The 282,478-nt window shown below is 51.7% G+C and overlaps 4 protein-coding genes and 1 pseudogene across 6 annotated transcripts; 3 read left to right on the top strand and 2 right to left on the bottom strand.

The window, feature by feature from the left end:
* Positions 1 to 16,196: 16,196 nt before the first annotated feature.
* On the top strand, positions 16,197 to 22,964 carry SNORC (secondary ossification center associated regulator of chondrocyte maturation; the record flags this gene model as incomplete). Its single annotated transcript, XM_080689018.1, has 3 exons — positions 16,197 to 16,272; positions 22,593 to 22,775; positions 22,855 to 22,964. 3 exons carry the CDS (start codon positions 16,197 to 16,199, stop codon positions 22,962 to 22,964), a joined length of 369 nt encoding a protein of 122 aa, XP_080545144.1.
* A 3,004-nt stretch (positions 22,965 to 25,968) lies between these two features.
* Positions 25,969 to 61,785, bottom strand: NGEF (neuronal guanine nucleotide exchange factor; the record flags this gene model as incomplete). 2 transcript variants are annotated; one of them, XM_080719919.1, is made up of 14 exons in its annotated part: positions 25,969 to 26,159; positions 26,803 to 26,907; positions 27,476 to 27,555; positions 28,369 to 28,524; positions 28,865 to 29,028; positions 29,848 to 29,937; positions 31,820 to 31,894; positions 32,419 to 32,548; positions 33,534 to 33,686; positions 35,370 to 35,648; positions 45,726 to 45,796; positions 54,428 to 54,546; positions 60,974 to 61,116; positions 61,679 to 61,785. In XM_080719919.1, the coding sequence occupies 14 exons, from the start codon at positions 61,783 to 61,785 to the stop codon at positions 25,969 to 25,971; spliced, it is 1,863 nt and encodes a 620-aa protein (XP_080576045.1). The 2 variants fall into 2 exon arrangements, with proteins under 2 accessions (XP_080576045.1, XP_080576046.1); XM_080719920.1 differs by lacking the exon at positions 45,726 to 45,796 and having other exon boundaries at positions 35,370 to 35,530; positions 54,251 to 54,546.
* Positions 61,786 to 130,622: 68,837 nt separating this feature from the next.
* Positions 130,623 to 133,520, top strand: NEU2 (neuraminidase 2; the record flags this gene model as incomplete). The annotated part of the gene is made up of 2 exons (XM_080690282.1): positions 130,623 to 130,823; positions 132,582 to 133,520. 2 exons carry the CDS (start codon positions 130,623 to 130,625, stop codon positions 133,518 to 133,520), a joined length of 1,140 nt encoding a protein of 379 aa, XP_080546408.1.
* A 26,346-nt stretch (positions 133,521 to 159,866) lies between these two features.
* INPP5D (inositol polyphosphate-5-phosphatase D) lies at positions 159,867 to 280,663 on the top strand (the record flags this gene model as incomplete). Its single annotated transcript, XM_080689298.1, has 30 exons — positions 159,867 to 160,000; positions 179,800 to 179,863; positions 208,552 to 208,702; positions 211,805 to 211,997; positions 214,605 to 214,745; positions 222,674 to 222,761; positions 230,014 to 230,094; positions 230,202 to 230,273; positions 232,084 to 232,207; positions 240,051 to 240,157; positions 242,372 to 242,474; positions 245,935 to 246,131; positions 246,551 to 246,668; positions 249,457 to 249,553; positions 250,290 to 250,428; positions 253,127 to 253,235; positions 253,391 to 253,479; positions 257,485 to 257,570; positions 261,463 to 261,548; positions 264,123 to 264,236; positions 265,473 to 265,555; positions 267,977 to 268,064; positions 268,928 to 269,077; positions 271,859 to 271,955; positions 272,357 to 272,608; positions 276,443 to 277,043; positions 277,832 to 277,856; positions 278,723 to 278,934; positions 280,430 to 280,556; positions 280,599 to 280,663. 30 exons carry the CDS (start codon positions 159,867 to 159,869, stop codon positions 280,661 to 280,663), a joined length of 3,993 nt encoding a protein of 1,330 aa, XP_080545424.1.
* Positions 185,815 to 186,385, bottom strand: LOC308258440 (oligosaccharyltransferase complex subunit OSTC-like; annotated as a pseudogene). The gene has a single exon. The product of its transcript is annotated as an oligosaccharyltransferase complex subunit OSTC-like (transcript).
* Positions 280,664 to 282,478: the final 1,815 nt, after the last annotated feature.

The following is a 282,478-nucleotide window of genomic DNA, read 5'->3' as shown; positions in this document are numbered from 1 at the left end:
TCTGGAACCTGCTTTGCCGCTGCTGACTTGGGGATCACATCACAAAGCCCCGAGCGGGTGCAGTGTAGGTCGCATTGGTCTGATGTTGCACACCCTGGCCTGTTCTTTACAAGCATCCTTTCAGAGAAAGGATTCGTGCTTTTCTTCATTAGATAGTGACTTCCAAGCAAGCCGACTTCTTCCCTGGCATACTCCACCCCGGTCGGACAAAGGAAACCCTACGGCCCAGGAGAGGGACCTATTCTTAATTTTTCTTTCTTATAAAAACTGATTTTTCTCCCATAAATATTTTTACTTCAGAGGACTAGGACCAGTTTGTTTTGGGCCCTTGTGCTGAAAATTTGTCTCGTTTAAGAGGCAGCTAGGATCTTTACCATATGTATGAATTTGTATAATTTCATTTGGGATAGGGATAAACTTGCTTCCGATAAAAGCCCGGAATTTCATCTGGTTCCTCAGAGCATTGCGTGTGTGTGTTGCTGTGGCCCTGAAAAGGTTTTGTTTAAAGATTCTGGGATGGCAAGTTGCTTGCCTTTTCTGGAAAGAACCTGCAAAACCTGACCATCTTTGACACCTTCATCCATGGAAACCACTACGTAGCAGGATGCGGGGATGGAGGGATGGGCGGGGGCGGGAGCCAGGGCCGCCTCCCACCCCATCACGTCAAGTAGAAATGTACTCGAGCTCTGCGTACAGACACTCATCCTGCCTCCACCGCATCCCCAGAGAATCCACCCGGGACAGCCGGTCACGGCCGCACGTGGGAGAGGTGCCGTGGCTCCCAGCAGCTCCTGGGGAAGCGCCTTTTCTTCCTGTCCTCGGTGCCTAGGGAGGCCGGAGTTGCTCTGAGAGCAGTTTGTCTTGGAGGATTATTTGGTTTCTATTTTTATTACTTTGGGTCACCATTCTCTCTATCCCTTCTTGCCTCCCTCCCTCCCTCCTAAACATGTACAGTAACTATACAGAGACTGCTACAGACTTGTATATAGTTTTTGGATCAAATAGCACGAGGAGATGGAACCGTTAAAACCAGGGCTCCTACTCTCCTTTGCTTTGTAAATTCAAAAGTGGGGGGTGGGAGAAGGGATAGTTAAAATGTTTACAAAACTCTAAGCTCCCTCGGAACTTTTGCCAGTGTGGAGGAAAATAAAAAAGAACTTAAATAAAACGTGGTTGTGTTCTCTCTGAGCTCACCCTGTTCTCGCCGTCATCAAGGCTGCGTTTGGTACTAAACTGCTGCTCCTGAGCCCTGGGACGGCGCTGGCTGCCTGCGTTTGAGGAGGGTGAGTCGAGGTAATTGCTAGAGTTTGGCCAGCGGTGTTCTTCCTTTGATACCCTCTCTGCTGACCTCTGGATCTGCTGCCTTGGCACCACAGATGCCCTCTCCAATGTACCCCCCATAGCCTGTCCACATCTTCTAAACTAGAATTTAAAAACATTCTGATTAGAGTGGTCAGGTTGGTAGAACAAAGCCATTTTAGGTGTATGTGGAACGTTTCAAGGCAACTCTTCTTTGTATTATCTTAGTTCTTCCTGTTTGGGGTTCTTTAGCAGGGAGGGGGGGAGTATGGGCCGCCAGGGGGTGCTAAGGATCAAATCCAGGCTCTATCACGGAACGGTACATACCTAGTCCCTTCCTGAGTTTTAGAGTTATTTCTGGTACCTGCAGGGAATATTGGTTCCAGGAAGTGTTTTCTGTGGGAAACAGAATCTGCAGGTGCTGCGCATCCTAATGTATGGTATTTGCATATAGTGTGTATAGTGTGTACGCATCCTCCTGTATACTTCCAATCTTTTTTTTTTTTTTTTTTCAGTACTGGCAATGGAACCCAGGGACATTGTACCTCTGAGCTACACCCCCAGCCCCATTTTTTAGTCTCTTATTTTTGAAGCAGGGTCTCACTGAGTTACGCAGGGCTTCGCCTAATACCTGAGGCTGTCCAGGAACCACAATCCTCCGGTCAGCCTCCCAAATGCTGGGATTACAAGCGTGCACCACCACGCCTGGCTCCAGTCAACACCTAATACAATATAAATGCTCTAAGTTTTTACACCATGTGAGTCCACATGTTCAGCAGTTTCCTCCCAGAAACTTTCATCCAGGGTTGTTTGAATCTGAGGATGCAGAACTTGCTGATACTGAGGGCCAGCTGTAATTATTTCGTATACTGCTTGCTTCTAGGGTTTTGTTTTTATTGAGATTTTAAAATAGTCCCTCCCCACGTTGAGTATGGAGGCTTTCCTCAAGATAGTTGTTCCCGTCTCTGTTGCTGCATAACAAACTGCCTCCACAGCGGCTCGCCATGGCTGCTTCGTTGTTGGCGGTGTCGTGGACAGGAGTTTGGGAAGGGCTCACTGTGTGGTCCTGTGTGGGGTCCCCTGAGGTGGTGGTCAGGTGTCGCTGGGGCTGCTTTAGTGAGGGCTACCAAGGTCTCAGTGCCTGGCGGTCCACACTGGCTGCCTCCTGGAGCCTGGCGGAGTTGGTGGGCATGGAGGCTCTCAGTCCAGAGCCAGGACTTTGTAGGTGGTGCTGGCCAGTCCAGGAGAGCAGGCAGAAGTGCACAGGTCTCCTGTGTTGTGTGTGGCACTGGGGGGGGGGGTTCCGAGGACGAGGTTGGGGATGGGCCTGTCTCCCACGCCCTGGATGTCAAGGTATCCCTACGGTAGAGCACGCGGGGATGGGAGTGTGGTGCGGAACTCCATCACGCGCAGCCGGTGTGCACCTTGTCTGTAGGAACAGCTGCAGCGCACACTTGGGAGTCGGCCCTAGTACAGTGGAAGCCCAGCCCTCGGGTGTCTGTGCTCCTGCTTGGGCGCAGTCCATTTCTGGGGAGAATGCTGCAGTGCTTGCTGTCACGTTGAGGCTTCTGGGAACCTGCAGCAGCCAGATGCACGGTGCTTATCTAACAGGTGTTAGATTGAGAATCATGGCTGGGTACGGTTTTGCTGTGTTCATTCTGGTCTGGGGGTCCGAAGCCTCCAAGAGGAGAGTTCAGCCAGAAAATCACCAGTGGGAATGTTCTACAGCCAGTGTAGCGACCGCAGCTTTGAGGAGGAAGGCAGGTGGGTTGGTCCTCAGCAGCTGCCGCACTCACCTCGCAGCACGGCGGGGCTGGAGTTCAGTGGCTTCGGCCCATGGTGAAGCAGAGGAGACTAACCGTGGTCCACGTCCCCTGAGTGTCTACTGCTGGCAGATGGCTTTCGCTTTGAATTCTTCTGTTAGAATGAGAAGCGGTCCTGGAAGTGGTCAGTGGGTCATGTTGAGTCTGGTCGTGCATCTCAGGAGACTCCAAGCACCCATGACTCAAGTTGGTTCCTCAGGCAAGTGGGGTCGCCTCGCCCAAGGCCCGTGTGTGGCTCAGGGCCTGAGCACTTCCCTGTCACCGTCCCATCCTGGCTTCCATTCTTCAGGTCGCTCATGGCCCAGAGTGCCTGCTAGGACGCCAACCCGACCCAGCAGGCTGGGCACAGCTCTCCGCTCAGCCCAGCATGCAGACATGTGAGGAGCTACAAGAAAGACTCATACCAGTGATTCTCACAAATACTGGGTTGTAGGTGTACGCCACCACACCCAGCCACTTTTTAATAAAAAATTCAGCTGGGTGTGGTGGTGCATACTTGTAATCCCAGGACTTGGGAGGCTGACAGAAAGATCTCAAGTTTGGGGCCCATTTCAACTACTGAGTGAAGACCTCCACAACTTAGACCCTGTTTCAAAATAAAGAATAAAAGATAGGGCTGGAGATGTAGCTTGAAGGTAGAGTGCCCCGGCATTGCAGACACGCACACGCATGCACCCTCGCGCGTGCACATAGACTAACAAGATTTTCCTCATATTACCTAGCTTGAACAATTACTTTTATCCATTTATTTTCCCCACCTTTTTTTCCTTTATAAAAACAAATCCCAGATACCAACATAAATATTGTAATGGGCACCCTAACAGAGTACCCTTTTAAAAAAGAGCTAACCATATGCTTTAGCACGTTAGTGACATTATCAGTAATATCTGCGGTTTCATCAGATCGTGTGTGTGTGTGTGTGTGTGTGTGGTGGGGACGGAACCCAGGGACATTCCACCTCTGAGCAACAACCCAGCCTAATTTTTTATTATTTATTTTATTTATTTTTTTATTTTTGTGTGTGGTACTGCGGTTCCTGGAAGCCCTTCTACCTCTGGGCTACACTCCCAGACCAATTTTTACATTTTTATTTGGAAACAGGGTCTCCTAAGCCAGCACATACGGCTGGCTTCGAACCTGCGTGATCCTCCTGTCTCTGCCTCCCAAGCGTGGGGATTACAAGCGTGCGCCATCACGCCCGGCTTATTCTTTATTTTTGAAACAGGGTCTCACTTGAGTTGCAGAGGCCTCACTAAGCTGCTGAGGCTGGCCGTGAACGGCGATCTTCCGGTCAGTCTCAGCCTCCCAAGTACTGGGATTCCAAGCATGTGCCACCCACACCTGCACACACTCAGTGTTTTTTACTGAGCTATTTTGAGAGCAAGTTTGATACCTTCTGTCTCTTATCTCTGAATACTTAAAGGTGTGTTTCTTCAAAACATGGACATTCTCTTACACATTATGTAGTTATCGAAATTAGGAGATGGATGCTGTTGCTATCCAGGCTTTGTTCATATTGCGCCAACTGTCTTTTATGAGGGAACAAAATGTTGTAGGATGTCACCTCCATTGCTTTTTGCAGTGAGCTCTCAGGTTTCTTGGGTATTCTTTCATCTAGTCAGTTTTACTTTTATGCCTTGACATTTTTTAAGGGGGCAGGACAGCTATTGTTTAGGATGCCCTCAGTTTGGATGTGCCTGGTGTTCCTTGTTGATGCAGTTGGGGGGATACTGCAGAAGGGCGTCATGTCTGTGGATCCTGTCAGGGGGCGGGCGATGTAGTCCGTCCATTACTGATACTAGTAATAATCGCTTGGTCAAAGGTGGTGTCTGAAGCTGGGCATGGTGGCGCACACCTGTAATCCTAGTTCTTGGAGGGCTGAGACAGGAGGATCACAGGTTTGAGGCCAACCTCACCAACTTAGTGGGGCCCTCTTTCAAAATACAAAATAACCATATGCTTTAGCACATTAGTAGGGCTAAGGATGTAGCTCAGAGGTAGATTTCCTGGATTCAATCCCTAGACCCACCAAAAAGAAGAAAGAAAAAAAGATGGTGTCTGCCAGGTTTCTTGACTCAAATAAATGATTTTTTTATGTTTGGAAACACAGAGGCTCTGTAAATATCCAGCTCCTCTTCAAAATGTGCCCATGAAGCCAGGCGTGGTGGTGTATGCCTATAATCCCAGTACTTGGGAGGCAGAGACAGGAGGATTATAGATTTGAGGATAGCCTCCACAAGTAATAAGACTCTCACTCATCAACCTAGTGAGACCCTATTTCAAAAGAAAAATTAAAAATAGGGCTGGAGGTGTAGCTCTGGTCAAATGCCCCTGCCTCAGTCTGAAGTCACACACACACACACACACACACACACACACACACACACACACACACACACACACTATACCCACAAACTTTATCATCCATTTACATTTTTTGCTTGAATGATTCTTGAAGATTTTGCCAACATTATCCTTTTACACCTGTTAGTCAACAGCCTACTATAAGGAAGAACTTTTTTTTGAGGGGGTGGTACTGGGGTTCCTGGAAGCCCTTCTACCTGCAGGCTACACTCCCAGACCTATTTTATACTTTTATTTTTGGAAACAGGGTCTCTCTCTCTCTTTTTTTTTTTTTTTTTTTTTTTTTGGTGGTACTGGGGGTGGAACCCAGGGGTCTTCTACTTCTGGGCTATACTCCCAGGCCCATTTTATATTTTATTTGGAAATAGGGTCTCACTAAGTTGCTGAGAGCCTCACTAAGCAGCTGAGGCTAGCTTCGAACCTGCGCGATCCTCCTGTCTCAGCCTCCCAAGCGCGGGGATTACAAGCGTGCACCACCACGCCCGGCAGGAGGAAGAACTTTTGATCCGCACACACAGACACTCCATATGGATTGTAAAGTGATACCGTTTGGGGTGCAATTTATCCACTTAGAGCTGGCTTTTGTGACCTTTTGCCATACTCCAGGAGAACTTCCTTACTTTGACATAAGCTAGTCTAGGCTCATAGTCTACTTTCCCTTTCGCAGATCTGGAATTAGCTCTGTCTCTAAAGAGCATCCCTGGCTCCATTTCATAGGGAATGGTGTCTAGAAACCAAAATCTAGGTGTGGGGTGTGCTTACTGCTACCGGGCGCTGTTGGCCCTCTAATGTCTCCATAGACAGGGAGTTTGTATGTGTTTAAGTTCAGATACGTCCATGTGTTGCGGTCAGTGCCACGGGTCCATTCTCAACCATCTCCTTTCTATTTGTAATTCCCCTCGCCACGGTGAGAAGCCTGGTGCCATTATGCTCAGTGTACACTTGGCCCTTGAACCACGAGGTTGAACTGCCTGCCTGGACCCCTCTCATCTCTGGAGTGCTTCCTTAGGAGGTTTGCTATAATATGAAAAAACTTGGAAACTGTGTAACTTAGAAATATAGAAGAATAATAAGAAAAATCTTATCAGGAATACATAAAATATGTGTAGATACTTTTTTCCTGGTACTGGGGATTGAACCCAGTGGCATTCTACCTCTGAGTTCCAGCCCCCACAGCCTCACTAAATTGCTGAGGCTGGCCCTGAACCTATGATCCTCCTATCTCAGCCTTCCATTTTTAAATTGCTTACTGCCATAAATAATACACATCTATTATAAACTTTTCAAACTTATATACTTACAGACCATATGTGGCACCACTTTCAGTCAAGAAAGATGAAAGCTGGGCATGGTGGCGCACACTTGTAATCCCAGCATTTGGGAGGCTGAGACAGGAGGATCGTAGTTTACGGCCAGCCCTTTGCAACTCAGTGAGACCCTGTTTCAAGATAAAGAATAAAAAATAGGGTTGGGGGTGTGGCTCGGAGGTAGAATGCCCCTGGGTTCCATCCCCAGTACAGAAAAAAAAAGTTATTATTTTTTTTAATATGTGTGTGCATCTTACTGAGATTTAAACTCAGGGTTGTTCTTCCTCTGAGCTATACCCCTAGCCATATTTTATTTTTTTTAAACTTTGGACAGGGTCTTTCTTAATGGCTGAAGAAGGCCTTGCTAAATTGCTATTCCTCCTGTCCCAGCCTCAAACCTACAATCCTCCCAAGTTCTGGGATTACAAGTGTGTTCCACCACATCCAGTGGAGGAAAATGTAAACAAACGTAAAGATGCATCATTAAGTCATAACTGCATCAGATTAAGTGTGATAGCTGGGCGTGGTGGCACACATCTGTAATCCCAGCACTTGGGATGCTGGCTGAATTAGGATCGCAGGTTCAAGACTAGCCTCAGCAACTTAGCAAGACACTAAAAAGGCAGAGGGCTGGGGTGGGTGGCGGTCAAACGCCCCCGGTGCAGTCCCTAGCACACAGTCAGAGGTGTTAACCGTGGTACACACTGTACTTGGAGCTATGCTAATGTAGGACCTCCCACTGCTGAGAACTCACTTTGCATTTGCTTACAATACTGTGTGGCTGGGTGTGGTGTGGTGGCATACCCTTGTAATCCGGGTACTTGGGAAGCTGAGACAGGAGGGTCACAAGTTTGTGGCCAGCCTCAGCTACTTAGTGCAGCTCTCCACAACTTAGTGAGAACCTATTTCAGAATAAAAAATAAAAAATAGGGCTGGGGGATGTAGCTCAGTGGTAGAATGCCCCTGGGTTCCATCCCTAGCACTGCAAAAATATAAGTAAATTAAATATACATATATAGCACTGTGCACTGCTGATAATCCCCACATGAGCAGTTCTCTCTGTAAATTAAGTGAGCTCAGAATTCTTGCAAATATTTCCCTGAAACACAAATAGCCTATAGTGTGTGTGTGTGTGTGTGTGTGTGTGTGTGTGTGTGTGTTACTAAGGGTGGAACCCAGGGTCTTTTCTACCTCTGGGGTGTACTCCCAGACCTATTATATACTTTATTTGGAAACAGGGTCTCACTAAGTTGCTGAGAGCCTCACTGAGTAGCTGAGGCTGGCTTTGAACCTTTGCCATCCTCCTGTCTCAGCCTCCTAAGCATTGGGATTACAAGCATGCGCCACCACGCTTGGCTCATGACCTATAAAATTTGTGTTAATCAACTCTTTATGGCCGGCCATGGTGGTGCACACTTGTAATCCCAGCATTTGGGAGGCTGAGACAGGAGGATCACGGTTAGAGGACAGTCTCAGCCACTACTTAGGCCCTTTGCAACTCTGTGAGACCCTGTTTCAAAATAAAGAATAAAAAATAGGGCTGGGGCGTAACTCAGATGTAAAATGCCCCTAGGTTCCAACCCCAGTACTGTCAAAATTTTAAATAAAAATTAAACACTTCCAGTGTTACAAAAATACATACCTACAAGGCTATTCATTGTAACAATCTATGTAACTTAGGCAGAGTACTTGTTCTCCATTTAGTATAGTTATAATCATCATTTCAAGACAATTCACTGACTTGATTTTTTTGTTGTTGTTCTTAGGGAATGAACACTTGCATATGCTAATAGAAGTTCTACGTCTTAAATTCTACCTCTAGTTCCTTGAATGTGTGTGTGTGTGTGTGTGTGTGTGTGTGTGTGTGTGCACGCGCGCATTACTTGAGATTGAACACAGAGGCATTTTTCCTCCAAGCTACACCCCCATCCCAGTTTTTCTTATTTGGAAACAAGTTCTCTCTGGGTTGCTGAGAGCCTACTAAGTTGCTGAGGCTTTGAACCTGAAACCCTCCTGTCTCAGCCTCCCAAGTACTGAGATTACAGGCATGCGCTTAGCTCCTTAAAATTCTTAATTTCTGTTTAGAATTTTTGTGTAAGTGAAGTTTGATGGACTAATGGATCGTGCGGCAGGGGCTTGGAGCATGACTCCTGCATGGTCCTGCCACCCTGGGCTGCCTCTCCACCGGGCCTCTCTTCCCCAGACAGCTCCCTCCCTCCCTACCCCCTGGGATGGACTCAGGGAAAGTCCCACCTACCCCTTGGCTCCCATGAGCTCCCTGGGGGTGCACACCATGGCATCAGGGTACCCCGAGATCAGTGCCTGATGATACCTGGGAGACAGGTGCACCGCTCTCCCAGCCTCTGGCTGCCAACATTTTTGGGGATTTGTTTTTTGGGGTTCTTTTTTTGCTTTATTTTTTTACATATTTTATTTCATTTATATGTGGAACATATTGAAAATGGTGTACATTTAGATTGTGCTTTGTGCCCTCTCCCCCCATTCTCCTCCCCCCTCCCAATAAAGAAGTGTCCAGGTTAACCATGTTATATTTATACTATTACACATATTCGTATGTAGCTCCTCCATTGAACAACCTCAGCTTTCTTCCTCTCCTATCCTTCCATTCTAGCTTTGCTGAGATTTCCCCTCCATCTTCTGGAGTCCCTCTGGTATTCCCACTCCTCCCTAGCTTGGGCATATTAGAGAAAACATATGTCCCTTCCCTTTCTGTGCTTGACTAACCTCACTTAACATAATGCTCTCCAGTTCCCTCCATCTTCTTGCAAATGCTATTATTTTATTCTTCTTTATAGCTAAATAGAATTCCATTGTGTGTATTTCCCATAATTTTGGAATCCACTCATCTGTTGATGGAGACCTAGGTTGGTTCCATATTTTGGCTATTACAAACTGTGCTGCTATGAACATGGGTATGCATATGTTAATGTAGTTCTTGGGGAGGATTTGGAAGACTTACTGTTTATACTTGTGGCCATCTTACAAGGACCCTCCTTAAAAAATAAGTTGCCTCCCTGTCTGTCAGGAATCTGGGCAGGCATAGTGGCACATGCCCGTAATCCCAGTACTTGGGAGGCTGAGACAGGAAGATCACAAGTTTGAGGCCATGGCATGATAACTTAGCAAGACCCTATTTCAAAATAAAAAACGAGGGTTAGGATATAGCTCTGTGGTAGAATGCCCCTGGATTCAATTCCCAGGAACACACACAAATACACAAAGTCTGGGCTTGGGAACTGGGCAAAGGCTTCATGCTCTATTGTAGTAAATACAGACTTCTGCTTTCTGCTCACCTGCTCATTTTTATTTATCAAATAACATGTTAAGCTGGGCGTGGTGGCGCACGCTTGTAATCCCAGCATTTGGGAGACAGGAGGATTATGCAGGTTCAAAGCCAGCCTCGGTTACCTAGTGAGGCTCTCAGCAACTTAGTGAGACCCTATTTCAAAATAAGGAATAAAAAAATAGGGCTGGGGGTGTAGCTCAAGGTAGAATGCCCTTGGGTTCCATCCCCAGTACTGCAAAAATAAAATAAATAAATAAATAAATAAATAAATAAATAAATAAATAAATAAAGTGTTAGTAGGCTGCTGGTCTGTTTTATTCCTGGGGGTCAGACGTTCTGCACCCACTCATACTATGTGGCATGTCTGTGATCCCAGTCCTTGGAGGGCTGAGACAGGAGGATCGCAGGTTTGAGGGCAGCCTTCTCAAATAGACTCTCATCATCAACCTAGTGAGACCCTGTTTCAAAATAAAAATAAAATAGGGCTTGGGGTGTTGCTCGGAGGTAGAGTGCCCCTGAGTTCAATCCTCAATACCAAAAACAAACAAAAACAAAAAAAATCCTACAGTGAGATGCTAGTACACAAAGACTGGCCGGGCACAATGGCACACACCCATAACCCCAGGACTTGCGAGGCTGAGATAGGAGGATCACAAGTTCAAGGCCAGACTCAGAAACGTAGACCCTGTTTCAAAATAAAAAAATAAAACAGGGCTGGGCATAGCTCAGAAGCAGCATGCCCCTTAGTTCAATCCTCAGTGCCATGAAAGAAAGAAAGAGAGAGAGAGAGAGAGGGAAGAAGAAGAAGAAGAAGAAGGAGGAGGAGGAGGAGGAAGAGGAGGAGGAGGAGGAGGAGGAGGAGGAGGAGGAGGAGGAGGAGTGAAGGAAGGGAAGGGAAGAAAGAAGCCAGGCGTGGCGACGCATGCTTATAATCCCAGCATTCAGGAGGCTGAGACAGGAGGATCGCAGTTTGCAGCCAGCCTCAGCTACTTAGTGAAGCCCTCTGCAACTTAGTGAGACCCAGTTTCAAAATAAAGAATAAAAAATAGGACTGGACTCCCACGCTGCTGACGAGAGCGTGAGCTGGGCGAATGCTTTGGACTCTGCCCGCCAGTGTCTACAGAAGCTCAGCATTTACCTGGCCTCGGACCCAGACGGTCTAGCTTTATTTTATTATTTATTTATTTATTTATTTTCAGTACTGGGGATGGAACTCATGGGCATTCTACTCTGAGCTACGCCCCCAGCCCTGTTTTTTTTATTCTTCATTTTGAAACAAGGTCTCACTGAATTGCCTAGGGTCTCACTAAGTAGCTGAGGCTGTCCATGAACCCCGATCCTCCCTTCTCAGCCTCCCGAATGCTGGGATTACAAGTGTGTGCCACCATGCCCGGCAAGTTCCTTCTTTAGGTACGCAAACAAGAGATGTTAGAGCCTGCGTTCAGAAAGACATGTACGAAAATATTCACAGAAGCTGCTTAGTAAAAGCCTAACCTGGAGACAACCCAAATAGAGGGGTAAATAAGTGGGCCCATGGGTAAGGGAATGGATGCGTCGTGACATCACCTGTAAGGAGAGAGACTTTAACGGAGACCAAGGAGAAAGGCGGTGCTGAAAGCGGTCTCCGCATTGGCGGTGAAGACTTGTATTCAGGAGAATCAGAAATCGGAGCCTACCAACCTTATTATTATTATTTTTTTTTTTTGGAGAAATTACACCAAAGGTTGAATGCTACCGTCACGCATGCTTAGGAAGATTGGACAACATTCAGATGGAAAAAGATCTTGGGAAAGATTTGAAATGGTGGAGGCAGTGGCAATGGCAGTGGCCAGTACTCAGGGGAGGCAGAGATCTGATGCATTACACCTGGAACCTTTGAAGTAATGACTCCAGAGGCAGAATGCTACCACCACGCACCCTCGAGAACGTGGGACAAATAGTTGGGCGAAGAGGGTGCTCGGATTAGAGCCTGCCGAGAGGTGAGGCCGGCGACAGACACAGCAAAGCTGGGATTGGAGCCTGCCGTGAGGAAAGGCCGGTGCTGGAGCCTCTGAGACCAGGATTGGAGCCTGCTGAGGTGTTAGGCCAGTGCCGGGGCCAACGGCCGGCATCGGAGCCTTCCATGAGGCAAGGCTGTTATTGAGGCCTCCGAGGCCGGGATCAGAGCCTGCCGAGGGGTTAGGCCGGTGCTGGAGCCAGCGAGGCCGGGATCGAAGCCTGCCGCAAGGCAAGGCCGGTGCTGGAGCCTCCGAAGCCGGGATCGGAGCCTGCTGAAGGGTTCAGCCGGTGCCGGGGCCACTGGCCTGTATCGGAGCCTTCCGTGAGGCAAGGCTGTTATTGAGGCCTCTGAGGCCGGATCAGAGCCTGCTGAGGGGTTAGGCCAGTGCCGGGGCCAACGGCCGGCATCAGAGCCTTCCGTGAGGCAAGGCCGTTATTGAGGCCTCTGAGGCCGGGATCAGAGCCTGCCGAGGGGTTAGGCCGGTGCTGGGGCCAGCGAGGCCGGGATCGAAGCCTGTCACGAGGCAAGGCCAGTGCTGGAACCTCCGAGGCCGGGATCGGAGCCTGCCGAAGGGTTAGGCCAGTGCTGGGGCCAATGGCCGGCATCGGAGCCTTCCATGAGGCAAGGCCGTTATTGAGGCCTCTGAGGCCGGGATCAGAGCCTGCCGAGGGGTTAGGCCGGTGCTGGGGCCAGCGAGGCCGAGATCGAAGCCTGCCGCAAGGCAAGGCCGGTGCTGGAGCCTCCGAGGCCGGGATCAGAGCCTGCCAAGGGGTTAGACCGGTGCTGGGGCCAACGGCCGGCATCAGAGCCTTCCGTGAGGCAAGGCCATTATTGAGGCCTCCGAGGCTGGGATCGGAGCCTGCCGAGGGGTTAGGCCGGTGCTGGGGCCAGCGAGGCCGAGATCGAAGCCTGCTGCGAGGCAAGGCCGGTGCTGGGGCCTCCAAGGCCGGGATCAGAGCTTGCTGAGGGGTTCAGCTGGTGCCGGGGCCACTAGCTGACATCAGAGCCTTCCGTGAGGCAAGGCCACTATTGAGGCCCCTGAGGCTGGGATTGGAGCCTGCCGAGGGGTTAGGCCGGTGCCGGGGCCAATGAGACTGGGATTGGAGCCTGCCGTGAGGCAAGGCCGGTGCTGGGGCCTCTGAGGCCGGGATCAGAGCCTGCCGAGGGGTCAGGCCAGTGCCAGGGCCAGCGTGGCTGGGACCGGAGCCTGCCAAGGGGTTAAGCCAGTGCTGGGGCCTCCGAGGCCGGGATCGGAGCCTGCCGAGGGGTTAGGCCGGTGCTGGGGCCAACGGCCGGCATCAGAGCCTTCCGAGAGGCAACGCCATTATTGAGGCCTCCGAGGCCGGGATCGGAGCCTGCCGAGGGGTTAGGCCGGTGCTGGGGCCAGCGAGGCTGGGATCGGAGCCTGCCATGAGGCAAGGCCGGTGCTGGAGCCTCCGAGGCCGGAATCAGAGCCTGCTGAGGGGTTCGTCTGGTGCCGGGGCCACTAGCCGGCATCGGAGCCTTCCGTGAGGCAAGGCCACTATTGAGGCCTCTGAGGCCGGGATCGGAGCCTGCCGTGAGGCAAAGTCGGTGCTGGGGCCTCCGAGGCCGGGATCAGAGCCTGCCGAGGGGTTAGCCCGGTGCTGGGGCTAGCGAGGCCGGGATCAGAGCCTGCCAAGGGGTCAGGCCGGTGCCAGGGCCAGCATGGCCGGGATCGGAGCCTGCCAAGGGGTTAGGCCGGTGCTGGGGCTAGCGAGGCCGGGATCGGAGCCTTCCATGAGGCAAGGCCGTTATTGAGGCCTCTGAGGCCGGGATCAGAGCCTGCTGAGGGGTTAGGCCGGTGCTGGGGCCAGCGAGGCCGGGATCGGAGCATGCCGCGAGGAAGGCCGATGCTGGGGCCTCCGAGGTTGGGATCAGAGCCTGCTGAGGGGTTAGGCCAGTTCCGGGGCCACTGGCTGGCATCGGAGCCTTCCGTGAAGCAAGGCTGCTACTGAGGCCTCCGAGGCCTGGATCGGAGCCTGCCGAGGGGTTAGGCCGATTCCCGGGGCCATCGGTTAACATCGGAACCTGCCATGAGGAAGGCCAATGCTGGGGCCTCCGAGGCCGGGATCGGAGCCAGCTGAGGGGTTAGGCCAGTGTCGGGGCCAGCAAGGCCAGAACCGGGGCCTCCCATGAGGCAAGGCCGCTGCTTGAGCCAGCGAGGTCTGATCCGTCCACCGGGTAGCCAGGCCACAACTGGGGCCATCAAGAGTGGGATCGGTATTTTCAACGCAGCATGCACAGAGAAATATCGCAGAAAATTAAAACCAGACGCTTCCCCTAATCAGCAATAACTATGAGGAAAGGGGCAACAGGAAGAGGTCGAGCTGTAGAAAGGGCCCTATAGTGAAGCAACTAAGGTGACCAATCAGAGGGTATGGAATAAGGGAGGATGAAGCCTCTTTAAAAAGCAGGAGGTACATAAACATATGTATCAAAGTTAATCACCAAACAAGCATGGGATCGAGGGAGGGGGAGGGAATGGGATGGGGACTGGATGAGGGCTAATTGGATGATGTGTGCTTGTATATCCTCTCAAGTCTTATATTCCAATGTGATGTATGATTACAATGCACCAATAAAAATAAATTAAAAAAAAAAACAAGCCAGAGATGCAAGTCCACGCCACGCCACGCGCTCCTATTCATCCACGTTCAAGAGCAGGCCAGCCCCTGCGCGGCCAGAGGCAGGCAGAGCTCTGGTGAGTGACTGGGGGCGTGGAGCCTGCTGTGTGCTGGAGAACTCCTCTTGTTTGGGTGGTGGTTACATACAAAAGTCCATCAGTCTGTAGACGGGATTTGTGTGCCTCCAGGTTTTTTAACTGCACAGATCTTGTGTCCTTTACAGGCTATGCTTCCAAGGATTAACAAAAAAGAGAATAATAATAATAATATACCTGCTTAGAAGAAATAAAAAATGATCAGAGCAGGTGGGAGGCCTGTGGAGCTGAGGGGAACGGAGAGCCCCCAGTCGCATCTGGGAGACAGGACAAATGGAACAAGAGCCCCAGGTAGGGGAGGCTGGTGCCAGAGGAGCCTCTGCGAAGCCAGTGGCCGGGACTGGGACTGGGAAATGATGAGGGGTCTCGGCAGGCCTTTCTGAGGGCTTGAACTCTGGTATTAGATGCCCTGTGGAGCCGGCTGGAGGCGGAGGCATGGGGCCAGAGCTGCCGGCCTGGGCTGGAGTGATAACCTCAGAACTCGGGTGGGATTCCCTGTCTCAAGACCAGTGGAAAGCCGGGCATGGTGGCGCATGCTTGCAATCCCAGCATTTGTGAGGCTGAGACAGGAGGATCGCAGTTCGAGGACAGCCTCAGCTACTTAGTGAGGTCCTTTGCAACTCAGACCCAGTTTTGAAATAAAGAATAAAAAAATAGGGCTGGGGGTGTAGCTTGGAGGTAAAATGCCCCTGTACTGCAAAAAAAGAAAAAAAAAAAAAAAAGAAAAAGACCAATGGAGAGTGCAGGAGCAGAGAGAAGACACGGGGCTCCTGGGGCCAGCCAAGGGCAGCCAGAGGCCTGGGGTGGAAACTGCTTTAAAATAAGTGCTTCACCAGCTCTGCGGAGCGCCTGCTCCTGGCCAGGCAAGGAGAACCCGGATGAGAGCCCGGCTGGCCCAGCTGACCGCTCGGACCGTCCCCCAGGCCTGGCCACAGACACGCGCATGTTCCAGCGCCTGCCCCTCAGCCCCGCACGGTGGTGGGTCGGAGGCGCTTCCAAGTTCCCTGAGGACTCTCCTGCACCTTAGTTCCAGTGGCCCCATAGTACATGTGGGAGGTGTGTATCCTCACACGTGTGTGTGTGTGTGTGTGTGTGTGTGTGTGTGTGTGAGAGACTTTCTCCTTCCCTCTCAGAGGGTGGGGCTGCTTCTGAGTTCAGGAAAGCAGGTCTGTTCTGTGAGCTTTTGCTGTGCGTGTGCGTGTGTGCGTGTGGGGGCGGGCACGGTGTCCCAGGAGGACAGAGTTTGCATTGATGAAAGCCCGTCCCAGCCCTTTGATGCCTCTTTGCTGTGGCCCAAAGCGCAGCGGCTCAGTCCTCGGCACCGGTCAGCTCAGCGCTCCCTCGCTCTCACCCCAGGATGGCGTCCTCTCTGGCCCTGCGCGTGGCGCTGCTGCTGCTGGCCTCTGGGGTCCTGGCCCCCGCAGTGCTCACAGGTAAGGGGCGCGGTCCCTCGCCCTCTAAGGGCCAAGGACCACCCTGAGGCCAGAGTCTTCGGTGTCCCCTGAGGCAAGAACCCCTCATAGGAGAGGGGGTGGCCGTTGGGGGCGAGTCTGCGGACAGCTCAGGGAATCGTTAGTAACAGGGATGGTGTTCTCCAAAGCTGGAGAACAACCCAAGGAACAGGGCCAGGGATACGTAACAGCCTGGGGACATAGGGTTCCTCTAGGACAGGGACATCTGGAGACTTCAGATCTGGGGGTCAGGGGGAACACCAGGCGCAGGGCAAGAGGCCGAGCCCGCAAAGGCCCCGCGCTGGGCAGGAGACCACACAGCCTTGCGGATTGCTTCCAAAGCCCGCAAACCTGTGCCCACTGGTTGTCTGCGATGTTCTTAGAGCATGAGGACGGGGGACTGACTGTCCCTACCTTTGGGAAATTTTCAGAGACAGGGACCTGAGATTTCTCTGTGGAATAGTCAAGATGCAGGACAGCCTCTGGACTGAGACCCAAATGGCCACATCTGGGGTTCCACGAGAAGGGCCCTGCCCTGGGTGTGGGTCTCAGGCGGGCTTTGCTCTTGGAAGACAGCAGTTCCCCTCCAGTGGCCAGCAGCTGAGCCAAAGGGCAGCCTGCCTGTGTCCTAGCCGGGCAGCCTGGGCTTTCTACCCTTGTGAAAGCGTGGCCTGGGCCGGCTGCTGGGACCCCCACCCCGGCCACACCTGGGGAAGGCTGCAGCCTCTGCTGGACACCTAGGGAGCCATCTGTGCCTGGGCTGGCCTTTGGGCCGTGCCCGCCTGGCACCCACTGTGCCTCTCCTCCTGCGAGGTGACCCTGACCACCCAGCCTCCCTGGCCGGGGACCATGAGGCCTCACCAGCTCAGACTTGGGGAGCTCTCAGGCAGCCAGCCAGCACTCATTCCACATCGGGGAACGGGTACCAGCACCCCCAGCCCCTCCATGAGCCCAGGCTGGGCTGGGGAAGGACCTCCGCCTCCTGTGAGCTGAGAACCAAAGCTCTTGGTGGAGAGGGGGTGCCCGCTAGGTGAGCTCCTGTGGTACCTCTGAAATTGGAGGAGTGACCTAAGGGTAGGGGGTGTCTCCCATCGCGGGGACCTTGGGGCTGAACTCTCCACCCCGTGAAGCCCCTCCAGGCTCCTGTGGCTCTTCCAGCCTCCGGCTGTGGACACAGCCCGGGGTGGGCTCCGTCCACCAACATGGGCCAACACGGGAGGCTTTGGCAACAGCGCGGCCTCACCTGGCCTCACCCCGGCTTCCTCCCGTGTGTCTTCCCAAGAGTGGGCAGGCCCTACAGGCCAAGGGCCAGAGTGCGCCAACCCGCCCTGGCCATTGTGGGAAGGAGGGTGTTTGGGAGGCTCCTGGAATGGATCTGGGCTAGAAGCTCTGAACAGGTGTGTACAAAGTCCATGGGCCCCCGGCTTCTCTCTGGGGCTGGGGTCCCGCAGCAGGCAGAAGGGGAAGGGGTGGTCTGGGGCTGAGGCTGAGGCCTGGCTTGCCACCCCCTGCCTCGGCCAGTGGCCACAGCCGCTGAGGTGGGGGAGCAAGCCAGGGTGAGCAGGCAGGAGGCCAGGACAGGGATGAAGAGGCCCTTCATGTCACACAAAGGCCGTCTGTGAGCACGGCGCCTGGCCTCGGGGCCCTGTGGTCAGACTGAGCGTTAAACAAACTTATTTACCGACAGGCAGGGTGGCTGGGGTGGTGGGGCTGGGGTGCCTGAGGTGCCCAGGCCCCCACCTTCCCTGCTCGCTCTGGCTGGAACGTGAAGTCCCTTGACACCACACGCTTGGTCCATGGCATCTGGATCTGCCATTGCCAAGGTGGATAGAACCTTCTGGGGCCCTCTGCGGCCTCCCCCTTCCCCTCCTTGCTCACCATGGCTCGGCCCACTGGACACTCGCGGGTCCCCTGCCATGCCTGATTTCCCCGTCTACACCCTATGACGGGGCTTCCTGTTGCTGGCGGTGGCCGACACTGGCAGTGGCTTCTGTTCCCAGCACCTCAGGGTGGATTTGGGGAGGTGGGCCACTGCCTTTAAGCTTGGTTCCTTCTTACTGCCGCAAGTTCAGAAAAGGCAGAGCCAGCCGGGCTTGGTGGTGCACACCTGCAACCCTGGTCTTTGGGAGGCTGAGACAGGAGGCTTCAGCAACTGAGAAAGACGCTGTTTCAAAATTTTAAAAAATAAGAAGGAGCAGCCAGGCGTGGTGGTGCACGCTTGTAATCCCAGCATTCAGGAGGCTGAGACAGGAGGATCGCAGTTCTCAGACAGCCTCAGCTACTTAGTGAGGCCCTCTGCAACTTAGTGAGACCCCTTTTCAAAATAAGCAATAAAAAATAGGGCTGGGGGTGTAGCTCAGAGGTAGAATGCCCCTGGGTTCCATCCCCAGACCCGAAAAAAAAAAAAAAAAAAGGGGGGCTGGGAGAGTAGTTCAGAGGAAAAATGCTTATGAGTTCAATTCCCTGTACAAAAAGAAAGAGATAAAGAAAGGAAGGAAGAAAGAAGGAAAGAAAGGAAGAAAGCCAGGCGTGGTGGCGCACACTAGTAATCCCAGCATTCAGGAGGTGGAGACTGGAGGATTGTTGTTTGTGGACAGCCTCAACTACTTAGTGAGGCCCTTTGCAACTCAGTGAGGCCCTGTTTCAAAAACTAAAAACACTAAAAAATAGAGCCGAGGGTGTAGCTTGGAGGTCCAATGGGTTCCATCCCCAGTACTGGAAAAATAAATAAATAAATAAATAAATAAATAAATAAATAAATAAATAAATAAAATAAATAAATAAAGGTGAGGAGATGGCAGTGGCGGCAGAGCAAGAGAGACCGCTGCCCATCCTCTCCTGGTGGGCTGGGGCAAGGTCGGCCCAGGCCGGGGCCTGGAGACAACACCCAGCCCAGGCCGGCAGTCCTGTTACCACCCTGGGGCGGTCTCTCTGGCCGGATGCCCAGCATCTGAGGTGTGCTTCGGCCGGCAGCGGTGAGACACGGAGGTGCCTGCCTGTCGGCCTGTCTTGGGTGTGTGGGGGACTGAGCAGGGGACCGGCGGCTTGGCACTGCTCAGGCAGATGGACAGTCTGCAAGCCCCAGACCTCAGGGCCTGCCCAGAAGTGGGCGAGCTCAGGCCTTTCCTCCGCCCAGCCTCCCAGAGCAAGAGGCCAGCATGCCGGGGGCCTCTCTTGGAGACTTCAAGGCTGCAGGCCCCTGGCCTCCCCGGCTGCTACATGGGGGCCTGGCTGGGTCACTGGCTCTGCTCAGCGGGCGGTGGGAGGTGGGCCAGGCAGACAGCAGCCCTGCAGCTCCGAGGCCTGCCAGGGGGGCGTCCCCACGAGTGGACCCCACGGGCTTCTGGGGTCCCTGTCCAGGGTAAGCACGGGGGAATGTGCCTGCAAGCCGAGCCTCAGAACTGACCTGGCCTGGGCTTGGGGGAGGCTGCAGGGACAGGGTCTGTGAAGCCAGGGCCCGAGGAACATCTTAGGTTCACAGAAAAGGGACAAAAAATAGTCTGACGAATGCCATGGACCCTTCAGCGAGACTTATCAACATCTTGCCACGGGGCACCTGCTTTCTGGAGCATTGCTGATGATGCCTCTTCATGTCCAGCTTTTCCTAAGAACAAGGACATTACACAACCAGAGCTCACCATCAAAACCCGATGAACAGGGAAACCGGGCGCAGTGGGCACGCCTGTAACCCAGCATCCGGGAGGCTGAGACAGGAGGATCGCAGTTTGTGGACAGCCTCAGCTACTTAGTGAGGCCCTCTGCAACTCAGTGAGACTTTGTTTAAAAAAAAAATAGGGCTGGGGGTGTAGCCCGGAGGTTGAATGCCCCTGGGTTCCATCTGCAAAAAAACCCAAAAAACAAAACAAAAAAAACCAAAAACCAGATGACCACCGATAGAGTTACTAAGCTACAGCACTCTCCGATGGATCCCAGACGCGTGCGCGTGTGTGTGAGTGTGAGTGACTGCGCATGTGCGTGTGTGAGTGTGAGTGACCGCGCATGTGCGTGTGTGTGAGTGACCGCGCGCGTGTGTGTGAGTATGAGTGACCGCGCGCACATGTGTGTGACTGCGCACGTGTGTGTGAGTGTGAGTGACTGTGCGTGCGCGTGCGTGTGAGTGTGAGTGACTGCGCGTGTGTGTGAGTGTGAGTGACTGCACACGCGTGTGTGTGAGTGACTGCGCGTGTGAATGTAACTATGCGTGCGCACGTGTGAGTGTGAGTGACTGTGTGCGTGTGTGTGTGTGTGTGAGTGACTGCGTGCGTATGAGTGTGAGTGACTGCACGCGCGTGTGAGAGTGAGTGACTGGGGATTGGACCCAGGGCATTCTATCACCAGTCACACCCCAGCCCTTTTTGTCTTTTCATTTTGAAACAGAAACTCTAATTTGCTGCGCGTCTTCCTGTCGCCAAGTCTGTCCTCAAACCTGTGATCCCCCTGTGTCAGCCCGCCACAGGCTGGGTGCGGTGTGCGCCACCACTCCTGGCTCATATGTCTTCTACCAGGCTTTTTATAACAGGCCCTGGCCTGCCCCATCCAGAAGCCCTGTTTCTCTGTCTCCACGCCTCTAACGTGGAGCCAGCCCTCAGCCTCCCTTTACCTTTCCTGACCTCAACTTTTTCAGCAATTTAATTAACTATTTTTGTATTGGGGATGGAATCCAAGACATTCTGCCTCCAAGCTACACCCCCGCCCCAGTTTTTATTTTTTAATTTATTTATTTTGGTAGTACTGTGGTTCCTGGAAACCCTTCTACCTCCGGGCTACACTCCCAGACCTATTTTATATTTTTATTTGGAAACAGGTCTCTTAAGCCAGCACAGCTGGCTTCGAACCTGCGCGATCCTCTTTTCTCCGCCTCCCAAGCGCGGGGATTACAAACGTGTGCCACCACGCCCGGCTATTTTTTTATTTTTGAAACAGGAACTCTCTAAGTTGCTGAGGCTGACCTCAAACCTTCGATCCTGTTGTCTCAGCCTCCCAAGTCCTGGGATTACAGGCAGGCACATTCAAAGCCGGGCCCAGTTATTTTAAAGCCTCCCTGTGTCTGGTTTTGCTGATGGTGCCTCCTGGTTTGTCTGAGGTGGGCGCCTCTGGCAGGGAAACTCCAGGGGTCCCTGAGGCCTTCCTGCCCCTCTGGCTCCTACTGAGGCTCGTGAGCCCGGGCTCTCCTGCTCCGCCCGAGGGCCTTTGGCACCTTGTGCAGGGCCGCAGGCTGCCCCTGCGGGGACTCTTCCGCTCCACCTGAGCCCTGGCTCTCTTGCCTCTGGAAGAGATAAAGATGTCTGCCTGCCGCAGTAGCTGGAGTCAACGAGATGGCGTTTGCGATGGAACAGGACATCGTATGAACCCACTCTAGGGCCTGCTTGGGGCTGCGCGACCCTGGGTCACAGCGCACACTGGTTGTGATAGGTTAGGGCTGGGGGTTGGTGGGGGCTGGTGGGTGGTGCTGTGGGCTCCTTGGGGCAGGTGGGTGGGGTGCACCTGGCAGGCCTGGCTGGGACCTGGGGTAGGTGGTCACTCAGGCATCTTCTGTGCTTTCCGGGAGACTGAGGCTGCCTCCTTCCTGTTCTCTGGGCTCCTTGGGTCCGCTAATCCTACTGTCTCCCAGGCCTACGAGCAGAGAGGGGCTCTTGCAGAAAAGGCCACCCGTGGGCTGCTACCGGCAGAGCCTTGGCAGGTGCTAGCCTCCGCTGCACTGCCCGCCTTCCTCTTCAGGAGGCAGCAAAGCGCTGGCTTCCGGCCTCAGTAGAGGCGCCTGGATGGACCCTGTCCTGAGGCTACAGGGCTGTCCTGTCAGGCCCAGGAGGGGAGAGGGAACAGGGCCACCGAGCCAGGCCTGGGTGGGCCTCTCCTCTGCTCTCCCTGCAGTGGTGGAGTCCTCGGGGGTCTCAGGTTGCACAGGGACCCTGGGTCCCAGGCTTTTGTCCTGAGAAGGTGGACCTGGGTCTGACTGCAGGTGTGTGTGTGGGGGGGGAGTCCCCACAAGTGCCCAGACAGCCCTCGGTCCAGTTGGGAGGGGGCAAGCACTAGCCAAGGTGTTGAAGTTTGGGGCTGGACTGCCTCGCTGCCCTAGCCCAGGGCTTGGGATTTTTCCCGAGGGCTGCTGGTCCCTTTACCTGCATGGGGCAGGGACTCTGGGGGACAGACACGTGGCCTCCTGGTGGTGGGGTGGACTTCCTTCGTGTCTTGTGGAACCCTGGAGCCGACACATAGCGCCTTTGTTGACTGACCTGGGAAGGGGGCATGAAGTCCCGTCTGCCCTGCTGCCTGGACCCCACGGCCTCTCTTTGGTCTTGCAGCCGAGGGGCCGCAGGAGCCTGATCCCACGCTGTGGAACGAGCCCGCCGAGCTGCCTTCGGGAGAAGGCCCGCTGGAGAGCACCAGCCCAGGCCAGGAGGCCGTGGCCACCGCTCCGCCGGCTCCCACCTGGGCGCAGGGCCCTGAGGACAGCACTGCCCGGGAGCACCTGGACCAGGGCGGCGGTAGGCCCCAGCTGGATGGGCGGGTGGGGTGGGCGGGCCTGGCTGCAGGCTGACACTCTCTGTCCTCCGCCCTCCGCAGGCTCGCTGGGGCCCGGCGCCATCGCAGCCATCGTGATCGCCGCCCTCCTGGCCACCTGCGTGGTGCTGGCGCTGGTGGTCGTCGCGCTGAGAAAGTTTTCTGCCTCCTGAAGCCAATAAAGGAGCCGCGCCCGCTGGCGGCGCCGCTCGGCTGCGTTCCCGTGCGCCCTGTGTCTGCGTGTGCGTCTGCATGCGTGTGAGCACGAGGATGTGTGTCCGCATGCGTGTGAGCGCGTGGACGCGTGCACGGTGTGAGCACAATGACGTGCACCCCATGTGAGTGAGGGCGCGGCCGGGGAGGGCTCGTGGACATGTGCTCCAGGGCTCACGTGTGCTGTGCGCACAGGTCCGAGCCCAGTGTGTGTGCGTGCGCGTGTGCATGCGCGGGCCGCCAGCACCTGGGTGTGTGTGTCCCTGCTCCCCTGGGCCCGCCCCTGCCCCTGCTGCATCCTGGGTTTGTCCCCTCTGCTGCGGAGGCTGGGGAGCCTGTGGGGCTGCAGCCCTGCTCCCATCCAGCTGGGGATGTCAGAAGCTTGGCAGCAGCCTCCCATCCAGAGGCCCAGGTATTTTAGGGGCCATGGCATCTTCTGACTCTGATTTAGGCTGAGCCCCCAGACCCTCAGGGCCCTGGGGGCCCCTCCTCCCCAGAGAAGCCCAGAAGGGGTCAAGTACAGGGTGGGCGCTATTGGCTGGTGTCTGGCTCCCCCACCTAGCCCAGCCTGGCTTGGCAGTGCTGCATCCATTAGGCCTTAGGCATCCCTCGAGCTTTCCAAGCCCCGCAGCCCTCACCGGAGCCTTGGAGCGCAGGGTCAAGGGAAGAGAAGCCTTCAGTTGGTACCCAGGCCCCTGGCCCGGCCCCCAGGCACACTATCCTTTGTCATAGCCCCTGTCTCCCACTCTGATCACTTGAAGAGATTTCATAGTGTCTGGCTGGCTCCCGGGGTGCAGGGCAGAGGTGCAACTCCAGCCCCAACCCCTGGAGGAGGCTGGCAAGGCCCTGGTGATGGTTAGAGCCACTAGAAAGTTCCTAGGCAGCAGATATGGTGGTACATGCTTGTAATGCCAGCATTCGGGAGGCTGAGACAGGAGGATTGCAGTTTGAGGACAGCCTCAGCTACTTAGGCTCTCCGCAACTTAGACCCTGTTTCAAAATAAAGAATAAAAAATAGGGCAGGGGGTATAGCTCGGAAGTTGAATGCCCCTGGGTTCCATCTCCAGACCTGCAAAAAAAAAGAAAAAAAAAAGAAGAGAAAAAAGAAAGAAAGAAAGAAAGAAAGAAAGAAAGAAAGAAAGAAAGAAAGAAAGATCCTAGGCAGGGATGTGGAGGGAACTGAACCCCCCACCCCCGTCCCTCATAACTGTTTTGGCCTTTCTGGCTTCCCTGAGCGTGGAGAGCATCTTCTGCCAAGACCCATTCCTCCTGGATGCTCCGGCGAGCTCGGCACAGCACCTCTCAACACCTCAGGGGCACACAGCTTCCTGCTCCAGAAGTTGCCCCAAAGCACATCACGGGTTAAACTTCTGTTTATACAGGAGTGTTATAAAGCTTACTGTTTTTATGAAGCTATTTAAATTAGTATTTCATATAACCTTGAGCAGCCAGAGCCCTCGCTGGAGCGGATGATCCAAACCATATGCTGTTTGGGAAGCCTGGGCCACAGGCCCTAGCTCACGCCTCCCACGGGGCTCAGAAATGGCCTGTCCCCGCCCATGCCTGGGGACTCCAGCGCAAGTGCTCCCCCTCAGGTGTGTCTCAGAGGCCCCACGAACATGCACCCTTCACAGGGCCCGGCCCTCCCTCTCAACTCGCCCACACCACACAACCCTAACCCTTCAAGGGTGCTCAAAGGTCTGAGGTCCAAGAAGAGACCTGCGGGGTCTGTGGGGAGAGGCTGCAAAGTGTTCCCTGCTCGGAGGCGAAGGCCCATGGTGAGCGGGGGAACTTGTCCTGGCAGAGTGCAGTCCCCGCTGCACGGGGCCCTCGCTCCGGGACAGAGGCCGGGGCGGGGTGGACGGCTGTGCTGCCCAGGGCGCCAGGGCGGAGCTGCAGTCCTGGGTAACTGCCTGCCACTGAAGCGCCGTCCAAGGCCTGTGTGTGGCCAGGCAGGGCGTCCCGCCCCAGGCTGGCGTCAGACCTCTGTGCGGCCACCTCGGCACCCCTGGGGTCTTGCAAACCTGTTCTGGCTGCAGCTGAAGCAAGTCCCCAAACCCTCACCCCGCTCCTTCTCGTTCTCCTTCCGCAGGCGGCGGTCCAGCTCACTTCCATCTTGACCTGGCCCTAGCCCAGCTCACTTCCATCTTGACCTGGCCCTAGCCGCCCCCTCTCCCAACGCCTCCTCAGCCCTCGAGGACACGCCTCCCTGCTGACTCTGTCCCGAGCTCCAGACCAAGCGCCTCCTGCGTGCATCAGGGCGCTGAAAAACAGACCTTCACCTCTTTTATTTTATACATGATGCTTCTTTTAATGCAGCCAAAAAATGATATTTGCTTTTCTCAGAACCATAACCATACAGGATGCAGTGACCAATTCATTCCATAAAACACCTGGGCTCCTCACGGGGCAGAAGACACAAGTTGCATCGGCCCGCGGCGGAGCGGAGGCGGCACGGCTCAGCCAGCTCTGGCAGGCCTGCGTGGAGAGGGCCGGACAGCCAGAGGCCGGCAGAGGCACGGGGGAGGGTGGGCGAGGCGGAGACCAGGGGCCGCTCGCCACGCGGTGTGGACGAGGGCCCGCCGTGCCTGGTGATTCTAGCGGCTTCCAAGGGGGGGAGGGGACGTGCAGTGCAGGGTCACGACAGCTGTCACCTTCCCCTGGCTCCGCCAGGGACGCGGGCTCCGGGCTCCTCCAGTGCCTGGGAGGCCGCCGAGTAATATTGCGTCAACACTCTCCCTCCTTCACTAACTCGCCAGGAGAAACAGCCCGTCCAGTCTATAAGCGAGCAGGGGCCACGACACTGGCGTGCTCCCATGAGCAGGACCAAGGCGTGCACCAGAGACCCTCCTGCTGCTGCCCGCCCGGGAGGCGCCGGCCTGGCCTGTCTTTCTCCAGAGCCCGGTGTCTGTCTGTCAGGCCCCATCAGGCCTGCTCTCCCCGCCCTGGTGCCCAGGCCGGGGGTCATTGTCGATTCCGGCTGCCCAGCTTCCTGCGGTCCTTGTTCTGGCTGCGCTGGGGGTCGTCCATCTTGTGGACACGGAAACATTCCTTGAGGTTCTGGGAGCGGATCTTGGGGTTCAGGATCTCCTCAGTCGTGGAGCTGGGGAACCAGCCTCTCTCCTGGTCATGCAGGCGTTCGCCAAAGATCCACCCTGAGAAGGCGAGGAGGCAGGGTCTGGCAGCCCACAGGGGCTGGGCTGGCCTGGGAGGCTCCCGCCCGGCTGTGGCCCAGTCTTTGTGGGAGTGAAGCTGAGGGGCGATCAGGAGTCCAGTGGCCTCTCCCCGAGGGCAGCTGCGGGGCAGGAGCTGCCTCGTGGTCCCACCCTGCCCGGAGCCCATCCTGGGACCCTCAGCAGTCCACACCAGCCCAGGAGACCCCAAGGGCCGCCCCAAAAGCGAGAGGCATCCGAGAGGAGGTGGGTGGTGGCTGACCACTTGGTTACGCAGCCTGGACAGGGAGGTCACCCTCTTCTTGGTCAGTTCCTCCCAGTATGGCCAGCTAGGGGCGGCTGGCGACACCTCAGGTCACACAGTGCCCTCGCCCCTTGGCCTCCAGAGGTCTTTGCAGGGTGTGTGTGTTGGGGGCTGAACCACACGCAGTTCCCACCAGGCTAGGCCTGGGGCGTGACCTCTGCAGGTCGCCTCTGGGAGGGGGTCAGGCTGTGTGCATTTGGTCAGCCTAGGGTGGGCCCCAGGGCTCCAGGGGAGCAAAGCAGAGGCCTGGGGTAGCCAGGAAAGCGCCCCCACCAGGTTGGCTCAGCTCAGAGCAGGGGCCCAGCCTCCCCGGGGCCTCACCGTCTTCCGTCTTCTCCAGGATGATCAGGATGTCTGCCAGTTCCAGCGTCAGCTCGTCAGGCTGCTGGGCCACATATGGGTGCACACACTGGACCTGGGGGCAGTCTGAGGGGAGGGCAGAGGGCGCGTGCCATCATGGCCCCTCCTTCTGGCAGCACACAGGGCCCTATAAACTAGGGAGGCAGCTCCCAGGGACTAGGGATTCGTGTGCGGAGAGGAGGGTCTGCGTCCAAAGAGCACGGCTGAGCCAGGCAGAAGCTGGGGGGCCGGGAATCACAGGAGGCGGGTCCACTGCGAGGGGGCTCTCAGAGCACTTGAGAGGGAGCCCCCGTGCCTGCGTGTGGCCCTGGGAGGGGCGTCGGGGTTCAGGGCAGGTGTCTCCTTGGGCTCTTACATGTTTCCAGACAACCCGTAACCCCTACAGGACCCTGGAGTTGGGCCCAGGCTCCTCCTGGCTCCTCCCCAGTGCTGGTCACCGCTTCACCCCACCCCCACTCGCAAAGCCTGGGCAGCCGCATTCTTGGTGGGTGCTGGGCCTGGTGAGTGTGAGCCTGGGCCTGGGCTAGCAAAAGCGGCCCCCAGGGGCCCAGAGGTCTCCTGGTGCTTCCCCCACCGGGGTGCAAGGAGCTCCTGAAGCCCAGGCCCAGAGAGCGGCACCCCCTCCCGGACCTACCCAGGAGCCGGGACGTGAAGGAGACAAACTTGGTCCTCCTGTTGGGGGCCAGCGAGGTCATCCAGCGCTTCATCTCGCTCCTAGCACGGCGGGGGGGCAGCACAGCAACCATTTTGCAAGAGCAACCCACCCCAGGATTCCTGGGCGCGGGCACTCCCTCCGGGCTCACCCTGTGAAGTACCTTTCTGGTTTTTTTCCTTTGGGGTTGGGAGTGGGTACTGGGGACTAAACTCGGAGGCATTTTACCTGGGAGCTACATTCCAGGCCTTTTTTATTTTTTATCTTGAGACAGGGCCTCAGTGAGTAGCTGAGGCTGCCCACGAACCTGTGATGCTTCTCCTGTCTTAGCCTCCTGAGTACTGGGATTATAAGCGTGCACCCCCATGCCCGCTCATGGGGCCTTTAAAAGGCCTGGCAGTGAGGCTCCGCCGCGAGGCCCCACACACTAACTCCAGCCGGGGATGTCGAGGCCACTCCACTGAAGTCTGTCAGCAGGGCAGCGCGGAGAGTGGCCAGCGCCCCTGCCTCAGCCCTAGGTCCCTACACCCTGCAGCAGGGACCCCGGGGAGCAGCCGGGGAGGGGGGCAGCTGCCGAGCAGAGTGGGCCCTGGGCTGGACCGGGGCTGCGTGCTCCGCTGCTCACCGCGTCTCCCGTTTCTCTGAGTCCTTTGAAAGCTCTGGAGCTGTAGGCAACTGCCCTGGCTGCTCAGAGGGGGGGGGGGCTAAATGGAGGACACACAGCAGGGTACAGCCACGTGCACGTGTGTGTACGTGTGTGCAGGATCGTGCAGCTCCCTACCCCCACAGCGGGCCTGGCAGGGATGGGTCTCTCACGGGGGGTGCTGGGCCTGGCGGGCCGTGACTGGGCCTGCGGCTTAGCGCCGGGCACTCACTGGGAGGAGGCCTTCAGCATGTAGGTGGCCTCCCGGTCATCCGAGTTCTCCAGCAGCCGCAGGATGAACACGTTGGCCAGCGTCTGGCCCTGGTCCTCCAGCTCCTCCACGCGCACCAGACCCCGCGAGGCCGAGTCAAACACCTGGTACTTGTCTCTGGGACCCAGGGTGACAGGGCAGGGGTATCAGAACTGGCCAGGCTGCGCGGCCGCTCTCCACCCCGTCTGGAGGTGTCCCTGCACCCGGCCCTCGGGAGGGCCCCTGGCCAGCAGGGAGTGCCCAGCAGCCCCTCTACTGAGCACCGCCCAGTGTCAGACGCCGAGCTCCTCAGCCCTAAGTTAAAATCCTGCTCTACAGGAGGGGAAACGGAGGCACGGTGAGATCAAGTAAAGGTCCCACGCTGGACCATCTGACCCCAAACCCAAGCTCTGCCCGGTCTCCCGCCTGTCCCAGCCACTGCTGAGCCCAAGCTCCGGCCCCGGCCCGGCGGGCTCACCCGGGAATCTGACGGCAGATCACCAGCAGGTCGTTGAAGAGGAAGAGGTAAATCTCCCGGAAGAGCTTCTTGGTGCGCAGCGTGCGGGAGGTCTTGGGGCCTGACATCTGCTGCAGCTCGCCCTGCTTCAGCAGCCAGCGGGAGTGCGAGATGATGGGCACCGACTGCGGGAGGGGGGTGTCAGGCCCGCCCGCACGCGAGCAGGGCTGTGTGGGGTCTGGCGGGCGGCCGGGGTTATGGGGAGAGTGGAGAAGCACCAGTGGATGTGAGCTTGTGTGAGTGTGTGCGTCTCCGTATGCATGTGGGCTGTGCTGTACACACGTTCACACCTGAGCTTCTGAGCGTGTGCCCGTGTCCAGGTGTGTCCGTCTGTGTTTTCGTGTGTGTCTGTGTGTGATCGACACCCCACTATTTGGAGCCTGTTTGGTGGAGTCAGCAGAGGAGCTAAGATCACAGAGTTAAGAGGAAATGGCACCCAGCAGCCAGGAGGCCTGGTCTACAGCTCATGGCCACTGGCCCTGACTCGGGTGCAGGGCAGGAGCCTGGCACCGGCCACCAGCCCAGCAGCCGGAGCTACAAGGTGCCCAGAAGTCACCGCAGAGTCTCCAGCAGGGCTCAGCCCAATATAGCCTGACCTCTGGGGCCCCTCGGAGGGCAGTGTGCCAAGGTGCCCAAGCAGCAGAAACCCACGCCCTAGGGACACTGAAATTTATGTGGAGTTTGGTGGAGAAGGTTGGTAGCTTGCAGACCCTCCCAACTTGAGAATCCCTGGAGCGGCCGCTCACTGTCAACCTACAGCCCAAGGTCACAAGGCTAAGAGAGAGGGTAAGGCCATGAGGCTAAGAGAGGGGGCGCACACCCAGGCAGGCAGCCCCGGGCCTGCAGGTCTGGCTCTGACGGCTTTAGCGGGGGAGGCCAGGGGAGGCGGCTCAAGGGCTCTGCTGCAGGTGGGCGCGCGGGCAGGCCGGCTCCGGCCGGCTCACCTTAATCTTAAACTCCATCTTCTTCTGGATGCTGATCATCTGCTCCGTGCGGCTCATCTTCCTGACACCCTCGTTGCACGCCTTCACCACCTACGACAAGGAGGCCATCGGACCAGTCCGTCCAGCCAGCCAGCCACCGCTGCGACCCAGCCCTGCCCAAGGTGGGGAACCTGAGTTCCAGTGGACGCGCAGGACTCTCGCCCCACTGGGCATCGACTCCAGAAAGCGTCTGGATGAGGCAGCCTTTGTCACCGGCCGGGCTGGGACAGACAGATTGACAAGGCCCTCGGGCTGGCCACTGGGGGCATGCAGACCTTCTCACCCTCCCGGGAGGCAACCCCTGAACACAGAGGCCCAGGCTGCTGTGTTTCCCAGGACTTTGGGGCCTCCTTCTGAAGAACCAGGTCTCCCCGCTGGCTCAGGGGGTCTGGACAGAGCCCAGGACACGCAGGCACTGTCGGTGTCTGAGCACGAAGCTCGCGGAAGCGCCTACGAGGATGGCCCCTGCAGTGTTGCCAAGAGTGAGAAGACTGTCACCAGCCCGAAGGCCCATCAAATAGGGGTGGTTAAATAAATACAGTGCGTCTATGCAACTGCCTCCGAGCCACGCAGGGAACTACACACACGCACTAGACCAGAGAGCCAACGTGTGTGTGCATGCGGTGTGTGTGTGCGCGGTGTGTGTGGTGTGTGTGCGGTATGTGTGTGTAGTGTGTGTGTGCACACAGTGTGTGTGCGGTGTGTGCGGTGTGTGCAGTATGTGTGCGGTATGTGTGTGTGGTGTGTGTGCGTGGTGTGTGCGTGGTGTGTGTGCGTGGTGTGTGCGTGGTGTGTGTGGTGTGTGTGCAGTGTGTGTGCGCGGTATGTGTGTGGTGTGTGTGTGCGGTGTGTGTGTGCGGTATGTGTGTGTGGTGTGTGTGCACACAGTGTGTGTGGTGTGCGGTGTGTGTGTGCAGTGTGTGTGTGCAGTGTGTGTGCACACGGTGTGTGCGGTGTGTGTGTGCGGTGTGTGTGTGTGTGTCTCGCAGGTGCCTGGCTGGAAGGGCCGGGTGGCGGCAGCGGGCGCTGAGCAGTGGGCGCCTTTGTCAGCGTCTTGCTGCTTATGAGCATTTTCTGAATTATCTTACATTTAGCATCAATTACTTTTATAGATTGGAAAGAAAAACCCATATTATGAAGAAGTAAGCTGTGAGAAACCGCTTACTGTTTTTCTTTCATCGAAAGGGAAAGGTAGATGCAGGCAGAAGAGAACCCCGGAACGCCGCCTGGCCCTGCCTCCCACACCGCCTGGGGGCGCCGCCCAGCTCCCGGGCTGCTGGCCTCCCTGGCCAGCCCCTTCGAGCTCCAGCCGTTTCCCCGCACGGTGAGCAGGGCGTGCCGTCCTCACCAGCGCCAAGGCGGCGTCCTGCCGGAAGGTTCCGGTGGTCCGCTGGCCTGGGCCAAGGACAGAGGAGCAGCCCAGACAGGACAACAGCAAGCAGCCATCTCAAGCGCGGCGGGTCGCCCAGCGTGGCTGGCTGTGTGCGCGGGAGCCCAGCGCCGCGTGAGGACGGAGGAGGCGCGGCCCTGCCCGCACGGCCCGCCTGCCAGGGGCTGACTCGCAGCCAGGCCCAGGGCATCTTCACACACAGGCGGGCGACTCTCCGGGGCGGCGAGGGAGGCCTGGCGGGGTGGGTCTGGGACCACGAGCTCTCAAGGCTCAGGAAGAGTCGGCCAGCCTCCACCTGGGAACGTTTCCTGAGTGCGCCGCGGCCCATGCCCTGCACCCGGGGCTTAGCAGGACGGCGCGGGGCGGCTGGGCAGAAGAGGCCCTGCCCCGGCCACGGCAGAGGCGCCTTCTAGCCTCAATTGCAAAAGCAAATCTTAAAACGAGCTGCACGATGTAAAGACACGGGACGGAGGAGGGGCTGGACAGGAGGGGTGTCTAGGTGGGGAACCAGACCCCGGGACACACGGAGGGAGGCGCACTCACCATCTCCAGCTCCTTGTGAGCGTCCAAGGCGGTGCACTCTCTCTCAGACCGCTCTTCTGCCCTCTTCAGAATGTTCTAGAGCAGGGAGGGGCTGCATTCATTCTCAGCGTTTCCCACCCTTCTTTCCCTCCCCCTCGCCCTCCTCTTCTCCTTGGCAGCAGTAGCCTGCTGTGCCAGCCCAGCAGCCTGTGTGGCACACAGCGCGTACACACACACACACACACACACACACACACACACACACACACAGCCTCCAGTAGATAGAGGCAGGGGACCGTCAGCCAGGCCATAGAGGTCCTGACCCAGGGCCTCGCGGGTGCAGAGTGACAGCCATAGAGCCAGACTCCTGGGGCTAACCAGGAGGGCCCCCGGCCCGCCGGAGTCACAGGCAGAGACCTCGCAGTGGCTGAGGAGCACTAGTAGACAGCGTCCAGCGGCGAGTCCCCAAGGGCTGCTCTGGGGCGCCTGGGGCCTCCCTCCACTTCCCTGAGGCAGGGCCTGAGCCCCACGGCTGCAGGAAGGTGCTCAGAACATCGCAGGGGTTTCATCAGTATTTGTGGAACACTGCGGCAGGGGCCGGGGGGGGGGGCAGCCAGTACCTGCACCAGCAGCTTGAGGCGTGTGATCCTCTGGAAGGGCAGGATAAGGAAGGAGGAGAAGGGCAGCCCCTTGCACTTGGGGTCCAGCTCCAGCTGCGCAATCAGCTCCCGAAAGGCGGCCTTCTCCTGGCTGGGGACAGACACGCAGGAGTGGTCTCTGGGTGCAGCTCCTTTTTTTTTGCAGTACTGAGGATGGAACCCAGGGGCATTCTACCTCCGAGCTACACCCCCAGCCCTATTGTGTATTCTTTATTTTGAAACAGGGGCTCACTGAATTGCAAAGGGCCTAAGTAGCTGAGGCTGTCCGCGAACCTCGATCCTCCTGTCTCAGCCTCTCGAATGCTGGGCTTACAAGTGTGCCCACCACGCCCGGCTGTGTGGTGTTCTCTCTCTCTCTCTCTCTCTCTCTCTCTCTCTCTCTCCTTTATGGAAAATAAAGTGTGCGTGTATGAATCAAATAACAACAGTGGCTTGCGCAGCCCAGCCATGAAGACTTAAGCAAGATATGTTCTGTGTGGGAGGGCAAGAGCCCCTCGCGTGGCCAGGGATATGAATCAGATACACAATTAGATGATTTCACCCAGCAGGAAGCTGTGCAAGGTAAACCCACGGAGGGAAGGGAGCAGGCAGGCTGGGGACGCGGCCACGTGAGCACGGCTATTTCTGACAGGTGGGCCGGGCGGCGCTGACAAGCTGGGAAGACCGCCGTGGACTGGGCACACGTCGGGCTGGACGCGGCTTGACGTGGCGCACTGAAGGGCCACCGGGGCCCCTGGCTGCCCTGGACGGTACCTATCCGCTAATGCTTGTCTTCTCAATGTTTGACCCTGAAAATGGCGTCCTGACTACCACCAGTTCCAACTCCCAAACACTTAGGCAAAACCCTCAAGTGCCCGGATACTCAGTGACATGCCCACACCCAGCCCCGTGGCTTGGCAGAAAAGCCAGCAAGATGCAGTGTCCAGACGCTCTGCCGACGTCGGCACACACACAGAGACATCTCATCGGCCCTCGAGGCCGGTCCCGCGGCACCTTGACTTCCAGGCCGTGTTCCCAGCGGCCGCGGGGACCGGGGAGGCGAGTGGGGGCCGAGGCGCCCACCGTGGGGCACTCACAGCAGCTGCTTGTACGTCCTCTCCTGGTAGGTCTGGTTGCTGACGTAGGTGATGTACACGGAGAAGTCGTTGGCCGCGTAATGGTACACGATGTCGCACACGTCAGAGATGACGATGTTCTCCTCCATCCGGTGCTCCAGCTCCAGCAGGAACCTGTGACAGGCAGCGGAGGGCTCAGGGCCAGAAAACATCCCCCTGGCTGGGCCGGGCCCGCAGGCCGGCGGGCAGTCTGCACACCTGGCCATATGTGGGTACATCGGGGATTTATGGTCTCATTTTATATGGATCACAGCATTAGGAGGGAGAGAGTGGGAGGCCCCCTCTTCCTCCCTCAGTCCAGACTGTTGTTTGTGGATGGAGTTAGTGACAATGCTGCCTTGCCTCAGGACGGTCCCCTGGGTGGCAGGAGGCCCCCCGGGGCAGGGTGAACCTAGATCAGCCCCATGCCATCCCGTTGAAGCCAGTGGCAGGCACCCGGGGCTTATTACATATGCGTCTCTGCACACATCTGGGATTTTTCCATAGTAAAATATGAATCTATTCAAAATTAAGTGCAGCGGCTGAGGCCGAGGGTCTCGGAGGCACTGGCCCTGGTCAGCCACTGTGTCCAGAACCCACCAGATGGTGCTGTGCACAGAGGAGGAGGGACCACACAGAGGGCAGGTGCCAGTGCGGGGCGGGCACCGCCATGGCACAGAGTGGTCCCCTGGTTGAAGCTGGGGCTGGTCCTGCTGGTCCCTGTATCGCTTTTAGCAGCACAACTCCACGGGCTGCAGGGGCGTGCTGAGCGGGCTTTCATCCTAACCACAGACTGGATCTGTTTCTACTCTGTGGCTGTCTGTTCTGTTCTTCCTCCTCTGCGCTCACCCTGCTTCCTGCAGGCCCAACCATCAGCTGAGTTCCACCACTGTCTCCCAATGGCTGCACAATGCATCCGAGAGAAGGAAGTAGGAATCCAGACCACGTGCTGGCAGAGGGCCTCGGTCGCACGCCTGGAGCGGGGGCCTTGCGGGGCGGCGGACAACCTGCCCAGGGAGGCCCCACCTGCCCAGGGCCCGCCTGAGGGGCGGACTGCAGGGGGCGCTGCGGGCTCTATGCCCTAGGGCCCGGCTCGGCCAGGATGCAACCAGGTGGGCGGTCCCTTCGGCCCACAGCTCAGCGGGCTCTCTGGTGGGAAGGGACCTCAGGGGCGCCCCGGCCACAGGCCAGCGCATGGGGCTCACTACATACTCGACTCTGGGTCGGCACATCTGGGAGGGGGTGGAGATCTTTGGATTTACATGTACACACATACATATAGGTATATATTCATATATATGTATATACGTATATGTGTACATAAATATACACATGGGGGGGCACTAGGGATGGAACCCAGAGGCATTCTACCTCTAAGCTCCACCCCCAGCCTGATTTTCTTTTTTTTAATTTTTTATTGGTGCCTTATATTCATACATCATATTGGGGTAAAGAACTTGTGTGGACAGACATGTACACATCACTGATTTAACCCCTACCCAATTCCCACCCCATCCCTCCGTCCCTTGCTTGGCTAAGTGGTTGACTTCGATATGTTTAAGTACATTTGTGTGTTTTAGAGACCCCCCCCCCCAATTTTATTTCTTATTTTGAAGCAGAGTCTCACTAGGTGGCTGAGGGCCTCGCTAAGTTGCCAAGGCTGGTTTTGAACCTGCGATCCTCCTGTGTCAGCCTCCCAAGTACTGGGATCACAAGCATCCACCACCATGCTTGTTGACTCTGTTTTATCATGGAAAATTCCACACATTTGACAGTGGAGAGGCCCGGTGTGAGAAGCCGACGGGGCCGCCCGCTCACCGCTCACTGACGGCCATGACGTCCAGGACGTTGGAGAAGAGGATGTGCGCCTCGGACGGGTGCAGGATCTTCTTCAGCCGCTCGTTTTCCATGAAGTGGGACACCAGCAGGCTCAGGCTCTTGTAGTAGGAGGCCTCGGAGGTGATCAGCTCAAACATGGCCTGCACCAGGGAGGGGACACAAGGCGGGAGACCTGCGGCCGCTGCCTCGAGCACTCCTGGAGCAGGTGCGGCCACCTGACCCTCAGAGACAGCTGACCAGTGCACGAGGCGCAGTGCTCTGGAATCACACGGAGAAGCTGGGGTCCGAGGAAGAACAAGGATCAGCACTCGGGGCCAGCTGCACACACCAGTGCAAGGGGATCTGGCCCAGGAGTGCTGGTGCAGAGTGGGGAGCCTGCAGGCGGGGGCCCCTTTCTTTTTCTTTTGTGGTACTGCAGATCGAACCCGGGATATTCTAGCTCTGAGCTAAACCTCCAGTCCATCCGTCTGTCCATCTGTCTTTCTCTCTTTCTCTCCTTCCTTCCTTCCTTACTCACTCTTTCTCCTTCTTTCTTCTTTCTTTCTTTCTTTCTTTCTTTCTTTCTTTCTTTCTTTCTTTCTTTCTTTCTTTCTTTCTTTCTTTCTTTCTTTCTTTCTTTCTTTCTGCAGTACTGGGGATGGAGCCCAGGGACATTCTACCTCTGAGCTACACACCCTTACACCCTCAGCCCTAATTCTTATTCTTTCTTTTTTTTTTTTTTTTTTTTTGAGGGTCTGGGGATGAAACCCAGGGGCATTTGACCTCCAAGCTACACCCCTGCCCTATTTTTTATTCTTTATTTTGAAACAGGGTCTCACTAAGTTGCAGGGGGCCTCGCTAAGTAGCTGAGGCTGTCCGCGAACCGCGATCCTCCCGAATGCTGGGATTTCAAGTGTGCACCATCACGCCTGGCCCTATACTTTTATTTTGAAACAGGTTCTCATTAAGTTGCCGAGGCTGGCCTTCAACCTGTGATCCTTCTGTCTCAGCCTCCCAAGGACTGTGATTACAGGTGTGCACCTGGCTGAGATCCCCATTTCTGCATGCTAAGAAAACCCTCCGGAAGGAAACAGGCCATGATGTGGACTCGGGCATCGTCAGGGTGGAGTCTGGGAGTGACTTTTACTCTTTTCATTTTACCTTTCAAGTTGTCTGAAATATGAAGATTGAGCCTATCAAGGGAAGGGGCCAGGATGTAGCTCAGTGGCAAAGCGCCTGCTTTGCAGGTGTTGGTGCTCTGGGTTCGATCCCCATTAAAAAAAAAAAAGACAAAAAAAAAAAGAACCCCTTTTTTTTAAAAAAAAAAAGCTAAAAAGGCAGGCATGGTAGCACACTCTTGTGATCCCAGTACTTGGGAGGCTAAGACAGGAGGATAATAGGTTCGAGGACAGCCTCAGCAAGCAGTGAGACTCCAACCCAGTGAGGTCCTATTTCAAAATAAAAATAAAAATAGGGCTGGGAGTGTAGCTAGGAGGTTAGAATGCCTCTGGGGGTTAATCCCCAGTACAAAAAAAAAAGCCTATATTTTTTTCAAGATTTGAATTTATAATGTAATAAAACATCAACAAGGCAATTTTCATTTTAAAAAAGAAGACATCCATAATCCAACAAGCTTTTCTGAGGTGCCTTGACTCTATACCACGGTTATTTCCAGCTTACAAAAGCTACGAGCAGCAAAACTGCAGCCATGGCGCCTGCGGTCCTTCTGCCAGCGGCGGCAGCCCTGGCCTCCTTCCTCCCTGCTTCCGCCCCCTGGGACCCGCTGGGATGTCCCAGCCTTCCTGTCCCGGGTGTGCAGGGCCCTGGAGGGAAGGGTAATGGGGAGAACTGCAGCCCCCAGGAAAGCTAGGCCCATGTCCCAGCTCTCAGAACCCGCACGAGTGACCTTGTTTGGAAAAAGGGTCTTTGTGCATGCAATGGAATTGAGGATCTTGTGTGTGTGTGTGTGTGTGTGTGTGTGTGTGTGTGTGTGTGGTACTGGGGGTGGAACCCAGGGGCTTTTCTACCTCCAGGCTCTATATACTCCCAGACCTATTTTATACTTTATTTGGAAACAGGGTCTCACTGAGTTGCCGAGAGCCTCACTCAGTAGCTGAGGCTGGCTTCGAACCTGTGCGATCCTCCTGTCTCAGCCTCCCAAGCGCGGGGATTACAAGCGTGCGCCACCACACCTGAGCTACACCCATGCCACCCAGTGTGTGGGAATTTGCTAAGGCAGCCACAGGGAGGGCGGGGCAGGGGATCGTGGGGCTCCGCCCCCCCAGCCCTGCCAGCTGCAGCTCCCAGGTCGGGAAGGGAGGGGGGGAGGGAGGGGCTTCGTATGCTGTCTCATGTAATCTTCAAGGTCCCCCCAGGAGGTGCAGACGCCCCTTTTCATTTGAAGGAAGCGGGTGCAGAGGTGAGGTACCGTCTCCACGCATGCACCCCAGGGCTCTCCCTGGCCAGGCCTGATCCGCACACCGGGCTGCACAAAGCCGTGGTTACCGTGTTGCAATCACAGGACCCGCCACCCCCAGCCACGCAGCAGCCTGCAGGACCGTTAAGGGGAGGGGCAGATTTGCAAGTTGAGAATGTCCTGCTTCAGCGGCAGGCGGGTGCGGGGACAGAGCTCCAGTCGGCCCTGGCCACCAGGTGGCCCCTGACCAGGGTCAGGAGGGCTGAGAGGCCGACAGGAGCCCGGGGCCCCTCACGCCTGTCCTCATGACCCCACTGCCTGGTTACTAAAACAACAGCCACGCGAAGCACATGGCCCGGGCTCCCAGCGGCGGGACTGTAGTCCAGCACTGACCTCGGGTGGGCCCAACTGGCACAGATGACACCATGCTGTGTGAGAAGATTCTGGAAGCTTCTCTGCTATGGATGCTGCCAGAGTCTCCCTCTCCTCCTGCTCAATTTAATTTTCTCAAGAAAGTGTCAAGCCCTCGCCATTCCCGAGCTCCAAGCACATACAACTAGCAAAACGGATGCAGATGGGCATCAAGATATGGGGGTGGGCCCGGCGTCGTTGCGCATGCTTGTAATCCCAGTATTTGGGAGGCTGAGATGGGAGGATCGCGGTTTGAGGACAGCCTCACCTACTTAGTAAGGCCCTTTGCAACTCAGTGAGACCCTGTTTCAAAACTAAAGAGACTAAAAAATAGGGCTGGGGGTGTAGCTCGGAGGTAGAATGCTCCTGGGCTCCATCCCAAGTACTGAAGAAAAACGGGGGGGGGGGAGGTGGGACACCGGCCCTGCCCAAACCACAGTGTGTCTATCGTACTTGCCACCCTGCAGGATACCTGTCAGAGACACTCCTGTTACACACACATGCGCCACACTGGCCCGGTTCCGCCCAGTCCCCGGCCAGCGGCATCTTGGCCCTGGTGTCGTGGGGGACGGGGTGGCGGGCAGCTGGGCCTGCCCTTCGCAGCCGCACGCAGCAGGCTTTGGCCTGTCCACGGGGACCGGCGCTGGGGGGCTGCTTGCCCCGCTCACCCCTCATCCATTTAGAGTTGGTTAGTCATCTGCGAGCTGGCCTCGAACGTCACATTCTTTGCCACACAGACGCAGTCGTATGCCCCCCCCTCCTCAGGCATGGCCGTCAGGAGCCAACCAGACCTGGCCCGGCTGCCCCTCCTCACTCATCCCTCCACCGGAGCCACAGACACTTGCGACACCCGCTGCTGCATGTGTTGGGCTGAGTGCCCAGCCCAGTGAGGACAGGGCACTGTCCCTGCCTTCGTGGCTCACATCCTGGGGGGGTGAGACCAGGCCCTGAGAGGCCAAGGAGCAGCGGAAAGGTGGGAGTGGGGGGTGGGGTGAGCGTGGCGCGCTACTGGGGTGAGTACGGGTCACGGGTCCCTCCTATTCAAGCCCGCAGCTCCCGCAGCCGAGTCCAGCCGGGCGGCATGGTGCGTCCCGGGGGTGGCTGCTCTGTGAGCCCTCGCTGCCGGGAATCGTCTCCCTCAGGGAATGCTCAGTTAGACTGACCCAAATTCATGAATCACAGCTGGGGCCCCGAGTGGCGTGCTCAGCTGTTGACGACCATCTGATATCTGCCAATTATCCCGTGACGCGCCTGTGTTTTTCCACCACGGCTATGACTGAGCCTGTCCTCGCCCTGGATTCCCGGTGAAGAGTAAAATCCAGTCACTCCTGGACGTTTCGTGTGTGTGTGTGTGTGTGTGTGTGTGTGTGTGTGTGTATGAGTCCAGGTGGCCTGGCCCTCGTTAGGCTGAGACACGGCTGGCGTCCACTGTGGGCAGCTGGGCAGCGGGGAGGCCTTGGCGGGGGGCAGCTGACCAGCTTTGCTGCCACAGTGACAACCGCTCAATCCTACCAGCCTCAGTTTCCAAACTTGTGAGGCAGACACGCGAAGCAGCGGGAATTGGCCTGACTGGTGTCTGGGCTCTGCCAGAGCGACAAGGGGCCCGTCCTAGGAGGCGACATTGGGACTGAGCTCAAAGGGTGACGAAAGCCCGTTCTCAGGAGTCTGGCACCCACAGAGGGACAGCAGCAGTGGAGGGCCTCGTAGAGCCAGGTCTCCCCCAGTGGGAGAGAGGCCCGCCAGCTCTGCGCCCTGCTGGACACCACTGGCGCCCTCAGAACCAAGCTGCCACCAGGGAGGGGGAGCAGGACTGAGGCTGGGTTGGTGGGACCCCAAATGCAGCACAGCACAGTGCTGGCGGGGGCAAGGGTGCCCGGTGGCCTTAGACTGGCCAGGCGCCCGAGCAACGTCCACCGGGACCACCCTGATTACATAACGTGTTTAAGAAACAGAGGCAGCCAGGCGCGGTGGTGCACGCCGGCAGACCCAGTACTTGGGAGGCTGAGAGGGGTGGTCAGCGGGTTCGAGGCCAGCCGCAGCAATTTAACAAGATCTTGTTCAAAAAATAAATAAAGGCTGGGGATGTAGCTCAAAGTTTGTAAAATGTCCCTGGATTCAATCCCTAGTATAAAAACAATAACAAAATAGGAGGAAAGGAGGGGGGAAGGAGGGAGAGAAGGAAAAAGAAACAGAAAACTTCTGATCTGTCAGCAGAGGGAGATGGAGGAAAGGAAGCAGGAGTGTCAGAAAATGCCCCGGAACCAGAACCCGCCGGCAGGAGGGTGCACACCAGCGCCTCACTGGAGGGCGTGACCCGCGCCTCCGGTCCGCAGCGCGGCCTGTGTGTCACTTGCCCATCTCCACCCTCCCGTGGCTGCTGCTCCCCTCTGGGCAGTCGCCTCCATCTCAGCCACTTCCCTGCCTGGTCCTGGGGCTCTCCCGGGCCTAGGATGGGAGATTTGGCTTCCCTGACCTTGGCCGTAACAGGTGACTTCTGTCTTGGCTGTCTGTGAGTCCTGACTCACCCTAAACCTCTGTAGGGCTTGGAAGAAGAGCTGGACCATAGACTGAGCCACCCAGTGTTTGGCTGACTCTTCCCCTCTGCACAGCCAGAGAACAAAAGCAGCCTACCCCCAGGGTCCCAGGACCCCCCATCCCTCAGGGCCAGTTCTTCTCAGACAGTGGCCCATCTGAGGGGCCTGGGCTGAGTTCCATCTGCTCCCCTCACGGGCCTCAGGCAGCCGGTATCTCCCCACAGGTTACAGACCCAAGGTGCCCAGATCCACAGCTGAGGTCCCAAAGACCAACCCTGCTGGGCCTCCAGCCTCCCAAACTAAGAAAACAAACAGCTACTGTTCAGCCCGCAGCAGCGCTAAGGTACCGCCTGATCTCCCACCCGCCCCAGGAACCCCGTTCTTCATCCTCGTCCTGGAGGAAGCAGAGTCAGAGATGTCCTAAGCGTCAGCCAGGCCAAAAGGAGGAGGCTGGCATTTTTCAGTGTGGTCCTCCAGGGTCCCACAGGTGTCAGGAACGGTGCAGATTCCCAGGCCCCCAACAACCTGTCTTTTAAGCAGATGTCCACATCGGGGCCGAACACAGTGCGCAGGGCTGGGCTGGGGTCCCGAGCCTCAGCAAGGGCGTCTGTCCCTTACACTTGCTGCCCTGAGCCTAGGGCGTGAGGCACATGCCCAGCCCGACCTGTCTCTGCATTTGCTGCTACTAAACCAACGGCCGGGCCCACGTAGATGACCAAGAGCAGGGATTCGGTTCCCACAGCTCCGGGAAGCCTCAAGCGCGGGCTGGCACCTGTGAGCGCGGCCTGTGTGCGGAGAGGGAAGGGGGCACCGGCTCCTCTCAGGGACCCACTCCCACCACGATGAGCCCACTCCCCTGGAACGGCCTCAGTCCTCTCTGCGGGCCCTGCCTGCACGGCCTCGTCGCCTCTTCAGTGTCCCAGCTCTCCGCGTGGCTGCGCTGGGGACCGGTTTCCAGCACAGGCACTTGGGGCAGATGTTGGTGCTTTGGCCCGGATGAAGGCGAGGACACAGAGCCCTCAGAGCCAGGATGCCGAGGGTCTGGGTCTCTCCTCGAGCCGTAGAGGCGGCGGGACGCTGCCCACTGACGCGGCCACTGACCCACTGTCCAGGCTCTGTGTCCCAGGGTGCTGGTGGTGGTTATGGCAGTGACCTCAGCCTGGGGGACTGGCCTTAGCTCAAGGTGCTGACCCTCTGCACACACAGACCCAGGGCTGGGGCCGCCATGCCAGCAGGGGAAGGGCAGGGGCAGAAGAAGGTGCCCGGTGGCACCACTGCCTCCGGCCCCCAGAGACCTTTTCCTGCCAGCAGCTGCTGCCGGGGTGGACTCTGCCCTGCCAAACTCCCTTCTTGCTTTGTCATGAAGGCGGCAGAGCTGTCCCTTCTTAAAGCTGGCGCAGGCCCAAGGTACACAGAGTGCCTTGAGAACGCCCTCTGATTAGGCAGAAACCCCTCAAAGCTAGTACCATGGGAAGCTGGCGCCCGGAGCCCGAGCCTCCACTCCTGGGGCAGAGGCTGTAGTGACTTCAGGAGACCGCCAGCAGGGCGGCGCCAGAGAGCGCAGCAGGAACCGCAAAGGCGCCCTGGCCAGGGTCCCGGACGCGTGCCAAGGCTCGCCTGCCCCACGTGAAGGGGTTAACTACCTCCGGAGCTGCCGTGGGATGGGGTCATGCTTTAAACGCAGCCCTAGGGTGCAGGAGCTGGGGGCCCGCAGTCCCCCACTACACAGCAATCCAAACCCAAGCCTCAGGAGGCTCTCCTGCCAGAGGGCCCAATCGTTAGGTTTTTGAAAGATGACTTGGTCAACAAAATAATCTGCAAACATTCACACACTAAAATGGGCACAATAAAAATTACATATAGCCTCACTCATAGCAAGAAAAGTGCAGACTGCAACCAATTGCAACCAATAACAAGCTATCATTTTTCACCTAGCAGATGAGTGAAGATAAAATTGCTGGGTAATGCACCCCAATGGTGCTGGGCTAGAGGTCACGACACTTAAAAGCAGTTTAACCTGTAACCCAGCACTTCACTTAACTGCTCTATCCCTGCAGCATTCCGCTGTGAGCATGCTCAGTCTTTTAGGATCTAAAATAATGCAGCAGAGCCGGGCGTGGTGGCGCACGCTTGGAATCCCAGCGCTTGGGAGGCAGAGACAGGAGGAGCGCACAGGTTCGAAGCCAGCCTCAGCTACTTAGTGAGGCTCTCAGCAACTTAGTGAGACCCTGTTTCCAAAAGTATAAAAAGGGTCTGGGAGTATAGCCCCGAGGTTGAAAAGCCCCTGGGTTTCACCCCCAGTACCATTAAATAAATCAATAATGCTGCAGCGAATGTCCTTGACACATGACATTTCTAATTCTAAATGTCTTTTGAAGAGCACTGGGTGAATTTCCATACACCTAATGCTTACTTTATGGAACATGTAAATAAGGGAGCCCCAGAAAGCTGCAAAAATCGGGCTGATATGGAGACACGGCAAATGCTTTGCTAAGTGGAGGGAAAAGCAAGGCTCAGAACAGTGTACACAGAAGCTTAACACCTGCGCATCAAGTGTGAATGTGCACATATGTACACACACAACAAGACGCGCGTCTGAGGAGGGGGCTGGCACGCCGGGCCTGGGGCGGGAGGGACTTCCTTTCAACTGCAGATACTTTAGCTCCTTTTGAACTTTATATCAGATGCATAAATTATTTATCCGAAAGATTAATTTAAAAATGAAAGTGCTCCTTGGCTGCTCTGTTGAAGGGTTATTGGTCCTTGCTTTCTAAGCAGCCCATGAGACACCTGGTGCTTTAGTGATGGCCATGCCCCACCATCAGAGCAGGGCCAGAACTTCTCTGCCCCTTCCTAGCTTAGGACTCATTTGCTCAATTATTAGGGTTTATCCTAAGGAGAGAAATATGTGACCAATGAGCAAATTACATAAAACCACAAGTGAAGTTGTGTGTGCCCTTTTTATTTTGAAACGGTCGCACTAGGCTGTTGAGGGTCTTACTAAGTTGCTGAGGCTGTCCTCCAATCCAATCTGTGATTAGCCTGTCTCAGCCTCCCAAGTACAGAAACTACAGGTGTCTACACCACTGTATCTGGCCAGTTTAAGTTTTTTTATTCTTTTTTTTTTTTTTTTTTTTTTTTTGGTTTGTTTTTTGCAGGTCTGGAGATAGAACCCAGGGGCATTTGACCTCCGAGCTACACCCCCCGCCCTATTTTTTATTCTTTATTCTGAAAAAGGGTCTCACTAAGTTGCAGAGGGCCTAAGTAGCTGAGGCTGTCCGCAAACCGCAACCCTCCAGAATCAGCCTCTCAAATGCTGGGATTACAAGTGTGTGCCACTATGCCCGGCTTAAGTTTTTTTTTTTTTTTTTTAAATAAAAGTTCATCATATTAAGGGGCATGGTAGCAGACACTTGCAATCCCACCACTTGGGAGGCTGAGACAGGAGGATCGTGGTTCGTGGACAGCCTCAGCTACTACTTAGTGAGGCCTTTTGCAACTCAGTGAGACCTTGTTTCAAAATAAAGAATAAAAAATAGGGCTGGGGGTATAGCCTGGAAGTAGAATGCCCCTGGGTTCCATCCTCAGTACCGCAAAAGAAAAAAGAAAAAAGAAAAAAAAATCTTGAGTAATTTCCCTCTAAAAGTTTACTTTTTTTTGCGTGTGTGGGAGAGGAATACCTTTAAGTTCCAGGTTGTGAAGACACTTTGAGAAACAAAATGCAAGTGATTTCAGCGGCTGAGCAGACTGTGCAGGTGACACTGGGTCCCCTCCCTTCTCATCCCCCAGCAGGACCAGGCCCGGTCCTGTTTCGGCATGCCGGGGCCTTGCAGCCACCACCCAGCACCAGCTGGCAGGCCGCCCCAGCTGGTACCTGTGTGTCCCTGTCCCCCTGGAGATACTCAAAACGTCCCTCCCCGCTCACCCTTCCGGTTCTGCATGCCTGCCGCCAAGGCCAGGGCACCAGGCCGGGTCATCTTGGACCTGCACAGAGAGGGTCGTGGAGAAGATGGAGTCAGCCCACCGTGCCTCCCTTGCCCTTCATACGTCAGAGGCACGGGGAGGCCCTGTGAAGAGCTGCCCCTGGGGGTGGCAGCCCACCCTCGATGTCCTTTCGGGACAATCTGTGTTGCGTCCCTTCCCACTGCTTCCTGGAAAAGCCCCCGCCTCGGAACATCTACCCCTTCCACACTTCCTCCTCCCTGAGCTTTTCATCTGAAGATACTTCAGTTACTTTCCAAACTGTCGTGTTCTTGGTGACCAAAAAGCCTCAGAGGAGAGCGGGAACTAAGCTTCAGACTAGTTAGAAAACAGAAGCTGAACACAGACAGTCCTGCACGGCAGCCTTCCCGTCGCAGCCAGCTGGCTTCACCTCTCAAAGGAGGGAGGCATACTATTTTCTTCCTAATTCCTAATTCTTCCACGGTGAAGACTCCGGCCTAACAAAAGACCATCCTCGTGGGCATCACGTGGACGTGAACAGGCTCCACCCGGACCTGCCGCCTCGGGCTGAAGAGCTGAGGACCTGGCCGCGCCCCGGCCGCGAGCTGCCCGGCTGCCTCTGGCTTCATCACGTGCAGCCACAGAAGGCGCCATACACAAGTCACTGATGGGGAACATGAGCCTGGATGCTTTCAAGTGCTGTGTCCACAATCAAAACTGAAAGCTCGCCGGGCGTGGTGGCGCACGCTTGTAATCCCCGCGTTTGGGAGGCAGAGGCAGGAGGATCGTACAGGTTCGAAGCCAGCCGCGCATGCGCTGGTTTAGGAGACCCTGTTTCCAAATAAAAATGTAAAAATAGGTCTGGGAGTGTAGCCCCGAGGTAGAAGGGCTTCCAGGAACCCCAGTACCAAAAAAAAAAAAACAAAAAAAAAAACAAAACTGAAAGCTCGCATTAAGGTCTTTAAAATAAACATAAGGGGTCAATTCTAAAAGCTCCGAGCAAGACACACAAGAGGCTGTAGATCTGAGCTATCTACCACTGAATGTGACCACACAGCTTCAGTTAGAGTGGTCTCATTTACACTCATTCCCTCCTCCTCCTCCTCCTCCTCCTCCTCCTCCTCCTCCCCCCCCCGCCCCCCGGAGATTGAAGCCAGGGGCATTTAACCTCCAAGCTACTCCCCCAGACCTTTTAAAAAAATGTTTGATTTTGAAATAGGGTTTGCTGGGTTGCCGAGGCTGGCCTTGAACCTGCAACCATCTCAGCCGCCCATCATTTATTCTTTACGTGTCATCTGTGTGGCGTCCCAGCTGATAACTTTTTGCCTAACCTCAGGTTACGCAGATTTTCTCCTAAAGGTTTTGCATTAAAATTTAGACCTACAATCCACTTGAGTTAATTTTCATAGATATGTCGTCTCTATTTATACATACATGTATATGCCTTCTCTCTCTCTCTACATACGTGGTCTTTCTCTGTATGTAATCTCCCTATATGTCAACTGTGATTGTGGATTTTAAGATATTTGTATGTATATGTGCTGTCATTTTCAGATTTGGTTATCACTATTGTACAGCTTCAAGTAACCTGTGTCTCTCCCTCTTTTCCATGCTCTCGACCAGGGGTCAGCAAACTGCGGCCCACGAGCTGGCCACCTGCGGTGGAAGAAGGGTTTTCCTGGAACACAGCCGCATTCATCCCTTTCCCCGCTGTCCATGGCTGCGTCACACTGTAACAGCGAGTGGAATGGTCTGACAGAGACACCGCCGCCTGCAAATTCTGGCCCTTTAAAAAAGTTTGCCGACCTCTGTTCTAGCACCACGTGGCTAGCTACATGGACGCTAGTGTAGAATGAGCTGAACTGAACATTCAGATCCGTGGTTGAATGAGCGACGTTCCCAGGCGGCTGGTGACCACGGAGGCACAGCCGCAGGACCTGCCCATCACTGTGGGACGTGCGCTGCTGAGACGGGTCATCCTGCACCTGAACATCGCTTACCTGCCAGGTTTTTGATACATTTTCCTGCTTTTAACATCTTTCTTTAAATTTTTTAATTAATTAAGTTTCAAACCAACTAATTTAATTAACTAAAATTAAATTAACTAAGAGCTGGGGCGAGGTCTCACTATGTTGGTCTGGAAGTCCTGGGCCCGAGCGATCCTCCTGCCTCAGCCCCGTGAGCAGCTGGAGACAGGAAAACTCCACCGTGCCTGGCTAAAATGTTTGTTTGGGGTCAGTTTTTGGTAGCTTGTGATTTCCTAGAAAGTCTCTCAGGGCTTCTGCAGCCTCCTCTTGGGTTTCTGTCGCCGCTTCTCTCCTCAGGAGGGTGCTGGGGTGGGGGGTCTTCTCTGAGCATTCCGCAGGATTTGAAATTTAGCCCCGCGCCTCCCATCACACTGAAGTAGTCTGTTATTGTAAAATTTATTCTCCCAGCTCCACAGAAACATGCCTGATTTGATGTTGCGATAGTAGCGATTTTTTAATTTGTCTAGCTGCATTGCAGCAAGAGATTATGGTCTGTGCAACTTCAGTAGCTACGTAAGGAGCCCTCCTTCGTGGCTTGAGATCCGCCATTTTTCGGTGGTGTGCTCGGCCACCTCCGGCCAGTGGCCCGGGGCGGACAGCACAGCTGCAGACAGGGTGCAGCGTGGATTCGTCCCATCGACCTAGCTGTCCTTGCACGGGTCCGTGTGTCCCGTGCGCGGGCACTGTGAGGTCTGACTGTGAGGCCTGGCTAGAGAATCCTGAGATCAAGGGAATCCAGGAAGAGCAGTAAAGTAAGAAACCGCCTCTGATCAGCCCCCGCCCCCAGCCCCACAAGTTGAGCTGTTCTGGCCCGGTGTCGAGCCCACCGATGGGAGAAATACACGACTGCTTTGCTCTCCCTGTCCTAACGCCCCATCAAAAGCCCCAAGTCCGCCGGGCGTGGGGGCGCACGCTTGCAATTCCAGTATTTGGGAGGCTGGGACGGGAGGATCTCAGGCTCGCGACCAGCCTCAGCTACTTAGTGAGGCCCTCTGCAGCTTAGTAGATCTTGTTTCAAAATAAAGAATAAAAAATAGGGCTGAGGTGTAGCTTGGAGGCAGAATGCCCCTGGGTTCTATCCTCAGTATGGAAAAAAAAATAAAGCCCCAACTCTGTGAGGAAGTGGGCTCCGGCGCTCCCCCAGTCAGTTGCCTCTTTTCAGGTTTTATTCCAGAATAAAATCTGCTCCTGCTGCAGAGCTGTGATCTCTGCGCCCGTGTCTCCAGACTCTCCCGCAGCAGAGCGTGGCGGGCTGGGAGCCCCGGCCCTCGTTTCTGGTAGATCCTGCCTGACTCTAGGCGCCAGTCCCCACCCAGGACCTCTTGAGCTCGGCCTCCCTGATCCTGAAACAACGTCAGAAGACCAGGCTTAAATAAAAGATGGGTAGATTTTCTAAAAAAAGAATTAGCAAAACAAGCTTTTGATGAAGACAGAGGACAGCAACAGAGTGAGCAGGTGAGTTGGCCGGGTCAGGACTGGGCCCAGGCTCGCCGTCGCCGCTCCTCTGGTCCCCACAGCTGCGCGGAGGTGGCTTTGGGGTGTCCGCGTCCCGGGGTGAGCTCGGGAGTGGGTGGGTGGCCCTCCCGCAGTCCTGCCTGGCTGTCATTCACAAGAGGTGGACTCCTCGCTTCCCAGACACCCGAGGTGCGGCCACCTGACCTTGCTTCCCGCCTCCACAGCTACGAGCTAAAGAAACCTCTTCTCTTCACAAGTCGCCCGGCCTCAGGTACAATGATAGCAACAGAAAACGGGCTACATCACCTCTACTTATACAGAAGGTGACCGAGGCACAGAGGCACTGCACGGCTTGCCCAAGGTCACACAGCCAAGAAGTAGTGGAACTGAGAATCAGCACCTAGATGGCTCTTGGGTAACGTCTATCATTTCCCCTATACCTACTGTAGGAGAAAACGTTTGAAAATATATAAAAAAGATTAATATCTAGATTGTGAAACAACTGCAAATAAGTCAGAAAATCAACACAACCCAATAGAAGCAGGGTGTGGTAGTGCACGCTTGTAATCCCAGCATTGGGGAGGCTGAGACAGGAGGACCGTGGTCTGAGGACAGCCTCAGCTACTTAGTGAGGCCCTTTGCAACTCAGTGAGACCCTGTTTGAAAATAAAGAATAAAAAATAGGGCTGGGAGCCGGGCATTGTGGTGCACGCCTGTAATCCCCGCGCTTGGGAGGCAGAGACAGGAGAGTCACGCAGGTTTGAAGCCAGCCGCGCGCGCTGGCTTAGGAGACCCTGTTTCCAAATAAAAATGTAAAAATAGGTCTGGGAGTGTAGCCTGGAGGTAGAAGGGCTTCCAGGAACCCCAGTACCACCAAAAAAAAAAAAAAAAAATAGGGCTGGGGTGTAGCTCAGAGGTAGAATGCCCCTGGGTTCCATCCCCAGTACTGGTGGGAAAAAACTCACTAGAGAGCCTAGAGAGCCAGACCCAGACCAGAGCAGCCGAGTGATGATAAAGAAATGGAAGGAGCAAGTGAACACAGAGCTGCTGAGCTGCGAGCGCGAGGACGGCAGGCCAGAGCAGGGCAGGGTGCTTGGCCGACATGGACACAGGGGGAGAAGACAAAGCGGATGACGGAGGAGCGAGGGAGAGACGGCGACGGCTGAGAGAGGGTGAAATCTCCCCCTGACAAGACGCTTGGGCCAGCAGCGGCTGCAACTTGGGCAGGCAGGGGAGGAATTTGGGATCTTTGCACACACACATAATGAGGTACTTTGGGAACAGGATCCAGGTCTAAGCATGGAGTTCGTTTGCATTCCATTAACTCTTTGTATTCACGGGCTACGGGTAATTTTATTTAAAGTACTTTTTATTTTGGGTATCTAGAGTCCATATTCCATATTAGAATAGATTTTTTCTGAAAAATAAATATATAAATATATGATAGTTTCACCTAAAAAAAAAAAGAAAAAAAATATTCTCTGGTAAGAAAGAAAGCAAAAAGAAATATTGAAATGTCATCTTTAAGTTATCAAAAGCTTGGTATCAGACAAATGAAACTGTTATGTGAGATTATCATTTTTAATTTTGGATAAATTGCTATAATACTAGATGTCAACCACTAAGCCAAGCATGGGAGGGAGGGATGGGGAGAGAATGGGGTGGGGTTCGGGTGGGGGCTGACTGGGCGATGTGTGCATGTCTGTCTACAAAAGTTTTTTTGTATCCCACTATGATCTATGAATACAGAGCAACAATAAAAAATTAAAAAAAAACAAAAACAAATAAAGTACTTTTTACTAACTTTACTCATGAAACAAAGTTTTATGGTGTATATTTTGGAGCTTTTCTGGTTTCAAATGTTTGGGTTAGGGTCGTGTGGTCTGTACTGACTTATTTTTGGGGAGGAGACAAGAGTCTGAGGGTTAAACTCAGAGGCATTCTACCTATAAGTTACATTCTCAGCTCTATTTTTTTAAATTTTGAAACAGGGTCTTGCTAAGTAGCAAAGGCTGGCTTTCCGACCTGCTAGCCTCCTGTCTTAGCCTGCCAAGTGTGAGATTATAATTAGATCTTTTCTATCGAAGGAATAGCTTTATTTACACTCCATTTTCTAGAACTGCCGTTGTGTAACCTTATATATTTTGTAGAGACGGCATTTCCTGGAGAGTGTGAGTGCCGGCCCCTCCCTCAGCATCCCGCCACCGATGGTGTAAACACGGGAAGACCATGCTAGCACTAGAAGCCGCACAGCACAGCAGCCCCACGCTGAAAATAAAACACCCAGCGTTCACCGGGTGGTTCTTGCCTGCCTGACTTTCCCGATGGCAGGATCCCTTTTTGCAAAAGATAAAATTCGACTTGCTGAGCCACTTTCGAATATGCGTTTATTTTATGCCGCATTGGAAATGTCTTCCTTCCTTCCTTCCTTCCTTCCTTCCTTCCTTCCTTCCTTTCTTTCTGCGGGTCTGGGGATGGAACCTAGGGGCATTCACCTCTGAGCTACACGCCCTGCCCTATTTTTGATTCTTTATTTTGAAATCGGGTCTCACTGAGTTGCAGAGGGCCTCACTAAGTAGCTGAAGCTGTCTGTGAACCGTGATCCTCCGGGCTCAGTCTCCCAAATGCTGGGATTACAAGCGTGCTTTTCTTTTTCTTTCTTTTTTTTTCTTTTCTTTTCTTTTTTTTTTTTTTTTTTTGTAGTGCTGGGGATTGAACTCAGGAGCATTCTACATCTGAGCTACACCCCAGCCCTACTTTCTTTTCCTTTTATTTTGAAACAGGGTTTTACGAAGTTGCGGAGGGCCTCACTCAGTTGCTGAGGCTGGTGATGAACCTGAGATCCTCCTGTTTCAGCCTCCCAAGTACTGGGATTACAAGGGTGAGCCACCATGCCTGGCACATGAAATGCAGTTCTAACTCAAGTACTGGGGTTACAGGCCCAGCCAGCACGCTTGCTGTGTACTGCCTTTTGAATGGCAGTTTTGCAGGCTCCACCACCATTGAACTGTACTGTATTTTTTTTTCTTTTTTGGTGGTACTGGGGTTCCTGGAAACCCTTCTATCTCTGGACTACACTCCCAGACCTAATATGTACATACACACACACACACGTGTGTGTGTGTGTGTGTGTGTGTGTGTGTGTGTGTGTGTTTTGATTTGGAAACAGGGTCTCTTAAGCCAGCAAGGCTGGCTTCGAACCTGCGTGACCCTCCTGTCTCCACCTCCTTAGCACGGGGATGACAAGTGTGCGCCGCCACGCCCAGCGAACGGCACTGCATTTTTGGCCAGCAACTCCGCTGCCAGGCCCCTGAACTCCGTCTGCGGCCTCACACGAGCAGGAGGCCGTCTGCACACGGAGCTCACCCACCTGCTCCGGATCTGGGCAGACGGCCAGCGTGGCTCCTCCCCGCCTACAGTCTCTCAAGCTCTGCCTTCAACTTATTCCAGCTAGTTGTACCTGTGACACAATTCTATTACTTAATACTAAAAACCAATTAATAATCAGTGCAAAGGGGACTGATCTTATAAAAAACGAAGCTGCAAGCTCTGTAGGGTGCAGGAAATGCAAGTTGCTATAAACCAGACCGAACTGCTGCTAAGCAGGGCGGAGCTGAAAACAAGAGCTACACGCCGGGGCAGCATCGTGGAGGGACCGTGCACTTGAGCATCCTCACGGGTCCCAAGGAGATGCCGCCTTGAGGCTGCACTTCATCACAAAAGGCAAACCCGGAGACTCTGGTCCTCCCGTGAGAACCTATGGTCAGAGGAAGGGCCTGGCTGTGCTGGCCTCTTATGCGTTTTCTAAAATAACGAGAATGTATCAGGAAGTTGCTGAGGCAATTAAAAAACACTTTAAAACAAAGTGACACCTTCATCACTGTAAAGGACGCCTTTACCAGTACAAAAGACTTTTTACTCACTATGTTAATTTCCCCCTGTAATTCTACCCTCTGATAATGCAGTGGTTTAGCCGTGTAATCCCTGGTAGAATCTCTGTCCTCAATGGAAGAGTTTTAGCAATTTACATTTATTGTTGTAGCGGTCAGCCGTGTTCACGAGTTAACTCGGCCACCTTATTTGGAGCTATTTGCTGTCTGTTCTTCTCTGCTGTTGTCTTCTCTTTCCTACGAAGTATATCACATATTACAAGGCCCTTCTTTTTTTGCTTTTAGCTTTAGGTTGTAAAAAGCTTTTAATATATTTTTTTTTTTTTTTTTGGTGGTGGTGGTGGTACTAAGGGTGGAACCCAGGGGCTTTTCTACCTCTGGGCTATACTCCCAGACCTATTTTATACTTTATTTGGAAACAGGGTCTCACTAAGTTGCTGAGAGCCTCACTAAGTAGCTGAGGCTGGCTTCGAACCCGTGCGCTCCTCCCGTCTCAGCCTCCTAAGCGCAGAGATTGCAAAAGTGTGCCGGGCGTGGTGGGCATGCTTGTAATCCCCGCGCTTGGGAGGCAAAGACAGAAGGATCGCGTGGGTTCGAAGCCAGCCGCGTGCGCTGGCTTAGGAGACCCTGTTTCCAAATAAAAATGTAAAAATAGGTCTGGGAGTGTAGCCCGGAGGTAGAAGGGCTTCCAGGAACCCCAGTACCACCAAAAAAATAAAAAAAAGAGAGATTGCAAGTGTGCACCACCACGCCCGGCTTTAATATGTTTTTAAAGTTCTGCATTCTAGGATTTACCTCTAAGTTTCACATCAGAAGTTCCACAAAATGAACAAACTCTTGATGTAGCCATTTACAAATCACCACGCCCGAGTCCGGAGAGGTGTCAGAGTTCAAACGTGTCTTCCCTTCCTTAGCACCAACTCTATCCACACACCCGTTGTCCGAGTCAGATGCTCCAGCTCAACAGCTCTTCTCAGCCGGTCCTCGGCAGTTATGCAATCCACTGTGTTTGCTTTTTAGTTTTTTCTATTTTTTAAGAGATGGGTCTCACTCTGCTGCCTGAAACTCCCAGACTCAAGCAATCCTCCTGCCGCAGCCTCCAAAATATCTGGGCAGTTTTGCTTCTTAGGTAAATACCAAGAGCAAATGTCTCTGTGGGATCTGCACAGGAGGAGTGAGGACGGGCAGTTCCCTGGTGCCTCTCCCACCCCGGACGCAGGCCAGGCGGCGGGCAGCCAGGGGCAGGGCCAGGGCCCCGGGGCTGGTTCAACCAAGTGCTTGACATGCCCACTCTCTTCCTTTGTTTCTTCTGAACCCACTTTAAAATTTTCACGCCTAAAGGGCTGGCTAGACGTGTGGCTCAGTGGTAGAGCGCCGGCCTAGCATGAGTTCCAGCCCCATAAAAGCCACAAAACAAACACACACATACAGTCACAATTTCTCTGCGCTGTCTCTTTACTATTGACCACGCTCTCGGCTCTCGAAACCACAATCTTAGCCGGGCGTGGTGGCGCACGCTTTGTAATCCCAGCGCTTGGGAGGCGGAGACGGGAGGATCGTTCAGGCTCGAAGCCAGCCTCAGCTAATTAGTAAGGGTCTCAGTAACTTAGTGAGACCCTGTTTCCAAATAAAAATATAAAATAGGTCTGGGAGTATAGCCTAGAGGTAGAAAGCCCCTGGGTTCCACCCCCAGTACCACAATAAAATAAAATAAATAGCCCACGACTGCCTCTGCCTGCTGGAGTCCACCTGCACCATCAAACGATGGGGCCAGACACACAGGCCCAGATCTCTGCACCGTCTCAGGAGGGGGTGCGGTGGGGGGGATTTTGTTCAGAGTCCCTGCGCATACAAAGTTCATACGGTCTCACAATGAAGTTGTGGGATGAGACCATTCGTGGAAAGACAGGGCAGACTGCCGTCACCCACAGGCACCTGGAGCAACCTCAGAGCCACAGCACACAGGGCAGACTGCCGTCACCCACAGGCACCTGGAGCAACCTCAGAGCCACAGCACACTCAGCACAGGCCTGCTGCCGTGTGTGATGGAATCACTCCATCTTGCCTCCCAGGACAGCGGTGCTTTGACCCCCATGTCCAGGATGAGCTGTCCTAGAAGGTAACCCTTTCCCGGTGTTCTACATAGATGAACCCTGCCAGTGAGGACGAACCCCTCTGCCATTCTGGAGAAAGCCCCTGGCCTTACCTCCTGCAGCCTGACCTCCTCCGGCTGCAGGATCTCCAGAATGCCGCTGCTCCGGATCTCTGGAAGGTCCTGCCAGAGGTTGAACCTGGAGTGGGGGTTGCTGAGCAGGCAGATCTGGGGCAGGGCTTTCCTCTCTGGCGGGCTGGCCAGCTCCTCCTCCTCCTCCTCCTCCTCCTCGGGAGCGTCCTCCGGGGCCGGGGACCCTTCCTCATTGTCCTGTATTTCTGCATCCTGTTGCCTCCTGGTTTCGATTTCTTGGAGGGTCGATTTATCTCGGTATTCCTGATACAGGAGCCCTGGAATAAAAACAGTTGTGATAGGAAAGGCAAAGTCTTTAGGTGAGGGGCATGCTGGGTCAGGACCTCATGTTCTCAGCAAGGGCGGGCCCGCTGCTGACAAAGCCAGGCTCCACGGCGGTCCCGCGGGGCACACCGCCGCCGTCCTCGTTCCGGGGGCTAGCACGTGTGTATGTTCCAACAAGTAGGAAAAGTCCCTGAAGAGACTCAAAATCCAGTCACCCAACCAACGTGCTCCCCCACACAGACCCGAGAACCTAGCGTGTTAGTAACCGGCCTGCGGAGTCGGCGGCAACATCGGCTGCATCTTGGTTTCCCAACAGGTTCCTTTCTGCAGCTCTGTGTGCTTCAAAATTAAAACCCGAGTGTTCATTCGCAAGTTTCCATCTTGAGGGAAAACGAGCATCTCGTTGCTAAGGTTCCTGGGGACACTTCCTTCTGCACTTGGTTGCAGACCGACCTTCCCTACGGCTCGCATTTAAAACAGATGAGTTCCAAGTGTCAAAGGGGACCTGGGGGTTCTGGTGGACCTGCACAAGCAGCACCTCCACAGAAACCCCATTTGGGACGTTCTGGCCATGGGCAGAGGGACTGTCCCTCCACACAGGCAGCATGGCTGGGCAGGGAAGGGTGGCCACGGGGGAAGGACTCGGCCCTAAGGGTCTCGCCAGCTGTGCCACAGAGGCAGGACTCTGGCTGAGTGCCTGGGAAAGGCCTAGGAGACCCCAGGCAAACACATCTGGCCTGTACTTTAGGGGGACCCACACACTGGTAGGAAAGGGACTGCAGTGGTTCCCAGAGTGGCCAGGAGGCTTAAGTGAAATGCAAGGTCCTGGCATCCGGGTCGTAATATCCAGGTAACCCGTCTGGAAAGAGAGGCCCAGTCGGGCAGCTGGACATACTGGTTTGGAGCTTGGGAGAGCAGCCAGGGCCCCTGGATTTGTCCCTCTGTAAAACAGATGACTCAGTCAGGCATGGTGGGGCACGCCTGTATTCCCAGTACTTGGGAGGCTGAGAGGGGCACCGCAGGTTTGCAGCCAGCCTCAGCAACTTAGTGAGGTCCTGTTTCAAAGTAAAAAATAAAACAGGACTGCAGCTGTGCTCAGAGGAAGAATGCCGCTGGGTTCAGTCCCTAGGACCACAACCACACAACCACCGAGGATTCGCCCAGGGAAGTTCCAACGTGGATATAATGTACCACTGGCAAAACACTCGCTTTTCCACACAGCACACACGTGAGCTCCACTTCTTCTTTATGACTGTCAGCTATGTCTAAAGAGCAGGAGAGGAGGAAAGAGAGAGAGAGAGAGAGAGAGAGAGAGAGAGAGAGAGAGAGAGAGAGAGAGAGAGAGAGAGAGAGAGAGAGAGAGACGGCCTCTGAAATCCTCTGAAATCCCCACTGTGGCTGCATAAATTATACCACAGGTCTGTCCTGTGGATTGAATTTGTTGGCTTCTAATGCTCCATAACTCTAGATTATAAAGATCCATGCCAGGGGAGGTGAGGCTGCCCCTGGCTGCCAACAGTCAAGACCCTCTGTCCTCGGCTGGTACAGCCCAGCAGACTTGGGCATGCAGTTAATTTAACCAACAGATGACAACAACAAAAAAAATCCAAGCCTAGGCTAAGTGCAACTCAGTGAAAATTCACAAGCGCAGACTAGCGTCACCACGTAAGCCAGTTTGATGGTGAGTGTAAGATCCGACAGCTGTGGCCGCCAAGCGAGTTACCATCCCGAGAGGCAGACACTGCGTTCCCAGGGTCCCACAGGTCAACGCTCAGCCGTGCCTCCACCTAGCAGCCCGCAGACGTCTGTCAAACACCCTTTGAAAACACAATTCCGAGCTTCACCGGGGTGTCCAATTTATGCTTCTGAAGGCTCAGAACCACATCTTGTGCCCGCTACAGCCGGCAAGTCACGGGTAAATAACTCTCCGGAACGTCCCACTGTGCTGCACGTGTGGAGAGGAGACAAGAATACCAGCACTGTGGGCAGTGGGTTGAAAATAGTGTTTCTGAAATCACACGGTGGCCACCGCGCTGGCTGCCTCTCGGCCCTTCCCATCCTGGCTTCTCAGGGGATGGGCGGGGCGGGGCACCCACCCACTCAGTGCTCCGCCTGGGTGGGGGTCACCACACTGGTGCCCTGCCTGAGTTCATATGCTGGAACCTAACCCCCAGTGTGATAAGATTAAGAGGTGGGGCCTTTGGGGGCTGGAACTGTCTGGCGGTACTGGGGATAGAACCCAGGGGCATTCAACCTCTGAGCTATACCCCAGCTTTCTCTCCTTCCTTCCTTCCTTCCTTCCTTCCTTCCTTCCTTCCTTCCCCCCTTTCTTTCTTTCTGTGGTACTGGGGTTCCTGGAAACCCTTCTACCTCTGGGTTACACTCCCAGACACCTATTTTTTAATATTTTTATTTGGAAACAGAGTCTCTCAAGCCAGCAAGACTGGCTTTGAACCTGTGCGATTCTCCTGTCTCCACCTCCCAAGCGCGGGGATTACAAGCATGTGCCACCATGCCCGGCCCTCTTTATTTTGAAATAGGGTCTCACTAAGTTCACTAAATAGGGTCTCGCTAAGTAGCTGAGGCTGTCCTTGAACCACAATCCTTCTGCCTCAGCCTCCTGAATGCTGGGATTACAAGTGTGTGCCACCATGCCCAGCTTACAGTCAATTTTTGTTGTTCCTGAGTTTCCAGGGCTACAGTCTGGATAAGGCTTGTCCCCTCGGAGGTCGTGAGCTGGAGGCTGAGTCCCCAGTGTGGCGACACAGGGAGTGGCCTCGTGGAAGGCCATAATGTCAGGGGCTCCATGAGAACCATCCCTATTTCAGGTTAGGCTGTTGTAAAAGCAGCGAGCCAGCTGCACCATGATGTAAGCAGAACCCCTTCAACAGAGCTGAGCAGATGCAGATGCTGCTTGTAGCCTCCAGACTGCAAACTCAATAAACCTTTCTATATGAAATACCCCACCTCGGGTATTTTGTTATAGGAACAGAAAACTAAGACATCCAGTCTAAGGCATTTTGTTATAGCAGCAGGAATAGATTAAGACTCTAGCCAAGAAGAGAGAGATTGAGAGAGGAAGAGTGTAGGTAAAGGGACATCTTCTAAGGGTTTCTCAAAAGGTGACTTTCCTCAACAGACACTTAAAGACCAACTGCCCACTACTTGAGGATGTGATGGCTGGAGCCATGGCACTCATTCTGTAACAGGGCACAAATAAAGATGGAACAGGACAAAAAGGATGGATGATTGTATCAGTGAATGAATCAACTCTGTAACTCCCCTCCCCTTTTTTGTATGAAGAGGGTTAAACTCAGGATCATTTTACATTCACGCTATACTCCCAGCCCTGTTTATTGTGAAACAGGGTCTTGCTACATTGCTGAGGGTCTTACTAGATTGCTGAGGCTGGCCTTGAACATGTGATCCTTCTGCCTCAGCCTCCCAAGTACAGGGATCTCAGGCCAGTTCCATCATGCTGGATTGGAATTTCTTCCCTCTTATGAACCACCTTCATTGTTTAAGATCACACTTTGATAGACATTCTGTTATTTGCAGACAAAGCTTCTCAATACAAATAATTTTAGAAAAAATTTAAAACTTCATACTTTGCCAGATGTGGTGGTGCACACTTGTAATCCCAGTACTTGGGAGGCTGAGGCAGGATAGTAGGATCGAGGCCAGCCTCAGCTACTTATTGAGCCCCTGTGGTACTTAGTAAAACCCTGTTTCAAAATAAAGAATAAGCCGGGCGTGGTGGCGCACGCTTGTAATCCCCACGCTTGGGAGGCAGAGACAGGAGGATTGCATAGGTTCGAAGCCAGCCGCACTGGCCTAAGAGACCCTGTTTTTAAATATAAAAAAGTATAAAATAGGTCTGGGAGTATAGCCTGGAAGTAGAAGGGCTTCTAGGAACCCCAGTACCACCAAAAAATAAATAATAAAAAATAAAAAATAAATAAAGAAAGAAAGAACAAAATATAGGGCTGGGCGGAGGTAAATGGGTTTCCAGGAACCCCAGTACCACCAAAAAAAAAAAAAAAAAAAAATAGGGCTGGGGTTTATCTTGGAGATAGAATGCCCCTGGGTTCACTCCTCGGTACTGAAAAAAAAAAAAAAAAAAAAACAGCTTCATACTTTTTCTTGAGATATGTATTTAGAATATGAATTGAAATTCCAGTTTTCTTGGAGTCTTTATGAATGCAAAGCCTTACCTGACACGTAAACAGTTGTGATAACCTTTTATATTTATTTGCCTTAAAATCAGATAGCATACAGTCTAATTCAGACTACCACACAGAGTGGATTTACCTGAGAAATTATCTGGTATCTGATGAAATTTCTGAACTCAACACATTGTTAACGCGGCACATTTTCCTGTCTGACATTTTGTACTTTCAGTAAGCACAGCTTTATTATGGAAGCTACCTTTCCCTGTAAACACTTGCGGATGGTACTCTATAGATGCAGAACTGGAAGGCTCAGTTCCCATCTCCTAATTAAAATGGTCTGTGTGCCAGGCAGGTTGTGCTTCCGGGAGGAGGCTTAGCTGCTCTGGCTAGAAGCCCCTGCATGGTCATTCAAAATCTTTCTCCCTGAAGAGACTTGTTTTCCCCTGAATTCTTCAAATAGGAACTCGTGAAGAGCAATTTACTTATTATTTAGTGAGCAACATCTCTGTGCCAGCAACGTGTCAGGTGCTAGAGAGAGCAGTGCGTGTACATACACACTCTCTCATACACACGGCCACTGCTGGGGCTGGGGGACTGTGATCTGCCCGGGGACAGCTGTAGACCGATTCCGCACAGCGCCGACAGAATTCCATCTGGCCTCGGTGGCAGCCACTGCGAAACCCGACACAGGCCTCTACAAAACGCCCATCCCACGTCCCTTCCCCTTAATTCCACGGTGTTCTACAAAAAGTGCCATCTTTTCTGACACCTGGCAAAGACTGATCTCACGCAGCTGGATGCGGCTGGGCTGCTAGGGCACAGGCTCTGGGATGGCAAGGGAGCTCTGGGAGCCAGAGGTTCCCACCACCCCAGCAGATCTGGGCAGGAGCTGGGGGAAAAAAGACTCAGAACATCGCCCTCGGGAGGAAACCGAGGCCCAAGATGGGCAGGTACCAGGACCGGGCCCGACTCCAGCCTCAAGGGTCTGCAGCCAGCCCCACAGGTGCGCCCTTGGGAAGCAGCCCCTGTGCCAGGGAAGAACGGACCCTTCCCAACCCCCCCGGCTAGACCTCCTTTCTAACCACAGTGCCGATCTTAGCCACAGAAGAGCCCTTTCAAGAGGGTGGAAGGCAAAGTTCCCTGAGATACCCAGGCAGAGGTGGCTTTTCTCAGTACGAAAGGGTTCTGAGGGTTGCTTTATTTCAAAACCAGGATCTCCTAAGTGACTTTGGTTTCAGATCAGCCTGTTTCTACTCCCCCAGGAAACAAACTGAAAAGCCAATGCCACCCCCCCCAGGCCGACACTCAGGGGTTCACCAGAAATCCCCGAATCAGCAGCTTAATGACAGGCGTGGCGGCTCCGCCTCCTCGGCCTCCCAGGGTGGGGCTGGAAGGCTCCCCGCCTGCCAAGAGGGGGCCGCCCCAAAGTCCCAGTGTGGGGTCTCCAAAGCTTCGCTTGCCCCCTGCGAACACTTTCTCTCCATCTGAACATTCAGGATCGGAGAACAATGGTCATACATCGAGGCAAGAACACTTTCCCAATCTAGAGTTTTTATTTCAATCATTAGTCTGCTGGCTGCTCTGACAAGACTGAACAATGTTTTCTAAGTACCAAGTTCCAGATCAACAGAAACCGAGTTTCCACTCTCGGGTGCCTCCCGGTGACACGGGAGGACCAGCCTGATGTCCTAGTGCAGGGGCTGGAGTTTTTTAAACACCTTCCCGGTCCCCTTTGCACACTCCCGGGGACTTGCCGCAGCTCTGCAGGGCCTCGCGCATGCTAGTCCCTGTGAATTCCCTCCTGGCCCTGTTCCAGGAGAGGTTTCCCTGGCTTGTCAGCGGTCCCAGGGCATCCCTCCAAAGCAGTCACAGTCAGCCTGGGGTCACCACACACCTCTGGACCCTCAGCTCCAGGTCTTCCAGGGCCTCCGTGCTGGAGCTCCCGGAGGGCTCCCTTCTGCCCAGCCCAGCAGGGCTGCTCCCCCTCCAGGTCTTTCTGGCAGAAGTGACAGAGGACAGAGAACCCTCCTGCAGGCGAAGGCTGGGATAAGTAAACCTCTCCAGGAGGAGAACATAAATCCATTTGCAAAATTAGCCCCACAGTGCAGCAGTAAAACACGTGGCAGTTCTGTCTACGGAACCATGTGTGTCAAAAAAAAAAGCATCTCACAAGCCAGGAGACCCCAGAATCTACCTGGCACCCACGATTCCCCAATGAAGCCCCGCGGCCCGCGCCAGGGACACCCACCTATCTGTTCGATGAGGTTTCTCCAGGAGTCGGCTGGGAAGGGATGAATCATCTGCAGGGCCTCGGTGAGCGTGGTGGGGCTGTCGGCCAGCGCCGGGCACTCCTCGGGCGTGGTCCCATTTCCCGGGGTGGAGGACGACTCGCTACCAGAGAGGGAGGATGGCGAGGCCGGTTACTTTCAAGCGGCGACGCACCCGGCCGGCTCTGGGGGCGCGGGCCGGGCGCCCTGGCCGGGCTGTCGGGGCGGACCCGGCCCCCCACGCCCGCCGCCCGCCGCCCTTCGCGTTCCCGAGCTCGGGGCAGGCTCGGAAACTTGGCGCGGCGGCCGGCCGCGCAGCCCTGCGCCCGAGCCCCCCGACGGCCCGGCGCGCCGGCTCCATCGCCATCCCCATGGCCGCCCGGGGGCCGGGCCGGGCCGGGGGCTCCATCGCCATCCCCATGGCCGCCCGGGGGCCGGGCCGGGGCGGGGGCTCCATCGCCATCCCCATGGCCGCCCGCCGGGGGGGCCGGGGCGGGGGCTCCATCGCCATCCCCATGGCCGCCCGGGGGCCGGGCCGGGGCGGGGGGCTCCATCGCCATCCCCATGGCCGCCCGGGGCCGGGGCGGGGCGGGGGCTCCATCGCCATCCCCATGGCCCCCCGACGGCCCGGCCGCGCCGGCTCCTTCTCCATCCCCACGGCCGCCCGGGGGCCGTCCCGGGCTCACCTGCCCGGCAGGTGTCCCGCCGCCGGCTCGCGCGCGTCGCTCTCCGAGGCGGAGCTGTCGTGGTCCACGGCGCAGGCGGCGCTGAAGGCGGCGGCCAGCAGCTCCATGGGGCCGCGGCCCGGCCGGGCGAGCGCGGGCTCGGGAGCGGGGTCGCCGCGCGCGGCTGGAGCCCGAGCTGCCGCCGCCGCCGCCGCCGCCGCCGCCGCTGTGGCGCGCTCCCGCGCGCGCGCCCGAGGCCCCGCGGTTGCCCCGGCAACGGCAGCGGGGGCGCGGCGGCGCGGGGGCGCGGGCCGGGCGCTGGCGGGCGGGGACCTCGGCGGCCCGGCGCCCGCGCCGTCTGGGCCGGACCGCGTGCGCCCGCCTGGCCGCCGGGGCGGGTCCCGCGCTGCACCCCCGCGGACGCCTCCCGGGCCCTCTCGAGGCAGACGCGGCCCCCGAGGCCCCCGGGGCGGGGAGGAGCCCGCGCGGGTCCGGCCGCGGGAGAGCCACACGCGGCGGCCCAGGGGCCCTGGCGGTCGGGGCAGGGGTCGGGGCAGGGGGAGGAGAGGAGGGTGTCCCGAAGAACTGCCCAGACCCCTCCTGGTGACAGGACTCTTGAATCTGCACCCTCGTGCGAGCTAGTGCAGTCCGCTCGGACACCAAAAGCCGCCAGAAAGAGATGGCGGGGCCGGGGGAGGGGGAAGCGAGCGTTTGCCCTGCCGAGGCCCGCAAGATGGGCGCGGACCCAGGGAGACGCCCGAGGCGGGCCAGCCTGCCACCTGCCCTGGTGTGGCGTGGGATTCCGCTCGGGAAGTCACCAGCCAGCTCTTTTTTTGAGTCAGGTGGCCCCCCTGCCGGGCGCCCAGGTAACAGCAGCCTTGGTCTGCAGCCAGGCCCAGTTCCTACGCAGGGCCCCAAGGATACCTGGGGACGGGTTAGGAGGACAAAGAAAAGTGGGGAATCCTCCTCTCCCATCCCCCCAGGAAGCACTGGCTTTTTTTTGGGGGGGGTTGTTTATCTGTACTGGGGGTTGAACCCTGGGACATTCTACTTTTGAGCTATACCCCTAGCTTGTTTTGTTTTATTTACTTTAGAAACAAGGTCTTGTTAAATTGATGAGGCCCTCTTCGAATTACAGAGGGAGCCTGGGAGCCTCCTGTCCAGCCTCCCAAGCACTGGGAGTACAGGCCTGTGCCTCTAGCTCCTGGAGGGCATTGGCTCACTTTTACACCCTCCTTCCAGGAGGCAGACACTCCTGGCAGGAGGGGAGCAGACCCTGGTCTGGAGCAGGTGGATGGAAGGGTTTTGCAGGCAGGGGAACTGAGAAGCTTGGGCGGAGAAAGCTGCCCTTCCAGGGGATGGTGGACACGGGCTCCGCCCCTTTCGTCACCCCTGCTCCGCCTCTCCCAAAGGGTGCTGGGAATGGGCCCTGGAGTCCGCTGACATCCAGCTCCAGCAGCAGCTGCCCAGCTCACCAGAAAGTCTGGGTCTAGGTTCTGCTGCTCTGCTTTCAAAGCCTCAGGCGACTTGAGAGACGTGTCACCTCTCTCCTGTCTCCTGTCGCCTCTCGCCTCTCTCCAGGCCTCCTCGGGGGAAGGCCCGTGCCCTGGCCGGCACTCCCTGGCCCTCTGGCTCACTGGCTGTGTCTACCTGGACCAACCCCTGGCTTGACGGTTCAGGTCACCATAACAAAGCGCCAGAGACCGGGCATCATATAAGTCACAGAATGGATTTCTCACAGTTCCGAGGACGGAGGAGGCAGGCCCTGTGGGATGCCGCCTCTGACTCTGCATTGGATTTTGCTGGGCCAAAAGCGGGTGAGCGTACTCGCCTGGGTCTCTTTAAAGAGCACCAAACCCTCATATGGGGCACCCCTTATGACCTAGAACCTCCCAGAAGCCCCATCGCCTGATACCATTGCTTCTGGGGGCTTTGGGGGATACAACATTCAGTCCATCTTTTTTGCCCCTTCCTGTCCTTCCATGGAAAACACATTCATTCCACTCATAAGCACGCTTTGACTTGTTCCAATATCAGCTTTGAGAGCCAAGTCCCATCTAGATATCATGGATAAGCCGGGCGTGGGGCACACGCTTGTAATCCCAGCATTGGGGAGGCTGAGACAGGAGGATGGTAGTTGGCAGACAGCCTCAGCTACTTAGTGAGGCCCTTTGGGAATCAGAGAGACCCTGTTTCAAAATAAAGAATAAAAAAAATAGGGCTGGGGGTGTAGTTCAGAGGTAGAATGCCCCTGGGTCCTATCCCCAGTACTGCAAAAAAAAAAAAAAAAAAGTTATGGATAACAGATGTGGGTGAGACTCAGGCTACAACTGAGGCCATGTTTCTCCCCAGCCATGAACCTCCAAAGCCGCACAGTTCTGATCTAAGACATAAAGACGATACAGGCAGGGGACAGACGTTCCCATTCCAAAAGGTAGAAAGAGGATAGGGAGAGGCACGGGTCCCAAGTAAATTAAAAAAACACCTGGTGAGGCAGATTCCATGGCATCTTAAGTCTTGGGTGCCATCCTCTGGCCGCATGCTTGGCCTCCCAGGCCCAGTGAGAGCGGTCCCATCTCCAGGGTGGCACTGCCCCGCTGTGGTCCTAGCCACAGCTCTTTGTTAGAGTGGGGAACAAGCCCCTGCACCTGGAGGAGGAGGCTGCCTCGCCGCCAGCCTGGGCGCTCCGTGGCAGCCCAATGTCTGGACCGCCTGCCATTCCCTGGGTCAACGGCTCACCAAGTTCTCCCGGTCCCCAGAGTCCCTCAGGGCAGACCTTGCGATGAGGTCACCATTTTGAAACGGCTCAGCTAGGTACATAGTATCTAGCTGAGTGGAAACTGTCCCGAAGCCTCTTTGGACCGGATGGGACCTTCCCGTAGACTTTTATGACCTCTATCTGCCCGGCAGTGCTCACCTTGCCGCTCCCTAGCCAGGCCCGAACCTGCCTCTCCCTAAAGCGCATCCCATGACTGCAGCTTCTGAAGTTTAACCCTTGACCTCCTTGCGCTTAATCATTTTTTAGAATTGTTTTAACCCTCAGTAAAAGAGGACTCTCTTTGAAAGGGAGGCAGAAGCCTTTTCAGCCTTCTCTCTAACCGCTCCATATCTATAGTAATAGTAATACTACTACTAATAATAATTTTTCCTAAAGATCATTTTTACTTTGAGTCATTTCAAGCGAGAGACTTCTAATAGTAGCCGCTTCCGTGGTGGCTGTTGCCAGCACCCAAGTCCTTGGTCTCTGGATGGTCACAAGTCATCTTTTTCCCTTTCTCTTTTTTTTTCTTTCTATCTTTCTTTCTTTTTTATGTGTGTGTTGTAAGGGGTACTGGCCATTCTACTCCAAGTATACCCCTAGCCTTTTTAAATTTTTTTATTTTGAAACAGGGGCTTGCTAAATTACTGAGGCTAGCCTCAAACCCAATATCCTCCTCCATCAGACTCCCAAGTCCTTGGATTACAGGCCTGGCTTCTCCCTCCCCTTTCTAAACCGTGGGTCTAGTTTTATCTTCTGTCCCTAGGCAAGTACTTGAGCTGGAGTCCCCTCTCCTGGGGCAAAGCCCGGGCTCCTCGTGCTGCTGTGGGCCTTTGGCCAGCTGCTCAGGGAGGGGGAAGAAGCTGGCTGCCCTCCCCTCTCTGACCTCTCATAAAACTCTGCACCTCCCACCAGGTCAAACCCTCATGCAGAAAGGTTGTCCCCATGGGCCCCTTCCCCTTCACACCAGCTGCCACTACCCATCCCTGTCCTGCTGTGTTTACGGGGACATCTCTGGGAAGGGCACGTCCTCATGGGCGGTGAGCAGGACCTGCTGCTTGCGGGGCGTAGCGCCCCCTAATGTCACATGAACCCAGCGGAAGCAGTTACCTTTACCCTCTGCTGTACCCAAGAGAAAAGATTCAACTTTTTAAAAAAGCTCGAAAATATCAAAGTGAAATTACATATATTAAGATGGGTAGAATAAAACCTTCCAGTTGAAAAATAAGCTAAAAATATCCTCCTAATTATAAAATCAGTTTAGAAAGTCACTGAGTTCTGCGGCATGTAACCTTAAGCTAAATTCCCCACGTTCTATTTTCTGTCATATTTAGTGCTTATTAGGCAGGCTATTATTAAAATCCCTGCTTCGCTGACATTTTGCTCTGAATCATTCACAACAGAAAGTGTTGGGAAATATTCAAATATTTATGCCTGGCTAGCACATGGTAGGTACCCTCGAAATATCTGTGAACAAATTAGTGATATATCTTTAAAAGGCTTTTTTTTTAGTTCCTTTAGGTATTCATCTAAAGATTAATTGTTCCTCTGGGTTATAAATATTGGAAGCAAAGTGGATTTTTATTTATGTAGCAGCCCCAGACTTTGGGAGTCCTAGTTTGTGTCTCTAAGTTTTTCTTGATCCCAAGACAGACATTCTGGAAGAGGAAGGGTGCTTAGAGATGATCTAGGCCAGTATTTTTATTTTATCGAAGCAGAATGGAGGGTTAAATGATTTCAAGCCCAAGATTTCACAGCTGCCCAGTGTCAGATTAGGGCGCATTTGATAATAAGAGAGGTCTACACTGGGCGGAATAAGGATCTGTAAGTATATCTGCAATGTTGGGGTTCGAACCCCGGGCCTTGCGGATGCTAAGCACGTGATCCACCGCTGAGCTGCAGCCCTAGACCTGGGAGCTGCGATGATCGGTTCTCATTTATTCTCTTCTCATGATCACATGGTATGCTGCTAGACTACCAAATGTAAAAAAAAATTTTTTTTATTCTTAAATCTCATAGGAAAAGGCCTTGGATTTTTTGTTTTTTTGGTAATGAGAAGATATTCCTCAGATACATGTTGTAAACTTTGAGAAGCATCATTTCATGGCTTTTTATTAGCTGCATCTTTTAAATATACAAACACAGTAGTTATTTCTGTCACTCTCAAAAGACTTTTCCCCTGGCTTTGAAAATCAACCTGTTTAATCCACACAGCCATAGCAGCGGTTGGTCTGCAGAGCCCCGTGGACACCCGAAGGCCTCAGAGGAGGCCAGGAGACAGGAAAGCACAGGATGGGTGCTCTGAGGTGACCTCTTGGCGCAGCGCCATGAGACCCAGGCCCCGCACGCACTGCACGAGAAGATCTCACCCCGAGGACACTTTGCAAGAGTAAATTGTTCTGTGGAGAGCTGGGAAGTGTTTCATCTGTGAGATGGAGGCACAGATTTTTATCATGAGGATAATTTGTCAACAAGGAATTGTAATGTGTTTTGAAACTAAGAGACAAAATCAGTCTAGCCCTATATAGGAAGGAACTAACTGAGCCATTCGTGGTGGCACACTTCTATAAAACTGGCGCGTGGGAGACTGAGACGAAGATCGCAGGTTCGAGGCCAGCCTCAACAACTTAGTGAGACCTTGTTTCAAAATAAAAACAAATAAATAAGATAGGGCTGGAGATGTAGCTCAGAGGTAGAATGTCCTGGGTTCAATCCTCAGCATCACAGAAACAAGACTCATCCCAAGAGAGGTCTGACTTTTGCCTTGGTTTCCTGGGAAGTGAGCTGTAAGCTGTCGAGATATCAGGACCGCCAAAGTGTATCTGCTCAGCTCCGGGTCACAGCAGATAAGGAGGGGGTGCTGGGTCACATGGTACAGGTTAGCCTCCAGGGGAGCAAAGACTGAGGTCTGCCACCCGGACAAACAACTGTCTACGTGCCGAGCCCCAGTTAAAAGCGCTGAACACCAGAGGGAGAGGCTCAGGCCAGTCTCTCTGGTGGACGACACTCCCTGCATGTGGTCACTCTCGGCTGCCAGGAAGGTCACCATTGTCCCGGACTCCACGAGGCCGCTGGAAGCTCCGTGTGGAACTTTCTGAGCTCCCCCTGTGCATCTCTTCCCTTGACTTGAGATTAATCTGACTCTTTGGCCATCGTGACGGTGAGTATAGCAGCTGTTGGGGTTCTGCGGGTCCTAGCAAATGATGGGACCGAGGGCGGACTTGCAGACTCCTGAGCGCACGGCTGGTGTCCCCAGCAGGAGCGGCAGCCTCTCGTTGGACTCAGAGTTCGTGGCTGCCAGCTTCCTCTCCCCCATCCGCCCTACGCCTGGCCCCTGGGCCGTTTTTCTCCAGCATCACTGACCCAAGCGACTCCCGGTGCCGCACTGGCCACTCGTTGTCCCGGTGCCGCACTGGCCACCCATTGCTCGACAGAGGTAATGTCCAGTCTGGGCTGGAGCTGCCCAGACAAAAGCGGGGTCACTCTAGAGAGCCCCGCAGTCCTGCCCTTAACTGCAACGACCACTCTGCCGTCTCTGAGCTGCCGGGAGCAGCCACTAAGGCATCCCTGGTCTCTGACCCGGCCTCCAGCGTGTCCCTCCCTGGGTGCTGGGAAGGGGTTGGTGCGTGCGTGGACACAGGGACAGGAGGCTTCGCCCTGCTCCGCCTGGGGTCAGCGTTTTGTCCGCAGTCACTGAGCCTGGCATGAGCGTTCCTCGGCCTTACGTCTGTGTTTCTTCACGTCCCTCTTTGGGAACTAGCAGGTTCTGGGACTGGTGCTGCAGGTGGTCTATGATCTGTGCTGAGCCCACAAGCCCATTACAGCTGGCTTCAAGCTGGAGCCTAGTGGCACACGTCTGTAGTTCCAGTACTTGGGAGGCTGAGACAGGAGGCTCACAGAGTCGAGACCAGCCTCAGCAATTTACCCAGCCCCTGTTTCAAATTAAGAAAAAAAGGGGGGGATTGGGGGTGTAGCATGGTGGTAGAATGCCTCTGGGTTCAGGCTTCAGTGCCAGACAAACTGACTGTGTTGGTGAAGCGAGGAGTGTTTTTGTTGTTGTTGCTATGTTGGACGGTTGTCCTTTTGGTTAAATAGGCCAAAGGCTGGCAGGATGAGGCGTTGTAAACAAACGCCTGCCTGGCTTCAGGAGCTATGCCAGCACTGGATGGTTTTCAGAGACCGTGGGAAGCGGCCCGTTATCTTAGGGTTTAAGTACTGAAGACTTCACATCGTCATGGTGAATGGTGAATATATTTTCTGAATCAAAAATAGGTGGTCAAGCACTTGGGCGTGGTGGCCCACGCTTGTAATCCCAGCATTTAGGAGGCTGAGGCAGGAGGATCGCGGTTCGAGAACAGCCTCAGCTACTTAGTGAGGCCCTTTGCAACTCAGTGAGACCCTGTTTCAAAATAAAGAATAAATAGTAGGGCCGGGGGTATAGCTCAGAGGTAGAATGCCCCTGGGTTCCATCCCCAGTACCGAAACAAAACAAAACAAAAAAAAAGTGGCCAAGAATTTTGCTCCACTTCCGAGCCTGAGATGCAGCCTAGAAGATGTTGCCTGGCTAGGAAAATGCTGTGATTTCCAAAGCTTTTTGAATGGCTCATGTGTCCTCAGTAGTGTCCTGAGAATTCAAGGACAAATGGTGGCCATATCTTCTCTCAGGAGATACAGATAATTTGTGTACCTTTGATGAAACTGTATCCCCCCCCCAAAAAAAAAAGCTCCTCAAAGTAAGTCACAGGGAAGATGATATGTTTGTTTGTTCATCCTAAACTGTGGACAGGGAAAGAGGCCTGAGGTACCGGGTTCTCTGGAATATTCCTCTTCAAGGAGCCTGGAATGCACAGGGTCCGGGCATCTGGACTGTGGGTGGCATTATGGCCTTTGAGCAGTAGCCATGATACCAAGAGAATCCTAAAGCAAGGGGCACCGAAGGATGAAGACTCACTTCCAAGACAGGCTGAGGACGGAATTTCAAGTGAACGAGATTAGGAGTTTTCTAGGTGTGCATAAAAGTTGTGATCACAGGGGTTATCTACTCTTAATTAAAACTCAACTGTAGCCGGGCTTGGTAACACATGCCTATAATTGTAGTACTTGGGAGGCTGAGATGGGAGGATCGCAGGTTCAAGGCCAGCCCCAGCAAATTAGTGAAATGCTCAGCAACTTAGTGAGATCCCTGTTTCAAAATTTAAAAAACCCAAATAAGACAGGCTGGGTGTAGCTCCCAGGTGTAACACCTTGCCCCCTGCCGGTGTTCAGTCTCCAGTACCACAACGACAACCAAACTCCCCTCAAACTGTAAAGAAAATATAGTCAGTCTGTTCTATTTAGGTTGGTTAATTTGAAATGATAGATGACATAGGTAGACCTAATTTAGTCCTATATTAGTGGGAGCACTTTCCAAACTATAGCATGCCTCGTGCATGGAAAGGGACATTATTTAGGTAGCCTAAATTTCATGCTTAAATACACTTACTATTAGAATGGAGACGGGATTATTTTAACCATTCACCAAACGTAGCAAAATCCTTTTAAGTATGAAACTAGAAAGCAAAAGTGTCCTGTTCATAAAGTAGACTTGAAAGAATAGCATGTAGTGAAGAAAATTAAGAACTGGAAATTGTTAAGACGTAATTCCTGCAAATTCACAGTAAGTGGCTTTTAGGGAAACATTTTCCGTAACAAGAAGTAAGCAGTGTGATGGCTGCCCATTTCCTTTCAAAACAACCACCCTGCCCTTAACATCCTGGAGAAAGAATGGTCCTCACTGAGTTCCCAGGGCTAATCGTTCAAGGATTCGGGCTCTTATACGAAGACCAGTACGTTTTTGATGGAGATGGGCAGCCCTGGGAGATGTTAGAAGCCTGGAGAGGTGTGTTGCCCACCTGCCCGGTGCCGGTCCCTGCCTGCCTCTCCATCGCTGACAAGATGCCTTTCTTCCCTGAATTCAAAGCTTTGGGCTTGCTGCATATTTCTACTTTGAAGCTTGTTAAGGGAACTGTGTCGGCAGTGTGCAAAGGAGCGTAGAGTAAGTGGAGGAAAAGCACAGCGTCTCAGAAACACTGGGACGCAGCCATCAGAGCCCCGAAAGGAGTGTACCGCCGCCGCTCACCATGGGTCTGTCTCTTGCTTCTGAGAGTAGAACGTGCATGGATATGACTTTTTGTGGGGGCAATCTGAAAGTGCTGTCTGCAAATAAATGTTCATGCTCTTTGGCAAAGAGATTGTACCTCTAGGAATATATCCTAACAAAGAATTGAATCTGTCCAAAAATAAATAAATTTTGCTACAAAGATGTTTGTCATAGTATTTATGACATTGCAATATTCGGGGCCGCCTAAATATCTGGTAACAGAAGATTGGCTACTTAATCATGGCATCTCTCTAGTGGGATACTGTTAGCATTAGGAAGTTTTTAGAAGAGTAGTGAGTAGAAAGATGTCCAGCCTACTTTAGAGATAGCAAATCCCCAAAGCGGATGGCGGCACGGTCCTGTTTGGTTTGTAAGTAGACTCTTGTGCATGGAATTTTAAGCAGGCACATATTCTTTTCAAAGGACTGGTAGAACGATTACCAAAATTATTTCATAGAACTTGGAGCTGGTTGGCTGGATTCTGAGGGAATTTTCCTCTTTTTTATTCATTTGTGTTGGAATTTTTCTCTATAATAAATGTGCCACTTATATAATAAGGGGGAAAAGTCACTTTAAAAAGATCAAATCCTCGATGTGCGTACATTTAGGGGTTGAGTTGCAAGTGTTCACGTGGCCACGGGGGATCCATGAACTTGGGAGAGGGGGCGGAGTGGCTTTGTAGGTTCCTGACGTACCTGGAGGAAAGACACCTCCATCCGTTACATAAATCAGTCTCTGAAAAAGTAAGTGCTTCCGTTTCCAGAGAATCACGAATTCAGATTTGACAGCAATACATCCTGGCTGGATGAACATGAAGCCACGTCCCGATCCACTGCCTGGTTATGCAAATGGTCCCCTTTCCAGAATTTCCCCTTCTCCTTCCTAAATAGAAGGCTTCTTCCATGTCAATAGGAGCCAAGCTCCTGCTGGAACACTCAGCCCAGAACTGGCTCCCTGCGCGGCCAGCCCTGCTGTGCATGCTTGGGGCATCCCTGTCCCCTCCCTGTGCCGGGAGGGACCCGGCAGACCACCGAGGCTCTGCATGTGTGCTCAGTGAGGCGGACCTCGGCGACCTTCCCATGCCCCTCAGTCGCCCACGGTCACAGAAACATCTCACGGACCCTTTTCCTTCCACCCATTATTGTCCGTCGCCTCTCTCCTCCCTTTGAGGATGATCACACCTTTAAAGTACTAATTTTTTTCCCCAGTACCAGGGATGGAACCCAGAGGTATTCTACCTCTGAGCCACACCCCAGCCCTATTTTTATTCTTTATTTTGAAACAGGGTCTCACTGAGTTGCAAAGGAACTCACTAAGTAGCTGAGGTTGGTCACGAACCACGATCCTCCTGTCTCAGCCTCCTGAATGCAGGGATTACGAGCGTGCGCTACCACGTCCGGCTTTAAGTACTATTATTTTCCAAGGGGAGAAGCAGTCCACCAGCCAAGAAGTGGAATTTATTTTTATTTTTTTCATACTGCGGTTTGTCCCTATCCGGGATTGACCTGTGGCTGAGGCTGTTTCTAATTTTAAAGCGGTGTCTTGTTTTCTTATCCCGTGCAGTGAACATGGCATGTTAAGTTACTGCTGCTTCTAAAGTGTCGCTTGGCCCTCAGAGTGGCATTTGTCACCAGTCGTGGGATCTCTGGACCCGTGTCTCTGCTTAGCTCGGGCTAAAAAGACGGTCTTTACTATGGCACTGCTTCCTTCCTTTCTTGTGGGGTCTAGAAGGGAGGTCTTTGGCGTCTGCTGTGACACTGGCATGTATTCTTAAAGAAAGAATATGGCTCCAGCCACCACTAACTGTTTTTTTGTAAGACGTGAAGGATTCTTACCAGGAGAGGGGAGAGCTTTCTCCACAGTAGTGAGTCAAGAGAAAAGACTGAATGGAAAAATTCCTTTCCCTTGAGAACACCTTAGAAGTCGCCCTGTCCCTTCCTGACGCCAAGCCTTCTCTTGGTTCTCTGTACACACCGTGCGCCTCCGTCCCATGATCCTGCCTGCCATCGACGTAAAGATGGAGCGCTCTAAGTTTTCTGGGTTGAAATCCATTGCACCAAGTGTGATGGCACACGCTTGTAACCCCAGTACTCGGAAGGCTGAGACGGGGCCGGGAGGGGGATCGCAGGTTAATGGCCAGCCTCAGCTACTTAGTGAACCCCTCCACAACTTAGGGAGACCCTGTTTCAAAATAAAGAATAAAAGCCGGGTGTAGTGGCACATGCTTGTAATCCCAGCACTTGGGAGGCGGAGACAAAAGCATCGTACAGGTTCAGAGCCAGCCTCAGCTACTTAGTGAGGCTCTCAGCAACTTAGTGAGACTCTGTTTCCAAATAAAATATAAAGTTGGCCTGGGAGTGTAGCTCAGAGGTAAAAGGCCCCTGGTTTTCATCCCCAGTACTACAAAAGAAAGAAAGAAAAATAGAAAGAAAAAATAAAAAACGAGGCTGGGGGTGTAGCTCAGAGGTAGAATGCCCCTGGTTCCATCCCCAGTACTCCAAAATTATAAATAAGTAAATGATTACTTCCAGAGTAGGGGGAGCGGCTAAGACTTTTCTGAATGTACCTTTTGATGTAGTTTTGACTTGTAAACCATGTACATGTTTTACTTATTCAACCAGTGGGGAAAAAAACCATGAAAGTATGGCAGAAATAAAACCAGGCTTTGGGTAAGGGACTTTGACATCTTCTGTGTGCGCTTGTAGATCGATGCCCTTCTACATGCTGATGTTGACACCTTCCTGTTAGAAAAGCAAGCTGCGAGCCTCAGCACTTAGTGAGGCCCTCCACAACGCAGTGAGACCCTGTTTCAAAATAAAGAATAAAACATAGGACTGGGTGTGCAGCTTGGAGGTCAAATGCCCCTGGGTTCCAGTACCGCAAAAAAAAAAAAAAAAAAAAAAGAAAGAAAAAAGAAAAAAGAAAAAAAATAGAAGAGCAAGATGTAAGTGGGGAATGGGGAGAGAAGAAGGAAGAAACATTGCGTCCTGGCTGCACACACGCACACACACACACACACACACACACACACACACACAGCACACACACACACACACACACCCCGAGCACTGTCCACTGCAGCATCCAGAGGCACTGGCCTGTCAGTAGTCACGAGCACCACACACCCAGAACTCTGATCTTGGTTCTTTAGGACCATTCTCTGCTGAAAGGACCTGGGAAGCCCTGGAAGATGTAAAGTCCAGCAAGTGCCTTGCTGTGTGGGAAGGGAAGCGCTCCTGGGGTGGGGGCTACCTCAAAGGAAAGCAGCGGCCAGCGGTGTGGGACTCCTACTGGCCAAATCAGTGGCTGATTGACAGTCAGAGGAATTTAGCATAGATTAAAATATGCTGAATTTTTTTAAAAAGTGACATGAACCAATAATGATGGACTCAAACAACAAAATAACCAAAAAACAACGGAGGGGATTTTTCACAAGATAAAATTAACTAACACAGGTGGAAGGCTGGCTGTTAGGACATCACCACCTTGCCATTCCTGAGGGTTGACTCAGGAAGGATCATTAAAGCAAGTGAAGAGCCATTGGGCATGCCTGTAATCCCGGTATTTGTGGGCCTAAGACAGGAGGATCACAGGTTCAAGGCCAGGCTTGGCAACTTAGTGAGCCCCTCAGCAACTTAGTGAGACCCTGTTTCAAAATAAAAAAGTAAAATAAAGCTGGTGGTGTAGCTCAGATGTAGAATGTCCCTGGTTTCAATCCCTAGTACCAAAAGAAAAAAAAAAAGTTATTGGGTAAAAGGCCAATAGAAAAGAGGATATTTACACGCTACGACAACTTACTCACTGCAAAAGAAAAAAATATGTACCTTTTACTTCGGAGCCATCTGACTGCTTCCAAATTAACCAGATGATCTGACTTCACAGAGGGGAATCGGGGCCAGGCAGACACCGGTGCCTGCTGGAATCCAGCTCAGAGGACACCGCACCTGGATGCAGGTTTGCTAAAAATGTTTAACTTGAATCCAATCAAGCTGCAAAAACTAACTCTTCATTTAAAGGCAACATAAGGAATAAAGGAACAAGATAAACAGCCCATGCGGGAGCAGGGAGACCCATCCCAATGGGCCACAGCACAAGGCCATATTCCCTAAAAGTCAGATGTGGAGAAAATCAGGGGGTTTCTTTGAGATGACAAGAATCTGAGCACAGAAAGCATGAAGAGCAGCATCTGATCAGGGCTCTAGCTGGGCGTGGAGGTGCACACCTGTAATCCCAGTACTTGGGAAGCTGAGACAGGAGGATCGCAGGTTCGAGACCAGCTTCCACAACTTGGAGAACAGCCCTCAACAACTTAGTGAGATACTGTTTAAGAAAAAGGAGGGGCCTGGAGGTATAGCTTGGAGGTAGAATGCCCCTGGATTCAATCCTCAGTACCTTAATAAATAAATAAATAAATAAGTCAATAAATAACACTTTAGCTATAATGACACTTTGAAAATAATTGGCAGAGTTAAGCAGGGCCTGGATATCTGATTTATTCCGGGTGGCTGCTGACTCTCAGGTGTGACAGATGGCACCGCTGTTGTGTTGAGGGGTATTCTTCCTCTAAGCAGTATGCTGGGTTTTTATAGCAAAGAGTTATGATCCCTGAGATTTACTTTCAGACAGTTTAGGGGAAAGAAAGGAACAGGAAAGAGAGAGAAGAGGGAATCCCAATATTCAAGGAGTTAGTAATGTCTTGAATCTAGATTGAGAGTAAATAGGAGTTCACTGCACTCTTCCAATTTTTCCGAATGCTTATTCTTTATAAAAAGTCGGGGAGGACTGGGGCTGCAGCTCGGTGGTGGCGCATTTGCCAGCATGCGCGAGGCCCTGGATTCAATATCGTTATAGTCAGATCTAAGCGATCTCCAAAAGAGCGCATTGATTAATGTGCGGAGATGGATTGAGTCACAGGGCTTGTAATCCCAGCAGTGGATGAGTCCACTGTACCCGATTCACCTGGGTGTCCCTGGTAGGCTGGTAGGGTGTGGCGGGAGGAGGGGTCCCCGGGGCTTGGCCTTGGGGGTTATGTGTGCGGCTCCTCCTCCCTGCGGCTCTCTGGATTCCTGTTTCTGTGATGTCAGCACAGCCCGTGCACTCTCCCTCCCTCCGCCTCCCACCTGCCCTGAGACCCGTGGCCCCTGGTCTCACGTGGACAGAGCCTGAAACCGTAAGAAAATTAATCTTCCTTTTTCTAAGTTATGCTTAGGAATGCTGCAGGAATTCTGACAGATACAAATACCAAGTGATAAAAAAAAAAGTGAGGGAGGAGGGAATAGAGAACGGGCGCGTTCAACCTCAAGGAAGTGTTAACGATAACGCTCAGCCAGCGAGGTGTGAGGCCCAGGGAAGGGAGGGCTTCGCTTGCCAGCAGCTCTGGTTCCAGCCCCACTGGGATGTGAGCCCCACCAAGGCAGGGCCCTTTGTGCACCGCTAAATCCCCAGAGCCGGAACAAAGCCCGTGACCCAGTGCCTGACAAGCATTTTTCATCTGATTCAAACTACAAACAGCCCAGGGATAAACCTCCCTGTCTGGTCTCTGTTTTCTGGGGATGGATTTTTTTTTTTTTTTTTTTTTTTTTTTGCGGGTCTGGGGATGGAACCCAGGGGCATTTGACCTCCAAGCTACATCCCTGCCCCATTTTTTTAATCTTTATTTTGAAACAGGGTCTCACTGAGTTGCAGAGGGCCTCCCTAAGTAGATGAGGCTGGCTACGAATCGCGATCCTCTGGTCTCAGCCTCCCGAATGCTGGGATCACAAGCGTGCACCACCGCGCCCGGCTAGGGATCGATTTTTGATGAAAGCTGAGGAGCGTTTCTACCACTCCTCACCTCTCTCTGACGTCACAGGAGACTTAGCCAGGCCGCACCCCACCAGTGTCTTCCTCCGCGCTCTCACCCTCTCCAACACTTGGGTTAGAATTTTTCTTTAAAGGCACCAATTCAGTAGATGAAAAACGCAGTCCTGTTTCATCTTCATTCTTCATTACTAGCGAGGTTGATTCTCAATGGTTTTTTTATATTCCTCTTTTGTGAATACTCTTTTCACTTTTTTGTGGTTTCAAGTTTAGGACATTTGTGTTTGTTAACTGACTTGTAGACAGTGTGTGCTTGGCCTGGAGGGTGGGGGTGGAGGAGCCGTGCAGGTCTTAGGCAGATCCCTTGTCTTCCGGCTGGCACCACAGCAGGATTAGATTTCCCAGAAAAGACAGCCAAGGGGGCAAAACCTCCACGGAGCCGCACCATCTTTTGTCCGCGTGAGTGGGCTGGGGCCGGGTGGCGCTTCAGTTCTGAATAGTCGCAGGGAAGGTGGGTCACTTCTGGGAGGTCCTTTGCACTGCCTGCCCCCTACCCTTGAGACGTTTGGATCTGAAACTGTCGCCCTCTAAACCAGACCTCCCTGTATGTTATCAGTTTGGGCTACTTCCTCTGTGTGTGTGTGTGGTACTGGGGATGGAACCCAGGACCATTCTACCCCTGAGCATACCACCAGCCCTATTTTTTATTCTTTATTTTGAGACAGGGTCTCACTGAGTTGCAAAGGGCCTCACTAAGTAGCTGAGGCTGGCTGCAAATTGTGGTCCTTCTGTCTCAGCCTCCCGAGTGCTGGGATTACAAGCGTGCGCCACCACACCCAGATTTTTTTTTTTTCCGGTACTGGAGATGGAACTCAGGCATTTTACCTCTGAGCAACACCCCAGCCCCACTTTTCAGTCTTTATTTTGAAACAGGGTCTCACTGAGTTGTAAAGGGCCTCACTAAGTAGCTGAGGCTGTCCGTGAACCTTGACCTCCTGTCTCAGCCTCCCGAATGCTGGGATGACAAGCGTGCGCCACCGCGCCCGGCTCAGTTCAGGCTACTTCCTGCTGAGATGTGACTGATTTCACAAAAAGCAGAAAGAGGAGCAGCTGGTGACTTTATACTCACAGCCGGCTGTTTATTAGTACCTCATTTATTGCTTGCGGAGTGACTGCTGTCCATCCACCCGCCTGGCCGGCTGTGATTGGCCTCAAACTGTTGTCAAACAGAAAGCCCGCAGCCTGCGAGCGAGGGGCGCTGACAGTTATGCATTCCTAGACGTGCTCTGTGGAGGCACATCCCCTCATCCTCATATCCCCTAAAGGGCTTGCTTTCACGTTACAGAGACCTAGTAAATAAGTTTTGAAAAACAGCTGGGTAAATGGCATATTCAAAGTCGTAAAAATGGCTTTCAGCCGGGCGTGGTGGCGCACGCTTGTCATCCCAGTACATGGGAGGCCGAGACAAGAGGATCGTGGTTCATGGCCAGCCTCAGCTACTTAGTGAGGCCTCTGCAACTTAGTGAGACTCTGTTTCAAAATAAAGAATAAAAAAATAGGGCTGGGGGTATAGCTCAGAGGTAGAATGGCCCTGGGTTCCATCCTCAGTACCAGACACACACACAAAATTAATAAAATTTAAAAAATAGCCTTCATTAGTTTGGGGAACAGAAGTATTTCTTTAAGAATCTGGTACCTATCAAGAGAAGTTTGGTAAGACACAACAGCTTTTGTCTTGCTAGGAGGCTGGATTTCAACACGGGTGTCTTGGGTCTTGGTCCTTGAGATTCTAGTGCAAATAGCTCGTTAAGGAAGTGCGAGGAGAAGCCAGAGGGAGAAGAAAGCCCAGCGAGGGTGCAACCGAGCCCAGCCTCAGAAGCTCCGCAGGGAGCACACATGCACCCCAGCTACCCTTGCTTCAGGGAAGCTGGATTAGATACTGTGGCAAGAACCCGGGCTGCATCAGGGTGTGCAGAATTCGGGGTGGGGACAGAACATCTCCCAGGCACAGGGATCAGGAGAAAGGCAGGGGTCAGAGGAACTTGATGGCAGCGTTTAGCTCAGCATGGAATGTGTAAAAATGGAATGAACTAGTTCTAGTTTCTAGAATGCTCCAGGTATTGGTCATCTGTTGCTGTGTAACAAACATCCCCAAGACTTTGCAGCTTGCAGCAACACCTGCATGTAAGGGAGCTCGTACTTGTGGCTCTTCAATGAGGTTGTGGTCCAGCCCCATCAGGCCTGGAGACTCTGTTTCTGGGCTGTTGACCCTGCTTATTGGCAGGAAGCATCAGTCCCTCGCCACATGGTCTTTCCCTGGGGTGCCAAGAGTCCCCACACCCTCAAGGACAGAGACTGCCTTCCAGAGTGGGTGACCTGACACTGTCGATGTCTCACGGGCTCTTAGACTTCGCCACCGAGTCCATCTCGGCTAGGAGTAGTCCCGAGGTCCCATCCACTCTCTAGGCTGCGGGGCCCTGGGCGTCGTCTGGGGGTGAACCACCACACCCTTCTTTAGCCTTTGCTGGAAGGGTGGTGAGGATAGCCGGTGCCCATCTGTGTTGGCCGGGACCAGAACAGACATCAAAGTGGGTGCACACTGGAACCTCCCTGCCCCAGCTGCCGCCTTCTTGGCCCTTTCCAGCGACCACGAGCTGGCCTGGACATGCAGGCCTCGTCCTGAGCGCCTCCTGCGGGCCTTGGCAGATCTAACAGACCCCTCTGTTCAGCGAGCCCCTGCTCTGTGAGTTTTTTTTTTTTTTTTTTTGGTCTGCACACAGCTGCTAGCTGTCTGCAGTCAGAGGCAGACAACTTGTTTCTGCACACGTGCACTTTTTCCACGTGGGAGGACCTGGATCCTGGCATCATCATTATCCCTGGCCAAACTAGAGCACACCGGTAGTCTGCACTGCAGGGTCAAGATCTTAAGATGGAGGTTCCAGGGCTGCACGAGAGGTAACAGCGCCAACGACCCACGTCAGGGAGGAGAGGAGGTGGGGGTCCAGGCGCCTCTCAGAGCCCCAGGGCCACGTCCATCGCTCTTTTCTGCACGTGACCCCCCACCCCACCCCATGCACAGTGGCAACTCCAGTACATTGTTTAGGAGAAAACAAGTAATTGTCCATGGGTTTTTGAACTGCATGAAAAATGACAGGCTCGGTGATATTGCTGCTGGAATTTTGAGTGGTAGGTTTTTTTTTTTTTAATAGGCTGTCTGTTTTTCTATTTCCTCAGTGCTGGGGATCAACCCCAGGGGTAGTTCTACCTCCAATCTGTACCGCCAGGCCTATTTTATTTTTTACTTTGAAATACAGTTTCACTAAGTTGTGTTGAAACTGTCCTCAAACCTATGATCCTCCTGGCTCAGCCTCCCAAGTACTGGGATTCCAGGCGTGTGCCTCTGTGCCTGGCTTGGAGTATCTCTTGACCTAAGTCTGGGACATGATATCAGATGCAGCCCAGGGAGACATGTCTGCCGGAGTTGAAGTGTGGAGGGAAAATGTAGGAGCTAGAACCCCAGCACACAGCCCGGGACAGCCTGGGGCCGTGCAGGGAGAAGGCCCGGATTCTCCAAAGGCCTTGGACAGGCCTCAGCAGGGTGCTGCTGGAGACAGAGCACTGGGTTGGAGCCTCAGGCAAGGACCTGGAAGGGACGGGCTCTGCTGGTGATTAAGAAGGATCTTTACAAATAAAGCCAGAGTAATGTTACTGAGATCTGGAAATGTGTGCAGAAACGCCGAGGCCATCGTATTAGAATCGTGGTAGTGTGAGGATTGAGGAGGAATGTCAAGCCGTCCCAACCTCAGCTCCTGTGTATTCACTGAGCGCCCTTAACGCGGCGCTCCTTCTCCTTCTCCTTCTCCTTCTCCTTCTCCTTCTCCTTCTCCTTCTCCTTCTCCTTCTCCTTCTCCTTCTCCTTCTCCTTCTCCTCTCCTCCTCCTCCTCCTCCTCCTCCTCCTCCTCCTCCTCCTCCTCCTCCTCCTTCTTCTCCATATTCTTCACTGGGGATTAAACCCAGGGCGTTTGTTCTATCACTGCGCTACATCCTCGGCTATTTTTGTTTTTTATTTTGAAATAGGTCTTGCTAAGCTGCTGAGGCTGGTCTCAAACCTGTGATCCCCCTGTCTCAGCTCCAAGTTCTGGGATCCCAGGTGTGCACCATCACAGCCCGGCTAGAACCTTTCTTGATCCATGGTGTTCACTTTATTTTCTTGAACACTGTTCTTGCTCCTGTAGACTCAAGTTCTAGGATTCTCAGAGAGCATCTACAGGCGCCACTGGTCTTCTTGAGTAGACACTGGTACTCAGCGACTGTTTCTCTTTCTACTGTTCCATCCTTGAGCGTCCTGGACAAGTCTCTACCTGGAAACCTTCCTGTTCATTAGACATCTTGGAAGCACCTGTTTTCTGACTCCGCCATCTCCTTTCTGGAAAGTCTAGCCAGGAGATCAGTTCCCTTGATCAGTGGCCATTTGGAACGTGGCTAGCGTGCCGCCCGCCTCCCAGGAAGTCCGGAGCCACAGCGCCAGGGTTCCGGAAGCTCCCTGTTGGTGTCAGGGGCGCCGCTCCGATGCACTCCTGCTTGGAAACATCTCCGGGCCCATTGCCTCAGCCCCGGCCAGGTTGGCACTGCCGCTACCTGGAGTGAGCCCAGGCTGGTTTCAAGAGAAGATGCTGGCCCTGGGCAGATGTCCTGTGGGGACCCTCAGGACTTGGGGTCCACTTCCTAATCTCCATAAGGGGTACATGCATGGTGTGCTGCCATCAATAATGTAGGTCACACTTTTTAATAGGATGCATCAGCCACGCTCCACCTTTATTTATTTAAAAATTTTAGCAAGTTAGCCAGGCACAGTGGAGCATGCCTGTCATCCCTGTACTTGGGAGGCTGAGATAGGAGGATCGCAGATTGCAGCGAGGCCTGCTGCAGCAATTTAGACCCTCAACAACTTAAGGAGTTCCTGTTTCAAAATATAAATAAAATTTATAAAATGGCTAGAGATATAGCTCAGAGATAAAATGCTCCCGGGTTCGATCCCCAGTACCAAAAAGTAAAAAAATAAAATTTTTAGGTTGTGTGGGAACAGCTGTCTCACGACAACAATATCAACAGGCAACACGCTGGCCACGGCCCAAATGTTCACTGATCAGGGGAATCGAGTATGTTTCCTAGACTTTCCAGCAGGAAGATGGAGAGTCAGAAAACAGGCGCTCTCAAGATGTCTGGCGAGTAACAAAGTTTCCAGGTAGAGACTGACCCATGACAGACACTAGAAAACGTGCAGTGGCAACAAAAGAAAAAATTTAAGAAAATACTGAAGAGGAATGAAATGAATTAGATTCTGCTGGCCCTTTAAGATTTTTACTAACTAGTAGCTTAGTTAAAATATAACTGACCTACCATTTAACCCTTCTTTTAAAGTGGTTTATATCACATTCATAGGTGTGCACGTGTCAACACTTTTACCTCTAGAACACTTTCAATATTCCCCACACCAATTCCACTCCCATTAGCAGCCACCCCGTCTCTGTCCCCTCCAAGTCACAACGCTATGTCTGTAGGACTGCTTGTGATTTTAGTCCGTGGAATCACACAGGTGATTTCTTTTGTCATTTCACCTTCCTCTTAGCCTAACGTTTTCGAGATTTGCCACGAAGTAGCATGCATCAGCACTTCATTATTTATTGCTGAATAATATTCTATCGAACAGGTGTACAGCTACCCCACCAAGCCGAAACCTGTGGATTTTCAGCTCCCTAATATAAAATGGCACAAAGCATTTGCATACAATCTACTCATATTCTTCTATATATTTTAATTTCTAGATCACTTATAATGTCTAGTACAATGTAAATTCTATATAGATCATTGCACTGTATTCTTTAGGGAATAATGACAAAGAAAAGAAGTCTATAAACCAGGGTGTGGTGGCGCACGCTTGTAATCCCAGCATTCGGGAGGCTGAAACAGGAGGCTGAAACAGGAGGGTCCCACAGCTCCAGGCCAGCCTCAGCTACTCAGTGAGGCCCTTTGCAACCCAGTGAGACCCTGTTTCAAAACAAATAATACAAAATAGGGCTGAGGGTGCAGCTCAGAGATAGTGTGGCCCTGGGTTCCACCCTAGTACCACGCGTGCGCGCGCGCGCGCACACACACACACACACACACACACACATACACACACAAGAAGTCTATATGTGTTCATTGCAGACCCAGGTAATTTCCCCCAAATTATTGACGTATAGTTGGTTTTGTTACCCACAAACAAAAGGGCCAACTCTGCCACACTTTGGTCTTCCATTTGTCTGTTACGAATATTCCAATGGTTTCCACTTTGGGTACTATAAATGGTGCTATGAATGTTGTGTACAAAAAAAGGAGAAAGAAGAAATAAAATAAGTGAAAACAGCTCTCCAGAAGCCTAGGAATTAAAGCTGTAAGATAAAACTGAAATAAGGGAGGAAAGGATTTGGTGTTAAAGTCAAGCCAGAATGTCTGAATTTTAATAGTGGCAACTATTAGAAAGCTAAAACACAAAGGAAAATATTTGAAAGATTAGACAGAGGGAAAATATGTAAAAGATGATTAAACAGAAAAAAATGTTTAAAAGATCAAAACAATCCAGGCATGGTGGCCCATGCCCATAATCCCAGTACTTGGGAAGCTGAGACAGGAGGATTGCAGGTTTGAGGCCAACCTCAGCAACTTAGCAAGACCTTATTTTAAATAAAAATAGGGTGAGGAATGTAGCTCAGTTTAGAAAACCCCTGGGTTCCATTCCCAATTAGAAAAAGAAAGCTTCAAGAAGGCAGAAGAATCCTAAATGGACCACTTACCAAGGGAGAAGAGGCCAACAGTTCACACACCAAAGATGGAATTGCAAGTGCCCACGGCCTGGAGCTGTCATTATGATCTTGGGGTGCCGCAGCTGGGAGTCAGCTGGGACTGTGCGTCTGGTCCCTTCCCACCTGAGTTCCGTGCGCCCAGGCCTCCTCTGGCCTCTCGCCAGCAGGCCGGGGCCTGGCCGAGACCGGGGACAGCGGAAAAGCTGTCCACTCAGGGGCCACGCTGGGGAGCCGCTTGCCTGCACCCCACGTCCTCATGACGTCTTGGGGGACAAGCAATGAGAACTAGCGAACAAACCCGCTAGACCGCAGCAGCGAGGCGCGCGTGGACAGCTAGGTGCATTCTACACACTACCAGTGTGTTTTACTCAATAAACGACTGCAGAGCGGAAGTCCAAAACACTGGCACTTAAGTAGAATCGAAAAGCGCGAAATATCTGGGCACAGATTTAATGAAAATATGTACAAAACGTTTACATCAAAACCTACAAATCGTTGCCGGGATCACTTAAAAGTGTGTAAATAAGTGGAAAGTTAGGACGTGCTCAGCGTTGGCACGATTGTAGGCGCCAATAGTCACGTGCCACGGAGCCCCGGATTTATCTGGGGGGACGATGAGGCTGCAACTGAAATCCTATTAGACGATTTTGGGGGTAGAAATTGATGCACTGATTCTAAAATTCATATGGAAATATGAAAGACTTAAAAATAGTCAAGACTATCTTTAAAAAGAACAAAGTAGGAGAGCCTACACTACCAGATTTTAAGATTTAGCATAAAGCTACAGGGTTTAAGGCCGCGTGGTATTGGCATATGGACAGACAATTAAATCAATGAAACGGAATAAAAGCCTAGAAATAGACCCACATGTCTGCAGTTAGTGGGTTCTGTTAAAAAGCACTGATGTGATTCATAAAGGGGAACAGAAGCGCTTTCTTATTTTTAAATTTTTATTTTTATTTTATTTATTTTTTGGTGGTACTGGGGTCCTGGAAACCCTTCTACCTCCGGGCTACACTCCCAGCCCTATTTTATACTTTTTTATTTTTGGAAACAGGGTCTCCTAAGCCAGCGCGGCTGGCTTCGAACCTGCGCGATCCTCCTGTCTCCGCCTCCCAAGCGCGGGGATGACAAGCGTGCCCACCACGCCCGGCCAGAAGCGCTTTATAAAAAGTGGTACTGGAGCAGCTGGACATTCTCATTGACCACAGATATATAAGTGTGAAACCAGCAGGTGACCTTCTCTAAGGAAACACAGGAGAATGTCTTCATGTCTTTGAAATAGTCAAGTATTTCTTAGATCACATAGAAAATGATAAACAATGAAAGAGCAACTTATCAAAATTAAAATGTTCTCCTGATTAAAAAATAAACCACAGACTGCTAGGAAATATTTGCATTACAAATAGTTGACCAATAATTATTATTTTTTTTTGTACTGGGAATTGGACCTAGGGGCATTCTACTTCTAAGATCTACCCCCAGCCCTTTTAAATATTTTTTAAAGCCTGGCCTTGCTAAGTTGCTGAGGCTGGCCTTGACTCTACAATCCTCCTGTCTCAGCCTTGCAAGTACTGGAATTACATGCATGTGCCACCATGCCCGCCTCTAAGAACTTTTTTTTTCAATACTGGGATGGAACCCAGGGGCAGTTTACCTCCAAGCTACACCCCAGCTCTATTTTTTTATTCTTTATTTTGAAACAGGGTCTCACTAAAATGCAGAGGGCCTCACTAAGTAGCTGAGGCTGGCTGTGAACCTGTGATCCTCCTGTCTCAGCCTCCTAAGTACTGAGATTACAAGTGTGCGCCACCACGCCAGCTTCCAGAACTTTTATTTGATACATAAAGAGCAACACATTTAAAAATAAACAAATGAATGAATAATTGGCAGATGACTTGAACAAGCACTACACCAAAGAAGACACAGGAAGGCCAGGAGAGTATGACACAGTGCTCAGCTTGGTTAGTCACCAGCGAAATACGTGTTAGATCCACACCGAGGAACTGCAGTATATTTGCAAGAAATACAAATATACATGTGTATACATACAAACATACACAAAGACTGACAGCGCTGAGCGTCAGCGAGGATCTGAGACGTAGAGCAACTGATCTGTGATAGCTTGCCAGTGTGTGTGTAAACGAGCTCAACCACTCTGGGAAGTTATTTGGCCCTCTCTAATAAAGTTAAATACACACCTACCCTAAGACCCAGCAGTTCCACACCTGGGACACATCCCAGGAACTCAGCCCTCAGAACCAGCCGCCTGTCAGAGGTATTTTTTGTCTAGAAAATGCACCACAGCAGGGACACCAAAGACTCACCTTGCCAGGGAAATCCAGGCCAGGAAGTACAACAGAGACCGATGGCGCAGCGGAGTGGGGGTGTGCGTTAAGAGGCACCTAGATACTCGCAAAACCTCTGTCCTTGAAGAGCCCAAGACAGAAGGAAACACGGGGCCCAGCGGGCAAGCCGGGCGTGGGTGTGTGTGAGCAGGAAGGGCTCCACTCCTCTCCTGTACTCCACCCCACCTGCCCCGGGGTGGCACTGTCTGCCTGGCCCCTGTCACTGAATGGTCTCTTGTGCTGGGTATTAAAGAGAGCACCCAAGGGCTGGGGCGCCGAAGAGAAAAGAAACCTGACTCCACCCTTGGTGGGGCCCAGGCCTCCACAGCCAGGTGCCTCTGCTTCTTGTTCAGTCCTCTTCCTGTTCCACAGCGCTCCAGGCTCTCAAAGTGGGGCACTCGAGGTTTCCCCAGAGGTGCCTCCCTGGGGGCCTCTGACTGCAGCTCTTCAGCATCTGCGGAACTCTCAAGCTGGTCACTTTCTGCCGAGGTCCCCGGCCTCTGGCAGGAAGCGCTCCTGGTTGGAGTTTTCTCCAGAAGGTTCACTGCCGATTCTCTTCCCGGGGCCACACTTGCTGTGGAGAGTCATGTAGCTCTGCCTTTGCTGTGGGGCAAGCATCCCTCGCCGCCCATGCCAGCCTGCTCCCTCAGCTCTCACGGTTCCAGGTCCCTGGGCCCCCTGGCTTCACGGATTTCCAAGTAGCCCCCGGAGTCCCCCATCATGGGCTTAAGACGAGGGGAGTGTCCCCCATGGGTAGCGCTGGAAACCCACAGCTCCTGCCAGGCCCCTCCAAACCAAACCTGGCAGCCAGTTCCCTTGCCTTTTTTATTGGTTATTAAATATGGAAACATTATCAGGTGTGGTGGCGCATGCCTATAATCCCAGGACTTGGGAGGATCGCAGGTTTGAGGCTAATGTCAGCAACCTAGCGAGGCCTTGTTTCAAAATAAAAAATGAAATGAGCTGGGGGTATAGCGTGGAGACTGAGTGCCCCTGGGTTCCATCCCAGCACCAGTTTATGTTTAAACATCTGTGCACCCGTTGGCAAGTAGCCTCCTGAGCTCTCTCTTCTTGCCACTCCAGAGTCTGTCCTCTGCCCCTTTGGGGATCTCGCCCCGTGTCGGATCCCGGCCGTCAGTCATTGTTCCCTCCTGCTGATATTTGGAAGTGGAGGTGAGCTGAAGGTGATTTTACTGTCCCTTATGAGGACCGCCTATGGGTGGCCAGATATTTACACCATTGTCTTTACTTTGGAGGCTTAAAACAAACCAGAGACAACAGGGAAGAGTTGCCCTTAATATCCAATAACACAGAAAGACAATAGTCTGTGCTTGGGTGTGTACACCAAGGCCCAGCGAGCAGAGTCGCCCCAGGAAGCCCAGGCTGCCCCTCGCATTCCAGGCTCCTGGGCAGGTGGCCCAGCCTGTGCCGCCCCAGTGCCCCATGCAGATGTGGGGATGTTATTCTCCATGGAGACTGTGATGCTTCCAGGAGTTTAACTTAGAGAAAGGGCCGCGTCTGGGCTTGTCACAGTGACATTTATTGTAGTTGGCTTACAAAACAAGCCCAAGTCTGAAACTGCCTTGAGTCAGAGATTGCTGTTGCTTCCTCTCTTCCATTCTCCCCTTCCTCTTTACTGAACTAATCCATTGTGGACAGAAACAAACCTGGCTTGAAAAAGATACATTTGCTAACTTCCTTTGGGGGCGGAGTGGTCACATGACCTGGTTTTAGCCAAGGAAATATAAGCAGCGATGCTTAGGTGGGCTTCCAGGATTGGGACGTACCCTCCACCCCCCGCCTCTCTCCTTCCTTCCACCTGAACTGTGGCTGGGATGGCTGAGCTCTCGCCGTCATCTTGACAGATGGCAGAGTAGAGAGCCAGCCAAATAAACTTCTGTCATGTTAAGCTGAGTTACTTGGGTTTGTCTGTTACAGCAGCTAAATGTAGTCCTAACAGTGGGAGCACAATTTTAACAAGTCAGTCTAGTTGTACGACAGAGTATTTTATAGCCACTCAATTATTGTGTAGAAAAAATATAGTAAGATGGAGAGAAGTTTGGTTACAAGATAGGATATATAGTATGGTCCATTTTATGGAGAGAAAAGACTTGAATATTTAAAATTTCCTAGTTTTGTGATAGAAGATAAACAATAGGGTTTGTTGTTGGTTGGTGCTGGGGATTTAACCCAAGGGTGTTCTACCTCTAAACTACACTCCTAGCCTTAATTTATTTTGAAAGAGGATCTTGCAGCCAGGCGTGGTAGTGCATGTTTGTAATCCTAGTACCTGAGAGGCTGAGATAGGAGGATCACAGGCTCAAGGACAGCTTCAGCAAATAGTGAGACTCTCATCAACATAGTGAGACCCTGCTTCAAAATAAAAATAAAATAGGACTGAGAATGTAGCTCAGAGGTAGAATGCCCCTGGGTTCAAATTCCAGTGACACACACACCAAGAAAGAAAGAAAGGAAGAAAGGAAGGAAAGAAGAAAGAAAAAAAGAAGGAAGGAAGGAAGGAAGGAAGGAAGGAAGGAAGGAGATCTCATTAAGTTGTTGAGACCGGCCTTGAACCTGTGACATTTCTGTCTCAGATTCCAAAGTAGAATTACAGGTGTGCACCACCATGCCTGGTGAGGTTTTTAAAAATTTGTTTGTTTTTAAACATTAATAACTAAGTTACTTTAAGCAAAATCAAACATGACACTCTCGTAGGCCCACGGCTCTGAGATGTCCTGGCAGCTTCCCACCACATCTTGGCCCGCCGCACCTCCCCGTGGCTTGCCGTCTCTTACCTGGTTTTCTGGGCTCCTGGCTCCTCCTGTGCCGGTATTCTCTGTGGGAGGTTTGTGGTCAGGGGCCCATCTGCAGACTGTCTTCTTTCCTGTGAACCTGTGATAGTTAAGAAATGGAGTAAGTTAGAAACCATTCACCTCCCCACTTCAGGCTGCTCTAGGGCTGGAAGGGAAGGAAGTCAAGGGCGGGGTGGGTCCTCCTCCCCCCCCCCCCCCCCGAGGACCAAAAAGCCAGAACCCCTGCAGGTGCTGTTGCTTCCTCTGGACCACAATCACCTGCAACTTGTCAGTCTTTTCACAACTAACCTTCAGGTTATAACCTCATTAGGTCTGAGTCCTAATCAACAAATACTGAGTCAAGTCACCTAGAAGGTCACGTTACCCTGCCATGGGATGTCAGGCAGCGCTGGAGCATGGTTTTGAAGGGTACCCCATTAGCGGGGAATGCCCCACATCTTCAGACCCCAATCCCACATCGTGGGCCGGAGCACGCGCCCCCTTGCGTCTGGGTAGTGGATCGGAGCAGCCTGATGTCCAGGTGGGCCGTCTTCTCTGCCCCCAACTGCCCCATCCTGGGCCGTTCCTCGTCACAGAGGTGGAGCAGGCTCTTTTCTTCTTAGACTTTAGGTCAGAAAACTGGGCAGTCTTGGGGGCTGACTGAAGGGAGGAGGAACGAGGGGTTCATTTTGGCAATACAGCTGTGCATCAGATGAAAATATGATGAGCGGGCTACTAAGGGCAGCTGTGGGGCTGGGGAGCTCTGCTCTAGGACTACACTGGTGTCGGCATTCGTGGCTTGGCTTGGAGACGCCATGAAACTGAAGCGCCTCCCCTGACCCCTGCCTCCCTCTCCACTGCGCTCTCAGACATAGCCCTACACCCACCTTTCTCCCGCCTAAGGGAGACCGCCCCGGCCCGGCCCCGGCCCCAGCAGCTCTGTCCAATATGGCAGCCACTAGCCACGTGCAGCTCTTACACGCTGGACAGATGTGGCCAGTGTGACCCAAGAAGTACACTTTCCATTTTCTTCAATTTAATCTAAATTAAATGTAAAAATTGATGCTCTATTCAGTATTGGAATATTTTTAAGGATATTTGGAACAACTTAGGTATGCAAATCTACTTTTCTGACTGCACATTTTATGAAATCTAAATCCAGATCAAGTAATTCCAATTAAATTTGGCATGCAAATTGAGAGGGGCTACAACATAAAACACTCAACAGATTCCAAAGACTCAGTGTAAAAAAGGATAGAAAGTGTCTCCATTGATAATTTTTATATTGGTTGTTAACTATATAATCCATAGATAATATTTTGGATATATTAGCCTAGATAAAATGCACTATTAGAGTGGGGCATGGTGGCGCAGGCTTGTAATCCCAGTACTTGAGAGGCTGAGACAGGAGGATAGCAGGTTTGTAGCCAGCCTCAGCTGCTTAGTGAGGCCCTCTGCAACTTAGTGAGACTTTGTTTCAAATAAAGAATAAAAAACTCTGGGGATGTTGCTCAGAGGTAGATGCCTCTGGGTGCAATCCCCAGTGCTGCAAAAAAAGAAAAAAAAAAAAAAAAGCCGGGCGTGGTGGCGCACGCCTGTAATCCCCGCACTTGGGAGGCAGAGACAGGAGGATGGCGCAGGTTCGAAGCCAGCCGCGCGCACTGGCTTAGGAAACCCTGTTTCCAAATAAAAATGTAAAAATAGGTCTGGGAGTGTAGCCTGGAGGTAGAAGGGCTTTCAGGAACCCCAGTACCACCAAAAAATAAAAATAAAAATAAGAACAGTTTCACCTGTTTCTTTGTGATTTTTTTTATATTGGCCACTGGAAAATTAAAAGCAACATACGTGGTTTGCATTATAGTCCCATTAGATATTAGACACCAATGTTCCAACCCACTTCCTTTTTTAATTTTTCTTGTTGTTGTTGTTGTATGTGGTACTGAGGATTGAACCCAGAGGCATTCTACCTTCGAGCTACATCCCAAGCCTGATTTTATTTCTTATTTGAAAACAGAGTCTCGATAGGTTGCTCGAGAGCCTTGCTACGTTGCTGAGGCTGTCCTTGAACCCGCGGTCCTGTCTCAGTCTCCCAAGTACTGGAATTAAAGGTATGTGCCACCATGCTCGGCTCTAACCCACTTGTATATCTGCACAGGGTTTAGACTAGAAGGATCTGAATGCAGGTCTCTCACCAGCACTGTGATTTGGGGTCAGTGACTCACTCTCTCTGGGTCTCAATTTTTTTTAATCTACATAGTGGGTATTTTAAGATTATTCTTGAAATGCCCGGCTGGCAGCCACAGTCCCTGCCTGTGTTCCGCTCAGCACGTTCTCGTTCTCAGCCACCTTCTCGCACATCCCGTGAGACTCTCTGAAATCCCACCTTCTTGGGGAAGCCTTTCCAGAGTCTCATTCTCCATCTTTACCACTTTGCCACACAGCTTGCAATGCAGTGACATCGTGTCAGGGGCCTCCCACATGCAGAGACTCCAACTTTTTTTGTACTTTAGGTATATCTTTAATCTATCTATCTTTCTTTCTTTCTTTCTTTCTTTCTTTCTTTCTTTTTTTTTGTTTTTTGTTTTGGTGGTACTGGGGTTCCTGGAAGCCCTTCTACCTCCGGGCTACACTCCCAGACCTATTTTTACATTTTATATTTGGAAACAGGGTCTCCTAAGCCAGCGCGCGCGGCTGGCTTCGAACCTGCATGATCCTCCTGTCTCTGCCTCCCAAGCGCGGGGATGACAAGCGTGCGCCACCACGCCCAGCAGGTGTATCTTTATCAAACACAAATTCTACTACCAAAAGGGGTAGAGCCGGCCTCCCCATCCCCTTGACCTGGGCTGGCCTGTGAGCTGTCTTGACCAACAGAACATGCTAAGAGCAACCCTGAAGTTCTGAGTCTTAGGAGTCCAGCAGCTTCCGCCCTGGCTCTCTGGGAATCCTTTGCTATGAAAGTAAGCCTGACCCGGCCTGCCGAAAGGTGAGCTACCATGTAAAGCGCAGACAGGCAGCCCCAGCCGAGGCCCTCGGGCCACCCCACGGCCACCAGACAGCTGAGAAGGAGCTGTCTGCCACCTGCCAGCCTTGCGTGATCCACTCGCTAACTACAGAGGTCAAACTGGCCTAGACAGGGCGTATTACTCCTGGACAGCCCCCAGAAATATTATTAAGTCGTTGTGTTTTGAGGGTAGTTTCACTTAAGGCAAAAGCTCCCCAATAGTGAAGCGTATTTTGGAATGAGTTACTGAAGCCTACAGGGGGTCACCACGTCCAGCACATCAAGATGGCAGCTGCCGTGCCTGGGGTCCGGGAAGCCACGCCCTACCCCAAGCGAGCCTGGGCCCCAGGGACAGGGACAGGGAGCTCTCACACCCCACTGGCAAAAGCAGCTGCTGCGCTTTATTCTGCTCAACACATATGCCTGAAGCTGACTTCGTGTGCTAAGAACTAGTCTAGTAGGTCTAAGGGGTCCTGGTGCAAATATATCCTGAGGCTTTATATATTTATTTAATTTATTTATTTTTGTGGTACTGGGTATTGAACCCAGGGGCATTCTATCTATGAGCTACACTCCCAGCCCTATTTTTGATTCTTTCTTTTGAAACAGGGTCTCACTGAGTTGCACAGGGCCTCACTAAGTAGCTGAAGCTGTCCTCGAACCGTGATCCTCTCACCTCAGCCTCCCAAGTGCAGGGATTACAAGCGTGCACCACCACGCCCGGCTCTATCCTGAGATTTTAAACTCACTTCTTTTCAGGACAGTGGAAACTGTCCCTTGTGGTTACAGGTAGAGGACAGGCTAGAACATCACTGTGAGGAAATTCGCATTCCCACGTGACCCCAAGGGGGTGGGGTCCGAGTGCCCCTCCCAGAGTGAGTGAATGTGTGACGGGGACTTTCGTCAAGTCTCTGCATTAGAAGCCACAGAAGCCGGTCTCAATGCACAATTTGGGTCAAGACATTCTCCTGATGTGTACGGGTCACATGAGTAGGGAAATTGGGTTTTTTAGATAATGGCTTTAAATAACGGCTTTATCTGGCCATGGTGGCACATACCTGTAATCCCAATGCTTGGGAGGCTGTGAGGAGGATGGCAGGTTCAAAGTCAGGCTCAGCAGCTTAGTGAGACCCTGTTTCCTAATACAAAAATAACAAGGGCTGGGGATATAGATCAGAGGTAGAAGGTCCCTGGGTTCAATCCCCAGTACCTAAAAAAAAAGTCCCTCCTTATTGGAGCACCATTTGTTCCCCTTTCTCTGGAGGAGCACTCTCAGCAGCACTGACTCTGGCTGGGAAGGCGCGCGGGAGCGTCTTTCCCCGGGACTGACCTGCCGGGCGGCTGGCGCCGCGCTCAGGGCCGCCTTTGCGTCTGTGCCTCACGGTGCGGTTGAAGATGGAGTTCCTCTGAATTGGGATGTAGTGGTGAGGGTCTTGGTCTTGGATCTCATCATCACTGGGACTCTTCTCTCTGCCTGAAAGTAACTCTGGTCTCACTCTGGCCGATTCATCATCAATTCTCCACAAACCATGCGCCAACTTCCTCCAGGGCTTTTCTGGATCTTCAGACTCTTTGGTCTCCATGGAAATAGATCTAATGGTTCATCAGCAGAAGGACTGCAGGTCACTGACCTCCCCAGACTTCACCAGCGCTGAGGGCTTTACACTAGAGAGAGAACAATTTTCAGTCAGAGCCACCAGGCTAAATATTCCATTCAGAGCATGGAATTACGCTCTCACTCGGATCTGATGAGATTTGGAATCATCTGCACATCCTGCCGACGATGTCTTTGTCAATGAAAATTACAGCGTAACCACTGTAATCTGGGCGCCCTGGCGCATCATTTCATAATTGAGGCTTGCTTCTGAGAGTCATAGGATGCACTTTGGAGAAAATGTTTAAAGTGGTTTGCATAACTAACTTCCACATAAACATTTCCTGAGTAATTCTAGAGAAAAAGAGTAGCAAAACTAGTGCCAGAACCCCAAGAAATCGAGGCGAGGGAGGTACCTGTGTCGACACAGAAGGAAGGTGGGTGGGAGGGCCAGAGAGGGGTGTTGGTCCGCGACAGGCCCCCCAACAGCCTAGAGGCGAGCAGATGGGGGCCCGTGAGGACACACCTCTTGCCACCAGCTGGTGGCCGAGGCTGGTTGCTGGATTAGCAAAGTCTCTGATGAACCCGTGTACAAGAGTTGGGGGTACTGAGGAGGCACCCCGCCACGGCTGCCCCTTGGGGCTGGAGTCACAGAATGACTGCTTCCCTCTGGGGCGACCGTCTGTTACCGTTTGGATTTAGAATGTCCCCAGACCTCGTGCTGTAGACAAGGCGGCCATGTTGGAGCGAGACTTGGTCCCTGGGGCGGTGGCTGAGGACAGCGTTGCTGTTTGAGCTTCCAGCCCTTCTCTCTCTCTGCCACCGGGAGCTGATTACAAGCGCTCTCCTCTCTACCTCCTGCACCAGGCCCTAAGGGCCTGTAGCCCCTGCTCCTGTGTCTCAGCTGGTGAATATATGTACACACAGGTGCATATGCACACACCGGCATCTGTAACGCTCGAATCTCCAGATCCTCGGCAGCCAGCGCTTCCTCCCCCAGCTGTGCGCACCAGGTGCTCGCAGCGCCGTACTGAGGAGAGTGCTGACACTCCATCGCACCTGTTGTCTGACAGGGACACTTGCCACAGGAAACAGAGGGTGCAATGGAAGCAGCCCAGGACCGTCCAGGCAGACCCGCGCCCCTGCAGCCCACCTCCTTCCATGGGGGAGGCTCTCGGTGGTGAGGAACCCAGGTACATCTTCGAGTCACCCATAGCAGCTAAGACAGTGTGTGCCAGAGAGGGGCCACCAGGGACCCTCTGCAGTCGCCCACCCACAGGGGCTGGGACCTGGGGTCCCGTGGATTCCACAGGGGTGAAATCAAGGTGTGAAACTGCACTCAAAGGCTGCGTGCCTGTGCAGGACATGTGTGTTCCTGGGTCACAACTCCAGAGCGTGTGTACTGCCGCGAGGGGTCAGAGACTTGGGGAAAGGTGCAAATGGCTCTTTTGCCCATGTCCTCGCCTGTAAAATGGGGAGCGTTGAGGGCCGTGCTGGAGAACACCCCCTCTTCCACCGCACCCCTCTTCTGCCCTAACCTCACCTCTGGTGCAGTTTCCACCTTGATCTCAAAGTGGTGGGTCAGTTGGAAGCTTCGAGAGGAGCAGGGGTGGTTCCCACTCAAAGCACTCAGAGTACAGTGTCTTTGTTCACCAAGGCAGGAGTTAGGTATCTAACTCCTCGGGGCCGGGTATCTGAGGACTGAGGCCCACTCTGGTTTCCAGAACTGAAGCCCAGAAACGGAAGGCTCACGGGGGCTGCGGGGCCTCCTTCTTTCCCATCTGCCTGCAGGCCTGGCACATTCTGTTAATGACCTTGCTGTACACCCATAGGCCAAGCGGAAGTGAGCCCCAGGGCGCAGGGAGGCAGACACACCAGGAAAGGGCTGCCTTGGAGCAGCTGGCCTGAGCTGTGGGGGTGGGGTCAGGCAGCGCTGTGGCGGTTCCAGCCTGTTTCCTCCAAATGCCTTCTGTGGGATCAGAAGGTCCAGCCAGTCAGAGAATAACTCTGCTGTCTCGGGTAGCCAGAGAGGTTGTGCGGTGGCTGAGAGGCCATTTTTCGGTTGGATAATTAAGGCCACACACTACCACATCCCTCTCAGTGTGCCCAGAAGGTGCTGCTTCTCATAACGTGAGAGGAGCCCCAACCCGCGGCTCCATTGCTGCGGCTGGTTTTTATCCACAGCAAGTTCAACCCGAGTCAACAAGGGGATACGGTTCTGGTAAAAGCTAAATCCTCCTCTGACAGCGATCAGAGAGGCTTCTCCCCTGGCCAGAGAGGTGGGGGGCCAAAAAATTCACAATTACTACAAGAAAACATAGAACCAACTCTCCAACATAGAGGAACTGGTGGACACTTCCTCGATAAGACCCCCAAAGCTTAGGAAATAAAACTGAGAATCAATAAATGGGACGGCAGAGTCTGAAGAGAGCCCACAGAATGGGAGAAAGCCCTCGCCAGATGCTCTGAATGTCTAGAATACACAGAGAACTTCAAAAACTCAACACTAAAAGTCATCAAATTGGCAACTGAATTGAATAGACACTTCCCGCCGGGCGTGGTGGCGCACGCTTGTAATCCCCGCGCTTGGGAGGCTGAGACAGGAGGATCGCGCAGGCTCAAAGCCAGCCTCAGCTGGCTTAAGAGACCCTGTCTCCAAATAAAATATAAAATAGGTCTGGGAGTGTAGCCCAGAGGTAGAGGGCCCCTGGGTTCCATCCCCAGTAACACACACACACACACACACACACACACACACACACACAAATGAATAGACACTTCCCCAAAGAAGGAATGCAAATGGCCAATAAATACATGAAGTTGTTCAACATCATTAGCAATCAGGGAAATGCAAATCAAAACTCTCCTGAGATTCCATCTAACTCCAATTGGAAGGGCATTAATTAAGAACACAAACAACAAAAAATGTTGGCGAGGACATGGAGAAATAGGAACTCTCTCCACTGTTGATGGGACTGCCAATCAGCACAGCCTCTATGGAGATGAGGGTGGAGGCTCCTTGAAGATTAGCATGGAACCACCGTGCGCCCAGCTGCACTACTCAGCATCTTTTCAAAAGAATTAAAATCAAAGACGCATTAATCAAAAAGACACATTTGATTAAAATCAAAGATTGTAGGTGCACACCTACAATCCCAATACTTGGAAGGCTGAGACAGGAGGATTGCAGGTTCAAGGACAGACTCCACAACATAGGGAGCCTCCAGCAATCTAGCTAGACCCTGTTTCAAAACAAAAGAGCCTGGAGGGGTTGTAGTTTAAGGTAGAATGCTCCTGAGTGCATCCTCAGTGACACACACACACACACACACACACACACACACACACACACGAATTTAAATAATTACTATAGTGATAGATGCTTGTTTATGTTTATAGCAGTGCAATTCACAATAGCCAAGCTATGGAACCAACCTAGGTGTCCATCCACAGATGAGTGGCTAAAGACAATGTGATATGTACACGCACGATGGGATTTCACGTAGCCATAAAGAAGAACAAAATGGTGTCCTTTTCAGGAAAATGGATAGAACTAGAGTCAGTCTCGGGAGTCAAAGGTCAAATGTTTAATTACAACGTACTAATAAGAGTATTTAAAAAAAACAGGAGAATTAATATCTTTGTCAGAAAAAAAGAAAAAGGAGAAAAAGAAGGAAGGAAGGGAGGGAAGGAAATGGCCCGTTGTGAGAGGGTCCAGCCTAAGGCTGAACTACCCAGAAAGTGACTTGGAAGATTAAATACTAATTATACTAATAACTGACCGAGCAGCAGCTTAGCTATCAGAGTTTTTTTCTTTTTTTGTTTTGTTTTGTTTTTGCAGAGCTGGGGACAAAACCCGGGGCCTTGCACAAACTGGGCCGGCTCCACCACCGAGCTCCACTCCCAGCCCCAATGGTAGTTTCTAACCCAAACAAGATGTCTTTGGGATGTGAGTGTCAAAACACAGAGTTTCAGGAAAGTTCTCAAGGACGCAGTGCTGCCAAGTTCCCTCTTCCAGCCACCCTGGGGCGGCCGGTTGTATATCATCAAACAGGGAGAAGATCAGAAACGGGACAAAATTCCCATGCAGGAGAAATGATGGTCAAGTGTGTACAGCATCCTCTTTCCCAAGGGCGCGACCGCAGTCACTGACGTGGATCCGAAACCTGGGGACTGGACAGTGGTGCAGAGAGTTGGACGAATTTCTTTTTTTTCTTTTCTTCTTTTTTTGGTGGTACTGGGGTTCCTGGAAGCCCTTCTACCTCTGGGCTACACTCCCAGACCTATTTTTATATTTTTATTTGGAAACAGGGTCTCTTATGCCAGTGAGACTGGCTTCGAACCAGCGAGATCCTCCTGTCTCCATCTTCCAAGAGTGGGGATTACAAACGTGCGCCACCACGCCCGGGACGAATTTCTATTTTATAAGAAGGAACCAAGGTTGCCAGACGTGGTGGGCACGCTCGTAATCCCAGTACTTGGAAGGCTGAGACAGGAGGATCATAGGTTCATGGCCAGCCTCAGCTACTTAGTGAGGCCCTCTGCAACTAAGTGAGACCCTGTTTCAAAATAAAGAATGGAAAATAGGGCTAGTGGTGTAGCATGGAGGTCGAATGTTCCATCACCAGTACCAAATAAAAAAGAAGAAAAAGAAAAGAAAAGAAAAAAAAATAACCCAGGTGCCAGAGAGCGATGCGATTCACATCTACATATAACCCGCGACGTGAAGACAGCCAAGATGTCCCTCTTGACAAAAGTGGCCAGTGGCGGGCATGGGGTGGGGGTTGGGAGGGAGAGGGCCGTGGGCAGAGGTTGAGTGATGGGCCACGACCGTGTGGGTGATGGAGGCTGGAGAAGAGGGAGAAGGGACCCGGCGAGGGATCTGCAGGCTCCGTAGGCACTGGGCGGGCAGGGAAGTGGAACTTTTTTTTGGCCTTTTTGGTATTGGGAATTGAAGCCAGGCTGCTGTGCTTGTAGAGCAAACACTTTACCACTGAGCTACATCCCAACCCAAGACAATGGAACTTAAAAAAAAAAAGAATAAATCTTTAAACCAGGCATGGTGATGCATGCCTGTATTATTGAGACTCTGTTTCATAATAAAAGATAAAATAGGGCTGGGGGTGTAGCTCAGAACTAGAATAATACCAAAACAACAAAACAAAAGCCACAAGGAGACACCACCCCACTCCAGTTAGAGAGGCTGTTATTGAAAAGACAGAAGATGATCAGTGTTGGGGAGAATGTGGAAGGAAAGGTTTTATACACCACTGACAGAGCTGTACATTAGTGCAGCCGTTGTGGAGGGTAGGGAGGTTCCTCAAAAAATTAAATGTAGAACTACCATATAAAATCCATACTGATGAGCATAAACAACCTAAATACAAGGAAAAACTTGACCGAGAATGGAGGCTCACATATTTAGAGAAGCGTGGATTTTCCTTGAGTGGAAAAATGAAATATTTTTAACACGTCAGTGCTCACCAACATATAGTTTCAGCATCATTCCACTGAACAAACAAACAAAAAATCTCATCAGAATGTTTTTACAAAATGATTATGAAGCTCATCTGCAGGATAGACAGGTAAGACCAGCTCACACTTTTTGAGAAATAAAGGTAATAAAGAGAACTTATCTCTCCCAAATACCATTAAGTTCTAGAATAATAAAAAGGGTTGTGGTATCGATACAGAATGGTCATCTCAGAAATTAATCTATAAAATGTAATTTTTAGAAGAAACATCTCAAATATAAAAGATTGAAGGGTTATGAAGCCAGACAAAAATGTCACAAGAAAATTAAAGACTATATTAGCAATTTGTGTCATTAATATAGAAGAAGAGTCCTCAGAAAATACTAGCAAACCAAACCCAGTAATATATGAGTGGGATTGTACAACCTGACCGAGTAAAATTTATTCCAGGAATGCAAGGTTGGTTAAGCATGAAAAATGAATTAGTTTAATGTGAAGGGAATAAGTGTAAAAAAAAAACAACACAATCCCACAACACATGGTTGATCCAGCCACAGTAGTATACACTGTAATTCCAGTGTTTGCAAGGCTGAGACAGAAGGATTGTAGGCTCAAGGCCAGCCTCAGCAATTAGCAAGACCCTGTTTTAAAATTTAAAAATATAAAATAGGGCTGAAAGTGTAGCTCAGAGGTAGAATATCCCTGACTTCAATTTTCAGTAGCAAACCAAACCAAACAAAACATGCTTATCTAGATAGACATATAGCACCAAAAAGGATTTGATAGAATTTAACACCCTTTTTTGATATATACTTAACAAACTAGCTATAAAAGAAAACTTTCTTAACCTCATAAAATATCTGCTACCATCATACTTCATTGTGAAGGACAGGACACTTTTCTATTAAGGTCAAGAAGAAGATAAATATGCCACTCTCACCATTACTCTTCAGCACTGTAAGACAGCCTTTAGTCAGAGGTAGTCAAGAGAGAAAAATGTACTCAGATGAGAAAGGAATAATTGAACTGTCTATATTCACAGGTAACATGAAATCATATAATAAAAAGCCTCAAGCAATCCAGTAAAATAAAACTATAAGAACCAAGAAACAAGTTGAGCAAAGTTCCAGGTTTAAGATCAAGTTTTACAAATTTACTGAATTTTTATACAGTATAAAGAAACAAGTCATAAATAAACAAATCTGTAATCTCATAAAAAAGTAAAACTTTTAGGAATAAATTTAACAAAAAAGTACCAAACTTAGCCTGTGAGCTTTCCACTGCTGTAACAAAATACCTGAGAAAAGCAATGTCAAAGAGGAAAGACTCGATTTGGCTCAAGGTTTTAGAGGTTTCAGTCCATGGTTGCATGGCTCCATGGACTTCGGGCCTGAGGTGAGGCAGAGCATTATGGCAGGAGGGTGTGGCAGAGGAAGACTGCCCACCTCACGGGAGTCAGGAAGCAGAGAGGGAGAGGGAGAGGGAGAGAGAGATGTGAGGGCCAGAATATAGTCCTCAAGGGCATACCCCAAAGAACCCGTAAACTAGGCTCCATCTTCTACAGTTTCCCTACCTCCCAATAATGGACACAATTACAACCCAATGATGGGTTCATCTACTGATGACAGCAGAGCCCTCACGATCCAACCACTTCCCAAAGCCCCACCTCGGAACATTACTGCCCTGGGGACCAGGCCTTAACACATGAGACCTTGGAGGACACTTTCTATCCAAACCATAGATTCTGAAAAGTACAACACATTTTTAAATTAAAGAAGACAGGAGGATTGCAGGTTCCAGGTCAGCCTCTGTAGTGAGACCCTGTTTTAACATAAAAAATGAAATAGAACCAGAGGTGTAGCTTGGAGGTAGAACACCCTGAGTCAAAAAAAAAAAAAAGGAATATTGTTAAGATGGCAATACTGTCCAAATTAATCTATGTATTGAACACAGGCCAATTAAAAATCCCAGGTGACTTCTTTGCAGAAATTGATAAGCTGATCATAAGTTTCATCTGGAAATTCAAAGGACCAATGCCAAAACCATCTTTTGTGTGTGTGTGTGTGGTACTGGGGATGGAACCCAGGGGCATTCTATCTCTGAGGTACACCCCCAGCCCTATTTTGTATTTTTTAAATTTTGAAGCAGGGTCTCACTGAGTTGCAAAGGGCCTAAGTAGTTGAGGCTGGCAGCAAACCCGGATCCTCCCATCTCAGTCTCCCGAATGCTGGGATTACAAGCATGCACCACCATTCCTGGCTCCAAAACCATCTTGAAAAAGGGGAACAAAGTTAGATTCACCCTGCCTGATTTTAAAACCTACTTCAGTCAGGTACCTTGTAATCTCAGCACTTGAGAAGCTGGCACAGGAGGACCGCAGGTTTGAGAACAGCCTCAGCAACTTGGCTAGGTCCTCTTTCAACATAAAACATAAAAAGGGCTGGGCGTATTGCTGGAGGTAGAATGGACCTCGGGTTTATTCCTCAGTACAAAAAAAAAAAAAAAAAGGATAAAGGATGTCAGTAAGAGTGAGAAAAATGGGTTAACAGTTGGGGAAACATGAGTTTAGAGCCTCAAAATAAATAAGTTCTCCAAATAAACTCCAAAGGAATGAAAGCACCAAGTATTTCTTCAAGCCATAGGACATTCTGAGGAGTTCGGGTGGCCCCGGTCTTGCTGGGCGGCGCCGGGGGACGCAGTGTGGCTGCTGAGAGCCGGGCACGGGGCCGGCCGCAGTTGGCCATCCTGGCTTGGCCGCTCGCTGCTTGCACGCGTTGGGCACGTAGCTTGCCCTTCAGGCCTCCTGTTCCTGGTCTATGTAGCTAAGTCCTAAATTTAGGATTCATAAGAGCGTGCAAAAAGACTTCTGCTGGATTCAGGAGAATCAGGGACATTCTGGAAGGAGAGGTGAACCGTGCATCTGCCCTGTGGAGAGGCTCAATGTTCAATGGCGATTATCTCGCCATCGAGTCCTGCTTAAGCTACAGAGGTGGCTTCTGTGCGTGGCTGAGTCTGAGCAGACAAGAGGATCGGGTCCCTTGGTGGGGCCAAGTGTATCCTCAGAAAGAACAGCGGAGTGAACAGGCTGACGGCGATGGAGCCACAGGGCTCCATCCCAGGGTGTCAAGGCCTGAAACATTCCTTGGCAGGTGTCACCAGGTTCCTCTCTTGGCTCCCAGCCCACCCCCAACATAGAGAAAAACATGCACAGAATGTCACCTTGCACCAGGGCTTCCTGGCATCCCCTCCAAGACAAACTCTAGGTAACTAAATAGTCACATGTTTTCCAGAAAAAGTGTCTACAAACCAGTAAAACGTGGGAGCCGCAGCGTGGACCCAAAACGGCAGGCTTCGTTTCTGCAGCGCCCCTCCACGGCCTCCTCTCTGGCTCTAATTAGCCAGCTTGGCCCGTCCTCCTCCATTGAGGCTGCTTTTAGACTGAAGTCCAGAAACCTTTCCGGCCAAGGACAAAAACAATGGCCGACTTTTTGCTGGGGGAGGTGTAAGCGCTTCAGGTCATCCCCGGTGCTTCTAACTGGTGATTAGGCTGCCCGTGGACGGGGAGGTAGCACTTCCGCCTAACCCTTTCATGTGGATAATCTTTTTGTATTGTATTTTTATCTTTTAGATTTTAGTTGGACACAGAAAGTGCCCACACTGAGTGTACAGATTGCTGAACGCACACGAGTGTAAGCAGAACCAGATTGTAAAGGAGATCGTCACTGCCGCTCAGGAGCACCCCCCAGACTCCCATGGCCACCCTCCCTGCCCCAGAGTAAGTCAGGCTGCCAACGGCACTGTTTCCCGCTGCCTGTTTGGGCAGTTTGTGTGATGGTCCTGGGCATGCTGTCTTGGGTGCGGGCCTCTTTCTGCAACATTAACTCGTGTGTCTGGTCACTGTAGCTGGTCCCCACCTTCTGTAGCAGGGACTCTTGGCTGGGTGGCCTCAGAGCCCCCTGGAGAGTTAACACACAAGTTGCTCTCTCAAGGTGGATACAGGGGCTCAGGGCCTGGCCCGAGAATGTGCTTTCCTAAGGAGCGCTCAGCGGCTGCTTGGGTCTGGGGACCACACCTGGAGCATCCTCCTTTCTCTGGAAAAGATGCCTGACCTTGTCGCTGCTACTGCTCTTGGAGGTCCTTAAGGGGCACAGTGTTAGAGGGGTGGTGCGAGGCCCTGGTGCGTCCCAGGGCCAGGTGCCCAGGAGACGCTGGCCTCTGCAGTAAGGCTGAAGTGAGGTCAACCTCTCGCAGTCCCATGCCTGCCCATGCCCAGTGCCTCAGGGCCTCTTGGGCACTGCAGCCAGAACCTTCTGCCCTTCGGAAGGGCGGCACCTTCCCTGGACCTACAGTGGAGACTGCTGAGACCACAGGCCCCCAGAGCCCTGCCTGACACAGCACCCACTCCCTCCCCTGCCCCACTCTGGACACAGTCAGCCAGATGACTGGGCCAGAGTGACTAACCAAACCCTCCTGGAGAGACACGCCCTGCCACAGACACTGCCCTTCCATCTTCCAGAAGGTTCTGGCTCCAGTTCCGGCACTTTCCATTGATCTCTTTACATCTTTCAACAACCTTGGGCTAGGAGGCAGGGTGGCTGCCGCGAGTCCCATGTCAGAGCTGGGCATCTACCGCTCAGGCACCCTCTAGAACGTGCTCAAGGTCCCACAGCTGGTAACTGGCTCAAGTGGGACTTGAACCCAGGGCTTCCGGGTCCCCGAGGAAAGGAATAGCCACAGCTGACCGGGGAGGGTGGAGATTCTGCAGAGTGATGCTCAAAAGCAGGAAGCCCAGGAGCGACCGGCCAGAGAGAGAACCAGCCAGCCAGGCTCCCTCTGGGAAGGAGCTTTGGCCCCTGTCCCGGCGCTGCCTGCCCTGGGGGAAGCCTGGGCAGTTTGGGGACGGGGCTCCAGCAGCCGCCAGTGTCTCCCCGGCTGTGGAGCTGGATGCCTCGCCTCTCAGTGGGTGGTGGCCAGGCGGAGTGGGTGGCCTCCTGCTCTTGTGCTGCCCTGCAAGTGTGGGTTGGCCCTCTCCCTTCCACGGTGGCCTTAGCCAGGCCGCTGCCGAAGGACCCCTGAGATTGGATGTGGGGGAGAAGGTGTACTCCTGCACATTCTGGTGGGACTCAGGACAGGTCTCCTGGGGTGCTCAACACACGCTGAGAGCCGGGGTCTCCACCTGCCAAGCTATGTCCCCTGCCTAGTTCACTACAAAGTTCCATGTGGGTTCCCGGCAGGCGGGCTCTGAGCACAGGCGAGTCCCACAGCCAGGCCGCTGTGGCCCCTCACTTCAAGTCCCAGCAGAGCCCGCAGGAGGGAATTTCCTACCACCACCACCATCCCCAGCAGGAGGCGGCCTCCTCTGGCCTCTTTCCCTCTGCCACCTTGACCCATTTGTGTGGTACGGCACGGGACGTCTCAGCATCACACAGACAAGCCACAAAATAATTTCCTAGCTGCTATTTCCCTTTGCAACTAAATGAATGCTCCATTTGCTTAAATTGCTTATTTTTACCCAGGTGCGGTGGCGTACACTTATAATCTCAGTACTTGGGAGGCTGAGACAGGAGGATGGTGGTTCAAGGACAGCCTCAGCTACTTAGTGAGACCCTCTGCAACTTAGTGAGACCTTATTCCAAAATAAAGAATTAAAAAAAATAGGGCTGGGGGTGTAGCTTGGAGGTAAAATGCCCCTGGGTTCAATCCCTAGTACTGCAAAAAATAAATAAATAAATAAATAATTGCTTTTTTTTTAGTGTATAAAGAATCAAAGATTGTAAGATATATAGAGCGCTCAGTACAAAAAGCAGCTGTGAGTGCGCGTACATGACCTGAAGGTCCCACAGAGCCCCCTCCACTCCATCCCGGGGAGTGAAGTCCACACCCTGTCTCAGGGGACTGGCTGGCGGGGCTGCGGAGAGCCCATCCTCTCTGGACACGCTGGTGACAGCAGCCACCCTGGGGTGGGGTCATCTGGCTTCCTAAAGGTGAAGTCACGTGGCCACAGCAGTGTTTTCCCAGCGGTCAGACAGGGTGTGAGCCACCGGAGGGAGGGAGGGAGTCCGAGACAGGGACGCCCTTTGGCCCCACCCTTGGCCAGCTCTGCACCGCCTGTGGGCAAGCAATGCTGGATCCAGAGGGAGGAACACTGGGCTGTGAGCACCCAGGCACCGTGAAAACAGGCACTGTGCAAGTGGCCGCGGTCGCTCCCTTAGTCAGACAGGGATATTTATGTGCGGGAGCCACCGCCCTACGCTGAGTCTTCTGTTGGGTTCTGGTGGTGGGGCCGTTTGCACGGTGAAGTTGCTATAAACCCCTTCATCAGCCCACATTCAAAGGCACTTAGGAGAGCCTGTTAAAAAATGACAGGGCCAGAACTGGTGTTTTAAAAACACCCCCAAAAAACTGGTGTCTTGGTTTGCCAGAGCTGTCGTAACAAAATGCCGTTGTTTCAGGGGCTTACAGAAATCTGCTATTTCGCAGTGCTGAAGATTGGAAGCCAGTGGGGCCTTGGGTGTCCTCACAGGTTGTTCTCAGTGTGAGGCTTTCTTTTCCTCTCCTACAAGGGTGCTAGTCCCTCCCTGGCTCTGTGCTCAGGACCTTGTCTACCCCTCAACACCTTCCATAAACTCATCTGAATATCCTTCAACTGGGGTTAGAGTCTGAACATATGGCTTGGCAGGGGGTCACCAGAGGTTGAACTCAGAGGCATTCTAGCTTTGAGCTACACCCCCAGACCTATTTTATTTTTTAGTTTTTGGTGGTACTGGGGCTCCTGGAAACCCTTCTACCTCTGGGCTACACTCCCAGACCTATTTTTTATATATTTTTTAAAATTTGGAAACAGGGACAAGCGTGCACCACCACACCTGGCTAATTTTTACTTTTAAAACAGGGTCTAGCCAGGTGTGGTGGCACAGGTTTGTAATCCCAGCATTTGGGAGGTTGAGACAGGAGGATCACGGTTTGAGGACAGCCTCAGCTACTTAGTGAGACCCTGTTTCAAAATAAAGGATAAAAAAAGGGCTGAGGGTGTAGCTCAGAGGTAGGATGCCCCTGGGTTCCATCCCCAATACCACACACACACACACACACACACACACACACACACACTAGAGAAAAGAAAAAAATAAAACAGAGTCTAGCTACATTGCCAAGGAGAACCATAATCTTCCTGTCTCAGCCTCCCAAGAACTGGGATCACCGGCATCTGCCGCCATGTCCGGCAAGAGACATTTTTTAAGAAGCAAGTTCTGGCAGGGGTGTTGCGGGACTGTGATTCCTTTCAACTCTCTCATCTAAAGTGGTCATAAGACTTGGGCAACTTCAGATGGTCCCCTGTCCTCCTTCCAGCCACACTGGATCTGAACTCATAGCTACGAGTGGTTCTGGGACGTACATTGGTCAAATGTCTGGAAAATGAACAGTTGCGTGTCTTATGTGGTCGAGAAAAAAAATCCAATAAGCACACCAGACTTGTGACTTCACTGACATTAATGATCACGATGAAAAGGAATAAAGCAGGGAATTCAGTCTGAAGTTTAGATAAAGCTGTGGGAAGTCTTAGGAGTGCCAGCGGTACGTGGATACGTTAAAAACTGCAAATGTAGAAAGTAGACAACTGACGAGCGGGATTGAGAAAGAGAAAGGAAAACCACGAGGAAAGGACTTGGGAGGAATTTTCAAAATGGCTCCTGCTCCTCAGGGAAGCAGGGCGGTGTGTGGAGTGTGAACTTTGACCCAGGCACCTAGAACAGACCTGCCCTGGGGTCACACTGTGCCCAGGGCCCGAGGTGCACACCCAGAGGTTGTGAAACCCTGGCTACTTGAATTTTTCCATTTTGTTAAGAATATATTATTTTCTTCTTTCTTCCATTGGTTACATGGTCCCTGTTTCCCCACCACACACAAGCTCCTGCTCCAGGCCTTTGGATACAGTGCTGAGTCCTGGTTTTCCCAAATTGCAATTCCTAAGGCTCCAGATAAAGTCCTTTTCACTTTTGCGGCTCCTGGGTTTGATTGACAGGAAACCCTGGGCTGAGCCAACCAGGCCTCCGGACATTATCTCCAGCTCAAGATGGTCCTCCAGTCTGTCCTCAAAGTCTGGAAACTACAGAAATGCAGACCCTTAGTCATCCAGGGAGCCCAGGGCAGGGCCTGGGCTATTAGTTGTGGCAAGCCCCTGAGGGGGTTCCAAAGAGGGGGTCTCCAGTCTCACCCTGGCCTCAGAGAGGGGGAACCCGGGGGAATGCCTGCAGGGGCCTTTGCACTTTTCCAGGGGTGTGGCTTTGAAAGCCCCAGGGGGGCTGAAATTCCCCATTCTTGGGATCCTGCTACCCACCTGCCCTGACTGCCAGAGTCAGGAGTCCATGCACTTCAGGTACAAATGACCCAAACCTTCTAGAAGGCTGGTGTGTGCAAAACAGCTCTGGCTAGTGTCTGAGGAAGGACTCCCAGAAACCCGCCCGGCGGCCTCCTCTCTTGTCCCTAGTCCCAAAGCTGACCTGGCCAGCCTCCGACCTTCCCCTCCTCGCGTCTGGCTTCTCCTTCCCCTTCCCCTGAGGTTCTGGCCCTGGTTTCCAGCTTCAATGGAGGCCCAGGTTCCTGCAGGGCCCCTGGAGCCTGCTGGCCACCCTCCTGCTCCTCCTTACTCCTGCTCCTCCTCCTCTAAGGCTCCGGGAGGACTCCAGCCCTCCTTCCAGAGCTGCCCTGAGAAGACACACAGACCACCCTCCCTCCCCTCCTGGCCCACTGAAGTCCAGCTGCATGTCGGCTCCTTGCCCTGTCCAGCACATGTTTACTGCCTCCCAGGCCAGCCCTGGACACAGACGCAAAGGCTTGGCACAGTGGGCGATGGATGGGCAGGCCAGACGGTCACCATATCACATGCAGGCGAAGCCCAGATCCCCGTAGATGGCGGCGGGCCATCCAGGAGGCCCCAGACAGAGCCCCAGCCCCGAGAACCCTGGTGCCCTTGAACTGGCCCACACCACAGCTACTCCCACCACATCTGCCAAACGCACGAGGTTGCGCTCAAGGCCCGGGCTCAGGATCCAACTCGGCCACCACGTGGCCTCTGAGTTTTCTTTTCCCCAACAAGCCAGGATTTAATGTAAGCTGGCACTTCCTGACCTCCCAGTCTGGGTGAGAGCAGACAGATGTCACATCTGATTCGCAGTCACTGTGCAAGAGCGGCCTGAGGGTCAGCTGCGTTTCTCCAGTGAGCACCCTCTGCTCTCTGCAGTGGTCACACCGTGCCTCCTCCGGGACCTCCAGCCGTCCACTGCCCCTGCTGACCTGGAACTCTGCCCGCCCACGTCCACGGTCCTCCTGCCTGTCTCCCCTTCCTCCCCCTCCCCACCCCTCCTCCTATCTGGGTCTTGCTCCCCAAGGCCCCTCCCCTGCTGACCCCTACTCCAGGCTCCGGGGCACCTCACGCCTGCGCACTCTAGCCTGCCGCCTCCAGCCGGGTCTCCAGCCGGGCCGTCGCCCACTCCACCACAGCGCTTCTCAGTCTTGGCTCAGGACAGGACCACACCCTCAGCCCCCTCTCCTCCCTCTAGATGGAGCGGAGGCCGCTCATCAGGACCATTGGGTGGAAAGATGGAGTGATTGCCAGGAACCCCAGAGAGTGCTCCAACTTGGTCCTTTGAAATAAAATATACATCGTGCCGCCTTAGGCCCCTGCTTACAACTTTCCAGATGCTTAGAATAAAACAGACGCCTCCCTGGGCCTCCTCTGGCCCCTGCCTTGTTTCCTTTCCTTGCTTTCCTTCTCCACACACCGGCTCTGCTGTCTCCTGGGCGGGGCTTTGCCTCGCTCCCCTCCTGCAGCTCTGCCTGGGCCTGTGTTTGGGTGGAGGGAGCTATCCCAGCCCCTCTGCGGGCCTGCATGGCTCTCTCCAGCACAGTCACTGTCTTCAAGCCTTTGCCTCCCCATGCTCTGCCCCAGCACATAAAAGGCCTGAATCTCCTCCAGGCAGAAGCGCGTGGGTAATGGATGGGAGGATCATGGCTCAGACCTGAGCCAGGCCAGAGATTTCCAAGACTGCCTGCCATAGAAGAACTGCCCGACCAAGGACTGTCTTGGGCTTTATAGATGATGACAGAGGCGCCCAGGAAGGCCAGCAGCCCCAGATCTTGGAAAAGGCAAAGGAGTAGAATTGCCCCAGAGCCTCCCGAAGGAAAGCTGTCCCCCCCCACCCCCCCAGGCTGTGATTCGAGCCCAGTGAGACGTGTTTTAGACTTGTGTCCTCTAGAGTGATAAGACAATGCACTGGTGTTGCTTTAAGCCACTGGTGTGTGGTAATTTGTTATAGCAGCAGTAAAAATCTCATACACTCTTTGTACTCAAGGAGCAAGAAATCTATGGGGTTCACTACGATTGCTTTCCCCAAATCCCTTCCACATTAGCACTTATCAAATTTGTTTTATAACCATTTGGATCATCAGGATTTTGCTGTGACATTTCTCCAACAAATACACAAATCAGCTAGGGCAGTGTTTCCCAAACACGATCTGGGTGGACCTGTGCATCTCTGAGCCTCAGGACAGCTTCACTTTAACCCTGAGCTAGAAAATGTTCGTGTCTTGCTCTTGGCTTGAACCCAAGTTAGCCGGTTTTCAGAGATCTTTGTTTTGACTCAAAACCGGCTCCAAAGAGACCAGAAACCCATAGAAAACTCCAGATATTGTTCTAATATCTTAGGCACTCGCAAGACCAGTTCCTATGCCAGAAGTCCTTCTAAATCTAGAAACAAAGAACTTGAGAATCGTTTTAAGGTCTAAAGCTAACTTCCTAAAAAGGAACTGGGCAGACAAGAAGGCTTCCCTCCAACACCAAGAATCCACGGAGGAATGTTTTCATCAACTGGATGAGAGCAAAACACGTCTTTACAGACGGACCTGCTTTCCTGGTGGGTTCACCACCAGAGTGCATCATGGGAAATAGAGCCCATGGGTTCTAAATACTGGAAAGACTTGGAGATGTTGGGTCCCGTGGTGGCATTTAATGGGAATCAGTTTGGTTGCAAGAATGCGGAGCAAATTGGCCTTTAAAGGGAAGGCGGCTTTTAGTCTGTGTGTTGGGTGGCAGTGTGGAGGGAGGAAGCGGCTGGAGTCCGAGATGAAGGGGCAGCCCTTGGGAGAGCAGGCAAGGGGGGTGTGCGCCACACGCCCCTGCTGGACTGCAGAAGGCCCAGAGCAAGCAAGGTGCACGCTTGCTGACCAGCCGGGTGAGGTGCTTTCTTAAGATTTACTGTCATTAGCCAGATGTGGTGGTGCACACCTGTAATCCCAGTACTTGGGAGGCTGAGACAGGAGGAGCACAGGTTTGAGGACAGCTTGAGCAAGTCAGTGAGGTCCTCAGTGACTTAGCAAGACCCCGTTTCAAGCTAAAATATAAAAAGGGATTGGGGTATAGCTCAGAGGTAGAATGCCCCTGGATTCAATCCCCAGTACCGGTTAATCAATCCACCAACCAATTGATCAATAAATAAAAAGATTCACCGCCCTGGTGGGCAGAAATAAGAATACAAGATGGCTGGATTCACATGTACAGGGGTTGAGCAAGGTTCCTGATGGGCCACTTCAGGACAGGACCTGGGGTCAAGGCCGGGCCCAAGCCTGCCTGCCTTCCTTACCCCCACTGGTGCCTGACCAAATTGCTCGTCCTTCTGAAGAGCCCGTGTATTGAAGTTTGTCTCTAGTCGGAAGCCCGCTAGATTCGTGCTCACATTTCCGGGTAACTGATGATCAGAGTTTCTAGTATGGGGAACCCCAAGACTGGCGCAGGAAGCTACGGCCCAAGGCCAATGACGGGCAAAGCCAGGGCGCTGGCTACAGAGGTGGGGGGCGAGGTTCCCAGGAGACACGCTGCCCATGTAGACCCGCTCGTGAGCTCTGCACGCCGCTGGCGTCCAGGCATCAAGGGCCGGGCACCCTCCACCTTGCCCCTGCTCCAGCAAACCGACCTCCTCCATATCCTTGAGCCCGGCCTCGGGCTTCCCCGGGGGCTCCCATTCCACCTGGTTAGGCTGTGCTGTCCCTTTCCCAGGAGCGTGCCATCTGACGCAACATGCCACTTAAAGAACTTGCAATGCCGGGCGTGGTGGCGCACGCTTGTCATCCCAGCATTCGGGAGGCTGAGACAGGGGGATCGTGGTTCACGGACAGTCTCAGCTACTTAGTGAGGCCCTCTGCAACTCAGTGAGACCCTGTTTCAAAATGAAGAATAAAAAATAGGGCTGGAGGTATAGCTTGGAGGTAGAATGCCCCTGGGTTCCATCTCCAGTACTGGAAAAAAAAATCATTTAGGGTGAGTGTAAAAGAAATCACTACCTTATTTTCAAGTTAGAGAACCTTACTTACTTTATTCATTTTGGTGCTGGGGAGCTGGACTCAGGGGCATTCTACCTCTGAGCTATATCCCCAGCCCTATTTTAGTTCTTATTTTGAAACAAGGACCCACTATGTTGCAGAGGGCCTCACTAAATTGCTGAGGCTGGCCTCAAACCTGTGATCCTCCTGTCTCAGCCTCCCAAGTACTAGAATTATAGGCATGGACCACCAGGCCCGGCAGAGAGCCTTACTTTAGAACATATGAAGCCAGCGCTCCCTGTCCTCCTGTTTAAGGCTGCCCATCAAAGCCCACGTCCTCCTCACAGCCTTCCTGGTCACTCCTCTGCCAATCCCCACTGTACATGTGAATTTTCTTTTCCACTCCAAAGTTCAGACAAGCTGAGGTGAAAGACTCAGAGGTGCCCTGATCCCGGCTCCGCGGGCCTTTGTCAACCGGCTGAGCTATTTTTCCAGGTGAACCTGCTTCGGAATGCTCTGGCGAATGCTCCTGTCAGTGCTCAGAAGCAGCGTGGTCTCCCAGGGAGCTAGCTGGCCAGAGCATCTGCTCTCATGCAGAGCAAGGGGCAGGGGATGGGCTGCGGCCTCCTCGGGCATTTCTTCCAGTCCCGAGGCAGAGCTCCAGCCTGTGGTATGATCTCCCTCAAAGCAGACAAGATGGTCCAAGGCCAAGAGAAAGAAGGAATTCCTCCCAAGGCCCAGTCTGCTCTGCCCCGGTGGCCCGTGAAGGTGCCACTGGAGGCTCCAAAAAGACACCCCAGGCCCAGAGTGGAACCCCTGGTCCACTCAGCCCTAGCCCCCAGCCCATGACACAGTAGTCATCCTCGAAGTGGGGAGACATCTGGTCCTCCTCTATCCTGGGCCCAGAGGCCAGGGCGCAGTTCCGCTTTATCTCCTCCACTGTCCCGGGGATGGAACCCGAGGGCATTCTACCTCCGACCTACACCCCCAGCCCTATTTTTTAGTCTTTTTATTTTTGAAACAGGGTCTCACTGAGTTGGGAAGGACCTCATTAAGTAGCTGAGCCTATCCGTGAACTGCGATTCTCTGGCTTCCACCTCCGGAATGCTGGGATTACAAGCATGCACCACCATGCCTGGATTAATTTAATTTAATTTTTTATTTATTAATTTTTTTGGTGGTACTGGGGTTCTTGGAAATACTTCTACATCCGGGCTATACTCCCAGACCTATTTTGTACTTTTTTAAATTTGGAAACAGGGTCTCTAAGCCAGAGAGAGACTGGCTTCGAACCAGCGCGACCCCCCTGTCTCCGCCTCCCAAGCGCGGGGATTACAAGCATGCGCCACCACGCCCAGCAATTTTATTTTAAAACAGGGTTTCTCTAAGTTGCTGAGGCTGGCCCTAAAACCTGCGATCCTTCTGTCTCAGCCTCCCAAGTACTGGGATTACAGGCGATCGCCACCTCCCCTGGCTTCAGCAATTAATTGATGAAGGAATAAAGGGGTGTCGCCACGGAGGGGTGGGCGCTTGGTGAAGTGTCAGAGGTCAGGTCCTTACGTGGGGAGGTGAGAGGCTCACAGAGATGGGGAGCACTCCTGACCTGGGAGCAGGGGTGTCCTTAGGGCTGGCAGGCGCTCTGGCTTCTTGGGATGCTCGGCAGCTCCAGTGTCCCTCGATGGAGGGGGCAGGAGGGAGTGGGTGGCTAGACTGGGCTCCTGGGGAGCGTCTGAGGTCAGAGTCTCCAGAGACGAGCAACCGTCTCCCTGTTGGTCGCTCTCCAGTATCCACACTTCGGTCGCGATCACTGCTAACTCCTGTGGAGCATGTCTGGGGGGTCCCAGGACAGTCTGGGGTCAGGATGGTGTGGAACAGACAGTGGGGCTAAGGGATGGGGCCAGCCATCCTGCTTCATGGGCCAGAAAGTTCAATAATTCCAGGAGACACTGCGTTATGTTTCCTAAAGCTAGCAGTGCTGGAGGGCAGCCCGAGACATGGGCGGGAGTGGAAAAGAAAGAATCAAAGTGGGGAAACAGATTCAGAAAGGACAGGGAGAGGCCGGGCGTGGTGGCGCACGCTTGTAATCCCCGCGCTTGGGAGGCAGAGACAGGAGGATCGCGCAGGTTCGAAGCCAGCCGCGCGCGGTGGCTTATGAGACCCTGTTTCCAAATAAAAAAGTATAAAAAATAGGTCTGGGAGTGTAGCCCGGAGGTAGAAGGGCTTCCAGGAACCCCGCCAGTGACCTCACTAAATTAAGATAAGCGTTTTTGCCGGGCATGGTGGCACACGCTTGTCATCCTCGCGCTTGGGAGGCTGAGACAGGAGGATCGTGCAGGTTCAAAGCCAGCCTCAGCTACTTAGTGAGGCTCTCAGCAACTTAGTGAGACCCTGTTTCCAAATAAAGTATAAAAAGGGTCTGAGAGTATAGCCGGAGGTAAGAAAGCCTCTGGGTTTCACCCCCAGTACCACCAAAAAAAAAAAAAAAAAAAGAAGATAAGCCTTTTCCCCAGATGCAAAATAAATACATACATACATAAATAAATAAATAAATAAATAAATAAATAAATAAATATGTAGGTAACTAGTAAAAGACGACAGGACAGTCAAAAGTATCTGAACCGCAAGTCCCAGGTCTACGCAGCTGGTGGCCATGTGAACAACCCAGGTAGCAATCAGAATAGAAAATAAGATCCTTCCTCCACTGCATCCGAGAAAACCGTGTCCCCAACCGAGCCACACCATGCTCTGGCTTCGGGACAGCCAGGCACACGACTCTAGAAGATTCTGAGCAGTGGGATGTGTTGTCCTACTGAAATGGGGCTGGAGCTAGAGGGGAGACCGTAGCGGGGCAGCCCGCAGCGGGCTGGCACTCCCCAGCGATTTCTATCCCCCAAGTGCACGTGCATGTCCTGAGCCTGGCCTGGCGCCAAGGGCACGCGGGAATCACAGCTCACGTGTACATTGATGGTCAGTGCAGCCCGAGGGGCGTGTGACCTGCAGTCTCAGGGCCTCGTTCTTAGAAGGTGTCTTTGCTTGGTGTAATACCACACTGCTGCTATTCTGAAATTCTTGAGTGTGTGTGTGTGTGTGTGTGTGTGTGTGTGTGTGTGTGTGTGTGTTACTGGGGATTGAACTCAAGAGCAGTCTATGTCTGAGCTACACCCCCAGTCTGTTTTATTTTTTTATTTTGAAACAGGGTCTCGCTAAGTTGCTAAGGATGGTCTCAAACCTGCAATCCTTCTGTCTCAATCTCCCAAGTACTGAGATTACAGTCATGCACCACTGCACCGGCTAATTCTTGACTTTTTTTTTTTTTTTTTTTTTTTTTTTGGTGGTACTGGGGTTCCTGGAAGCCCTTCTACCTCCAGGCTACACTCCCAGACCTATTTTTATTTGGAAACAGGGTCTCTTAAGCCAGAGAGACTGGCTTCGAACCTGCGCGATCCTCCTGTCTCCGCCTCCCAAGCACGGGGATTACAAGCGTGCGCCACCATGCCTGGCCCTTAATTCTTGACTTTTTAATGAGGGACCCTGCGTGCTCAGGTAGCACAGGGCCCCGCAAGTTCTGCAGCCATTCCTATTTACTGTCTCAATTGTTTTCACAACCAGATGGGAAAGGAGCTGGAAGGGACTGCTCCCCCAATTCACAGATGGTGAAACTGAGACCTGGGACTGGGAGCGGTGAAGCCAAGACAGGCCTAGATCTCAGGCCTGAGAGCCGGGCTCTTTCTTAATAAATGGGTGTGCGCGTGTCCCCGCTATGACCACTACTCAATCTCTGTTTTCATTTCATTTCATTAAAAAATGCCCAAACCGTTTGCTTACCTGCCAGCAAGAATCCCTCTTCCTGTTCCGTCTCCGGTCCTCCACAGGAGCCTCCGAACAGGCCTGTGAACCCCCAGCTGAACCCACAGGCTCTCTGCTCGCTGCCAGAGAGTCACCGCCAAATGCTCCGTCCTCGCGTAGAAAAGTCTCCCTGGGAAGCATTTCTGACCTTCAACCCGCCTGGCCCACAGCTGGCCCCGTGCCCGGGAGAGTCACTTCCTGGCTCTGTGTTTACCTTGCTGTGCCCCACGTCCTCACGCCTGACCCAGAGGCTGTGGGAGGGAAGGTGCCACCCGAGATGAGGCTGGGAATGGCTGGGAAGGTTCCTGGCGCAAGGTGCTGACTGTCTCATCCAAGGGTCCCGGGCACACCTGCCCCGGGCCCGGCATCGGCCAGGCCAGCTGCACAGCACTGGCGTCTGAGACTCAAGAAGGCTTTGGCATTCTCTCTGAAGTTCTGTTCACTTTTTGCAAATGGTTATGCGGTCTCAGCTTGACCATCTCCAGGCAGGGGACACTTGCTGCTTTAGGAAGAATCCTGCTCCATTATTAGTATTTATTATGATTGCTGAGAGTTTCTTTCTATTCCAAGCTTACTGCATGGCAGGCGCTGGGCTAAGAACGTTACATAATTTCTTTATGTAAGCCTTGTGCTCTTACTATGAGCAGAGAATTATGCCCATTTTTAAAAATAGCACAGGCTCCTAGAAGTTAATCATCTTGCCCTCCAAAACCACACAGCCAGTAGGCTGGGGTCCAGGATTCAAACCCAGGCCAATTGTACCAAAGCTTGGGCTCTTAAGCACACTATCACTTGTCAAGTTTGATTGCTGCGATGCCCATCTTTATATTAAAAAAACAGATGAGCCAATGATGGAGAGTTTCAGTTATCTGTTGCCAGTAACAACTTACCCCAAAGTGTGGTGGCACCAAACATGCCTTTGTGATCTCAGTCTCTGAGGGTCAGGAATCCGGACACGGCTTGGCTGAAGCCGTCAGGGTTCCTCTCGGGCCACAGAGTGACGGTGGGGCCCAGGTCTCGTGGCAAGTTCCCACTGGAGCCACCTCAAGCCCCTGGGGTTGCTGGCAGATTGAGTTCCTTGAGGGCTGCAGGGCTGCAGGCCTGGGCTCCCACTGGCTGCCGGCCAGAGGCCTCCCTCATGGTTTTGCCACAAGGGCCTTTCCCCCAGAGCAGCTCACTTCATCAGAGTGTGTAAAGGACGAGTCCAGAGGAATGGCAGCCGGTCTCTCATGAGCCGCTCTTGGAAGTGACATTCTATGGCTTTTGCGGTATTCTCTTGCGGTCAGAAGGAAGTCATTAGGTCTGGCCCACATTCAAAAGTAGAGGGTTGCAAAAAGGTATGAATACCATTTTGGAAAACTCTACAACACAAAATGTTTGTTTCAGTTTTGCCTCTGAAAGTCAAATCGAAGTAGTCTCTAGTCCATCCGTCCATCCATCCATCCATCCATCCATCCATCCATCCATCCATCCGTGTGTCTGTCTGTCCATCCATTTGCCTATCCTTTCCTTCATTTCATCTATCTATCTATCTATCTATCTATCTATCTATCTATCTATCCATCTGTCATCTATCATCATCATCCATCATCCATCCATCACCCATCCTTTCCTTCATTCCATCTATCCATGGGTCTGTCTGTCCATCCATCCATCCCTGTATTCATTCAACAAATATTTGAGCAGAACACATATTGGGCTCAGAAGATACCAGAATAAATGCAGTTATTTCCTCTTCCATGTTGCCATCCATCCCCCCGCCATGAAAGCTCCCAGGAGGGCCTTCGTGTCTGCCGGTGCTGGGAAGGTGTCGCTGGATGCTCTGGCCTCCAGGAGACTCGCTTTCCTTCCTCCCCCTGGCTTCCAGCTGCCACCCTGCTGAGACTGGGACCTTTTGCTCTCTGCCTGTATTGGGCTGGCTCTGTGTCCCGTGTCCCGTCTGCTGTGCACTGTTGAGCTTGCCTGGTGGAACGGGGCTGGGGGTAGGTAACAGTGGGGTGGAGCAGGAACCCACTGCACACTCCTGGGCGGGCAGGTCCAGCAAGGAGCCCAGGAGTGACCTGAGTCATGGTCTCGCCTGCCTTTGGACCTGTCTCCCCAGCCAGCAAGCCGAGGCCTGAGGGAATGAACTTGGAGAAGAGGGTGGCGTGGTTGTGGGGCTGGCGTCTTGGTGTGCCCAGTGGGATGCCTGCAGGCTGGGTCTGTGCCAGGCCCTGAGGCTACATTTTGGGAGCGTTTAGGGGAATCTAAAGCTGAGTGTGGTGGTGCACACCTGTGATCCCTGCTTGGGAGGCTGAGTTCAGAGGCTCGCAGGTTCAAGGCCAGCCCCAGCAATTTAGCAAGACCATCAACAACTTAGTGAGATTCTGTTTCAAAATAAAAAATAAAATAGTGCAGGGGATGTAGCTTAAAGGTAGAACACCCCGGATCAATCCCAGTACTGCAAAATAATACAAAATGATAACAATAACAACGATAATAATGATAATAACAAAGTGAATCTGGCTTGCCCCTCCTCCGTCTCGCCACCTCAGGCCCACGGTGCTGCCTGACCACCACGGAGTTTAAGCAGGCATTCTGGCTTTGGTCCTCCTCATCGCTCCCAGCCCTCCCTCCACCCACTCAGTGCTCAAGGGACTCTGCTGGCACAGACCTACCCGATCTTGTCACTCTCTTGCTCGAAAATATTTTACATAACCTCTGCGAACAGTTTCATGAGTTTTCTTCCAGAAGTGTTCTATGTGTACATAACCTCCCTCCCTCCCCCGCACATCCCGGGTCCTTTGTCTTCCTCAGGCGGGGTCAAAGCACGCTGCTCCACCGCGCTGCCGTGGGTTTTCCCAGTTCAGCACACTTGGACGGGTTCACTGTATCAATTGCTGTCTGCTACTCTGCTGTAGGAATATTTGATATTGAGAAGTCTTTTGAAGGCTCGGGTGCCCTTGACTGGAAGATTTTATCATGTTTTTCTGGGTAGATCATTAATGGGCTTAATAATCACAAACCAATTGTTTTAAAATGATTATTAAAATTGTGCATTGGCAGGAATTGAATATTCAAAAGCAATGGGTTTCATTTGTTATGAGTTTTTCTTTCTTTCCTTCTTCCTTCTTTCTTTCTTTCCTTCCTTCCTTCCTTTTCCTTTCTTTCTTCTCCTTTCTTTCCTGGAGATTGAAGCCAGGGGCACTCTATCGCCAAGCTATACCATCAGCCCTATTTTCTTTTATATATTTATTAAATATGTATTGACAGAACATTCTGGAAGGAGATTCATGACACTGTTCACACAGGTTAGGTAAAACATTTTTGAGCAAGAAAGTGACAAAATCAGATCCGTGTCAATGCCGAGTTGCTGAGGAACTCACTACGTTGCTGAGGCTGACCTTAAGCCCACAATCCTGTCTCAGCCTCCCAAGTCCTGGGATTACAGGCGTGCTCCACAACACTAGTTTGATACTTTTTTTTTAAAGATTGGTAAATGCCTTTTGTTGAATTTTCTTTTAGGAGTGGGAGGAAGAGAAGAATTTGAATGTTTGGAATTTCTTATTATAACTATATTAAAAAAAGTATAACTTAACCATATAATGGACCAAATCTGGTAAAAAATAAATGAATAAATAAATAACGGAGGAGAAGCAGGAGCTAATTATCAAAACATCTGTTGACCACCTGTGAGCCAGGCCTTATCCTAAGCACATCTATCGATTAACTTGTTTAATCATCTCTACGGTCTTACGATAAGGAAGCAAGATAAGTGTCAGTTAAATAGCTTTCCCAAAGTCATGCAAGTTTTTCTGCACATACGGAAATGCTGGGCATTAGTTTTGCAATGTAAACTCAATAAAATCTGATTTTGTTACTCTCTTGCTCACTGTATTTCAGTTCAAAAGCAAGACAGGTAAATCTCCAGGTGCCACAAATGAAGAGAGAATTCTGGATTCATCCCAGTGAGCTGAATACTTGGTCCCTGTGTTGTTTATTTGTCTTAAATGAACAATTATAAGGGAAAAAGAATCAAAACCTCTAGACCTAACCATGGCAGGAAGCTCGAGGAGGACTTACAGCAGTTGAAAAATGTCCCAGGCCAAGAATACAAACAGGTCACCCGCAAGAAAGTGAAGAACAAGCTGGCCCCAGACATGCGTCTAACTCATCCATGCTTGGGGTCCAGCTTTTTGATGATGTACAGAAATTCCAAGGCAGAAAGAGAGAAGGAAATCTCAGAACCTGTGAACCCTTTGGGCCTAGTAGAGGCAACAACGGGGAGGTCTCCACAATCCAGAGCTCTAGTGGGAACAATTCTATCCATCATTCCTGAGAGATAATTTGCATTGAAGATGAGCTCACATACAAAAAAACTGTAAAACAATTGAGGAATACCAATTAAACAGTGAATGTGAAATACTAAAAAATTATAACATGATAAAACATTTGAGGAAGCCCAACATGAAGAAAGAAATCCCACAAAAGTGGGAGAGTTGACAAATGAGGAAATAGAAACAATAGAAACCATGCGTTTCAAAAAACAGATGGGTGAGCCGGGCGTGGTGGTAATCCCCGTGCTCCGGAGGCTGAGACAGGAGGATCGCACAGGTTCCAAGCCAGCCTCAGCTACTGAGTGAGGCTCTCAGCAACTTAGCGAGACTCTGTTTCTAATAAAATATAAAATAGGTCTGGGAGTACAGCCCGGAGGTAGAAAAGCCCTGGGTTCCATCCCGAGTACCACCAAAAATCCCCCAAACAAACCCAAAAAACAAACAAACAAAAAACAGATGGGTGGAACTGTTACCTTTGTGGGATTCCCAGGTATGACAATTGCACCTCTTCTGTTCCCAGCCGGACAGTAATGAGCTTGAGCTAAGCATCCATGAATACTTGAGCTTGGCTTGAGGAAAATGTTGGAGACATTTGTGTGTAAAGAAGATGGGTATATTGCTGGGCTGTCATAACAAAATCCTACAGGTTGGGGGTTTACACAACTACTCCTTGACCCTGGAGGCTCGCAGTCCAAGACCAAGGTGCTGTCAGGTTTGATTGTTTTTGAGGTTCTTTGGCGTGCAGACAGCGCCTTCTCTCTGTTATCTTCACATGATGTATACCTCTATGTGTAATCTCCTCGTTTTATAAGGATAACAGTCATACTGGATCAGGGCCCCTCCCCATAACCTCATTTTGCTTACCTCTCTTAAAGACTTATCTTCAAATACAGTTACATTCTGAAGTACTAGGAATTAGTTCTTCAACATAGGAACTTTGGGGTTGCATGATTTGGACCATAATAATTCAAATTCTTTTGTCTACACTTTCAAATCCAGTTCTACCAGTTACCCGCTGCGTCCCTGGGCTAATTACATAACTCGTTACATTACCTCATTTTCTCTTTTGTAGAATGGGAATGATAAACAGCTCCTGTTTCACAGGTTTGCTGTTAGAATTAAGTAAATTAATGTATGTAAACCGCTTTAAAATAAGTACAAAGTGCTTAAAGAAATAAAGGAGTAAAATCTATAAGACAAGAATAGGAAGTTTTATTTTTTTTAAAAAAAGAATCAGGTTCAAAGAATAAAACATAAGTTATAAGACTAAAAAATACTGCATTAAAGAATCCTAACTAGGCATAACTTTGGTGATTTGGGAAAATATATCTGAGAAAACCATGCAGACTGGAGCACCAGGAGGTAAAGAGATAAAAAACATAAAAGAGAAAATGTGTAGATCTTTAAACATCTACCGAATAAATCAAGAAAACTCAGTAGGCATTGAGCAGGCTGTTCCAAAGCGGAGACTTAAAGTGGAGGGGAGGAGATATCCAAAGAAATAATGACTGAGGATTTTTCTGAATCAAAGAAAGTTTGAACAGTGTTAGGTAATGGCAGTGAAAATGATTCGCAGATGGGTGACCCGGAGTGAGGCTGGACTACCAAATATAACAAAATAATCCTACAGGTTTTCAAAGGGAAAACAGACACTGTTGCATGACCATGTGGGGTCAGGACGGCACTTCACCCACTTTCCTGGTATTGGGGGTTGAACTCTGGGGCATTCTCTCTCTTGGCTACACTCTTAGCCTTTTTTATTTTTGTTTTGAAACAGAGTCTCCCACTAAGTTGCTGAGGCTGGACTCAAACCCGCCATCCCCCGTCTCAGCTTCCCAAGAACTGGGATTACAGGCATGTGGCACCACGCCTGGACTCTGACCCAGCGTACGCCCCGCCCCGAGCTCGCTGCTGAAATGCTACCTCTGCTCCAGGAAACCTTTCTGACGTCAGCTGTCCCCTGCTTCTTCTTGCTCATAATCAGTGCACAGGACGTAATCACTGCGGGCTTGTTCCCGGCCTCCCTTACTTGGTTGCTTGTGGGTTGGCCTCTTTTCCTACCTAAATAATAAGTGGTTGGAACTCTGGGTCTCTGTCTGAGATCTTTCTCTCTTCTCTCTCCCCGTTAGCCTGGTGTTGGCTGCACAGGATGTGTTCAGTGAAAAAAAGAATTGTATTTTGAGGTTCTTGGCTCTGGGGAAGGAGCCCAGGGCCCCTCACATTGATGCAGATTTCTGAACATTAAATCAGTTGCTCCTTTGGAGTCAAATATAAGTCGAGTTTGCGTGTGGAATCAAGCTCATTTGTCTATGCTCCTTGGGTCCTTTTGAGAATCATGGTTTTCTACTTGGTGGTCTGGTTAGGATAGACTTGGCAGGCACTCTTGAGCCATATTTTAAAGCCTTTCATTATATTTCTAACCATTATTTTTAAGATAATGATTTTTTTTTTTGGTGGTACTGGGGTTCCTGGAAGCCCTTCTACCTCTGGGCTACACTCCCAGACCTATTTTAGATTTTTGAAACAGGGTCTCTTAAGCCAGCGCGGCTGGCTTCGAACCAGCGCGATCCTCCTGTCTCCGCTTCCCAAGCGCAGGGATTACAAGCGTGCGCCACCACGCCTGGCAAAATAACGCTTTTTTAAAGTAATAATAAAATTTGTATGTGCTTGGAAGAGTACAGGGAAGAAAATAAATACCATTTGTAGTTTTATGAAAGTTAATTATTGATAATATCTGTTTCTGCATTCTGTAGTAATAGATATTTACTAACCAAACATCTATTTTGTTTGAAGCACCAGGCTAAGTATCGGGGATGTAGAAATACAAATTTTTTGTTTGTTACTATAGAATTTTGAGCATAAATAAATTTACAGAAGTGTGGCCCTCGCCGGGATACGTCTCATGTTCTGTTTTTCATCATTCACACCCTTCCAGCATTTCCACTGATTGGCCATCTAATACCTCATTCTGTGCACCTGTCTCTACTTAATGCACTTTTTAAGCAACTCATCGACGGCTCCATTTACCAGCTGGCAGAAACTCAAGGCTGGAAAGGCACCAACATCAAGGGGCTCCCCTGGCCGCCTGTGGGTGTGGGCCTGAGGCGGGTGTTTTAATTGGGGTGCTTATGTGGGCGGGCCTTTGAGTAGGGATTTCAATCCCAAAGTCAGATGACTTGACCGTCTTTCTCAGAGCCGGCCAGAGGGCAGGAGCAGGAGCAGGACGACCCAGAACAGGCCATCCAGGGACCGCTCTGACCTGGGGGGCAGCCAAGTGACCTCCCAGGAAAAGGGGCGCCGAGGCAGGTATGTACTGACTTGGAGCCAGGGCTCGGCTGCTGCTGAGCAGCCAGGGGAAGAGACTGCGGAGGGTCTCTGTCCAGTGGAAGGAAGGGACAGAGGAGACCTCTCTGCCCTTCTCAAGATGGAGAGTGCGCTTGGAGCTGCATGAGCTTGCCTACCTCTGGACGTTTTCGCTTCTGCAGCCTCACCCACGTGGTCTGACATTGGCCTGGGGTGGGGCGGTCTCCGTTTTCCAGTCCCATGCCAGCAAGTCCCTGGGAACTGGCCACGGAGCCTTGGACATGCTTACGGTGGATACGGAATAAAGGGAGCTTGTCACCTTGGGCTGACATCTAACGGGTCTCTGCCATGCGGTGGGTTAAAGATTGCAAAGGTCTAATGATCATGTTGGCCCCGCCTGGAAAGGTAACGCTCCTCTGCTCACTTGGGAGCATTTATCAGGCACCGATGATGTATCAGAAACCACTCTAACCTGGGCATGGTGGCGCACGCTTGTGATCCCAGCACTTGGGAGGCTGAGACAGGAGGATCGCACAGGTTCGAAGCCTGCCTCAACCACTTAGTGAGGCTCTCAGCAACTTAGTGAGACCCTGTTTCCAAATAACATATAAAATAGCTACTGGGAGTGTAGCCTGGAGGTAGAAGGCCTGAAACCCCTCTAGATACAGGTTGTAGATTAAACAAGGCAGCCAAGGTCTCTGCTCTGTCGAGCTGTCAAACTTGAAGAAACAGAGACTGTCCAAACTCTAATGAGATGTATCTGGGAAACGACATTGCACATTGGAGCCTGTGCAGGTGTGTTAAGAGGGGAAAGGGGAAAGGGAAACTTTTAAAGGCAAAATGAGGAGAATTAAGTAAGTTACACTGAAGCAATAATCCTCAGCTATACAGATCAATACCCAGGGCGGCATGGTTGGACAGGCAATCCCCGCGCAGATGTCCCTGCAGAGGTTTGTGTGTGTGTGCACGTCGGTTGTGTGGGCTTTTGTGCAAGGCTGATTCTGGCCAGAGTCTTTTATGATAGTTCTTGTTATTAGACATACCACATGCGACCCCATCACTACCACCCTTCCAGCTTATCTAGTATTATTTCTGTAGAGTTTTAAGAAAGTGACTCCAGTTTGAATCTGACAATGTTTGTGCATAGCTTAGTCTGTTATAAGATTTTTTGGGGTACTGGAAATTGAACCCGGGGCCATTTCTACTCCAGACCTATTTTATTTTATTTTATTTTATTTTATTTTTATTGGTGCATTGTAGTCATGCATCTTAATGGGATACAAGATGGTGGAGATATACATGCACACATCACCCAACCAGCCCTTACCCAATCCCCCCCATTTCCTCCCTCTCCCTCCTACTCATCCTATTTTATTTTTTATTTTGAAATAGGCCTTGCTAAGTTGCTGAGGCTGTCCTCCGTCTTAGCCTCTCATGTACTGTGATTGCAGTCGTGTATCACCACACCCGGCTGTCATGAGATTTCTAACTTCGTTTCCCAAAGAAGGAAACTGAGACCCAGAGATGTCGTTTAGCTAGCCTATGACCAAGCTAGAAGGCAACCTGGTCGTCTGCGGCCTCAGGATGCTCTTCCCTGACCTTGTGCGTTCCTGGCCCGGGAAGCCCGTTCCCGCAGTGCACAGGGATTGCTCAATGTGGCCATTTTAAAAGAACAGCTTGACTCAGGCTCCCGGCTCGCCCACTGAATCAGACATGACAGCGGGCAGACTCATGGGGGCCATGTCCTAATTGGTCCGGGGCTGGGCCCGTGAGCTGCCATGGTCCCTGGAGCGATCTTGGTCAGATGAGTGGGAGGCAGATGCGGGGACTCCCTTGGGTGTATATAGACATGGGCCGACAGGGGGGCAGTCCAGGGGAATGCGGGAGCCGCGCGGGCCTTCCAGCTGGGCTCCCCCGGCCGCGGCTCACACACCCCAACTTCACGCCCAGGGCCCCGGATCTGGCTTGGAGCCCTCTCCCTGAGGTACGGTTTATCTCTAAATGGACCCACCTATTCCTTTGTTGACATGAACAAGAGTTCTTCCTACCAGGTGATTATGGAGCGATGATCAGGCACTTGGGAAGGCTCCGCCATGGTGGTTTCAAAGAGATGCCAGCTCGTGGTGCCCCAACCCTGGCCAGCCAGCTTGGTTCTGGTGGGTCCAGAGGACCTACGGCGGGGGATGTGTGGGGAGCTTCTGCCTCTGCCCGCAGGGATGGCTTGTCTGAACTTCCCACAGGATGCTCGCTGTCTGGCGGAGCGCGGGGTGGGGAGCGCCTCTCTGCTTGGGATGGGGACCCCACAGGCACCAGGCCCACGCCAAGGTGTGGTCACTGGGCAGTGGGTTTTCTTGGGGAAGAGGTTACGTGTTCTTCAGCCCGATTCAGGCAGCTCCCTGCTGTCTGTCAGGAGGGACGTCATTATTCCAGCGTCACCTCCTCTAGAGCAAAGGCTGCTTCTCCAGGAAAGCAGCCAGTGGCCCTCCTCTCTGCTCCCATAATTACTGGCCCTCCTGCTGCTTCGGGACCGGGAGGGCAGGACGCTGCTTTTTCTCTGCACACAGAAGGCGCTCATTACTGACTTGTGAGTTGCCAGGCATCTCCCTGCAGTGGGCTAGTGGATGCTGGCCGGCGGCCTCTAATTTTCCCAGGGGCCTGCCAGCCTGTGTTTCCACCAGGAGAGGGAGAAAGGCAGGCAGGGACCCGCCTCTGCAGGCAATTTGGAGGAACTTCATAGAACTCTCAGAGTTCAGAGTCCGGGCCGTGGGGCGCGTGGCAGGGCACCTGGAAGGGTTGGGAGCGTGGGCTGTGGAATCTGGCAGATCCGGGCTCAGATCCACTGGTCTCTGCTGCCCCAGGCTGTGTGCTTCTCCCGCCTCCCTGACCCACTTCTTGGGCTCCCCGCATCTGTGATAGGAGCGCGCCTGCCTCACGGGGCTATGGGAGAAGTGGACTTCCAGCTGTCAGATGCTGGGCCCTGTGTGTGACGCCTGCAGGGACACAGGCGGTGCCGGCCTTAAGTGAGACTACAGGAGCTAGCTGCTACTCTGCCAGGTTTGACCTACAGCCTGGGAAGTCCTCGGAGTTCAGCCTGACAGTGCCACCTGTCCCCTTGTCTGGCCACTGCAGGGTGAGGCTGGGTGGTGCTGGGGCCCCTGGCCACCCACGCAAGAGGGGTCCAGTTAGGGTCCTGCCCATCCCCACCCCAGCTCACCCAGTGGGAGTACAAGGGGCCTCTGTAGCTTCCTCCCCTGGCTTCTTTCTTGCAGAATGGGGAGGCAGAACCCAGCATGGTAGATTTTTGGCCAGAGACGTCACCCTGCTAGAAGTGGGCCGAGGGCCAGAATCCAAGCGCTCTCCCGCCGGCCCTGTTCTAGTCCACTACATAAGCCCAAAGCAGCTGCCGTGGCTTCGAGTCAGGTCAGGGTGGGGTCATGGTGCGCCAGCTATCTGCCAGGGTGCTGGAGTCTCCCCAGGGGCGTACCATCATGTGGCAAACGGCCTTCCTCCGAGGGGAGGTGCTGTGCGGGGTCAGGAGTGTCTCTGGTCACAGCGCGCAACTCCAGGGCTGGGTGAGCTTGGCTTTCTCCTCCGCACAACGAAATGATCATGGTGTCTTCCTCATGGGGTGCCATGGGAGTTCAATGAATAAATATAATTCATACCGTGAGTAGTAAAATTTGTAAACATGATGTGCAAGCATGTTATGAAGATACCGACAAGTACTTAGAGAGCGCCCTGCACTTTGTAAGGGTCATCCACAGGCTCGGTATGAGTATTATGGGGTGGGTAGTATAGCATTGGTGGGGTGTGAATTTGAGCGAGGGAGGGGTGGCCGAGGGGATAAGGATGAGCCTCCAGCTGACCCTGAGTTCCTGATCCTCTGCTCACCTTGGGCTCGGCCTTCTCTCTTTTAGAGAGGTTAGCACCCCGTGTCGGGGCTCGGTCAGCAGATGTCCGCAGCCCTCCCGCCTCCACCGCAGCCTCTTTCCATAGGTGGCATCACTCTGAGGCTCACTGGGGGGTCAGGGTGTTTGGGGTCAATGAGGCAAACCCTGTCAAGTGGGCAGAGAGGTCTTGGCCCTCACCGGGAAGGTCTGGGTATTTGGCAACAATAATAACCCATCCATGTAGACTGCTTTTCATGCCACCAGACTTTGGTTCCCAGAGCACTCTAAGTTCCCAGAACGATCCTGAGCACAAGTAAGATAACAACAGATCCTTGCTACATGAATGAACCAATGCATTGACATTGTTTAGGAAGTTGGAGACCAAAGAAAGGGTCTAGAAAACAGCCAAGGACCCTGTGGACATCAGCTCTCCTCTTCTCTAATTTATCCTCTAATATCATACGGGTTCTGCTGCCCCATCTCTAGGAGTCCTAGAGAGGGTCCCCGCCGTGTCCGGCTTGTATAATCTCACCTGGAAAAGAGCAACACACCCAGCTTCCAGTCCCTTCACCCCTGAAACTGAGAGAGGGGCCTCCTAAAAGTAAATTAGGTTGATCTCTCCCTTGTCTAAAACCTTCCCATCACCTCGAGGCTAAAATCTAACCCTTGCGGCCCTAAGCACAGGAGAAGATGCACACACTTCAAAACCACAAGGGGTGCCCCTCCCACCTCCAAGGGGGCCGGAATCAAAAAGAAAAGAGCAAGTGCTGATGGGAAGGTGGAGCCCCTCGCCGCCGAGGGGAAGGTTACATGGTGCCTCTGCTGTGGAAAAGAGTCTGGAGGAGCCTCGAAAAGTCAAACATAGGACTATGATGAGACCCAGCGATTCCACCCCCAGATGCATGCCCGAGAGACCTGGAAACGTGTGTCCACACAAGGAACTGGGCACCGATGTTCACAGCAGCATTGGTGACAGTGGCCCCAAACTGGGGCTGAGGGGCTTGGGTAATGAGGAGCGACTGCTCATGAGAAGTTCTTTCAGGGATGATGAAAATATTCTAGAATTAGGTAGCAGTGATGGTGATGCAGATTTTTTTTTTCTTTTTCATGGATTCTTGGTCCTTTGATCACTCTTAGGATTTGCTTATACTGGCTGTCCTGAATTCAGCCCGCAGAAGGGGCTGAGGTTTTCTTTGCCTGGTCATTGTTATCCCTGTATCTTAATAATCTTCCCTGCTCCTATTTCTCCTACAGGTGTCTTTTATTTATTTATTTATTTATTTATTTATTTATTTATTTTTGGTGGTACTGGGGGTGGAACCCAGAGACTTTCTACCTCCAGGCTGTACTCCCAGACCTTTTTTATATTTTATTTGGAAACAGGGTCTCACTAAGTTGCTGAGAGCCTCACTAAGCTGAGGCTGGCTTCGAACCCGTGCGATCCTCCTGTCTCAGGCTCCCAAGCGCGGGGATTACAAGCGTGCCCACCACGCCCGGCTACAGGCGTCTTTTAACCCCCTCTCTTCTTGGGTCCTCTGCCCTGCCTCAGTGGTTACGTTAAGGGACTCATATTCTTGGATCCAGAATGCTGGAAATGGATAATGAACCCAGGAAGAACTTAGGCACAGGCAAGGATTTTTGGCAGGAGGGTTGTTTGTTTTGTTTTGTGTTTTGATTCTTTGGTACTGGGGTTGAAACCAGAGGGTACTACTTCCAAGCTTCATTCCAAGCACTTTTTATTTTATTTATTTTTATTTTCATTTTTGGCAGAACTCTGGATGGAACCCAGGGGCATTCTACCTCTGAGCTACACCCCCCGCCCCCAGACCTAGTTTATTATTTTTTATTCGGAAACAGGGTCTCACTGTGTTGTAAGGGGCCTCCCTGAGTTGCTGAAGCTGGCCTTGAACCTGCGATCCTCCTGCTTAAGCCTCCCCAGTACTAGTGTGACAGGTGTGTGCCACCATGCCCGGCTCACTTTTTGTTTTTTATTTTTAAACTGGGTCTCACTAAATTGCCAAGGCTGGTTTCAAATCTGTGATCCTCCAGTCTCAGCCTCCCAAGTACTAGAATTATAGGTATGTACCACCATGCCCTGATAGAGTTCCCGTTTTTATGAGGGTTCCTGACTGTGCCAGCTATGGACCTTATAAAGTACTAACATGCTGCATAAGCTTTAAATTATTATTATTATTATTATTATTATTATTATTATTATTACTGTATTGTGGATTAAACCCAAGGGCACTCTACCTCCTAGCTACACCCCCAGCCCTATTTGAACTTTTAAAAATTTTGAGAGGCGGGCGTGGTGGTACATGCTTGTAATCCCAGCATTTGGGAGGCTGAGACGGGAGGGTCACGGTTTGAGGACAGCCTTGGCTAATTAGTGAGGCTCTTTGCAACTGAGTGAGACCCTGTTTCAAAATAAAGAATTAAAAATAGGGCTGGGGGGGGTATACCTCGGAGGTAGAATGCCTTGAGTTCAATCCCCAGTACCGCAATAAGTAAGTAAATAAATAAAAGTTTAAAACAGGCTCTTGCTAAATTGCCGAGGCTGGCCTCCAATCGCTGCTTCCAGCCAGAATCCCCCTGCCCCTTGCCTATGCCTTAGACTTCCCGGATCCTACCTCCTCCTGAGGCCCTCTCTGTCTCGCCTTCCCCTCCTGGATTTCTTGGGCTGTCCTCAGCTAACCTCCAGGTTGCCAGCTTGTTGAAGAAGTGGAGAAAGCTGTGGCCCTGAGGGTGTTTTCAATATAAACATGTAATCAGACCCCAGGGCCTGCCCGGGGAGCTTTCCTGGGGATCTTCTCTGCAGAGCAGGCTCCGGGCTGAAAAATAAACCCTGGGTCGATTTCCTAACAGAACAAGCTGCGAGCATCTTCCTCCTCCGTTTTTATTTATTTTTTAATCCTATTTGATCCTTTCCCACTTCCACTTTATGACAGTGATGAGCATTCCCGCTCTCTTGGGTTATAGGTCTAGACTTCATGTAGAGACCATCCCTCCACCACGTTTAGACATTCCTTTTCCTTGGGTAGCATTTGCCCTTCTAAGTTCAGTTTTGCTACATAATAATGGTGCTCATCATGAGTCGAGAAATAGACTCTTATTTCTCAAAAACTATTAAATTAAGCTTTAATAAATAATCCACGTGCATGGTAGAAAGATGCAAAAAATGTACGCAGAGGAAGGCCTGTGTCCCCATCTTTTTTTGCTACTGCAGACTGACCCTGGGGTGTCCTACCTCTGACCTACATCCCCAGCCCTTTTTCTTTCTTGGTTTGAAACAGAGTCTTGCTAAGTTGCTGAGGGGCTTGCTAAGTTGCTAAGGCTGGCTTTGAACCTGCAATCCTCCGGCCTCAGCCTCCCAAGTACTGGGATTCCAAGCCCGTGCCACTGTGTCTGGCTCCTGTGCTCCCCTCTCGCCGGCCTCCTCTTCTACTTCCCTTCCCCCAAACCCATGTCCATGGTGGGGCTCCCCAGGAAGCCAGTGGCTTCCTGAGCTGAGTTACAGCCTCAGCTGACCCCAAGGGGACTCGGGGGCCACCTGTCTGTATGTGCGGGGTAGCGGGGTCATCACTTGCAGCCCTTGCTGGGATGAGCTTGGGAGCAGGCTTTTTCTACAGAGGGAATCAGCTCAGCTGGAGAGGTGGTCCCCATGAAGAAGAGAACAACATTACCCACCGTCTCTACCTCCTGCTTCCCCTTATACTTTTCAGCCAAATACTTCTTACTGTAGTTGTGGTTTATTTTGTGTGTGGGGGAGTAAGTGAGGATTGAGCTCAGGGGGGCTCTACCTCTCAGCTGTACCCCCAGCCCTATTTTATTTTTTATTTTGGAACTGTGTCTTGCTAAGTTGCTGAGGCTGGCCTCGAACCTGCGGTCCTCCTGGGTTATTATTATCACTGTCTTTTGTTGTTGTCTTACACCTCTAGGGCTCCTCCCAGCCAGACTCAGCAGCCAGGAACACCTCCCTGGCATGACCGCCCCCTCCTGCCTTGGGGTGGAACCCACACAGTGTGCGTGGGGAAGCAGCTGGGCCTTAGCCCCAGGCAGCCTGGGGAGCAGAGCCTTAAGAATACAGGCATTTTCTTTCTAAAACAACTTTCTAGGGCTCTGGAGTTATAAAAAGCTCCCATGTGTCACTTCCTGGCAGTTGGACAGCTGTAGAATGCCACTCGGGCGAGGGCTCCTCTCCTGCCCGAGACTCAACATCTGATTGATGTGTCGGTTTTGGCAAAAGCAGCTGAAGGTTATCGTACATTGGCTATAAGGAGATTGGTTGGCTTATAGCAAAAATCTAATGCAAAATATACTTTTCCAAATAATTCCTCTTCCCACGCACAGAAGTCTCTGGATGGAGGGTCACCAGCCCCATCGGAGGCCTGTGTAGGACTGGCCAACAGGGCTTGGGGTGTCAGATGGGGAGGGACAGGGTTTGGCTCACCTTTGGGGTGACACCCCCGGGTTGGAGGACTCTGGCTCCTGGCGCCATGTGACTGTAGGTGACACGTCTTCCCTTCCTGCCTGTCCCCAGCCCCATGGCGACCTGCCCAGTGCTGCAGAAGGAGACACTCTTCCGGTCGGGGGCCGTAGCCTACAGAATCCCAGCTCTGCTGTACCTGCCTCGGCAGAAGACCCTGCTGGCCTTTGCAGAAAAGCGGGCCAGCAAGAAAGACGAGGAGGCGGAGCTGATTGTCCTGCGCAGGGGAGGCTACGACAGGTCGGCACACCGGGTCTTGGTAAGGCAGTGCCACGGGGGCTCCTCAAGGCCACCCTTTTGCTGGGGTGTCTAGAGAACCAGGCCTGGAGCTCACAGAACAAGAGGGTGACCATCCCTCGATGCCTGAGGTCTGGGGACAGAAAAAAGACACACAGAAGTCTGGGAGGGAGCCAGGGAGCCACTCGGGCAGGCAGTGAAGGTGCCCCCAGTGGTCATCTGGCTGGACCCTACATGGGCTCACCATGAGGCCGAGTCCTGTAGGCTGCCTCTCTGCTTTCTTCATGACCAGCTGAGTTTCTCAGCATCCTGGGGAACCCCAGTTCATTTCCACATAACTGGGGGGTTGCAGCCCTTGAGTGAAATTAACCTGGAGACCCAGGGGTTGGGGCGACTGCTGTCTGCAGTCTCAGTTTGTGGATGAAGTAGTGAATCTCAATAGAGACCCCAGACAGGCTTATCATGAATGAAGGGCTGAACATAACTATTATTATCACTTGATGCTCGTTACTACCTGGTATCTATTCAAAGAAAAGGGTTTAAAAACTTTTTTTCAGTTTTGACTGATACATAATAGTTATATATATTCATGGGCTTAGAAGCAGACAGAACAGACCTGAGTTCAAGTCCCCATTCCATTGCTAATCAGAGGGATTGCCTTGGGCAACTTAGCTGCCCTGTACAGAGCCTCTCCTTTTCCAGGTGTGAGATGGAGCTAAGAGCACCGGTCCCCCAGGGTTAGGAGACCAGACGAGCAGTGGATATGACTTCAGGCACATGTCTGGGTTCAGAACTCTTCACTGGGAGCTGGGTGCAGTGGCGCATGCTTGTAATCCCAGCATTTGGGAAGCTGAGACAGGAGGGTCGCTGTTCAAGGACAGCCTCAGCTACTTAGTAAGACCTTTTCAACTCAATGAGATCCTGTGTCAAAGAATAAAAAATAGGGCTGGGAGTGGAGCTCGGAAGTAGAATGCCCCTGGGTTCTATCCCCAGTACTGCAAAAAGAAAGAACCCCTCACTGGGGGTAGCTGTCACAGAATGGGGATGCTCGGCTTGGCTGCGGCACGGATGATGCGGACTTGGGCACCATGGAAGCCCAACGTGAGTCCTCGATACCTTGGGGCTGCAGGCCTCCTGGGCTGCATTAATAGAGTATTGTGCACAGAAGACAGACGCGATCTGTCAAATTCTGTCTTGCCCTGCTCAGGGTACTGTGGTCCCTACAAAGCTCTGCTCCTCAGGAACGGTGAGCTGGACAGGTGTTGAGAGGAAGGATCCAAGATGAGGACGGGTAGTAACCTGCTCCAGTCAGCTTTTGATCTTTTTTTTTTTTTTTTTTTTTTTTTTTTTTGTGGAACTGGGGATGGAACCCAGGGGCATTCTCCCTCTGAGTCACACCCCCAGTCCTATTTTTTATTCTTTATTTTGAAACAGGGTCTCGCTGAGTTGCAAAGGGCTGAGACTGTCCTCAAACCGCGATCCTCCTGTCTCAGCCTCCCGAATGCTGGGCTGGGCTCACCACCACGCCCGGCTCGACTCTGGATCCTGGGGTCTGGCACATTGTGAGGCTCTGTACATGTATGTTGATGGGACTGGAAGCAGAGCATGCAGAAGTGAACAGGCGTGGAGGGAGGGGATGAGCGGTCAGTGGCAGGTCAGAGTCTTTGTGGCCTTTGAATCCTCGTGAGACACACGACCCCAGCTGCCCCCTGTCACACCTGTCACCATTGCCAGCTGCTTTCAGGCCTTGCTTTCTCTTCTTCCCCTCCCACACATCCAGTGGCAAGCTCAGGAGGTGGTGGCCGAAGCCCAGCTGGAGGGCCACCGGTCCATGAACCCGAGCCCCTTGTACGACAGGCAGACGGGGACCATCTTCCTCTTCTTCATCGCGATCCCAGGACAGGTCTCTGAGTACCACCAGCTGGAGACCAGGAACAATGTGACTCGGCTGTGCCTGGTCACCAGCGCTGACCACGGGAAGACCTGGAGCCCGGCCAGGGATATCACCGGTGAAGCCATTGGCTCAGCCTACACAGACTGGGCCACTTTTGCGGTGGGGCCGGGGCACTGCTTGCAGCTGCACAACCAGACCAAGAGCCTGGTGGTGCCCGCCTATGCCTACCAGAACCTTCCCTGGCCCCAAAAGCCCACCCCCTTTGCCTTCTGCTTCCTCAGCCACGACCACGGGCGCACGTGGGTAAGGGGCAACTTCGTGGCCCAGAGCAGCGTGGAGTGCCAGGTGGCTGAGGTCAGGGCTGCTGGCCAGAGGCTGCTGTACCTCAACGCTAGGAGTTTCTCTGGAGCCAGGGTCCAGGCCCAGAGTTCCAACAATGGGCTCGATTTCCAGGAGACCCACATGGTGAGGAAGCTCGTGGAACCTCCCCAAGGCTGCCACGGGAGTGTGGTGAGCTTCCCCGGCCCCGGCGCGGGCTCGGGCCCCTCAGCCGAGTGGCTGATTTACACACACCCCACCAACCCGCAGCAGAGGTCCAACCTGGGCGTGTACCTCAATGCGCAGCCCCCAGACCCCGCGGCCTGGTCAGAGCCGGTCCTGCTGGCCACAGGCAGCTGCGCCTACTCTGACCTGCAATACCTGGGGCCCGGCCCCGACGGCTCTCCCCAGATCGGGTGTCTGTACGAGTCAGATAATTACAACGAGGTCATCTTCCTCCTGTTCACCCTGAAACAAGCTTTCCCAGGACAAGTCTGGGCGCAGTGAGCCAGATGCACTGGCCACGGGCTTCTCTATCTACCTCGAGGCACCGACAGAGAGGACCAATTCTTTTTCTTCCCTTTTTCTTTCCTTTTTGGTGTCCTCTGGAGGCCAGCTCTGGGGTCCTTCCTTTAAGCATGTGAACAAGACCCACAAGCGGTGGTGCAGCCCTATAATCCCAGTTCCTGGAAGGCTGAGACGGAGGATTGCAGGCTCGAGGCCAGCGTTGGCAACTCAGCCAGGTTCCCAGCAACTTAATGAGACTCTGCTTCAAAATAAAAAATAAAAAATAAAAAGGGCTGGGGTGCATCTTGGAGGTAGAATGTCCCTGGATTGAATCCCCAGGACCAAAATAAAAGAGAGTGTGCACAGAGTTCTGCCTCTTGGTACTTTGTCTCCATTGTTGTCCAGTCTCTCCAGAAGAATATTTCTGGCCCAGAAATCAAAGGAGCCTGGTTTCCACTCACTCCCTGGCAGGGAAGGTGGGGACAGCCTGCACAGTGGCCGTCACTCTGCACAGGGGCCCTCGGTCATGCTGCGCGCTCCACCCGTCCGCTCGCCCCACCCCTACTGTGTGCGTAGGTCTTGACAAATGCCCTGTGCCTTCCCATTGCCTCTTGGGAGATGCTCATGTGCTCCTGAGGACAGGCCAAGCCAAAGATGTGAATCAGCAGAGGCATGGGCATGCTTGTGTATGTGGTGTGTGTGTGTATGGGGTAGACACTGCAAAGCCCGGGACCAGCTTTGCAGGGAGGTAAGAAACCAGGGTCTAAACTGGGCGTGGTGGCGCATGCTTTAATCCCAGCATTTGGGAGGCTGAGACAGGAGGATCACGGTTCGAGGACAGCCTCCGCTACTTAAATAAGGCCCTTTGTAACTCAGTGAGACCTTGTTTTAAAATAAAGAATAAAAAATAGATCTGGAGGTGTATCTTGGAGGTAGAATGCCCCTGGGTTCCATCCCCAGTACTGAAGAAAGAAAGAAAGAAAGAAAGAAAGAAAGAAAGAAAGAAAGAAAGAAAGAAAGGGGTCTAGAACAACCAAACCAGCATCCGTCCCTGCACGCACTCCCCAGGGCCTCCACAACACATTATCCCCAGCTTGGTGACATAAAACAACAGAAATGCATGTCCCTGTTGTGGGACTGGAGTCTGAATCCAGCTGCTCACAGGGCCACCTCCCTCTGGAGGCCAGAGCCCCGTCCCATCCTGCCTCTTCCGTTCTGGTGGCTCCCAGCAGCCCGCGGTCCTCCCTGCGTGGCTGCGTGGCTCCACCTTCACTCGGCCTTCTCCTCCCCCTCCTGTGTTTTCTCCCCTGTCACTCACAAGGACACTTGTCAGAGGCTTCAGGGTCCACCCAGGTGATCCGGGATCCTTAACTGCATCTGCAAAGACACTTTCCCCAAACATGTCGTCAAGGATGTTGGGTTTGGGATGCTGGCGCACCTCTCTGAGCCCCCATTCAACCGCTGCAAGCATCCTGTATAGGTGGCTAAGGGGGTGCGCCAGGCTCCAGCGGGTCAGGTTGTTGGGGAGAACTGCGGGGTTGGGGCTGGTGGCTGTCTCCATGTGGGCTGCTTTGGGACACCAGGAGAGCCACGCGGCAGAGAAGGGACAACAAGACTGCGGGGCTGGTGTGCTTGACGGTGGCACACATCTGTAACCCCAGGACTTGGGGGGCGGAGACGGGAGGAGGTGGCACACATCTGTAACCCCAGGACTTGGGGGGCGGAGACGGGAGGAGGTGGCACACATCTGTAACCCCAGGACTTGGGGGGCGGAGACGGGAGGAGGTGGCACACATCTGTAACCCCAGGACTTGGGGGGCGGAGACGGGAGGAGGTGGCACACATCTGTAACCCCAGGACTTGGGGGGCGGAGACAGGAGGAGGTGGCACACATCTGTAACCCCAGGACTTGGGGGGCGGAGACGGGAGGAGGTGGCACACATCTGTAACCCCAGGACTTGGGGGGCGGAGACGGGAGGAGGTGGCACACATCTGTAACCCCAGGACTTGGGGGGCGGAGACAGGAGGAGGTGGCACACATCTGTAACCCCAGGACTTGGGGGGCGGAGACAGGAGGAGGTGGCACACATCTGTAACCCCAGGACTTGGGGGGCGGAGACAGGAGGAGGTGGCACACATCTGTAACCCCAGGACTTGGGGGGCGGAGACGGGAGGAGGTGGCACACATCTGTAACCCCAGGACTTGGGGGGCGGAGACAGGAGGAGGCCGGCTTCAGCAACTTAGCAAAAGACCCTGTTCAAAATAAAAAGGGCTGGAGGTAGAGCTTAGAGGTGGAATGCGTCTAGGTTCGATCCTCGGCACCAAAAAGTGAAAAAATACACAAAAAAGTAGAGTAGGCCCCCTTGCTTGTCTTGAGGGGTGGCAACCTAAGAGGGACCCGGCTTGGGTGGAGGCATCCCTTGCGGGTCTCTCGGGGCCTCTGTGCTGTGTCCTGGAGGAGATGTGAACTCTGCCCCTTCCAGAGTCGCTCTAACTGGCTCAGTGACAATGGTGTCGGGCTCTGGCAGCTGAGTGGCATCTCTGTGGCAGAGGTGGGAGCCTGAAGGGGCGCTGGTCCTGGCTGGTTTAGGCACTAGCTCTCGTCAGGAACCGCTTCTCCATGTGGGGCTTTCTTTTTCTTTTTCTTTTCAGTACTGGGGATTGAGCTCAGGGGCATTCTACCTCTGAGCTACAGCCTAGCCCTATTTTTTTATTCTTTAGTTTGAAATAGGGTCTCACTATGTAGCTGAGGTTGGCTGTGAACCTGCGGTCCTCCTGTCTCAGCCTCCCAAGTACTGGGATTACAAGTGTGCACCACCACGCCTGGCCTTGATCAGCTCATTAAAAGACTCCATTGAATAAAAAGAAAAAGCTGCAGATGGGGATAACTTATTTATAACAAATACAACTGACAAAAGGCTTGCATCTATAATATATATAAATAACCCACAAATCAATAAGAAAAAAAGACCTCTGGGCGTGGTGGCACATGCTTGTAATCCCAGTACTTGGGAGGCTGAGACAAGAGGATCACAGATTCGGGGCCAGCCCTGCTACTTAGTAAGGCCCTCTGCAACTCAGTGAGACCCTATTTTAAAATGAAGAATAAAAAAATAGGGCGGAGGGTAGCTCTGAGGTATAATGTCCCTGGTTTCAATTCTCAGAACTATAAAAAATAAATAAATAAAAATAAAAAAGACAACCAATGCACCAATCCAATCAAAATGGGCAGAAGACTTGAACAGGCCCTTCCCAAAAGAGGGGAGCCTAGAATACACGGACAAATGTTCAACACTCTTACTCATCAGGAAGTGCAGATTGAAACCAGGAGATACGTATCCACTAGAATGCCTAAAATGTATTTTGGAAGGATTTTTAGGCTGCACAGAAAAGTCGCAGAGAGAGAGAACAGAGTCCTCATGGTCCCCCATCCCGTTTCCCCACGCTGGCATCTTACGTAACTGGGGCCCATTTGTCAACACCGAGAGAATGTTACGTGACTACGCTCTATTCAGCTTCACTGGTTAGTCCACTAGGGTTCCTTATCTGTCCTAGGATCCAATCCGATTCACTTAGTGAATAATTTCTACTGTAACAAATTTGCACCTTTTGAGGAACAAACATACTAAGAGCTAGTTAGAGGTGGGGCCACGAGGCAGCTGGTTTTTCTGGTGGCAGATTTGCACCCCACATCTATTCCCAAAGTCTCCAGCACCCTGTCTCGGGTCCATGAAGTACAAAGGGTCTGTGCGGTCTGGGCTGCGGGCCCTGTTTGGTCTGTCTCTGGACCTGGTATCTGAGCCACAGGACACTCGGCCACTGTCCCTGCGCGTCCCTCCTCGTGTCCTCTCCAGAGGAAGGAAGAAGCCAGCCCTGGACTGTGGGCTGCGGCCCCAGGAGAGCAGAGCCGGGGGCTCGGTGCTCAGGGGCCCTGGTTCTACCTCAGAAGGACCCACTGCCATCCATGCTGCACCCGGGGTGTGGAGGGAAAGGGAGGGCCCAGGATTTAAGCGCATTGCTCACGAAGAGGTGAGAAACTGAGTGTACGCTTGGCAAAGCAGTACATTTTCACATTCCATTTCTGTACTGCTTTTAGAAGAAGTTTCAGAGGAAGAGATGCCAAACGTTTGGAGGTATAAAGAATCAGGGGGAAAAAAATCCCCAGAGTCCCACTAACCACGTTTTCTTCTGGTCTTTTATTTGTGAATCTTCCTTTTTCTCCCAAACCAAGATGACGCTCCAAAACGGAACTGGGGTGGTGTGCTGTCTACCCCCTTCGCGTGACGTTACAGCAGACCTTCTTCTCTAGATTATCCCCCCAAGGTCAATGTCAAGGAGACATACCATGAATGACGCAACCCTCCTTTCCTAGGGCAAGCTGAAGTCGCCAGGCGCCGGCCACACTCTCCTAATCTCAGTATTTGGGAGGCTGAGACGGGAGGATCGCAGGCCTGCAGCTAGCCTCAGCAACTTAGTGAAACCCTGTTTCAAAGTAAAGAATAGAGCTGGTCTGGCACACACTTGTAATTTTAGTACTTGGGAGGCTGAGCCGGGAGGATCGTGCAGGTCCAAAGCCAGCTACTTGGTGAGGCTCTCGGCAACTTAGTGAGACCCTGTTTCCAAATAGAATGTAGGGATGGGTCTGGGAGTGTAGCCCGGAGACAGAGGGCCCCTGGATTCCATCCCCAGTGCCACAAAAATAAATAATTTAAGTTAATTAATTATTTAGTTAAAAAGAAACTGAAGTCATGCCCATTTTTCTGTTATAAATGATACTGAGATGAACATCTTTGTGAATACATCTTGGTCCTAAATTAAGATTATTTCTGTAAACTTAGTCTTCTAAAAGGTGTTTTTGAACCAAAGATAAAACCTTTGAAATCTCTTGTTTGCAGAAGCTCCAGGGTCCCAGCCCTTGACACCTCCTCTTCCTTCCCTTTCCCTCTCACCTGAAGGGTCAGGGGTCAGGGTCAGGGGTGAGGGGTCATTTCCTCTCTCTCCAGGAGGCCCTGGGTCGGGACAGCTGAACTGTGTCACTTCTCTGTAGGCAGCATTTCCCTTCTTTCTAGATCTTTCCAGTGACATTCTGAGAGTGCTTTTATAATACCAGGGCCACTTGAATTTCTATGTGGGCCTACATTCCAGTGCACTAACTACTTAGATTTTTTTTTCTTTTCGTTATTAATCCAACCAGAAGACAAATATTGAAGACTTGGGTATTCTGCGTGGCAGATGTCCTCTAAGAAGTGTCTACTGAGGGCTGCCCGTGCGCCGGGCACTATTCTAGACCCGGAGAAAGTGCTCATCAGCTAAACGACCAAGGACTGGATGCGACCATGACTGCTGACATCCCCCCTTTTGCAGAGCAAGGAACTGAGGTGGAGACGAAGCTGCCTGCTGCTCGTGGTCTCGCGAGACCAGGCTGTCAGGCTCTGCGTCTGGCCTTTTCTCAAGCAGCCAGGGAGGAATTAGACCTGAGACGAGCCTCAGGGCTCAGGGCCAGAAGTCCACACAGAAGTCCCAGGAGGACGGGGCTTGCCCTTGCTGCGTCTCCCAGTCAGTCTCTGTTGAATACATGGATACACCCACGCCAATTGGGTAGAGTTGGAGCCCAGAGTGAGTGTGGCGAGGGGTGGGGGGAGCCCCCAAAAGAGTAGGAGCTAGAGGAACATGGCCTGCCCTGTGGGGGGCTTGCGTTTCATCCCAGGACAGAGCAAAGCCCGCAGGAGTTGGACCTGGTCACATGGCAGACTCCGTTTGCTTTAGAACTGGAGCCCTGATAGACCCTGCAGGATGTTGAGATGCGAGGGGGTGGGATAGAGGGGGGGGGGGGAGCTGGGCAGGCTAGGGAAGAGTCTCTGGAAATAGCCCTGGACAGCCAACGCTGTGCAGAGCCCACAGGGCTGCAGCTGAGGAAATGGATTCTAAGGCATTCTAGAACTCATGATCCATCGGGTGTGGGTGGTGAGAGAGGGGCGGGCACGAGGATGTCACCTGTTTCTGGCTCAGGGAAGCCAGTTTGGTGGCAGCGATCTAGATAGGCGATGGGTGCGGAAGAACAGGTTTTTTGGTGTAAAGATGGGAAATTCAGATGAGCAGGGTGTAAGTTCTGAGAGAATTCTGTGCAGAGGCAGCAGGAAGCGTGGCTGGGAGCCCGGGAACTGGGTCAGGGCTCCAAGTACAGATTTGGAAGCCCTGGGGTGGAGTGGGGGGTCTTTCCCTGGAGGGGGGCACAGGGAAAGAGAAAGCCAAGAAGTATGAGTGTCAGAGGCTGGGGAAGAGGCTGAGGATCAGGGAGGACCACTGAGGGTCAGGGAGGACCACTGAGGGTCAGGGAGGACCCCGCGGGCTAGAGAACGATCCAGTGGGGCCAGAGGAGTGAGGATGATTTATTCCAAAGGATCATGGGAGAGACGGGTCATACCCAGCCAGTAGGAAGCAGAGCCAGGGTGGGAGGTCTGGCTCCACCTGGAGGTTTCTATTCTGTCAGTCTGGGACAAGACCTTTCATATTTACATCCAAGGTTGAGAATCTCTGGTGGAGAGAGATTTTATTTTATTTTATTTTATTTTATTTTATTTTATTTTATTTTATTGTAGTACTGAGAACTGGACCCAGGGGCATTCTACCTCTGACTATACCCTCAGATCTATTTTTTGTTTGTTTGTTTGTTTGTTTGTTTGTTTGAAACAGGGTCTTGTTAAGTTTCTGCCAGCTAGCTTCAGACCTGCGATTCGATCCTCCTGTCTCAGTCTCCCTGAGCCACTGTGCCTGGCTCAGGAGGGTGTGTGGGGGGAGGGTCACTGGGACCCAAGGGCATTCTACCTCTGAGCTACACCCCAGACCTACTGTTTTTATTTTGAAACAGGGCCTCACTAAATTTCTCAGGCTGCCATGAACCTGTGATCCTCCCGTCTCAGCCTCCCAAGTACCGGATCATAAGCATACTCTACAGCACCCCGCCTAAGGAAGAAGGTTTTTATCTTTGATTTTGTAAGCTGGAACAATCTTAAGTTTGCTTCTAGGAGGAGAGGAAGGAGAGGCAGAAAATCCAGGGGTGTGGGGTGACTTTGGGAGCTGGTCTCAGCCGACCAAGAGAGCAGGGGAAGGAGGTTTGGGGAAGGCTGGGGGGCCGAGGCTGGGGACAGAGGCAGCCGTCCATGGCAGCGGGGGAGCGCGGCCTGGGGACTCATCCAGCCTCTAAGGGCAGGAAAGTGAGGGGTTTGGATTTGGGGTGGCTCCAGGCAAGGAAGAGAGGGAAGGTTGGGTGCAGAGTAGGGGGCTGGAAGGCTGGGGCCACTGTGCTGGTTAGAAGTGGGGTGTCCTGGCACTGCAGGAGGGGAGTCTGGCTGGAGGCTGGGGTGGCAAGAGAAAAGGGGACATTAGGGGACTCTGCTGTCTCCAGGAGTAGAGCAGAGGAAGGAAAGAGGCTGGTGGTGGCAGCCTTCAAAGAAACAGACTTTGGGCTTTGCCTCTAGGAGGTGCCCAGCAGGGCAGTGGTGTGACCTAGGTACGGTTTTTGGAAGTTGAAGATGGAAGCTCTTGGAAGTCTGATTCCAAACCGAGGATCTGGAATGGAAGGTTTGGGAGAAGAAGGCCATGGCAGCAAGGAGCACAGTGATCCCCGGGTGAGAAGGCTCGCCTCCCCCGCCGGCCCCGGCCACACCTCTCCCACGAGTGTCACTAAGCCATGTCTGGTTCATAAGAGAGCCCAGGGGATATAGTGACACCTGCATTGGCTTCTGCAGGGAGGGCTGAAGCTACAGACCTGCGTCCCGGGACCTCTACACGGTCCCCAGAAACTCATGCGCTGGGGCCCAGGCATTTCTTCACCTGGGCTGGTTCCAGTAATAGCCCAGCAACTGGGGCGATGGGGACTCCAGGGGCTCTCAGACAGGGAATGATCCTGGGGAATCCAGGTGAGTGGCCCGAAGGCTCTAGGAATTCCGGAGTTGAGCACGAAGTTGTGCTCAGGGATGTGTAGTGCGCTGCGTGGCTCTGAGATGGGGTAGACTTGAGCTGGGATCTCAGGAGAGTTCCCTGCCAGTAAGACTGAGGTAATAACAGGAGCCCCCGGTGGTGTATCCAAGAGGGCTGAGTGGGATGAGGTGAGCACAGAGCTGGTGCGGTATTTGCATCTAGTAGCTGGTAGATGTATTTCAGCAAATACCTACTGGGCAGTGTTATGGAATGAATCTTGCCCCTGATCCTCATGGCAAAATCCCAATAGAGATGGGGATTTGGGGGTGTTAATGAGACAATGTGGCCAGAAGAGTGGAGTCCTAACCTCATAGGGTTAGGGCTTGCAAGAGGAGGGAAGGCCACACTGGCATGGCGCCATGAGAAAGCAGCCATCTATGAGTCTGGAAGGAATTGTCACCAGACCCTGACCACACAGGCACCTCGACCTTGGGCTTCCAGTCTCTAGAACTGAGAGAAGTAAGCGTCTCTCGTAGAGGCCACCCAAGCCATGATCCTGTTAAGACGAAGACAGTGCCTGCCATGTGGGGTGTGGTTGGGTGTCACACAGTGGAGAGGTGTGCACTAGGTCTTTTTTCTTTTTTTCTTTTTTTGGTACTGGGGATGGAACCCAGGGACATTCTACTGCCGAGATACACCCCCCAGCCCTACTTTTTATTCTTTATTTTGAAACAGGGTCTCACTGAGTTGCAGAGGGCCTCACTAAGTAGCTGAGGCTGGCTGCGAACCAAGATCCTTGAATCTCAGCCTCCCGAATGCCGGTATTACAAGCGTGGGCCAACACGCCTGGCTTTGCACAATGTCTTTTGAGCCCTGAGGGGAACATTCTCCGAGAGAAGAGTAGGTGGATGGCGCAGGCCAGTGGGTGGGGGAGGAGGGGATGCTACTGAGCAGAGTCAGAAGGAGACACCCTTCCACTTCCGGCAGCCTGGAAGGCTGAACGAGGCCAGGGAGGAGGCCAAGCAGCTGGGGTGGCCGGTGGCCAGGCCAGCTGGAGGGCAGAGCCAGGTCCCAGAGGTTTTCCTGCACTTCAGGGCTGATGAACTGGTCAGGATGCAACCTGGAAAGCTCGGGGCCTGTCAGGCAGGAGGTGGGCAGGAGGATGGCAGACTGGGGGAAGGAGCTGAGGAGAAGGAGCTGGATTGGGTAGGGTGAGTTTTTAGCCTGCGAGGAGACCAGGAGGGAGAGGAGCAGAAGATGAGGCTGGAGGGAGGTGACGTGTAATCACCGTGGAGAAACATGTTTAGGAAACACTGTATTGGGCCTTGCCAAGGAGGCTGACCATGACTCATGCCCAGCAAGTGTTAGAGGCCAGAATGGGGCTTGGAAGAGTCACAGGGCCCTGGTCTGGCAGCCAGGCAGCCACAGTGGTGCCCAGCCCGAGAGCCCATGGCTGGGCTCAGCATGGGCAGAGGAGTCCCAGGGTGATAGAGTCTGACCCTGGGAAAAGAGTCAGGGACAGTGGCTGCCATGATGACCCGGTGACCACCAGGGTGGGCAGAGCATCACAGGCCAGCCTGGCTCTCCACACCAACCATGGGCTTCACCCAACAAGAATACAAAGCCACAGAGGCCTCGGGCCAGCCCCTCAGGCTCAGAGCAAAAATTAGACCCAGGCAGCTGCTAGAAAGGGGACATGTATATTTCCTTAAAAATTCAAATCATCTCATAAATGCAAGAATACTGAGATGAAAGTCAAGAATCTTTTGGAAACAGAAGCCACCGAGGCCTGTTTCTTTAAAACCTGTTTTATGAGTAGGTGTGTTAGCCAGCTTACCCTTACTGTGACAAGATTCCAGAACTAATCAACTTATAAGGAGGGGAAGGCAAATTTGGCCTCACTGTTGTAGAGGAGTTGGTCACTTGGTCCTGTCTTCTGTAGGCCAGTGGTGGCACAGAACACCGGGCAGGGCTGTGTGCAATGGAATTTTCAGGAAGGGTGATCAGGAATCAAACAGAGAGACAGGAAGGTGCCAGGGTCCCGTTACCTCCTTTAAGAGCACACCTCCAGCCAGGCATGGTGGTGCACACCTGAAACCCCAGTACTTGGGAGGTAGAGACAGGAGGATCACAGGTTTGAAGCAATTTATCAAGACCCTCGGCAACTTAGCAAGACCTTGTTCAAAATTTAAAGAGGTCTGGGGGTAAAGCTCAAAAGTAGAGTTCAGTCCCCAGTACACACACACACACACACACACACACACGCGCACACACACACACACACACGCGCGCGCACACACACACACACGCCACCTAAATTTCTCTCATCTTCTCCCTAGGTCCTACCTCTTAAAGGTTCTACCGCCTCCCAATAGCGCCATGGGCTGGGACCTTCAACACACGGGCCTTAGGGGGACATCTAGGTTCAAACTCTAACAGTAGGAGACCCATCCAAGTCACTTCTTTAAAGTGGGACACCCCAGAATTGCCCTTCTGGGTCTAAGGAAATATGAAGCCCTGCTCCTCATGCATGGTAGGTATGTAAATTGGGGCAACTACTTAGAAGACAATATGGCATAATCGAGCAAAATTATGAGATGCACACAACGTGTGTGTGTGTGTGTGTGTGTGTGTGTGTGTGTGTGTGTGTTACTGGGTGGGGATGGAACCAGGGACATACTACCTCCAAGCTTCACCTCTAGCCCTATTTTTTTTTTATTCTTTATTTTGAAATAAGGTCTCACTAAGTTGTGGAGCGTCTCACTAAGTAGCTGAGGCTGGCTGTGAACCTGCGATCCTCCGGTCTCAGCCTCCCGAATGCTGGGATTACAGGCGTGTCCACCACGCCCGGCTGTGGTAGTTATTTTTAAAAATGCCTCAAAATGTTCAGAAATACTGTTAAGTGATACAAGCAAATTGCACAACAGGGTAAAAAAAGAGACCCCGTTGCAAAAACGGGGCGTGTCCAGAAAATGTCAAAAGACTACACAAGACACGGGCCCTGGAAAAATAGGAGTAGGGTCTGGGCTGGTGGGAAGACTTTCTTTTCATTACGAGCCCATTTGTGATGGTTGAATTTCTATTGAGTGCACATAATTACTTTTCAACTAGAAAGAGGAAAAGAAAAAGTTGGTCTCTTTCTGAAGAGGCTTAAGAGATATTTTGTAATACTTTGAAAGATGTTCCACGGGGTTTGGTGGGGGTCTCCTGGGTAACACAAAACCAAGATCCTCCTGCAGGATCGTATGCATGCCAGGCCAAACTAGGCTGTCTTTTTATTTATTTAATTTGTATTATTATAAAAATAGTGTGTGGTCAGCAAAGGGAATTTGGAAAAACCAGAAGAAAAGAAAATTGCTCGCAGATGCCACCTAACTCTGCCTCCTCCTACCATTTTTCTGGCAAAGAATTTTTCCATACTTGGACTCATAATGTTTCCCTAATCCATTTCCGGGTCCTCTTTCACTTAACATTGGATTGCAAATATTTTCCCATGTCTTTTACAATCTTAACAAAAGACACATTTCGTGGGTAGGACTCTCCTTTATCCTTCCTCCTCGAAGGTGATCAAAATTCTCCCTGTTGCAGTTCCAGGCTGTTGATTTCCTCCTTTTTGCAAAGGCAGGATTATAGGTGGCCAGGCCTTTGGGATTCCCAGGTGTCCTTGAGCACAGCTGCAGGTCCTGTGGGCCCTTGGCTGCCTTCAGAAATTGCCTCTGGTGCTTTACTTGGAAAGTGACCCCTGGTCTGGGAATCCTGTTCCTGGGTGAAGGGCAGAGTTCACAGCGCCCCCTGGTGGCCCGCAGCCACAAGGTGCTGGTGGCCCTGACCCAGAGCCTTGGTATGTGCAAGCAAAGAGCACTTATTTTTATTTTTATTTTTATTTAATTAATTTATTTATTTTGTGTGTATGTGTTACTGGGTTTGAAATCAGGGATGTTCTACTAGTGGGCTACATCTCCATCTCTGTGTATTATTATTATTATTGTTGTTGTTGTTATTATACTAGGGATGGAACTCTGGCATTCTCCCCCTGAGCTGTGGGGAGCCATTAAGACTTTCCCCTAGATTAGTGTCTCTGACTCAGCTGACTGTCCTTTGCCCAGAGTCAACAAGGTTTGGGGAGAAGATCAGGTGGTGATGGCACGAGGGTACTGATTAACCTATCTGTAATGTATGTGCTTTGGATTGGTCTTTATTATATTCCGGTGGTGATAGCACGAGAATGTTGATTGACCTGTAGCTGTGTATAAATACCCCTGGAAAAACAAACCCGTCATTGGCGCAGTAAAGATATTGACCCAGAAGTAGGCATCGGCCAGGAGCATGGGCGCAATAGAGAATACTGACCCAGGCATAGTCGTTGACCCGTAAGAAATATTGACCCAGGAACAGGGGTCGGCCGGTAGAGATAGTAGGCTGGCAGCTCCCCCACGTTAGAATTAAAAATTCTTCATCCTCACGCTGCACTTCAGAACCCGTACTCTTGCCGGCTGGCTCCAGCAGGTGGTGGCCCGTACAGGGAAATTCTGAAGCCGAGGGTCCCGTGAAGGGCACCGCTGAATTACAAAGGAGTGCACTCAAAGATTTTTGGTGGCGGTGAAACATGGGAATTGTAATATATAATCGGTCACTAAAGTAAAGCTTTGCGCAAAAGAAACTAAGACAGAAAATGAAGAAAGAAACTAAGATAGAAAATGAAGGCGCCTAACGTGTAAATAGTAATATACAATAGGTCAGAAGATTAGTTCCTAACGTAAGAGCTGTAAAAATCCAATGGGTCAAAAAATATAATATACAATGGGTCAAAAAATTAGTTTTTTGTTTTTTGCATATATGTTAGAAGATATGCTTTGTGTTAAGCTTCCTAAGGAAGAAACTGCTGCTCAGTACCATAGAGATGAGTTGTTTTCTTTAATTTCACCGCTTCAAGCAGTGACAAATCAGGCTGCAAAAAAAGGAGAAGATACTAGGGGATTCAGAGTTTTCCCGGATACTGAAGACCCTGATGGTTAAGGAGGTGTTATTAGATTTCTTAAATGCCAACAAAACTGGGTCAAGGAGGTGTTATTAATTTCTTGAATGCTGACAAAACTGGTTGCACAGCAGCAGATAGATATTGGCATCCATCCTCCAAAAACAATTTTGCTCTAGTAAAATGGAAAGATCCTTGCACAGGAATTTGGAAAGGTCCTGACCCTGCACTAATATGGGGAAGACGGCATGTTTGTGTTTTCTCACAGGATGAAGATAATGCACAGTGGATACCTGAGCGGCTGGTGCGACATATGGATCAAGCAAAACTGGAAGACTCTCGGATCAATGCTGATGACTGAAACATGGGCGTACGTTCCAGGTCATCCCATACTTCATCCAGCTATTTAGGAGCTGCGGGAGATCGCTATCTTCAGTAATAACTCATGATTGGTGGGACTTCTTGCTTTGAATTTTGCACCCATTGCGGAAACTTTTGGTTATGCTGGACAAAGAACTGGTAAAAATGTTGGGAAGATGGGATGTCTACAGTTGACACCCATGGTGTTGCGGACGAGTACAGAGACTGATATTTTGGACAGAGACAGAGACTGATATTTTGGACAGAGAATTGATAGTACAAAGACTGATATTATTATTTTGGACAAAGAATTGGTATTTTTGGTTATTTTGGACAAAGACTGATAGTAATTGTGCTGTTGAGGGTTTGGTCTTGTGGGACCCTGGTTACCCAGGAAAAAAAAGATAAAAATGTGAACCCACTAATAACTTGTTTACTCTGTAAAACTGATTCAACATGTAAAAATCATTGTGTTAATTGGAGAAAATGTCTTACTGAAATGCCTTTCTTACTAATATTCCCAATACCTTGTTTGTTAGAGACTCGGGACAAAGTATAGTCTTAGGACCAAGTGAAAACATTTTTATTTAGCAGAAGTGCACAATTTACGTTTGAAAAGTACCCCATTTAAGAGGCTGGTAGCCAATGATGGGTAAGATTTCCTTGGGACAAGGAAACCTAAAACAAGATATATAGCTTATCAAAAGATGGGTAATCCTTGATACCTGAAGGAGACAACCTAAGACAGGCACAGTCTTCTTTGAATATAGTAAAAAAAAAAAGGGGGGGGGATTGTGGGGAGCCATTAAGGCTTTCCCCTAGATTAGTGTCTCTGACTCAGCTGACTGTCCTTTGCCCAGAGTCAACAAGGTTTGGGGTTATGGAAAGTTCAAAGAGGTCTGAGAGATGATCAGGTGGTGATGACAGGAGGGTACTGATAGGCCTATCTGTAATATATGTGTTTTGTATTGGTCTTTATTGTATTCCGGTGGTGATAGCACGAGAATGTTGATTGACCTGTAGCTGTGTATAAATACCTCTGGAAAAACAAACCCGGCATCGGCACAATAAAGATGAGATTGACCCAGAAGTAGGCGTCGGCCAGGAGCGTCAGCGCAATAGAGAATACTGACCCAGGCATAGTCGTCGACCCAGGAACAGGGGCCGGCCAGTAGAGATAGTAGGCTGGCGGCCCCCCACGTTAGAATTAGAAATTCTTCATTCTCACACCTCTCTTCAGAACCTGTACTCTTGCTGGCTGGCTCCGGCACTGAGCTACATCCTCAGCCCTCTTCTTTTATTGTTTGTTTATTTATTTATTTATTTATTTTTGGTGGTACTGGGGTTCCTGGAAGCCCGTCTATCTCTAGGCTACACTCCCAGACCTATTTTTATTTTTGGAAACAGGGTCTCCTAAGCCAGCGCGGCTGGCTTCGAACCTGTGCAATCCTCCTGTCTCTGCCTCCCAAGCGCGGGGATTACAAGCGTGTGCCACCACGCCCGGCCTTATTGTTTATTTTAAAGCAATAATTCTCCTGTTTCTGCCTCCCAAGTACTGGGATCTACAAATGTCTGCCACCATGGTGGTAAAAACTATTTTACAGAATGCTGTCCTCTTTTCAGCCAGGGTTGTGAAACCAGCGGCAAAGCTGACTGGTATTGGTTGCCTGCTGGAGCCCAGCAGAGCCCTCAAAACTCTGCCCTCTGGGCCGTTGGCTCAGGTGGGCCTTACAGGACATCTGCACCTGCCCAATGCCAGGCACATTATGGGCTCATACCCTTCAACAGAGACGCCGGCACCCCTTCAGAGACACAGACTTTCCTATGACTAGCTATGTGGTGGGTCCATTTACACCAGCACCACTAGAGACACGCAAGCGGCACTGTGCTGTGACACTGTCAGCTACGACATCACTAGGCGACAGGAACTGTTCAGCTCCAATAGAATCTTAGGACCACCATTGTATATGTGGTCTGTCCTGGACCCAAACACTGTGTGCCCATAGGTACAGAGGTAGGTACTGCAGAGCCACTCCCTGCAGGTGAAGAATTCAGAACTTAACACAGCTGACTGTGGAGGGAGTTACTCACCAGAACATGTCTTTTTTTTTTTTTTTTTTTTTTTGCAGTACTGGGGGTGGAACCCAGAGGCTTTATACTTCAGGCTATACTCCCAGACCTATATTTTCATATTTTATTTGGAAACAGGGTCTCACTAAGTTGCTGAGAGCCTCACTAAGTAGCTGAGGCTGGCTTCGAACCTGTGCGATCCTCCTGTCTCAGCCTCCCCAACGTGGGGATTACAAGCGTGCGCCACCATGCTCGGCTTCACCAGAACACATCTTCAGTGTGGACAAAACCTCCCTATTTTGGAAACAGGCACCTGAGAGGACCTTCATCCATAAGGGGGCCAAGTCAATGCCAGGGCTTGAAGTTTTCAAGGACAGGATAGCAGTCTCACTTGGGGGCACTGTTGTAGAACAGGAATGAAGACCCTTCATAACCTGTCACAGCGAGAACCCCAGAGCTATCCAACATTTCAAGTACACATCGTTAGTATCCTACAGGAGCAAGAAGAAGTCCTGAAGGACCCAGCTCCTTTCTAAGATATACTCCAAAACCGCCACACCACAGAGATGGAGACCACTGTCCAAGAATAAGATACCTCTCCAGATTGGGCTGAATGGTTTTGATACAGAAGGTCCCCATGGAAGACCTCATGTATTGGCAGGTTCACAGGTGAAATAACTGAGTCACGAGGGCTCTAATCTTATCAGTGCCTAAGTGCATTGATGGGTTGATCATTTGAATGGATTTACTGGGTGGTAACGTAGGCAGTGGGCATGGTTGAAGGAAGCGGTCATGGGGAGTGTGGTCTTGGGGAGTCTGTATGTCCCTGGGCCCCTCTTCTCTCCTCTCTCTGCTTCCCACCTTCCAGATGCGCCAGGATTACAGTTAAGCCACCGTGCCTGACTTTGAGAGATGCTTGATGAGAGTGGGCAGGATCTCCTGAGGTACAAGCAGGTGTCCACACAAAACCAAGCTCTTCCTGAAGGATTTTATACATGCCATACCAAACCAGGCTGTCCTTTTATTTATTTAACTTATATTATTATAAAAATAATACATGGGTGGTCAGCAAAGGAAATCTGGAAAAGTAGACAAAAAAGAATTGCTCACAGATGCCCCTAACTTCTACCTCTTTCTAGCATTTTTCTGGCAAAGAATTTTTTCCATGCTTAGAATCATAATGTATCCCTAATCCATTTCCTGGTTTTCTTTTCATTTACCTTTGTATTGGCAATATTTCCCCATGTCTTTCACATGCCCCTCTGTGTACCCAGCTGCCCCCACCACTTACACTTCAGAGCCAGCCCTACAGACTGAAACCTCCGAGACTGTGAGCCCCAATAAACCTTCCTCCTCTCGGTTGTTCTGGTTCAGTGTTTTGGTCCTGGGGATGGGAAAGCTGACGGATGCGATGCTCTTTGTTGATAATGCTCCCACACAGCCTCCAACATCGATGATCCTCATCCCAATATCCGAGTGGCGGTCCTCCCACCAAGCGTCACAGCTTTGATCTCAGTGGTGGATCAAGGAGTTAGAGCAGCTTTTAAGGCCTATCTGGGGAAGACTTTTGCCTGCAACAGAAGATACTAAGACTCTGATGGAGTTCTAGAAGAATTTTTTTCTATGACTACATCAAGAACTTGCTTGGGTGTGGGGTGATATCATCAGGAAGTATGTGGGTGGCATCTGGAAGACACTCAAGAGGTTCGTCCGTGAGGGCTGGGTGATACATGCCTGTAACCCCAGGGCTTGGGAGGCTGAGACAGGAGAATCGCGGGTTCAAAGCTAGCTTCCAAAATGTAGTGAGACCCTGTCTCAAAATAAAAAATAAAATAGGGCTGGGTGGTTAGCTCATAGGTAGAACACCCCTGGGTTCCACACCCAGCACCACAAAAAAGGGTTTGTCCGTGATTTCAAGGGGTTGCCACTCTAAGAAGATTATAAAACTCCTACCAGGGCTGTGGCTGAAGTGGAAACTTTACCCTGGGTGTAGATGAGAATGACAAGAGGAGCTCCCAGAGGGGGCCTCTGAGCAACTGGCTGACGCGGTTGGAATTAGGGCAAAAACACAGAGCCAAAGGAGAGGCAAGAGGGAAGGGTACTGCAGAGAAACAAGACACGCCTCCCAGAAAACGCACGCAAAGGGCTTAGCCGAAGCCTTTGCGGACCTCAACGGGCTCCTTAAAAAGTCTTAAAGCATGGGCCTCAACGTCCAAAGGCATATCATTGGCACATTATCTGCTGAAAAACACGTCTACTGCGGGCCAGAGTGGAGGCGGAGGGCAGTGGCCTGGACCACCCTGGCCCTGTGTGTGTTTGTGTCTTAGTTTTGAACAACAAAAAGCTTTAAAAGTAAAAACATAATTTAAATATAGAAGAAAAGCCGGGCATGGTGGCACACGCTTGTAATCCCCGCGCTTGGGAGGCTGAGACAGGAGGACCGCGCAGGTTCGAAGCCAGCCTCAGCTACTTAGTGAGGCTCTCAGCAACTTAGTGAGACCCTGTTTCCAAATAAAATATAAAATAGGTCTGGGAATATAGCCCGGAGATAGAAAGCCCCTGGGTTCCACCCCCAGTACCACCAAAAATAAAATAAATAAATAAATAAATATAGAAGAAAACCTTTTCTTTTTAAATACTGGGGATTGGATTGAACCCACAGACATTCTACCACTGAACTACTTCTGGTGTATGTATGTATGTATGTATGTATGTATGTATGTATTATTTATTTATATATAATTTTAAGACAAAATCTTGCTAAGTTTTCCAGGCTGGCCTCAAACTTGCTATTGTCCTGCCTCAGCCTCTTGAGTAGCTGGGATTATAGGCATTTGCCAGATAAAAGCTCTACAGAGCCAGGCGTGGTGGGCACAGGCACGCTTGTAATCCCTGAGCTTGGGAGGTGGAGACAGGAGGATCGCGCAGGTTCGAAGTCAGCCTCACTGGCTTAAGAGACCCTGTTTCCAAATTAAAAAAAATAATAATATAAAATAGGTCTGGGAGTGTAACCCGGAGGTAGAAGGGTTTCCAGGAATCCCAGTACCACACACACACACACACACACACACACAAAAAAAAAAAAAAAAAAAAAAAAAAGCTATAGAGATACAAGGATATAAAGAAAAATATTTTTGTACAGCTGTACGATGTATTTGATTTATATTATTATTACAAAGAGTCAAATTTTTTCTTTAATCAAGGTTTTCTTTTGTTTTGGGTACTGGGGATTGAACCCAGGGGTGTTCCACTTTCAAGCTGCACCCCCAGTTCTGTTTAGTTTTTTATTTTGAAACAGGGTCTCACTAACTTGCTGAGGGCCTCGCTAAGTTGCTGAGGCTGACCCCAAACCTGGGATCCTCCTGTCTCAGCCTCCCCACGTACTGGAATTACAGGTGTATACCACTGTTCCATGCTTGAACTAAAATGTACAAAGTAAAAAAGTTACATATGGTAAGATTAAATTGTTATTGAAGAAAAAAACTATAAATAAACTGAGTGCAACCTGGGTGTTCTGCGTGCTAAGTTCACAGCAAGGGGCAATGGCGTCTTGAGCCTCCACCTTCATTCCCACTCCCTCTGGGCTCAGAAGCCCAGAGCAACGTCCAATCCTACGGATCCATTCATATCAAGAGCCTACAGATGTTTGACCATCTTTTATCTTTTATTTTAAAAAAATTATTTTTGCGGTACTGGGGATGGAACCCAGGGGCATTCTACCTCTGAGCTGCACCCCTTGCCCTATTTTTTATTCTTTATTTTGAAACAGGGTCTCACTGAGTTGCAAAGGGCCTCACTTAGTAGTAGCTGAGGCTGTCCATGAACCGCGATCCTCCCGTCTCAGCCTCCCAAATGCTGGGATTATAAGTGTGCGCCACCACACCCAGCTATCTTTTATCTCTTACATCCTCCCCCTTTTCTCAGACCCTGAAGCCCATCCTGCTTCTTATCTATGGCAGAAGGCCCCCTGGGCAGTTGAGTCAATGATACCCCACTCAACTCCCCTCCAGTGAGCCCCAGACCTGTGCTGGGCTCAGAAGAGCCTGTGCCCATGACCTATCCCACACGAGGCTCCAGAAGCCGTGGTGACTGCCACCCACGCTTGCCCTGTCAACACAGCCCTCTCTGTCCATCCGCATGCTTCCTGAGATGGCCAAGAGCCCGTGACCAGGGCTGCCAGACCACCCTGACGCAGCTCACTGACCTGGCTACCCAGGATGTTTCCAAGTCCTCCTCTAGTGCCAGGGACTGGCCAGGGCTGGTGGTGTCCCAGCCTCACCTCGTTCTCCTTAGCTGCTTTCCATACCTCTGCCCACAAGGTTGACTAGATTCCCTAAGGAGCACAGCACTTCATGCTTATGAGACCATCCACACCTCTATGGCTGGGTGTGGCTCCCAGGGGCAGCCAGGGAGCAAGTCACTCTGGAGCACCAAGGGCAGCAGGAACGGGGACGAGCATTCTCTGCCCTCTGGAGGCTTCTGTCCACATTTCAGGCAGCCATCTCCTCCCACAGCTTTGAGAACCTTGCTCCACAAGACCCGCAGACTCTACCAGTCAGCACCCTCTCCCGTGTCCTGCAGGGCGAATGTTCCTGGATGACGGGACTGACTCACACATGGAAGGTCAGGGCATGGGCATCATGGAAAGAGATTAAAATGTGGATAGCGGTGGTAGTGGCCTAAAATGCTCAAGAGAACTGTTGGGAGATCCGTTGTTCTGTGTTTATGCCCTAAAATTCAGAACAGTGCACGAAGGTAAATGATCATTAACGTTTTCACAGGCGTGGTCATGGATGAAGTACAAAACCAAGGAACCAGCTCAGAGGGAATCTCCGGAAGCCGGTAGCAGGATGGATGGATGGAGCAGTGACGTGAGAGACAGCGGGACCTGCGGTAAGGGCGTGGTGCTAGGGAAATGCAGAGGCCAGGAGATCTCTGTGGGCCCAGTATGATCAGGTTCTACAATGTGTGGCATTGTGCAGGACAGCATGACAAACCTCATTTCTGTGTGAGGTACAAAACTAGCCATGAAGGCTCATGGGACAATAAAAACCACCAGGAGGTGATTCCTGGATGTGAGCAGGAAGAAAAAACAGGGCTATCATGAAGGGTCTTCACATGTAATGACTGGACATGGAACACGGCTATGATCAGCTCCTCTCTAGCCACTAGGCTGAGTCTTTTTTTTTTTATTGGTGCACTGCATTCATACATCATAATGGGATAAAAAATATACTTTTGTAGACATACATGCACACGTCGCCCAGTTAGCCCCTACCCGATCCCCACCCCGTTCCCTCCCCATCCCTCCTTCCCATGCTTGGCTTAGTGGTTGACATCTAGTATTATAGCAATTTATCCAATATTAACAATGATAATCTCACATAACAGTTTCATTTGTCTGATACCAAGCTTTTGATGACTTAAAGATAACATTTCAATATTTCTTTTTGCTTTATTTCTTACCAGAGAATATTTTTTTCTTGTTATTTTTTTTTTAGGTGAAACTATCATACATTTAAATATTTATTTTTCAGAAAAAATCTATCCTAATATGGAATATGGACTCTAGATACCCAAATTGATCTCGAAAAAGAACAAAGCTAGAAGATGTATATTTTCTGATTTCAAACCATATAAAGCTACAATAATTGAAACAGTGTAGTACTGTTATAAAGGCAGATATATAAACCATTGGAGTTAAATAAAAGCCTAGAGCTAAATTCTTCCATATATGGTCAAGTTATTTTTGACAAGGTTTCCATGAACATTTGGTGGAGGAAATAATAATCTTTTAACTAAATATTATTGAAAAATAATAATTACATGAAAAAGAATAAAATTGGACCCTTACCTAACACCATACACAAATATTAACTCAAAATAGATAAAAGACCTAAATATAAATCTTAAGACTATAAACTTTTAGAAGAAAATCTGGGTCATAAAACCTCACAACATTGAAATTGGCAGTGATTTCTTGGATATGATTTCAATGGCACAGGCAAAAAAAAAAGGTAAACAAACTCCCTAAAAAATAAAAAAAATATTATATATTCAAAGACAATGTAAACAGAGTTAAAAGTTACTGATAGAATGGGATAAAATATTCCCAAATGCTATATCTGAAGGTATATTAATATTCCAACTAGAAATCCTAAAAATTAGCAACAATAAAAGCAAACAATACAACTTAGAGATAGGTAAAAGACTAACATAAATAATGAATCTCCACAGATAACCAATCTTAGTTGTCTGTTGGATAGAAAATATTTTTTCTCTGGTTCTGGTGTGTGTTACCTATTTCTTTTTTGTAGTTAATCTCTTTGAGTATTTTCTCTAGTGCTGGTTTTGAAGACATAAATTCCTTCAGTTTCTGTTTGTCATAGAAGCTTCTTATTTCTCCATCTAATTTGATAGAAAGTTTTGCTGGGTAGGAATTTTTTGGCTGGAAGTTGTTTTCTTTCAGAGTTTGGAATATGTTACTCCAAGCCCTTCTGGCTCTCATGACTTGGCTTGGGAAGTCTGGAGTGATTCTAATTGGTTGGCCCTTTGTTTTTGTTGCCTTTAAGATTCTCTGCTTGGCTTCCACATTGGTCATTTTGACAATTATGTGGCGTGGGGATCCTCTTCTCCGACCCTGTCTAAAGGGAGTTCTATAAGTTTCCTGGACCTGTGTATCGACCTCTTGCTCTACGTTTGGAAAATTTTCTGCTATTACTTCCTTGAAGAGATTGTTGATCCCTTTGGTTTCACCTTCTTTTCCCTCCTCTTTTCCAATTATTCTTAGGTTAGCTCTCTCAAAATGGGCCCATATTTCTTCAATGTCAGATTCCTGCTGTCGGATTTTTTTTCTAAATTAGAAACTATGTGTTCATTTTTTGAATGATCATCTTCTAAGAGTGAGATTCTCCATGTGTTCTAATTGGTTGTTTGTACTTTGAATTGAGGCCTTTACTTCATTAATTGCATCCTTTATCTCTTTTTGGCTCTCTCTGAATTCTTTTCGAAGCACCTCTATTATTTCTACAGTTATTTTCCTGATTTGATCTTCTAGAAATCTCTGAATTTCTGTTTTATCAGGTTCTGATGTTGTGGGATTGTGGGCATTCATTGCTCCATTGTTATTCCTCTTTCCCATGATTTCGGAAGTTTGTGCCTTCTCTGGGTTCTTCCCTGGGTCACTACGACTTGACTTAAGGTGCTCTGGATCTCGAGTCTGTGGTATCTCGGTCCCCACTACTCCTTTACTGGGTTGTATCGCAGAGTCTCAGACCCTGGGAGTCAATCGAGGCTGCTTTTGACCATTGGGGTGCCAGGTTGGGCGTTCTCCTATGGTGTGATATCTCTGCCACCGCCACTCCCCCACTGGGTCAAGTCCCTGGTAGTCAGTACTGGGATTTCTCCTCTAGGGGCCGCAACTTGACTCACTGTTGTTGAGTGCGCAGATTGTGCTGTAGTGGACTTGGTGAATTCGCTGCTGCTGCTGCCGCTGGTGGCAATATGGCGTCACTGCCACGCCCTTGTCTGTGAGGCTGGCATATTTCTTCTCTGGTTTTGAGCTCTGCTCTGAGTCCCTGCAGGGTGTGCTGAGCCCGGCCCCTGGGAGCTTTAGATGCTCCCTGCGCTGAGAAATCTGCCGAATTCCGCCCGGCTGTTCCGCAGCGGCTCACCTCGGCTCACTGTCCACCGCTCCTCTCTGGAACCTGGTGGGCTGTTGAGTGCGTTGGTCTGGTGCCGTCCGGTGAAGTCACCGCTGCCACCGGCAGTAAGGCGCTGCTGCCGCGTCCTCAGGCGTGAGGCCGGTGTATCTCCTCTGTGGCTCTGAGCTCCGTTCTGAGTTCCCCTCCTCTCTGGGGCCTGGTGCTGCAAGGAAAGATGGCGCCCGCCGCTCCGCGCCGCGGCTCCGGCCGCAGCACTGCGGTCTGGTTTCTTTCTGGTGTCTCGTTTTTCCAGTCCTCTTTTTCTCTGTCCCTTGTAATTACATTTTTTGTTTCTCTGCTGATGGTGTTTTCTGGCTATGAAAGGCGCAGATTTTGTGGTAATAGAGATTGGTTGTTAGCGGGGCTCATAAGCCCTGCTTTTCTCCGTGGCCATCTTCCCGGAAGTCCCACTGTGATTCTTTTACTGTTTATTTCTTTTGGTCTGTTGGTGGTGGTACTTAGGCCGAGTCTTCATCGATAAATCACTGTACTAGGTACGGTTCCATGCATTTTCTTTTCTTTTCTTCTTCTTTGTTTGAGGTACTAGAGATTGAACTCAGGGGCATTCAAGCTTCACTCCCACCCCATTTTATTCTTTTATTTTGAAACAAGGTCTCCCTAAATCATTGAAGCTGACCTTGAATCTGCAATCTTCCTGTCTTAGCCTCCCAAGTACTAGGATTATGGGTATGTGCCACCATACCAGCTCTGGTCCCATGAGTTTTATAATACATGTTTTAGCTGGGTGTGGTGGCGCACGCTTGTAATCCCCACGCTCGGGAGGCGGAGACAGGAGGATCGCGCAGGTTCCAAGTCAGCCTCGCTGGCTTGAGACCCTGTTTCCAAATAAAAATAATATAAAATAGGTCTGGGAGTGTAGCCCTGAGGTAGAAGGGTTTCCAGGAACCCCAGTACCACCACCAAAAAAAAAAAAAGTTTTAATTAAGTTGTTTATATAAACAGGGCCCCTGCAAAAAATATATTATATATATATAAATATGTTTTATATATCATATTATATATTTTATATCAAATTATATGTTTTGCATGTAATATGTATGTGTGTGTGTGTGTATATATATATATATATATATATATATTTTTTTTTTTTTTTAACCCAGGCTCTGCCCACAGCAACCCTGATCGACATGTTGGGGTTTTCTGAACATGAAACAGCAAAGGGCAGGGAGACAGGAAAGCTGAGCAACCGGGTGGGAAAGGAAGTGAAGTTGGGCTGGGTGGGCCTTAAGACTACAGAAGCACGAGTGTGCCGTGTGTCAGGCATGTGTCATGTATAGAAGCATGAGTGTGCCGCGTGTCAGGCATGTGTCATGTACAGAAACACAAGTGTGCTGTGTGTCGGGCATGTGTCATGTGTGTCGTGTATGTGTCCGGCGCGTCTCACAGAGTTGGGAGGGGAAGACCGTGGGGATGGAGGTGTGAGAGGCGGGGCGGGAAGTGGTCTCCAGAGATGAGCTGGACAAAGCACAGGGGCCGAGGTCATCACGGGCGGACCCTCCCGATGGGCCCTGAGTCTGCACAATGGAGAGTAACAAGCAGGTCAAGGAGAAGGGCCCAGAACTTGTGCTTGGAACGAGCGGAGGTTCCCTAAGGAGGGGGTGCCTGGGTGTTGAGCAGGCCCGTGCACAGGGCATGGAGGCCTCCACGCTGGGCCTCTGCAGAGCCGGTGTGCTGGGGGCTGAGCTGGCTGGGGAGGCCGGGTGGAGGCCAGCTCTTAGCGCCACGTCCCCGCACCTGCCTCAGAGCCTGCCCCAGCGCCCTTGAGTGGGAGCACTCTGCCCTCTCGCAGACTCACTGTCCCGTGGCCCCGTGGGCGGAGGTGCTGGGGCCTCTGTTCCAGAACAACCAGGGTGCAGCCTGCCTGCGGCCCCCCATGACCACACACTCCTTTTCAAGCTGTGCCCCTCAAGTTAGAGAAGGGGAAACTGAGGGTGAGAGTGATAAGAAACTCTGCCAAGTTTCTTATCACTGTGGGTGCTGCCTGGCGGGCTCCTGGAGGGAGCCTGTTTTCCCGTCCCCGGGGTGAGGCCTGGATGGGGGTTTGGGATCACCAGTCTCCCCTTTGTCCTTCCTAGCCCTGGGGTCCAGGGGACAGGGTTCACCTCAGATCCTTAGAGATCTCTTGGTACCAAATAGTGACCCCTGAGGACACAATTCCACCCCCCCCAAAATTTTTTGGGAGTACTGAGAGTGAAACCCAGGGACATTTTACCTCCAAGCTACCCCCCCACCCCTTTTTATTTTTTAGTTCAAAAAAAGGTCTCACTAAATTGCTGAGGGTCATACTAAGTTGTTGAGACTGGTCTCAAACCTGCAATCCTCCTTTTTCAGCCTCCCAAACACTGGGATTGCCACTCTTGGCTCAACAGCTCTCTTGGAGGGGTGGGCAAATGTGGCTGTGCCCAGCCACAAGTGGTACACTATCAGACCAGCCAACCTGAACTCCGCTATGACACGGGACTCAGGAAAGACCCTCACCTTGGCCAAGTGGCAGCTGGGATCTCCCATGGGGATGTGCGGTCCCCTCGTGGGAGGCCTGGCGGGGAAAACCCAGGCGCACGGTGCTGTCGGCCGCCCGTCCCTGACCCCCAGCTTCATGCCAGGTGTTCTGCCTGTGGGGACTGGGTGGTCCCCAGGGAATGGGTGTAACAGAGTCACAGAGCTGGCCCCAGGCCCTCCAAGGCCGGCGGCCGCCACGACTCTCCCCACCCGGGGGCTGGAGGTGTCCGGGTCTGAGTCTCCGATGGGTTGGGCAGCGTCTCCACGTCCCCTCTGTCTGCTCCGTTCTGGAGACAGCCTTAGTCCCGCCTGAGAACTCTGCCCTTAGGTATGGGGTGGGTGGGGGGTTTAAAGAGTCCAGGGGTAGACCAGAGGCTTGTGGGGCTGACCCGGGCATGGCCACCCTCTGTGGGCCCGAGCCCGGCCTCTGCAGGGCCACACTGCTTTAGGAGCTAGCCGGAACCTCCTGGCGCTGGAGGGCTGGCACTTCCCACAGGCTGCCCTCTTGGGCTAGCGCTGGATGCTTCTGGGACACGAAGGACAAGGACCAGGGCGTGGGGGCGGGGCGGGGCAACGGGCGGCCGGGTGGGCCGCTGGCCGGTGGGGCCTCTCTCTCTCTGGTCTCTGCGATGAGGAAGTTCTCTGCAGCTCGGTTTCCTTTCCCTCACGGAGGGCCTGAAACAGGAAGTCAGGCAGTTACGCTGGTGGCAGCCACAGAGGCGACTCGCAGGGACAGGCTCCGGGCCTCGGCGGTGTGCTGGTGGGCAGCCGCCCGGCCCAGGATGCCCACTCCCGCCATGGTGCCCGGCTGGAACCACGGCAACATCACGCGCTCTAAGGCGGAGGAGCTGCTGTCGCGGGCGGGCAAAGACGGGAGCTTCCTCGTGCGCGCCAGCGAATCCATCTCCCGGGCGTACGCACTCTGCGTGCTGTGAGTACACCACTCCCGGGACCTCTGGGCGGCTCCAGGACGTGGAGGGGCGAGGGGCTTGGCGAGGGACGCAGCTCTAGGAAGGGCTGTCTTCCATCACGGGATGCGGTGACTTGCACGCTTGCCTTGTTTGGCAGGGACCCAGTCGAGGCCCACCTGGGCCCCTGGCCTTGGGTTCTGCAGCCCTGGAGCTCTCTGGGCCACTCTGGCCAGGTCCCACCCCCCACTGCTATCAGCTGTGGTGCCAGGGGCCCCGTGGGCACAGGGCGGAAGGAGGGCTCTGGGCTCTTTGAACCAGCAGGAAGGTCGGGCTCCAGGGCGGTGGGTGTGTTGTTACAAAGCAGCTTGTTCTGCTGGGTGTTGGTGAGAGGCCCATCTCAGAAGTCCAGTAAAAAGTGAGGCGGGAGGGGACCCTGCCTGCACCCAAGCTGTGGGTCTCGGGGGGAGCCATGTTTTGGGGAACCAAGAGACGGGGTGAGGTTTACTTCACCCGGCATTTGCACTCTGGGCCTTGAGAGCAGAGAATGTCAGCATCCCCCAGTGGGCTGCTCTTCTCCCGGGTCCCTTCTCCTCCCTGGGACTCAGCTCTGTGCACCCATGCAGGTCTCTGCCTCCCTCAGCTCCCCCACTGTCCAACTTGGGGTGTCGCTGAATGTGCCAGTTGTCCTGACAACAAAGCAACCAGCCACTTGCTGAAAGTCCCTTTCTAACACCTCCTCCTTCTCCAGTGATGTCGGAGGGAGGCCCTAGCCCCCGCAGCTCCGTGGTCCAACCAGGTCCCCTCTCAGCCCGTGGGCAGCACCAGGGAGCAGTCGGGAAGGCGTCTCGACTGAACATCCCAGGTGGCATCCTTGGGCAGGCTGGGCGGTCCCTCTGAGCAGCAGGAGGGAAGGTGGCTGACCACAGCCCCGCGCTGAGCCCTGACTCCTGCCATGCTAAGTGTTTATTTGCCTCTTCCGCCCTCAAGATAACTTGAAGTTCTGGTCCTGGGAACGCCTCCCTTGGTGAAAAGACCGAGGCTCCGACAGGTTAGATGAGAGGTGAGGGCCAAAGCCAAGGTCGCCTGCTCCCAGAGGCTGCAAGCGAGGCCACCAGGTGGACGTGGAGTCCAGCCCGGCTCGGAGCCTCCTTGGAAGGCTTCCTGTGCCCGCACCCCGCAGCTCAGGAGAAGGGTCTCCGGCAGCCAGGACCCCTCGACGATGCTGCCCCGTGGGGCCTGAACAGGGGCACAAGTTCAGCCTGCTTTCGCTGGCCCTGTGCAGTTTTCTCGTGCCCCGTGGACCCTGGCGGAGGGCGATTCCGTTAGGTACTGGGGTGTGCTGAGCCTCTGGGCTGCACCTCGCCACACTTCCCCCGGGCCCCCGGGTGGGACTGCAGGTCGCTCCGCCTCCGAGCTGGGAGCGTTTCAAGTGCAGGGTCACTTGATCCAGGGCCCGAGGGTCCTTTCGTACCTCTAGGTTGATGTCCCCTGACTTGCTAGCCAGGGCAAGAGGGGTGTAGGCCTTTGTCCAAGGTCACCATGCTGGCTGGTGGCTGAACTAGGGTGCAGGTCTGGGTCCCCAAGTCCTTCCTCCAGTCCACCTCCCCTGCTCCATCCCTGCTGGGAGGTGGACTCAGCCTGGACACTGTGCAGAGCTGTCCCGAGGGAGGTGTCTGCAATGCTCGCTGATGGTGGCCGTCCCCCTGTCCCCCTGCCTGACTGTCTCCTCAAGCCCCCAGACCCTCACCCAAGCCCCCTTTCTCCTTTGCTCTGTGGGGAAAGCCACCCTTCCTGTGGGGTCAGGACACTGGAGGTTGTGGCATATCACACACCAGTGAACTTTCCAGAAACCTGGCAGACCTCATAAGGCTCCGTCCAACCCTTGATCTTGTCAGTTAAAGAGACTTGAAGGAGCCAGGCATGGTGACACACACCTGTAATCCCAGTACTTGGGAGGCTGAGACAGGAGGATGGCAGGTTTAAGGCCAGCCTCCACAACCTAGCAAGACCCTCAACAACTTAGTAAGACACTGTTTCAAAATAAAATAGGTCTGGGAGTATAGCTTAGAGGTAGAACAGCCCTGGGTTCAATTCTCAGCACCAGATAGATGAGAGAGAGAGAGAGAGAGAGAGAGAGAGAGAGAGAGAGAGAGAGAGAGGCTTGAAAACTAAAACTAAATGAATGACAACTCTCATCTTCTACCATTTCAGTGTATGACACGAAGTGTTTTTTAGCACCAAAGGGACAGGTGGGACATACCCTTTAAAAAAAAAAAAGCCCTAAGCCAATCTTTTAAAGCAGAGACTTAACTTCCTAAAAAACAAACCCTGCTTCCTACCTAACTTTCGCACAGTCCTGTGGGAAGCCCGGCCCTCGCTGTCTGGGCCCTGGCTGGTGTCGGCCCCGATGGCAGAGGCCACGGCAGAGCTGGGCTTTCCTTAGCTCTGAAAGTCACCGACCTCACTCCTCAGCCGTGTCCCAGCGGTCACCCCGTCTGTGGAGACCCCTGGTCATGTAGCTGTGGGTCAGGGACCTTTAATGGCCCCGCATTCCAAGTGAGCTGAGGAAGGAGCCACCAGCTCCCCCTTCTGTTCTGGAAGGACCTAGGTGGAGGAGGACCCGCCCTGAGGGCCGCCTGCGGATGGGGCCGCGCTCCCGGGAGAGAGGATTTGATGATACAGATGGAACCTGGGGTGGGGAGATGCTAAAAGCCAAGGTGGCGATCCAGTGCCACCCAGCGACTTAGGGGCGTGCCTTCCCCCTGTGTCCTTCATCTCCTGGAGAGAGGTCGGCCCTGCCACCTACCCCAGCAGGAAAGCTTCGATCGCTCCTCAGCTATTCAGCGTGCTCTGCATTAGGGGCGCTGCATCTTGGGTCACTGAGGGCCAGCCTGGGGAGACCTTAGCAGAGGGCATGTGGTCTGAGTGCAGCTCCGCCATCTTGCAGAAGGGGCTGGAGAACGTGGGCTCATCACGGTGCCACCTGTCCCCAGAGTCAGTCCTGCTCGAGGGTGTCTGAACGGGGATGGAGGACAGGGAGCGGCCATCCAGGTGCTGCCCTCCTCCCCCACAGTGCGGGGGAGCTTGTGTGCGTCAGGGCAGGGTCCACAGGTGGCGAGGCGCGGGTCCAGCTGGCACGGTGGCCAGGGTTGTCGCGGTGTGGCCTGTCCTGCAGCGAGCCTACGTACCTCTGGGGCAGTGGCTTGTCCATTTGGAGTCGCCTGTCTGGGTGGGGTCCCCTCAGCCCCCTTGAGGGGAGGGCTAGGTGTGCACGATGCCTGGTCAGCGGCTGTGGCGGGAAGCATCCGGGTTTCCTCGGCACAGGGCCTCTGCAGGCCGCCCATGCCTAACAAAGGAATACTAGCTAGCCCTGAGCTTGGCGGCCTGGCCAGTACAGCAGGGAGGGCGGGGAGGCACCGTGGACAGGGACGGCCGCATTCCCCGCAGAGCAGGAATTCTGTTTGGAAGACAGTCGGAAAGCCCCTGGAGGGAGAGCAGGCTCCAAACCTGCCCTGCTAACGCAAAGCTGCTACCAGCTGTAAGGCTGGCACAAAGTGGGCACACGTGCCCAGCTGGGCTGTTCTTCTAGCCAGGGTGCAAATCATCCTTCCTGAGCAGCTCAATGATGTTAGCACGATCTCAGTGTTGTACAAGCACTGTCGCTGCCCGGTCTCGACCCCTCACAGGGACTGCGCGGTGACCGAGAGGATGGCCGTGTGCCGGGAGCCCTTCTAGGGTCTTCACTCTTCTGACATCTTCAGCAACAATCCTTACCTTGCAGGTGGGGAAACTGAGGCAGCCAGAGCTATAGAACAGTCCAGGTTGACAGGACCCCCGCCTTGGCGGGGCCGGGACTCGCACTCACTGTTCTTGGGAGAGAGGAGGACGGAAAGGCCAGCAACGTGGGGTGTGGAGTGGGCGGCCAGGCCTGGAGGCCCACAGGGAAGGGACCCGGAGGACACAGGCGTCTCACAGGAGCCATGAACCGTGGTGTGAGTGGGTGCGCCGCCGTCTCCCTTCCCCCGGCTGCTTTTCAAGCCTTCTGCAAAAAGTGCACGGCTCATTAATAATTCAGTGCACGTGCGAAGGGTGCTGTTTTCATAGCTGGTACTTACCGCATGCAGAGACGGAGCTGGCAGGGACCGTAGCCAGAGCTGGGGGCTTGGGGACCTTGTTTACATAAGAAAATATCCCACGAGGATGGCTCTTCTGGGCTTTATTTCTGTGTGCAAGACCAGGAGGAGGTGATCCGCCGGCGGGGGCCTGTGCCTTTCACTCAACCGTGTCACCTATGTGAAATGGTTCAGGACAACTGCGTTGTAGTCACGTCGCTCGGGTTTGTGTCCGTGCACAGCACTGCAGAGCAGCCCCTTCGGGTGAGAACAGGCGTTGGCTTGGCTGCGTTTGGTGTGTTTGCTGCCTGGTGGGTTACATCACCTCTGCAAAAACATCAGCCTGACCAATGATCCCATCTCCACGGGGTGCAAAGCGCAGCATCGTGGTAAGTTGTGGTCCTCCCTGCACCAGAGACAGAGTGAGCGGGCCGTGTGTGTGCTCCCCACCTTGTGCCAGGCACGTGGCCCCGAGGAGCAGGCTTTGGGGTTGCCTGGACCCGCTGTGCCAGCCTTTGCAAGATGCTGGCCTTCCCACCGAGCCAGCATCCCCGCAGGAGAAACCGGGAGGGTGACACGCTCACCGTGGTTCCTCTTTCTCTGTTTTTTCTTCCCCACCCCCATACTGGGGGTTGAACCTAGAGGCATTCTACCTCTGAGCTACACCCCTAGCCCTATTTCATTCTTTTATTTTGGAAGAAATAGGGTCTCACCAGGTTGCTGAGAGTCTTAAGTTGCCGAGGCTGGCCCTGAGCCTGAGATCCTCCTGCCTCAGTACTGGGATTACAGGTGTGCACCAACAGGCCTAGCTGGGCTGTCCGTCTAGTCAGGGTGCAAATCGTCCTTTCTGTGCAAGTCAATGATTTTTAGCACAATTACAATGTTGTACAACCACTATCACTGTCTAATCAAGGAATTCTTGGACTTATTAGCAAAGACTCCGCACCCTGCCCCCAACCCCTGAACCAACGAATCTACTTTCTATCCTTAAGGATTCACCGACCCTGGCTATTTTATATACACACAGTTATCATATGCAGCCTTTGATGTCTGGAATTACTCAGCGTGAAGCTCTCAAGGTTCATCTGTGTTGTCGTGGCAATTAGTCCTTTTGTGGCTAATAACCCACGGTAGGGGCCAGGCAGCGTGGGGACGCCTGTGAACCAGTACTTGGGAGGCTGACAAGGGAGCATCACAGACTGAGGCCAGCCTCAGCAATTTAGCGAGACTCTCGGCCACCTAGGGAGACCCCGGGGTCTTGGGGTGGAGCCCCGAGGTCGAACGTCTGTTTGTTCAATCCCCAGTGCCACAATGACGATGATGATTGACGATGACGATTGATGACGATGATGACGATACTCCATTGTGATAATACAGCATGTTTTATTTATCTGTTCATCAGTTAAGGGACCCTTGGGTTGCTTCCACTTTTCTCGGCTATCATGAGTATTTGGACATGAGTACGTGTGTGAGCGCATGCTTGTGATAGTCTTGGGCATAAGCCAAGCATGGAATGTCTGGTCTGAGGGTAAGCTGGCGCAGAGCCTCGTGAAGTCCTCCGCCGCCCTGTTCAGCATTCTCACCAGCCGCATGCCAGGCCTCCAGCGTGCCCACATCCTCACCAGCACTTGTTATTATCTGTCCTTTTGATGATGGCCCCTCTAGAGGGTGTGAAGTGGCAGGTTATTGTGGTTTCCTTCATCCTTAGTGATGTCAGACATCTTTTCCCATGTTCATTGGGCATTCGTGTGTCTTATCTGGAGAAATGTCCGATCATTTGAAATTCAGGTTATTTGTCTTTCTATTGATGCCATTGGGCTATTGAGAAAACAAAAAGGGAGGATGTGGGCACTGGCCCAAGGCGGGCACGCGGGGAGCGCCTACTGGACGCTTGGCATCTATAAAAACTCTGCTAGCTGGGCATGGTGGCGCGTGCCTGTGATTCCATTACTTGGGAGGTTGAGACAGGAGAATTGCAGGCTTGAGGCCAGCCTCTGCAACTTAGCGACACCTGTGTCACAAAAGAAAAAATAAAATAGGGCTGGGGGTGTAGCTCAGAGGTAGAATGCCTCTGGGCTCGATCCCCAGTCCTCCCTCTCTCTCTCTCTCTCTCTCTCTCTCTCTCTCTCTCTCTCTATATATATATATATATATATATATATATATATATATATGTATTATATATTACATTATATATTATAGTATATAATGTTATATACAGGTTGTATATAACATTATAACATATATATTACTAATAATTATAATACTGCCGGCCATTGTCTTCAATGATCTAAAAAGCAAGTTGTGACATCTTAGAAGCAGAGAAGCAGAGGACTTTCTGTGAAGAAAGTTCCCTGACAGCAGAGGAGAGGTGGCCGCGCGTCACGGCCGGGCTTCCTGGAGACATCCGGGAGACACTGAGCTGCCGTGTGGGCCTCCTCAGAGGAAGCGCTCAAAGCGACTGAGGCAGGAAGAGGACGTGGATGACGCACTGGTGGCCGGTGGCCGTGGGGCCGGGGCGGGTGCCTGGAGGCCTGGGGGAGGGAGGGCCTGGCACCCGCAGGCGCACCCAGGGGAACCAGGGAGACGGGAGACGAAGGCAAGAAGAAGCCCCTCCCGACACCTTGCAACTCTACTCCCAGTTTGGGGGAGACGCCGAGGGGCCTGAAGTCCTAGGGCTCCCCCACAGCTGGTCAGAGCCCAGGACGCACCACGCGTGGGGCGCTTGCTGTTGGCAGCTGCAGCGGGCCCTGCCCCTGTGGGGAAAGAGGGCAGCACCGGCGGGGAGAAGCCCGTGACGGTCATGGGCCCTCTGAGCCCAGCCCTGCCTTCTTGTAGAGTCTCCCTGCTGGACACACACGCATTTCATCACATTAATTAGAAAACCATCATATTAGGCCGGCGTGGTGGGCACGCTTGTAATCCCGTGCTTGGGAGGCAGAGACAGGAGGATCGCACCGGTTCAGAGTCAGCTGCGCTGGCTTAAGAGACCCTGTTTCCAAATAAAAAATAATATAAAATAGGTCTGGGAGTGTAGTCCAGAGGTAGAAGGGCTTCCAGGAACCCCAGTACCACCAGAAAGAAAGAAGGAAAGAAGAAAAGAAAGAAAGAAAGAAAGACCATCATATTATGCCAGGCGTGGTGGCGCATGCTTGTAATCCCAGTACTTGGGAGGCTGAGACAGGAGGATTGCAGGTTCGTGGCCAGCCCCACGTACTTAGTAAGGCCCTGTTTCAAAATAAAGAATAAAATATAGGGCTGAGGGTAAGGCTCAGAGGTAAAATGTCTTTGGGTTCAATCCTTAGTACTGCAAAGAAAGAAAGAGAGAGAGAGAAAGGAAGGAAGGAAGGAAGGAAGGAAGGAAGGAAGGAAAGGAAGGAAGGAAGGAAAGGAAGAAAGAAAATCATATTAACAAGTACCAGGGCCTCAACAGTTTGGGCTCGGTTATGAATTCTTAATAATACCAAGGAGGCTGGCCGCCAAAGGATCAGCCTGGCCAGCCAACCAGGAATCTGCTCTGCAGAGAAGAACCACGGCCTGGGCCCCGCAGCCCTCAGCAGTGACCGATCTCCTCATCAACAGCAGCCTTTCTTTGGGTAACTTTAAAAAAATGGTATTAAGGCTGGGTGTGGTGGCGCACGCTTGTAATCCCCGCGCTTGGGAGGCGGAGACAGGAGAATTGTGCTGGTTGGAAGCCAGCCACGCTGGCTTAAGAGACCCTGTTTCCAAACAAAATTATAAAATGGGTCTGGGAGTGTAGCCCGGAGGTAGAAGGGTTTCCAGGAACCCCAGTATCACCAAAACAAAAACAAAAACAAAAACAAAAACAAAAACAAAAAACAAAAAACAAAAAAGGAATGGTATTAGCCAGGTGTCATCCTAGTATCTAGGAGACTGAGACAGGAGAATTGAAGGTTTGAGTACAACCTCCACCACTTAGATTCTGTTTCAAAATAAATAATAATAATAATAATAATAATAATAATAATAATAAAAATAAAAAGAGAGCTGGTGATAATAGTTCAGAGGTTAAATCCACAGTTAAATCCTCAGGAAAAAAATTTTTTAAAGCTAGGTGTAGTGGTGCACACCTGTAATCTTAGTACTTGGGAGACTGAGACAGGAGGACCACGGGTTTGAGACTAGTCTTGACAATTTAGCAAGACCCTGTTTGAAAATAAAAATAAATAAAATAGGATGTAGCTTGGTAACTGAATGGCCCTAAGTTCAATGCCCAGCCTCAGTAATTTGTGAGGCCCTCCACAACCCAGTAAAACCCTCATTCCAAATAAAGAATAAAATAGGTCTGGGTGTGTAGATGAGAGGTAGAATGATCTTGAATTTCATCTCTGGTAACACACACACACACACACACACACACACACACACACGCAGAAAAACCACTACCTACCACGGAGAGACTAACACACCTTGTTAATGCACCTTCTCAGTCTCTTTCTTACTACCTATGTGTATAATTTGCATTTTTATATATGGAATGTCTAGACATTTCTTTCTTTTTTTTTTTTTTTTTTTTGCGGGTCTGGGGATGGAACCCAGAGGCATTTGACCTCCGAGCTACACCCCCTGCCCAATTTTTTATTTTTAATTTTGAAACAGGGTCTCACTGAGTTGCAGAGGGCCTCACTAAGTAGCTGAGGCTGTCCGCGAACTGCGATCCTCCGGTCTCAGCCTCCCGAATGCTGGGATGACAAGCGTGCGCCACCACGCCCGGCTTTAGACATTTCTTTATAGTCTGAGTTTTCTAGCAGCATTGGCATTTTCCCATTGGGTTAGAATTCCTTCCTAAGTACCACATTTAATGAATTACAGAATTCTATTACGTGTGCTTTACTTTAGGGAATGACTCTCCTAAATGTTGTCAGACACTTATCCAATTATCCACAATGCCTTGTTGTCACAAACACCACAGTGAGGAGGGTCTTTGTGGAGAAATGTTAAATGCGTTTCCAGTTATAGATTTGTAGGATGAAATTACTACATCCAAAGACAGGAATATTTTTAAGGCTCTTTTTTCCCCCAGTACTGGGGATTGAACCCAGGGGTGCTCTACCACTGAGCTGCATCCCCGACTCTCTTTATTTTTTTATTTTGAAACAAAGCCTCTTTGTGCTGCCCAACTGACTTCCAGCTTACAATCCTCCTGTCTCAGCTCCTTGATACAGAATGACAAATAGTTTTCCAGAAATTCTGTTCCAGCTTTTGCTCCGGCAGGCGTAGAGGAGTGCCCACCTCATTCCAATATCTACCCTACATATTTTCATTAAAACCCACTTTAAGTCACAAAGTGAAAGGTGGTACGTGTTGGTTTTTCTGTTGGACGGCAGTCACGATGGGCTTATTCGATGAAGGTGATCGACCTTCATGGTTCCTCTTTTGTGAACGGTCTGTTCAAGTCTCCGCCATCTTTCTTTCTGTTCAAGCTGTACGGTTTCTGTTATCTGCTGTGCCCGTTGTTTATGTCATGTTTATTGGACATATTTTCACAATGTAAACTTCATATCTTTTGACATTCAGAGACTGCAAGCCTTTGTAAAGTCTATTGGTTCTCCATGCAAAGAATCCCTCTGCACACAAAAATTCCCTGTTTCTTCCTGGGGAGACTCGGAGGGCTGGGACAGACCTCTGGAGCTTTCAGACTCAGCTCAGGACGAGTGTCCCTGGGCCTTGGGTTCCTAATCTGAGGAACAGGGCTAAGAATACCTGTGCAGTAGAGTTCTGAGTGGACTGAATGAAAACGGAGGGCCACGTGCTTAATACAGGACTCGGCAAAAACAACTGGGGTAATTCTGGAAAGGCGTGTGTGTGTGTGTGTGTGTGTGTGTGTGTGTGTGTGTGTTGTTGTTGTTGTTGTTGTTGTTTTACATTGAATCCTTTAATCTCTCTGGAATTAGTTATATTAATCATGTAAGATAAAATTGCATATGTTTTTTTTTATCAAGTAACCATCTTCCCCCAAAAACGTATTCGTTTATCTTTGTGATTTCTTTTTTACCATATATTAAGTCTTATTTTTCTGTTTACCTCATTCTGGGTAAGTCTTCTTACACCATTATCATTCTAAACCATTGCCACAATTTTACAAAATACTTTATTTTAGATTTTTTGTGTGTGTGGGTCTGGGAATGGAACCCAGGGGCATTCGACCTCTGAGTTACACCCCCTATTTTTTTATTCTTTCTTTTGAAACAGGGTCTCACTGAGTTGCAGAGGGCCTCACTAAGTAGCTGAGGCTGTCCGTGAACCACGATCCTCCAGTCTGTCTCCCAAATGCTGGGATTACAAGCGTGTGCCCCCAAGTTGTAGTTTTTATAAATGTGCCTTCTATTCTGTCACTGCACCCATTTCTCATTAGTTCAAATTATTTTCCAGTTTCTCTAAATTGTGATCATTTTGTGGTCTCCCTCCAAATAAAACTCTTTTTCAGATTTCATAGTTTATTACATGGCCTATAATTCTAAAATAATACAGTGGGGAATGTTGGGGAAAGAGGGCCTCTTTCTTAGAAGTCCTTTGAGGGTCACACACGGCGTTGCTTGGGGGTGACGGGGACGGGGGCAGCACGTGGCCCAGAGCGACTCTACACTCCAGCTGGTTGTTATGGTAAGGAAGCGATCTTTTTCTAGTTTTATAAAGAGTTCTGAAGGGCTGAGTGTTGAATCTTATCAACTGCCCTTTTCATGTCAATCATGATGATTATATTGTATCCTTATTTCATTTTTTGGCATCATGGCTTTATTTTATATACTTTCTAACATCCAACCATTTTTGCATGATTGAAATGAACTATGCATGATTATGATAATTGTTATTACACTATGATTATATGTGTGTGTGTGTATGTGTGTGTGTGTGTGTTAGAATGATTTATAAATGTTTAAGAGTCATGTAAGCCAAGCATGGTGGCACATGATTATAATCCCAGTATCTGGGAGGCTAAGACAGGAGGATCTCAGGTTTGTGGCCAGCCTCAGCAATTTAGCAAGGCCTTGTTTCAAAATAAAAAATAAAAAAGGGCTGGTGGTATAGCTCAGCAGTAGAATGCCCCTGGGTTCAATCCCCAGTGTGGGGGGGTAGTCATTATTATAAAAGCCGGGTGTGGTGGTACACATTTGTAATCTCATTACTTGTGGGGCTGAGACAGGAGTTCAAGACCAGCCACAGCAATTTAGGAAGGCCCTCAGCAACTTAGTGAGAGCCTGTTACAAAATAAAAAATTAAAAGGAATGGGAGTGTAGTTCAGTGGTAGAGAAGCACCCTGGGTTTAATCCCCAGGAACACACACACACACACACACACACACACACACACACACACACACGGAGTCACGCAAGCTTTATAAAGTCTCCCGAAGCCATTATGAGGCATCATCATTATCTGATTTTTGAAAATCTTTGAGAACATTGACAAAGTCACTTCTCAGAGCAGTTTCTAGAGGTGATTCTTAGTATTTTCTTCCATTTCCTTTTCTGCATTGACAGTCTTGTCTTTCTACTTTCCACGTCACTTCTGATCGGGTTTATGTCCTCTCCAGAGGACAACGCGTTGGTGGAGGCTTTCTGGCCTACGGTGAAGCAGTTTGCTGTAATGGCTGAACGTCTCTTCTGCTTCTGCTCGCTTCCTCTTCCCGTTCTCCTCTGTGTGTGGTGGCCAGGATCCGGCAGGAAGCGGTGGCACATTCAAGAGAGAAGGCAGATAGAGCTCCGGATGGTGACGCAGCCTGGGATGCCCTTCTGCCCCTGGACCTGAAGATGCAGGGCAGGGAGGTGTCGCCAGAGCCCGGCACGGCTGCGGCTGGGACGCGGGCCCCGGGCTTGGCTGGCGCCTCCTCTGTAGCAGGCCGGTGGGGGCAGGACAGCAAATACCCCCCCATCTCTCACCTGCCGGTGCCTCCCAAAGCCAGGTGAAGCAGCCCTTGGAGGTCAGCTTACTGACACAAGCCAGGTAGAAAAGACTGAGGGTGGATGGAGCGGGGAGTGGGCAAAAGCACATCTCCAACTTGACTGGCCTTTGCTTCTTTCTTTTATGCTATTTGTCAAAAGTTTATCCACTTAATATTCTACTTTTTTTTTAAGTCACAGGCTCATAGGTTTATTTACCTCTTCTGCTTCATGTATAAATATAGACATATGGCTGGGCGTGGTGGCGCACGCTTGTAATCCCCGCACTTGGGAGGCGGAGACAGGAGGATCATGCAGGTTCGAAGCCAGCCTCGCTGGTTTAAGAGACCCTGTTTCCAAATAAAAATATAAAATAGGTCTGGGAGTGTAGCCCGGAGGTAGAAGGGTTTCCAGGAACCCCAGTATCACAAAAAAACCATCAAAAAACAAATAAAAATATATTTATTTTTTATTTTTTTATTTTTTTTTTTTGGTGGTACTGGGGTTCCTGGAAGCCCTTCTACCTCCGGGCTACACTCCCAGACCTATTTTTACATTTTTATTTGGAAACAGGGTCTCCTAAGCCAGCGTGCGCGGCTGGCTTCGAACCTGCGCGATCCTCCTGTCTCTGCCTCCCAAGCGCGGGGATTACAAGCGTGCGCCACCACGCCCGGCTAAAAATATATTTAAAAAAAATAGGTCTGGGAGTGTAGCCCAGAGGTAGAAGGGCTTCCTGGAACCCCAGTACCACCAAAATAAATAAATAAATAAATAAATAAATAAATAAATAGATATATGGAATAGATATATGTAATTTTTTTCTGTTGGAGATTGAATTAGGGCAAGTGCACTACCACTGAGCTGCGTGCCTAATTCAGTTTTGTATTTTTAAAAATTATCTCAAAACAGCATGATAGTGCATGCTTTAATCCCAATATGTGGTAGGCTGAGACAAGAGAATTGCAGGTTCAAAGCCAGCCTCAGCTACTTAGTAAGGCCCTCTGCAACTAAGTGAGACTCTGTTTCAAAATTAAGAATAAAAAATAGCTGGGTGTGTTGGTGCACGCTTGTAATCCCAGTACCTGGGAGGCTGAGACAGGAGGATCACCAGTTCAGCCTCAGCTACTTAGTGAGGGCCTCTGCAATTTAGTGAGACCCTGTTTCATAATAAGGAATAAAAAATAGGGCTAGGGGTGTAGCTCAGAGGCAGAACACCCCTCGGTTCAATCCCCAGTACTGAAAAAAAAAAAAATCCTCTGAGCTGGGTACAGTAGTGCACACCTGTAATTCCAGTACTTTAGGGGGCTCAGACAGGATGGTTGCAGGTGTCAGGCCGGCCTTGGCATCTAGAGAGAACTCCAGCAACTTAGTGAGACCCTGTTTCAAAATAAAGAATAAAAAATAGAGTGGAGAGTGTAGGTCAGAGGTAGAATGCCCCCGGGTTCAATCTCCTTAACTTTTGTATAAATATCAATCATTAGAAATGATAAAAATAGCCGGCCGTGGTGGCGCACACTTTGGGAGGCTGAGACAGGAGGATCGAGGTTCATAAACAGCCTCAGCTACTTAGTGAGGCCTTTGCAACTCAGTGAGACCCTGTTTCAGAATAAAGAATAAAAAATAGGGCTAGGGGTGTAGCTCAGAGGTAGAATGCTCCTGGGTTCCATCCCCAGTACCACAAAAATACATACATACATACATACATACATGCATACATACATAAGGCTGGGGTGCAGCTCAAACGTAGAATGCTCTGGGGTCTGTCCCTAGGACCATACGCACACACAGACACACAGACATAGACACACACACACACACACACACACACACACACACACACACGTTATCTTGCCCTCTCAGGAAGCCCCACCGCGTGTTGAAGGGGTGACAGCCTCTTCTGTATCTCTCCTCTGCCTGTCACTTCACACCGACTCTGTCTTCCTTCTCTCAGGCATCTCTATTCCTCTTCTTCCTCGCTGACATTCTCCAGGCCTGCAGCTGCTCTTTCCTGCCTCGATTGTCTGTTTCTGCTCTCCACCTCTCAACCCCCAAGTTTCTCACTCGATCCATTAAAAAAAAAATCTTCGTTCAGCTTTCACAATGGATATTTCCATTTTCCGACACTTTGAGGTCTCTTCAATCTTAAGAATTCAAGAATCAGACTTCTCCATATGTTTTCTTAAAGCAGTGTAAGGTGAAGAGGAGCCTTGGATGGGTAAGAGAGACAGTGCCCTCTCCTCGATGTGGTTACGTGTCGTCATAGGTCTGGTGAATTTTCTTTTCTGAAAAGAACTGTCAAGAAAAATTAGATTCTTTTAGACGTGGGAAGGGCTTTCTGCTGAAATTCTCTAAACAAACAAGCAAACAAACACAGAAAGAAACAGCAGGGAGAGGGGGGAGAAGGGAGACCCCACCCACAGTCAGCTGGTGGGGCAGTTGACAAGGGGCAGGACGACCCACAGGTGGTGGGCTCCCTTCCCAGTGTTACTCTTGAGTTTTTCTTTTGTGTAGCTGTAGGACAAAGAGGTCCCGCTGGGTCTCTGCGCTCAGCAGGCTCCTAGCAATACCCTACCTGTCACCTGGAGCCACATGGGCCCTCCTCCTGCTCTTGCTCTCTTCTGGAGGGGCTCAGATTAGCAACTAATGGCTTCTGTTAACTCATCAATTTAGTGCTGTATCCACATGGAATTCTTTGGGGTTGGGGTTGGTGGGTAGTGAACACCTCTGCTTTCCAGGGTGGATACACATTTTCCTCCTATTCTACATTGGTCCAAATGGATTTTTGTTGTTGTTTTTGGTACTGAGGATTGAACTCAAGGTGTTCTACTGCTGAGATACACCCCCAGCCATATATTTTTTTTTTTTTTGCAACAGGGTCTCACTAAGTTGCTAGGAGGTCTCACTAAATTGCCAAGGCTGGCCTTGAACCTGTAATCCTCCTGTCTCAGCCTCTCAAGTACTGGGATTGCAGGCGTGCACACCACACTCAGCTTCAAGTGGCTTACTGAACGCAGACCTTCCAGCCGATCCCATCTGGACTCCTTCCCACCCTGTCTCGTTCAGAAACGTGTAACACTGAGCCAAGAAAAGACGAGAAAAACACACGAAGACAACATTAGGAACTAGAAGCGATACAAAGGGACAGTCACAGAGGGTTTAGAAATAACGACAGACCGGGTGTGGTGGTGCACACTTACCATTCCAGGCCTGGGAGGCTGAGAAAGGAGGATTGCTGGTTTAAGGCCAGCCTTAGCAACGTAGTGAGGCCCTGTCTCAAAATAAAAAATAAAACAGGGCTGGGGGTGTAGTTCAGAGATAGAATGGCCCTAGGTTCAACCCCCAGTTCCAAAAGAAAGGAAGGAAGGAAAGAAGGAAGGAAGGAAGGCAGGCAGGCATGCTGATCAGCTGAACGAGACAGACACTCATGAGGTTCTTGACCTTAGGTTTGATCTCTCTGCCTCTCTGTGGGGCTCACACAGTAAAGGATGTTTCTGAGTCAGGCGTGGTGGCGCACGCTTGTAACCCCGGCGCTTGGGAGCCTGAGGCAAGAGGATCACACAGGTTCGAAGCCAGCCTCAGCTGCTGAGTGAGGCTCTCAGCAACTTAGTGAGACCCTATTCCAAACAAAATATAAAAAATAGGGAGTATTGCCAGAGGTAGAAGGCCCCTGGGTTCCAGCCCCAGTACCACACAAACACACACACAAAAGCATGTGTCTGGGCATGGCTGGCCATATTGGGCTAGGAACACTCAGACAGAAATAGTGATAGTTACCAAAAAGGATAAATTAAACACTGTGCTGTTTCTTCCTGATTCCATTTGCTGGTCCTCATGTCCCGGAGTCAGACTTCCTGGGCCACATCAGGGCTGATGGGGACGTGTCCCTCCCCCAGCCCGGAGGCACCGCTCACCTCTCCCAGCTCAGCTCAGGGCAGGCACTGGTGCCCCTCCGAGGGAGTCAAATGGGAAACGTGCTCCAAGCCCTCTTCGTTTGAGAATGGACGATGTCATTTGGTGCAGAAGGAAGCTCTGACCTGAGTCCCCAGCGGGGATATTCCCAACACCTGAAATGCAACTTGATCACTCCCTGCAGGGTGACCAGAGAGTGCCAGCGCCATGGACTGTCATCAGCGCTCCACAGGGAGCCGAGGAGGGGCTGGGGAGGCGCCGCCCCGCCAGGACTTGTCAAACACTATTTAGTTGTGGAATCTTTGCTTCAAACCTTGTGTGTGTGTGCGTGCGTGTGTGTGTGTGTGTGTGTGTGTGTGTGTGTGTGTGTGGTGCTGGGGAGGGAACCCGGAGCTGTGTACAGGCTACAGCCAGCACTCCACTGCTGAGCGACCTCCCCCGCCTCAAACTTGGTTCTATAGGATTTTGTATAGATGTAGATGTGTGTGTTAAGTGCAAATACACGTGGGTGTAGGTGTGTGTGCCACATGTTTATGCTGTGCCTATGTGTGTATATGATATGTGTGGATATATCGTATGTTATATAATAATATATACATATTGTACGCATGTGTTTATATATGTACACGCGTTTGCTGCACACAGACATGTGTGTGTTTATATAAATGGGTACATACAAGACCTATATGTGTTTATATAGAAATGGGTACATATAGGACCAGGGTGGAGGGCTGTTGCTGGTAGACAGGGAAGGCCAGACTCCTCCTCCAGGAGCTTGGAACTATGGTGGCCATGCTGTGTGTTTCCCTTTAAGATTTAAAGTGATTCCTCCAGGAGCATTGTGCTCATCCGCAGAGAAGTTCCCCTTGAAGTGGAAAGCACCTCTCTTCCTTACTGAACTTGCTTCTGGTTCTGCTCTGTCTTAGTAATATAGGGCTAGTTCTTTGTTTTAGTGTTGTTTGAACACCATTGAGAAAGCCTGAAAGCCCAGTCTGTTGCACTTGTTTTAACTGCAGGGAGGCCAGGCATGGTGGCACGCATGCCTGGAAGCCCCGTACTTGGGAGGCTGAGACAGTAGGATCTCAGGCTCACAGCCAGTTTCTGCAATTTAGTGAGGCCCTCTGCAACTTAGCAAGACCCTGTTTCAAAATAAAAAATAAAAAGGACTAAGGGTATAGCTTGGAGGTAGCATGCTCTGGATTTAATCCCAGGACCAAAACAAACAAACTGGAAGGGCTGTCCTGCTCTGACCCTGCCCTGGCCCTGGACTCCAGTCTTCTCTCTCCAGGCTGGCACTCAAAGCGGGTGGGAGCTCTTCCCTAAGACAGTGCCCTGGCCAACCGTCCTCCTCCCTCATTTGTTTATCTGCTGGAGGAAGTGTCAGAGCTCAGAAAGGCCAGACCACAACAGGGCGGCGCCGGCTCTGGCTGTTCTGACAAGCTCCGATGAGGACGGGTGAGGCCCCCTGTCCCAGGGAGGTCTCAGGAAGAGGAGGTGACACTGGGCCAGAGATTTCTCCTTGCTGTCTCTGATACAAGACTGTTGTGGCTCTGGAGACAGGACAGGGAACAAAAAGAAACGAAAGGGACTGAAAGAAGAGAGAAGCAGCTTTCCCGTGCAGAACTGAAATTTCCCAAAACATCACCAAAAGTTTTCTTTAGGCTTTCAATGATTCAAAGTTATAACATAAAAGATTATAAAACTGAACATATCAAATTGTAACTTTTACCCAGCTATATAATAATAATAACCAGTAAACATTGTTAAAAATAAATAACTAGCAGGGCGTGGTGGCCCACGCTTGTAATCCCAGCATTTGGGAGGCTGAGACCGGAGGATCGTGGTTCCTGGACAGCCTCAGCCTCTTAGTGAGGCCCTCTGCAACTCAGTGAGACCCCGTCTCAAAATAAAGAATAAAAAATAGGGCTGGGGGTGTAGCTCAGAGGTAGAATGTCCATGGGTTCAATTCCTAGTACCACAGAAACAAAAACAATAACAATTCCCAGTACAAAAGAAAAAAAAAAACACGAAGAGAAATTCACAGAAAAAGAAATAGAAATAACTAGACATGAGAACACCATGAACCTTTCTCATAAAGAAAGGCAAATTAAACCAAGGTATGGTTTTTCTTTCACCTCTCAAATTTGCAAAGATTTAAAAGTCTGATAACAGCCGGTTGGTTGGGTGTGGGGAAATAGACACTTTCACATCCAGTTAGCAGGAGAGAAAAATGACACTCAGCATCACTGGAGGCAATTGGTAGCCTTGGCCAGGACGTAAGACGCCCTCGTCTTTAGCCCAGTTGTGTCCTTCTAGTGATTTATGGACCGCCTCTAGTACACGTCGACACGTGCGAGGACCAGCAAGTGCCAGGTGCTGCTCGAAAGGCTTTCCATACAGGATGAGCTCACTTAACCGACACAACTATGGGTAGATGTTGTGTCAGCATCATCTCCATCTCACTGGTGAGGAAACTAAAACGATGTGTGCGCCCGTGCACTCAAGGACTCAGGAACAGAGACGCTAGAGCTAAAGGCAACCACCTGTCCGCCATCGGGCTGCAGACCCCCATGGTGAGGATGGTGGCCAGCCATTTCTGTGTGTGTGAGAAGACCTCTAGGATTATATTTTACTTTTTGGTAAAAGAAAAAAAAAAGCAAAATTTGGATCTATATTCTGATTTGATTTGCATTTTAAAATATGCATATATACATGCATATGTTTGAAAGTTCTAGATCATTTTACAAACAGAAGTAGTAACTCTAAGAAATGGGGCCTACAGAGTTGGAGAAGACACTTATTTTCATTTTATATCTTTCTGTATGCTTTTTACTTCTTCTCAACTAGTGTACAATTTTTTGAGTCAAGTTAAACAATAACATAAGTAAATGCTTAGTGGAGTGCCTAGCACACAGGAGGAGAAAGTGAAACTTCTAGCAAGAAGCAGTCTTGCCACCAGAGACTGGCCACTGCCTGGAGATCTGCAGGGGCAGCAAGTTTTGAAGGTTCCTGATAACCCCAACAGGGGGTGAGAGAACAGACCAGCAGCCTTAAGGAAGAGGATTGGGTGCAAACAGCGACAGCATTTCCCAGAACTGTGACAGCCGTGGGCTTGGCTGCGGGGCCATGGAGACCCTCTGCCAGGGTTGCTGCCGGCTTCCGGGCAAGCTGGGGACACCCCAGAGCGCCACTCCAGGACACTAGCGTTTCACAAGCTCCCCTCCTCTCAGAGGTCTTAGGAAAGCAAAAAGGGGATCCCTGAGCCAAAGAAAGTAAGAAGAGAAGGAAATCTGGGGGCCTGGCACTTCCTTAGAAACATCCCCAAGGCCCACCCACCACCTGCTGGGGCAAATCTGGGTCTCTGAGGGGACAGTGGCCCACTCCAGGAGAACAAGACCCTGGGAGGGCCCGGTGGGGGAGGGGGACGAAGCTGGGTCAGGGAGGGGAGACACTGAGGGAGCCTGGCCTCGGCCAGTGTGGTCCCTCAGCAGCTGTGCCTGAGAGTTGTTCCCCAAGGCCTACCTTACCAGCCCCTAGGAGTCTTAATTTTCTTTTACCACCTCTCCCCCCATGCTCCATTCTCATACTCAGCCATTAAAGAGCGGAGGAGGCCTGTCGGGGTGGTGGAACCTTCAGGTCGCACCCTGTAGCTGTGGAGCACGGAAGTTAATATGTGCCCGCACCCGGATGACCCCTGCCCTTTCCTCCTGCTCCTTGCACGCTGATGGGGGAGAGGGGGGGACAAGCCGTGCTCTGCCGTCCAGATTGCTCCATGGTGGGGCTCCATCATCTCTCAAATCTAGAGACTTCTTTGAGCTGTTTCAGGAGGTCTTGACCTTTCAATTGCAAGGAAACTGGATTCTGCTGCCTTCGAATGAAGTCTTTAATCTATTTCAGGTATCGGAACTGCGTTTACACCTACAGAATCCTGCCCAATGAAGATGACAAATTCACTGTTCAGGTAAGTCCTTAATGGACTGAGAAGTCTAGACCTGCTTTGAGCTTACACAGGTGAAGAGAGAGAGAGAGACAGACAGACAGACAGACAGACAGACAGAAGAAGAAAGCACACATCCCAGGAAGCCCAGGCGTGACGGCCTTTCTCCCAAGAGCAGGAAACTGTGACCCGGCCCCATGATGAGGTGGAGCAGGAACGCGGGGCTTACCTGTGTCCTCTAGAGTGCAGGGACACGCTAGGGAAGAGGACACCCGGGGTGGAGGAGTGAGTGTCTGGCGTGGCCGGTGTCTCTCTGTGGCTCTCTCTGAGGAATGAGTGGATGAGTGGCCCCGGAAGGAGAGAAGGGAGGGGAACGCACAGGCGGCCCGAGGACCGGCCACGCTCACAGCTGATGTCACCAGGTGAAGGCTAAGATGCTCAGAAGTGCAGCTGAATTTTAAAGAGTCAGCCTCACCCATCTGAGCCTGGAGACACCACCCTAAGCACAGGCGTGCGACAAACACTAAGGGCTTTGTTTGACCACAGCGTGTGACAGCGGGGTGATGTGCAAGCCAGGGAAGCTATTTTTATCTGGCTGCAAGAAGAGAACTTTGGGGAGAGGGGGAGAAAGGAGGGGGGGAGAAAGGAGACATCTGTCTCGGTGTCCTCAGTAAGCGGGGTGCTGCTGCTAAGTCCTCAGGGACCATGCTAAGAGGCACACGTTCTCGTCACAGTGGCTGATGCAGACAGGGTCTAGACACCACGTCACGGAGGAGCAATGGCGGATCCTGCGGGGTTTAGTTGAAAAGAAAGTGGAAGTGGGCGGAGAGATATCGGGCACAATAGCTGGCTTCCAAAACTTGAAGGAAATGATAGAGGACGCAGTGGTCGACGCAGCACCTCACTCAGGGGCTGGAGAACAGGAGGGTTCCCGTGGCCAAAGACCCCAAATGTGTGTCCAGAGGGAGAAGCTCTGTCTCTCGGGGAGGCTAGTCCTATAGGGATCAAAGGAATCTCTTTGGTTGAAGCCACTTGATCCAAAGAGGAAAATCTGGAGGGGCTGCACCAGCCCCAGTGGTCACCGAGCTGACTTCTAGAGGCCGGGTGGGCTCGCTCACTGCAGAGGTTTTCGTGGCAGGCTTGTTCTCAGCACCTACAGAGTGACCCCGGAGGGTTAGGGTCAGCCTGCATGTCTCCACCTGGTCCTTGGTAGAAGTCACCAGGGCCAGGTGCTGGCCTGGCTGGGGCAAGACCACCCTCTCAGGTACTCGGGAACCATTTGTCCTCGGTCTCTGACGTGGGCTTGTCCCCGGGGAGCCTGCTTGGGGCAGGGGCTGGGCCTCAGGGGTCACTACCGTTCCCTCCACCTTGTCCAGGACTGTGTGAACCTCCCCAGCCCCAGGCAGCCTTCACGGGCGGTTTCCTGAGAGACGTCGCAACTCTCTTAAGTTAAAAGCTGGTCAACGCCTTTGATCTCGCTTGTGGTTTCTTTTATTCCTTCAAAGTGAGCACGACTCTAAGTATGACTGGGAGAGACGTGGCTTCGTGGCTGCACGCGTGGGGGTTGCACCCAGAGCTTGTGAAGGTGTAGCCGGCGTGCGTCTGTCTTCTGTCGGTGCCCCTCTGGGCTCCGCACTCTGTCAGCGGCGGCTTCCTGGGATTCTGAATCCTCACTCGCCCTTCGGCAGCTTTGAAATCCAGAGCTCCATCAGACTTTGGGGGCTGCCAGAAACAGAGACTCGCTTTGGCCAACAGTGTGTGGGGCGGGCGGCCTTGCTGGAGGTGTGGAAAGTAAGGAGAAAGCCATTCAAAAGCCCAGGAGCCGGGCACAGCGGTGCCTGCCTGTAATCCCAGTGCTTGGTAGGCTGAGACAGGAGGATCACAGGTTTGAGGCCAGCCTGAGCATCTGAGCACGACTATAGTTCAAAATAAAAATCAAAAGTGTTGGAGGAGGAGCTTCGAGGTGGGACCCCCGCCCTCCTCCAGCCCAGGTTCAATCCCCGGTATCAAAAAAAAAGGAGGCACCTTCCTATAAAAATATACCTCCTAAAACAAATAATGGTCCACGGAGGAACAAGTTAAATAAAGCTCAGGGCCGGTTCATCCAAGCCAGAGGCCCCCCGAGGAAGCCCCGGCCGTTCTCGGTTGGTTGGTGCTCATTTTGACTCAAGTTCCTCTTTTCATGTTGAGGCAAAACCTCACACTCTTTCCTGAGCTTGGCCACAGTTTCTAAGTAACTCATTCCTCACACCTGAGTCTGTTTTGGTGCCACCAGAATAGGAGGCTCCCCACAGAAGCACAGAGGGCCTGCGACACTGCCAAGGAAAGAACCAGCTTCTGAGTGCCTCAGTTTCCCCGGGGTTCCCCGCCGCCTAAACCCCGTCTGTCTTCTTCACAGAGCAGCCTCGTGGAGTCGGTCTACACACCATGCCCACTGAGGCCCCGTGTTGTAACGGTGGGAGATGGAGCCGTGGCTTCTTGTTCTTAGCTAACTTTAGGAAAAAGGTAGCCAGAACTGTTCTGCTATAAACTCAAGCAATTTTTATTGTTTCAAAGGTAGAAAGAAGGGACAGAATTAAAAAGCACTACATCAGAGAGTGACACGTGGAGTGCCTTGAAAATAAGACACTGAAGTTTTGAATGCGGAACGGTTTTTATAAAGATTTTATCTCTCATTTTTGCTCAAGCAATAGTCTTCTTGACCCGACTAGGTGTAGATGCGCCCATTAACTCCGGGGCAAGCCTTTTGACATGAGTAGGAGGATTCGCTTATCTTACCCCTTGCTTGACCAAAAGCCTTCTTCCTGTAGTGCAGGCCCAAACCTTTGTCATGACCAATGTGTTACTTGATTAGCAGTCAGGGGTCACAAATATCTGCCTTCTTTGAGGAAGACCTGTGCCATCCTCCCACATCCTTGGGGAATTTCAGCCTGTCTGCTTGAAGTTATTTAATCTGTGAACTTGTCTTTAAAATACGAAGGCCCTGGGCTACAATTCTTTTGTGTTCTTGCTAATCACTTTTGGTGAGAGAACTCTGCTGGGTAATAGCTGCCGCCTTCTCCCTGCCTGAGTGTCCACACTGAAATACATTTTGAAATTAGTACCAGAGTCATTTCCCAATACGGGCACGTTCCCTATCGATGTTGGCCAGGGCAAAGCGTGACCAACACTCAGGGACCCTTCTCTCCATCTTTTGCAAACTTAGAGTCAAATCTGGGAAGGAAGGAGACAAACCACTACTCTGTCCTGCCCTCTAGTTTTAAACGAGAATGTGGCTGAGAGAGACCTGCAGCTGTGGGGCCAGCAACCAGGTCTCCAGTCATGCCCCCCCCCAATAAAACAAGCCCCTTTTATCGTGGCTGTGACTGTTCCCAAACCTGGCTGGGTGCCGGAATCCCCTGGGCAGGGCTGGGCCCAGGACTCTGGCCAGGTGGATGGGAGGCAGGGCGTGAGGCCTGTCAAGCTTGGCCCTTTTCCTTCCTGCAGGTGGAGATGATACTCCATCTGGAAGGGTACCTGCCCCTGCGAAGTCAGCAAAGCAGACCCTAGATCCCTAGCCAGGAGCTGGCTATAAGCAGGTCTTCAGCCAGGTGATCCTGAGCAGGTGTGGCAAGAAACTTGGCTGGAAAGTGGAAATCCCACAAGCCTCCCGGTGCCAGACAGGACCTCAGGGAGTGTGGTCCTCAAGGGATGTGATCTGCACGGTCCTGGTGTGCGGGAGTATAACACATTGGGCGTGGCCTGAGGGGGCACAGCTATGTGGGCGTGGCCTGTAGGGTGCGATGTGGAGGCGTGGTCTGTTGGGTGTGACCTGCATGGGCGTGGCCTTAGAGCGGTCTCCCTGGGTCTGGCCTGTGGGGGTATGGCCTGTAGGGTGTGGTCTGCAGAGGTGCGGCTGTCACTGCCTTTGTACCTGAGAAATGGGGCGTGATCACACCAAGCAGTGGTCCCCAGTGTAAGTGGGTCCTACTGGATGCGAGGTGAGGATAGAAAGACAAAAGAAATTGAGGGGAAGAGAAGATGAAAGGCAGTGGAGCGAGAGGAAGGACGGAAGAAGCCTCGAAGGAAGAGGGACTGAGAAAGACGAAAATGGGGAAGAAAAGGCAAGATAGAAAGAAGGCTGCGGACGAGGGCGGCGGTTCTGACGGAAAGAGCTGGAGTGGGAGCCCGAGGGAGACCCCGATCTGGAAGGGTCTCAGCAGGAAGGCGCGAGGCGGCGCTTTCCGCCCGCCCTGCTCTTTGGGCCGTGGACGCCAGGTCTTCAGTGGCCCTGGTCACTGTGGGATTCTAAGCAGTTCTTACCCTGCTGCTGGGGCCCTTGGGCCCAGACAACCTTCTGGACTTGTCCGGGCTTGGGGAGCTGTCTGAACACTGTGAGGCCAAAGGCAGAAGGAACCTCAGGCCAGGCTTTCTCACACTGGATGGGGTTTGGGAAGCCAGTGCTCCTTCCCTGGGCTGGAGAAGGAAATGGCTGTCCCCTGGGGAGGTGGTGCCAGTGTGCCTTTGAAGTAGCCCAGCTCGCTGGGAGCTGAGGAGGAGTCGAGGCAGGACAAGTCCCCTCCGGCCAGCTGCAGGGCGTGGAGGGAGGCCCAGCCGGGCCCCCTGAAGGGAACAGGCCTCCCTCGCTCCCTTGACCACATGTCCCACCAAGAAGAATAAAGCAGAAGACAAAGAGTGCCGGGACCCCCACCACCTGGGTGGTCTCTGCAGCTCCCCGTTTCTGGAGGCCGCGATGCTGGCCAGCGTAGGGACTGTTTGAGTCAGGAGCAGCCCCGGGTTTTAACGCACCTTTAGAGGAAAGCGGGAATTTCAAAAGACCTATCTCAGAGTCCCAAGCGCTTTCTTCCAGTTTAGAGACAATCCCAACAGCTTTAGCGCCACAGAGGAGACACCCATGACTCAAGCGCCTGGGGACGGCTGGTGGCCGTTGCGTGGCTCTGGGCAGCACCGCTTTTGAAGAAGGAAAGAAAGCCAGGTGCCCAGAGCTGTTCCCACCCGGGGTCCAGGTGGGGACCTGGAGCCATTGTTACTGCCTCAGGAAGCGGTGGCAGCTGCTACTGTGAGTGGTCCCTCGACAACGACGACGACTGCGTGGATTCCTCTGAGCCACCGGGCAAGGGAGGTCTCCATCGCTGCGCAGGAGGGAGCCAGAGGCTCAGGGGATAGGCGCTAGCATGGCCGGGCCGGGCCAGGACAGAGGCTGCAGAGAGGCATAGGGCGGAGGGTCGCCACACTCTCGGAGCCTGCATTTATATTTGATTTGACTTTTTGTCCACTGTAGAACATGGGCAGATCTCTTTTCTTTTTCTTTTCTTTTTTGTGGTACTGTGGGCTTTGACCCAGGGTCATTCTACCCCCAAGATACTCTCCCAGCCTTTTTATTTTTATTATTATTTTTTCATTAGAAAAATTATTTATTTCTGCTCCTTTCACACATATTATTCAGAAAAACAGTCTTGCATACATATGTGAGCTATCATACTACCACACACAGTATTTAAAGGCAAAGCACCGTGGGTGAGGTGACCAGCAGTCTGGAGTTCTCAGCTTTTGGATCTTGCTTCCTGATTTTACCTTATTTTCTGAAAATCAGAACTACCTCCAAAAAATGTTTAGGGGGTTGTAAAAATAATCACTTTATTCAACATTACAGTTTTAGAAAGTGTAGTACATTTAAGAAATGAAAAACTAAGAAGAAATGCCACTTAACATCGCTGGTACAGAAGAATAAGTCAGCAGGAAAAAATACTGTGATACAATTGTCTTTGATACTAGGAGACTCTGGACCAAGCTTTAATATGCTTCCCATGGTTTCACTTGATACTTCGTTTACTGCTGCTCTTTATTCTTTTCCTTATTTCACAATAGAGGATTGGTACAGCCTTTAAAACTTCATTAGCAGGAGCAAATCCAGTATCTACTGATTTCTTCTCAAAAGGCACTCTAACCCATCAAATAGCCCGGTAGTTTCATTCTCATGAATACTCTAGCCATGAAAAAACTCAATAGGACACAGACGAATCCAATGAATAGGAGAAGAAATCTATTGAGTTTTGGAATATTTGGTGCATTGGATTGGTCCAGGATTATGAAACCTAAACCTCCCATTGTAAACAGGAAGCTGGATGCAAGTCCTTCCATAATATATTGTCCATTTACTCTGTAGGCCAAGAAAGCTACTGGCCTCTGATGCCCATGCTCATCAGTCATAGAGCCAACACTTGGAGGTTCAACAATAACATCATAAATTATTCCTCCAGTGATGAGGAAGTAAGACACCACCACCAGGGCGTACACCGTCATGGCCGACGGCATGTGCACCCAGGGCGGTTTCTTCAGCTTCAGGTTGGGGCATTCGAGCACTGAGAACGGGACCCGGTACAGGGTCTCCATGTCGGCGGCCGCGGGCGCACTCGGCCTCCAGTCCACGCGCCGCCCGGAAACCCCAGCCTTTTTATTTATTTATTATTTTTATTCTATTTTTGGATTGAAAATTGAACCCAATTTTCAATTGGTAGAGTATTCTACCTCTGAGTTACAACCCCAGTCCCCTTTTTATATTTTATAATTTTTGGTGCTGAGGATTGACTCCACGGCTTCACGCACAGTAGATGAGTACTCTACCACTGAGCTGTATCATACCCAGCCTATTTTTTATATTTTTTAAACAGTGTCTTTGCCAGGAGTGGTGCCACATGCTTGTAATCCCAGTGCTTAGGGGGCTGAGGCAGGAGGATCACAGGTTCAAGGCCAGCAGCACCAACTTAGTGAGGCCCTGTTTCAAAATAAAAGAATAAAATAACACTGGGGCTGTAGCTCAGAATGCCCCTGGGTTCCATCGCCAGTACTACAAAAAATTAAATTTTATAATAGGGTCTTGCTAAGTCTCTGAGAGTCTCACTGAGTTGCTGAGGACAGAGGCTGCGAACCTGCGATCCTGTCTCAGCCTCCCAAGTCCTAGGATTACAGGCCTGTACCAGCACACCAGGCTGAGCTCCAGATTATACAACTTGAAGTAGAAGGGCTTCCAGAAACTTCTACAGTGAAAGGAGCCCCCTTCAATGGGAGGAAATGGATGGCCCAGCCAGTCCCTTTAAATGTCATCTGGGAGGCCCAGTCCCTGTTCTGTGGTCCCCAGGCCTTCCCCTGTTCCCACAACCATGCAGAGTGACAATTGGCCCTGGAGCTGTGGGTGACCGACAACGGGGCGAGGGTCCCTGCGCTCTGCATCTGACTGAGAGCCCAGGGTGGGCAGAGGATTGGCGACCACTGTTGAACTGGCCTGGGCTTGAGTGTGCTGCCCCGTGTCCCTTGTGCCCACAAAGCCTTGTCGTTCATTTGTTTGTTTGTTTTAGTACTGGGGGTTGAACCCAGGGACATTCTATCTCTGAGCTATACCCCCAGATATATTTTATTTATTTATTTATTTATTTATTTATTTATTTATTATTTATTGCAGTACTGGAGATGGAACCCAGGGGGCATTCTACTTTCAAGCTACACCCAGCCCTATTTATTTATTTATTTTTTATTTCGAAACAGGGTCTCACTAGGTTGCAAAGGGCCTCACTAAGTAGCTGAGGCTGTCCACAAACCATGATCCTCTTGTCTCAACCTCCCAAATGCTGGGATTACAAGTGTGCTCCGCCATGCCTGGCTTGACCTATTCTATTTTTTATTTTGAAACAGGCTCATGCTAAGTTGCTGAGAGCCTCCTTTGCTAAGCTGCTGAGGCTGGCCTCAAACTTGCCATCTGTCTGCCTTGGCCTCCCGAGTAATGGGATTGCAGTTATGTGCTGCCATTCCTGGCCATAAACCTCTTTGTGAAGTCAGCTTAACCCCCTTGTTCCTGGCAGAGGCAGATTTCATTGTGAACAGTTTCTCCCCAAAACATTGAATTATTTAGTAGGCAATTGGTTGGTCTTTTTTTTTTTTTTTTTTACCAAGAGCCACATCATGGGAGAGCAGTGAGTACCCAAACCTCTTGCATTTCGGCTCTTCCTGACTGGCTACTGACCTCCATCAGGGTGTCTGTTCCATGTCTCTGCCATGTGTGTGCCCCTGCATGGCTAGAGGAAAAAGATTCTCTACTCTTGACAATGGAGAAATGTGTTTTCCGGTGTCGGGTGTCTGGCAGACACACACTATCAAGGCCAGAGGCTGCTTGACACCCTTTGGTAGGATGCTCTCTGTTCTCAGAAAACCTGAGTAGATAGTGACTCCACCAGCACTCATCTCCTGCCTGCCCTCAGGATCTTTACACCTGCCCGTGCTAGGTCCAAGGCCCTGTGTATCTAGACCCCTACACGACTGGCTACCCCAACATTACTGCTGGGAGTCGCGTCCCAGGGTAAGCCAAAAGTCATGCCCTGACCCGACAGTCACTCTCCATTATGCGCCTGTTATATTTCCTCATAGCCCTGATCACCATCTGCAACAGTATAAGTTTCCTATAGCTGCTATAACAAAAATTTCCATAAATGTAGTGGCTTAAAATAACACAAATTTATTATACTGCAATTGCAGAGGCCAAAAGTCCAAAATGACTGTCACTGACTGGGCCAAAATCAAGATGTGGGCAGGGCTAGATCCCACCTGGAGGCTCCAGGGGAAACGCTTGTTGCTTGCCTGTTTCAGTGTGTAGGGAGCACCTGCATTCCTTGGCTCGTGCCTATTCCTCTGCCTGCAAAGCCAGCACTGATGGGGTGTGGCTCAGTAGCCTCGTGTGCACAAGTCCCTGGGTTCTAAAAAAAAAAAAAAAAAACAGCACTGGCTGGTCAAGGCTGCCTCATTACACCATCTCTAAGGATGGACGCCCCAGCTCCCTCATTGCTTCGTGAAGACCCTTGTGACTAGGCTAGGACCGCCTGAATGGTCCAGGCCCGCCTCCCTGTGATGTGCCAGCAGCCTCAGCTCCCCTGAGCCGTCCGAGGCAGCAGATTCACAGGTGCATGGATGTCCTGGGGTGGGTTGGCAAAGCCATCGCTGGACCTGCCGTGGCAGCTGCCCTCAGCATTTACTGACCGCTCGGTCTCCACCACAAGAATGGAAGAGCCATGAGAGCCAGACCTTGCCGTCTGCTCACCGCTGTAGCTGCAGAGTCAGAAAAATGCCTGTCCCACAGTAGGTGCTCAGCAGATGTTTGCTACTTGACTGCCGATGGGAAATCTGTAATGTGGGCAAAGTCGTCATATTTGCCTCTCAAAGGAGGGGCGTGGACTAGAGACCTCCTACGCCATCCTGTCCTAACGTCCTCTGGCGTGCTGACGGTGTCAACCCACGTCCCTGAGACGGGGGCCCTCGGGACCAGGGTCTCATCATCTGCGCCACAATGGCGGGGTGCAGCCTGGGTGGAAGTGAGGGTGTCTGGAGGCTTGGGGGCTAGTCATGGAGTCGCCCCGGCCCCCGGCTCCCCCAAAGCAGCTCCCTCCAGGCTGTTCCGGGCTGAGCACGTCCTGCTGTCTGCCGGCTGTCACTTCTGTCCCCCACAGCGTCTCAAGAGTTTTGCAAAAAGGAGCAAACAGAAAAAAGAAGTGTAGCTCTGGGGTGTGTAATTAAATAAGAAATGCGCCTGGGACCCCGAACTTGGGAAGGAAGGCACTTTTTCCTGGGTCCATTGGAACCACAAAGGCTTTCAAAGCAGAACTTACTGCGGGTTTTTAACACTGACACGATTAGTAATGCCGCCTGTATCCAAAGGGAGACCAAAGAGACGTGTGCCAATTCTTGAAGGGGAGCTGACGAGTGTGTGGTGTGGTGTGTATATGTGTGTGTGTGTGTGCGTGTGTTCCTGATGGTATCAGGAATCGAACCCAGCGCCTGGCACATGCTAGCAGGTGTTCTCCCCTGATCACCCACAGTCCCACCTCCCCAAACTACCTCTGCAAGACAGGACCTTGCTCTGGGCAAGAGGAAAGGGGAAATAGAAATAGTTAAGATGTGTTTCCCTAGTTACATGCGGCAAGGGAAATGGCCGTCTTAAAGGCAAATGTTTGCCTGGAATCCCAGGACTTGGGTAGGATAAGACAGGAGGGTCAAAACTGAGGCCAGCTCCAGCAACTTAGTGAGACTCTGTTTCAAAAACTAAAAAATGGTGCACGCTTGTAAACCCCGTGCTTGGGAAGCTGAGACAGGAGGATCGCACAGGTTCAAAGCCAGCCTCAGCTACTTAGTGAGGCTCTTAGCAACTTAGTGAGACCCTGTTTCTAAATAAAATACAAAAACATAGGTCTGGGAGTATAGCCCGGAGGTAGAAAGCCTCTGGGTTCCACCTCCAGTGCCACCAAAAAAAAAAAAAAAAAAGTGCACACTTGTAATCCCAGTACTCGGGAGGCTGAGACAGGAGGATCACAGGTTCATGGTCAGCCTCAGCTACTCAATGAGGCTCTTCACAACTTAGTGAGACCCTGCTTCAAAATAAAGAATTAAAACTAGGGCTGGGGTGTAGCTCAGAGGTAGAGGTAGAATGTCCCTGGGTTCAATCCCTAGGATGGATGAATAGATAGATAGATAGATAGATAGATAGATAGATAGATAAAGTAAAGGCAGATGTTGGATACTGGAGGTGGAGGAGGAAGAGACCCTCACAGCACCCCCTTCGCCCCACCTCCTACCCACTCATCCATCTTGGATACACTGAACCAGGCCAAGGAACCCAGTCCATCCCCAGCTCTGGCTTCCGGGTACCCGGGCTGCCTCCCCTGCCACCCAGTGTCAGCCCCATCCTGCCCTGCTCTTGGCACCTGAGGGGCTCAGCGTATTCCTGTTGGATGGACGCCGTCCTGACTCCAAGAGCAAAACAGCTACAGGTGACAAAGTAGAAAGAGAAATTCACACAGCCCAGGAGAAATAATCCCACTTCCAATACAAGGCCTCACAAAGCTGTACACAGCCCGACTGGCCACTGGAAGTCTCTCTTGCCTAGCTTTCGTTGCTTCCTCCTCGTCCTCCTCTTCTTCCTCCTCCTCTTCCTCCTCCTCCTCCATCATCGCATTGGAGCTTGAATCCAGGGGTTATTCTACCCCTGAGCTACACCCCCAGCACTTTTTAGTTTTTATTTTGAATCAAGGGTCTCACTAAGTTGCTGAGGCTGGCCTCGAACCTCCAATTCTCCTGTCTTAGTCTCCCAAGTACTGGAATTACAGACATGTACCAGCATGCCTAGCTGCTGCTGGTGCCTCCTCCATTTCTCCTCCTCCTCCTCCTCCACTTCTCCTCCTCCTCCTCCTCCTCCTCCTCCTCCTCCTCCTCCTCCTCCTCCTTTCTTCTCTCCTGCCCTCCACTCCCCTCTTCCCTCCCTTCCCCTCCTCCCGGATTTGGGGCCCACCAGCTCTCTCCTGCTGCCTGTCCGGCTTCAGGCCAGGCTTCTTCAGCTGTAGAACATGCTCAGTATTTGTGGCCTCTTTTTTCTCTTAGGACAGTGGTAAGCAAAAGTAAAGAAATTCAAATCGAAAACATGAAACAGAAGTAAAATCCCCTGACACTGAGACAAGCTTCCCTTCTTGGGAAACTACCAATATAAGTATGTTTTTCTAAAATGTAACTTTAGAGTCTGCAACATATTTGGCATCTTAAAAACTAGGCCAAAGACTTTAAGCACACCGAGGGCTCACTCAGGCATTTCTCAAAGGACACATTGATGTCTGAAGACCACGAGGGGTGGAAGAAGCTCCTGCCTCCTGCCTAAGGATGAGCATTCCCTGCCAGGGGGTCACATCGTGCGCTGTTAACAGGTTAAAAACTCCAAAAAATTAAGAATCCTTACTCTGTCTCCAAGTTTTTTGTTTGTTTTTTGTTTTTTGTTTTTGTTTTTGCGGGTCTGGAGATAGAACTCAGAGGCATTTGACCTCCAAGCTATACCCCCTGCCCTATTTTTTATTCTTTATTTTGAAACAGGGTCTCACTAAGTTGCAGAGGGCCTCACTAATTAGCTGAGGGTGTCCACAAACCGCGATCCTCTGGTCTCAGCCTCCCGAATGCTGGGATTCCAAGCGTGCGCCAACACGCCCGGCTGCCTCCAAGTTTTTATCTGGAGTGTTTAAATTCAATACAAACATACTTACTGAGGGTAGGGGAGTGTGTGGTAAGGTATATAGGAAGAAACGATAATTTTTAAGATATATATATATATATATATATATATATATATATATTCCAGTACTGGGGTTGAACCCAGAGGCATTCTACCTCCAAGCTATACCCCCAGCCCTACATTTTATTTTTTATTTTGAAACAGGGTCTCACTAAGTTGCCAAGGGCCTCACTAAGTAGCTGAGGCTGGCGGCGAACCTGCGGTGCTCCTGTCTCAGCCTCCTAAGTACCGGGATTACAAGTGTGCGTCACCACGCCCGGCTAAAAAACTAACTTTAAAGTTGTACACATTTGGAGGTTTTTTCAGAGTGACGAAAGTGTTTGAGAACCAGAGAGTTGGTGGCTTCAGAGCACTGTGCGTGTGCCAAACGCCCTGGAATTGTTCTCCGTGTCCTGTGGCATTTAACAAAATGATTAAAAGACTAAACAGCCACCAAAAACAACAACAGAAACCTCCTGGCTCCTTGCTGTTTGCAGAGAGCCTTGGGCAGGCCTGGGCCTCTACCCTAGTGCAGGAGGATGGCTGGCCTGTTGACAAACAGCTGTTGCTCACCTGCTCGCTCTTTCTTTCTTTCTTCCTTTCTTTCTTTCTTTCTTTCTTTCTTTCCTTTTCTTTCTTTCTTTCTTTCTTTCTTTCTTTCTTTCTTTCTTTCTTTCTTTCTCCTTCCTTCCTTCCCTTTCTTTCTTTCATGTTTTCTTGTATTTTTAAATTTAACTTGATGTTTGCTTTTTCCATCTAAGTGAAATATGATTGTATTTTTAAAAATCACTCCCCAAATAGCAGGGTGTGGTAGTACACACCTGTAATCCCAGTGCTGGGGAGGCTGAGACAGGAGGATTGCAGGTTTGAAACCAGCGCCTCAGCAACTTAACAAGACCCTTAGCAACTTAGCTAGATCCTGTTTCAAAATAGAAATGAAAAGGGTTGATTCAACGGCGGAATCTCCCTGGGTTCAGTCTCTAGAACCACAAAACAAACAAACAAACAAACAAACAAACAGACAAACGGGGCTGTGCCAGACATCTTGCTCTGCAGTTCACTCCCTTCCCTTCCGGTCTGTGCTGAGGCCTCTCCAGGCCACTTCACAGCCTTCAGTGTAACCAAGAGTCAATAACAGATGGGCTTGTAGACCTCTCCTTTTGGGTGTTCTTACTGACGCAGAGGTCAGACTCTGCCACGAGGAAGGCTGGTATGTGCCTCTGTGCACAGAGACACAAGTTTTCTCCAAGAAGAAACACACTCAGGTTGAAATCACATGTGTTTGAATTGTAGATTCAGCCCAATCACTCTGCCCAATAGCTATTCCAAGTGACCCCCCCACACCCTATTTCTCTTTTTTTTTGTCTTTTGTGTGTGTGTGTGTGTGTGTGTGTGTGTGTGTGTGTGGTATTGTGGATTGAATCTAGGGACACTCTACCTCCCAGCTACACCCTCATCCCTTTTTATTTTTTTATTTTGAAACAGGGTCATACTAAGTTACTGAGACTGGCCTCAAACCAGCGATCCTCCTATTTCAGCCTCCCAAGTACTGGGATCACAGGTATGCGCCACCACACCCAGCTCTGATGGTTTTTAGCAGGTTCCTTAATAGGGCAAGATCTGCTTGCTGGTAACATGCACTCCTGGAGTCCAGTCCTGCCCCTTGGGCACACACAGAATCCTCTGCTTTTCAGTGCGCGGGCAGGTGTCCCTACCGTTCCTTCAGGCCCTGCCATTTATCATGTCCCCAGCCCTGGGCATCCCCCTCTTCCCATGATGCTCTCTGCCTGGCAGCCTTGGACCCAGAGCCACAGGGTCCAGCGACCCACTAGAAAACGCTGCGCTCAAGGAGGACACTCCATGCTCTCGTCCCACACTGTGCTTGCCATGGACTGAGACGCCGCAGTCTTCCTTGCGTGTGCTCCTGTCTAGCCCCTTACCTGACGTGGCGTTCGGCTTTGTTGTGGCTCTGTCCCCAGCACCTTGAGATGTCCAAGTGGAGAGACATCTTGCTAAGCCCGCCTCCTGGGTCCTGATGGGAATCGGCGACTTAGTGACAGAGACGCCAGTGTGCAGGCTGCCCTTGTGCCCTCTCATCCACCCAGATCCTCCAGGCCATGAGCCAAGCTCCACGGGCACACGAGGGACACCTGCGTGCACTGGATTAACCACACAAATGGGGGCACCAACAACGAATTCAGTCTATTTACCTGGCATGTTTTTAAAAGTATGAACCTGTTCAAAGCATTTCTTAAAATTGAGAGATTTTTATGTAATGATCTCTATCTTTTCAGCTACCCTTGACAAATGTAAGCACCTGATTGCCTTAGATCTATGTTGAGGGGACTGGCGCTGAGCAGAACCTTCTCCCTTTCGACGGGCGTATTCCTCTGTCCTGCCACAGTCCCCACCGCTCCCTATTCCTTGCGTTCAGCCTGTGACCATCACCTGCCTGCCCTCCCCGGGGAGCTGAGTTGTGCTCTCCATCAGATGCAAAAGGCAGCCTAACCTATGAGGTTAGCGAACACACATTGGCCTTTTACTATGTGAATAAAATAAGGAGACCTGACTCGGGTGTTCCCAGTGAACTCCACCTGGTTCCCAACACCACCTCTTCCAGGTCTCCTCACAGGCATGCTTTTAGTAGTCTGATCTAGAATCCTGGCCAGGGTAGACATGAAGTCCACTAAACTGTAAACTGCGGAATAGCCATCCTACTGACTGCGAAAGCTGCAGCTTCCCTGTGGGACCTTGGGCTCCTCGGCCCGCCAGCCTCTCCTCTAGCTCTTCCTGAGCCCTCGGCTGCCTGAAGCCAGAGCTCTGGCCCAGCGTCCTCTCCCTCCGCGGTGAGGCTGGACTGCGCAGGAGCAGCTCAGCTGAAGCCCCTCTCCCCGCAGCCCTGGTCCCAGGTAGCATGGGCGTCTTGACTCATTCCTTAGTGCAGGGAGAATCTTAAAGCGGTGACTTCCAGCTCCTCTGAGGGCCTGAGTTCACCCTGCACGGCCTGTCTGCTGTCAGCATAAACTGGGCTGCTTCCCCCGGGGTGCAGGCTGCGCCCCGCTGGGGAGCTGGGTGCCCGGTTTGCACTGTCTTTCTGTCTTTTGTTGCTGTCTCCTGGCCTTAGTCAATCCCACCTGCTCGTCAAAGCAGGCTGGAGCTTCCTGTTTTGACCTGGGCCCGTGCCATCTTTGAGTGGGAAATGTTTCTCCTGGCAGAACAGTCTTCTCCCTCCACGTACCCCTGGCTCATCTCCGCCATATTTGTTCTTAAACCAGCGTTTCTCTTTAGAGTCTGGGGCCATGCAGGAGGAAAGGCAGGTATGGACAGGAGGCCCAGTGTCCAGAAATGAAGGGATGATTTTGGCAAGGGGTGAATGTTTCTTTTCTTTTCTTTCTTTTTTTTTTTTTTTTTGTTACTGGGGGTGGAAGCCAGGGGCTTTTCTATTCTGGGCTGTACTACCAGACCTGTTTTATACTTTATGTGGAAACAGGGTCTCACTTAGTTGCTGAGAGCCTCCCTAAGTAGCTGAGGCTGGCTTCGAACCTGTGCGATCCTCCTGTCTCAGCCTCCCAAGCGCTGGGGTTACAAGCGTGCGCCACCACGCCCGGCTCAAGGGGTGAATGTTTCTTGATGAACCACTGGCCGTGGTAAACATCGGATAACATTCTCCACGGAGAGACACGGCACCCTGATCCTTAACGCCTGCCAATTGCCATGGTGTAAACACTCTCGCCAGGGTTCCCACCAGAGTGGCCTCATTTTGCAACCAGCTCTTGGTGCTCCTGGGAGTTTAGGCTGTGAGCCAGTCGAGGCCAGCAACTACCACTGGATGGTATGCCACCCACTCGGACCTGCTGGGTCTTGGCAGGGTCAGCCACTGTTGGACGGCAGACGTTTATTTATTTAACTGAGGTGGTACTTGGATTGAACCCAGGGGCCTTCTACCTCTGAGCTATATCCCCAGCCCTATTTTATTTATGTATTTAGAAACAGCTAAATTGCTGGGGCTGGCCTTAAACCTGTGATCCTCCTGTCCCAGTCTCCCAACCAGGCAGCCAGCTCTGGTTATGGGAGACTGGGAGGTGGATTGTGGAGCTGATCCCAGGCAATGGATTCCGTGGGGGGCACTGTAGGAGTGAAGGCTACTGAGGAATGGAGGGTGCCCTGGAGACAGCCATTGTGAGGCCACAGTGGGGTTCAGGACCACTGGAAGAATGGAGGGGCATGGAGAGGAGGACCTAAGGCCTACACGAATGAAATGAAAGGATAATGGTCTCTAGGAATCTAGAATGAGCTTGTGGAACCCCTTGGTGGCGGCTACTGCTGATAAACAAGTTATGTGGTACTGGAAAAGTGACCCAGTCTCTCACAATCTCAGCTTCCTCAGAAGTCGATGGAGATAATTATGGCAGGAAGGCTCAACAAGAGAAAGATTCCTGGAAGAGTTCATTCTTCCAGTCCCACTTATCTTTGTCAGCCTTTGCTGCGTAACAAACGGCCCCACCGATCTTAGTGTTTAGAGCCATGAGCATTGACTACCTGCAACTTGGTATGCGAGTCAGCGTGGCTGGTTTGATGGAGCTGGGCTCCCCTGGACTCTGCTGGGTTCAGGATGGACACCACATTTCCAGTCAGCTCTGGGTCTGCTCCTCTTGTCTTCTTGGCCCAGGCTGACGGGCGAGAGGTTCCAGGGGTGTCCATCCTCAAGAAAGATCATGGGGACCCAGGAGGGGCAGGCAGAAACCATGGTGCCCTCAGCTCAGAACTGGTGCTTTTACCCACATTGCGTCAGCCAAGGCAAAGCTCACAGCCACACTTGACGTCAGTGGGGCAGAGAAGTAGGTTCTTCCACTCACGTGTAAGATGTGGCGAAGCCTTGTGGTGAAGGGTAAGGAAGGAAGAAAGATCTGCCCCTCCGCAACTCCCTTGTTCATCTTCAGGGCTTCTGCATATACGAGCTTTCAGAGAGCACAGACATGGTTCCAGAGACAACCCGTGACCTCACCAGGATGCTGGGTATGAGGCGCCATGTCTAGCTGTCAGCTGTGTCTCTAGCGACAAAGACCCATCCTGGCCCAGGATCTCTGTTGTGGGACTGAGGTCCTCAGATGAAGGTTCTACTGTGCAGACACCTAGACCACATGCCAGTCACGAGCACTGCCATCCGTTCCCTGCTTCTATCGCCAGAGGCCCCACAGAAGCATCTAGAGCTGTCGCTTTGGCCCGGCCGGCCACATCAGCATCCTCTGGCCCGCAGTGCCAGTGACGCAAAGTCAGAGCTTAAGTCTTCGTGAGACCTGGACTTACTCCCACAGCACAGATATGGGCCAGATATGGCAGCGGTCGGGGTCTGATGGTCTCCGCACCCCAGCGGGGATCCCAGCCCACAGGCAGGACATCGGAACAAGCCCAAGTGCATGCCTGTATCTGAGGGTTGTCCTAGCACCTGTGTTTCCCTGGTGGACGGGCTGTGGCGGGCTGGCGGCTGCTGGCTCTGGGGGGTGGAGGACGGCAAGGGCTCAGCCTGGGAGAGTAGGAGCCTGCCAGGCACAGTCTGAGAGATGGGGCTCCAGGTCTGAGCCTCAGGGATAGGGCTGTGAGTTAGTCAGCAATGCATCACTGTGACCAAACTACCCAACAAAAGCAACGTAGAGGAGGAAGCGTATAATTGGGCTCACGGTTTCAAAGGTTCAGTCCATGGTGAGCTGGCTCCATCACTCTGGCCCGAGGAGAGGAAGAATATGATGGCAGAGGAGAGCTGCTCTGCTCATTGCAGCCAGGAAACAGGGAGCAGGGAAGACAGAAACCCTTCCGGGTCACCTCCCCAGTGGTCCTTCCTCCAGCTGCTCTGTTCATGGCAGCCAGGAAACAGGGAGCAGGGAAGACAGAAACCCTTCCGGGTCACCTCCCCAGTGGTCCTTCCTCCAGCTGCTCTGCTCATGGCAGCCAGGAAGCAGGGAGCAGGGAGGACAGAAACCCTTCCGGGTCACCTCCCCAGCGGTCCTTCCTCCAGCTAGGACCCACCTCCCTGTTGTCCATCACCAGACCCCAACTATAATAGGTGGATTGAGAATCAAGCGCAGAAGCAGCCGGAAGTGCGGGCAGAGTCCATGCCAAGCGGTTCCAGGAAGTCTCTCCAAAAGCAGGCAAGAGCAGAGCTGAAGAAACCAACTCCAAGAAGTGGGAGCTGCTTGTAAGGAGGTAGAGAAAGGCCTGGGGGACTGGCGAGGCACAAGGCAGGCCCCACGGGCCTGGCAGGGCTCACGCGAGGGAACGTGTGACTGAGGTAGGAGGCTGGCATCTCGCAGGTGGGGGGACCAGGCAGGGCTGGCGCTCAGGGACACTCTCCCTCTGACTGTGCCTCCTCCCCGGAGCGGCAGCAACACTACCTGCTACACACGTGCTGCTCCTAGGGAGCCTGGAGCTGGTTTTCAAGACCCTGCACATGCGGTCTGCGCCCACCCAGCCCGGCTGCTCCCTCTCCCGCTCACAAAACAAGACCTGCCTTGTTTACAGAGAGGGCCTTTGCAGGAGCCCAGCTCGCCACGCCCTGCCGCCCACTGGCCCTGATCTACCTGGATTCTTCAGGGAGGCCCTACCCTCCTCCACCCTCGCCCACAGCTGCTCCAACTCTCTGGGGTCTTTCGTGTTTTGGGTGCGTTCCTATCATGGCCATTATCTGATCATTATAGATGTTACCAAGGTAGCTGCAAGTTTGCACAAGAACCTCTAGAAGTATATAGACCCAAAAAATACCTTTGTATTATTATTAGAAGAAAAGTCTGACACTTTTCAAAATGATCCCTTCTAAACCACTACTCTGTGTGTGTGTGCACACGTATGTGCACACGCACATGCACAATCCCATGCACGTACATGCTAATTAAATGAGCTAGGTTGCATAAGCTGATCCTAAGAAACTGTTTTATTACAGTGTCTAGCTCGAAAGAGTGCTTACATATAACCTCCAGATTCAGACATAGACCATTTTCAGCCTGATTGTCTTTTTTAAAAAAAACTTCTTATTTTTAAAATATTTCACTGAAGCCAGGCGTGGTGGCGCACGCTTGCAATCCAGTACTTGGGAGTCTGAGTCAGGAGGATCACGCAGGTTCTCAGCCAGTCTCAGCTACTTAGGCCTCCCAACTTAATGAGACCTTGTTTCAAAATAAAGAATAAGCCGGCCATGGTGGCTCACACTTATAATCCCAGCATTTGGGAGGCTGAGATAGGAAGATTGCAGTTCCAGGACAGCCTCAGCTACTTAGTGAGACCCTTTGCAACCCAGTGAGTCCCTGTTTCAAAATGAAGAATAAAAAATAGGGCTCAGAGGTAGAATGCCCCTGGCTTCCATCTCTAGTAACACACACACCACACACACACACACACACACACACACACACACACACACACACACAAATAAAAAATAGGGCTGGGGGTGTAGCTGGGAGGTAAAATGCCCCTAGGTTCGTACTGAAAAAAATTTGACTGAAATTTTTCTAGAACAGTGCAAAGAATTCCTGAATACCCCACATTCACTCTCCTTAACGTTTTAGCATACAGTAAGGTTATCACTTAAATAACCATTAATATTTTTCTCAATCATTGCAGAATAAGTTCCTGACAATGCCTAAATATAAGGGCTCTTTCCTATGTGACCACATGTAGCCTCAAAGCAGGAACTTAAAGTTGATAAAATACAGCATCTTGTTGCCAGGCAGGGTGGCACACACCTGTAACCCCAGCACTTGGGAGACCGAGACAGGACAATCTTACAAGTTCTAGACCAGCACACAGTAACTTAGAGAGGCCTTGTTTCAAAATAAAAAGGGCCGGGACGCAGCTCAGTGGCTGAGTCCTTGCCTTGTATGTGCGATGTCTACGTTCATCCTTAGCATCACAAAAAGTTTAAAATTACACTAAAAATGAGATTCCTGGCTCCTCCGTGGGCAGACTCTCTAAATAGCTCATTCTCCCCAATCTCCCCACCCAGCTTTGGCACCCATTGATGATTCTCGCCTGAGTCAATGATTAGCACGATGGCTGCCAAATGGCGACTTTCCATTTCCATCATTCCTTCGACAGTTCTTAGCTGGCGTTGTCCTGGGGGGGGGGGGCTATCCCTTCTCATTTATTTATATCACAATAGGATCCTGACCCTTATTTTATTGATGGACGATAACCATTTTGATTCCTCATTTTGATGTTCAGATGGTGCTTGTGGTTCCTTTGGCCTGTGTTTTCCCTTGACTCCTGTATCCTTTTGACAAATAGTCATCCTTTTTTGAGTATTTCCTTATTTTCTGAGGCAACAGATGTTCCAGGCTCCCACTGTACCTTCCTGGTGCTGGATTGTACAGCTGTTAGAATCGGCCATATCTCCAAGGAGCAGAGGATGGTGTTTAGCAACCAAAATCTGGACAATGGTTGTGCCCGTTGCTATGGGAGTGCCGTTGCTTCTGAGCCATTTCAGCAGACGAAGCCAGGAAATAGATGTGTTTATGTACACACTTATGAATCCACAGGTTCACCTTCCTATTAAAGACGCTGAGGTCACTGCTTCCTCCCATTTGCATCCACACGGCCCAGTTCATTCAGTCTCCTGTCCACGTTCGTGGCCCCATCCTCTGGCAGTGAGAAGCCGGACCCCCTTTCTCCATGATAGCATACGTGCTCGCAGGCCTGGAGCCAGTCTCCTACTGTGCCCAGCCTGGCCATCTCCGAGGGCTTCTAGAGCCTGGCCACTTCCTTATCTCAGCTGCATCCTGCAGCCACATCCTAGGCACCAGCCCCAGAGCCCTCGCCGCTTCAAAGGGGGGAACCAGTTAAAATACTTTAAAAAAAAGAGCAGGGAAGAGAAGAACTGATGTCTGTTAAGGGGACCTTCTGGGGCCCGTTCTAGACCACGTGGTGGAAATATACTGAGGTTACAGGTATAATCCACCACGCCTGGCTGCCCACAGTGTGTAAAAATGTCCACAGTGATTCTATGTGCTTTTTAATTGTGTGTGCGAGCATGTGGTGTGTGTGTGTGTGTGTGTGTGTGTGTGTGTGTGTGTGTGTGTGGTACTGGGGATGGAACCCAGGGGTATTGAACCTCTGAGCTACACCTCCAGCCCCTTTTTATTTTGAAACAGGGTCTCACTAAATTTCTCTTCTCTGGGTTTGAACTTGTGATCCTCCTGTCTCAGCCTCCCAAGTACTGGGATTAGTCATTCATCAAACCCGACTATGCTTTTGAATGAATAAATTAATTTACTTATTCATTTTGTGGTATTTGGGATTAAACCCAAGGGCATTTCACTGCTGACCTATATCCCCAGCCCTTTTTATTTTCGTTTTGGAACAGGGTCTTGCTGGAGTCTCACTACTTGCTGAGGATGTCCTGGGACTTGTGACTTGCCTGTCTCAGCCTCCCAAGTACTGGTATTACAGGCAAACACCACCAGGCCTGGTTTGCTTTTGAATTTAAAATGAAGGCTGATGGGGAGTCACACACCCATAATCCCAGTAATTGGGAGGTTGAGACCAGAGGATCACAGGTTCAAGGCTAGCCTCAACAACTTAAAAGACCCTCAGCAATTTAGTGAGACCCTGTATCAAAAAGAAAAAGAAAAGAAAAACAGGCATGGTGGTCCATACCTGTAATTCCAGTACCTGGGAGGCAGAGACAGGAGAACTGCAGGTTTGGGGCCAGCCTCAGCAATTTAGTAAGGCTCTCTGCAACTTAGTAAGAGCCTGTTCAAAATAAAAAATGAAATAGGGCTGGGAGTATAGCTCAAGAAGTAGAACTCCCTTGGGTTCAATCTTCAGTACAAATAGATAAATTTTTACAAACAACTTGAAAGGGGCTGAGGGTAGCCAGACATGGTGGAACATGCCCATAATCCTAGTACTTGGGAGGCTGAGGCAGGAGGATTGCAGGTTCATGGCCAGCCTCAACACCTTGGTGAGGCCTGCTGCAAATTAGTATTACCCTGTTTCAAAGTAAAAAATAAAATAGGGCTGGGAGTGTAGCTCAGAAGTAGAACACTGCTGGGTTCAATCCCCAGTAACACACACACACACACACACACACACACACACACACACACACACACAGCAGAACCTCTGGGAGGAGCTTCCTCCTCCCCCAGGCCTGCTTCTAATTCTATTTCAGTTCTGCATTTAGAGACAGCAGACAGTGCTGAAGTTAAAATTACCCCCTGGGAACCTTCATCCTGTCCAGTGCTCTGCCCTCCCGGCTGCCCCTCGCCCTGCAGGCCCTCAGTCAGCCCAGAGAAACCCAGGAAACGTAGCCCTCAGCCTGCAGGGCCCAGGCCTCCTGCAGGCAGGGCACCACTTCTTTGTTTTATTTATTTATTTATTTATTTATTATTTATTTATTTTTATTTTTGTGGTACAGGGGTGGAACCCAGGGGCCCTCTACCTCCAGGTTACATTCCCGGACCTATTTTATACTTTATTTGGAAACAAGGTCACACTAAGTTGCTGAGAGCCTCACTAAGTAGCTGAGGCTGGCTTCAAACCTGCGCGATCCTCCTGTCTCAGCCTCCCAAGCGCTGGGATTACAAGTGTGCGCCACCACGCCCGGCTTTCTCCTTTGTTTTAAAGCCCTGTGCCCTTCTCTCCCTGAGCCCTGGGGCTGTGTCCCACCCTCTTGGGGTTCTGTACCTTCCCTGGGGCATTTATCTGGGTGAGTAGCTGGTGAAGGGATCTCCCCATGCGAGGCCCAGGGGTGACCCACTCCTCTCCTTCTTTTCAATGGCTGAACTCAGTTTCATGGAATGTGTGTCTCTGAAACAGGGGTGAGCCTATCTCTGTGCTTCTAACCAGCCTTCCCTGCAAGGCGACCTGGGGACCTGGCGACCGCAGGGCCAAGCCACGCAGGGTCCCTTTCCCTCCAGGGTTCGCAGGGTTGTGAAGGAGGCGCATGACCTGTTGATTCTGAGCTGGGCTTCGCAGGATACCAACTACAGAGGCCCTGTAGAACGAATCTTCCTAAAAATGGCCTAGAATTTTCCATGGACCTGGGGATTTTAACAGGAGGAAGGAGAGTAGCCGGATTTTGTTTTGCAGTTGACACTAACCCTCACCTCGTTTTCTCCTGTGAGCCTTCTGGTTCAGAACTCAGACTCTCGCCCATCCTCACAGAACAGGGGGCTCTGCTCGGTGCCTGGGACCTTCTAAGTTAACAAGCTCATTTAAAGGCAGGAAACACAGCTCTTTGGGGTTTTTTTTCCCCAACATTAAGCTGTCTGTTAACACGCTCTAGTTACGTGCTAAAAAGAGAGGACTTCATCCCTGGCGAGCAGGAGAGCCCCTGCACAGCAGAAGTCCCTCCGTCTGTGGACACCACCCCGGGGAGCTCAGGAACAGCCCAGGACCACGCTGGCAGCATGGAGCTTACGGGGGCCTTCAGGGGTTCCTTCTCTCTTTCAGAATGACTTGGTACAGCTTTTCAGGAAGGCTGTCGCTACAGAAGGAGGAACAGAGTCTGGTAGCCTGGACCGCCGGGAAGCCAGGGCCACCCCCTCCCTGTGGGAAGTGTGGCGGGCGCTGAGTCCTGGCCGGAGCCCGAGAGCAGGCACCTCCCTCCGCTGCCCCTCGGGTGCCCGTCACCAGGAACTTGATGTGCTGGGGATCTTCTATGAGCCCCAGCTCCACCCCTCCCTGCTCTCTGGTTTCCGGTTGTTTTTGGCCAATGGCGTCCCTGCTTGTGAGGTCCTGAGGTCATTCTCCTAGGCGGCCTTGCTGGGTCCCAGCACCATCCCGCCCCCCGTGGTCTCCCCTCCACCACTAGCTGTGGGCCGGGTGCCACCTCTTATTGGCACTCCTACACCCTTATTGGTATTCCTGAATGCTCCCAGTTGAATGACATCTGCTTCCTGCCAGGACTCTGACTAATGTACACGACAACCTTGTTCACATTCTTAGATAGTTGAGAAGGTACCACCTTTGGCACATGGGGACGGAGATTCTCCCTGTTCCTTTCTCCCCACTGTTTCTCTGCATCCCCAGTTCCAGACCCACCAGTGGTCCCCGGGACCATCTCTCCTCCAGAATCCAAACTCTTGTCTGTCATTGTGATCCCCAACATAGTAAATCCATGGAACCACCCATCGCTGAGCACCTGTGACCTCCAGGCCCTGCGATGGGATGAGGTGGGATGGGGTATAGTAAGCAGGCCCAGCTCCTGCCTGTGGGCTCACAGGCAGGTGGATATGGAGGGGACCCAGTCTGGGGGAGAGTGTCCAGCCTGTCCCTGCAGGATGCCACTGCCCCTGCTGGCCATGGTCAAGAAACAGCCACCTGGAGCCCCCTCCTACCTCCTGGCTTGGACTCGCTGTGGTCACTGCGCTGGGCCCAGGGATGGCTGCTCACTGACCACCTGCCTCCACACAGTCCTTTCGGGCCCAGCTTAAGAGCGCCATGCCACGGGTGGGCTACTGCCTCTTGCACGTCCACGTCGAGGAGGCGCCCACAAACCTGGCTACAGCACACTCCTCATGGGCCCCATCGGAGCTAGCTCAGTGGCTCCATCACCCCTGCTGCTCACTCTGGCCCTTGTCCCTGTTTCTGTCCTAGGATGTACTCTGAGCACAAATTCTCCACAGAGTCTCTGAAAACCCTATCAAATCTCAGTGCCCAAAGCAAAGGCTTCTAAGGACACCTGTTCTGAATGGTCCGTCCAGGGAGCCCCGCCCTCTGGCCTGGCTGGACTCTGCCTGCCCCGTTTCCTTCCCATCTCTCTGCTGCCTGTGGAGATGGCTGCTTCCTGCTGGCCCAGCACGCCTGCAAAGCAATCTTCCCTTCAGGTGGGACCTGCCACCTGGGCTCTGCCCCTGTAGGAGGGCCATCTGCTCCTTTTGGCTGCCTTCCCCTGGCCTTCGTCTTTTCTGTTGGTGTAACCAAGTACCACAGACTGGCCGGGCTTGGTGATGCACGCCTGTAATCCCAATCCCAGTACCTGGGAGGCTGAGACAGGAGGACTGAAGGTTTGAGCCTAGCCTCAGTAACTTAGCAAGAGAGACTCAGCAACCTATCGAAATCCTATTTCAAAACAAAAATTAAAGAGGGCTGAGGGGGCCGGGCGTGGTGCGCACGCTTGTAATCCCAGCATTCGGGAGGCTGAGACAGGAAGATGGTAGTTCGCGGACAGCCTCAGCCTCTTAGTGAGGCCCTCTGCAATTCAGTGAGACCCTGTTTCAAAATAAAGAATACAAAATAATTAGAGCTGGGAGTGTAGCTCAGAAGTAGAATGCCCCTGAGTTCATCCCAGTACTACAAAATAAATACATACATAAAAAATAAATAAAAAAGGGCTGAGGGGTGTGGCTCAGAGGTAGAGTGCCCCTGGGTTCAATCCCTAGTCGCATGCACACACACACACACACACACACACACACACACACACACACACATTTATTTGGTTCATGGTGCAGGAGGCTGGAAAGCCCAAGAGCACGGTGGGGCATCTGGTGAGGGGTTTGGCCGGATCCTATCATGGCCAGGTGTCAGAAGGCGAGACAGAGAAAGCGCGCCGGCCCACGCCCCTCTTTCTGTTTTAAAGCCACTAATGCCAGCATGAGAGGTCACTCTCATGACCCTACAGAATCCTGTCTATCAAAGGCCCCGCCCCCAAATGCACTCACACGCGAATGGGGGGATGACGTTTCCAACACATGAATGGGGGCACATCCAACCCCGGGCAGCCCTCCTGGGTGGTGGGGAGCCGGAGGACCGCCTTCCTCCCAGCAGCACCCACCAGTGGCCACTGGTGCTGAGCCACTGCTCCAAGACGCTGGCTATTCCGTATCCTCTACCATCCCGCAGCCCCAGCCTGCCAGGCCCTGGCTCCCTGGCCTCTGGGAAGGGTCAGACACAAGCCTTGGTCCTGTGAGCTAGCTGGCCAGCAGTGTTGGCATCCAGGTGCCCCCGCCTCCGCTGTGCTGGGACCCATTTTAGAGGGCTCTGTTCCTCTGCTTGCTTAGAGCACAGCACATCCCACCATTGTACGCTGTTTGTTCTTTAGAATTCCACATGCCCTGAAATCGATCTGTGTCTGCAATCGATAGTGTAGCTTTTCAGTGGCCCAGGAAGCGCAGTGTGTCATAGCGCAGGTGCCCCTGAGATTGCCCAGGTCTCATGTAGTCCCTCAACCTCGCCTCCCTCGGACATCCTCCAGCTGGGATCCCAGACATCCCGCATCCCGGGTCCGTCCGCGCCGCCTTGCTCTGCCTTGTCAGTTTCTTTCTCCTGATACCGAGCAGCATGTTATTTTTCCGCTGTAAAGTCTTTGACAGAATGATGCTTATTCATGGGGGCTTTAACTGAGTCAAGGGCACAGATCTCACATGAACCAACTTGTTTTTGTTATCCGGCTCGCCATTTGGCTTTGAACCTGTTGAAGTTACATTCTAGACAGGCTGGCTGCTGCTGCTCTGATATTTCTGGCTTAAAGCCACCCAAAGGAGATTGCTTAGTGAGGGGCCTTGTGGAAAAGGAGATTTACAAACAAACCCTTTGTTAATTTCTCTACACATTTACTAAGTAGCTTAAGTCATATAGAACACACACACACACACACACACACACACACACACACACACATCCCTGCACGCAGATTTATACCTGTGTGCAGAGCATATGTACACACAAGTCCCCTTGGAGAAAGAGACAGAAAGACAGACAGACAAATGTAACAAGAAGAGACAGAGAGAGGAGTCCCCGGTGAACGACAGAGGCGCACTGGATTTTCCCACCCAGGAGCAAGGGCTCGGGGACAGGTCTGAGTGCTCCCTGGTCAGGATCCTGGATGTCCGAGTCCATCCCACTCGGCTGTAATCCTGAAGACCTCCAAGCCATCCCCCCACGCAGGCAGCTCTAGGTTCCAACTTGGGGGCAGGCAGGTGGGTCTAGGCCTTCCTGCTCCTCTGCCTGGCTGGACTCACCAGCCCAAACCTATGTACCCATTGGCCTCATCTCCCACAAGCGGTGGGCCCCATTCCCTTCAGTAAGAAGGTAGCGGGCAGTCCCCACGGGTGCAGATGGACCCCTGGCCTCCAAATGCAAAGCTGATTGGGAAAGTCATGATGACAGGGCAAACGTGTGCATGCCGTGTCGGGGCTGGGGAGGCCCTCCCTAGAGGACAGCATCTGCGCTAGCCTTTGACCTGCCAACAGCTGGCTGTCTTCTTTCCCAGCCCTTGTGGGTGGGGCTGGACAGGGGCCTGGCTGCCTGCTCAGAAAAGACCTTGAATTTCCTGCTGGAGCCACAGGACCTAGAGAGAGGAGACCCGGCCCCAGGGCCTGAGAATAGCCCAGCAGCATTGCCTCTGTTGTCAACGGCAGGGGCACAAATAGGGGAGATGGCTCCGCTGCGTAGAGCATTCCTGAGCCTTGATACAAACCAAATGATAACAAATAAAAAGTAAGAGCAAAGCAATTGCCAGAACAGATTTTTCCTGTTCTGTTATCCTATTATATTTTCCAAACATAAATGATCTGCCAGGCCCCTTTGGCACCTGTAATCCCAGCTGCTCAGGAGGCTACAGCACGAGGATCACAAATTGGAGGCCGGTCTGGGCAACTTAATGAGACTCTGTCTCAAATTAAAAATAAAAAGGGCCAGGGAAGTGGCTGAATGGTTCAGTTGAACCCTTGGGTTCAATCTCCAGTATCACAAAAGAAAAAATGAAGAGGAGAAGGAAAAGGGCTGGGGATGTCGCTCAGTAGTACAGAACATGCCTAGCATACAGGGAGGCCCTTGGTTCCAACTCCAGTATAGCAAATAAATAAACAAATGAATCTCTGAGGCTAGGGTGTAGCTCAGCGGCAGGCACTTGCCTAGCATATGCAAGGCTCTTTTAATTTTGAGCACTACAAAAACATTAAAAAAAATTTTTTTTAGTGATCCTTGGGGTGGGGTTGTAACTCAGTGATAAGATAGGTGCTTTGCATAAGGCCTTAGGTTCAATTCCTAGCATAAGGAAATACTACTACTAATAATAATAATGATAATTTTTCTTTTTACTAATCTTTGTGGGGAAAAAGAAAACAAAATTAAGTCTCCCTACCAGACCCATCCACACACACAGAATCTAAAAAAACAGATTAAAAATAGGTCTCTTAGGGTTATCGGATTACAAGTGTGTTTTGTTTTGTTTGCGGGTCTAGGGATGGAACCCAGGGGCATCCGACCTCCGAGCTACACCCCCTGCCCTATTTTTTATTCTTTATTTTGAAACAGGCTCTCTAAGTTGCAGAGCCCTCACTAAGTAGCTGAGGCTGTCCACGAACCGCGATCCTCCAGTCTGCCCCCCGAATGCTGGGATTACAAGCATGCGCCACCACGCCCAGCTTACAAATAATTTAAAAAAATCAATATTTTCCATTTTTGCAATAATAAAAATGTGCTATTTGTCTAACAAAATACTTTTTAAAATAAAAGCTTTTTTAGAGATGGAAAGAAAAAGATCTTGAAGATGAGCCTGTTGCGGAAGGGCTCCTGGGAGCTGGGGGTGGGGGCTTTTCTGGTCGCAGTCCTGCCCTCAGCCCCCCGGTCACCGCCGCAGGTGGCCTCTGTGCTTGGGTGCCTGCTAGTCCCTTAAAGCATGCTTCAGCGCGGGCTCTACCCTCAGGCCTCCGAAGGCGTGCCCATGCGGTTCTTCACTAAGCTGGACCAGCTCATCGAGTTCTACAAGAAGGAAAACATGGGACTGGTGACCCACCTGCAGTACCCCGTGCCCCTGGAGGAGGAGGACGCGGCCGACGACCCCGAGGAGGAACCGGGTGAGAGGGGAAGGAGGGATGGCAGGAGGCTGGGACGAGCCCTAGGGACCCCGCCCTCCACGTCCCACAAGTGCTCCTAGATTAGAGGGTCTGAGTATCAGAGAGAGAGAGAGAGAGGCATTGTGGTCAAGGACAGGTTAGGACCACTTGTCAGACAGACATGGAGAGGCATGTCTGCTCCCCAGCTCTTAGCTGTGTGACCTTGGGCAAGTTACTTAACCTTTCTGGACCACAGAGACAGAAGGTACTGTAGATCTCCAAAGAGGCAGAAAAGAAAGTACTGTATTTAGCTGCCACGGGTTTCACAAGGGTCAGATGAGTGTCTGAGGTAGCCAGGCACAGCGGTGCACATCTATAATCCGAACACTTGGGAGGCCGAGATAGTGGGGTTACAGATTTGAAGCCAGCCTCAACGACTTAGCAAGACCTGTTTCAAAATTAAATAAATAAATAAATAAATAAATAGGACCGGGGATATAGCTGAGAGGTAGAATGGCCCCCGGGTTCAATCCCCAGTAATAACAAGAATCCATATCCTGGCACACTGCAAACTCAGTGACACGGCTGCCGTCGTGATCCCGGTTAGGGTTTCCACGTTAGGGTTTCCACGAGAGGCCCGTCAAGGGAGCGCCTTGCGCTTTGCGAAGGGTGAGGGCACTCTCTGTATCATCACTAAAAAAAGCCCCAAGAGTGCAGTTCCCCAGGACGGCGGGAAGCCGGCCCAGAGCAGGCCTGGGGACGGCCGTGCTCTCCAAAGGCTCATCTTCTTAAGGAAACCACACGCCAGTGGCTTTGTTTCTGTGTGTGGCCTTAGGGATTGAACCCAGAGGTGTCCTGTGAGCTGCCTTTTTTGTTTACTTTTTATTATTGTTGTTATTCATATTATATTGGTACCGGGGATTGAACCTTCCCGATTCCACCTCGAGCTGCACCCCAGCCCATTCATTCGTTCATTTGTTCATTTGTTTGTTTATTTTGTGGTACCGCGATTGAACCCAGAGGCATTCTACCTCTGCGCTACACCTCCAGCCCTATATTATTTATTTATTTATTTTGAAACAGGTTCGCGGAGGGCCTTGCCAAGTTGCCGAGGCTGGCTGTGAACTATGCTCCTCCTGTCTCGGCCTCCCAAGTGTACCAACATGCCCAGCCTCTTTTTAATTTTCAAAGAGGATCTTGCTAAATTGCTGTAGACCTTGTTCAGCTGCTAAAGCTGACCTTAAACCTGTGATCCTCCTGTCTCAGCCTCCCAAGTACTGGGATTACAGGTGTGCACCACCAAACTGGGTTTATTCATTATTATTATTTATTTTTATTTTTTATTTTTTGGTGGTACTGGGGGTGGAACCCTTCTCCCTCCAGGCTACACTCCCAGACCTATTTTATATTTTTATTTGGAAACAGGGTCTCTTAAGCCAGCGAGGCTTAAACTGTACCATCCTCCTGTCTCCACCTCCCAAGCACAGGGATTGCAAGTGTGCGACACCATGCCAGGCTATTATTATTATTATTATTATTATTATTATTATTATTTTAAAATAGAGTCTTGCTAAGTTGCTGAAGGCCTCCCTAAATTGCTCAAGCTGGCCTTGAACTTGGGATCCTCCTGCCTCAGCCTCCTGAATAGCGAGGCTCACGGTTGTGGGCTACCTCAGAATGTCAGGTCACACTCGAGGTGCCCAGAGACAGAGATTAGACCAGAAACCCTGACACTCCTGGTCTGGCTTCTGCCTGTCCCTGGGCGCCCTATGTATCAGCTTCGGCAGGCTGGCTTATGAGCCAGCCAGCCCTTCTTGTCCACCGCCCTGGACACCCCCTCTTCGTGGTCACACAGGACAGACTGGACAGCCACCTCACCAGCCCTGGGGGAGGAGAAGGCGAAGGGAGGTGAAGAGCCTTTCCTGAAGGGCGCAGCTCCATGGGGCCGCATACCTCCTGCTCACCTGGGTCCCATGGAGAGGCACCTCCAGGGGTCCGGAGGGTTCCACTGGGACATGGCCATAGCCAACATCTCCCCGGGTGGGTCTACAGTCTGGTCTGTCACCCAGGCCATGGCCGTGGGTGCCCTAGATGTCCCCAGGGTCCCAGGGCCATCTGGCGGCCTTGACCTCGGAGAAGCTGACCTGCAGCTGTGTCCTCTGCAGCTCACCCCTCAATTCCCTCTGGCCACCCGCCCCACCTGCTGTGCTCCCCTGGGACCCTGTCTAGAGAGAGACCCCGACGCACTTCAGGCGAGGTCCCAAAAGAGAAGCCGGGTCATGTGACGGCTGGCTGCACTTCCCCAAAGGAGCCAGGCAGGGGTCGACCCGACCAAGAGCCATGCAGAATTCAGTCCCTCAGTTCTAAGTGTCCAGCTTGGCTCTGCTCCTCTCAAAGGGTTGCCAGGCGCTGGGGCTCAAAACAGACTCAGCCATCTTCAAAACCCCAGAGGAGGGAAGTGCTCTTGCGTTAAAGCCAAAGCATCCCCTGGCTTCGTGGTGCGCGCCTATGATCCCAGTACTTGGGAGGCCCAGACAGGCAGATCGTAGGTTTGAGGCCAGCCTCAGAACCTTAGCGAGACCCTGTTCCCAAATAAAAATAAAGATAAAAAGGGGTGGGGGTGTAGCTCAGAGATAAGATGTCCCTGGGTTCAACCCCCATGGGATTGAAAAAAAAGAACAAAGTCCCCGAACAACACTGTGGCCGGGGACTGAGAGGTGGACACTGGGAGGAGGAAGGGACCTGGGCAGGAGTCCTGGACACGGGCCTCAGAGGCCTTTGCTTGTAGGTCATTCATGCAGGAAGAAAATCCTAAAGGAGACAGGCAAGGTCTCACCTCTCAAGCCAGCCTTTCCCGGCTCTGCGAGGACCCTTTTAGAGTTGTCAGGGTCTGGGGGAAGAGGGGAAGGAGGAGAGAAGCTGGAGATAGGTGCAAGAGAGGGGTCAGGGTGAGAGAGAAGAGCCGAGGCCCTGACAACCTGGCCTGCACTCTGCAGTGGCCAAGCCCACCCTGCTGCGCCAGCGGCTTGGTCCATCCAAGGTCAGCGGTCCTGGGCCACCCGGCCCTCTGCCCCTGGGGCACGCAGCATCCTACCAGTGACCTCCCTGCCATTCTTCCCTTAGAAAGCGTCATGGCCCCGCCCGAGCTGCCACCAAGAAACATCCCCCTATCCACTGGGCCCTGCGAGGCCAAGGAGCTCCTGCTCTCAGCTGAGAACCCCCGCGCCACCACCGCCACCGCCACCACGGCGGAGCCCAGCCGGCCAAGCCTCCCCGAGGTGCTGTGTCAGCGGCTGCAGAGCATGGACACCAGCGGGTGAGTCCTCGCCTGGCCGGGCCCTGGAGGCCGGCTGTGCTACCCAACCCGAGGCCCCCAGAATGGCCACTGCAAGCCTGCAGTCAACATCTGTGCTGGCCCATAGAGTCCCTAGTCATTAATAGCAAGGTCGGAAAACAGTGGAAAGCTGGGCGTGGTGGGGCAGGCTTGTAATCCCAGTACTTGGGAGGCTGAGACCAAGCGTTCGGGGCTAGCCTCAGCTACTTAGTGAGACCTTCTTTCCAAATAATGAATAAAAAATGGTACGTAGCTCAGAGGTAGAATGTCCCTGGATTCAATCCCTAGTTCTGTAAAAAAAAAAAAAAAAAAAAAAAAAAAGTGTCCATTTTGTCTGGGGGGGGGAATATTAGCTATTGTTATGGAAACAAAGACTCAAATTTACTAGAACAAGCTGGGGATAGTGGCTTATGCCTGTAATCCTAGTATTTGGAAGGCTGAGACTGGAGGCTCACAGGTTCAAGGACAGTCTTAGCCACATAGCGAAACTCTCAGCAACTTAGTGAGACCCTATTTCAAAACAAAAACATAAAAAAGACTGGGGTGTAGCTCGGAGGTCAAAAAGCCCCTTTGTTCTATCCCCACTACCAAAAAAAAAAAAAAAAGTTACCAGGACAAAAGGTGCTAGAGGACAGGATGTAGAGGACTTCTCAGATTCTAGCTGACTTCCCCAGGACGTTTGCTCTGGACTCTGCCTCTCCCTAGCCAGTGTGTACAGGGAGCAAATCGGTGGTGAGGGGCAAAGCCTGGACAGTCACTACCCAAACAGCCGATCCCCTGAGGGCGCGGGGTTCCCAGTGTGGGAGGGACGGGCGCTCAACTCAGGATCGCGAGGCCCTTGGCTTAAGGGATGGAAGAGAATTTCAGCACAAGCCAGAGACATAGAATGAGGGTTTTTTCGGGCAAGTAAGAAGTCTGCCTTCAGGGAGAGCATAGACCACCTGGAAAGTGAAAGGCGTGTGGAGGCTCCATGCCTGCTCTCTCACAGGACACTTCGGAGAGTTGAAGGAGGAGGTGTGTGTGGATAACATCAAACGCAAGACTTCAGAGCATCTTGGTATCTTCTGGTCCTGGCGGGGCCTCCACTCACCACCATGTATCACTCCTGCTTAAACTACCCCCAGGCAGGACGGTTAACAGAGCCCCGGGAGATTATCATACGTGAACGTGGGAGATTATCATACGTGAACGTGAGCCGGGCGTGGTGGCGCACACTTGGAATCCCAGTACTTGGGAGGCTGAACCAGGAGGATCGCAGGTTGGCGGCCAGCCTCAGCTACTCAGTGAGGCCCTCTGCAATTTAGTGAGAGCCTGTTTCAAAATAAAGAATAAAAGAAGGCTGGAGGTGCAGCTCAGATGTAGAATGTCCCTGGGTTCCATCCCCGGTACAAAAAAAAAAAAAAAAAATTAGCAAATGAGCTTTCCGTTTGGTGGTCTGGGTCATCTTCTGGGGCGTTCGTGTGGCCTTCGCTGTCTGGTCAACAGACATCTCTCCGGCTCCCCTGGTGTTCTGTGAGTGAGTGACCAGCCTGTTTCGTGTGGCCTCTGCTGCCTGGTCAAGGGTGCTCCTTCCAGGACAGCCAACAGTGCTCAGGACAAACTCGTACAAGATCTGCCAGTTTCCCAGAACCCTGGGACCCACAGGCCTGGCCGGCGGGCTGCAGTGACCGGCGGCTGGGAAATTTGGACAGGCTTCCACACTCAAGGCACATTTTCCTGGTCCTTCCTTTCTGACTCTTTTCTGCTTATGCCCTATTTCTTCTATCCGCTCTCCCTCCCAGCCCCACCGGTACTCACACAGATCCCCCGTGGAGCCTGGGATGACTCCCAGCTCTCCAGGCACTGCTCCAAAGAGCCTTCAGCCCTGAATTTGAGGTTGACCTGTGAGCCAAAGCCTCCTCGGATCTCCAGACCAGCTCACCCTCTCAGCCCTGGGGCTCCAGCCCTCTGAGAGGCCAGGGAAACAACCCCACAGTGCATTTCCCAGACTCCTCCTCCTGGCTTTGAACCTGCGTGATCCTCCTGTCTCTTGTCTCCACCTCCCAAGCACGGGGATTACAAGCGTGCGCCACCATGCCCGGCTCTTTGTCTTCTTTTTAAAGGTTCACAATCTCCCAGTCCCTAGCCCTGTCCCTGCCTTCCAGCAATACCCGAAGGTACTCCTCCCAAGAGAGAGACCTGCTCTTGGGACCGCCCTGAGCCTAGCTCCTCTCCCTGCAGCACGACCCAGGGCACTTTGGCTTTGCACGTTTCTGCAAATGTTCTTGAAGGGCCACAGCTCAGCCGCAGACTGACAGTCCTCAACTTGTCCAGGTTGTTGCTGTGAATGCCGGTGTTGGTTTAGCCAAAGGAACAAGAGAAGGTCAGCCTCCAGACACGTAGCAAGACACTCAGAAACTCAGCGAGACACTGTCTCAAAAAAAAAAAAAATAGGAAAAGAACTGGGGTTTCTCTCGGATGTAGAATGCCTCTACGTTCAACTTCCAAGACAGAAGATGCAGACGAGGAGGAGGAGGAGGAGGACAGAGGGGGAAGAGGACGAAGGAGGAGGAAGAAATCAGCTATTTTATTTCCCTTTTTCTTTTTCAGGCTTCCGGAAGAGCATCTGAAAGCCATCCAAGACTATCTGAGCACGCAGCTCGCCCTGGACTCCGACTTTGTGAAGACAGGCTCCTGCAGCCTTCCCCACCTCAAGAAGCTGACCTCGCTGCTCTGCAGGGAGCTGTGCGGGTAAGGTGCCCGCGGGGCGGCTGGGCACAGTTCTTCAGATGGAGCCCCGAGCTGTCCCATGTCCCAGCGTCCCTGTGCCTTCATAGAACGTGTGCGGTGGACAGGGCTGAGGAGGGTTCGTGGTGTGCATAGTGGGGCCAGCCGGTAATCCCAGTACTTGGGAGGCTGAGACAGGAGGATTGCAGATTTGAGGACAGCCTCAGCAACTTATTGAGGCCCTGTTTTAAAATAAAGAATAAAATAGGGTTGGGGGTGTAGCTTGGAGATAGAATGCCCGGGGGTTCCATCTCCAGTACCGCCGCTGCCACCACCACCAACAATGACAAAAAAAAAGGTTTTAGGCCTGGCATGGTGGCGCATGCTTGTAATCCTCACGCTTGGGAGGCGGAGACAGGAGGATCACACAGGTTCGAAGCCAGCCGCGCTGGCTTAAGAGACCCTGTATCCAAATTTTAAAAGTATAAAAAATGGGTCTGGGAGTGTAGCCCAGAGGTAGAAGGGTTTCCAGGAACCCCAGTACCACCAAAAAAAAAAAAAAAAAAGGTTTTGTTTTCATAGAATCTGAACTATATTGTGAGTGTGTGTGTGTGTGTGTGTGTGTGTGTGTGTGTGTGTGTGTGTGTGTGTTTGGTGGGACTCAAGATCCAACCAAGTGCCTGGTGCATGCTAAGCAAGCTGGGGTTCCTGGAAGCCCTTCTACCTCCGGGCTTCACTCCCAGACCTATTTTTATATTTTTACTTGGAAACAGGGTCTCCTAAGCCAGCGCGCACAGCTGGCTTCGAACCTGCGTGATCCTCCTGTCTCTGCCTCCCAAGCGCGGGGATGACAAGCGTGCGCCACCACGGGCCGTTTTGCTTTTTAACTGAAGTTAGTTTGAGGCTGGCTGCTCGGGCGTTGGGAAGCGGAGGCGCTTGCTCGTCCAGCCCTTCGGTGTTCGGCTGCGGCTCTGTCTTCTTACTGAAGCACCTCGGGCACCAAGAGGAAATAAATTAAAGTCATTCTCTCGTTTGCGTGGGCCGTGATGGCCCAAGATTTCCAGTACCGGCAGTTATTAAAATGAGCCAATTCACCAAAAGATCAGTTTTTCTATACTGAAAACTGATCAGTTTTTCGATACTGAATCACTGAGCAACCAGTGGTAAAAGTTCTTATTTTTTTTTTAAAAAAAGGATTCTTTTGACTTTACATTTTGAATTTCATTAACCTTGAAATGAACTTCGCATTTGATTACATTTAAATTGTTAGAAATGCAAAAGCAAGGTCGGCATGCCATCTGAAGAATTCGCAGTGAGCATTTTGTTTAGATCTTAAGTGGTGCTGGGCAGAGGCCTGAGTCGCTGTGAAGCTACATCACCAGCCTCACAGGAGGGAGATGGATGATTGACAGATGCTGGGGACTGAGCTCAGGGGCGTTCTACCTCCAAGCGAGGCTCCAGCCCTATTTTATTTTATTTTATTTTATTTTATTTATATTCTGAGACAAGGTCTACTAAGTTGCTGACCCTGGCCTCGAACCCGTGATCCTCCTTTCTCACCTTCCCAAGTACTGGGGTTACGAGTATGTGAACCGCATGTGGCACAAAGAATATTTGAAATGTTCGAAGCTAAGGTAAAAGAACAAACATTCCACAGCATCGAAAGAAGTCACAAAGGGCTGGGCTCCTGTCTTCCCGGCTCAGGAGGCTGAGGCAGGAGGATCCCAAGGCCAGCCTGGGCAGCTGAGTGAGATGCTGTCTCAAACTGAAAAATAAAAAGGGCTGGGGCGGTATCTCGGTGGTGGTGTGCCCCTGGGCTCAATGCCTAGTACTCCCCCACACACACTCACAAGTCACAAGGAGCCAAAATACGTCTGTCAGGGTGACAGGTGGGCATTTCGGCTGGGAGACTGGCACGCCATCTGGTAAGGCGACTTGGGCCTGTGCTGCCTCTGCGACCCTGTGGCTCCAGCTGAACTGTGTACAGAAGGGAATCTGCATTAGCGGTAACCAAATTCAACTTTCCTCTGGCAGACTTTAAAGCACAATCGGCCTTTTTGGTAAACTGGACAAATAATTTCTCTAACAACTTGAGCTATCCTTCGCTTGACCAGCCAGGCAAGATTCCAGCAAACTGGCTTCCAGCCAATGTCATCTACAGTCAGTTCGACCCAGAACCATCAGCTTTATGTCTCCATGATAAATTTTGTTTCATTTGATGCTGTTCTTATCAATTTTTTCTCATCAGGGGAAGACATATATGAATAACATTTTCTTTTTTTGGGGGAAACATCATTTCAGAAGCCAGGCGTCGTGGTGCATCCCTGTAATAGTAATTTGGGAGGCTAAGAAGGGGAGGGTCACGGGTTCAAGACCAACCTCAGCAACATGGCATGACTCTCAGCAACCTAGCAATACCCTGTCTCCAAATAAGAATTAGAATAGGGCTGGGGGGTAGCTTGAGTGTAGAACGCCCCTGGGCTCAATCCCCAGCACCACAAAAAGGGAAAATAAAATAAGAATCATTTCATAGCTGGGTGTGGTGGTACAGTCTTATCTCAATAACTTGGGAGACTGGGATGGGAACAGCACAGGTGCAGAGGCCAGCCTCAGCAACTCAGTGAGACCCTGTTTGAAAATTTAAAAGTAGAGTTAGGGGATGTCGCTCAGAGGTAGAACGCCCGTGGTTTAACACCCAGCGCTACCAAAACAAAACAAAAAACACATCCTTTCATGATGGCTGCTCACAAGTTTTTATTCTGCTTTGACAGAGATTCTGATCTCTGCCGTGTCCTTGTCACAGAGGAAATCTATTTTCAAGTCTGTGCAAGGCTTCCCTGCCCCCCGACTCCCCAACACCAGCAGCTTCCCCAACAGCGTTGTTGTGGACTCCCCCAGCATCCGGCCTCGTCGCCATGGCGACGGCAGCTTCCCCCACCTGCCTACCTCTCTGGTACTTGGAGCTGGCATACAAAGCTTCCTTCATGCTCGCAGCTCCATCCACCAACCAGTTACCTTCACTTAGAATTAGAGGCAACGGAATGTTTTAAACCCTCTGCATACTTGTCTTCATTTTCGGGGGTCAAGTGCCGCCAGGCCTGGAGTCTTGGCTCCCTGACTGATGGAATTTTAGAAAATCTTAGGTAGCAACAAAATTACGTTTCCCTCCCCACTGCCATCCCTGCAGATGCTGTCCCACGAAACGACGAACTCAGAACACGTGTGTTCAGTTCAGTCACTCAACATTCACTCAACAAACATGTCACGAGGGCCAGCTCTGACCCCCTTCTGCAAACAAGAGTCAACACACAGAAAGCACTGTGATTGCTGGGCGTGGTGGCGCACGCTTGTAATTCCAGTACTTGGGAGGCAGGTTCGTGGCCAGCCTCAGCTACTTAGGCCCTCTGCAACGTAGTGCGACCCTGTTTCCAAATAAAGAATACAAAATTGGGATGGGGGTGTAACTTGGAGGTAGAATGCCCTGGGTTCCATCCCTAGTACTAAGGGGGAAAAAAAAAAGGAAACACTGGGATTTAGCAGTACTGTGAAAGATAAGGGAGTCATTTGCATAGATGTCCCAAGAGGTAGAATTTTAACTTCATTCCTAAGATTAAAAACTCATTGAAAAAAAAAAGGATTTATTTAAAGGATACTTTCTTAAGAATGCAACACGTGTCAGTGTAAAACCAATTACCCTTGACAGGGAACCATTAAATCGTTCTATTAAACATCTTAACAAAAGGAAATTAGATGCTGCTTCTCACCTGATTATTTAATACTGTATAAGGGTTTTTTTTTTCTTTCTTTTCTTTTCTTTTTTTTTTTTTCCTAAAGCAAAGTAAGAAAAAGAGACAAAATCTAGCAAGCAAAAATAAAGAAAGAAAATGGCCAGGCCTGGTGGCACTGGGCACAGGGAGGTTGAGACAGGAGGATCACAGGGTCAAGGCCAGCCTCAGCAAGTAGAGACTCCTCGACCTAGCAAGATTCTGTTTCAAAATAAAAGTAGGGCTGGGGGGAGGGGTGTGTAGGTCAGAGGTAGGATGACCCTAGGTTTAATCCCCAGTCACACACACACACACACACACACACACACACACACACACCTTCTGCAGGGTCAGGCCAGCTCTTGAGTCGTCCTGACACGGCCACCACCACAGGGACAAAGGACAGAGGAGCAGAGCAGCCTTGGTTTACAATCTGTTACTGTCTGTCCCACGCCCACCCCACACTCTCACAGTCTAGGGACTCTGCCTTTCCTCACCGACCTATTCTTAATCAAATCGACCCAGGCCTAGTGCAGAGTGGCCCCAAAGTGCCCCAAGACCAGCCGCCCTCTCTTTGTTGGGGGTGGGAGCATGGATTTCCCCCCTCAGTGCTTGCTGTCTTCTGTCTCCTTGAGGCAAAATTCCTCAATAAGGTCTTGCGGGAGCCGGAGTGGTGGCCTGAGTTTGTAATCAGAGCATTTGGGAGGCTGAGACCAGAGGAGCATTCAGGAGGTGAAACAGGAGGATCGCGGTTCTCAGACAGCCTCAGCTACTGAGTGAGGTCCTCGCAACTCAGTGAGACCCTGTGTCAAAAATTAAAAGACAAAAAAAAAAAAAAATAGGGCTGGGGGCGTAGCTCGGAGGTAAAATGCCCCCGGGTTCCATCCCCAGCACCACTAAATAAATAAACAAACAAAAACATAAAAAATTTAAAAAGAATAAAAAAAATAGGGCTGAGGATATTGCTTGGTGGTAGAATGCCCCTGAGTTCTATGTCTAATACCAAAAAAAAAAAAAAAAAAAAATGTCTTGCTGGTGCTTGTACTCTTTGGCCTAATTTCATTTCTCTTGTCTTTGGGTCAGGAGTTCCCGTCTCCTGTATCCTTGGGTTAAGACCCTTGCTCAAATATCCTGACCTGAACCAACGCCTCCAGTGTATCTGGGAGCCAGCTGAATTTCCTCAAGCCGAAAGGCAGAAGTAGAAAGGGAGGAGGCATGGTTCTTAGAAAAACCTAGAGATTGGTTTGTGCGTATTTGTGCTTTGGGATAACGTTCTGAAAAAGAACAACAACCAGAGAGATCTGTTTGCTGCTAAGACATGTTCTGAAGTCATTTTTTATGTTTTAGCTCAGAATTCTTTTATGAAATGGAAATTTAAATAGAATACCCCCGTGCCAGCAGAAAGATAGTGCATCATCAGAGAGGCAGAGCGGGGCCGGGGCTGAGGGGACGGGAAGCCAGAGCCCGGCTGCCCACCCAGTACTGACCTCCTCCCCTCCATCCTCACACCCTCCTCCCCTCCGCCCAGCCCTAAAGAGGTCTGGAGGGTGGTCCTTCCTCCTCCTCGCCTTCCTCCCGGCCCCTCTCCCCCCTTCCCCCTTAGGCCCCCGCATGCTCGGCAGGCACTCTACCACTGGTTACAACCCCAGCCCTGGGATGACTATTTTATTTTAAAGCCAGTAAACTAACTGCCATCCTGGAAACTATAAATATTGCAAATACTAAAACGTGGTACTGTCTAGTACACAGAGAGCCCTGGATTGATTTGAATAAATTCTGTACAACCTGGAAACAAACTCTACCCTATTCAAGAAGACCTGGTGCAGCGAAGCTCTTCTGACCCGAGAGAACTGTGGAAAGAAGGACAAGCTGCACAAAATTAAATAGCAATATGGAGAAGGGGAAAGAAAACAACCCTCAGTTCCACTGCATTAAAAAAAAAAATCTGGACGAGGTAGGAAATGAAGCACAACAGCCGCAACAACACATGGGACATAATCTTTTAAAGTTAGAGAACAGGTTTAAGGTAAGCAAATGATTGCTCCCTAGTGAATACCGATGATAGGTTTCCAAGTATTGTAAGTGAAAAAATTAGCCAGAAAAAAATGAAAAATTGAAGAATAAAAAATCACAAGTCACTTTATAATGAAATCCATACCATCTAGGATGGAAGTAACATAATAATGGGAGAAAATATGAAGCCTAGATCAAGTAAGAAACCACGCGATATGTAAAATTGATAGCAATATCTAAAAATACTAGCAAAATTCACGACAGAAAATTGGCAAAGGAGATAAATAGTTTATACAAAGAGGAAGGAATACTCCATCAATCAACCAGAATATGTAGTAAAAGCATTAGAAATTGAAGGTGTGCAAGTCCAGTGTGTGTGTGTGTGTGTGTGTGTGTGTGTGTGTGTGTGTGTGTGTTGCTGGGGGTCCAAGGGAGGGCCTTGCAGTGTTATGTGTATTAAGAAAGAGAAAGAGCAAGAAAGAATAAACAGATCGAAGACAAAGTGTGGTATCGATGCACAGTGGAATTTTACTCAAGAAAAATGGGTGGAGCTAGAGATTATTATACTGAGATTAGCCAGCTTCAGAAAGGTTTAGATGTTTTCTCTCCTATGTGGAAACAAGAGAAACACTGGAAAACAAAAGGAGACTTCAAATAAATGAGAGAGACCAGTAGAACATCTCTGGAAACGCCAGGAAGCCTGGTCTGTTGTACTTGAGCGAACAGAAGGGCCAAAACCCGGCGCGGTGGCCAAGGCCTGTGATCCCAGGCTGAGCCAGGGGAGGGAGGAGAGGAGGGGGAGCAGTTCAAATACTGCGTGCGCACGTGTGACGACACCGATTTCAATATGTGCAGGGAAGAGGGGGCAGCAGAATGGGGGGACCAGAGGGAGACACACCAGGACCAGTGTGTCTGTACGCGTCTATCAGTCTGAGCCGCATTATGAGATATGATTAACAAGGCACCAATCCAAGTACATTGAAGCCCGGCGGGGTGCACACACCTGTAATCCCAGCACCTGGGAGGCTGAGATGGAGGATCTCATGTTCTGGGCCAGCCTCAGCTACTTAGTGAGACCCTGTTCCAAAATAAAGAATAAAAAATAGGAGCTGGGCATGGAGCTCGGAGGTAGAATGCGCCAGAGTTCAATCCCCAATATATGTGTGTGTGTGTGTGTGTGTGTGTACATACATACACATATGTGTATATATACATACACACATATATGTATGTATACACACATACACACATACTATACACATACACATACATATACATATACTGAACAGCGCTGGTGACCCCGTTAGGTGGTTGGGACTAGTTTGGCAGTACTGACCAAGATCCATAATCTCTGGTTCTCCTAATTCTATAATTGGAAATAAAAAGAGAAATTATATGAAGGAAGCTGTTCGGAGCAGCCTTTATAATAGCAAAGATCTCAGAGTAACCCAGACACGTAGCAGCTGATTTTGGCACGTTTACTCGATAGTATTTTGAAACCATTAGAATGTTAAGCGTGTGCAAACACGATTAGTGTTTGATGGCGTAACAAGGGAAGAATTGGACTCAAGACTGTCTGCTCACCAAGCTTAAAACTCCTTGAACACAGCAGAAAGAGGTGTGAAGGGAACAAATTATAAAGCCCTAGAATTTTTACCGGATTTGACACAGAAAAAAACCCCCGGACCTCCAGCTCGCTGCTGGAAGCGGATTTGCATCCCAATTCAGATTCCCTCCCCCTACCTGGAAGCCCTCAGATTTAACATGCAGATTTCCGAATCTATCAGCCGGGAGCCCAGGAATTTACATTTTAAACTAGGTGTGTGTGATTTGCACAAATGTTAAAAGTTGGGAAACAAGGATTCTTAAGTGATTTCCGAGTAGCTTGGGATTCAAATTTGAGTTTTCTCTAGGCAGCACTGTCCTAGAGGCCAACCCCACACCCGGGTAAACTCCTCCGGGCTACGTGTGGACTCCAGTCTGATGCGGAATAGGACCGGGTGGGGGTCGGTGGATGGGCGGCTCTGGCTGATTAATCTTTGCCCGGGCTTGTCCCTGAAGGAAGGGTTTTTGCAGGCCCAGTGTGACTGTGTCTCCAGCTAGATCCCAAGATGCCTAGGACGCCTCTCTCGGGCCCCACTAACGCTTGATCTTCACCTTGTCCCCGGCCCCCAGGGAAGTCGTCCGGACCCTCCCGTCCCTGGAGTCCCTCCAGACGTTGTTTGACCAGCAGCTCTCCCCCGGCCTCCGTCCGCGACCGCAGGTAAAGGGACTTGGGGTTGGGAAGATGAGCTGGATACGCCGGGCAGGTGGGATGAGTTAGCCCGCATCTCGGGGCTCAGAAGGAGAGATGGGAGCACTGCCCACCCCGTTTTGCTAGTCAGACATGTACGCTGGGGTGAGGGGTGGGAACTCCAGTATCCGGCCCTTTCCACGAGGTATTTCTCGCTGCCAGATTCTGATTTGAAGGATAACGATTTCAAATTATGTGCCCCTCAGCCAAATTGCTTATTTGAAATCGAAGTTGGAGGCCGTGAGAGAGTCCATTTCCTGTCGTTTCTCATTAGGAAAGGAAGGTGTATGAGGAGCCTCAATTCCTACTTTTTTGTGGATACCAAGGATTACACCCAGGACCAGTCTGCCTCTGAGCTATACCCCAGTGTTTTTTATTTTATTTATTTTAAAAAATGCTTTCTTTGTTGTATTGCACCCATGGGTGTTCAATCTCCGAGCCCCTCGGCCCTTTTATTTATTTTATTTTATTTTTGGGAACTGGGGGTTACACCCTCAGCCATTTTATTTTATTTATTTATTTTATGGAACTGGGGATTGAATCCAGGGACATTCTACCTCTAAACTAAACCCTCAGCCCTATTTAATTTTTTAATTTTTTTTTTTTTTCAGTACTGGGGATGGAACCCAGGGGCATTCTACCTCCGAGCCACACTCCTGGCCCTATTTTTTATTCTTTATTTTGAAACAGGGTCTCATTGAGTTGCAAAGGGCCTCACTAAGTGGGCCCTTTGCATGATCCTCCAGTCTCAGCCTCCTGAATTCTGGGATTACAAGCGTGCGCCACCACGCCTGGCTTTATTTTTTATTTTGAGAGAGGGTCTTGCTAAGTTACTGAGGCTGGCCACAAACCTACAGTCTTCCTCCTAAGCCTCCCCAGTGCAACTGTGATTGTCGGCACCCACTGTACTGCCTGGCTAGTATGATTTTTTTTAAACTCTAAAACATAAGTTAAAACAACCCAATATATATGAAGAGTCTATAAACCGTGCTGTTCACTGAAGACAGATTGGTAGTAGGCAATATGTACCTGAAAAGGTTCCCAAGCTCCCCTGGCTAGGATTCAGAAAGAACGTTCTGAACAGGAGAGCTCTGTCTGCTCATCAGATCGCAAAGGTGATGCTGACGGCCGCCCCTGAGTCAGGGCCCTGCTGTTGTGTGGGGAAGGTACCAGGGATGCTCGCGGGCTCGGGCCTCTGCTGTGGGAGTGGACAGATTTTCCGAGAGGCTATGGGAACGCTAACTGCGCGCACCTGTAGGCAGTCACCTTGGGGCCTGTCCGCGCACTAAGACGCTGACAGTGATACGCACTGTAGCTTTGTCTCTAGAAGCAAAAACACAGGACACCACGTCAATGTAAAGTGATAGCAGAGGCAGTAAGGTACAGGATTCTATCCTTGGGTGCACTGCTGGGGAAGCTCCCCAGCCATATTTGCTGGGTGAAGAACAGGGAGGCTCATGGGGCAATCACACCGGAAGGATTTAAACCTACCTTCCGGGCTCCTGGCATCCCCAGGGGATGGCCTGGTGGGGGAGGGGCCTGGGCCCAGGGGAGTTTGCCCTCAATGTTTGCTTGTGTTGTGAGGGAGTTAAAACTTCCCCTCTATTCTCTGAAGATTAACAGGACAAAAGGCGCATGTGTTTGTATTACATGCACATGCATGCAAACCTCAGAAGATGCAGAGAAGGTCCCTGTGAGGTGAGGTCCTGGACTGTCCTGAGGCCGCAGAAAGGCACAGAGCTTGAAGTTGGGCATAGTGGTGGGGTGGGGGAGGAAGGAAGGCTTCACCCGTACCTAAGTGTCAGAAGGGTGGGTGAGCTGGGTGCCCTGGTCTCGCATCTGTAGTCCCAGCTGCTGGGCAGGTAGAGGCAGGAGGATTGCTTGAGCCCAGGAGTTGGGGACAACAAAGCAAGACCCCATCTCAAAGAAGAACAGGCGAAACCGGGCATGGTGGTGTGTGCCTATAATCCCAGGATTGGGGAAGCTGAGACTGGAAGATTGCAGGTTCAAGGTCAGCCTCAGCAATTTATTTTTATTTACTTATTAATTTTTGGCAGTACTGGGGTTGGAACCCAGGGGCATTCTACCTCTGAGCTATGCCCCAGACTTATTTTTCATTCTTTATTTTGAAACAGGGCCTCACTGAGTTGCAAAGGGCTCACTAAGTAGCTGAGGCTGTCCGCGAACCCGGATCCTCTTATCTCAGCCTCCCAAATACTGGGATTACAAACGTGTGCCACCACACCTGGCTCCCAGCCTCAGCAATTTAGTGAGACCCTGTTTCAAAATAAAGATGACTGAGGGTGTAGCTTGGAGGTAAAATTCCCCTGGGTTCACACCGGGCATGGTGGCACACTCTTGTAATTCCAGTACTTGTGAGGCAGAGACAGGAGGATTATAGGTTTGAGGACAGCCTCAGCAAGTAGAGAGACTTTCATCGACCTCTCAAGACCTAGTTTCCAAAAAAAAATAAAATCGAGTTGGGGGTATAGCTTGAAGGTAGAATGCCTCTGGGTTCAATCCTTAGTTTCATCAAAAAAAAAAAAAAAAAAAAAAAGAATTCCTCCTCTGGGTTCAGTCCTCAGTACCAAAACAAAACACAGGTGAAGGCTGCACAGAAGTGTCTCTGGGTGGGATGTTACTCACACCCAGACAGGACAGGGGCCTGCCTGCCGCACCATTAATTTTACCGAGGAGCTGGCTTCGAGGATTTCTCTAACGAAAGGACAACTTTCTGAGCTGCAGTGTCTGTGAATAGCCATCTTGAAATATGCCCAAGAGAATATTTCGAGGTGGTCTATTTTGGTCTTCCACAGAGATTTTTACAGAGAAACATGCATTTGTGTTCTATTTATACAACTGAAAAAATACATCAGGAAAGAAAAATTATTTTTTGCTTTCTTTGAAGTGAGCGATAGGTTAATTTCCAAGAAAGTAAAAGCAAATCTAGGCAAAACAGAGGCCCCGCCAGACACCAGAATATTTTGAGCGGAGTAGATCGGAGAGGAGAGCGCTGCTACCAGGGACACAGGGTTGGCATTTGAGGCGGGGACCTGGGGTGGGCGATGGTCTTGCTTCCCCCAACTTCCATGAGACCCTGGGTTTGTTGTTGTTGTTGTTGTTTGGTAGTGAGGATTGAACCCAGGGGCGTTCTATCTCTGAGCTACACCCCCAGCCCTATTTTATTTTTTTACTTTGAAGCAGAGTCTGAGTAAGTTGGGGAGGGCGTCACAAACTTGCTGAGGCTGGCTGCAGACCTTGGGAGGCTGAGACAGGAGTATAACAGGTGTGCAGCCAGCCTCAGCTACTTAGCGTGGCCCTCCGCAATTTGGTGAGAGCCTGTTTCAAAATAAAGAATAAAAGTAGGGTTGAGAGTACAGCTCAGAGGTAGAATGCCCCTGGGTTCCATCTCTAGTATCGCAAAAAAAAAAAAAAAAAAAAAAAAAAAAACCAATCACAGTTTGAAGACAGCCTCAGCAATATAGCAAGACCTTGTTTGAGAATAAAAAGGGCTGCCTGGAGGTAGAATGCTCTTGGGTTCCGTCCCCAGCGCCACGCACATATGGGGGGAAGATATATATATGACTCGTCCTCACAGACCCTTACTTCCCTGAGATGTAGGGGGAGAGGTGTGTAGCAACGTCCTACCCTGCTGGTTGGGATGCCTGTGAGAATGATGGCGTATCTGACATCTGAGAGGCTGACTCTTACCAGCATGAGCTCCTAGCCCTAGAAGGCAGGCAGTGTGGGTCACCTGGCCCTTGTGACACCCAGACCCCCATGTGGAGTTTATTTGAGGGCTGCTGGAGTGTGTAAAATGCAATGTAGTCAGACTGAGGGCAGGGGAGAGCCTGGGTCAGAAAAGGAATTGGTCACCTTCCAGGAAGCCTGCGTCCCCCTTGGAAAGGCCCAGTGAAAAAGCGAGTAGGAGCCAGGCGTGGTGGTGCACACTTGTCAGCCTGGAACCTGGGAGGCTGAGGCAAGAGGGTCTCAGGTTTGCGGCCGGCCTCAACAACTTAACGAGGCCCTCTACAACTTAATGAGATGCTGTTTCAAAATAAAAAAGTAACGCTGGACGTGGTGGCGCATGCTTGTAATCGCAGCATTTGGGAGGCTGAGATGAGAGGATCGCGGTTCATGGACAGCCTCAGCTACTTAGTGAGGCCCTCTGCGACTTAGTGAGACCCTGTTTCAAAATAAAGAATAAAAAAATAGGGCTGGGGTGGAGCTTGGAGGTAGACTGGCCCTGTCTTCCATTCCCAGTACTGCAATAAATAAATAAATAAATAAATAAATAAATAGGGCTGGAGGTATAGTTCAGAGGTTTGACCACCAGTACAAAGGAAGGGAGGGAGAGGGAGCGATAATTGGGCTGGTGTTGGAAACTCACAGGTGACACCCAGGCTGGTCCACCCAGTAAGGAGGCTGCGCTGTGAGTTGTGCCAACCTGAGCATTAGTGACGTTTTGGCCCAGATCGTTCTTGGTTGTGGGGATCCATCCTGTGCCCCGGCCTCTACCTACTGGCCCGTTCTGACCACGAGAACGGTGTCAGGTGTTGCCCGAATCGCAGCCGCCGGAGCCACCGTGCTAGACTCCATTCAGCCTCAGGTGGAGCGTGCCTGTAGGCACCCCACTCTCCTGTTCACCCATGAGCAAAACAGGGTGGGGAGAACCCAGGCGTATGAGGATATAAAATGTGCCCCGTTATTTTAGGAATTCATCAAATAATCATTATCATCACGGAAAAGCTCCAGCGTTGCTCTGACACTTTTTGTTCAAGTTTCTGCCAGACTCCCCCCTAGAAAGTCAGAAATCCAGAGAGGGCAAGCCCCAGCATAGAGCTGCCTGGTGCTGCCCGGGGTAGTGAGCAGGGCTCTGTGTGCCTGCGGCTCACCCAAGTCACCAAGGAGGCAGGGATCCGCGTCATCTTCTCAGTGTGTTATGAAGAAAAGAAGCCAAGTCAGGGGCGTGTCGGCGCCCGCTCCCGAGCGGCCTTTCTCCTCAGCCCACACGCACCTTCTCTGCTTTCCCTGAGTCTTGATTCGCTCCGTGGAGCCATTTCCCTGGTTATTAATAACTGTAGATAGATTGCGAGCTTTGTTAAGGAGCAAGTCAAAAAAAACAAAAAGTTGTCAGAGAAGACACTGACAAATATTAACTGCCGTGATGGCAGTGATGGCGATCGTGGAGACCTGATGAGTGGCGGGGCTGGTGGAAGTAGTAGTGGGCAGGTGACGGTGTGTGTTAGTCTTGTCTTTGTTGCTATAACCAACTACTAGAGGCTGAATGACTTGTAAAGCATACAGCTCTTTCTTTCTTTTTTTTCCTGGCTCGTGGTTCTGGAGGCTGGGAGTCTAAGAGCTGGTACCTGCCTCTGCCAGGCATCTGGTGATAGCTCTTCTTACTGCCCCATCGCAAGGCAGAGGGCATGGTATGGCAAGACCGAGAGCAAGAGAGCTGGAAAGAGCACTTTACAAGCCACTTCCTGGAGAACCCAGCGATCCCCTTAGAAGGCAAAGCCCAGTCACCTTCCAGAGGTCCCACCTCTCAAATACTATTTACCTATGACACTCAGGGATAGGTGTCCAGCACATGAAGTGGGGACGGGGGATTCAAATCATAGGACAGCGGTAGGAGTGGAGACGATGGTACCGTTGCCTGTGGTGCTGATGGTGGTGGTGGTAGTGATTTGTGATGGTGCAGTGGAGGCCGGAGTGATGATCTTGATGGTACTGCTGATGGTGATGCTATTGGTGGTGGTGGAGAAGATGGTATACTAAAGCTGGGTATGAAACTGAGGTCAAAGCATGGGCTGGATGAAACATTCAACCAGAGGGGAGGTGGAGGGACTTCACGTGGCTGGTGAAAGAAAACTCTCCGTTTTGCTAGGTGTTCAAGTTAGACATACCTGTGTCTACCTCTGTGCTACACCCCCAGCCCTTTCTTTATTTTTTATTTTGAAGCAGAGTCTCTCTAAGTTGCCACGGGTCTCAATAAGTTGCTGAGGCTGGCTTCAAATCTTCGATCCTCCCGTCTCAGTCTCCTAAGTACTAGCATCTACCTCTACTCCCAGCGTGGGATGCTATCTTTTTTTTTTTTTTTTTTTTTGAGGACTTAAAGAAGTTTATTAAAAGATAGAAATACAGAGAATAGGAACAGCTCCATCCCAGACTGGCACGGAGGGGTGACTCGAAATGAATATACCCCCAAAGGATGCTATCTTATTAACACTGTACTCCCTGCACCTGGCAGCATGTCTGGCCTAGACTGGGTACTTCATAAATGTGTGTTCTGTCAATAAATGCTTGAGATCACGGACTGGGTGCCCAGCAGACGGGTACAGGTCCTGCTCTGCTACTTATTAGCTGCGTGACTTCAGACAAGTGACTTCAGCTCTCTGGGCCCCGGGGCTCATAAAAGAACTCCACTGAACATCTTTATTGGCTGCACACCGTTCCGAGCACCAAGGCTGATGGCAGTGTTCCTGGTTAGATGTCACACCGCCTGTGTTCTAGCAGGGGAACCTACAGCGAGCTTGTAAGCGGAGAAGATGAGTTCAGCTCACAACGCAGGGTAATTCCAGAGAGATGACCTGGTGGCTGTTTCAGCTAGAGTGGTCAGGGAAGGCGCCCTTGTGGCTCAGAGACCTGAATGACGAGGGCGGCCCTTCCCAGGTGAAATTCTTAGCAAGTATGGCTCTTGGCAGATGAGAAGCGGGGGTGACAGTGGCCCAGGTTGGGCTGCGAGAGCGTGCAGAGCCTTCGAGAACAGGGCAAGGAGTTTGCAGAATGTACTCTAGGGGAAACAGCCAGCCTCCGGTTTTTCGTTTTGTTGGTTTCGGGAACTGGGGTTAAACTCAGGGCATTCCACCTCTGAGCTGCATCTCCAGCCCTTTCTGTTTTTTTATTTTGAAACAGTCTCACTAAGTTACCGAAGGCTTCACTAAGTTGCCAAGGCTGGCTTCAAAACTGCGACCCTCCTGCCTCCGCCTCCCGAGTCCGGCAGCTGGGTGGGCCGAGGTGGGGTGGGGTGGGAGTAGAAGTGCCGTAGGAGAGCCCAGCAAAGTGGAGGTCTGGGTTTTGGCCTTGAGGATTTGCATCCTCGTCCGCAAAGGGAAACAACGGTGGGTGGTCTTTGGGGTGTGGGGAGGGCAGAATGAGCTGAGACGGGGCGCCCGCAGCACAGCCTCCTTCCAGCTCAGCCGCCCGCTTTGTCTCCCAGGTGCCTGGGGAGGCCAGTCCGATCAACATGGTGGCCAAGCTCAGCCAACTGACCAGCCTGCTGTCCTCCATCGAAGACAAGGTACTGAAGGCGCACTCCTCCTGGCTTCTCGGCGGCCCCTCTGCACGGGAGCGCGGGGGCCGTGGGCCCTGGGTCCCGCTGACTCTGTCCCCCACCGCTGCCCACAGGTCAAGGCCTTGCTGCACGAGGGCCCCGAGGCTCCGCACCGGCGCTCGCTCATCCCTCCGGTCACCTTTGAGGTAAGCGGCCGTGGCGGGGGAGCCTGGCCTCGGGCCCCACACAGGCAGCATCCCGGTCCCTGTGGGAAGAGGGCTTTAGGCTGGGGCTAGGGAAGGACAGGGCTGAATCACGTTCTGGAAAGATGGTTAGACATTAGAATCGGCTCTTAGAAGCCGGGCGTGGTGGTGCACACCTATAATGCCAGTACTTGAGAGGCTGAGGCAGGAGGATGGCAGGTTTGAGGCCAGCCTCGGCAACTTAGCAAGACCCTGTTTCAAAGTAAAAAATAAAAAAGGCTTGGAGGTGTAGCTCAGAAGTAGAATGCCACTAGGCTCAACCTCCAGGATGCCTAGAAGCATCCAGGAATTCCTCTTGATGGGGAAGCCATGAAGGAAGAACTCCCCATCCGCCCAAGATGCCGCCAACTTTGTCCTTTCCAGTATGGAAGCCAAGAGTGATATTAAACTGGATGTAAGTGGTGTCCCCGTGTGGAGTGGGCGTGGGGAAGGGCGGCGTTGGAGAACTACAGTTCCTGTGACTCCCTGGAGAGTGACTGGCACACACTCTCCAGGCGTGCGTCCAGATCCTGTTTTTCTAAGGATCCCCAGTGATTCGGTGCACCCAGCACGGCTGGATCCCTGCATTCAGAAACCCAGCGGGAGACCCCCGCTCCCCACCCCTAGTCCCTCAGGCCCTGCGAATAATCCTCTAAAAGATAGATGGCCATTTTCTGAGCACACCTAGGCGTCCTTTCTTCTAATTATCAGCAAGTGTTCAACTAGTGGCCGTACGAGGCCCGGGAGTTTATTACTAAAACCTTTCTGGACGTAGATGACACGTTGGTTAGTGAGTGTTGTCACAGTAACCTGGGAGTGAACGCGTCTCTAAGAGTTCATCAGTTCCCTCTGCCAGACCTGTTGGTTGCACAGCTGGGCACAGAGTGGGGGAGCCCAGCTCACCCCAACTCTGAGCATAGGGAGACCATTAAGTGTGCACATGGGAGGCTGGGAATGGGGAGGCGAGGAGCTAGCAGCATACAAGATGCCCACCCAGGGTCACCCAGCCTCTAGAGACAAGGGGCTCAGGCTGGCCATGGCGGCGCATGCCTGTAATCTCAGTACTTGGAAGCCTGAGAAAGGAGAATCATAGTAGGTTCGAGGCCAGCCTCAGTAGCTTGGTGAGGCCCTCAGCAACTTAGCAAAACCCTGCTTCAAAATAAAAAGTCAGCCGGGCGTGGTGGCGCACGCTTGTCATCCCCGCGCTTGGGAGGCGGAGACAGGAGGATTGCGCAGGTTCAAAGCCAGCCGCCTTGGCTTAAGAGACCCTGTTTCCAAATAAAAATAATATAAAATGGGTCTGGGAGTATAGCCCGGAGGTAGAAGGGTTTCCAGGAACCCCAGTACCACCAAATAAATACAGATAAAAAGTAGAGGCCAGGCATGGTGGTGCACGCTTGTCATCCCCAGCATTCGAGAGGTAGAGATAGGAGGATCGTGGTTCGAGGGCAGCCTCAGCTCCTTAGCGAGGCCCTTCGTGACTCAGTGAGACCCTGTTTCAAAAAATAAAAAGACTAAAAAATAGGGCTGGGGATGTAACTTAGAGATAGAATGCCCCTGGTTTCCATCCCCAGTACCACAAAATAAATATATAAATAAATAAAATAAAATAAAAAGTAGAAAGGGCTTGGGATGTAGTTCAGAGGTAGAATGCCCCTGGGCTCAGTCCCCAGAAACATAAAGAAATGACATAAATAATGACAGTGGGCTGACAGGTTGGTGCCACAAAAGCCTAGCCAGAATAACCAGTGAGCGCGTCTCTTCCCGTGTGAAGGTGAAGTCGGAGTCCCTGGGGATTCCTCAGAAGATGCAGCTAAAGGTGGATGTGGAGTCTGGGAAACTGATCATTAAGAAGTCCAAGGACGGCTCTGAGGACAAGTTCTACAGCCACAAGAAAAGTAAGGCCACTCACGCCCACCTGGCGCTGTGCCTGCTGGGCTTATGCAGATGGCTGGTCGATAGCTGACCGACCAGTGGCAAGGTCGGCGATGCCAGCCTGGCGGCACCTTGCAGGAGCCGTCCCCGTCCTGGATGCCCGCTGCGCCCCACCTGCCCCACTCCAGGTCGCCCCTCCTGGGGCCGCCTCTGCAGTCTGCCTGTCCGCGCCCCTGGGAATGAGCGCACACCGGATTATCTTGCCCTAGCAACAGTTAGAGAGTCTGTGTGCATGGCAGCTCTGTGTGCGTGTCTGTGTGTCTGTGTGTCTGTGTGTCTGTGTGTCTTGTCCTGCCCTGGACAAGCAGCCAAGCTGGCCTCCCCTGTCACCTCATTGTGCCTGGTACAATCTGCCTGGACTTTTTTCTTTTTCTTTTCTTTCTTAACTTTTTTTCTTTTCTTTTCTTTTCTTTTCTTTTCTTTTCTTTTCTTTTTTGTATACTGGGAATTAATTGAACCCAGGGGCATTCTACCTCTGAGCTACACCCCAGCCCTATTTGTGTGTGTGTGTGTGTGTGTGTGTGTGTGTGTGTGTGTGTGTTACTGAGGATGGCACCCAGGGGCATTTTACCTCTAAGCTACACTCCCAGCCCTATTTTTTATTCTTTATCTTGAAACAGTGTCTCACTGAGTTCAAAGGGTCTGTCTAAGTAGCTGAAGCTGTCCTTGAGCCCCGATCCTCCTGTTTCAGCCTCCCAAATGCTGGGATTAAAGCGTGCGCCACCATGCCTGGCTCCACATGGAATTTTTATTCTGGTACAAATGGCATGGTGTTTACAGAGCTGCTGGGTGGCAGCTCGGCACTGCCCAAGCTGAGCGCCCCCGAGGTACATAGACTTTGCAACCGACCCGCTCAAATGCACTCCCAGCAAATTCGCACCCAGCTCTGCCGTTGGCAGCTGTGCGGCTCGGGCATGTCACATTCAAGCTGCTTAGCAGCCGTGTGACCATGCCCACCTCTCTGGGCCTCAGTTTCCTCTTCTGTAAAGCAGAGGTTGAGAAAGATTAAGTAAATAAGACCAGATAGAAGCCAGCACATGGGGGTTTCTCCACGGCCTGATGTCACGCGGACTCCAAGCCGCCGGGGCTTTCCAAGTCTCACCATCAAATAAACTCACCCACGCCGTGCGCGGTGGTGCACGCTGACAACGCCAGCACTTGGGAGGCTGAGACAGGAGGATCACGGGTTTGGGGCCAGCCTCAGCAACTTAGCAAGAGGTAGGGATATTCTGGGTTTAATCCCCAGTACCACAAAAAATAAAATATAATGAATTCACCTGTAAAACGGTAACTATTCACACGACTGCTTCTTATGGAGAAACCGCTGTGGGCAGGACACTGGGGATTTCACCCCGTGAGTGGGACTGACGAGGCCCTGCCCACATGGAATTTTTTTTCTGCTGCCTGAAATGGCAAATAAATACCCAAGTACATTCATCCAGTGGCCGGCTTCCGAGAGGTGCTGGCAAAAAGACAAAAGAGTGTTTTGGGGTGGAAGGAGCAGACCGCAGAGCCGAGATGGGGACAGCTGCTCTGAGCTGGGCACAGGAGCGGAGGCCTCGCGGTGGAGAAGTGACCGGCCGGACGGGGGCAGGGGAAGAGTGCGCGGGCCTGGGGAGCAGCGTGCGCGGGGTGGGCTGACTTTAAATGAGGGCACACCACATTTCCAGCTGTGCCGTGAGACATGGCCGACGTGGGACTGTTCAGAACTACGGGGCCATCAGCTGCGTATGATTCAACCTCATAACTGTCGATCTCAGTAAGTCCCCTCCGAAGACACCAGCGCACGAAGGCATCTGATGACGGCATCCTACGGAAGCCTGTCTTTGGCGGGAGGTGGCTCCCGATCTGGTGTCTTAAGCCTCTGCTCCTGCAACAGTGGCGGAAGCCTTGAATGGGAGAGAGAGGGGACACTGAGCCAGAAATGAAAGAGAAGCCTCTCGGGGGAAGCAAATTACACAGAAAAAAAGAAATTGGACCATGAAACGTGAACAGGATGCCGCATGGAGAGGGGTCAGAGAAGAAAAGAGGAGAGGGAGGGAGGAGAGGGAGGGCAGCTCTGGGGACTGCCATTGTAACCAACATTTTTAAATGAAATAAAAACTCGGTGGAAGAATGGAAAAGACAAAGATAAGGAAAGCCCCCAGGAAGCTGAACAAGAGGAGGAAGTCGCGGAGAATAGGAGAGGTGTTTTCTTTTAAGTAGGGAAGCCCAATACTGGAGAAAACAGGGAGACAAGAAGTTCATAAAAGAAGAATTCAGAGCCAGGTGGCAGGTGCCTACGGTCCCAGTACTTGGGAGGCTGAGACAGGAAGATCACGGGTTTGAGGCCAGCCTCAGAAACTTGGTGAGACGCTCATCCACTTAGCAAGACCCTGTTTCCCAACAAAAAATAGAAAGGGCCAGCGGTGTAGTTCAGAGGTAGGAGTGCCCTTGGGTTCAATCCCCGATACCACACACACACACACACACACACACACACACACACACACACACACACACACGAAAGAAGAGGAAGAGGAAGAAGCCAGGAAAATCCCTTGGAGCTAAACACGCAGCGATGGAAGATCGCACAGCAGCAGCAGAAGATTCTAGAAAACTTGCCCCACAAACGGTGGCTTGCCGACTGCCCGGCCCCCTCCGAGGTCGCGCCCAGGTGGGCGGCCTTGCACTAAGATCTCACAGGACGTGGCAGATGACCACACTCACGGCTGTGCTTTAATAAATTAAAAGGATCCAGAGTCGATGCGAGGAAAGCGAATGGGTGAAACCAGGCCCGGGCTTGCCCTAGTCCAGGGCGCCACGCGGGGTACTCCGTCCATTCCTTCCCTGAGAGCTGGGACGACGCGTGTGCAATGTCTCCCGGGGACACGCTTAGAGGCTCCATACCACAGGGGCTGATCGCGCAGGCGCCCTGTGCCTAACGGGTGCCCAGATCCAGACCCCCCAGGAGGAAAACAGGTGCTCAGCACAAACCATTCCGTTTGTACAAGCCGCGTAGGCACAGCCAGCCGCTCGTGGCTCCGGGCCTAGTGGAGCCCTCCTGAAATCCAAGTCCCCGGACACCAGCACAGGCCGCGCTTGCCAACGAGCTCCAGTAAGGCCGGTGGGCGCCGCCGGGTTCCCTTCTGCACGCGGTGACCCAGGGCAGCGCTGCTCCTTGGCAGTCGCGCTGCGATCTAGATGGTGGAGCGAGGCCTCCAGCGTGGAGGACGACTTGAAACTCAGCCAAGCGGGAGCGTTTTCAGACACACAAGACCTCCGGATAAGCATCACCAAAGCACAGAAGGCTACTAGTGATGTCACGCTACCACACTGACGGTGGGACCAAGAAAGGGGACGACATGGAATTCAAGCAATAAGGTCCATCCCCAGAACCACAAAAGAAGGAAGAGGAGGGAGTAAGACCCAGCAATTATTAACTCCAGGAAAACAAAAAAGAGTTGTATAAGAAAAGCAGTCGGGCTGGTCTGTCCGTAGTGTTTCATTAGAACATAAACACTGAGTGCTTATCTGGCAGAATGAGACTCACTGGAAGGGTGATGGGGGCCGCAGTTGTGCGTTGGTGGGAGGGAGGGCCGCCTGGGCGTGTGTTTTCCGTAATGGAAAGTCCTGTGTAAGAGGAAAGGACTAAACCTGCAAGATCAGGAAGCAGAAACCTAAACACGATTTTATTTTATTTTTTTAAAGGAAATGTAGAGTAAAATTCCCAAAGAATCCATTAGCAGAGGTGAAATCAGTTGCTTCCACAGAGCAGGACTCTGAAGGGCGCAGGAATTAATGGAGTACTAGGGTTTGCAAAGGTCTTCTTATACAATATTTTCAATCTTGATTTTTTTTTTTTTTTGATGGTGCTAGGAACTAAACCCAGGGATATTCTACCTCCAACCTACACCCCCAGCCCTATTTTATTTTTTATTTTTATTTTATTTATTTGTTTGTTTGCAGTACTAAAGATGGAACCCAGGGGCATTTCACCTCTGAGCTACACCCCCAGCCCTATTTTTTTTTAAATTTTATTTTATTGGTGCACTGTATTCATACATCATAGTGGGATACAAACTTTTGTAGACATACATGCACACATCGCCCAGTCAGCCCCCACCCGATCCCCACCCCATTCTCTCCCCATCCCTCCCTCCCATGCTTGGCTTAGTGGTTGACATCTAGTATTATAGCAATTTATCCAAAATTAAAAATGATAATCTCACATAACAGTTTCATTTGTCTGATACCAAGCTTTTGATGACTTAAAGATAACATTTCAATATTTCTTTTTGCTTTCTTTCTTACCAGAGCATATTTTTCTCTGTTTTTTTAGGTGAAACTATCATATATTTATATATTTATTTTTCAGAAAAAAATCTATCCTAATATGGAATATGAATTCTAGATACCCAAAACGATCTTGAAAAAGAACAAAGCTAGCAGATATATATTTTCTGATTTCAAACCATATAAAGCTACAATAATTGAAACAGTGTAGTACTGTTATAAAGGCAGATATATAAACCATTGGAGTTAAATACAAGCCTAGAGCTAAATTCTTCCCTATATTGTCAAGTTATTTTTGACAAGGTTTCCACGAACATTTGGTGGTAGAAATAATAATCTTTTAACTAAATATTGTTGAAAAATAATAATTACATGGAAAAGAATAAAATTGGACCATTACCTAATCCCACATACAAGTATTAACTCAAAATAGATAAAAGACCTAAATATAAATCTTAAGACTATAAACTTTTAGAAGAAAATCTGGGTCATAAAACCTCACAACATTGAAATTGGCAGTGATTTCTTGGTTATGATTTCAATGGCACAGGCAACAGAAGAATATACAAACTCCCTAAAAAAAAAAAATTGTATATCCAAAGACAATGTAAACAGAGTTAAAAGTTACTAATAGAATGGGATAAAATATTTCCAAATGCTATATCTGAAGGTATATTAATATTCCAACTAGAAATCCTAAAAATTAACAACAATAAAGGCAAACAATACAATTTAGAGATAGGTAAAAGACTAACATAAATAATGAATCTCCACAATCTTAGTTGTCTGTTGGATGGAAAATCTTGTTTCTCTGGTTCTGGTGAGTGTTACCTATTTCTTCTTTGTAGTTAATCTCTTTGAGTATTTTCTCTAGCGCTGGTTTTGAAGACATAAATTCCTTCAGTTTCTGTTTGTCATGGAAGCTTCTTATTTCTCCATCTAATTTGATAGAAAGTTTTGCTGGGTAGGAAATTTTTGGCTGGAAGTTGTTTTCTTTCAGAGTTTGGAATATGTTACTCCAAGCCCTTCTGGCTCTCATGACTTGGTTTGGGAAGTCTGGAGTGATTCTAATTGGTTTGCCTCTGAATGTCACTTGGCCTTTTGTTTTTGTTGCCTTTAAGATTCTCTGCTTGGCTTCCACATTGGTCATTTTGACAATTATATGGCGTGGGGATCCTCTTCTCGGATCCTGTCTAAGGGAGTTCTATAAGTTTCCTGGATCTGTGTATCAACCTCTTGCTCTATATTTGGAAAATTTTCTGCTATTACTTCCTTGAAGAGATTGTTGATCCCTTTGGTTTCACTTTCTTTTCCCTCCTCTATTCCAATTATTCTTAGGTTAGCTCTCTTAAGATGGGCCCATATTTCTTCAATGTCAGATTCCTGCTGTTGGATATTTTTTTCTAGATTAGAAACTATGCGTTCATTTTTGGATTGCTCATCTTCTAAGAGCGAGATTCTGTTCTCCATGTGGTCTAATCGGTTGTTTGTGCTTTGAATTGAGGCCTTTACTTCATTAATTGCATCCTTTATCTCTTTCTGGCTCTCTCTGAGTTCTTTTCAAAGCACCTCTATTATTTCTACAGTTATTTTCCTGATTTGATCTTCTAGAAATCTCTGATTTTCTGTTTTATCGGGTTCTGATGTTGTGGGGTTGTGCGCATTCATTACTCCAGTGTTATTCCTCTTTCCCATGATTTCGGAGGTTTGTGCCTTCTCTGGGTTCTTCCCTTGGGTCACTATGACTTCACTTAAGGTGCTCTGGATCTCGAGTCAGTAGTATCTCAGACCCCACTACTCCTTTACTGGGTTGTATCACAGAGTCTCCGACCCAGGGAGTCGATAGAGGCTGCTTTAAACTATGGGGGGTGCCAGGTTGCACGTTCTCCTATGGTGTGATATCTCTGCCACCACCACTCCCCCACTGGGTCAAGTCCCAGGGAGTACAGTACTGGGATTTCTCCTCTGTGGCCCGCAATTTGACTCACTGTTCTTGAGTACGCAGATGTAGCTGTACTGGACTCGGTGAATTCACTGCTGCTGCCGCCGCCGGTGGCAATATGGCGCCTCTGCCATGCCCTCGGCCATGAGGCTGGCGTATTTTTTCTTCTCTGGTTTTGATTTCCACGCTGAATCCCTGCAGCATGTGCTGAGCTCAGCCACTGGGAGCTTTAAATGCTGTCTGCGCCGAAAGATCCCGCCTGGCTGTTCCGCAGCGGCTCACCTGGCTTGCTGTAGCCGTCCGCTGAGTTCGCCGCTGCCGCCGGCAGTATGGCGCTGCTGCCGCGTCCTCGGGCGCGTGTGTCTCCTCTGTGGCCCTGAGCTCTGTTCTCAGTCCGCTTTCTCTCTGGAGCCTGGTGGTTTTTTTGTTTTTCTGGTGATGGTGTTTTCTGGCTATGAAAGGCGCTGGTTTTGTGGTGATGGAGGTTGGTTGTTAGCGGGGCTCTTAAGCCCCGCTTTTCTCGGTCGCCATCTTCCCGGAAGTCTCTCTATTTTTTATTCTTTATTTTGAAACAGGGTCTCACCGAGTTGCAAAGGGCCTCACTAAGTAGTAACTGAGGCTGTCAGCGAACCGCCATCCTCCCGTCTCAGCTTCCCAAATGCTGGGATTACAAGTGTGCACCACCATGCCTGGCTCCTATTTTATTTTATTTTATTTTATTTTTTTATTTTATTTATTTATTTTTTTTTGCGGGTCTGGGGATGGAACCCAGGGGCATTTGACCTCCGGGCTACACCCCCTGCCCTATTTTTTATTCTTTATTTTGAAACCGGGTCTCACTGAGTTGCAGAGGCCTCACTAAGTAGCTGAGGCTGGCCGCGAACCGCCATCCTCCCGTCTCAGCCTCCCGAGTGCTGGGATGACAAGCGTGCGCCACCACGCCCGGCGTATTTTATTTTTTATTTGGAAGCAAGATCTCTCTCAGTTGTTGAGAGTCTCACTAAGTTACTGAGGCTGGCCTCGATCCTGTGATCCTCCTGGCTCAGCCTCCCAAGTACTGGGATTGTAGGTATGTCCACCATGCCCGGCTTTTCTCTTGATTACTGATAAAAATAAAAAGTAAAGATTGGCCAGGTATGGTGGCCCACGCTTGCAATCTCCGCGCTTGGGAGGTGGAGACAGGAGGATCGCACAGGTTCAAAGTCAGCAGCGCTGGCTTAAGAGACCGTTTCCAAAAATTAAAAAATTAAAAAGGTCTGGGAGTGTAGCCCGGAGGTAGAAGGGCTTCCAGGAACCCCAGTACCAAAATAAAAAAAAAGTAAAGATTGCAAATTAAATGCATACATAAATTCAAAGCAAAAGACAAAAAAAAGGAGAAGGAAGCAGGAAGGGAGAGGGATCAGTCTCGCTGACCCTGCTTGGCTGGCCACCTTGTTGCAGATGCCCCTTGTGGAGACCAGGCACGAACTCGGGGCTTGGCCTGGGGACGGGATGGTGGAGGGAGTGGGTGGTCAGGTGCCTGGAACGCTGCACAGACGTAGGCGCGCTGGCAGAATGGGAGCGTACAGATGACCCCCATCTTCCTTAAGTCCTGCAGCTCATCAAGTCTCAGAAGTTTCTGAACAAGCTGGTGATTTTGGTGGAGACCGAAAAGGAGAAGATCCTGCGGAAGGAATACGTTTTTGCCGACTCCAAAGTAAGTGGCCACAAACATCTGAGATGGAGCGGGAGGGGAGAGAGGGTCGCAGGGCTTCTGAAGGCCGCGGCGTGGCAGGCAGTGTGCGTGATTAGCACACTGTTGGCTGGGATTGGCTGTCCCAGGAGCATGCGTCCTTTCTGCAACCCCGCCAGGCCGCCTTCTGGCCGAGGGACCCATCCCTTCTCACCTGCATCTTCTGCAGCCCCGAGCCTGGGCTGGAGCTTTCAGCCTCTGGGCTGGATTTGTGCGCCCTTTGGGGCCACCGACACGCCTCAGGATTTCCAGCTGAGTCCTGACCAGTGCTGCCACTCCAAGACTTCCATGTCTGCCCTCTTCTTGACTGCAGAAGTGAGCTGCCCGGGCCAGGACTGGGGCCACAGGAGACCCCAGGGTTGGCCCCCGTACAGACAGAGGGAGATTCTCTGCCACCTGGGTGCTCCCCTTAGAAGTCCCAGCCAGGGCGGCAACCCCTCGCTGTCCAGCCCTCCCGAGGTGGTGAAAGAAGGCTGCGGCCCAGTAAGGGTGCCCACCACAGCTGGCGCTGCCCCACCCTGCGAGGCGCAGCTGGCGAGGACAGTGTGGGCGCTGGCAAGTGGCAGGGCCGAGGGGATGGTAGCCTGGCTGCGGGGCAGTGTCCAGGCCCCTGGGCTTAGGTCCCCAAACCAGCTAGCTCTGCCCCATTGCTGCAGACTGAAGAGGTTGAGACATGGCATCTTTTTTTATTTTTCCTTTCTTTTTAAGCCATATCCAGCTAAAAGCAGGTTTGAGCGAAGAGAGGCATCGTGACGTTTTTGTGAGCTGCTGTCTTCAGAGGGGACTTCCCGGGATTTGCAATTATGAAGTTGAATCACATAAAATTGCTGGCTTTGTAGGTCTGAAACGGTCCAGCAGTGGTCCTTTGATAGGGTGGAACCTGAAATTTGCTGTGCTGTCGACTGAAGTCAGCCCACCCCACCGACTGCAGCCTAGCGAGGGTGCGCCTGCTCTGGGCCATCTCTGGGCCCAAAAAAGTAAATGAAAAGGGTCAAGCAAGACAGCATCGGCTCTTTTCTTTTTAATCAGTTTCTTTAGTTTAGATTTTTTTTCATTACATAAATAATCTATTCTCCTCAGTGTAAAAGTAGCAAATCCAGCCGGGTGAGGTAGTGCACTCCTGTAATCCCAACACTTGGGCAGCTGAGGCAGGAGGATTGCAGATTCAAGGACAGCCTCAGTACTTAACAAGGACAGCCTCAGTACTTAACAAGGACAGCTTCAGTACTTAACAAGGACAGCCTCAGTACTTAACAAGGACAGCCTCAATACTTAACAAGGACAGCCTCAGTACTTAGCAAGGCCCTCAGCAGCTCAGAGACTGTTTCAGAATAAAAAAATAAAAAGGTCTGGGGGTATAGTTTAGAGGTAGAATGCTCCTAGATTAATAAAGAAAAGAAAAAAGAGCAGCTACAAATAAGCAAAAGTTTAAAGTAAAAACACCCGCATGCCACTAGCTGACTGCGGATGTTTTGAGTCAACCCATGCAGGTGGTTTTTTTAAAAACAAGTGCCCAGATGCTGTTCAGGCCGCTTCTGCCCGGTCGCTTCCCCTGTCTAACCGTGTCTTGTGGCCAGCTCTCCTGGTTGGGAAGGTACTTCTGAATGACCATGTTAAAGCCTGGCAGCATTCTAACTTATAAAATGATGCCTGAATCCCCTGCGATTGAACCTCAGGTTGTTTCTGAGTTTCTCTTATTTCCGACCTGTGCTGCAGTGGCGTGACAGGGCTGGGTGTCGGTGCCTATATATTCAAGGCCCATCCCGCACTGGACCGGCTGGATCAAGGAAGCCATGTGCCTGACTTTGACCACATATTTCATATTCCTAGGTTGCTGACTGCGAGTCCCTATCGATTTATACCCTCCTCAGTTTGTTTGTTTGTTTTGCAGTCCTGGGGATGGAACCCAGAGGCATTCTACCTCCAAGCTCCACCCCCAGCCCTATTTATTTTTTACTTTGAAACCGGGTCTCACTGAGTTGCAGAGGGCCTCACTAAGTAGCTCAGGCTGTCCACAAACCGCAATCCTCCTGTCTCGGCCTCCCGAATGCTGGGATTATAAGCGTGCGCCACCACCCCGGCTCTCCTCAGTTTTCTTGAAGCTGCCCAAGTCCTGCACAAAATGTCCTGGACAGGGAGGTGGAGCCGTTCTCAGTCTGTCTGTCCTTCCATCCCCAGAAGAGAGAAGGCTTCTGCCAGCTCCTGCAGCAGATGAAGAACAAGCACTCGGAGCAGCCGGAGCCCGACATGATCACCATCTTCATCGGCACCTGGAACATGGGTGGGTCTCCGGGCCCCCAGGTCACCTTTCCTTGTTTTGCTTTCCAGTCTCAGCCTCTGCGAGTTGGGGGCACCTGCCTCCCTGCCACAGTCCCTGGCATATCCCAGCAGCCTCCTTTAATTAATTCTGCCCTTTTTACTAAGAAGATAGTAAGAAAATTGAGCTCTGAGACTCCTGTACCCAAGAGCAGCCGCGTGGAGTCCTTCCCAGGCATGAGGTTTTAGAGAAAGAGTCTGAATATTTAAGTGAAGGAGCTCGTGGGTACCCTGCCAGCCTTAGGCAACTTCCAAGGGGCCTGGAGCAAAGAAATCCACCCCAGATTGAGAGAGAGAGAGAGAGAGAGAGAGAGAGAGAGGGGGGGGGGGCAGGGAGAGAGAGAGAGAATGAGAATGAATGAGAGAGAGAATGAGAGGGAGAGATGGATGGATGGATGGATGGATGGATGGATGGATGGATGGATGGGTGGGTGGATGGATAGTAGAGGATGCCCACAGAAATTTGAATTTCATATAAACAACAAAAAATTTTAAGTATAAGTGTTTGGCTAGAAATAAACGAATATCAGGAACCCAGGGGCATTCTACCTCCAGGCTATACTCCCAGACCAATTTTTTATTTTGGAAAATATAAAATGGGGGGGATGGGCCGGGTGTGGTAGTATACTTTTGTGACATTTGTAATCCCAGTACTTGGGAGGCTGAGATAGGAGGGTTGCAGGCCCAAAGCCAGCCTCAGCAGCTTAGCAAGATTCTATTTCAAAATTAAAAATAAAAGCCGGGCATGGCGGCGCACGCTTGTAATCCCAGTACCTGGGGGGGCTGAGACAAGAGGATCACAGATTGGAAGACGGCCTCAGCAAGTGCGGGACTCTCTCTCATCAATGTGCTGAGACTCTCATCAACCCAGAGAGACCACGTTTCAAAATAAAAACAAAATAGGCTAGGGCCGCAGCTTGGAGGTAGAATGCTCATAGGTTTAATCCCTAGTAGTGCACGCATACACACGCATGTGTACACGCATGCACACACACCCAAGAGTGTAGCTTGGAGATTGAATACCCCTGGATTCAATCCCCAGCACCAGAAAAGAAGGAGAGGGGACTGGGAGGGAGCTCAGAGGTAGAACCCCTCTGGGTTCAATCTCCACTACCATGAAAAGAAAAAAAAAAAGAAATACCAAAGATATGCTAAATATATATTAGACTAAATATATATACACTATACACTAATATATGTTGATATGCTAAATATATGTATTATACAAATTTTACATTATACTAAATAGTGTTGTGGTAGAGGTACCCAGCTAAAAATAAATAAGTAGGTAGGAGACAGCCAATTAAATATGAGCCTCAGATAAACAGCCGTTACATGGGGGCATACTTATTCTAAGAGTCGCCCATTTACCCACCTTTGTCCTGGGCAGATTCAGGCCACCCCATGCCAGCCCTGCACATGGTCACCTGGCAGAGACCTGGAGGGGGGGGCGAGCACCCTTCCCAGAGGAACATGCTGCCGGGATATGCAAGGGCAGGGGAGGAGCCGGGATCCCAGGAAGGGGACAGGAGGCCGGGCTTCCACGTCCCTGCCAGCTACACCCCTGTTCTCTCAGGCTTCAGGCCCCCTGTGCCTTCTGCCCCGCAGCTTGCTGGGCTGAGCCCAGGTGTTCAGGGGCCACAGCAGCACTGAAGTAGCCACTGCCAGGGCCGGGGCCCTCGTCCCTTCCGCCCTTGTCAGTCTGTCCACTGGCCCGCAGGCTTGGAGATCACCAACACAGAACTGCAGAAAATGCCAGGAGCATGCAGAAATTTGATTATCAGGATGACCAAAGCCCTTAGAAATGAAACCAGACAAAGTATACGGGCTATGGAAAGAACACGCCTACGTGGCTCAGAGCCTTGCCATTTTTTCTCATCAGCAGAGAGTTCTTTGTTTTTGTTTATCTTGTTTTAGTTTGGTACCAGGGAGTGAACTCTCTGGTTCACTCCCTGGTACCAAATCCCGGGCATCTTACCTCTTAGCTGAACCTGTAGCCCTACTTTCTTCCTTCCTTCCTTCCTTCCTTCCTTCCTTCCTTTCTTTCTTTCTTCCTTTGTTCCTTCCTTCCTTCCTTTCTTTCTTTTTGCGGTACTGGGATGGAACCTAGGGGCATTCTAATTCTGAGTGACTCCCCCAACCCTATTTTTTATTCTTTATTTTGAAACAGGGTCTCGCTGAGTTGCAAAGAGCCTCACTAAGTAGCAGCTGAGGCTGTCTAAGAACCACGATCCTCCTGTCTCAGCCTCCCGAATGCTGGGATTACAAGCGTGCACCACCATGCGCGGCTCATGTCTATCTAATTTTGAAGCAGGGTCTCGCTATGTTGCTAAGAGCCTTGCTAAGTAGCTGAGGCTGCCCTCAAACCTGTGATCCTGTCTCAGCCTCCCAAGCACTGGGATTACAGGTGTGGTGGGGCATGCCTGGTAACAGGCATCGTCCCACTGCATGATACATTTCCCACATGGGACATGGAGGGGCTGGCGGGGTCCGCGCTGCCGGCAGGCAAGGTGAGAGGGTCTCCACAGATAGCAACCCGCCAACCCCCGCACTCATGCACCCACTGGGAGCCCCTGGGGAGCAGAATCCAGCGGCGGTTGCTACGTTACTTCCTGCTTCTTAGTCTTTGTGAGGCAAGAAGTGTGTCTCTGCAGGAGAGGGGAGGAATTGTTTTCCCATCCTTCAAGGGCATTGTGGGAAGAAGTAGACCTTTTGTCATTCTTTGATGGAAGGAGCTGTTTCCACTCAATTTTTCGAAATGGGAATGGAGAGGAATTGCACGTTCTTCTTGTTTCTCTGGCGAATACCTGCTCCTCTGTGCTCTCGGCCTAGCTCTCTCTTTTCAAGGAAGCCAGTGGGGCCAAAGTCTCCACCTCAAAGGTGACAGCTCCCTCGTGGAGACGCCCGTAGAATGGAAACTCCAGAAGGACAGGGCTGAGTCTCAGCTGCTACCGCTGCCCTAGCACGGTGAACGCGGTTCGCCATCTTGTTGAAGCACTTCAGGTCACCGTAGGGAATCTTCTGGAGTTTCCATGCTTCGCAGCTTAACATCATCTTTAAAAAAAGACGTCTCTGCTGGGTGTGCTGGTGCATCCCTGTGATCTTGACACATGGAAATCTGAGACAGAAGAATCAGAGACTTGAGATCAGCGCAGTAACTTACCAAGATCCTGCTTCAGTATAAAAATTTGAAAGGGCCAGGAGTATAGCTCAGTGGCTGAGTGCCCCTGAGTTCATCCCCAGTGCCACGCAAAGCAAGAGAGATTTCTCTAAGCTCCCACCCTGGGTCCTGGACGGTGTTGGCCCTTAGTTCTTTGTCCGAGGCATTTGCGTGATCTTGTGTGACTGTATGACCCCTGTTTTGAATTCCCCTGGCGCTGTTGACCTGCCTCTGACTCACATGGTGTTGGGTTTTGCTGTTGAAGGTAACGCCCCCCCTCCCAAGAAGATCACGTCCTGGTTTCTCTCCAAGGGGCAGGGAAAGACGCGGGACGACTCGGCCGACTACATCCCTCATGACATCTACGTGATCGGCACCCAGGAGGACCCCCTGGGTGAGAAGGAGTGGCTGGAGATACTCCGACACTCCCTGCAGGAAGTCACCAGCATGACCTTTAAAACGGTGAGCAGCCAGCCGCGTCCATGTGGGGCTCCTGGACACTGGGCTCGGCTTTGCGGAGAGCAGCTTGGAGACCTGGGTGGGTGCATCCTGTAAAGTCTCCCTCTCCATCCGGAGACGCGAAGGTCCCCCACAGAAATGTACCGAGGGGCCGGGGTCCACGGGCTACTACCCAAATCCCTGACCTCGCCTCTCCAACCCTGCTTGTAGGACGTAGTCTTGACTTCTTAGAAACATCATCAACCCCAGGTCCTATCTTCAAGATCCTTTGTCTTGGCACCAGGCATTGTCAGGAGCTCCCCTGAAGACTGGGGATTATACATGGGCATCCTCCCCAGGGGCCAGGGCCGGGGTGGATCACCACGCTCTGGGCTCAAACACTACCCCTTGGCTGAGGGCTGCAATGTTGTCCTCCCTCCCAGGTGGCCATCCACACGCTCTGGAACATCCGCATAGTGGTGTTGGCCAAGCCGGAGCACGAGAACAGGATCAGCCACATCTGCACGGACAATGTGAAGACGGGCATCGCCAACACGCTGGGTGAGCGGGGAGGGACCGTCCACTCGCAGCCCGCTCTGCTCATCCTCCGGCTTACCCAGACATCTCTCCGTCAAGCCCTGACAGCCTCATCCTGGGACCTCCCCGCCCGGGGTAAAGCTGACGGTTGGGCTCCCCAGCCGAAACATCCAGGGTCTCCGCCAGCTCTGGGGGTCTGGCTCCAGTGGAGGTCTGACTCGGTGCATCTCGGGTGTGAGCCTGAGGCCTCAAGTCTAGCAAGCTCCCAGGTGCCAGACTTTCCATGAACACCCCCCCCCCCCTTTGAGTAGCAAGAACCCAGAATGGGTTGGCAGACTCGTGCCGGGAAGGGCCGGGTGGTGACTACTGTAGGCTTCCTAGACCACGTGCAGCTGCCCAGCTTTGCCTTCGTCCCTGGAAAGCTGCTACAGTCAACTCAGAAACGGATGCGCTGGCTTCATCGCGACTTTATGAACAAGGCTGGAATTGACACGGGCCATTGGCTGCCGCCTGATCTGCCAGCCCTGGGTGGGCGTCCAGTGACAGGATCCCTGCTCTCCTGGATAGGTGGACAGCCCTTGAGTAAAAAGGGCAAGCCAGTCGGGCATGGTGGCACACGCTAGTCATCCCAGCATTTGGGAGGCTGAGACGGGAGGACCACGCTTCGCAGACAGCCTCAGCTACTTAGGCTGCTTGCAGCTCAGTGAGACCCTGTTTCAAAGTAAAGAATAAAAAATAGGGCTGAGGGAATCTTCCATCCTGCTTTCCTTACCGATGCTCACAATTTGCACGAGCCCCTCACATGCACCTCATTTCTGACCAGCCTACCCCTCAGGTGCTCAAGAATCAGCCTGGCTTGTGTTTCTTGGGGGACAGAGCAAGGTTTCAAACTGCAGCCTGGTCAGGACCACCCAAAGCAGGGATGAATGAGTCTGGTCAGAGAGGCCACCTGGAGGCCAGCGGAGGCCCTGCGGGGCGGGTGGGCTGTGTCACACCCTCTCCACTCTAGGTGAGACACAGAGACGGCACTTAGAGCGAAGGGCAGAGCAGTGTTCTAGAAAAAGAATCTGTAAACGCTGAGATCTGAATTTTGTATTTTCACGGGCCATTAAAGATTATTTTTTCTTCTCATTTCCCCCCCTCAATCATGGGAAAATGTAAAAGCCAGCCAGATGTGGTGGTATGTGCCTTTAGTATCAGTACTTGGAAGGCGGAGGCAGGATGAGAGTGGTCAGAGACCAGCCTCAGAACTCAGTGAGACTCTGTTTCAAAATAAAAGGGGGACCCTAGGGGTGTAATTCAGAGGTAAAATGACCATGGGTTCAATCTGCAGTACCACACAAATAAATAAAAATGTAAAAGCCTGGGGCCCCGGCCCTAGGACTTAGCAAACACATCCCTGGGCCCCAGAAGTGCTTTTAATTTTTTCCTTTCTTTGGTACTGGGGATTGAACTCCAGTATAAAAAAAAGTACCCCAGTACCATTCTACCTCCAAGCTCCACTCCCATCCTGATTTAAAATCTTATTTAGAAACAGGGTCTCACTAGGTTGCTGAGAGCCTCACTAAGTTTCTGAGGCTGGCTTTGAACCTGGGATCCTCCCATCTCAGCCTCCCAAGTACTGGGATTACAAGTGCGTGCCCCACCCTCACCCCACGCTTGGCCAGGGCCCTAGAATTTCTAACTCAGAAGCAGAATCTGGTGATTCTCCTTCCAACAAGTTCCCAGTTGCTACTGTTGCTGGTCTGAGGAACACACTTTGAGAACCACTAGTCTAGACTAGATCAAAGCCTTGGGAGGAAAAGGTGTGTTCTCAGTGAGGGTCATTGGTCCCCCTGCAACACAGCTGGGCCACCTTCTCCAGAATGTTCTAGAGCCTTCTGGCTGTTCTGATCATCCCTGCCTGCTCGACAGAGTGGCCATTCATGTTAATCTCCCTGCCCTTTAGAGAGAAGGCAAGAGTGGGTGACCTCGGCCTCCTTCCTCTGCCCTGCGGAGAAGTTCAAGGCCGTTAAGATCCATCCACCTGTCACCTCGTCCATTCATCTGGCCCTGTTTCCTTCTCTTGCCTCCTACTCCCTACCCTGTTCTGTTTATTTTTTGTTTATTTATTTATTTTATGGTACTGGGGATGGAACCCAGGGGCATTCCACCTCCAAGCTACACCCCAGCCCGTATTTTTTATTCTTTATTTTGAAGCAGGTTCTCACTAAGTTGCAGAGGGCCTCACTAAGTAGCTGAGGCTGGCCGCAAACCTGCGATCCTCTGTCTCAGCCTCCCAAGTACTGGGATGACAAGCGTGCGCCACCACGCCCGGCACCCCTCACCTGTTCTCTTGCTCTTTGGCAATACCATTTCCTCACCAGGATTTCCTACGCCTTGGCGAGTCTGCCTGGTTTTTTTTTTAAATACATCTTTATCGGTGCATTGTAATTAGACATCATAACAGGTGTCCTGTGATGGAGCATCCATGCACACGGCCCTGGGTGTTTCTCCGCCCTTCCCCGTACGTTCATTGAGATTGGTATTGGTAATTTTGTGTATGTACAGAACAGCATTTGAACCACGGCCTTCATCAGTCTCCTCCCCGCCTCCCCTGTCCCCCATCGCCCCAGGGGAGGCTCCTCCTTTGTCCCTTTTGTTACCGTTTTCCCTCTAGCTTCTACATAGGGGAACACGCACACCCATTCGCTTTCCGAGCCCGGCTTCTCTCACTTGGCATGACGTCCTCTGGTTCCCTCCCTTTTCCTGACAATGACGTCATTGTGTTCTTTGTGGCTAATACGCCAATCCTTCTGTCTCTTCCCTCTAGGGAACAAGGGCGCCGTGGGCGTGTCGTTCATGTTCAATGGGACCTCTCTGGGGTTCGTTAACAGCCATCTGACTTCCGGCAGTGAAAAGAAGCTCAGGTAATGGGGCTTGGTCCCCCGAGCCCGTATGGGGATATCTGTGCACACTGCCCTCATACCCTGAACGCCATTGGCCCGCTCAGCCCTGCTGGGCACCGGGGCACCCGCCGGCCTGACAGGGCTCCCACACTCCCAGCAGAGACAACTGCGGCCCATCAGGGACCTCACCTGTGGGCACCTCTAGTGTGGAGGACAGAAAAGGCACTCGTGTTGTTAACCTAAAAGACACCTAAATCCCACTCCCTTATATAGGGAGATCCTCGTCTGGGGCCCCCTTAGAGAGCAAAGCCCATTTTGCCCATGGATGAGCCGATCATGAGGATGGCCGTCTAAAACATCCACTGCAGCCGGGCGTGGCGGCGCACGCTTGTAATCCCAGCATTTGGGAGGCTGAGATCAAAGGATCACGGTTCACAGACAGCCTCAGCTACTTAGGCCCTTTGCAACTCAGTGAGACCCTGTTTCAAAATAAAGAATAAAAAATAGGGCTGGTGATATAACTTGAAGGTAGAATGCCCCTGAGTTCCATCCCCAGTATGGAAAAATATATAAAAATAAATAAATTAATTAATAATAAAGTATCCACTGCTGGGCAGGCCCAGCTGCTTGGGCTCCAGCCCTGCCCACCTGCCATTTAGATGACCCACCACAGTAGGCTGGACACACCGCACTGACTTCCTGCCATAGCAGGGTGGGGACGGAGCCACCGGATGGCTGATATTTTTTCTTGAATTAGGCGAAACCAAAACTACATGAACATTCTCCGGTTCCTGGCTCTGGGGGATAAGAAACTGAGTCCCTTCAACATCACACACCGCTTCACCCACCTTTTCTGGCTCGGTGACCTCAACTATCGCGTGGAGCTGCCCACCTGGGTAAGGGGCACGCCTGGGGCTGGGCTGCGGGGGACGGTCAGTCACCGAGACGGGCACACCCAAAGTGCGGGCCCCAACTGTTTCCACGTGGACGGAGCCCCGGCCTTTCTTTACCGCTCTGTCTGCTCATGCCCACTCCCTTCCCCACTGTCACGCCCCACTCCCCATCCCGGCACTCAGGTCCCCTGGCCAGCTGGCAGAGCCCCTCAGCTTGCCAGGGCAGGTCCAGGAAGGGCAGAGCCTGAGGGGGCCAGCTTCTATCTCATCAGACTGCTCACGGCTAGTCTAAGGAAGAGGCCCCTTGAGTTGTCGCCTCTCCGTGGTCCACCAGGAAGTGGGGGGCAGGTGTGACCACAGGAAGTGTCTAGAATGTGTGTGCTTCTTTCTGGTGCTCTTGGGGGCTGGGACATGGCTAGACGTGGGGGTGGAAGAGTGGGTGCCCTTCTTCCTGGAGACCGGGGTTCACAGCTGGTTCCACGCCACTTGGGGACTGGAAAAGCTTTCACCCAGCAATCCTGCCAGGGAGGAAGGAATAGAGTTGATTTGCAGGCGGGGATACTGAGGCACGGCTGGACTAAGAAAATGCTGAGGTTAGCTGGGAATGGCGGCACACACCTGAGACAGGAGGATTTCATGTTCAAGGCCAGCCTCGGCAACACCGCATCAACCTGGTGATACCCTGTTTTATTTATTTATTTATTTATTTATTTATTTATTTATTTATTTTACAGTAATGGGGATGGAACCCAGGGGCATTCTACCTCCGAGTTACACCTCCAGCCCTATTTTTTATTCTTTATTTTGAAATAGGGCCTCACTAAGTTTCAAAGAGCCTCAATAAGCAGTAGCTGAGACTGTCCTCGAAGCATAGTCCTCCTGTCTCAGCCTCCCAAATGCTGGTATTACAAGCATGTGCCACCACACCCAGCTCTATTTATTTATTTATTTATTTATTTATTTATTTATTTATTTTAGCACTGGGGATTGAACCCAGGGGCATTTCTATCTCCAAGCTACACTCCCAGCACTATTTTTTATTCTTTATTTTGAAACAGGGCCTCACAAGGTTGATGAAACTCTTACTCCTTGCTGGGGCTGACTATGAACCTGCTGTCCTCCTGTCTCAGCCTCCCACGCACTAATATTACAAGTGTGCACCATTAGGCCAGGCTGAGACCCTGTTTTATATATATATTTATTTTTGGCGGATCTGGCGATGGAACCCATAGGCATTTGACCTCTGAGCTACACCCCCTGCCCAATTTTTTATTCTTTATTTTGAAACCGGGTCTCACTGAGTTGCAGAGGGCCTCACTAAGTAGCTGAGGCTGTCCATGAACCGCGATCCTCCTGTCTCAGCCTCCCAAATGCTGGAATTGCAAGCGTGCGCCACCACGCCCAGCTTAAGACCCTGTTTTAAAATAAATAAGCCAGGAGTAGTGGTACACACTTGTAATCCTAGTATTTGGGAGTTTGAGAAGGAGAGACTGCAGATACGAAGCCAGCCTCAGCAACTTAGTAAGATCCTGTTTCCAAATAAAAAATAAAATAAGTCTGGGAGTATAGCCCAGAGTTACTGGGTTCCATCCCCATTAACACAAAAATAAATAAGTAAATAATAAATACAAGGGGCTCAAGGTGTGCTCAGAAATAGAATGTCCCTGGGTTCAATCTCTAGTACCACAAACAAAAAAAACAAAAAAAAAGGAAAAATTACTGAGTGCCAATTATATGTCAAAAAGGGAGTTGGGATTGAGCTAGGACCTTCTGCCCCCAACCCCTGGCATCTCCCCACAGGCCCCCAGCCCCTCAGCTGCCTCTGGGCCTCTGCTGGCTGCCAGCTCTGTAGAGCTGGGCAGGAGCGCCAGTGGCCGGCTCTGGATCGTGCCCAACCACTCGGTTCCCACAGGATGCTCCCGGACGGCTTCTCCCTCCCTCATGGTGGAGCTGGTCCGTGGGAGGGTAGGCAGGGCCCCACATCCTGACCCTGTCCAGTGATGGGGCCGCACAGTCACTCACCAGGACAGTGGCTCAGAGCTTGGTTCCAGGTCACAGAAGTGGCAGGAGGGAGGACCCCTGAATTCCAAGGCCAGTGCACCCCGCCAGTGCTGCACTGACCCTCAGAGTCAGGCCACCCAGGATCAGGAGGCTGACACCCAGAGACGCCAAGGCTTGGGCTTCCTTCCTGATCTTGGGCTTACTGCGGGTGGTCCTTGTCCCGCCTGGAGAAGAGAAAGCAAGAGAGACAGAGTTTCCTGTTCTGTGAAGTGTTAATAAAAACACTGAAGTCAGCCGGGCGTGGTGGCGCACGCTTGTCATCCCCGCGCTTGGGAGGCGGAGACAGGAGGATCGCGCAGGTTCGAAGCCAGCCACGCACGCTGGCTTAGGAGACCCTGTTTCCAAAAATGAAAATGTAAAAATAGGTCTGGGAGTGTAGCCCGGAGGTAGAAGGGCTTCCAGGAACCCCAGTACTACCAAAAAAAAAAAAAAAAACACTGAAGTCAGCGGGTGAAGATTAAGAGCCCAGGGGCGTGGGTCATTGGGTTGACACTGCCTGCTCTTCCAGGGTTTCCTTATTAAGTAGTTGGGGACCAGAAAGCAGCAATGCAGCCCCCCAGGAAAGGCCCTGGCCGCGTGGCAGGCAGCTGGGAGCTCCGCTCACTGCCAGGCTGTCTCACCTGGCTCGTTCTCGTTCCAGGAGGCAGAAACCATTGTGCAGAAGATCAGGCAGCAGCAGTACGCAGATCTCCTGTCCCACGACCAGCTGCTCATGGAGAGGAAGGAGCAGAAGGTCTTCCTGCACTTCGGTGGGCACACCGTCTGTCCTCGCGCCCTTTCCAGCCGCCCTTCTGTCTCCCCAGATACCCCTCCTGCGGGAAGGATGCCATCTGCCAAGAAGGGGAGCTTGGCCAGAGGTGAGAGTTGGGGAAGCGCAACCGAAACCTGAGTGTTTCTGTTTCAGAGGAGGAAGAAATCACGTTCGCGCCCACCTACCGTTTTGAAAGACTGACTCGGGACAAGTACGCCTACACCAAGCAGAAGGCGACAGGGGTGAGTCCCCCAGGGACCCTCCGCCCCTCGCCCACCTGGCCTACCCGCCCCTCCGTGTCTGCTCCAGAAAGGCCGACAGACCAGGAAAGAAACAAATGAGAAGTCACCGTGGGTTCCTGTCACGTGCAAAAACTAAGCAGCCAGCTGTGCACAGGGACCTGCACTAGGAACCCGCTGGTTTATCTTCCACCTGGATATTCTAAGAGGATATTCTGAACTATTTTACTTACTTATTTATTTTATTTATTTATTTTTTGTGGTACTGGGGGTGGAACCCAGGGGCATTCTACCTCCAAGAGCTGTACCCCCAGCCCTATTTTTATTTTTATTCTTTATTTTGAAACAGGGTCTCACTGAGTTGTAAAGGACCTCACTAAGTATTAGCTGAGGCTGTCCTCGAACCATGATTCTCCTGACTCGGCCTCCCAAATGCTGAAATTACAAGCATGTGCCACCACGCCTGGCTTGCCTATTTATTTATTTATATATTTATGGCACTAGGGATGAAACTCAGAGGCATTCTACTCTGAGCTATATCCTCAGCCTTCTTTACTTTTTTATTTTGAAACGGGGTCTTGCTAAGTTGCTGAGGCTGACCTCAAACCTGTGATCCTCCTATCTCAGTCTCTCAAGTACTGGGAATGTTTATAAGCATGGCCACCACCCCTGGCCCAATTTAATATCTTTCCTTTTTTTTTTTTTTTTTTGTTTTCTTTAGTACTGGAAGCTGAACACAAGAGCATTCTACCTCAGAGCTATAATCCCAGCCCTATTTTATTTTTTATTTGGGGCTGGCTGCAAACTTGTGGTCCTCCTGTCTCAGCCTCCCAAGTACTGGAATCCCAGTCTTGTGCCACCACACCCAACCCAGTTAACATCATAATGAGGTCACTTGTGTTCCAGGGAACCACATTTGGGGGGAGAGGCAATAAAACATCTCCTTGTTCATTTGTTGGCGATATTCACTGGTGGCCTGTCATGGTCAGGCACCCTCCTAGGTGCTGAGAGGTCTCATCTGAATGACTGTCTGACTCAGGGAGTCTATGGTAGGAAAGACCAGAAAATACCCACCTAACCGTAACCGATACAGAACACGAGCCTGTAGAGTGCGACAGGTTGCGGTCAGAGGAGGAAATGACCACAGGGTCAGGGAAGAATCTGGAGACCTCTTGAGATGCCTCAAAGGGCAGCTTGGGCTTTGACGGCGCCGTGAACGAGGGGGCAGCGGGGCGGACACATTACAGCTTGAAGGAGGAAGAGGACCTGGAGCTGGGGTCAGAGGTCCAGGTACACTTGACAAGGCCAGTGGGAATGGCGGTGAAATCGGACCCCAGGCAGATGAGGGTGGTTCTTCTGGGGGGTGAGCAGATGAATCGCTGGGGAAGCTTTTCAGAAATACAGGTGCCTGGGCCTCGGCCCCCTGCCTGACACGGCAGGTGTGGGGGAGCCTGTCTTAGCATAGTCATGGAGATCCATGCTACAGGCCAAGAGGATGTGATGCTATTGACAGCATCTGTGAGGACTAAACATTCATGATCCAGGAATTGCACTTTGGTTTATACTCAAAAGAAATTGTTATCCAGGTGTGGCTATTTTTTTATTTGGGGCTGGCTGCAAACCTGTGGTCCTATTGTCTCAGCCTCCCAAATACTAGAATTCCAGGCTTGTGCCATCATACCCAACCCAATTAATATCCTAATGAGGCCAAACCGTGATTACAAATGCACGCTTGTAATCCCAGCATTCAGGAGTCTGAGACCAGAGGACTGTGGTTTGCGGACAGCCTCAGCTACTTACTTAGTGAGGCCCTTTGCAACTCAGTGAGACTCTGTTTCAAAATAAAGAATAAAAAATAGGGCTGGGGTGTAGGTCAGAGGTAGAATGCCCCAGGGTTCCATCACCAGTACCACACACACAAAAAAGAAGAAATTAGTATATTCATCCACCAAAAAGGTAGGTACATGAATGTTTAGAGCAGCTTCATTCAGTCTCCCAAACTGGAAACAACCCTGTGTCTAATAACAGTAGCCATAGTACTATATATAAAACAGTAACAGTACCGTGCATAGCAATAAAAGTAGTTCTAGTATCACAGAGTAGTATAATGTGTATAAATAAAATGGAATACTACTTACTCAATAAAATGAAGGAACTTTTATGAGCAATAATATTGTAGCCGGACATAGTTGCACACACTTGTGATCCTAGAACTTAGGAGGCTGAGACAGGAGGATCACAGGCTGGAGGCCAGCCTCAGCAACTTAGTGAAGCCATCTGCAATTTAGTAAGACCCTGTTTCAAAAATAAAAAGGGCTGGGAGTGTAGCTCAGAGGTAGAATGCCCCTGGCATCCCCAGTACCACACACAAATTAAAGAGCAGACGCAAAAGAATGTGTGCTGAATGAATCTACCTTTACATGGTTCAAGAGTAGAAATAATTAACCAATGGAGATGTTAGTTACCAAATTGCCCTCCAGGAGGCGCTGGTGTTGACAAGGAAAGGGCTACTGGGGCCTCCTGAGATGGTGGGCATCGTATCTTGATCCAGGCGGTAGTTCAGTGGGTGTCCACAAGTGTTAAAGTCCATGCAGCTGCACACATAAGGGTAGTATGCATTACTTCGTGTAAGTTTGTTTGTTTTTTTAATTATTTACTTGTCTGCCCAGAAGCCAGGCATGGTGGCACACACCTATAATTCCAGTACTTGGGAGGCTGGGATGGGAGGATTGCAAGTTCAAGGCCAGCAAGACCCTGTTTCAAATTACAAAATAAAACCGGTTGGAGATGTAGCTTGGCGCTAGAGTGTCCCTGGGTTCAGTCCCCAGGATAGGGGGAAAGAAAGAATGAAAGCTAAATGGAGAAATAAAGCAGGGGTGGGCTCTGTTAGGATGGGTTCCTTTAGGTTTGTAGTTAGAAAGGAAAGAGCTAAACCCGGGGGTAAGGATGCTGTTTAAGGAGGGCTGGTGGCTCTGCCACTCTGCCCATCCCAGCCGGCAGAGGTCCTGCCTCCCACTCTAGCCAAGGCTCTGCAGAGGGCTCACCGTGTAGTGGGTATCGCTGGCACGATTCCATGGATGGATGAATATATATAGGTGTAGCCTATGGCTCAAATATATCCTTAAAGTAAGTAAACGGGGCGTGATGCTGGACACCTGTAATTCTATCTAGTACACGGGAGACTGAGGAGGATCACAGGTTCAAGGCCAGCCTCAGCAACTTAGCAAGACATCGTTTCAAAATAAAGTAAAAAATAAATAAATAAAGGCTGGCAGTGTGGCTCGGAGGTAGAATACCTTTGGGTTCAGTCCCTAGAGTACAAAAAAAAAAAAAAGCAGAGATTTAGGATGTCAGACTGGGCCACCACAGTAGGCTTCGGACTTTTTAAGCAAGGTAAGCGTTTAAAACCACTTATGGGCCAGGCGTGGTGGCGCACACTTGTAATCCTAGTGCTTGAGGCTGAGATAGGAAGACCACAGCTTTGCTGCCAGCCTCAGCTACTTAGCGAGGTCCTCCGCAACTTAGTGAGAACTGCTTCAAGATAAACAAAATATAAAATTTGAACTGGGGGTATAGCTCAGAGGTAGAATGCCCCTGGGTTAAATCCCCAGTACTACCAAAAATAAATAAATAATAAAACACAGGGAAATTCTGTAAAGACTTAATATCAGATGAATTCGAGGACTACAGAAGCCAGCAGATAATCTCGTTTTAATTTTAAAAACTGATTTAAAAAATAGTAGCAGAGCCGGGCGTGGTGGCGCACGCTTGTAATCCCAGCATTCAAGAGGCCAAGACCAGAGGATCGCGGTTCACAAACAGCTACTTAGTGAGGCCCTCTGCAACTTAGTGAGACCCTGTTTCAAAATAAAGAATAAAAAATAGGGCAGGGAGTGTAGCTCGGAAGTAGAAATGCCCCTGGGTTCCATCCCAGACCCGCAAAACAACAACAACAACAACAAAATAGTAGCAGGCAGGCATTTTTCAAAGTATGACTTTGATTTCCAGATGAAGTATAACTTGCCCTCCTGGTGCGACCGAGTCCTCTGGAAGTCCTACCCCCTGGTGCACGTGCTGTGTCAGTCCTACGGTGAGTGGAAACTGGGGAGTGGACGGGATTCCTGAGCAGCTCCAAGTGGGGAAGGCCTCAATCTGCTCATCTGTAAAATGGGAGCACTCCTCCTGCACCCCAACGCCAGTGACCTGAAAGGGTTGTGTCCCCATCTGCATTAGACTGCAACATTGTAGGCAGGCCTTGCTAGGCTGAGACAGGAAGATCGCGGGTTCACGGCCAGCCTCAGCTCCGTAAGTGAGCCCTCTGCAACTTAGTGAGACCCTGTTTCAAAATAAAGAATAAAAAATAGGGCTGAGGATATAGGTTGGAGGTAGAATGCCCCTGGGTTCAATCCCCAGTACTACTACTACTACTACTACTAATAATAATAATAATAATAATAATAATAAATAGGCCTTGCTGCTGGGCACGGTGGCACACACCTGCAATCCCAATACTTGGGAGGCTAAGAAAGGAAGATGGTTGGTTCGAGGTCGGCCTCAGTAATTTATAGCAAGGCCCTCTACAACTTAGTGAATCTCTCTCTCAAAATAAAAAATAAAATAGGGCTAGGGTGCAGCTGAGAGGTATAATACCCCTGTGTTCAATCCCCAGTACTGCCCCCAAATACATAGACATTTACATATACAGTTACATATACATAAACATACACTCTGGAGGCATTTGAATTCTGGAGGACATTTTAAAATCCAATTTTGTTTCTTTTGAAAAGAGCAGTGTCAAGTTGGAGCCATACACAAGTGGTATTTTTGTAGGTCAGAAATGGTCACCACTAGAAATTTCTATGGATCAGTTAATACGTATCAAGTGTACTCGAGTGCCTTTGAGGTCTAAAGATGAATTGAGTTAAATTAATGAAGAGGGCGGTAAGAGCCCCATCCATAATCCCAGCTCCTTAGCAGGCTGAGGGGAGGAGAGGCCAGCCTGGGCAACTCCGCCAGACCTGTCTCAAAGTAAAATATAAAAAGGGCTGGGAATGTAGTTCAGCAGTAGAGTACGCCCTAGTTTCCATCTCCAATACTATTGGAGCGAGCCAGGCGAGGTGGGCACGCTTGTAATCCCAGCATTCCCGAGGCTGAGACAGGAGGATCCGGGCTCGCAGACAGCCTCAGCTACTTAGTGAGGCTCTCTGCAACTTAGTGAGACCCTGTTTCAAAACAAAGAATAAAAAATCCAGCTGGGAGTGTAGCCCGGAGATAGAATGCCCCTGGGTTCGGATGTGAGGGCGATCTGGCTGTGACATATGTCACCCCATTGATTGCCAGGGTTGATTCGACTAATCTGGCTGGCTAGGCAGGTGTCCCCTTCCTCCCTCACCGCTCCATGTGCATTCCTCCTGAAGCCGCGCGCTCGGTCGAAGAGGACGACCTTCCCCGAATAGAGGAGGACCCGTCTTCAGTCGAGGGTATACGAGTAGCTGGGCTCCCCTGCTAGAACCCCCAAACAAGCTCTCAAGGTCCATTTGTAGGAGAACGTAGGGTAGTCAAGCTTCCAAGACTCCAGACACATCCAAATGAGACGCTGCACGTGGCAGTCTCCCTTTCTTAAAAAATAATAAAATAAGCCAGGCGTGGTGGCGCATGCTCGTAATCCCCGCGCTTGGAAGGCTGAGACAGGAGGATTGTGCAGGTTCGAAGCCAGCCTCTTTGGCTTAAGAGACCCTGTTTCCAAATAAAAATATAAAAAATAGATCTGGGAGTGTAGCCCAGAGGTAGAAGGGTTTCCAGGAACCCCAGTACCACCAATTAATTAATTAAAAGAAAAAAGAATTCCCCTGGGTTCAATTCCTGGTACCACACACACACCAAAAAAAAAATAGATAAATAAAATCACAGAGCAGAGTTACTTTGAACTCTGCTGTCTAAGAATTCTGGTGTTATTTTCAAGACATTGCCAATTCCCAGTCAGTGGCATCCAGGGTAAGCCCTCTGGTGCCAGCAGGCCCTGCATGCAAACAGGTCAAAGCCAGAGCCCTAATGGGCAGCGCAAAACCTCGGGCCTGTCTACTCAGGGTGAGGCGAGGGGAGGAGTCTTACCTCTACCATGTTGCCACCTTCATGGTCTCCCTAGCCCCTGCTAGACCAGCAAATCCCAACATTTAACTCCAGTTTTATAAGTTGAGCCAGTTTCTGTTCCTCTGTGCATGTCCCCTGCTGGCCAGGCCCGAGCTGCTGCCCTGGGGCATCCTGACATAGGTGCCCTGCCTTCCTTCAGCTCCTGAGCTGTCTTTATTTATTTATTTATTTATTTATTTATTTATTTATTTATTTGTGCTGGGAGCAGAACCCAGGGGCTTTCTACCTCTGAGCTATACTCCCAGGCCTATATTTTTATATTTTATTTGGAAACAGGGTCTCACTAAGTTACTGAGAGCCTAAGTAGCTGAGGCTGGCCTTGAACCTCTGCGATCCTCCTGCCTCAGCCTCCCAAGTGCTGGGATTACAAGCGTGCGCCACCACGCCTGGCTCCGAGCTGTCTTTTAGAAGTGACCTCACTAGACAAACTTCCCACGACACCTAGATATGTGGAAATGCCCCCTTGCCCATTCATAGCTGAGGCATCGCTCCACCTTGCGACCCCCGAGATGTCCCCATGCCCGCTCTGACTCGCCTGCTCCCTCCCTGCTTTCACCTGAGCTCCTCAGTGCCCCTGCCGCACCCCCGCAGCACACAAGGCCAATCACAGTACTCGGTCCACAGCCTGCAGCTCCCAGGCTCCTGCCAATTCTTGCCTCTAGGAAGATTCATAGCCCACTCTCCTCTTTTTGGTGATACTGGGGATTGAACCCAGGGCCTCTTTGCTAGGCAAGTGATCTACTACTGAGCTACATCTGCAGTGTGTGTGTGTGTGTGTGTGTGTGTGTGTTTTCAGTCCTACCTCCGAGCTACACCCCCAGCCCTAGTTTTTATTCTTTAATTTGAAACATGGTCTCACTAAGTTGCTGAGGGCCTAAGTAGCTGAGGCTGGCTGCAAACCTGTGATTCTATCTCAGTTCCCCAAGTACTGGGATTACAAGCGTGCGCTGCCACGCCAGGCTGTCCTTTAGTTTTTTAAACTTTAGTTTGAGACAGGGTTTCACCAATTTGCCCAGGCTGGCCTTGAACTTACCATCCTCCTGCCTCTGCCTCTTGTGTAGGAAGATTCAACCCTCTGCCCTCCTAAGCCATCCGGGTAGAGAGCCAGGAGACAGTGGACGTCTTAGAGTCACCACTTCCTGTGAACTGCTCCACTGTGGGGGTTTTAGGGATAAAGGAAGGAGATTGGTTGGAAGTGGCAAGGAAGACACACGTCCCCTCCGGCCCTAGTGTCTAGTGGACAGTGGATGGAAGGACAGCCAGAGATGCTTCAGTGTCTCTATGGCAGCCTGCCTTGGGATGTGAGGGGGAGGTGAAGACACAGGGAATTCCACTAATGACATTTCGTTGACTCGCAGAAGGCATCACGGGGCTTCGTGAGTTGGGAAGGGAAGGGAAGCAAGAACTTTGGAAAGAAAAGAGAATGGATGTCCAGCGCTCAGTAAATGGGGATGACCTGGGAGCCTGGGTCTTTTTGTGTCTAGTAACATACCAAGTGTATCAGCTATTTGTTGCTGTGTAACAAGCAACCCTAAAACCCAGTGTCTTAACACAACAGCCTGTGTTTGCTCACAGCCCTCCAGGCTGGGCTGAGTTGGGACAGTTCATCTCAGCTGTTTGGTATTGACCCGGCACAGGCTGGAGCTGCTCAGATGTGGGTGTTCTGGGGCAAGGGTGGTAACTCCCCGGCCCACCTAATGCAGGCTTCTTTGCTTCCTGGTCTCCGGCCTCCCAGCTGCAGGTCCCAGCCTACACCCTGCCAGGGGCTGGCCATTGGGGTTGGACCAGAAGGGCCTCCCCTCACCCACTAAGGAATGCCTTCCTTCCCTCAGGCAGTACCAGCGACATCATGACGAGTGACCACAGCCCTGTCTTTGCCACATTTGAGGCAGGGGTCACCTCCCAGTTTGTCCCCAAGAACGGTAAGTGGTGGGCAGTGCCCATTTTGTTTTTCTCAAAGACAAGGGGCCCTTTACCCCTACCCTCTGGTTACAGCAGCCAGCTGTCTAAGTTGGAGGAAGGCTCATGCTGCCGGGCAAGTCCACTGTCTCAAGATTTCAGACTCAGAATTTGCCTGCTCTGAGTGGCAGATACAGGAGCCTCTTGAAACACAGTTTTCATGTAGTCTGAAAAATGGGGTGAATCAGTGTTTACCAGGATCTAGATAGACCTGTGTTAGTGCTGTGTTTATCCTAATCTTTCTCAGGAAACAAGAACATTGGTTATTCATATAACATGAGGGTATAGTTAGTTACTTAGCTACAGGGTTTTGTTTTGTTTGCTGTACTGGGGATGGAACCCAGGGGCATTCTACCTCCAAGTGACACCCCCAGCCCTATATTTTATTCTTTATCTTGAAATAGGGTCTCCGTGAGTTGCAACAGGCCTCACTAAGTACCTGAGGCTGTCTGCAAACCACGATCCTTCTGTCTCAGCCTCCCAAATACTGGGATTATAAGCGTGCGCCACCACACCTGGCTACAGCTACGTTTTAAAAGTGAGTCTGGCCAGGCATGGTGGCGCACGCTTGTAATCCCAGCATTAGGAAGGCTGAGACAGGAGGATCGCAGTTCGAAGCCAGCCTCAGCTACTTAGGCCCTTCACAACTCAGTGAGACCCTGTTTCCAAATAAAGAATAAAAAATAGGGCTGGGGGTGTAACTCAGAGATAGAATGCCCCTGGGTTTCATCCCCAGTACTACCAAAAAAAAAAAAAGTGAGTCTATTTAAAGAAGATATTAAGTAAATATTAGGGTGGTGTGTGGGAGGTGGAGGTAGTGAGAATTGTGGGGGGATGGGTGCAGATGGCTGAGTCTTTTGCAGGTGACTTTTCAAATGTCCCAGCCCAGCCCTGGTTGCTAGAGTACCCCTGTCCCAGGAGGGGCCGGGCCTTCCCTGCAACACGTCCACCCGGCTGAGCCTGGGTCACCAAGGATTCGTATTGTCGTCTCTGCCCACTCCCTTCTTTTGTGCGGCTGACAGTTCGGGCTCGTTTAAGAAGGCTGAGTGTGGGGGACCCGCATCCAGGCAGGGATGACGTCTCGCCCTGTGTTGTGTGGGGTGTGGGTGAGGCTGTAACACTGCCTTCTCTCCCACACTATGGGGTCTGACATTCATGACCCCAGCAGCATGGGCGCTCCTCTCCCCCGAAAGTCCTGATCTCCAATCCTGTGTCCTTCCTAGCTCTGTCCGCTAGGCCTTTCCAGAACTGTCCTAGCCTTTAGGTCTCACCCCCTCCTCCCTTCTACTGACCTCCTCTTTCTCTGCCTTGATGGGGTGGCCATCTCATCCACCCTCTACTGCTGACTGGAGCTCCTCACTGTCAGGCCTGGCTTCCTTCCACTGAGACTCAGGACAGAGCGGAGGCTCAAAAATATTGATTACCTGGATTAAGCATTGATTGAACTTCCGCCTAAGCAGACCCTGGCTATAGTGCTGTGGGCTTTAGAAGAAAGGAAAGAAGCTGGGCCTGGCGGTGCACGCCTGTAATTCCAATAGTTGGGGGGCTGAGAGAGGAGGATCACAGGCTTGAGGTCACCCCAACAACTTAGTGAGACTCTTAGCAACTTAGCCAGACCCTGTTTCAAAAAAGAAAAAAGGCCTGGCGGTATAGCTCTGAGGTAGCATGCCCCTGGGTTCAACCCCCAGGAACAAAAACAAAACAAACACAATCAGGAAGGAAAGACGGATGTGAGGGGTAGAGGAGGGAACGGCTGCTCTCGCTCTCAAGCAGCTCAGAATCTATGTGGGAAGACGGAACACTTGTTTAAAACCAGCTTAGCCAGGCATGGGGGCGCACGCCTATAATCCCAGTACTCGGGAGCCTGAGACAGGAGGATCTCAGGTTCACGGTCAGCCTCAGCAACTTAGTGAGGCCCCATTTCAAACCAAAACATAAAATAGGGCTGAGGGTGTAGCTCAGAAGCAGAATGTCCTTGTGTTCTATTCCTTGTACCACAAGAATACGTAAATTAAGTAATTAAATCCAGCTTAAGGATGCTTTCCAATGACCATCTAATGAGCAGAGTCATAGGTAACTGGTACCAAGGAGTGTATGGAGCCCAGTGCGAGCCCTGGGGATAACTTCTAGGATTAAGGAGTAGGCATCCCTCACGGTCTGGACTCAGAAACTGAACAGATCTGGATAATGAGCATCTGAGCCTCTGTACAAACTCCTGGTCAGAACAAGCAGGGAGACTGCGTGGTGAGGTTAAGGGGCGCTCTGGGCCCGGGTGCTGCGTTAAGGGTCTCGGCTCCCTGAGTCCTTCCTCTTCTGCTCCCATGTGACCAACTGATGATTGATCAGAGGTTGTGGCCGCCACCAGGGGTGGATTTCACCGTAACTCTGCTGGGAGGAAAGCGTCTCCTCCTCCTGGACTCTTCCTTGGGCCCTCAGAGGGAGCTCCGCGTGGGGCGTGGGTATCCAGGAGGACAAAGCTGCGGAGAGGCGGCCTCTCTGACGCACTAGGCAGCTGACTCCGTTCTCACCTGTCCCAGGCCCCGGAACTGTGGACAGCCGAGGGCAGATCGAGTTCCTCGCGTGTTACGCCACGTTGAAGACCAAGTCCCAGACCAGATTCTACCTGGAGTTCCACTCGAGCTGCTTGGAGAGTGAGTGGCCCTTGAACTGCCTTTGGGGGCGGCCACCCCCCCCCCACGTCCCTTTCTCCCACGGTGTCCCGGCCCATTTCTCCTCTCTCTGGAGAGGACTCGGAGATGGGCCTCTGTAGGGTCAGAGAAGGAGGAAGGCGGGACACTCCTGGTTGCCAGGAGCTCTCTCCTGTAGCCATCGAGGTAAAGACCCCTCGGCTCCTGGGAGCAGCCATCTCCTCCCTTCCCCCTCGCCAGACTGTAACCCACTGAAGTCTCCCCAAGCCGAGCTCTGACTCAGCCAGAGAGCCCTGGGCAAAGTTCCAGCGCCCCTGGAGGCCAGTGCAGGGCCTGAACAGCTGGTACCACCCACCCGCCACTGCCCTCTTCCGCATCTGATGTCTGGCACCTTTTCCCAGCGACCCCGCAGCATCTAAAAGCCAGCTGGGCCCCTGGCACCACAAAAATAAAAAGCCAGCTGGAGCGGACAGCTTCCTCTCAGCCGGCAGCGCTCGGTGCAAACTGCTTGGGAAACACCCTTTCTAGTCATCTCTAGGCATATTGTCTCAAGCCCTTCCCTGGCAAGAGACCTGTATGGTTCCTAGTTCTCGCTGGGACGGTCCGGATGGTGTCAGGGGGAGGGAATCGGCTCCACAAGGGTGGCATAGCTGCGATGTTTCCAGAACTCCAGAAATCAGGAGCTGACAGCTGCGATTCTGCCCCCGGCGCCCTTTCCTTCCCTGACTCAGCGGGGCCGGTCCTGGTGGTGGAGCAGCTTTCGCCACTAAGTCCCGGAGCCCCCGCTTGCCAGGAGGGGTCAGCGCCACTTCAGAAAGGATGAGGATTTTTGTGCAGTGTTTTTAATAAACGATCGAGACATTTGCATGCATTTCTATGGAAACAGCATACTAGGTAGCTTAAATTAGACTTTCAAAAGGCTGCTATCCTGAGTGGCGTGGGACGAGCTGTCAGGTTTCCTAATCTTCCTGCCTGTGATGTGATGGTTTCTTGGTTGCCTGGTTTGTTGCAGAGAGCAGTAAAAAAGGGGGGATCTCCTAGATTGCCCTAAAAATAATTAGACTGTGTTGGCAAATGACCAGCCCCTGCACAAAAACAGAATCCCCCACAAAACTGGCTCCTAAATCAAGCCGAGGCTCCCGAAGATTTAGGAGGGAGACCGTCTTCCTTGGTCGGGGTGGGGAGAGATGACCCCAGGCCCTCTGTCGTCTGCAAGCCGGCCTTCTTGTCCTCCAATAGGTTTCGTCAAGAGCCAGGAAGGAGAGAATGAAGAGGGAAGTGAAGGGGAGCTGGTGGTGAAGTTTGGAGAGACCCTCCCCAAGGTAATTCAAGAAGATGGTGCTGGGCATGGCGGCTCGCCCTTGTCATCCCAGTACTTGGGAGGTGGAGACCAGAGGACCACAGGTTCTCAGCCAGCCTCAGCTATTTAGCGAGGCCCCCTGCAACTTAGCCTAGTCACATGGCTCTGCCAGGGAGGAAGCTGAGGGACAGAGTGGGAGTCCCATGCATGGTCCCTTCGCTACAGTGAGAGACCCGGGACCCAGCCCCAGGTATGGCCGGTTCCCCCTTGGTGCCCGTTCACCTGTCCAGCACCGGCTCATAGGCTCAAGGGAAGCTGGAGGGCGAGCTCCTGGTCCCTCCATCCGCTGAACACAGTAAGTGCTCCCCGAGTCCTCGGCCCCTGTGAGCACAGGGCAGAAGGGCAAACACGCAGGCCAGCCTTGGTGGGAACACACTTGTCTTTAACATAGAAAAGGGGTTTCCTATCCAAACTGCCTTCGTGATGCAGAAATGATAGTGGAGGTGAGTGAATCAGGTGTTCCAGATCTGGGTGCTGGGTGCTGGGTGCTGGGTGGGGTAGGACCCTGTCTCCTTCTCACATCATGAGAGAAGGCTATAGAGACGGGAGACCTGGGCCAGGCAGATCCATCCATCACAGGAGGTGGGCTCGCGGGCTCCCCTGCAGAGGTAACACCCAAAGTGAGTTTCAAAGGATGACTTTATAGGTGGAAAAGCCCCGCCTCTCCTAGGCTTTCATAGAGAATGGGCTCACTTGGGGGTGCTGAGCGCCCCATGATGCCCGCATCATCTCAGGAGCAGAGAGGCAGGGGTGGGGGTTCCAGTGGTTCTGATACAGGGGCTACACTGAGGCTCTAGCCAGCTTCCCGAGCCCCCATGTGGGGCCACCTCAGTCCCCGGGGTCCAAGGGCTCTTGCACCCCCCCCAGCCAGACCCCATCGTCCGCGCCTCTTCCCCGTGGTCACATAGCTACAGCGACAGACTCGGGACCCGACTCCCCTCATTGCCCGTTCAGCTCTTCAGCATGACGGTGCTGAGCGAGATCGGTCCTCCCTTACCTCTCTCCTCCTACCCGAGCTGCTTCCTCCTTCGTTCTGAGAGATGCCAGCATCCAGTTCCTGTGGCACCCCACGCCAGCCTAGACCTCCTGCCCTGGCTCCCTCCACTCCCCCCAGCTGTTGCCCCGCTGCTGCTCTGGCCCGTCCCCTCCCCCGGACCCTGGCGCCACCTGCTTTGGGTGGCTCCTGGGCGCCAAGTGGGGTGAGCCCCAGCCTCGTCTGCTGCCCCCACAGCAGCTCGGGGTCCTTCACCCCACTCTGCTCCCAGACTCCCGCTTACCTCAGTCATCGCCTGTCTTCTCTCTGTAAACCGCCGCAGCCTGGGGAGGGCGGGGTCTCGTCCTGCACCTGCAGCCCCCCCCACTGTCCTGGCCCCGGCTCCAACTTGGAGCCACACATCACTCTCTGACGAGTGGAGTGGCTGGTTCAGCCCTCAAACCCCAGCATGTCTCAGAGGCCCCCGCGGCTTCCAGCCATCCATTCTGGAACTTTCTGAATGGAAAATAACAAGTCCGTCCTGGTGGTCAGCGTGGCCCCCATAGCCCTGCCAGAAGCCTTTGGGTGTTTGGAAGGGAAGGAAGGAGACGGCCCGGAGCTTTTTATCAGGCACTCTGTGTCGGTCATTGTGGGAGGGCTTTTGGTTGTGGGAAAGGCAGCTGTCGCAGGTGGCATGTAGAAACTTGTGGGGCCAGCTCGGCCCCAGCTTGGGGGTTCGAGATTCACCCAACAGGGTGCAGAGCCTGGCATCAGCCAGCCTGGCATCAGCCCGCCCCCAGCCAGACCAGTCCCCGGCTCTTCTCACCCTGGGAAGCTGGGGACAGCTGGGATGCGGAGCCTGGTCACGCACTGAGCCACACCCCCGGAGCTCGCTGAACACTGCCGGGACCAACTGGGGGCCCCGCTTCGGGGGACACCGGCCTCCTCCTCCCTATAAAAGGGGCAGGCCTCGGGGGGGGGGTCTTGAAGGGAATGACAAAGACCTTCTGGAGGGATCCAGGGACAGAGTGGAGAGCAGGGGTCATTCCAGACCTCACTCCTGGATCCCCAGAACCCCAAATCTGTAAAGGAGAGGAAGGTGGGGAAGAGGGAAGTGCACTTGGGCCACTTGGGGTCAGACCCTCTCTCTGGAGCCTGCGAACTCAGCCCAGTTTAGGAAGCCCAGGGTGCAGGTGGCCGGGGACAGGGAAGAAAGTTACACCCGCCTGGCTGGCCAGGGTGTGTGTACCCTCTGTCCTCCCGGCCATGTGGGGCCGGGGCTTGAATCTGGTTCATAAAAAATATCTTCAGCCCTGTCTCTCCAGAGCAGGGACCCTCTCTGCCTGTCCACCTCCTGTCCCCTCACCTGCTCCCGCCTGTCCACTCTAACCCTACACCTCTGCCCCACAGCTGAAGCCCATTATCTCCGACCCCGAGTACCTGCTGGACCAGCACATCCTGATTAGCATTAAGTCCTCAGACAGCGATGAATCCTATGGTAAGCATCCCAGGACAGTAGAGCACCGCCTGCCAGCTCACAGCCGCGGAGTGGGGAGGCAGTGCTACCTCTGGGGGATAAAACCACCTGCTACTCCCATCCCGTCCCTCCTACCGCTCCTTTCCCCATTGGGAGCCGCCAGAGAGCCCTGTCAGGGTCGGTCACTGGTCCTGTCCCCTGAGGCTTCTGAATCAGCCAGCGGCGCAGTACCCCCACTGCCCGAGTGTGGCACCGAGTGGGCGCTTTCCATTAAATCCTGGCCAGACCTTACAAAGCACCGTTCCCCAAAGAGTAGGTAAGTCAGCTGAGGCTCAGGTGTCAGGTGACTAGCCCAAGTAACACAGGTTCTCTTCACCTGGGTCCTAATTCGAACCTAGGTCTGCTGCCTCCTCTGAGCTACTGCATGCCCTCAGCCCACAGCGCAGAGCCGCAGATCCCTCCGTCCTGGCAAGCCGGCCCCCAGGCGGCTTCCCTTGTTCTTTTAGGTTTTTCCTTTGTGCGGAAACCTTTAAACTTGTCTCTCCTCTAGCCCGCCCATCTTATTTATGGTCTTTTGCATTGTTTCAAATGCTGGGAAGCTAGCATTCCCCGCAGCAGTTGGCTGGCACTCAATCCTGTTTTCTTCCTGCTGGCTTTTCTGGGATTTCATTTTTCTTTTCAAGTTGACTAATCTGTGGGGAGTTCATTTTGCTGTGAGGTTCGAGGCATTGGCCCCAAATTGCCAGGCACTGCCCTAAAGGGGTGTCAACGAATCCCTTGTTTCCAAGGACGGTCGTCTGGAGGTAGAGCCAAGTCTCCCAGTGGACACCCGGTGTCCTCCTGGGCATGGCCGGTCCTGACATGGCTGTCGTCCCTTCCCCCAGGCGAGGGCTGCATCGCCCTTCGGTTAGAGGCCACGGAAACCCAGCTGCCCATCTACACGCCTCTCACCCACCACGGGGAGCTCACGGGCCACTTCCGAGGGGAGATCAAGCTGCAGACCTCCCAGGGCAAGAAGAGAGAGAAGCTGTACGGTAAGCAAGCTTGCAGCCCGGCGGCAGCCTCGGGGACAGGTGTCGCCCTCTGCTGCTCCTGGCGCCCTGGTCTCTGAACAGAGCCCAGTGGGAAGGGCTCTCACACAGCGGGACGCATTTCCCCCTCTTTCAAGAATTTCTCAGCTGGGGTGTGGTGGCGCATGCTTGTAATCCCAGTCAGGAGGATCGCGGTTCAATACAGCCTCTGCTGCTTAGAGGCCCTTTGCAACTCAGTAAGACCCTGTTTCAAAATAAAGAGTAAAACATCAGTCTGGGGGTGTAGCTTGGAGGTAGAATGCCCCTGAGTTCCACCCCCAGTACCACACACAAAAAAATCTCTACAGCCCCAATGCCCAGCAGCCCCAGGCCACCCTTCCCAACCCCGGGACACTTACTTTTTTTTTTTTTTGGTGGTACTGGGGATGGAACCCTTCTACCTCCGGGCTACACTCCCAGACCTATTTTAATATTTTTTTTTAAATTTGGAAACAGGGTCTCTTAGCCAGCGAGGCTGGTTTTGAACCTGCGTGATCCTCCTGTCTCCACCTCCCAAGTGCGGGGATTACAGGCGTGCACCACCATGCCCGGTCCACTTACATTTTTATGGGCATGAAGCTGGTGACATTTCCAGACCCCACCCCACCAAGATGGCAAAATGAACCCACCTGACATTAAGTAGCTCTCTCTGGGCCACTAAGGAAGGAGACGGAAGCTCTGTTACAGCCGAGATTTAGAATTGTCCTGTTCCAGGCCGGGCATGGTGGCGCACGCTTGTAATCCCCGCGCTTGGAAGGCGGAGACAGGAGGATCACGCAGGTTCGAAGCCAGCCGTGCTGGCTTAAGAGACCCTGTTTCCAAAAAATAAAAAAATAGGTCTGGGAGTGGAGCCCGGATATAGAAGGGCTTCCAGGAACCCCAGTACCACCAAAAAAAAGAGAAAGAATTGTCCTGTTCCTCCACCTGTCCATGGGTACCCACTCACGTAAACAAACACACCCTTGAGCCTCCTCCACCCTCCCTCAAGGGGCTCTATACCACCCTCAGCACATTTTTTTCTTGTTACTGGGATTGGACCCAGGGGCATTCTCCCTCCAGGCTTCACCTCCACCCCTCCTTATTTTTGAAAAGGGTCTCGCTAAGTTGCTGAGGCTGGTCTTGAACCCGTGATCCTCCCGTCTCGGGCACCCAAGGACTGTCTTCAGTACATTTCTTTGGCTTCTCCTACGCCAGCTCGCCGCCCCACGGTGGCAGGCAGCACCTTCTATTCTGCTCGCCCGCAGGCGCCCTCACGCCCTCCTCAACTCCATCTCAGATCTTCCTCTGTTGTGAAACGCTACTTGCTTTTCCTGGCCGTTGGGAGAGTTCACTTGGTTTGTTTTGCTTTTAACAGTACTGGGGATGAAACCATGGGCCTCTCACACGCTAGACGATCCCTCAGAATGACTCAAAACTGACACCAGGGATGGGGTGTAGCCCCGTGGTAGAGCATTTGCTTGATATATGCAAGGGCCTGGGTTCAATCCCCAGCACTGCAACAAATTAATAAAATAAGCCTGGCATGGTGGCTTATTTAATCCCAGCATTCGGGAGGCTGAGACAGGAGGATCGCGGTTTACAGACAGCCTCAGCTACTTAGCGAGGCCCTCTGCCACTCAGTGAGACCCTGTTTCCAAATAAAGAATAAAAAACAGGGCTGGGGGTGAAGCACTCAAATCACAATGCCTCCAGGGAATTGGGATTTAACCATATACTTGAAGAGGTACATGGCGTCTCAGAGATGCCACCTCATTTATCGCTCGCGACATCCCTGTGAGCCGCATGCTGGTATCTTTGTTCGGCCGATAGGGATACTGAGGCCAGTGGGTGTGGGAGGGCCTAGTCAATTAGCTGAAGCTCACATACCTAGCAAGTGGCTGGGCCATGGTGAAAGCGCAGGTTTGAGCCGAGTGTGTGGCACAAGCTTGTGGTCCCAGCACTTGGAAGGCTGAGGCAGGAGGATGGCAGGTTCGAGGACAGCCTCAGCAACTCATGAGGCCATCTGAAACGTAGTGACACCATTTCAAAGTAAAAATAAAATGAGGCTGGGGATGTAACTCAGAAGTAGAATGCCCCTGGATTCAATCCCAAGTACCACCACCACCGCCACCACCACCACCACCACCGCAACAAAAATGTAGGTTCAGCCAGGGCCAGAAATGAGTGGCTGGGTCAGGGCGATGATCTCCTCCTCTTGCAGAAACGGTGAGAGGATGGGTTTCGCGTGGAGGAGTGGTGTCCCTATACCCAGGAGGGCTGTGGTCCCTCCAGGGTGCCTCCTCCGCAGATATGGGAGCGCCTTCCTCTAGCCATACAGAGGGTAGAGTAACGGGAACTCGGGAACTCGGCAGTGTTGGCCACAAGCCGGAATCAGAAGCAAAGGCAGGTCGGAGGCATTCCTGTGAGTCCCACCAGCAGGGCGGCTTTAGAGTACCACCTGGTTCTGTTTGCTTTGTTCTAATCTAACAAACATTTGCCTGTTTCGTCCCTTGCTAAGACCAATAACTTGGAAATAGCCCATGAAATGAGAGCTCTGCTCACACGTGCCAGTTCTCCTCCCTCTGGAGTCGTGGCAGACATAAGTAATCAACCACCAAACCCTTGTGAGACCTCAGAATCCTGCTTAGGATACTTCCCCGGGGGCCACTGCTTCTTGCCGGACTTCGTTCTGTGTGTGGCCACCACGTCACCATCCCTGCCCGAGCGCCGGGCCCTCACGTCCTTTTTCCTGGCCCTGCCCTCCAGACTTTGTGAAGACAGAGAGAGACGAGGCCAGCGGGTCCAAGTGTCTGAAGAGCCTGAGCAGCCAGGACCCGGTGAAGCAGTGGGAGCCCGCGGCCAGGTAGGCCAGGCGCCCGCCGTCCCCTCTGCAGATCTGGCCCCGGCCAGAGGCCGCCCCTCCGTCGGCCTCTCTGCCCCTCGGCCCAGCTGTCACCAGCTGCCCGCCTCATCGCTCCCCTCAACAACCTCAGCGGGACCCAAATACCTCGTGTCTGCCGCCGAGCTCGTTTGTAGTGTTGCCACCACACGTGACTTTGGTGAGCTCAGAGGCCATGGCCACTTCTCCTCCTGGCCTGGGCCCCAGTAACAAGTGCATGGCATGGGTGAATGAGTTAACAAACGAAGGAATGCGTGAGTGAGTGACAGACAGGATTCACTGCCCCAGAAATGGCGCCGCTGAGGGGAGCCCGAGGACTTGGGAGGACGCTGTCGGGCCGGCCCTGAGCTCCGCGCCTCCCGCAGGGCTCCTCCATGCACTGAGATCAGCTACATAGGGGTGACGCCCTTCGGGCAGCCCCTGCACGGGAAGCAGACCCTGTCCCCCGACCTGCAGCTCACGGCCTGGAGCTATGACCAGCTGCCCAAGGACTCCTCCCTGGGGCCCGGGAGGGGAGAGAGTCCTCCAACTCCTCCCTCCCAGCCGCCCCTGTCACCCAAGAAGTTTTCATCCTCCACAGCAAGCCGGGGTCCCTGCCCCAGGGTGCAGGAGTCAAGGTGAGTGACCTCTTGTTACTTTCTTCCCCGCTAGGGGCCCCCCTAGAATGGCAACCTCGGGAGGGTGGGACTGGGGTTCCCTCTGCTCACGACTTTCACCATGCCTGTTGGAGGAATCTCCCGTCCTAACCAACTGCTGCAACTTGATTTTGAAAGGTAGGGAATGGAGATTTTTTTTTTTTTTTTTTTTTTTTTTTTTGGCAGTTCTGGGGATGAAACCCAGGGGCATTCTACCTCTGAGCTACACACCAGCCCTAGATTTTGTTCTTTATTTTTGAAGCAGGGTCTCACTGAGTTGCAAAGGGCCTCACTAAGTAGCTAAGGCTGTCCATGAACTGCAGTACTCCTGTCTCAACTTCCCAAAAGCTGGGTTACAAGCGTGCACCACCACACTCGGCTGAGAAATTTTTAAAGGTACTGACAAGCCAGGTATGGTGGAGCACGCCTATGATCCCAGTAATTGGGAGGCTGAGACAGGAGGATCACAGGTTCAAAGCCACCCTCAGAAACTTAGCGAGGCCCTGTGCAACTTAGTAAGACCCTGTTTCAAAATAAAATAGGAGCCAGGTGTGGTGGCACACATTGTAATCCCAGTACTTCGGAGGCTGAGACAGGAGGATCGCAGGTTCAAGGACAGCCTCAGCAAATAGTGTGACTCTCATCAACCTAGCAAGACCCTGTTTCCAAATAAGAAATAAAAAATAATAATAATAAGTCTGGAGGTGTAGCTTAGAGGTAGAATTTATCTGCGTTCAATTCTCAGTACCACAAAAAGTAAAATAAAATAGGGTTGGGGTTGAAGTTTGGAGGTAGAATGCCTATAGATTTAATCCCTAGTACAAAAAAAATGCAAAATATCCTGAGGACTGCTCCCCTCTGGGGCTCTCTCCTATCTGTTGCTCTTTCCTTTCTGATACTTTCTTTTAGTTTCTCCTCTTCCCTGCAAGGACCTCAGTGCCTCCGAGGCACATGGCAGGCCGTGACACGTGCTCAGGAGCCAGGCAGGGCTCTGTCTGATCCATGTCCACGTTCCCACCCGCCTGTGCGCTTCCTGTGGGTAGAGGAGCGTTGGCAGTTTTGTTCCTAAAGCTTCCATCCCAGAGAAGTTACAGAAAGGCCCCCGAGCCCTGCAGTGTCTAAGTCCACCCCCAGTTTTCAGAAGTCAGCTGTCCACTTCAGACTCTGGTCATTTCTCTAAAAAACTTGGAGGGGAGGGGAAAATAGCTTTACTATTCCCCCCTTGAAAAGTGAGGATAAAAGCCGCCACCCAGTGGGCATTAAGATGCCTGCTTGGCAAAGGCCGTCTCTTTGGTGACCCCAGAATAGAGCTGGCAGCAACCACAGAGAAGAGGAGTTGAATTATGGAGTGAATGCTTGTACCTCCCAAAGCACACAGTATCTCTGTGCCTAGTTTGAACACAGCGTGGCAGAGAGCAGATTCCCTCCAGCTGCAGGAGGCCCCCAGGGCTGGCTTCTGAGCACGCCTCACCAAGGAGGGGCCAGAGGCAGGAACCCTGAAGCTCCCATGCTGCCCACGGCCCTCCCACGGCCCCAGGCCCCACCTCGGCCGAGAGGAGGCTGTGGGGTGTCACTGGCATCTCCAACCTGCCATCCTCCAGTCTCAGCCACCCATCCCGGGGTGCCCAGGACTGCCCCCACATTAGCACTAGAGCTCCCGTCTCCCAGGACACCCTGCAAGCTCAGAGGTAGAACACCCCCAAAAAGAATCTTCAGTCCCAAAAAAGGAACTGGCAAAAAATAATTCTGAGTCTGCAGTCAAACCCTCTTTGGCCCTGTCCCGAGGCCAGCCCCCAAACCCCAATATCTCCTGCCATTGGTACATGTTTGGGGATGCTGTACCCCCTTCTCAGAGCCCATGCCTGCTCCCCAGGGAGGCCATTAGAGACAGCTGCAGAGCCCTGAGCAGTGTCCCCCACACCTCCCCTCCACTCAGGCAGCCTAGCCAAGCAGCTTTCCGTGGGCTCCAGGGACCTTTTATTTTTAAGGATTATGGGGTGTGTGTGTGTGTGTGTGTGTGTGTGTAACTGGGACTAAGCCCAGGGACATTCTACCTCCAAGCTATACCCCAGCCCTATTTTTATTTTGAAGCAGGGTCTCACTAGGTAGATGAGAGTCTCACTGCTTACTGAGGCTGTCCTCCAACCTGCAATCCTCCTGTCTCAGCCTAAATTGCTGAGGCTGGCCTAATCCTCCTGCCTCAACCTTTCACATACTGGGATTGCAGGCATGTGCCACCATGCCCAGCTAAATTAATTTGATCACCAAGAAGCATCAGATGGTCCATCTGGTCCCCTCCTGGCTTGCACTCCCCTGAGGAGCCATGCAGGTGAGGGGTCACGGTGGAATTGCTAGAGACGGCAGAGAAGAGGTCGTGGGGGTCCTGGGAGAAGCCAGGCTAGAGGGCTGGTGGCCCTGAGGTGGGGCACAAGCTTGTCAGCTTAGGATGGTGTTGGTATCAGGGGTGCCAGGGAAGTTCACCCCTCCCTTTCTTTATTTTTTTTTATTATTATTTTTTGTAATCATACATCACTTTGGAATACAAGACTTGAGAGGATATACAAGCACACATCATCCAATTAGCCCTCATCCAGTCCCCATCCCATTCCCTCCCCCTCCATCGATCCCATGCTTAATTGGTGATTATCTTTGATATATTTGTTTACGTACCTCATGAGTTTTAAAGAGATTCCATTCTCTTCCATCCCCTCCCCTCTGATTGGTCACCTTAATTGCTTCTCAATAGGGCCTTTTCTACTAAACCTCCTCCTGTTACCCCTTTCCTCCAAGTTTTTGCTAATTAGGGGAAGCATCTGGTTTTTATTTTCTGTGATATTTCTCTGTGCATGCCACATTGCAAGTTCCAATCCCACTCTTGACGGCCCCAGTAGTGGCCTGGCCACCCACCCTCCCTTTCTTTAAAGCCGGGCGTGGTGGCGCACACTTGTAATCCCAGCATTCGGGAGGCTGAGACCTGGAGGATCGCGGTTCACGGACAGCCTCAGCTACTTAGTGAGGCCCTCTGCAACTCAGTGAGACCCGGTTTCAAAATAAAGAATAAAAAATTGGGCAGGGGGTGTAGCTCGGAGGTCAAATGTCCTTGGGTTCCATCCCCACACCCGTGCAAAAAAAAAAAAAAAAAAGCCTCCAGTGAGCCAGGCATGGTGGTGCATGCCTGAAATCCCAGTACTTGGGAGGCTGAGACGGGAGGATTGCAGGTTCGAGGTAAGCCTCAGCAACTTAGCTAAGCCCTCTGGCAATTTAATGAAACTGTTTCAAAATAAAATAGGGCTGGAGGCGTAGCTCAGAGATGCCCCTGGGTTCAGCTCTCAGTTCCCTGAGCTCACGGGGGCTCCGGTGGGACCAGTTTGGGTGGTGAAAAAGGTCTCAGGACAGAATTCAGGCTGCCTGTTGTGGACACTGAGTAACAGTACTGTCTCCTCTTTATTCATTAACTTAAAAGTTTGTGTGTTGTTACTGGGGATTGAACCCAGGTACATTCTACCTCTGAACTACAGGTCTGATTTATATTTTGAACCAGGGTCTAGCAAAGTTGCTGAGGCTGGCCACAAACCCATAATCCTCCTGTCTCAGCCTCCCAGCTACTGGGACTATAGGTGTGTACCACCTCACTTGCCTTAAAGTTTGAAAGGAAGAGTTTGGTGGCATTTGCAACGTGTGCAATCGCTAATTTTATCTAGTTCCAAAACATCTTTATCGCCCCAAAATAAAAGCCCAGACCCAGGAAGCAGCCACAGCCGTGACCTCTCTTCTGAGCACGTTTCTCCTCTGCTCTCCTCTCCCCCGCGGCTCCAGGTCCGGCGACCTGGGGAAGAGCTCGGTGGAAGCTCTGCCGCAGGACGGCCTCCAGCTGACCAAGCCCGAGATGTTTGAGAACCCACTCTACGGCTCCTTGAGCTCCTTCCCCAAGCCGCTTCCCCGGAAGGAGCAGGAGCCCCCCCAGATGCTGCGGAAGGAGCCCCCGGCCTGCCCGGACCCGGGGAGCGCGGCGCCTAGCATCCTACTCACCAAAGCCCAGGAGGCCGAGAGCAGCAAGGGGACAGTCAAGCAGGCCCCCGCGGCCTTCCTCAGCCCCACGCCCCGGCTCCGCTCCTTCACCTGCTCGGTCTCTGCCGAGGGCCGGACGAGCGGCGGAGACAAGAGCCAACGCAAGCCCAAGGCCCCGGCCAGCTGCCAAGCCCCAGTGCCGGCCAAGAGGCCCATCAAGCCTTCCAGGTCGGAAGTGAGCCAGCCGCAGACGCCCACCCCAGCTCCGCGGCCGCCCCTGCCGGTCAAGAGCCCGGCCGTCCTGCAACTACAGCACTCCAAGAGCAGGGACTACCGAGACAACTCCGAGCTCCCCCATCACGGCAAGCACCGGCCCGAGGAGGGGCTGCTCAGCAGGACCGCCATGCAGGTGAGCCCGGCTGCGTGTGTGTGTGTCCATCTTGGGGACTGCTCCATGAAGACCTGGAGGCAGGATTTGAACCCTGACCTCTCTGTCTCCCTGACCCTAAAAGGGTCAAAGGAGGGGCCACAGGTAAACTAGCCCTGTGTCGGGTCCAGAGGAGTAAGGCTCCATGAACTAAAGGAGCCTAGATCCTGTGTTTTGTTCTTATCCTTAGTATATATGCATTTGAAATCTCCCCAGTAAGCCGGGCGTGGTGGCACACGCTTGTAAGCCTAGTACTTGGGAGGCTGAGACAGGAGGATCGCGGGTTTGAGACCAGCCTCAGCAACTTAGCAAGACCTTGTTTCAAAATATAAGAAAAAAAAAAAAAAATAGGGCTAAGGGTGTAGCTCAGAGTTAGAAAGCCCTTGGGTTCAATCTTCAGTACCACAAAAAAAAAAAAAAAAAAAAAAGGAAAGAAATCTTCTTAGTAGTTTTGAGGCTTCTTCCTACAAAATAGATTTCTTTTTGAGCAAAACTAACAGTGATTAAGAACAGACACTGGGGGCTGGGGTAGCTTAGTGATAGAGTGTTTGCCTAGCGTGCATGAGGCCTGGGTTCTATCCCCAACACCACACACACACACACACACACACACACACACACGACACTGGGGCTTGGTGTGTGTGTGTTGGGGGGGATCAGTGGTAGAAAGTATAGCACCAAAAAAAAAGGAAGGCAGACCCCAGAATGCGACTGTCAGATTAGAATCTGAGTCCTGACTCCTGGCTCTGCCTCTCAGGCTTCGGTTTAAGCGTCTGTATGAAGGCGCTATTCATGGTATCTGCCCTATCGACTTATATGGGGAATTAAATTCTCATGACTGTGTATTATAAATTTTACATATATTATTATTTACATTTTCTGAGGGTCTGGGGATGGAACCCAGGGGCATTTGAGCTCTGAGCTACACCCCCTGCCCTATTTTATATTCTTTGAGACAAGGTCTCACTAAATTGCAGAAGGCCTCACTAAGTAGCTGAGGCTGTCCGCAAACCGCGATCCTCTAGTCTCAGCCTCCCAAATGCTGGGAGTACAAGCGTGTGCCACCACGCCCGGCTTGTTTACATATTTTATTATATCATACATAATTTTACATGTTGCTAATACATAACATGCATATAATAATATAAAAGTAATATGCTATAAGCCGGGCATGGTGGCACACGCTTATATTCCCAGCGTTTGGGAGGCTGAGACAGGAGGATTGCGGGTCACGGCCAACCTCAGCTACTTAGTGAGGCCCTCTGCAACTCAGTGAGACCCTGTTTTCAAATAAAGAATAAAAAATAGGGCTGGGGGTGTAGCTCGGAGATCAAATGCCCCTGGGTTCCATCCCCAGTACTGCAAAAAAAAAAAAAAAAGTAATGCGCTATGGAAGTAAAATGCTCCTGCGTTCAGTCCCCAATAGCCAAAAAAATTAATGAGCTATCTGAATATTATTTGTGCTTAGCATATATTTACTAATGTGTAATTATTTTACATGCCGTATGCACTGAGAGACGGCGTGCGAGCATATTATAAAGTGCTTAGAACCGTGTGGGCTGGCACCTTTCGTGTCTGAGGGAGTGTGAGCTGCGGCCGCGGCCTGCTGGGTGGCGGGACCTTGTCGGGGGGCCTGACCGCCCTGTGTTCTTGCCCTGCAGTGAAGCCCTGGGGAGCTGCGGCAGACGGAGCCCAGCACAAAGCCTCTCTCGGCCTCCTGCGAGCCTCTTCAGGACTCCTGTCGGTCCTCCTCTCTTCCTGGGCAAGGCTTTGCGTTTTGAGAAAGGACCTGGCTTCGGTGTGGTCCGAGGAGTACGCCGGCTGCCGCACTGGTGCTGAGGTTGGAGGGGAAATGTGTACCAGCTGGCAGCAAGTGGGTCCCCAGCTTGTCTCGGTACTTGGGACCCCGGGGCTTTGTTCAGGTCGCCATTTTGACGACGGGAACTGAAGTGCCGATTGGAGGGTGAAGGTATAAATAATAATAATAATCATAATCATAATAATATTGATAATCATGAGGCCACAAGATGGAGTCTCGCCATGTGGCCCGTGCTCTGCTACGTCCTTATGAGCCTCACGTCCGGATGACCTCCGGAGTGGAGGCTCCAGCGAACTAGAACCACGTGCCCGGACCCCGAGTTCAAAGGGTGTGTCCTGGGGGTTTGGGCAAAGCATTAAGGAGGCCAGCGCCCCCTGGTTCCAGACGGGCTCGGCTGGAGGGACCTGAAGAGCCAGAGTGGATGGCTGAGGACACAAGGAACCTGGCCCGTCCGGCTTTGGTGATGCGAGCTGCTTCAGCCAGGCCGCGGGTCAGCCACAGCCCAGGGGTGTGGCATGGGATCATCGCCTGGATCCTCTCGCTCTGCAGTCTCCGGAGAGAGACGTCACAGCCCCTGCCAGTGCACGGGCTGGGTTCCCCAAGCCCTGGGCCTGGACCAAGCCCTGGGTCGCACCAGCGCCCCCCCCGCACTCCTGTGGCGCTAAGGGAAGAGTCCCTGCGGTCGCTCCGGAGCCGGGCTCCGTTCAGCCTGGCTCCGCACAGCCTCTCCCCAAGCTCCGCGGCTTGCAGCCCTGCGTCCTTGGTTACTAGAATAGACTGATAGTGTCTTGTGTTGCTTTTTGAGATAACAGAATTAATGTCGGAAACCAAATCCAGAGTGTGTGTGAGAGCAAAACTGACTGCCCCACACACCCATGGCATCAGCTTCACGACCAATAAATAAATTGGGACTTTCTCACTCGGCTCCCGTCTCTGTGGCATTTTTCCACTTTCTGTACTGTGCAGCAGGAGGCAGGAGGCTGTTGAAGGCTCGTGGGGACGGGAAAGCATCGCCCTTACCAGAGGGCCCCGTCCCATGGAGCCAGTTTGGAGCTGAGCGTGGATAGGGACAGGGGTAGACGTCGCTCCCTCCAGTTATGCTTTTTTTTTGGGGGGTGTGCTGGGGCCGGAATGTAGGGGCATTCTACCTCTAAGTTGCATGCCCATTTCTAGCCCTTTTATTTATATTTTTAAATGGGTCTCACTAAGTTGCTGAGGTTGGGCGTGAACCTGTGATCCTCCTGTCTCAGTCTCCCAAGTACTGGAATTACAGGCATTCACCACCATGCCTGACCCCATTTATACATCTTTGTGGGACTCCAAGCTCCCTGAAGCCACCCAACATCTACAATTTTCCTCTGACATCTACAGCCCACAGGTTCCTCCCAGCTCTTCAAAATGTTGATGGCTCAAACTCCAGAGACAATAAACTCAGGCAAACTGCCCAGCGCTTGGGCTTCGGGGTGAGGGAGAGTCCTCCAGCCCAGGAGCCCAGCACAGGTGCCATGTGGCCCCACCTATGGGGGCTGCTCAGTGTCCCGCCTCACAGGCCCCAGGCCTGGGCTCCTGGCAGACCTGCAGGAAGCAGAGGCCACAGAGCCAGCCACAGGGGCACCTGCCGGCCGCCAGGGCCAAGCTGAGACCAGGCTGGACCTGGGCTCCTCGCCTCTACTCAGGTGGGACCCCTCAACCCCCAGGCTCGCTTCCTGATCCTACAGGAGACCTGACCCCGGTCTCCAGGCTCCAGCGTTCTGACCTGGCAGGCCAAGGGCCCCAGAGCTGAGTATCAGGAACCTACATCATGGCCCTTGGGAGCCGCCTGCAGCTGCTCACACCCAAGAACAGCGAAGGGCCCACCTGGGGTGGGTGCACGGGCCCTGTGGGCTCCTGGAGAACCAAGCAGAGGGGCAGCAGCCTGGGGCGTGGCTTGAGCACCCTGTCACCTGAGCAGACAGCGCCCCTCAGCCCTCTCCCCCCAGTCCAACACAGGCTCTCGTGAAGACAACCCGATACCCAGAATGGAAGCGCTGCCATTGAAGAGGTCCACCCTTGGCCCTGCAGTCTCTCAGCCCTGCGCCCACCGAGGACCCCGGCCCCTTCTACCCGCTCCGGGGCCCACTCCAGCCAGCCCTCCCTCCATCTCCTTTCCCGATAGCTTTGGCATTGGTAAATACCGGGACAAGGAGTGCGCGGCTGGACGCAGGAACAGGTTGATGGGGATGAACCTGGCAGGAGGCACCTGACCAGGAGAGGGAGTCGGGCCCTGTCTTACAGACAGGGGCTTTGTGTGGGGCATCAGGAGGAGGGGTAGTTACACAGCGTGGCTGCTCCCCACTGGTGGTCTTGGGGCAGACGGGCAGGTTTATGGGCTGGGGCAGGGGGTGGTCAGGGCCACTTTCCCAACGCTGCCGGCGCGCTTCGCTCGCCATCTCCTCCGGCCAGGCCTCACGGGACCCACATTCAGGCCTCCCAAGCCCCACGCCCCAGAGGGGAACCAGACAATGCCATCCCGTCACCCAAGGGGTGCACCTCCATTTCCTCCACCGAGCTCCGTAACCAGGAAGGCACAGCAGTAAACAAGTTTCCTCAGAAAGTGCCCGTCCCTAAGATGAATCCCCTGCCCGCTGGCACCCGCCAGAGACTGCGGACCCCACACTGGCCTTTTCTCCTAAGAAGCAAATGTTTCTTTTCAAGATTTTATGAAAGCTGACACTTTCAGCCCCAGAACTCCCGCAGACAGGAGGGCATCCTTATCATAATGCTGGGCTCTGGCCGCAGGGCTCCACCTGCCCAGCTCCCAGCCACCTGGGGAGGTAGGTAGCCCAGCGAGCTGGCTCCTGGGCCTCCAGGACTTTAGCTGCTTTCCCCGCCTCCCGAGTCATTCAGAAAAGCTCTCCCACAGCTACGTTTCCTAACCCCAGCCTCCCAGGCTCTCGCTGGTCCTTAAAATAGCTCCTTTCTCTCTGCGAACTAATTTCCATGGAGACCCAGCTATAGGAAGGCCCCGAAGCTTTCTGCAAGGCATCAAGCTAGCTCCCAGCCCTCCCTCCAACAGAGGCCTTTGTGATGCAAATGCATGCTCTCAGCTCCCAGCCAGCCTTCTCCGAGGTCCCGCTTTAGGAACACCGGAGCAACAGGAGACTCTGGCCCCTGGAGTCCAGGTCTGGACAGTCTCGTCCACCTGTCCCTTTGGTGGCTGCACTGTGCTGCTCATTCTAGCTCACCGGGGCTTTAGTTTGTTTACAGTAGTGAGGACTAAACCCAGGGATGCTGTTCCTTTGAGCTATACACCCCCCCAGCCCTTTTTATTTACTTACTTATTTATATATGCATATGTTTATTTATTTTTGTGATAGTAAGCATTAAGCCCAAGGGCATTCTTCCTGTGAGCTACACCCCCAGCTTTTTTTTTTTAAACAGGGTCTCCCTAGGTAGCTGAGAGTCTTGCTATGTTGCTGAGGCTGCCCTCAAACCTGCCATCCTCCTGTCTCAGCCTCCCAAGTACTGGGATTACATGTGTGAGCCACCAAGCTTAGTTTAAACTTTATATTAAGACTGGCTCTCAGCTGATCTTAGTGGCCCACGCTTGTAATCCCAA

Source organism: Muscardinus avellanarius (assembly GCF_963383645.1).
Source record: "Muscardinus avellanarius genome assembly, chromosome: 2".
Taxonomy (NCBI): Eukaryota; Metazoa; Chordata; class Mammalia; order Rodentia; family Gliridae; genus Muscardinus; species Muscardinus avellanarius.
Note: the sequence above shows the minus strand (reverse complement) of the source record. Positions and strands in the feature narration are given on the sequence as shown.